Source organism: Protomyctophum bolini, assembly GCF_963924005.1.
Source record: "Protomyctophum bolini genome assembly, chromosome: 16".
Lineage (NCBI taxonomy): Eukaryota > Metazoa > Chordata > Actinopteri > Myctophiformes > Myctophidae > Protomyctophum > Protomyctophum bolini.
In genome coordinates this window covers 32444637-32728416 of record NC_137877.1, presented here as the reverse complement: position 1 = coordinate 32728416, position 283780 = coordinate 32444637, and the positions used below count along the sequence as shown (strand labels likewise).

Below are 283780 nucleotides of genomic sequence, written 5' to 3'. Positions count from 1 at the left end.
GGCTACTGCTCTGATCAACTATAGCAAGTTATATGTTTTGCATTACAATGATTGCTGTATTACTTCCTAAATAATTTAACTCTGCTGGGTTGTTGTTGTTATGACTGTGAGAGACAAACTAATCATCAGCCTTTGAAAGGGTAATGCCCGAGGTAGCATACTTCTGAAGTGTGACAGGGACAATTGAAATGTAAATGTTAACTTTAGATCCATCCATTCATCAATGAATTGCCAGTCTGCCGACTGGGTAATAGTATTACCACAATGTGATTAATGGTCTTCAGTAAGTTTATTTTAGGAGCCATTTGTATTCCCTAGTCACGGGCAATAGCAATTTGCTACAGAACCAAACGTGCCCCGTTTGGTAGACCACTGGATGGCCATTGGTCGAATGGGCGTAACTTATTTGCATAGACCAGGCCTATATAGTTCACCAGTAAACTCAGTAGCTTTGTGAACCACTTGCGATTCGACCTCACACCACAGAGGCCTACTTTGGCTGCATCATTGATGAGGATTTTGTTTTGCATTGCATCGTAACCATACCATTCAAAATGGGATTTTGTCAGAATAGAGGAGTTTGGCAGTGTGCGGTCATTGTTCTGTTCTTATGCACAGTTCAGTGTACAACCACAAGGTATTTCACTTACGAAGAGGATGCACCTGGGACAGAGATTGGAAATTTGTCCCGAGACCTAAAGATTGATCCAGCTGACGACCCTGCGACCTCTTTCCGCTTCATGCAAGTAACAAACTCGTCTGTGGTTGTAATGAGGGAGAACGATGGACTTTTGAGTGTCGGGGAAACTATTGACCGAGAGCAGCTTTGTCCCCGTTCACCGGGCTGTTTTATTACCTTTGACATTGTGGCCTTCTCCAAAGAAAAGTTTCAACTCATTCATGTTGAGATTGAGGTCAGAGACATCAACGACAACTCACCCGTGTTCCTTCAGAACGAGACCCATCTGCAGATTTTGGAGAATGTCCCGCTTGGCTCCAGATTCCCGTTGGACATTGCTGTTGACCAGGACGTGGGCGACAACTATATTCAAAACTACACGCTGTCTCTCACCAGTCATTTCACGATTGAAGTGCGCAACAGAGAGGATGGTGTGAAATCTGCTGAACTCGTGCTGATTAAAGAGTTGGACAGAGAAGTGGAGGATTCCTACACATTCGACGTGACAGCAAGTGATGGCGGAGTGCCACCCAAATCTGGCTCAATGAGTGTGCATATAAAAGTGCTGGACTTCAACGACAACAGCCCGACGTTTGAGCACAACTCGCTGAAAGTTAAACTCTACGAAGACTCCCCGGTGGGCCACCGTGTCCTGAAAGTGCACGCCTTTGACCAGGACGACGGCGTGAACGGCGAAGTGGTGTACGCGTTTGTCGACGCCGGCTCGTCGTCTACTTCCGAAGCGACGCGCACTTTCAACATAGACCCCTACACCGGCGACGTGACCCTGAAAGCGCTGGTCGACTTCGAGAGGAAGAGATCCTACGAGCTGAACATCAAAGCCTCCGACCGGGGCGCGAGCTCTCTGCTGTCGACGTGCAGAGTGCTGGTGGACGTGGTGGACGTCAACGACAACGCCCCCGAGATCAACATCAAGCCGATGACCTCCAGCAGCGACGGGGTGGCCTACATCACCGAGGCCGCGGCCACGGAGAGCTTCGTGGCCCTGATCAGCACCTCGGACAGAGACTCCGGTCCCAACGGCTACGTGCGCCTCAGCCTCCACGGACACGCGCATTTCAAGCTGCAGCAGGCCTACGGGGAGAGCACGTTTATGATCGTCACGACCGCCGCTCTGGACCGAGAGAGGATCCCGGAGTACAACCTGACCGTGGTCGCGGAGGACCACGGGAGTCCCCCCTACAAAACCATCCGACAGTATACTATCCGCGTGACGGATGAGAACGACAACCCCCCTTTCTTTAGTAAGGCCGTCTATGAGGTGTCGGTTATGGAAAATAACGTCCCCGGTTCTTATGTGACCACTGTCATTGCACGTGATCCTGACATGGGAAAGAATGCTAAAGTGTCCTACAAAGTCTTAGATTCAGAAGTGCCCGGAGGGGGTTCAATGTCAACTTATGTTTCTGTAGATCCACTTTCAGGGTCATTGTATACCTTGAGATCTTTTGATTATGAGACTCTTCAGGAGATTGAATTGACCATCCAGGCAGAAGACAACGGTACCCCTCCGCAATCAAGCACATCAACAATCAAAATCAGAGTTGTTGATCAAAATGACAACTATCCACGTGTCTCTTTTCCCATACTGCAAAATGACTCTGCTGATGTCCCCCTGCTTTACAATGCACCGGTGGGGTATCTGGCGCTTTGTGTCAAGGCTGAAGATGAGGATGAAGGAATGAATGGAGAGCTCTCTTACAGAATCGTACAAGGTGACCCGAAGCTTTTTACAATGAATAAAGACACCGGAGAGATTGCTTTATCACAATGGCTGACAGCTGAAATTGGAGACGTGTTAGAAATGAAAATTGCTGTGAGTGACAATGGCAGGTCCCCCCTCTCTACAAGTGCCACCATTAGGTTTGTAGTTTCAGATATGCAGCCCTCCGAAGACCAAGTAGTTATTGTGTTACGGCCAAGTGGTGAAGAAAACTCAATTTTGGAGTTGGATGGCTCACTAATAGTCATTATCATGCTCAGTGGGGGATGTGCATTGTTGCTGATTGCAATAGTGATCGTTGCCGTCACGTGCACACTCAACCAAGGAGAGCAAAACCAGGACTCTAAGGATGAGGTGTCACATGGACTTTTTGACAAGAGGCCTGTTTCAATGCAGGGCTCGACAGAGCCAAACCATTACAGTGGAGGTTTCTACCACGAGAGGACTTCATCGTCTCTTGACGACTCCTGCCTGTATGAGGAGAAAAGTGAAGACTCCGAGACAAAGGTGTGTACACTGCTGCAGATTCAGAATTTATTTAAATAGGCTTGTGATGTTTTTGAAGTGCTGCCTATATTATGCTGTTTTAAAAAAAAAGGAAAATAACCCCCTGTTGCTATTTTGTTTGTTCCCTCAGATGTTCCTGCCCTCCAAGCAATTCAGACCAACATCTGTGTGGCAAGGGGACAAATACTGCTTGCAAGTGAGGTAAGAAACACAGACTGAAATATAATTTCTTGTCTCTGGTGGGAGGCGATTTATTCACAGTCACTGCCCTCTGTTCTGCATGGGGGTACTTGACATGCACTAGGCATACATACAGTATAATTGTGGTTGTCCTCTGGTGGGTGGGGGGGGGGGGGGGGGTAGTGTCAGACAGGCCTCATAAGTGGAAAAAAAGGAAACATCAATAATCAACCTAGAGTGGTGCAGTGGTGGATAATATGTGTTGATTGTGTTCACAGTGGCATTGGGAACACTGACCAGCTGAGCGTGAAGGACAGCGGTAAAGGAGACAGTGACTTCAATGACAGTGACTCTGACATCAGTGGTGATGGAGGCAAGAAGAACTTCAGCACCTTCCAGCCTGGGCCAAAGAGTAAGTTCACCTCATGTTGTATTTTAGCATACTGTAACTGCAGTGGTGGAAAAGGTACTTAAATGTTTTACTTAAGTGAAAGTATCAATAGTGCAATATTGAAGTACTCTGTTACAAGTAAAAGTCCGGAATTCAAGATGTATAAAAGTACAAAAGTATTGGTATCGGAATGTACCAAAGTACCTAAAGTAGAATTGTGCAGAAAGTTTTCAAATGTATAATAATCTTTTGAAAATAGCAGATCGCGACGCATTGTGACCTTGTAGATCGGCTACTTAGTTACTTTCCACCACTGTGTGTACATGGCATCTTGCACAATACTGTAAAACTGTTGTTTATACATTGATTCCGTTTCTATTAAAGGTAGTTTCTGTTACTTATACTTGTGTCTTATCTCTGTTTCAGATTCATCCACTACTGCCAGCACCCTTTCTGAGGACTCGCAAAGCACTTACTGTGTGATTCCAAGCCAGAGCTTCAAGGCCCCCGGAGACACGCATCAGACGCATGCATACACAATAGGCTTTTCCTCAGTGCCAGTCTACAACAATGCATATCCCAATCCTTGGAAACTCAGCAGCTATGGCACACATCTTCCCAAATCTAGGAGCACAATGCAGACCTTCTCTCGGACAGGGACCCTCCCTTCCTACTTCTCCCATCATCAGCGAGAGGTTGGCATCGGAGCGGGTGAAATAAGCATGAAGCAGAACACACATATTGTGACAGTGGCAACTGAATTTGAAATTGCAACCATGTTTTAATTCATAATATCGTGCCATTGATAAGCTAACACAAATGTGTAAATATTAGTTGTAAATAACTGGTCAGCAGATGTACATTTCTTTTGAAGTGAATTGTATATATCATTGCGTATTTAATGTTTTTATTATTATTATTTGACTGCCAGAATCAGTCATGTATATCTTCACTGTTAATATATACAAAATAATGAAATTGTCTGAAAGAAAAAGGACAGGAGCGACAACATAATTTTGTGGACTGTAAGTTCTTTTTTACCTATTTTTTGTACCCAATTAAATCAAACGAATGTATTCCTTGTGTTTCTTGTGCATTTCATTTCCACTTTAGGAACTTATGTTATACAGCAAGTCAATTTCATTTCAATTCAGGCAGTTGAGAATTTGGAAATTACAGTATATAGTTGGACAGCATTGTGTAAACCGAACTATGTCACATTGTGTCATTGTATACATGTTCTGTATACAGAAGTCAGTGTAAGCAGAAACATGTTAGTATCATCAATATTTCTAAATGGGAAGTCAAGACCCCAGTAAGTTATGTCAAATAGTCAGGAAGACTAGTAATGTGTGTTTTGCACATGCAGTACAGGTTCTGCACTATAACTTGAGTGCGAGCAAACTTTTCACCCCTACATATCGAGAAAAAAACATTTTCAAACTGGCATTCCTATTTTGGGCTATTCAATAGTGAAAAAAAATGGTGAGCTTGTAGATCAGCTATTTTAGTATTATAAGATACGGACGGATAAATGCTTACCTGTGTTTACCTGTTCAAACTTCTCCAAGCTAGCCTGCGTTTCTAAAATGAACAAAGGCTGGAATAGTGCTATTCTGTAAATACTAAATAGTCAGTTATATGCTTTGACATGAACAAGATGCTTGCCTGAATGCATTGTCGTTATCACATTTCATCATGGTTCCAGCTCAATTCAAGCATGAATAGATGGCACTGCTGTCATATATGGAGCTGTGTGTGCCCCTGGGTGATGTATTGATGTGGTAAAAAAAACAACACACACACACTATATATATTCAATATATATATATATATATATATATATATATATATTAATTGAGGAAAGAATATATGCACACATTTTTTTATAGTAGCAAGCTAAGGTTCATACTGCTGTCAAGAAACATCAGCAGTGATAGCTGTAGTTGGTACAGTATGAGGTTTATAATGAAATCCACAAAAGGATGTATTTTCTATTTAGTTGCAGGGAAAAGGGCCCATGCATTAATACCTACTGTAAATGTTGGCCTCTCATTGAAGTGAGTAGCACTTGCAAAGAGTGGCTTAGTTGTCTATTGAGAAGAATACGTAAGCATCAACTTACTACAGTACAAAGCACCATCTTGAGTAGAGGACAATTTACTCTGCCCATATCCTCTTGTTATCCTCTTTGAATATCTTGTCCCGTGTCATTTACAACAGAACTACATGCAGACAATGTATATTCAGAAATTCTAGACATCCAATGTTGTACAAATTGAAGAGTGTGCCGAATGACGGGAAAGCATTAAGAAGGAAGGAGGTCACACTTTCGCTCCTGGAAATGTGCCATGACAGATATCCAATTGAACATAGTGGGGAAAATGCATTTATCAATCAATACAATATTGCTACTTTCATCATAGCTTTATATTTTCCTTGTAGGTCAAACAGCTACTCATTGACCCGGTAACTTATGCCACAAGGTATATTCATTTGCAGAGTTTGTGAGATGAAAACCACATTGTAGGTCAATGTGTTCATTCATGAGCAAAACGTCAAAATGGTCTTCCTTTTAATGACTTAGCAACGGCTCCCTCCCATATCATATTTGAATTCCCATTTTAGCTGATTTCACTCATGCTTTCTCCCTAGGCGATGGAAAATGGTGTGTTATAAAGGCAGTGCTTTCAGTGCTCTCTGTTGTTGACAAAAGTATGATCGGAGAAAGTAATTAAAAGCCTCAGCAGCACCTGATGTGTTTGTTTGACAGATGGCTAATGTTGTGGTAATGTTTGTGTTATAATCGCCTCTTGTTGTCATTATAAATCCCCTGAAGATGGTGGCTTTCTGCACTAATGTCATGTGGTCCTTCATCACCATCCCACAATGTAATGCAACCTTTACTATACGTCTTCTTCCCCGGTGTGAAAGTTGCCATTTTTTAGTGTTTTTATATTGCAAGGCTTGGGTGACATTACACCAGGAAGCCAACATCGTTGCACTGTAAAATCTGGAATGTTAAATGGACTCTGAGAGTGTACAAATTCAAATAGACCATTACAGGTCCAGGAGGTTTCATTTGTACACTCACGGAGTGTAAACTAACAGGAGTTTGCTGTGTGTGTACCACTGTGGCATATAAGGCTGCATAAATGTCTGACCTTATTAGGGCGTACTCCTTACTGACATATAAACTGTTATGGTATCGTCCCCTCACTGGAAGCATGATAATGACTACTAGTTTACTTGTCCATCCCATCCCTATTATGACTCTTATTTGTTTACTACTTACACCTTTATTTACTACTAAATATTTATGTGCGACTGCTAGCGACTCTTAACCTACATCAACACCTGATGCGTTGATCTGTAGCATAACGATAGTTGTACACCCATGCTTGATTTCAAATGTACAGTTTATACTTAAATAATGTATGCAAAGATATCAGATCTACAAGTTCATAGGGTGCCACAGATGTGACGTGTTGTGAGCTTGTAGATCCACTATTTCCGATGTGTGACACTGTTGTACGACAAAGTATATATCAGGCTTCAGATGAAGGCAAAAGCAGCACAATTTAGTGATGATAAGCCTATGATGTTATCAGCGGCGGGTTGTCGTTCTTAAGTCATTAATATTCAGACCAGGTGCTACACCACTGTCCCAAACCTGTGTGTACTTCGTATTTGATGATCACCTCCTCATCATATAATATTTCTATATTCTGAAGCTGTTGGGGTGCATTCAATTACTGATAAGATGACAGGCTGCTCTATATTTCAGTGCACTCTCTGAAAGCCAGTGGGGATTGTTTAAGAATGTGGAGAGAATGTGGATTTTGAGAGAGTGGCTGCCCGATCTTCAGACTGACATACCAGTAAGACGCCCTGAGGATCAGAAGTGCATCCGCCTGGGTGACATCAGACTCCTGGGCGAGCGCTGGCACTTTGGCATGGGGGGTCAGATCAACATATGGAATGAATTCTGATACTGGCCATATATGGAGTGTACAGGGTTTGATGAGGTCTGGCCATATATGGAGCATGTCTTGATTGTACAGGGTTTGATGAGGTCAGATCAACATATGGAATGTCAGAACAGGTCGCCTCCATATATGGAGATCTAAGGGTTTGAGGTCAGATGTAGAGTTGCTGGCCGGCTCCATATATGCAGATCTAGGTGATGATCCAGTCTTCTCCATGTATGGCTATCTAGGGTTTGATGAGTTCAGTGTCGTGATCTTCATATATGGAGTGTGTCACAAGGCGTTAGGGACTGATGGCCATATCTGGTGGCGTGAGGGACTGACGGCCATATATGGTGGCGTGATGGACGGAACGACAGACTGACAGGTTTTGCAGGTTTTCATAGTAATCTGCGACCTATGGTCGCAATCAAAGTTACCATTTTTGTCACACAAATTTGTTATTCCACCAACGTTTGAAGCAGCATCGATATTCTGGCCTTCACTCTCCATGCCTTAAATAGTTTTAATTATAGATAAATCAATAGCTTAGGGTTGTCGGTGTGTCAAAAGAAGCCATAATGCCCCAAAGTTGTCGAGTCTGGCGCTGACCACTGCTGCAAAGCTATCCACCGCAGTGTTCACTGGCCCAGTAAACGTTCCAGTGTATGATTATGGAAGGGTTCTCAGACTTTTTATTTTTGTATTTTTTTACCAGGACCTCATTTTATGGGGAAACTTTTTTGGCGACCCCACACTTGATTTATAGTGCAATTTCAGTTCAGAAAGTTGAAATAAAGCATGTTTAAAACTAAAGCATACGTTGGTAGCTTTGGGTAGCAATATTTATTCGAAAATGCAGTTACAGTGCTAATATTGTGTCTTATCAATGTAGTTTAAAAGCTACAGAAAATTGTTTCTGTGTACATTTGTAAAGGGAAGCATTTTATACAACCTTCACCTTCCTGCGACCCGACCCCAAGTGATTTAAATCAGTATAAATATCACACTGCAGCTCCACTCTCTTAGTGATTTATCAGACTGAATACACACGCACACACACACACACACACACACACACACACACACACACACACACACACGCTTATTTCAATAGTCTGAGCTTATTATGCAGGGTACTCTGTGTATACATGATGATTGAATCACATGATATTGTTTATGAACAGTGGGAATGCATTTTGAGATCATCTGACCGAGGAGAAAGCTATTGGCAGGGGTCAGTTTTTCTGGGTCATCCCCTGTCCTGTTGATACTGTAGTTCCACATCTAGCTCTGTCATGTTAATCAATTTGTCACTGGGTTGATCAATCAATTGACAAGTTGTGTCTGATTCATCAATGAGATACACTTTTAGTGGCATATAGTAAAATAATAAAATACAAATAAATAACAGTGATTTGTATAGATTATGCCAAATGAAAAATTTTAGCCGTTTTTCCTTCCAACAGTTTTTGTTGTGGGATTATTTTCCATGTTGAGATCATTTTTAAATACTATATACGTTAGTGTTCAATTAGCCCACTTCCCCAGTGCACCAAGCAGCTGTGCATCCTGCCCACACAGATATAATGCATTGTATTGTGTTCTGTAAAGGACAGTGGGTTAAACATCAGCTCGGCAATTTCTGGCATGGAATGCAATATTTGTGTGTAAAGGGTTTACACAAAATGACAAATTAATATTGCAGCCACATTTATCTCTTCACTAAAAGTCGTCATTTGCTTTTATGTTTTATTTATGTAAAGGAAAATTCCCACATGCTGTAACCTTGCCAGATAAACATAGATTTGCACAAAGAGAATAGGCTCTCATAGATTTTTATTTGCTGCTTGAGAAAACATTACTGCCTGAATCATCAATCGAAATGGAGTCTGTGTGCCAGCACTGTGCATTATTCACACAATGTCTGTCGATTCTCAATTAATTCACATACCACTAGGGGGAAACATTATGCTATATCAAACCTCCACAATTACCAGGATAACAAACATTCTTTAAAGTGGAGTGGTGAGGAACCGATCATGTATAAAATTATTGCATAGACAATAACAAATGGCCATATTATTTCAAATGTAATAATCCTCCAAAAAGTTTGAAATAGTTTTGTTTGTGTTTTTCCTGTTGTTGGTGTGCTAAAGGCACGCAGAGTGCAGTGTTGTCACAAGGCCTCCCAGCCTCATGGCACATTTCACCTTTTTTAAGGTGTACTGCTGAGTCAGTATTTTAGGAGGCTGTGAGCAGCAAGAATTCAGTGATATCAAGTGCCGTTGCAGAACTGCGGCACTACCTTTCACATCCCTGCTGCCATTTCTGATGTTTGCATTGACAAGTTCACCAAACAACATGTATGCTGCTCTTGGGGAAAAGATAGTTTCACAAAAGGTGGTCAATGAATGAGATATTTGAGGCCACGATGGCCTTGTCTGTCTGGAGCTCTGTCCGATAAGGGTGCAATGCAGTCAGTATTATCTGCAGTACGCAAACAAAAGTAAATAATATACTTTGAACAGCATTTTACATTTGCTTACAATTTAAGGTAGTGTATTTTAATTGAAGCCCATTGACAAGTCCACTAATGTCAGGTTCTGCTCCTGAAAAGCACAAGGAAAATGTAAGTAAGACCACAAGACCCTTGCCGAAAAGTCTAATATTGTAAATGTATTAGATTAGTATTTAATATCCAGAAAACAATGATGAATTAATAAAATAAAATGACTATTCACAGCCATTTCAAAGTTGATGACAATCGATCATGGAGTGGTTGGTGCTCTTCCATTCACACAGTATTGAAGCCCATTCTTGTGCATGTGCATCACAGATACTATTTTGCTTACATGCACATAATGTATACATAATATGTTGTGTGGAAATGGAACTCACATAGAACAAGCTAGCAACCCAACAGGAAAAAGATAACATGTAAACATGCCTTGGTATTTGGGGTAACATCTGCACCTGGGTGTATATTACTTTTGGGTTTCTCATAATCAGGATAATATGAGCTTGTCTGGGATATTGTGTAAAGGACATGGCATACACCTGTAGTACCACATAAATAATGAAAAATCTAAAACCTAGTGTTAGAATATTAATGTGCAAGCATGCAAACACATCGACTGATTGCTATTTTCTCACCTACAGTAGTCTGTAATAGATCGACCGACCTTATAGCAGCAAGCCTGAACTGTGCACTTGTTCTGGATATAATTTATCTTTCTGTGTGTAACCTTGCTCTCTGCATTCCACGGTACATACCACCGCCTGCGATTCTGCGTCCGTACACTATGTCACCTCTTAGATAGAGCTCTGGTCCTCAGGTGATGATGATAAATCTATGCCAGTTGTTCACCAGTTGATTGTGCATACTGCTGAGCAGGGAGAGTGTCTCATTATGTCAGTGTAGGCCTTCATGGAGACAGCTGCCAAGGGAAACACAGTCTAGATGCCATTCTATTCTACATGGCAGAGTAAATTAGAGAGAGAAAGAGGAATAGAGAGAAAGAGAGAGAGAGACAGAGACACAGAGAGACTGAGAGAGTCGAGACAGAGAGAGAAAAAGTACTATATGTTCCATCAATCAGTCTAAATTACTTGCTTGTGTAATTAGCTAACATGTTTTGTTTCTCAGGTTCCGTGAAGTTATTAGGGGTTCACAGTTAGCCTTGGAAGTAATTGGAGTGCCTTGGAGACAACACTTGATGTTTCTCTATCTGTACGGGACTGACAGTTTATTTTTCTCTGTGGGTGACTTCCCTCCTCTTTCATGTTGCTGCAGTTTTTGTGAATTAGCTTCCTGTCACTTTACAGTAGAGCCTCATACTAATTGGCGGTGAGATGCATGCGTTATTCAAACCCCACTACTAGGGTGTCTTCCTTGTAGTGAGAACTATATGACAACATCGCTGAAGATGTTAGAAACTAATGAATTGGTGTTGCTGCAGTAATATTGTTACAGAAATTACAAAACATGAGCATCCTTGAAAATGCCATTACCTCGTTAAGAAGTATAAACCACACAGCAAGGCCCTTGCATCCATCCCTTCCTCAACCAGTGCCTGGCATCTTAATTTGACGCTTCATCTGTAATTAGACATGCACGGCATCGACACTGACTTACTTTCGACGAGAAGAAAACATTTGCCTCCTGCTCTCATAACAGCCTGCATTTGACAAGTAGTGGGGAACTCGGTTTGATAAAGGGTTCTACTTGGGGTGCCTGTGAAGTACAATAGACAAGTTGGACAGTGTGTTATTGAAAATGTAATTTGGCTGTCATGTTTTAGGCAAATTTCAGAATGCTGGGCCAGTTGTCATCAGGATGCATGGTGACAAGCTGGATAGGCATGTATGGATGAATGGAATGATGTTGGAAAAGTAGGTGCCTCAATGTTTGAATTTGTGAAAAGATAAACATCCCTAGACAAAAAGCAATTTGGTGATGAACATCTTGGAATGTTTGCATAGCCTTCACTTTGCTTGAGTTTAGTTCCATTTCAATTTTGCATAGAGAATATGTGAGGTCCCTGTTAATGTACGGTAGTCCCTTGCCACACACAGTTTGCTGGTTAGAGGTATCTACTCAAGAAGTTAATTTAGAATGATGATTGATCCATTGCATACTAAATGACTCCCAGGGTCCACTTTGTGATCAAGCGTGAGTACAGACAGAATATAGAAACACCACCAGCACTTTACCATCAGTGTTCTTGTTACTATATAATCACTGTTTTCAGCTCATTACTGCAAGCAGTGCATGTGCAATAGCCGTGACCTTACAATAATCCTACATACGATGCAGCGAAAATAGTGAGCAATTACAAATGTTCTATTAAATTTACAGAAAAGTATGCCGCACTGGTTCCACAATTACTTTCAATTTGAAACGAAGACTTCAAACGTTTCCTTTTTTTCTGATTCGGGTCTGGTACTTAAAATATACAACATGGGTTTGCAGCTTTGCCTCTCACTGTCAACTGCACAGTAAAATCCTCAGTTTTTCTTTTTATTTACAGGGAGGGGTTCACAGGCTGGGTCATATTAGAGATGTTTTCTCCTCCTGTCAGTGGATAAGTTGTAAATCTCAGCTCCCGGGAAATTTGAGATATAATGACATGCAGAGTACAGACAGTCAGACAACACCAAAGTAATGTCACCTTGAGTGAGCATTCCTCTTGACTGGACTGGCAGGTGCTATCAGAGGATAAACTCCACTTTGACCTTGTGTTCACTCATCACAACAAAAACACAAGATGGGGACAGGACAGTAGTGAAAGTGGCACACCCATCCATCACATCTCAAGTGTTATTGGCCACCATCAGCCGATATCTCTAGACACAGTTGCAGATAACCGCAATTTATTCTTTTCCAGGGCGACGCATTGAGGGGTTGGCTAAGATTTTTAACAGTCTTATTAAACGCATACAGGCAGCTAAATATAACTTCATTCACATTCAACCCATTTGGAGCTGTGATTGATTCCCCATCATCACCAAAGTTATTTTCATGGCCAGCACTGGAACATCAAACACCCTGACCTCCATTATTTCCCCTTTGAAATTGCATTCACTTTATTCTCTTCTCAGGCTCTCCAATACCTTGAATCATTTCTCCTGGGAGATAGTTTTTTTTTCTAACCTGCTGCTTCTGCACCAGTCCAGAGTGTATCCACCAATTCTCTCATGCTCTGTATGTGGGACACTTGAGCTAAGAGTGAGACAAGGCATCTGGCACAACCTTCCTGAGACTGTGTATCAGTGTGCTAGTTTCTGATCAGTGATGTGATGTACAGACAGAGGCCCAGAAAGAAAGTGGCACACATGTTATATTTATGTTTATAACACATGGGCCTTTTTTGAGAGAAAAATAAACCCCCTTTTCAGTGCAGTGCAAATAAAGAATATGGCATGCAAACACATATCACCTCCAACAAAAATACATTTAAAAAGGTTGACTTTGTGTTCTTTTATTCCGCTTTTTCTGTGACGCCATTGACAATGGGTACATTATTATTTATTCACCAGAATAAACAGCCTTCTAAATATTTGTTTTGTACACTAGAATCTAGACATGTTTTGTTGCTTAGCTGTGCCCAAGAATGTCCATAGTTTGATTGATTGGTTAATTGGTTTATTGATTGACTGACTGACTTCGATTGTTGAGTAGGCTATTAATGATACAGCATAACTAGCTGCCTTGGATATACATTAATTAATAATCAGAGGTTTATACATATGGTTATGTAGGGGTTGCACCAGCTTCCCAACCGGAGCAAGCTACTTCACAAGTATACAATTAACATTCATAGTTGCAAATAAAGACATACAAGCTTAATAGAAATCTTACATAGAATTGTTGACATCATTAGACATGACATTTCAAAGAGTACTTCTGAAAATATTTGGCTGTGCTACTTTGTAAATGACATTATAGTGTGGCTGCTTGTGTTTACAGCACAAATCAGGACTTATTATAGTTAATAACCAAGACTATAATCTGCTGTGTGATGAAGAGATAAAGTCGCTGCACCACTGGCAATAGATTTAACACTGACTTTGTGGTTTAGAGGCACATCCAAATGAGGTTTAGCCCAGCATCACAGTATCCACTATCCAGTCACCTTCTCGTTCATTTTAACCATACTGTAGCATCAATTTGTATTGCTGACGTAACACAATTATAATCTTTGTGAGGGGGCTGACCAGATAATTACCAGTGACTATAGTAATATTATTTGAATCTTTTTTTGGTTGAAGCACATGTTTTATGAAGTGATCCGATGGTAATGCAAAGGGTTCATAATTGCATCCATGGTGGCTTTAAAGGCAACTTGTCAGAGAGATGTCTCCCATGGATTTGTCAGGCTAACGGCTGATGTCAGAAACGTACAACTTTAGGGTAGCTAAGATATTTTCAAGTTTGAGTTTGAGTTTTTGAGAATACAATGACAGCATCAGGGACAGGGTTGAGAATACAATGGCAGACAGGGTTGTCTGTCTTCAGCAGAGCAAGTCAATAGTCCTAAAGAATATATTTCAAAATCCAATGACAATTGACTCATACACTTATGAGACAATAGATAATAATAATAATATAATAATAATAATAATAAACGGTTAATAAAGTAGAGAAAAGTGAGTGTGGGAGTAGCCTATGCATTTTATGTGAATGACCCCAGACATTTTAAATTTAAATGCAAATCAATGGCTGATCTAGCAAAAATAACCATAATGATAACACTTCGGTCCTGTCCTGTCCTGTCCTGTCCTGTCCTGTCCTGCCCTGTCCTGTCCTATTCCATAGTCCTTGACCAGCTCTCTTCATACCTCTCTGTTCTCGGCAGCTCCCATTGCCTCACTGAGTTTCAAGTAAGTTCATGTAATAACAAATCTTATAACCGTCCGTTTCGTCTGCACCAATGTCCGATCAGTTTCAAATGATGGTTATTGGAAAATGCCCTTGAAGGAAGTAGTTGAAGAAGCAGTTGACTATAGATAGACTATGCCGATTCCCGGTTATGCAATATGCAGTAAGAAAAATGGTTACTCGACAACTAAACCTGTGACTATTTATAGTCTAATAGTCTATTGCACTTTGACAGCATATCCTGGGTTATTTGAAGTACTTTATGCACAAGTTACTTTAGTTACAAATCTGTATTGCCCTATAAAAACACTGCTAAACCGATTCACTTTATACCTTTGTACATTGTTCCTGTATGTATGTTTTTATGCTTTGTTTCCTAATGTATTCTATTCCACTGTCTGCCTGTTTTCTTTTTATGTTTTGTGTGGGGACTGCAGATATAAATTAGCATATTTGCTAAATCCGGTGTATTTACGTTGCATACTTGCATTCATATGTAATGTCCAATTTTGTCCATTAATAAGATAACAAGATTAACTTCAGAAAAACACACAGACACACAGACCCTCTTATACTGTAGATGGCCTGCCTCAGCACAAACAAAATGTAGCTCGGTTTGCGGGTTCTATCTTAAAATTAAGTGCATAGTTAAACTTTCATATCACTAGGCTATTAGCCTATTGGACTTTAGCCTATACAAAATCATTACAGTTAGGGCAACCCAATATACCCATACATGCAGAGATGAGCACGGTGGGTGAATTACAATGGATGTGGGGGAAGGTTGAAGCCGTTGGTAGAGAAATTGTGAACCAGTTTGGACATAGACGCACACACACACACACACACACACACACACACACACACACACACACACACACACACACACACACATTTCGATTTCTTTATTTGAATCCACAAATTACAATTACATTTACAAGGAAACAAATATAACTGGGTTGACAGTTCATGTTCACTTAAGGATACACATGGCACCTCCTCCTCCACACAGACAAACTGCCTATAACAGCTGAAACAGAACAGTATTTGGCAAGTTGTTTGGCTTTGCTGTTTGTTGGGAACAGATAGGCCATATCATAAAAGTGATTCATGCCGTCATAGCAGAGACCTTTGTAGGTGTTGGATAGGAACAGCACACGCGCACACCGCGCGCACACACACACACACGCACGCACGCACACGCACGCACGCACACACACACACACACACACACACACACACACACACACACACACACACACACACACACACACACACACACACACGCACACGCACACGCACACGCGCACACACACGCACACAAAAGTCAAAGTTCAAGCATGTCACCATTCAAAATCAAATCATGTATACTTAACCTTATTTCAGACAATTTTACAAAGCATACAGAGTAGACAATTTAACATGAAGGTGCCCACTGCCCAGACTTCTCAGGTGCCCACTCCTCCGGTTACCAGTCAAGGATAAGTATCCTTGGCTTTAGCAGAAATGTGCCATGAAAATCTCTAAAGTTTTATTTTGATTATGCAAGCATGTTGATGGACAGATAACAGAGAATATAAAATGTAAACATAGGCCATCATGCCGAAGCTAATTAGAAAAGCTTTATTAATATGATTGATGGCAAATTAAAACAAATCATAGCCGTTATTGAAGGATAGTACTGTAACCTTAGACCTTTGTTGTCAATACATTATATTTACAGACCGGATTTGGAGATGTTGAATGGTGAACCTAGAATAATGATTTTGAAATGTATATATAATGATGTCTTGGTTCTTTGTGGGTTTGCTTTAACAGCTTGGAACATTGTGGAGATGTGGAGCTTACCTTGGGATATGAAGCCTTTGAATGAACTACCGTATTTAAATTTGAACATTATCAAATGATTAAAAAGGTAGACCTATTCAAATCTTGAACTGCCCTCTAAACATACTTTTGGAAAGCTAATATCATACATATAATATAGATATGGATATACCGTATGCAGATACGTCTCATGAAGGCATCAGGTCCTGCTGTGAAACAGACCTATTTCTCTATATTGGAATTTCTATATATGATCAAATTTAGTCATGTGATTTTCACCCTAAAGATTGTAGTGAATTGCTTGAGGTGATACTACACCCGGGAATGAGCTCAAATGCTGAATGATAAGCAGTTCAATCATGCTTGTGCATAGGTGGCTGAATCATATAAGAGACATACAGTACAGTGCCAAGATATTGTACTTATGCTCAAACAAGCATAACACTACTGTTTTTCATTTCAACCTCTGTGAAATTACAAAGGGTGTATTATAGTTTATACAGCAATGTGTTCACGACCGAAAATCAATTCATCATGAAGCAACTGGTGCATTCATGTCTTCTTGCTGCCTGTGCTAGCCATGTGGTTCATTAAAATGCAAGGTATAATTTTCTAATTAAAGAATACCATGATACTGTGTTCAATCTATAGCCCACAAAATGCATGAAACCACGTCCTGCACACTGCAAATGCATTCTAGGTACCGTATTATGAACTGCTCTCTCATCCAGGGAGTCCAGATCATATGAAATAGTGTGACAATGCGAGTGACAATGCGAACACTATTGTCAATAGCAGTCCTTTCCTGAGATTTCAACAGACTTGAATGATAATTAGAGTTTCCCTTTGTTGCCCTTATCGGGTACCTGCAGAAATAGCCAATTTATGCAGACTGAACCCTGGCCAGGCAAAGTTGATGCTCCCTGGAGGAGGAAAGCAGCCATGTTTCAGACAATGGAAATGAACTCAGGGACAACTCAAGGTTGATTTAGATCCAGGGCAACATGATATTAAATGAAGAGCCGAGCTGCACTGATCTCGCCTTGTGTTGATACAGCTTCTTCTAAAGAATACACACTATGCTTTTTTATGCATGCCAGGGAGACAAGTGTCACTCAGATCTGGTCAAGTGAGAATAAAAATGCAAATGTCATATATTGTTGAACTGCTGAGTGGACTAATATGTCAATCCATCTTCAATATAAGGTATGAGATTCATGAGGAAGGCAGGTGTATATGTGGAGGTGCATGGAACACCATACCAACAGTGATATTTTAGCTCTGCAATAAGCAGACCATCAGATGGACAGACGATTAGGCTATCTTGTCCTTTTGGTGAAGTAAGTTATCCTGAAACACTCCATGCTTGTAATTATTTTGCGATTTAATCCACTTAATTATGCAATTATGACAGCCAATAAAGAAAGAGCTAGGGACCAGGGAGCATTGTTTCACACTTTTAGAAAGCACTGTGGGTAAAATCCTGTTATAATGAAACTACTGGATAGTATTTTTGTCATGCTCAGCAAAATTGACCACTAAAGTTGTCACTAAAATGACCATTTGCCAAGAACCTGCTGATCCCACTATTATTATGCCCTCTCTCTTTTATTGATGTATTCATAATCACTGCTCCATATCCACGTATAAGAACATCCTCAAGCACGTTTTCATCTGTAGCTCTGCTCTAGGCGCGCACATCAGTAACTGAATCACGTAGCACTAGAACAGCCCTTCTTCATGCGATCTTCCCAGACCTATTGGAGAAACAGAAACCCCCCCAAGGCAAGATCTGTCACTGTTTCACTCATTGGCTGGAAGACGATCAGAAACTATGTTAAATGCACCAAGCGACGTACTGGGGTCCGTTCAAGCGTCGTGAGGATTTCAGTCAGATGTCACTGCTAATATAGAGCGGGCTTCAACAGTTGACGTGGAAAATTGAGCGATTAATTTTGATTATCTGAAATCTTGCAACATCGCACCCTTTTGGATTTTTCAACGTCCACTCGAGCAGCACAGATGAGCATAGTCCGGATGAAGGATGCGATGGGAGTACACCGCTGGGTCCAACTGGACTGGATTATGGGATTATTGTACTAATTATAGGACAATTATCGGGCAAAAGTCGCAGCCGCGCTACAGATGCTCGTGAATGACGGGAATACGAAAGGTTGTATTGGAGGAACATCTTTATTTTCGTCTTTTTAGCCTACTTTGTGTCGAGGGCTGCCCGTGTACTATGAGTAAAAAAAACCTATATGCAACAGTGTGCCGCACAGAAACAAAGTCAATGCATTGTGAATCGTAATATTGGGCAATGCTGCATTTTGAACGGGCATGTCAGTATTCGCTGTAGCCTAGGTGTAGATGTCGCAGGAGGGCAATGCGCTTTTGTAGGCTACAGTCTAACCTTCACCGCTCAGATTCAAATGCTTTTAACCTTGATGCAAGAGGGACTTCATCAGCAGCGATGATTTATTTAGCCGTCCTTAAGGAAAACGGAACATGCCTGGCACACCATGTTGAATTTGATCTTTCATTCATGCATTAGTGTCGTTGGGCGGTCATCTTTGTTTACAGAAAGAGTTCATCCTAGCTGAACGGTATGTGAAAGAAGATAAAAGACCACCGATCAAAGGAGAGAAGGGGTGATACATCGATTGAATACACAATTCGCCTTGGATGAGTCTCAATTCGAACCGCACGCCTGGCTTGGGTTGAGTCCTTTAGGTTTGCAGTAGCTAATCAACAGGTTGAAAGTCAACGCGGATATTTTTCCTCTCCTCTTTCTACCGCATATTTGACGGGATGCGTCTTTCTGCCCCCTTTTTCTTTCTCTTGTGGGTCAAAGCCCTAACATTGAAAAATCTTAATTATTCTGTTCCGGAGGAGCAGGGGCCAGGCACTGTCATCGGGAATATAGCAAAAGATGCCGGATATGGTGCTATCGAGAGAGGGAAAAAATCGAACTTTCGAGTTTTGGAAAATTCTGCTCCACATCTGGTGGATGTTGACCAGGAGAGTGGACTGATCTTCACCAAACAAAGGATTGACAGGGAGACGTTATGCAGGCGCAACCCAAAGTGTCAGCTTTCCATGGAAGTGTTTGCCAACGACAAAGAAATATGTATGATCAAGATTGATATACTGGACATAAATGACAACTCGCCCAGTTTCCCATCAGATCATATTAACATTGATATTTCAGAAAATGCAGCTGCAGGTACGCGCTTCCCTCTGACAATTGCGCACGACTCGGATTCAGGAGAAAACGGAATAAAAACTTACCAGGTCACCAGAGATGACTACAATACATTTTCTTTGGATCTGAAAGTGAGGGGTGACGGAACTATATATCCAGAGCTGGTTGTTCAGAGACCATTGGACAGGGAGGACCAGAGTCATCACACCCTCTTATTAACAGCAATTGATGGAGGTGAATATCCAAGATCAGGTTCCATGCAAATCAATGTTAGAGTGACTGATTCAAATGATAATAGCCCTGTATTTGAAAAATCTTCATATGTGATAGAGATTCCTGAAAATTCACCACCTGGTAAAGTACTCATAGACTTGAATGCAACCGATCAAGATGAAGGGAGTAATGGACAGGTGGTCTATTCTTTTTCTGGATATGCATCAGAGAGAATGCAAGATTTATTTTCCATTGACGCCAGCACTGGTGTCATCAAGATTCAGGGAGAAATTGACTATGAGGAGAATCCAATCATTGAGTTTGACGTGCAGGCGAAGGACCTTGGGCCCAACCCAATACCAGGCCACTGTAAAATAACCGTCAAAGTTCTTGACAAAAATGATAATTGGCCAATAATAAGTTTTGTGTCTGTCCGCCAGGGTGCCATCAGTGAGGCAGCACCTCCAGAATCTGTCATTGCATTGGTGCGAGTCACAGATAAAGACTCCGGGAGAAATGGACAGCTCCAGTGCAGAGTATTGGGAAATGTGCCATTTAGACTGCAGGAAAACAATGATAATTTCTACACATTGCTTACAGACAGACCTTTAGACAGGGAGCTGAAAGACGAATACAATGTTACAATCGTTGCCAGAGACAATGGAATCCCCTCACTGAACTACACCAAGTCATTTTCTGTTAAGATATTGGATGAGAATGATAATGCACCACGATTTACAAAGTCAGTATACGTACTTCAGGTGCCTGAGAACAACATCCCAGGAGAATATTTAGGTTCTGTCCTAGCCCACGATCCAGATATAGGCCGCAATGGAACTGTGTCTTACTATATTCTGCCATCGCACATCGGAGATGTTTCAGTGTATACCTATGTGTCTGTTAATCCTACTAATGGAGCCATATATGCCTCGAGGTCTTTCAATTATGAACAGACTAAATTCTTTGAGTTCAAAGTTCAAGCTAAAGATGCAGGGTCTCCACATATGGAAAGCACCTCCACAGTCAGGGTCAGTGTCCTCGATGTCAATGACAATCTTCCAGTTATAATTCTACCGCTCCTGCAGAATGACACTGCGGAAATCCCGGTGCCTAGAAACGTGGGCATAGGTTACATCGTGGCCACCGTCAAAGCCGTGGACCATGACCACGGTGAAAGTGGCCACCTGACCTATGAGATCGCCGAGGGAAACGAGGATCACCTGTTCGAGATGGACCCCGTGGCGGGGGAGGTCAGGACGGCCCACGCTCTTTGGGAGGAGGTGGCTTCGGTGGTTGAGTTGGTCGTGAAGGTCACCGACCACGGCAAACCGCCGTTGTCTGCCGTGGCGAAGCTGATCATCAAGGCGAATTCGGATGCAGTGGTGGGCGGGGGCTCCCGGGCCGGTGGGGAGCAGCAGTCCTGGGATGTGTCCCTGCCGCTCATAGTTACCCTTTGCATCATCTCCGTCATGCTCTTAGCAGTCATGACTGCGATCGCTGTCAAGTCCAAGCATCAAGATAAGGAGACTGGGAATTATAACTGCCGCATGGCTGAGTACTCCAATCCTCCAGCGGGGAAAGGCAAAAAGAAGAGGATCAACAAGAGTGACATCATGCTCGTGCAGAGTGAGATGGAAGAGCGGGACTCGGCGAGCCGAATGAACGTGGTCAGCAGCCCCTCGCTGATCACCTCGCCCATCTGCTTTGACTACCAGAGTCCCCTGCCCCTGACCTTACCCAGGTCAGAGGTCATGTACCTTAAAACCACGCCAAACAGCCTTACGGTCCCACGGGCAGCCTGCCACACCAGCTTCGCTGGGCTCAGCACTGACACTCCAGTGAATAGGATGTCAGTGATACAGGTAAGGAGCACGCTGTGTGCGTTATCTGGCCTTTATTCTCTCTTATCAGCTCGCTCTGCTTTCCTGTACAAATCTCTCAAAAGAAAAGGCAATGGAATAGAAAGGGGGGAAAATAGAGAAAATACTGCAATCAGACATGCTCTCTTTTTTCTGTTATGACACTGTCACACTATCAAATACATTTAGGAGATATAGCATCATATATGCCATCGAAGTGTCACATATACTGCTGAAGAGGCAGTGTCACTAGGCTATTCATCTGCATTCATGGCGCTTTGAGTCATGCTGAGGTGGGGGGGGGGCGTAGGAGGGATTTGAAAATGGTCCATTAGGAGTGTCCTCCCTCAAGACAGTACAGGTGGTCTTCATAATCAGAAAGTACTTTCAGTTAGACATGCAAACAGTGTGAGTCTTGGACAAGACTGCTGTGCCCCTGCCAGGTCCACCACTATCGAGTGAAACCAAAACCTTGCCACAAACGTGGGATTGGACAGGTGTTTGAGCAGCTTGTCCGATCACATTACCTAACCGGCGTGAGCCAGACAGATAGATGCACACAGCATAACCTTACAATCGTGTTTCTTGCCCTCCGGCAAACATGGGCCAGTTCCACCAATCCGGATCCAAATTTGGCAGGGTAAGGCCTATAATAGGGTTTCCAGCCCTTCCTTGTAGCAATGGCTGGGTTATTTATACAAGTAGAGGTCTTGTAGCATTATTTATTTTATTTTATAAATGATGTGGATATCTAGGCCAGTCTCAGAGACAGACTCATTTAGAGATGATAACACAGATGACAAGGCCTGGCACTGTCACCAGTTGCTAGGGCATGTGGGTGTGAAAAAACACAAACACATTACTCTCAAGAAGATAGAGGGGGGAAATGCATGCAGATGACAGTGGATAATGCATTACTGCTTTGCCTTGCCAAAGACACATATGGTCATGAGGAATATTTGTGCTTATCAATGCTGCTGCTGTTGGCAGCTGTTGTGTGACGGAAACATTGTATTAATACGTTTCAAGGATTTCCACGTGATTCAGATCGGAAGGATACTTCAAGCTCACAAAATTCTCAGCCCCGTGCGGGGAACAATCTGAGTTGGCAAACAAGCAACATATTTCTCCTCTCATTTTCAGACCGATAATTTTCCTTCGGAGCCCAATTATGTTGGAAACAGGCAGCCATTTGTTCAAAGGTAAGGGCTCTAACCAATGGCTTCCCTGGCCACTGCATTTACATTCATCTCTATATCAGACAATCTGACCATGACTTGTCAAATAGGAGCGCTTACAGAGATGCTCCGGTGGGTTTTGTGTACTCTCTGTCCCTCTCTCCCTCTCTCTCTCTCTGCTGCAGCTCAACATTTAAGGATGCAGAACGTGCAAGCCTCCGAGACAGTGGCCATGGTGATAGTGACCAGGCTGATAGTGACCAGGATACTAATAAAGGCTCACACTGCGACACGTCTGCTAGGGAGGCCCTCAAGATGAAAGCAACAGCGGTTAATGGCCAGGCTCTTGAACAGGGTAAGTGGACGCACCCTCTCTGTCTGACAACTTGAAGATGCCTAACTGATTCTTGTATCAGATCCTTATTCATACTGTTCATATTAAGCCTGGTGCCCCGTGTGCATGTGTACTTGTTACTGCCCCCGTCTTGGTAATGCTATACCCAGGCAGATGTTTCACTATTATCGACATAATAATGCTCTTCGTGGAATGAAATCTTAGCTCTCCAAGGCAGCTGCAGCAGGTACCATTGCAGTAATCATGAGTGTGTTGCCAAGATGTTGCGACGGAACCGGAGTGGAAAGCAGACAATAGTTAGGATAAAAGTCAGTTGGCTGAAGAAGAACACAATCAACTGTCTGAGATTTTGTACGTGCGTTGGCTGTCTCTTTTGATCACGTCATTATTTGTATGTGAACTCTGCGTATCCATGTCTTGAAAATGACATAACGGAGACAAGAAAGTGCATGTGACAGACACTTTCAGTGCAAAAAAGAAAGCATGAAACATGACACTTGTTTCCACCTTTCACTTGAATACATTTGATCAACTAACAGAGACTTTTCTGCTGTTTGTGTCTTCCGAAAGGAATTTAGCATTACTGTGGAAAGCAAAAATAGAAATGTTTCATGCCCCCCCCCCCAAAAAAAACAAAAAACAAAACAAAACAAAAAACAAAAAGAACAGAAAAAGAACAAAAGAAAAAATGATTTAAATGATCCACCCTGCCCGTGGTGTAATCGTTGATGACTGTGAATCTCTTACAGACATTCACGGCCCTTTCAAACATGACACTGTGACAGTAGGGATTTATATATTTAGCAATTTCACGTGGATAACCTTTTGTATTGAAAATGTGTATGGGAAAAATACACTACGCATTATGGTTGGTGTGTATTCCATGGAAAAGATAATGTTGGACTTGTGTGAACTGGTGTTGTCTCTCATTTCCCTGTGTGAGAGACAGACGCCCTTGGTATAGAATACTGTAGGTCCCTACAGGTCCCTATGCAGTACTTCCCACACCATTTGCATGGCTATGAACTGTTAGTTTGTGGCAAGCTCAGGAGACTAAGGTTAAGAACACTCTAGTGCCAAAAAGAAATATGAGTGTGTGTGTGTGTGCGTGCGTGCGTGTGTGTGTGTGTGTGTGTGTGTGTGTGTGTGTGTGTGTGTGTGTGTGTGTGTGTGTGTGTGTGTGTGTGTGTGTGTGCGTGTGCGTGTGCGTGTGTGAGCGCAGCCAGCCAATCACGGCACGCCAAACCTGCTCTGTGGGAGGTGTAAATTCAATCACAATGTTGCACATTTCTGAATCTGATTTCTTAACCCAAGTTCAAAGGCCAATCAAATGGAGATATATTATAAGAGATGTTTCATATGTGCAGAGCAGGATTTACACACAGTGCCGATGCTTGCATGACTGGAATGTCAGTTAATTTATATGCCTGCATTTATAAGATAAGAGAAATGCAAAGAAGTGGGGCATTGCATTTAATATTAATGGCTTGTGCTACTGCTTTTCCCCCGACATTCTCTCTTTGCATGTGGGAAATGTTGTTAAAAAGCAAAACCAATGGTCAGTCTGAATTCATTCCCTTGGGTTTGGCAAGTCAAAGATGAAATGCTATCACTGCCTGTTGATTGCGGCAAGGAAGCAAGGAAGTTCCATATTTTATATATATGTATGTATATATATAATATATATATATATATATATATATCTCTCATTTCATCTTTTAATGTTTATTCATACATACATGTACATACTTTATACTTTGTGCCATGACAGAGACGAGCAAAAGTAGTGAAAGCAGGTGATCTACATGCTCACAATGTGTTGCATCATTGTGAGCTTGTAGATTTTTGAAAATCTTCGACTTTAATATCCAAAATAGAGACACCAGGTTGAAAGTGTATAGGTCTGTGGGTTTTATAAATATTTATCCAATGAAAACTAGTAACAAGAGCTTGTAACTAAATCATAACATTGGAACCCATTGGAATACAGGTAGTTTATTTCCAGACAGTGACTGACCATATTAGGAAATGCTGTTAAAAAGCAAAAACAATGGTCAGTCTGAATTTGTTCTCTTGGGTTTGGCAAGTCAAACATGAAATGGTATCACTGGCTGTCGACTGCAGGAGGGAAGATCTGCATTATGCAGTGTCGTTGTAGATAACATCACCTATACACAGAACTCACCCACACACATGTGCAGCTGCCCCCACACACCTGTGTGGGAAATGTAGTGGGTACGGAATGTGCACAACTCACCCCAGGTGAAGTGAAACTATGCAAACAACAAGAATAGTTATTGAAACAAAATTGAGTATATTACTTTTTTTTGTCAGCAAAGCACCATTATCTAAAATGAAATACCGCCTAATGAATCACCATCGCTCCAAACACCTAAATACAACGGCCCATAGCTTAACTACTGTACTGTACTGTAACCTTTATCAACCTCCTCAGTTTCCCTACTGCTTTGATACAGGTAATGAATGCACCTGCAATGATTACTACCAGCTTATGAATATATGTATTTGCAACAAAAAAGAAAAAAATAGGGGGGAAAAAGAAAGTAGAGACACAGTTGGTATGTTGCTAGATTTTCATTCTTTCTATTTAGAATGCCCTGGTGTGCAGTAAAATATTAAACGTTGAATAACCTCTAATTCTATACCTATTATTAAATGATTTAGTGTTGTAAGGGGGACGGAGCGGATCGGAAATTGAAAGGATGAACAAGAAATTGAACAAGATGGAAGCACATTTCTATTGCTAAGCTTTTTTAACTTTGGTCAAGGTCCAGGATGATTTCAGTCAGAATCAGAATTCAGTCTATTGCCAGGTATATTTGCACAGAAATGTGTCTGGGTGAGTCTGGTGCATTACACTGATGTATTGAACCATGCTGAAACATTTACACTGATGTATTGAACCATGCTGAAACATTTACAAACTATGGACGACTATTTTCTCAAAATATAAAAGGTATAATGATGAGCATAAAGAAACTATACAATATGGAAACTAATACAATATGCTAGAAACAATACAATCGGCAGTATACAATGTACACTAATAGACCATCTCTAAATTGTAACTTTTTCATAGAAACTACTCAACATAGCCTAAACTTAATAATAATAATATCCAGCAATGTCACATTGCTAACCATTTTCTTGTCACATTTGTCACTTTTGCCTTTTTCTAAACCCAAAGCGGTATATCTCATTTTAACGAGCCTTCATGATCATCCACTTATCAACTGTATCTTATGCTGCGTGCACAGTAGCGGTGACAAAGCAACAGGCTACAAGTCATTTTCAATGGAAGCTAGTGACAAGAAACTACAAACTGATGCCTGACACTTAGCACTGTATGATGGGCGTGACATGCGACAAAATAGTTGGCTTCAACTTTTTTCAGCGTTCCAATAATGCAGTGAAGCGTCAATCTCGTTCCCCACAATTCCTGCCTGTGCCGTGAATGGAAGAAACGTGTATTCTCGCTGTTAACCAGTTGAAGCAGTTAGTGTTTAACCCTACCATTTTGATTTATGCAGTGTGGCTTGAGCATCACTTCAACAAGAGTAGCCCAGTGGTACTCAAAGTGGGATCCTTGAGGAGGTTCCAGGCTCTCCAGCAAAATTAGTTAATATAGCATCAAAATCTGTTTTACCATGCACCTTTTCTCTATTTTATGCTTCAGGGTTGTGAGCTTGTAGATCGACTATAGGAATTGTTTTAATAACTTTGAACATTTTATACACAAATCTTCTCTTTTGGCTCATATTTTCAAATGAGGGTCTGTGGACAAATACATATCATTATCAATTAGGGGGTCCTTGACATGAAAATGTTTGAGAACCACTGGCGTGACCAAGTGTGGTCAGCTATGGCCACGCTTGGTCATTTGTAGCTTTCGTCGCCACAACTGTGAACGCAGCAATAGGTGCAAATGTGGTTTCTCTAAATATTGATATATTGTTAAGATGTGTGAACACATAGGTCTGATGTTTTGAGCCTTTATGTGTGGATATGTCTACAAAAGTGGACTGAATCCCACACTTAAACCATTTTTCCATTCAAGTGAAAGGAAAAATAAAATTATGTAGTTTTTAGGCATTAAGAATAATAATTGTATACTCTACCCATATAGGAGTATCATTATATTACCTCTATTATTTATGGTTGTATAGTCAGGCAACAGCAGTGACCAAAATACACTAGCGTGTTTATCTGGAACCTTCTAAGCACATGCATCTCTTTGTGTCACTGTCATCTTGATTGTTCTCTTATATAGTGCGATAGGTACTGTAGCTCTGGAATAGATACTTCTCTGTACTGTTTTGTTTAGTGCTATGGCCTTGTGCACGTTCAGGGATAATAAATACATACAAATACCTCTGATAATAGAAGTAAGACAGAAAAAACGAATGCACAGGTCACAAAACTGTAATCTGTGCTGGAGATGCTTCCGATCACCAGTTGCAATGTGTGGAATCTGTGTTGCAGTTCTTCCATACTTCGTTTTGCTCTCCCTTTTGATGTAAAATGCATTTTGAACTCAAATGCATATTTTCTCTTGATCTTATGATCCCAGCAGAGAATAGAATTCTGGTGGTTTGCACTGTGCATGTAACAATATCTATTTGCATATTATATGGTGGTGCAAAAATGCAATGCTATACTGTACATTTTGAAATACACTTCTGTAATTAAAAGAAAATAAGGATTAGAATAAAATTTCTCCGTCATATCAAAAGAGTAAGACATTGTCTTATGTAAATGTAAATGTATTATTTTATATATTCCAATGATAAATGCCAAAAAGACAATTAATTAGCAATCGTTAATAGCAATTATTTGCATGCCAATTAATCGTCAAGTATCATTTCATGATCGTGACAGCCCTAGACATTTCCCTGCTGATCAGGATATAAAATCTTTGGTACGATGAACAGCCAAGCACTGTCAAAGAGATAATGTGCTCCTCTGTCCAGCAATTATCGGCCACTTAGCAAAATAATTTATTTGTTTCATATCCTGGATCTCGAAAGTCGTTTTTACTCAATTTGTATGTATGGTAAATTAATTTAATAATGTTATTGCATGTGTGGAAAACGCATGCAGTTCTTGTAATTAGTATTGTATGCTAATGATGTAAGTGGTTTGTGAAAATGTTTGCTTATTTTTTCATAGTGTGCGTGTGTGGGCCGTGGGGTGCTGCGTGGGATATTCTTGTAAATCAGAATGACTTCGCTACATAGCTATTTGTGAACTCACTCACAGCTGGTGCAACAAGCTCACGAGTGTAATTAGTAATTAGTTTGCATTAGTTTGCATTAGTTTGCAATTAGTTTGCATTAGAAGTCTGTATTTTTATGTTGAAAGATAAATTACTTTATATTATGGGATCTCTTAGTTATGGGACCTAACGTTCTTGAAATTTGGCCTAATTTCTTTCTCCAACTTGACTAAATATGAAATGTATTTTGTGTCAAGCTGTTTTCCCCTTTCCCCCGTTATGTACACTAACAACTTTATAACTGTTTTTGTAGGGCAGGACAAATCAGTCCACTGCACTGATGAATGTCGTGCACTGGGACATTCTGACAGATGCTGGATGCCAAAATTACGGGTAGGAAGCCAAGCAGACAGTGGCGATAATCGCACCAACCTTTTCATCCCTGTGGGAATGGAGGCCATGGTAGAGACAGAGATTTATGGCACCATCAGCCGCGGCAGCAGAAAAACCCTCAGCACGTTTGGCAAGGAGCAGCGGGACAGTACAATCTTAGTGGCCAACGTCAAACCCTACTTAAAATCCCAGCGTGCTCTGAGCCCACCACTGCAGGAGAGTCCATCTGCGTCTAGTAGTCCCACCAAGAAGAGCGTGCCCCTAGACTTGCCCGACCAAGGCTCCAAGGAAGAGAGGGATGTGGGCTCAGACAGCAGTGCATACGGACCTCCAGATGGCCAGTGCTCTCCACCGCACACAGAACTGGAGGAGCCTACCTACATGACCTCCGAGCTCAGGCCCAAGTCCCTGTCCAGCAGCCTCATTCACAGCTCTGTCATCAGCCAGGAGTGTGGGGGGGTGGAGTGCATGCGTGACCCGCGGGACACAGGGAACTGACAGGTCATCTGATCCTGCTTGCTCACACCTGACAGGGGGTGTGATAATGATATCACAGATTAATGGCCAAGAGGTGATTTCCTTTGACCCACTGAGGGTTCAGACACGCATTGTATAACCAAAAACCACCTGCTTTGTATGTTTTTGTTTTGTTTTTTGTTTGTGACCTGTTGTGTTAAGGTGAAATAAGTGTGTCCTTGACTGCTATGATGGTATGGGGAGAAAATCATTGCTTACCTGACTTCAAATGTTCCATGGTGTATTGTACCTGTCAATTAGATGTCTGTATTTTACACATTTCAAGCTCCGATTTTGTGAGGCTGTTGAATGAATTGCTACTGTAGCTATTGAGTCCTGTCTGCTTTTGTACAGTGATGCTTTTTGTCCCCGCGTAGTGTATGAGAAACATCTCTTTGAATATTGCAGGCAATTGAAATACATATCAGTGACGTCCAATACAAAAGTGAAGTGTCTTATGAACTGTCTTATGGTGGTGCAACAGGGGATGTCCCTTTTCATAAAAACCATTTGAGGTTCCTTAAAACTGTTTTTTAAGAATGTATTTGTATTTTATTGTTGTCCTCTGCAGTTTCTGTGCAAATAAGCTGAGCTTACAAGTGAATGTGGGCTACTGTAAGTGTTGTTGTGTGTTTTATTAAATTTGTATACACATGGCTTCTTGCGTGCATGGAATGGTATTATTTTTATCTATAAATATGAAATTGCGGAAATGGAAATTGCGGAAATTGTGGAAATTGCGGAAATTGCCGCAATTAGGACTGAGATTTCCGCAATTTCCGTAATTTCCATTTCCGCGGAAATGGAAATTACGGAAATTGCGGAAATTGCCAAATTGCGGAAATGTTAATTGCAGAAATTGCGCGCAATTTCCGTAATTAACATTTCCGCAATTGCACAATTTCCGCAATTTCGATTCCCGCAATTTCCGCAATTTCCATTTCCGCGGAAATGGAAATTACGGAAATTGCGGAAATCGAAATTGCGGAAATTGTTCATATGTATGTTTTTTTTTATATGGAATTGTACTTCTGTTTCCATGGTGTCATGCGATGTCATCATCGCATGACAACAAGATTCATGTTTAATTTACCGTCAGCAACGCAAACCCAGCAAGCGTGGCACATACAGTATAGCCTACGTGGAAAGTATATAGAACTGTAACAACTAATCAGGACAAGTTAATACCACACAAAAGGCATCTTTTACTACTAATTGTATAAATGGTGTGCAAATAAAGTGGGTAGATGATGTAGTACTGTACCTGAAGAGGTGTTCAACTCAGCCCTGCGGGCAGCACACCTCATTAAACATCAAATCAAAACAGACAAGATCACAGGCTTAAAGGAAGAGTGATCCCACTGATTTTGGAATTTAAAGGCAATGATGCAATACGAACGCAACATTTGCCGACGACACACACAAAACCACTTGCAATGAGCAGCTACTAGCAGTTGCAATCAGTGTTTTTGTTGTGGGGAAAGCGCATTGACGAAAGGTCATAAACAGTAGCAGGCTGCACCAACCGTTTCAATCCATCCACTGGTTAATCTTTTTCCAAACAGAACCTGTTATTCGCCTGTGACTGTCACTTATGCACTCCAGCAGCATGGAACCTAATTGTCCCTCTGACAAGCACGTCACGACTCAGAGCGGCTGGATCACGTCCAAGATCATGTTCTTGTCATAATCTGTGTGCAGTGAATTTTATGTATAATCTCGTGCATGTTTAGTGTGATAGATCACCAGACAAAAGTCACATGCAAATATAGAAATGGCTTGAATTTTTTTTTAAGCATATCAATCTCACACATGCACATTGCACACACACAAACAAATATAATGGGTGTTCCACTTCACTTAACATTCCTCCACCTTAAGAAGCAGTGACTCTTTGTACCCCATCTCACAGTGAGTGGCTCGAGAGTGCCTTGTTTTGTGTGTGTTCTGGGTAACAGAATCCTGTCATCTTCTGGGAACTGACTATAAGTACGGCTCAGTTTCTCCTCAGGGAAAAACATTAATTTGGAATTTGATTTGCATTTGTTTTGGTGCTGGTATTGACACAATTCCAGACCTAGATGTCTCATATCAGCAAGCAGCTCTGATGAGCTCATCTGCATAAGTTGAAATAGGGAAATTGCGTGGGTCACAGCAACTCATCCTTTTGAAATACAGACAGTAACATCACATTATTTTCTTCACATCAGTCCCACAGCTTCAGTTTGCTGCAAATGGAAACAGGTGAGCAGAATGTCAAGTGGAATCGGAGCTGAAAACCATTTGGTGTAACATTTACCCCTTGGATTATTAACATACCTCTTAAGGGTGGGGAAAAACAGGTTAAATTCCCACTTCAGTCCTAATTATGCAAAATGTTTTCTTTGAAGCCACCTCTTTCTTAATTAACACACCGCTACAGTACTTTCTGCTTGACAAAAAAGTACTATGTTGTGAGGAGCTGAATGCAGATTAGGGACTAGCCTGCACTGGTGAATGAATATGACTTGTCTCTCAGAATGATTACAGTCACAATGAATGGGAATTACAGACAATGAAACTGATCTGTGTAATACCCCTATTCTTCTACATTTTACATACACAAATGATCCATTCAGATGAAAATGGAATGAGCAGTGTACCATTCAGTTGTGAAAAATTGACATGCTCACCCTGAGTACTTAAGCTTTTAATTCAATAATTCAATAACACAGGCGATTAACAGCTTGTCTTCCACCTCCACCAAATGCTATGGGAGATGGTTCCACTTGGCTGGGAACTGTTGGTGGGGAACAACTGTGAACACAACACAAACATGAGTGTGAGTGTTAATTTTAGAGACACCATTGAACATAGCCTCCATGCCTCTGGGGCAATATAAATACATTTTAAAAAAGAGTTTTTCTTTAATTTTTAAGTAGTAAGTAAAAAAATGTGCGCATGAAAAAGCAAAAAATAAAATGGCATTCTACAGTTGCATGCTAATAAACTGAACAGCCACACAGAAAATAGTGTAATAATTTGCAGTATTTCCACTGTAGATAAAACCATAGAAACGAATCGAGGTGTCAAATGGGTCAGAAATAGCATGTGTAGTCTAGTGACACTTGGTCACAATGGTGTGGCACCACATCACACCACGTACGTGACAAACATGTTTCACACGGTCTTGCAGGCATGTCCAAAAGATGGTGTCAAAGGGTTATTTATGGTAGGATTTTTTAATATAATGCATTTGGTAAAATATTTGTTCTGCGATTAATGAATCTTCTGAGGCCTATGCATAATATTTGTAATGATTTTGTTGCATTGTTTTTGTTTAAAATTTAAAACCATTTCTACCTATTTTAACCAATCAAGACGACCTACCTGTTAGACTTCACCCACAGAAGTGCATCATAACAGTTTCCTATGGAAATTCAGCACAGGAATACACTTTAGTCTCACAAACAAAACTATAAAATGCATATTCTATTTATTTGTAATGTCTAATTTAGCTTGGCGCTTGCTTCTTTTTTGCTCATCTGGAGGGGTAGGACTGCAAGAGAGGCAGACTGCACTGACAGCATAGTGTTTAAAAAGCAACCTGATGCTAACGAACATTTTCTCAGAAAAATTCAGTTCAGCTAAATGTAGACAAATTAGTGGTTGAAGTGACTGATTACTGATGTTGAATTATACTAACATAGGCACTATTTCAAAGTTCTCTAAACTGTCTCTTAAATTACAGCCTAACATTATTCAGTAATGATTTCCTTAATTTGGATTCAAAGTAGTATACTTGGCATGAGTATAAATTGCACATTTACAATTTATTCTGAATGAAGTGTGGGCACTGGGCAGACTTGACAAGAGAGTATTGAAGGCTTGGCAAAATACTGGCAGGGTAGTCTGGGAGACTTGGCAAAATTATTTACTTAAAATATTGCCGTTCTGTTCATAATTCATATCCATGGAGTATGACACCGTTGACTGCATTTAGTGTTCATTCAGACTCGTGGGAATTAACACTCCTTTTTACTGACCCTGCATGTCTGAAAGAAATGCAGGCAGCACACAAACTGTTTAATCTCGAAGGCTTGTTTGAAATGTGTTACTTATGGCATTCTCCCCTGGGAGGTGTTCAAATACACTCCAAGCTGTCAATCATGGCTAAGAATTTAACTTGAGAAAAGACATAGTATTAAAGAAGATTCGTCAGGACAACACACAGTTTTATTATGTGTTACTGGGTCATGAGTCATGACATACTTCCCTTGCTTTGAATTTGGAAAGAAATAGTTTTATACAAGCCTTTCTATTTTTCCTTTTTTTGGTGGATAAAGTAGGCCAGTATCTAGAAAAAGGGCTAATGATATCTGCCATATGCTCAAATGGCTTTCAAGCTTTTTAGAGGTTTGTCTGCCATCATGGATAAAACAGAACATTTAAGGTGAGGCAGAGAGAGAGAGAGAGAGAGAGAGAGAGAGAGAGAGAGAGAGAGAGTATATAAACAAGGCCAGTCTCTTGGAATCAATAGACAGTTTATTCAATCAATACGGTTTGGTGTAGTGCAAAGCCTGTCTTTCTAGAATTGCACACCATAGAATAGACCGGCCCCGATACAGTATGTCTCAGGATACCCTTATAGGTGTACTTGTGTGCATTTTTACACTCTAAAAAAAAAGGGGGAAAAAAAGAAAACTAAAAACAGGATTCATCTTTTAACATTTTCATGTTCATGTTGTGCTCTGAATAACGATCTACCCAGTTTGGCAAAAGCCACATGCACCTACCTGTAGGCTGTAGCAAAAATGGAACTGGAGCCATTTTGGCTTTTATTCTCAGCCTGTTTGTTATAACACGTATGTTGCATCGTGTGCACAGTTTCTTTCTTCTTCTTTTTAACAGCGCGCCGCCAAAGGGGCCATGCCATCTTAGAGAGTTCGTCTCTGTCTGTATGTGTCTATCTCTGTCCGTACAAAGCAGCAGACTCATCACAGAGAACCACGCAGCTCAGCTCACCCTGCTACACCAATTATTATTGGTGCTTAGTTCACAAACTGCACACCTAGGAACTTGCTATCCATAGTTACAGATTGTACAGCTTCAGCTTTACCTTTACATCAAAGTTCATGGTCTGTTTATAGCTTGATTTCAAATGATATACTGTTTACGATAGGTGTTTTATACATCGAACATGATTCATATATACTACACATGGCTGTGCTACAGTATCTCATATCACTAGCATGGTGCATTTATAGAGGTGTAATGAGTGTATATGTCTGGTTACAATAAATCACTTGCAAGAGCAGCGTTCAACACGTTACAGACAGTACAATGTGCTGACACCAGCGTTTTAGTGGTACTGTAACAGTGCTGTATCTTAGTGCACAGTCAGATCCTGAGTGTTAATAAGGGTCTACTGTGTCGGATAAGAAATGATATGATTTGGCTGAAGAGGTGCATCACAATGCCTTGGTAGTTGAGTGGACTGGCATTACCTCCTGGGAAATCAGCCTTGTACTGTTCCTGAATGGGTCTGAATATTGCTATGCAGGAGTAGGAGTAGCATATCTTGCTCCTCCTTAGTGTCCTTTTTCTGAAAACCAAACTGAATACAATGAATGGGGCCCACTCTACCCATGTATGACGTATGTCCCAATACCAGTGATAAGTCATCATATTAGTAAGAACATGTATTTGTCTTAATCAGATATCCACACATTAGGTCCATAAACACTGTTGTTTTACACACAGAGTTGCCCTACTACTGTATTGGGAGATGAATAACGCAAAGCTGCACTGGCTTCTGTGTTATCCGCCTCATGAGGTTCCTTTCTAATATTATTCATGGGCAGTGAGCTCAGAAAGGATATTTAGTCAAGGCGAATACGGTACTATAACAGGTCAAATGGGGGAAGACAGGGTTCACTTGAAAAGCTCCAGTGACCTGTCTGTAAGCCAGAATTTTATGATGGTCTTACATTTATACCAAGCAGAGGGTAATATGTCCTAAGCTTTTTTGCGGGTGTGTGAGCAAGTGGAGGCCACCCATCAAAAGAGAATTTAACAATATTGTTAGCGCCCTCGGTTTATGATTATGATTATTAATCCAGGATTATTTATGATTTATAGTTGATCCTAATCAGTGATTCAATAAACAACCAAGCAGAACATGACGCAAAGGCACCACAAACAAAGAAAATAAACAAAATGCAACTAAACCCAACGTAAATCATGAAAGAAACCCAAACAAACAAATCAAAAGGTAAGTCTGTACCTCACTCCGCTAACTGAGGGGCTAAGGGTTGAATCGAATGCCACCTTGAACTTCATAACAATCTTGGGATAATACTTGGCACAGGACACAGCAAAGGCAGGCACTGTAAACAATATAAAGGGCTTTACATTAATACTGAATCTACAAAAACTATATACTGAATCTACAAACCATGTCAACAATGTCAGATCAACTGGGTTAAACATGAAGTTGCAAACAAACAAGTCTCCTACCATGTGGCTCTGCTGCTTCCACATGCTGTGTCTAACTCTGACTGAGTGTCTCTGAGGTGAGTGAAGCCAGCATGCTTCAGATATATACACTAACAGGAAGTTTCACAATAAAAGTACCTAGGGTCTACAGGAAGTAGACCACAAATAAACAAAGAAAAATAACAAACTTCAAAGTAAAGACATTACTTGAACCAACTGACACCGGCAGTTACAAATTGGAGTGCAATTGGAACAATTGGAGCTAACAGCTTTTAGAAAAATAGGCCATATCTTGAATAAATTCTGAATACATTATCACATTCAACTTCAAGAGTTACTCACATTCAAATGTCAAGGTCCTTCATTTTCTGTAAAATAATAAATATGTCCTTACTTAACACCTACTGTTCTTTGTCTAACTTCCAAATCTCATAATTAGTCCTCTGAACTGACGCGCGCGCACACACACACACGCACACACACACACACACACACACACACACACACACACACACACACACACACACACACACACACACACACACACACACACACACACACACACACACACACACACACAACACACACACACCCACCCCCACACACACACACACACACACACACACACACACACACACACACACACACACACACACACACACACACACAGCTTATTGTCTTTCTCTTTTAACAGGAAACTACTGTACCATAGCTTAGTTTAACATGTTTCCAATATCACTAACTTAGCTGTTGAGAAATATTTATTGCGATTTGCGAGCATCCATTGACTAAAACGTAGTCACTAAATAACAGATGTCGATCTACTATCACTGAATCCTAGCCTGGATTTCAATACATTTCTGAAGCTAAATGTCTTATTTTTCGGCACTACCATCCCTCTATACAAGGTCAAGGTGCAATCCCGACAATGCATGTGTCACGGGGCAACCCGTGCCCTATAGACACTAATAAAGACATGAGTCATGACAAACACACACTGCACAGATGCTTCCATTAATTGACTGTCATCAAGCTCCTTGGAGGGGTGGCCATGTGTAGCATCATATACCCTTATCTGTGTTGCCTAATTCTATTGTAATTGTTTTGTGTGATGTGATGCCTTGGAAAACATTCAGACTCTAAATGTGTAATTGTATAGTTGGTCTAACTCATGGGTCATGGTTTACCTGGTTTGAGTAGATTGGTCCAATTACTAATCATTGTGGGTGGGGTCTCACCTGGTACATAAGAGAGGCTTGTGGAAATGTTTGGAAGGGAATCAGTTTAGCTTGAGACTAACAAAGGAGACAACTCCAGGGGAGAGCTGGCAGGGCCAGGAAGGCATAGCCTGTTTTCAGTTTCTTAAGTTCTTGTTTTGTTGTTTTTCCTTAGTTGAGTTGTCAAGTGTTTTCTTACTTTCTGTTATTTGAAAGTGTATTGTAAGTCTTTATTCGTGAAGTATTATTTTTGCCTGCACAGTCAAATCCAGCCTGGGTCTGTCACTCTGTGTTTTGAGGTAATTAAAATACCAAAAAGGATCTTCATTCTGGGACTGTCGATTCTTGGAGCCTTGGCCGTTCGTGCAACTTTACAGCATGGATGAAAGTTGAATGTGAGGTGAGGGAGCATTTAGATTGTCTTGATCCCTTGTTTTTTCCTCTCTTCAGTGAAGGGAAGAAAATGTCACCATCCAACATGACATGAAGTGTCACACACATAAATTAATGTGTCTCGTAATGACCAAATCAAACACATTTAGAGAAAGAAGTCAACCCACAGAACAAAACAAACATAACACTTGCAAAAAATCATTTATGTAAATGGTTCACTAATTTTAAAGGTGTCAGAAACACTAAAATATGCTTTTAATCAGTGGGGTACAGTATCATTAAATGGACGGTTTTTCAAACAGATTATTTCATGAACGCACAACGAACGGCTCTTTCATTACCAACCATCCGGTGGTAATATTCTCACTATACCGGTACTTAAAGGGACATTTCACAGCTGGAAGAAACTCCAGTCCATCTCTCTCTCACCCTGTCTCTCGCGCTCACTCGCTGCCTTGCTCTCTCAAGTGTAAACAACTGTATCATCTGGGTTCTTCGTGCTGTTTTTGTCTTCCAAACTGAGTTGCTTTTCCATTCCAGATGAGAGGGTCATTTAATTTCACCTGACCTTGTTTCTGTCCCCAGATCAATTGGCATTGCACATAAGAGCTTAAATCACATAGTTGTTGGTATGCCAAAAGAAAATCACTGGAGGATTTGCTCAAAGCAGGAGAAGAGTGGAAGGGGGCAAGCAAAAGTCAAATTGAATGTAGGTGTTATTTGCTCATGCAGGGAGACTTACTGCATGCATACTGTAGTCTCATATTAGACTAGAGGGATGAATGACCTTTCATTTTATTTTCAGTGACATCCACAAATCATATCATCAAGCCTAAAAATGCAATAAGGAATATTATATATCGATACTGTTAAAATACTGATGCAGTGAACTGTTCTTTTCTAAGTTGCTACTGTGGAACATTATCACCACCGTTAAGCCGTATAGCTTGGCTCACCAGTTAAAAATGGCTTCTGAATATGGTTACAACACTATAGAGGAGCAGCTTCTGGAGCACCAAAATCTAATTGTCTCAAACATACTGATATATATAATTATAATGCTCTGGCTCTGCCCAAAAACATCTTATCTAGCCTACAATACATAACAAAATGACCTTCAAAAAGAGATGCCTTGCCAGTTTGTCAGGTAGCCTACATAACTGTGATTTGTGTATTTGTTTACTGCTAGATTTTATTTTATAATGTGAATTTGTCTTTTTGTCTTTTATTTTGTTTTATTGTTCTGTTTTTGAGGGGCTATATTCAGCTATTATTCTGCATTTACTATGAAATTGTGCATTTCCCGTCAGTTGGTTCATCACCTCAGTGACATGACATCACGTGACAACATCAGGGATGGAGATCCCAATGTCATCAATATTAAGCCCATATACGGGAATGACCATACTCCACAACATTTGTCTGTTATTGCGACTGCAGGTCTCATTTACTATGGAATTGTGCATTTCCCATCAGTGTGTTTGTTTGGTTGGTTGGTTGGTCACCCCAGACATGATCACATATGGTCATGCTTCGTGACATCACGTGACATCATCCTGATGTATGGAGATCCCTGATGTCATCAATATTAAGCCCATATATGGAGATTCCTGATGTCATCAATATTGGCCAGCAACTCTACATCTGACCTCAAACCTCAAATCCTTAGATCTCCATATATGGAGCTGACCTGTTCTGACATTCCATAATTATGTTGATCCTTCCCCATCCATCCTTCCTCTTCGATGTCTCCCTTTTGAATGATACCTGTCTATTAAAACTCTAGACGGGCTTGCCCCAAAGTTATTAGTGCAGCTGCGCCCGGTAGCTGGCGAAAACTAGAGTTCTCAACAGACACGAAACCTGGGCCTGGGCCCTCATCAAACCCTGTAGACAGTAGACACTGCCCCCGCAGCCACCCTTAGATCTCCATATATGGAGCTGACCTGTTCTGACATTCCATAATGTTGATCTGACCTCATCAAACCCTGCACACTCAAGACACGCTATTATGTGGCCAGTACAAAATTCATTCCATATGTTGATCATCTGACCCCCCCCATGCCACAGCGCTCGCCCAGCAGTCTGCCGTCACCCAGGCGGATGTGTGCACGCGACCTAGGTCGCTTCTCGCCTTTAGACGTCTTACTGGTGTATTTTCGTCTTACACAAACATTGACAATGAATGGAGAATATACGTCATATGTGGACGAGCAAATCGACATGTTACGTCATCATAATGTACGATGATAAGAGCACCCCTCAATTAAAATTTCTAGTTGTACATCTGTACATCCTGTACATCCTCTTTGATGTCTCCCTTTTGAATGATACCTGTCAATTCAAACTCTAGACGGGCCGCCCCAAAGTTATTAGCGCAGCCGGCGAAAACTAGAGTTCTCAACAGGGCCGAAAATTAAGGCCCGGCCCTACCTGCGCCCAAACTGGGCCCTAACGGGGCTGGCCCGAGGCCTCGTCTGGCCTTACTAATTAGCACACATTTTACGCGCTTCTCACCCTCAGGGCGTCTTACTGGTACAGTACTGTAAGTTCTTTTTGGTGTTCAATGCAAGTGTCTCTGGCCTGGGCATTGGGAAGATTCTCTTTTGACAGTGTACCTTAAGATAAGCAGACACAACAGGTAGTCAGGTAACAGTTACTGTTTTTTTAAGCTTTTTAAAGTACAGTACAGAGTAAAAAAAAAACGTTAACAAGAGACATTTAGTCCAATTTCATGTGCCCTTGGACTGTCTGAGCTAATTTAGCTGACAAACCTGATATGACATTTTAAATGTCTGGGATTATTCTGTGAATGAGAGTTCAATCATCACATCATTAATGTCCTTGGAGTGGGGCCAGTCACTCATGACACTGAGCTTTATAGCTTTGCCAGAAATCTCTATGCCGAAATGAGAAGGTCGTGGATATTTACTATAGAGTCATTTACTGGCCAGAGGGTGCTTTTGATTAATGACTTTTTCCTGTGAAAAGCCATTAAGGTAATCCAAAGGCATAATCATCTGAGGTAATCGAAATCATTGTCTATTGGCTGCCCAGTTAAATTCGTTGACCAATTGGTGTTTGTGGTTTTAGTCAGCAAGGACAAATTAAATTTGTATTATATTTTGTTGGTGTTTGTTTTTATTTTAAATGCATTGGTTATATTCCTTAAATGTATTATGGAATATACGGCACTGCAAATTATGATCTACACATGAATTGGTATTTGGGACACATTAGATTATGACATTTTGCATTACTTTTTTATTTGCTTTGGGAGGAGTCAGAGTGTGACAACAGCCAACAAGTTGTATGATGAGCTGTCCAATTGGTGTAAAATAATTATATTACAAAAGTCACACCTGTGTGAAGTGAGGGGTGCTCTTATCATCATACATCATCTCATTCCGGCCAATCACATCCTATGTCCAGCCTTTAATGTTTGTGTTTACACAAACGCTCAACACTGGCCATTCATTATCAATGGCATTTAATGTTTGTATTTACACGCACACTAAAAGCTGGACATAGGAGGGGCTAGCGCCTCTCAAAGAATAACTTTGACTCTTACAAAGAATGCTCAAGTGGTGATTGTCAATTTTGTGCAATCAAATTATCGTTTTTGTTGTTACTTAAAAAAAATCCATCAGCCTTTATATGAAATCGTATACACAACCCATAAAAATAGACCACCTCCCTTCAAACTCAGCCGAACGTGGCCCCTGACTGATTGACTGGACATTGCCTGGGAGACTTGCAGCTTCAGCTCTGCACCACAAGTGTTAACGCCAATTAAACCCCTGGCACCACCCTGTCATTCTCTAGCTTGGGTGACACATGAGTGATAACACAGACCCTTACCTTCAGCTCTCATCTGACACGCATTAAATGGCACTAGACTCTTGTGTTTCCTGACATTTGGCAGAAATCGATTGCAATTTAATCAGTGGGAGAAAGCAGCACTAGTATCAGCCATGCTTACTCCAGCATGTTCTCATTCCTGGGGTAAGGAGGAGGACTCCATGCTGAAAAGCTACTCAGCTTCATCACATTCTAAACAATATCTAATCATCACTAAATACACCAAACGGAAGACATGAAGTGAGCATATAGCATGAGGGAAGAAAATGAAAATGTTCCTGTGAAAGCATTTTCCATTTCATTTTTACCCTCCAAGGTTTGTGGGCTCCCCTTACATCCTTTTTGCTCTCAGCTTCAACCCCCCCCCCCCCCCCCCCTCTCTCTCTCTCACGCACGCACACACACACACACACACACACACACACACGCGCGCATGCACGCACGCATGCACACATACACACATACACTTTCCTCCCCCCTGGTGATAAGTACAGCAATTATACCATTATCCTTTGAAGTCTGTATAGAATCCAAGGTCCCAAACAACCCCCTAACATGTGAATACATGGTTTTTGGGTTGTTATTATCCATAAAAATAGCCTGTGCTGTCTTTTCTTTTAATCCATTCATTACTACAGGCCACAGTAACCCTAAAAAGAACCTTACTTTAGGCAAGAACAGAAACTCTTGGTCGAACATAGGTTCAAATGACATATACTTTTATACACAGAAAAGCAATTTTCCCCTTGGGATAATACAATCCTCCTTTTTAATGGCCCTAGCCCATTAATATTGTGCAGTCCTGACCTGAGCCACGGCCTATACCTACAGTATGTAAGCTGTGTGCTCATCGGTGTACCACTCAGGCACTCACACATAAAAGGCCTTGTTGAATACTTCAACCACCTCTTGATATGCATCCTCCATTGGCTGGTCAATGAGGATTAGCACATGTGGGACTTAATGCTCCCCTGTGTGTCCTTTGTTGCCCCAAGAGATACCCCAGACCTCTGTACAGCAGATAACCCAGGCCCAGAGTCTACTATTCCATATCACAGAAGACACCCAGGAGCAACAACTATCTCTTCACCTCTCTCTAATCAAACACGTGGAGCAGATGCAGGATCGATTGTGTCACTCTAGCACTGAGGGAGCACATAGAGTCTACAGCTGGCCTGCACAGCCCTGATACTGTATTATTCCCTACTCAGTTGTGGAGTCTGGACCAGCCAGCCAGGGAGACAAAAGAGAGAGCAGGTGGATCATGTTAAAGCTACAGTTTTTACATTTCTCAATTTCTCAATAGAAGAGTATCACCATTCACTGTAGATGTGCTAGTATATTAACATACTCTACTATACATTGTAGCTTTAATCTGCTAAAACTAAAGGACTGTGCTGAGCTCAGACCTACAATAATCTAAGCCACTCCCTGGATGCCTGTGTGTGGCCCAAGACCTGGTAGCCATCAGTGACTAGCTCCCCTTCAACCTCCCCTTCATCATCCAGAATTACGATTCAGAGCCATGGGACACTATTACGGACTTAAAGCTCCCCATCCTGTCCCTATACAATTGTAAAACTATATGTGCAGCGCCGATGGAGGAAGCCATGCACTGTAGTGGAGCAGTAGGCCCTGATGCTAAAGGCGGACATCACAATGATCAGAACTGACTCCCACCCTATATCAGTAACCTATTATAACTCCAACAGTGCCGAGTCAGCAGGAGCAGACAGTCCATTATTGTTTTTGAGGGGCGCTATAGTCCCTCCAAAGCCTGACTCGTTTGTCTTATTCAAGCGCTACAAAAACTCAGCAAGTCACCCGTAACATAAAATAAAACATACTTACGTATACGCAGCCAAATCTATGGACCTTTATGTGTGCTTTAAGCATGCCCCCCGTGACGTCCCCCATCACACAAGTGTGATTTTTAACTTAATACTCTACATGGTCCACATTGTTCCTGAAGTGTCACATTCACCCGCCACTTCGTCTAAACGGCCGCTTGGTCAAATCAAATGTAAATGTTCTGGATCGATTGAGAATATGTTGTTTTTCACCTTGCAGTTTTGCAGTGGTGTAAAGTAACTAAGTACTACTCCACTACATCTCAGATCCAAATATTGTATTTTTACTCCACTACATTTATTTATAGTTACTAGTTACTTTGTAGATTTCGATTAGTATTACAAAACATACATTAACCACTTCAGCTATACATTTCGACCATTTGAAAATATTTATTAATTTAAAAAATTTTGTTGTGGGTGTGGACTTTGTTGACATTAAGGAAGTATTTAGACAGGTACATGGGTATCTTGGTGCATGGTGTAGCGAATCTTGTGGACCAGACCTATTGCAAGATGATGTACTCTGTCGTTATCCCTAAGCCATTCCAGCCTGTCAAAATGGGCAGGGGTGAGGTGGGTTCGGGGAGTGAGGCCAAGTAGTAGCCTGACCAGTTTGTTAACTTAAGGGCCTTTGAGGTGCTTTGGTACCAAGAGGTGCATGCATATAGTCGAAGAAACCTTGTACTAGGGCTCCTGTTAGGGTCTTCAAGGTGTTTTTGTTGACCAGTGAGGAGATCCTGTATGGAATCTTGTTCTTTGGTTGACTTTCTTTTATTACGTTGGTGGCCATTTTATCACCGGAAAGATTTGCCTCCAGGATGGAACCTATGTAGGTAATTTCATCTTTACGTGTGATAATATTGTCACTCTAACGAAGAAGCCATCAGCCTTGCTGAGATTGCTATTGATACTTACTTAAGCAAAACATGTGAGTACATTTTCCCAGCGGCATCACTGCAGGACTGGAACTTCCATGTTTGCGCCTCAGAACAGCAAGGTGGAGGAGGGCCTTTACGACCTCATGTTCCATGCACAACCTCAGGAGGGCAGCATTGCTCCACTGGCAGGACAGGTTGCCGCTGTCCATGGTGCTGAAGCATTCTGTTCGGCCCGGCTGTCAAACTCCCACTTAGTACACCGTCTGCAGCTCAACCAGCCTGTACAGAATCAGACACCATGAAAGGTCAGCAGAAGAACGTTACGATGAGCAACATTCGGTACGTTTAAAGTCATCGCACACACAGGGGCACGTGTCGTGTTCTATCTCCAGACAACTGGATGATTTGTGGTCGCCTGCAGGCAGGGGGTTTGAAATGACCGTCTACGTCCAAGCAAGTTCATTTTGTCCTTAAAACGCCTTCAACTTTCCACCACGTCCCTTTGTAATGCACCCACCGTGCTCATATCTGTGATGGGTTGCCTGAAGTAGGCCTATAATGATTGTATTTAGCCTATGGAAAGTTGAACTATATATTCTTATCGAGTGTGGAACTTGATTTTATAAGATAGAATAGAGCCCGCACGCACAGCACACTGGGCTGAACATTTTGTTCTATGCTGGCCATTTATAAGAGCTTCTGTCTGTCTGTCTTTGTGTTTCTCTAGAGCTATCTTGCAAACCGCTGACCAGCACCACATTTATTGTTCACACCAATAGGCCAAAGAAGCCTACATCCAATCATTCCCCCCACACAACGTGTGTGTGCGTGCGTGTGCGCGCGTGCGTGTCACAATGTTATAATGGAAGTTAATGGGGCTCAGATCGGACTGAAACCTTGCCCAAATTTGGAAACATGTAATAGATGACTGACTCACAGGCTGAGGTCCACATGGGGCCACGCTGCCATTATACCCCATCCTGTTAAATATACTTTATTCATCTAACAACATTTAGACATTACATTCTTCGTCAGCCACGTTAATTAAAAACACCTGCTCATTGCTTATTGTCACCTGTTACACATGTCACTCCCGGAGAAGACAGATGTACACAGTCTGCAGCTCAGCAGAACAATGACTTTATATGATGAATCACCAATCATTTTTGCATTCGGCATATGGGCTATAATTAACTAGATTTCTGGTGAACAGTTGTAGCATAATACAGAACGTGTGTGTGTGTGTGTGTGTGTGTGTGTGTGTGTGTGTGTGTGTGTGTGTGTGTGTGTGTGTGTGTGTGTGTGTGTGTGTGTGTGCGTGTGTGCGTGTGTGCGTGCGTGCGTGCGTGAGTGCGTGTGTGTTCAATATACTGTGTATACAAAAACCATGAATTACACCACAAATAAACCAGATAGGTTACTCAGCTTCAGCTAGGGTTAACATTCATAAGAAATATCTCAGTTCATTTTCTCTACTCTCTGTTGCCTGCATATTTGGGGTCTTAGATTTGACATTCTCTCTATACCTCAAAGGAGAGACACTGTACTACTGTATGTGTCTGTGAAGTGCAAGGCCACTGAACTCAGTGGACTGTACTGATGTATGTTGCTTGTGTTCCACTATCCTGGTCTCAAGAGGTACCAATTCAATAAATAAAAGGTTTGAGTGCATGTGACATCCATCAGAAGCTTTAGTGTCACATCACAGATTTACACGGTAAAAGAGTGGGTGAAAATTGTTTTTGTGCATAGTTCCCCTCATATGGGTTTTTCCCCCCCAATAGAAAAAAAGGAAGAAGGAAGAAAAAGAAACGAAGTCAAAAAGAAAAAAAAGAACACAAAAAGACAAAAGCATGCATGCGTTGTAGGCCTACATGGGATTAACGTGCAAAATGTCAGTGCGTGTCAGCCGCATAATCAACATAAATTAGACTGACACTGTTATAATCGGCAAGTCATTTTAATTTCCGGGCCCTGTGTTTGGGTGGTTATATATGTAGCACACTTCGTAGTAAAATAACATTGCATGCATGAGCCATAACAACAATTTCCTTCCGGAATATCATCTGGAAAAGGGCCTTATAGTATAGAAGGTTAATCTGATTTGACCAATTTTGTCAAATATTCAGAGGGCATTAATAGACTCCTTTTTGGATCTTTAAAGATATTAGGTATGTGTGTGTCTTACATACCACTGTTGCCTAATAATGTTTTCAAAATCTGTAGAAACTGTAGAAAACAACATGTATCAGTAAGTGTTCTTTGTTCTGCAGTATGCTAGACAGGAGTTGTACAGTATACTAGACAGGAGTCTACTATCTTTGTTATGATCCCCCTGTTCAGGAGGGATACCCTGTCTGAACCTAAAGTCTAAATCACCAGCTTGCTTTTTGAAGTCTTCCGTTTTGCTGCAGATCCTACGAGTATGTCAGTATGAACTAACGGGCAAGCTTCTTTTCAAATATGGGAGAATCCGAATCAGTGCGTAGATGTCTTTTTTCTTATATGAATATAGATCTGTCAAAATACTATTGCCTTCTTGTTTTATGAGAATATCAAGAAGATTTATTTCCTTAGAGTCATGACTTTGAGGTGTTTATACCTAGTCAAATATTATAAAATCAAAAGACATAGAACCATCATTAAAGCATCTTTAGAACCCTGCCAAATCATAAATACATCATCGACATCTCGTCTCCATGCAATAAACTGGTGAAACGGATTATCAAGGTTTGTCGTTCCCATTGAGGTATACCTTTGCACCAAACACATTTGGTTCCTGTTGTACACTCTCAGGATTTGCCTGTGTAGAGGTGTTAAAGTGTCAGTGATGTACAACTGTCTTAGTCCATTCTGCCACCAGGTATTACTCTGGGTTACGGCCTAAAGCTATAAATGTATGAGCCAAAAAATAAAAGCAACTCTATAACAGTTTGGCTGGTCTGATAAACGTGATAAAAATATCTATTCGGTTTATGTCATTTCAGCCGGTGCTCTTCCTTGCTTTATAACTAAATCCGCATGGAGGGGGGGGAGAGAGAGAGAGAGAGAGAGAGAGAGAGAGATGGTCAACTGAATGATCACCACTGGTGCGGAACAGGAACATAACACAAGCAAGCAACACCAAACACATGTTCATGCATGCAGGCACTCTCTCTCTCATTCTCAAATACACACACGCACACGCACACGCACACGCACACGCACACACACACACGCAAGCACAACAAGCTCATAATAATATACTGTAAACAAGTGAACATACCATACACAAATACGTTGCACAACAGAATGACAAATTCCTTTATTTCCTTTATTTTTTAGTTATTACTTTTAGTTCTTTAATATAACTCAGACATACAATGTTATGGCTCTGATTGTTATAACCTCAATGTGTCGGCATGCCAGCTACATACTGTATATGGGCACAAAATGGGTAATGCCCATATATGGAAATATACTGATGACATCAGGGATCTCCATATGGGCATTAAAGGGACAAGCACTGACAGATCCTTATCTCCATACATGGACATCAGTTGGATCGGCGGTGCGTAGGCCTAGGTGTGAGGGCCGAACCTCTAATAAAGCTGCGTTGTGCGATCAACTGGGTACCATTTTGGGTGCAATCTCAGATCAACCAGGAGATGTGGTAAGCAGAGACTGTCATCAAAGACACAATGTGTGTTACCGTGGCAACATCACATGCTGCTGTAATCAGGGACCTGGTGTGTGCAGTCAGTCTGTGACGCTCCCAGGCCTCCAAGGAATTAAAGACATATGGCTAAAGAAAGCTCGGAGTACCCCACTGCCACACTTTAGAAGCCCACCATGTGTCTGTTCTCCATGGGGAATTTTTACAACCTGGTGAAGTAAGTAAAGTACAGTATTTACTTTTAAAGCACGCCTGCGCATTATGACTGGAAGTTAATTTCAATCTGTTGCACTGTTAGTAGCTCTGCCCAAAACCCTGAGGCCTAAAATCGTGCTAGCCTGTGTGCTTTCTGGTCTAGACTAGGGTTCGCCGATCTGAGCACCTGCTCAGTAGACTGGTTTATTCCTCTCAGTGCAAGGAATAACACAACATATGACATTTTACACAGGAGAGGCGATAGCTCTCCACTGTCCGGACAGAGGCTATCTCCTGAGTGTTTGTGGAGATGACTGATTTTAGTGATTTATCCTCATCAAGTCCATGCACAACAGGTGCACAGCCACACCCAGCTCTGAGTCCAGTTCTAGTTTGACTCAGGCCAGGTGTGACTGCTTAAATCAGTCATCCTCCATCTCACACCTATTTTATAGTTTGTTAGTAGGCCTATGATGGTGTGGTGTGGAAAACCTTTTAACCGTTTTTTTTGCCTATAATGACGTGTTGAAACTAAAAGACAACTTAAGTCAAACTTTTGGTCATTGGCATGCAGTGCACATCAATGTAATGCCACAACACAATTCTGCTGCATCTGTGTGCCGTCTTGCATTGACTGATTTAGCAAGCTCACAAAGCAGACATAAACCCCATTCCCTTGAAATTCCATTTAGTGTCTTTCCTCATGCTTGGTTAAGTCTAACTAAGTCCAAGTCCCCACACTGCTACTTTCCCATTATGCTCCACAATGCCCTCTCTGACCAAGGTAATTACCATGGCTCCTGAGTCATCTTCAGTTAACGATAACGGCTGGAAAGATCATCCTGCATCAGATTAAAATGCTTTTGTACTCTTCTGAGAGTGAATTCACATACTGGAGCACAGAGCAGGCTTGTTTGTGTTATTGGCATTTGATCCATCACAACAACACAAAACTTTCTGTACACAACAACATTCTGAGTGTTCATTTAGCTTTTGTGCACAACTCAGAGTTAAATTATCACTCTGGATTTTACTGTGGTCTGGAGAGGAGAGGAGGGCCATGTCAGCTTTACTGTGTCTGGAGAGGCTAGAGAACAGGAGATAAGGTGAATGTAGTATTTAATTAAGAGTGCTGCAAGCCCTCCTGCTATCTGGACACATACAGACACCACACAGCAATTGACTCCAGTGAACATGTCATGACTTTATCTCGCTCCCATCAATAATGTGCGAGACCAAACAGAAGTCATCACAATAAGCTTGGCTCTGCCCTAAGACATTAAAACATTTGTAAGTGGTGCTTTATTTTATGTGAGGAGTTAAACATCAAATGCATATGCCAGATGGGACAGTATGCCCTCACAATGCTAGTCGTAATGGCCATCAAAGGCATAGTCACTAATATTTTTTGGGGGGCATTGTCATGTAGCCTAATTTGTTTTGTTTTAATTTAAAATAAGGTGTGGCACCATACTAATAAAGTGCAATCAAGTGATACAATTAGGACAGAATTTCCCTAGCAACTACCTGTACATTGTGTCAGGCTGTCAGTAGCAGTGACACATTGATGCATTGCCACTTGCCAGTGTGTTGCACGGGCAAGATTTGTTTCTAAGCCAGCAGTGACACCTTGAGGTATGAAGTGTAATCACACCGTTTTTAATAATAATAATAATAATAATAATAATAATAATAGGCTATTTCTCTCAGATGGTTATAAAAGGAATCTATTTAATATATCTCTGCTGTCAAAAAAACCTCATAACTACAAAATGTTCATTTTTCAGGAAATAAAAAATATAATTTTTTCAGGAAATTAAGAAAACCTTATATTTTTTAAAACAAAGCAATACTGCCTCATCAAAGTTGGTGCTGTAACTTTTTATATTGTCAATTACTTCCATGAGAGGGAGAGAGGTGGTGGAGTTAGTTGCTTTAGCAGACATTTTGAGGGTCCAATGGAGTTAAGAGGTTTTGTCCAAAGCACTTTTACTACTTTCCATTGGTTCAATATTTTTGAAACAACACAGAGATATAAAGGGTGTTCAATAGCACTGATTTATGCAAAAAAGAATAATCAAAAACCTCAAAAATAGAGTTATAAGGTTTCCTCCCAACAGCAACTGGTATAGTATTTTCCAGAGCCATAGACGTTCACTTCATGGCGGCTCTTGTACATAGACTTCTATTGGCGAATAGGGATACCGGAACTTTACGGAATGCATTGGAGTCTATGGGCTCGCGCGAGTACATTAACTGTTTTCTGCCCCCTCAATGTCGCAACTCTGTCTATATTCTATGGCTCTGGTATTTTCATGCTGGAGTGGTCAGGGCCAGAAGTAGGCTGCATTTAAAAGCATACTATTACAAATAATAACCACAAAGGAGGAAAAGGGGGAGGGGAGGGGGACTACTAAAACAACATACTCTGTATGACTTAGGCCTACTGCCTTGTGCAGCAGGATAGGCAAGAAAGTAAATGCAAGCAGTTCCAATTCCAAACTCAATTTTACCCAAATATTAGAACTTGAGTGATTTGTTTTCAGTGATGTTTATGGGCTGAACTTGTTTCCCAAAATAATAATGTTTTTTTAATAGAAAACATAAATGAATAGGCCTATTGTTTTTGTACCCATTTGTTAAAATGTTCTTGATTTCAAATGGTAACTCATTTGCATAAGATTTTCTCTGCATGCCCATGCAGCCCAAACATATCCTAGAGCTACACACTCCACACACACTCCACACTTAACGGAACCCATGCATTTTGTTTGAGATATCATGCCTCAGGAGTTATTCTGTATATACAGATTGCCTCATAAGTATAAAACTATAATTACCCCATTGATGATAGTTCAACAACAGTTGACTATTTGTAACATACCCCCTCTACATCAAAGGTTATATGTTTGACTACCTTCTCATCAGTACCAATACTGCCTGGACAGGTTATGGATCGGGCCAATGGACCCAGTGTCTATTCAGGGGCAGTGAGACCAATCTACACTTTATAAAGATATACTGGTTAATGCTGCATCCCTGGGCGAGTTGGAAGTGATCATTTGTTGTATAAAACACTACCAGCAGATGGTGCTAAGGTAGCTAACAGAAAGCAACTACTACTGATGTGTTTCAAAAGAAGCTTGTTATCTGAAGGAGTGAGGTGAGTCATCACTCATCATAGTGTGAAAGATAACATTTTTGCCTTTGGAGGATGAACACTGCACAGTAAAGTCTGTTTTCATCAGTTTCCCTCAATTTCAGACAGGATGTGAGGAGTAGGCTGAGTCACAAACTTTAAACATTTGAACATTGTTCTTGTTGTTATTGTATTTCGTTGACGTCGGGAGGAAACCACCTAACTCCATTTTTGACATTTGAGATTTTGCATAAATCAGTGCTATTGAACATCATTTACTTAACACATTTACTGTCTGTTATAAAATATTCAACCAAAGTAGTAAAAAAGCTTTGGACAAAAACCTCAAACTGTCAGCTTAAGCAATTAACTGCACCACCTCTCATGCAAGTAATGACAATATATAAAGTCACAACACCAACTTTGATGAGACCTTATTTTCAAAATATAAGGTTTTCTTAATTTCCTGAAAAATGTGTATTTTTCATTCCCGACAGCAGAGATTTATTTATTTTTAGTATTATTATCAAGGACAAGGAACCTCAATGGTTAGGATTGGGGGCACAGTAGTATGGTGTGTTCAGCATTTATTACAAATGCAAACAGACCTTGCTCTTTCTGCAAAGCGAGTTTACATGTTGCAAGCGAGTTATAAGTAAAACGTTTGAAAGGATTGTCTGGCTAGGAAGATGTTTGTCTTGTTTGACATGTATTTATAACCTCTCTAGTGGAAGTCGACCCTTCAGACAAAAAGTCCACTTCTACACAAAAAGATACAAGACATATCTATTTGGTGACCATGACAATTTCTCCCCATACGATGAATCCTAACAATTTATAACAAATCCTAAACGCATGATATGTGTGTATGAGGCCTCAGGCCTCATACACACGGCCATCAAAGGCGGCCATCAAACACAGACAGAACACAGAACATGTTTGATACGTGTAAGGCCTCATACAGTAAAGAATAAATGTTCTGTGCTCTGCCTGTGTTTGATGGCCGCCTTAGATGGCCGTGTGTATGAGGCCTCAATGCTTTTCCAATGGGAGTCACATGGTTTGTGTTCTGCCCACCTCCCCCCCATCAAACACAAATGTTTGGTCAAACCTGCTTCTCTGCGTTTCCTAATTGCAGCCTATTGCCATGCATTAGAGTGATAAGTAACCTAGTGGTGTTTATCGGTTGATTTCCATACCGGTTGGGTGTAAGGAGCAGCACAGCCTATAGGCCCCTGCAAGTTTAACTAAAGTTCTAAAGTCATTTCTGATACAGACATAGCCTTGGATCAAGACGGCCATCACACTAATCAATTTTTTCATCATTCTATCCTTGTTGATATCCTACTATGCGCCACGTCTCTGCGTACGTGTGTGTACGGTTGTAATGCACGTAACTCGAGAACCGTTTGACCCACCGACTTCACACACGCGTACCACACCCCCACAGGGAGTGCAGTGCCATGCAGGTATCGAGTCGGTCGGACCAACAGTTCTCCAGAACCACCACAAAAGGCTTTGCTCAGGCTCTGCCAGTGGGCCTGATGAGGCCAACTCCTTTCACCTGGGCCAGGATCTGCCAGTGGGCCTAATGAGGCCAACTCCTTTCATCTGTGCAATTTCCAGCCTCTGCCTCAGCCAATTGAGGCTCAACCAATCAGGCTCTTCCAGTGGGCCAAGTACACTTTTCAGTTTGCTGAGTTCACACACAGGCACATACACAGATCTCCACGTGGGACACCTCAAATAGGCTGGTCACTGGTGGCCGACTGCGACGGGCAAGTACAGGTCTAGTCCTACTATAAATGTGCCACATGTCTGTGTGTGTGAGTGTATGGTTGTAATTCACGTAACTCGAGAACCGTTTGCCCCACCGACTTCATATTCGACACACGTGTTCCACACCCCCACAGCGAGTGCAGCGCCCAGACTCGAGTCGGTCAGACCCACGGTTCTCCAGAACCACCATAAAAGGCTCTGGTCAGGCTCTGCCAGTGGGCCTAATCAGCCTAAATCCCCTCACCCGTGCAATTTCCAGCCTCTGCCTCAGCCATTTGATTGCCATGGCAACCCTACACCTGACAATTGATTAGACTACTTAACCAGTCCACTTTTCCGTTTCCTTTTCGCAACCCACCACTGCACCTGTTTGAAACAAATATTCTAGCATGAATACCATGTCATATTTTCCATGGCAACAATCTTACAAAGAATCTTGTCCAGATTATGGCAAACAGCTCAACCGGGTGCATAGTGTTCCTGTATGCTCCAGATGGGTCCAGATGACAGAGTACTTGTACACTGCAAAATCCTGAGCTATTTTAACTCTGAAAATGTACATACACTGTATGTAACCATGGATCCATTTCGTTACATTTGTACTGGCTGAATGAACACTGAGTATTTTACTGTGTACATACCATCTGTAAGTATGATACATCAACAGCTCTAACCATCATCTATTGTGGCAAGACTCCAGCTCCATTTGTGCATCTCTGACCTTGCAACCCAAAATTGTGAGTCATCATCCTATTTGTTTCATAATTTGTTATGCTGATTGTGTGTGTGCTTGTGTGCATGCGTGTGTGTGAATGAGTGCGTGTGTGTGTGCGTGTGTGAATGAGTGCATGCGTGCGTGGGTGTGTGTGAGTGAGTGCGTGCGTGCGTGTGTGCGTGCGTGAATGAGTGATGGAGTGAACATTATGTTTAGTGTCATGGAAGACCTGATAAGATACAAAATCTGGTTCAAATCATCTTATGTTGCTTGCTTTTTCTGCCTATGGATGCACATGCGATGTATCATAATTGGACTTCATTTTAATGAATATGGACACAAACACATTATATACATAATATGCTTACACAAGTGCACAACACTAACACAACATGAGCAAATATTTTGAATATTCATATTATATCAAGGCTATTTGCTATCATTCAATGCATTATGGTGACAGCTGTTAGTCGTTGCATGGTTTGCTCATCATAAAACAACAGAAATACTAGTTTACGCACACATAGTGGCGTAATGCCGGGGTTCTCGCCCAATATGCAGTGTGTTATCTCCGGAGCTGAGAGAAACGGGAACAGAAATTATATGCATGCAAGCTGAATACAGGCTTTATTCTCTTTTAATATATGCCACAGGCTGTGTCCCTGCTGTGTCTGCATGTGAGCAGCACAACCGTGCAGAGTGTATGATGGAGGCAGTTCCATGAGGACACGCGAGAATGATACACAATATACTTGACATGTTTCCACATGAATGTCACTACATCAGGCTGAGGTTGACAATGGCAGCAGGTCCTCTCTTTACCTTTTGCTCTGAGTCACTAAACTGACACATGGTGCAACACCGTGGATTATATAATGTGCAAATGAGTGGATTTAAGATGGTGTACTAATTACGTTTGTGCCTGTGCTTTTACTGAAGCCACTGTTTGGTCTTCATTAAGGCAACGGAAATGCAACGATTAACGGCTGATGAGTCATATTCTGTCAACTCTTAATGAATCTGAACAAACCAGCAGGCAAATATTTAACCATTAGCCTATAATTTAACAGTCAGTGCATCATTTAAAAAATAGTACGCTTTCTGCTGCTAAGGGGCTAATGGCTTGGAATATGTAATCGGGGTGACAGCTGGACGAACAGCCAAAGGTAGTATAGAGGCTGGCAATGATATCCTGACCTATTTATTTATATTTGCATGGAAAACTGTATATTTCCATAATTACATCTCTTGTATGCTTCAAGGATGATATTATTAACGAGCCTGCAATTGGAGAGCATATTAGGCCTATTAATTCTACACACTACCAAAATGGAACTAAATAGACTATTCAGTTAGTATGGCCTACCATAGTCATATGAGCGTAGGGTAGCCACTATAGGCCTATATATATATATATATATATATATATATATATATATATATATATATATATATATAGGGCCTATGTGTTAAATTTGTTGTCTGTTGGTTGTGTATTATTTATGTTGTAGCCTACTGTAAATGTGGTGGTGTTAAGGGCGTGTATTTCAAGTATTTGTATGGACGCACGCACGCACAACGCACGCGCGCGCGCGCACACACACACACACACACACACACACACACACAGTCAGCCAATGCTACTAAGCGCTGTTCTACTTGTGATGTCAGGTGAAGATGATAAACGGTTGAACTATCCTTTGGAGGACAATGTGGGTGCAGTAAATTATTGATCTTTTGGACAGCTATTTATTTAGGGCAACATCAGACTAGAGTGTTATTGCGAATAAGGCAATTATTTTTTGTGGATTAAATAAATTGCCATTTCGATTTGCTAATGCCAAAGCGTGAATACGTGTGATTGCGCATACGTAGCCTACAAAAAAACAGCATGTGCGAGCAAGTTCGTGTGTGTGGTTGAGCCGATGTGAGTGTGCAGCCTGTGGGTGAGAGAAAGAGAGCCTGTGTGGGTGGGGGTGGGGAGAGAGAGAGAGAGAGAGACCGAATAAGCAACTTTGTTACCAGGCATAGCTGTGTCTCCCACAGCACAGCGTGTTAAGAGAAACGTTTCGCAGATATGGTTGATCAGCATTTATTTTATCCTGTTTGGTGCATTTGACGGCAAACTTGCGATCGAACAAACATCTAGACTTGAATTGAAATGAACATAGTGAGAAGAGATACTTGACGACCATGCATCTTCATCGTTGTGCGTGAGGTAGGCTATATGCACTTCTCCCAAGAGATAGAAATCATGCAGCTGTTTCTGTCTGGCACGTCATGTAACATGCTGCAAAATTTCGTAAAATGAGCTAGTGCTGACATAACATTTTGTGTTAAATTCAAAAGCCTAACAAGAATGCAAATTAGCCGGACATTTTGACAATAAGCCAACCTTGCCTTACCGTGGATATTGAATGATAATTGTTTTGTGATCAATTTGATGTCTCGATTTTCACGTTTTACTTGCACGCATGTTTATTTATTTATTTACATTACTTAATTCAATTATTTTCCACTTTTAATGTCGATTGATTGAGTAATTATAAAAGCCTGATATAGTAGCAAAAAGTTAGCGCTGGGCAACCGCACATGATGCTTTGAGTTTCCGGCTGCAGCTTCTTTAAGAATTCATAGGCTACTAGGCTGTACCTAAATGGTTATTCCTGTCTCCCTTATTGCCTGCATGTCTTTTGTTTCTAGATGACATTGGATTCCTTGTCAGGACAGTGAGCTTGCCCATCAAGACAAGAAGATGTATTTTTGGATTTTATTTTTTTGGTTAAGTGCAACAGCCTTCTGTACCACTGAGATGTTTGATAGCTATGGAGAAATCTGTCAAACAATGTGTGCTTGCGAGGAGAAAGAGGGGGTACTCACAGTGGGCTGTGAGAACAGAGGAATTGTAAGTCTCTCTGACATAAGCCCTGTGCACTTCCCAATGTACCATCTTCTGCTCACAGGGAACCTTTTGAAAAAGCTGTCTGCCAATGATTTTGTTGAATACAATGGACTTACAATATTACATCTGGGCAACAATGATATATCTGAAATTGAACCGGGAGCTTTTAACGGACTTCAGGGATTGAAGCGATTACATCTTAACAATAACAAAATTGATGCCTTGAAGGAAGAGCTTTTCCTTGGTTTTGAAAGTCTGGAATATCTTCAAATTGATTATAATTACATCACTCATTTGGAGCCAAACGCTTTCGGCAAGCTTCATCATCTGGAAGTCCTGATTCTTAATGACAACTTGATATCCACTCTGCCCACAAACATTTTCCAGCATGTCCCACTGACTCATCTGGATTTAAGGGGGAACCAACTGAAAGTATTACCTTATTCAGGCCTACTAGAACATATGGGAAGTGTTGTAGAGCTACAATTAGAGGAGAATCCATGGAACTGTTCGTGTGAGCTGATTGCTCTGAAAACGTGGCTAGAGAGCATATCATACACGGCTTTAGTTGGTGATGTTGTTTGCGAATTTCCATTCCGGCTTCATGGGAGAGATCTTGATGAGGTTTCAAAACAAGAGTTGTGCCCTAGGAGAGCCATTGCTGAATATGAGATGCCACCCCAGCCACATCTGAGCACTGATGCATACTATAAGACCACACCAGCTCCATTCACCTCATCTGGAATTGCGCGGTCCTCGTCAAGACCCACCAAGGGACCTCGACAGTCAGGCAAATTAAAATCGAAGCCAACCTCTCGCATCCCATCCAATAAACCACAGAATTATGGTCAAATTGTTTCATATCAGACCAAATCCCCTGTGCCTTTGGATTGCCCTACTGCCTGTACTTGCAACCTTCAAATTTCAGACCTCGGCCTAAATGTCAATTGCCAGGAGCGAAAGATTGAGCGGATTTCTGACTTAAATCCCAAACCTTACAATCCCAAAAAGATGTATCTCACTGGTAATTATATCCCTGTAGTGCGTAGATCAGATTTTATTGATGCAACTGGATTAGATTTGCTGCACCTCGGTAACAACAGGATAGCTCACATACATGACAGAGCCTTTGGAGATCTGACACATTTACGAAGGCTATACCTCAATGGAAACCTTATAGACCACCTCACAGTCGATATATTTTATGGACTGGAGAGCCTGCAGTTTCTGTATTTAGAATACAATGTCATTAAAGAAATGACCATTGACACCTTTCAGCATGTACCCAATCTCCAGCTACTTTTCCTGAACAATAACCTTTTAAAAAGTTTACCGGTAAAAATATTTAATGGTCTAACACTGGCCAGACTAAATATTCGCAATAACCACCTACGCCATCTCCCTGTCAACGGTGTGCTGGATCAGCTGACAACATTAGTGCAAGTGGATCTGTTTGAGAATCCCTGGGACTGCTCCTGTGCCATCCTAGAGCTGAAGCTGTGGTTGGAACAGCTCAGCTCAGGGACAGTTGTAAACAATGTAATCTGTGGCTCACCTAAGAGGCTGGCCGGAGAGGACATGAGATACATTAAGAGGGCTAATTTATGCCCTAATAACTCGGTTATACTCTCCTCCATGATTCCACCCTCTGAAGAATCATTCCCTGGAAGCACCATCACCATAGAGACATCCTTGGATTCCGACACACGATACGGTGCTGTCCCTTTGTCTGTGATGATTCTCGCCCTTCTTCTAATGTTCATTGTGTCTGTGTTCGTGGCTGCGTCGTTGATCGTGGCCATGAAAAAGAGGCATCAGAAGGCCCAAAATGAGCAGAATAATTCAGTGAACGCTTGTATTAGTTCTCTGAACATGGAATATGGTCTTTACAAGAAGGGCACCATTCCCAAAGTCAGAACATCCGCTGGCCATGTGTACGAGTACATTCCACCTGCAGTGGAGCCTGCATGTAGAACCACCGCCTATGCCCCAATGCAGGGCAAATCAATGGATGGGTATAGAGATTTTGATGAGCTGAATGGAGCATTCCTGGGAGATTCTGATGAAGTGGAAGCCAGTAATACGATAAGCTCTGAATACAGTGTCGCTTCTCCAGAGCGGCTCAACAAGCCTTCCACCTCTGTCCAGGATGATCAGTGTTACTACAGAGATGTGTTGGAGCCAGACAAACAGTCACCCTACAGCAGTACTTTACCATGCAGGCATACTACAGCCCATTCATCTACTACTCAGTACACCTCAGACTTTGATGTGAGACATCAATACATGCATCCAGACAGAATACAACAGACAATACTATATTGTACAGCACCGAGTACTGTTTATGTTGAGCCCAATAGGAGCGAGTACTGGGAATTGAAAGCCAAGCTCCATATTGATCCAGACTACCTTGAGGTCCTTGAGAAACGTACAACTTTTACACAGTTTTGAATGATTCTATAAAAATGAAATGATTACATGTTCAAAAGGCAGGACAGAGGGGAAAAAAAGTCTCAATTTACCATCATTCTCAGTTTGTTTATTGTCAATAATAATTTACAGTGCTGCTGTTTTGCTTCAAAGGATTGTGTAATAAAGGGGAATAGTGCTCAGTTCAAAACTTGAACTCTCAAATGAGTAGATACAACTCGCCAGCATTTGAGAGAAACAACCCAACCAACCAGATAATAGCCTATTGTCTTGTTCTCCAAGACCCCCCCAGGATGTCACCTTGTTTTCATTATTTCCATCTTATTCTCAGTGGAGCTGCACACATCAGTAGCAGAATCTACTGAATTTATTCAGCCCCTACATTTACATGTATGAATTTGGTGGGCAGCAAAGTCATTATAATTGTATAAATGCCAGATGGGGCCAGACATTTGGGATGGTAGTGCTTAATCCAGACCTGAAGACCACCAAGAGTTTATTCAAAGGACTATAGAGGCAGAAACACAATGTTCTTCTGTATTGTTGCTGTCAGAGAGAAGAGTTAATTTTTTACTGAAATGCATTGAGCTGTCCCAGGGCATGGGGATATAACTTGTATAAAATTCACTGGTATTTCCCTTTGAGCTTCCTCCTCTCCTAACTAACAACTTGCAGATTATGTACGCATAGTTGCACGAAATGAGGAATTCAGCTGTGGATATGACTGAGTGTTTTTGTTTCTTTGTGCTAAGGGCGGTGGTGTTATAAATCATAAATCATGAAACTCTGTTGGCCCTTTGGCCGATATACAGTAATACATATTTTAAACGGTTTCTTATTTTTATATAATTGATATATGGATAGCAAACTATCTCTTTGAATTCTTGTTCTCAATTAATTATTATTTTGCACAAAACTGCACTATTGACTAAAATAGGTCAAGATATGATGTCACTTTTTAAAATGTGTTTGTTGAAAATGTGCAGAGAGCCATATTATGTACACATGGAGGTACCACACAATAATCATTGCACTATAGTTCTAGCCAGATATGTGTTCAGTTGCATACTGTATGTGGACAATCTGTATAACGCTAGCACCCAACCCCAATTGCTCACCAATCCTTCCCCTCCCTGCCCCCACCGACTATATAACATTTAATATTATCACAACCGAAAACTCTGAAATGACACAGGAATATTGAGTGGTATTTTTATTTAAGTGTAATATTTTAACGTATAGGTTTCTGTAGGATATATTCAGTCCATTTATGTTTTATCATCAAAATTCCATCTAATTAATTGAACAATTTGGCTGAAAATAATATATTTTTTTCCTGAACAAAATTAGTGAAGAGTGAAGTTTGGCCAACATTAACTCAATTATTCAGGTATAGGTCGTTAATGTTTTAATGACAACAGAGAATGAAAAATGTAAACATATGCAAAATCTGAAAATAAAGCCATTAATAGAAAAATATAAGATTATGTACAATTTATGGCGGATGCAATTAGTAGACAATGAAGTAGGCCTACTGATGCATGGTAGTATGGCCCTTAAATGCAAAATTGACTGGAATCAGAAATGTTGTCATGTTGCTTCTATGTCGAGAGAAAAATACATCACATGAATGAATTGATTTATTTTCTCTCTTTTTCTTTTTTTAATCCTGTCTGGTTACAGTTTTCATAAAATTGTTACAGGGTAGCAAAGCAGGCGGATCAGCCAGAAATAATGAAGAGTAAACAAGTTAACCCATTCTTGGGTCAAAAGTGCAAAGAGTTTAATAATAGTAACTAAAAAGGATCACGATGGGATCATAACTATATTACTGTGATGATGTTCTTCCCTTGAAACACTCATTTAGGCCAAGGAATGCTGAGGCTTGTACTTATCACACTTTGCCACCAGTGCTTATGAGAATTCACTGATGATAATAACAGTATATATATATGTAATGCTCATGTTTCCTTCAAAAGTTTTGTTTCCATTAACTGTTTGTTTTGTAAACTGACAGGCTATACAGCTACCTTGTAAAGATAATTATGGACATATGTATTACGGATACATAAGCTGTATTGTACTGTGTATATATCACAAACTGGAAATGTGTTGGTTTTCATTTATTATTTACCAACTGTGCATTCTTTTATCTACATTCACATTTGAAAATGTGACTTTCCAATGCATATATTCTTTGTGTATTTTGTACTATGATTTGTTTTTCTAGTCTGCTCTTTGGCTTTCGTACAAACCAGTGATTTTGCTACATTAACTTCGGCTTTGTAAATAGAACGCTTCATCAGCATTTTCTTGCACACCTGCAGCTGCTCAGCGTGCAAACCCCTGGTCTTTTATTGCAAACAAATTCACAGAATAATACACAAAGCAGCACATGTAAATGTGCTGTTACTCCAGTTCTTAGATGATGAATAAATAATGTGCTGTACCATTCATTCAGAATCCTTTATCTCTCTTGCCTTGACCCTCCAAAGCATGGAGCATTTAAATGAAATAACTGAAGTCAAATGAAGTCATAGTTCTCAGGGGTGAGTGCTACAGTGGCATTTCATAGACCATCGCTAAGGTTAGAGACTACTAATTAGTAGTCATGGGCATGATTTAATTTAAGATGAAGTTAGAATAGAAATGTAGCCTAGTCCATAATTTGAAATATAGACAGAATCTTAATGAGCGTAATTGATTAAATGACTATTAGGGACTTGTCTAAAGCTTTCCAACCACAGTGAATGACCCAGGCTCAGGACTGCATTGCGAAATGGGTTCACTCCAAACTTGGTTTTCAGCTCGCTTGAATTTGAATTTTGCTCTTCATGGGAACAAAATAATTATGTTGTATCCCAGAGGTGATGTGCATACAGCTGGCATAGTAGGTTATGATCTGACTGTTACTGTACAACATGAACAACAGCCAGATTTGCATGCGTGGATGCCGACAGACACTTACAAATAAACTCTCTATTCTTAGCAGACGGCTTTCTCGCACAGTATCTATGGTAACATCCAATTATCTGGGAAAAACATATCTTGTCAAGAGGTACTGTACTAGTGCATTGTGTGGGCTAATTTGCAATTAGTCTTTTGACAAATGATGATGGGAATTGTTCTACGTTTGTATTTTAATACACTATTTAATCACTGCATACCAAAGATGACATTGATTCATTGCTTTAATGAATAACAGTCTCTTTGCATTTACTACTGATTCAAATGAACCACTTTAAAGCTGGTGTTCATATTTTGAGTATGTCATCATTATAGGCAGGACATTTTATTTTCTTAGATTTTCAAAACTTTTCATAATAAAATGAAATAGTAATGACTCTAAATAAATAAATAAATCTCCAAAAAATAGCAAAAATTGATGACCTGAGCCTGGGTCAAGATGTGATTGTTGTTTTGTGAGCTTGCAGATCAGATTTTTTTTATTGCTGTCATGCATCAGTCTCAAGTCAGATGTATATGAACATTTTTGCACAGTCTCATTATCTAATCCTTTTGACTCGATCCACTTGGCACTTTGCTGGTGTTTTGTTGCTTTAATTTGTCGCCGGAAGATCCCAGTTTTTGCTCTGAGAGAGAAATTAGGGCAGATCTACATTATGTAAGCTTGAGGAGGTCTGTCGGGCAGTGAGAAGACAGCATATGACTGCAAGTGTTCACTGGAGGAGAAATCTCTATGTCTGCTTATTTGGATCAAGTAAACAGAATGGAAATACACTGTAATTTTCTCTGTGTTAATCTAATTCAGAGAATTATATCGACTCTTACAGGTCCATTTGGTTCCATTTGTACACAAGTGAGTTATAAATAGATAAATTAACGAGGATCTTATTCTGGTCATTAAACCACCTTCATGTGATGCATGCACGTTGCATTCAATATTGGACATTTTGGGAAATGAAATTGAACAGCAATCTCATATCTCAAATGACGTGTATCGTTGCAGGTGCTTGTTTCAAAGAATATGTTCCTGTCCCTAAGCCCTTTCTGTATTCTGTTTTTCTGTGCAGCACTGAAATGCTTTAAGTCTCCCCTTCTCTCCTTTACTCTTTCTCTCTCTCCCGCGCTCTCTCTCGCTCTCTCTGTCTGTCTCTCTCTGTGTATGTGTGTCTGAATGCATAAATTATTGACTCAGTCTATTCATGCATGCCTCAAGGACTTCAGCCAATGTGGCAACAGTGCTTTTTGTGTTCAAAATAAATATATAACTTTGAAAAACCCTTTACATTATTCAGTGATAAAGTACTTCAATAATAATTAATGAGATAATGATTGAACACACAATACTATATATACCTGTGTCCACTGTGGACGTCTGCATGTAGTTTATAGGTGTGTCCTGTCCACACGTGTTCATGCTTGTCTGGGAATACCGTGCATCTGGATGAGCTTGGTTTACAGTCATATTATTTGCTGCTGGTTTGGAACGGTAATTACTACATTGGTGAGGTGGATTGGGATTAAAGGAGTCAGAAAGCACCTCGCCAGCATATCTACCACAGCTGGAAGCAGCGGGTGTGAGACGCGGTAATATGTATAGGGGCTCATCCAAGCTTGTGGCTGCCAATGTGAGAGAAGTGGCAAAATCCCTCCTTATCCTCTCTCATTTCTAGTGTTCACACTTAACATACAACCTAAATTTTGCGTTGAAGAATAAAATAAATGCGCTTTGGCAAGTCTAAGTCTAAATAGAAAAGCTGTGAATACTTAATGTTCATAAGAAGCTTTTGTATCTCCTGAGCACTCTGTGTATTCATTAGTGTGTCAGGCTGGTGGCTGGGATGTTCCCTGCTGTCTGTGAGATGTGATGAGGTCTAGTTCTGCCTGTTTCAAGATGAACTGCAAATGTCCCCCAAGTTCATCTCCTCTACGTCTACATTAAAACTGTTCTCAGGGCTATGTGTTTAGTGGAGATGCATTTGCTCTTACAGTGATGAGCATACTGTGTGGCTCTTGTGTGGCCCTAGAGATGCTCAGCTCACATTAGCATCTGTCTGTGCCCTACATCCAGTCCCTGTTTATCAGCTCCTTCTTGCCCCATGGTTCTTTTTAGGGCATGGCCTTTTCCATATCTTGGCCGAAAGAAAGTTGTCCACTCTTTCCAGTCATCTGTTATTGTTTTACACTCTGTTATCGTTAACTTGCATGGTTGTTGGTCCATAATTTAGAATGAACATTACAAAGGTTGAGCAGATTGGCACTTACACAACACAGTCGTTTGCATCTTGTCCAGGGGACTGAATAAACAGTCTATTTTAAGACTGGGAAGATATGTAATATGGCTCGCTTGCCATATGCTACCCTGTTTCACAAAGATGAGAAGACTTTTGAAGATTAACTGTGCTGTCAAACACAATATTGTTATAAACAATATTGTTTATATTCTATTCTCAAACCTTGTATTTGTTGTAATGTGGAATCAAATCTAATGGGCTTCAGCACTTCTTTAGCCGAGTCTTTTCCCTGACCTGAAAGTGCCCTGTTTGTGTGAAGTTGTCTATTTTCAGAAAGGGAGCTGAAATAAATTCCCAGTAAAAGACCAATCAACTATCACTGTGTTCTGACAATGATATGAACATTTTGAGCCACATCCACTAGAGATGATTTCAGTCAGCAGCAATAGAAAATGTATCAATAACTTATACTGGCTGCCTGGTAATGTGTGAGTAGAAAACACAACATATTAATACCACTAATGAGATGTGTGTTGCAACATGAATATGTATAGTATAAAGAACATACTGTAGATATGCACACTAATTCATACAATATACAGTACAACTTCTTTCAGAAATGCTATTGTCATATTATATAAGAATCTATGTAATCATACTGTATTCTTTAAGTAGCCTATCATAACTTCACCCAAAGATAAAAGTGCTTTGGCTGGGAAACTGTTTAATTATGTGCCATGATGCATGAGTGGTCTCAGAGCTCTCTGGGAAAATGTCCATGTACTGTGCCAGGCTGAATTTCAATGTATCTGCTGCTATTCTGTTGCACATCTCTTCTCTCTCCCCTGAACATCTTTACTGCACTCTCTGAGAGCCAAACCAATTGCTAGAGGAGGACCGACTTCCCTCTCTCCTGTAAAACGAAAAAAGGTTAGGATGAAATGTGTTCTCTGCCAAAAAGCAGTTAATCTTATGCCACTTTCTCTATGTGGGGCATGGCAAATTCACTTAGTGCATGTGTCCATAGTTGCTCATATACGCAACAGTGTACATTTACTGCCTAATATTTCAGGGTAACAATTTGCAGACATGAAGTAGATAGTCTAGAACAAAATTATTTTCATAGTTGCACAGCACTATATGATTTACAGATATAACTTGAAGTAGTTGTAACTTGAATGAACGAGATAAAGATCTTGTTCAATCAAGTTAACTCCTTCACCAGATAGCACCAGATCAGGAACGTTTGTGATATATATAATGTATACGGTGTTAAGGGTGGCAATAAACCCATCTTCACTGGATTAGAGATGTACTCCACTTTATTAAATTAGAAAACATTAGATGTACCCTGAGAGGCTCTGTATCAAAATTTGAAGACACATACATATGGGGCCCCTTCCTCTGACTAGTAAATGACTTGCAGTTCCAAACTATTCCAGATTGAATGAGTTTAATCCTGAATCTGAGCATGCTAGACATGATTCCCGACGCAGCTGGGTTGTCCAGTATATTTATTATTAGGAACCCGTGTGGGTGCACTGCCAAGTCCATTATGTTTTGGAGGGGTGACCAATGACCATGCCATGTTGTGTCTTGTCTTGTTTTGTCTTGTCTTGTCTTGTCTTGTCTTGTCTTGTCTTGTCTTGTCTTGTCTTGTCTTGTCTTGTCGTACGTTTGTCTTGTTTTTGTTTTCAAACTTGATTCAGGTTATGTGGTTTGTAACTATCAGTGTCACTTCCCTGTTAGCATAGGACTATGCCATTTATTTTTCTTTTATGCTACCACAATATTTTGCATAATAGTGGTCTGCATGACATTTATATGTACATTGTTATCTCTTTGGTATGTTCCGTATGGGTGTGTCACATATATTGTCATATTATTTGATTTACTGTATACCCTGAAATCTTGAATAAACAAAACTGTGAAAAAAAAGAAAAAAGGGTGGCAATAATTGTTCCATAAAATAGTGGAAATTAGAGACTGCGTTCATGATTTGAGGCATTTTGTTCAAAACGGACCACACCTGCAAACTTTAGATGTCAATCTTATCCAACCACATTTCCGTCTTCATCACATGACTATAAAGATCATCTGTACCGCTTTGCATGATATTTGGATAAAATCTGAAGGAAAATAATGTGTTTATTGGGTCTCCTGGTGGCACTATAAAAGGCAGATTTGAAAAATGCAGGGCAGACGTTTGTCCTTGAGTCTAGGGACTCAGTATACATACTGTACACGTTTTATGCAGATTGGTGCAGTTATAGGTAAAAACACGACTGGGCGACCTCTGATAGCGCCACCATGAGGCTCATTTGAAAATCACACCCGTGTGAACTGAGTGTTGCAAATCCGGACAGACAGACAGACAGACAGACAGACAGACAGACAGACAGACAGACAGACAGACAGTCAGTCAGTCAGTCATTCATTGCTGTTCCTTGGAGTGGCTGCACCACTCAAAAATGCCAAGTGGCATTTCTTCCTCAGCCTAGTGGTGTGCGTGCACAGTTTCACCACAATCTGATGATGCGTTCATGATTTGTGGTATTTTGTTAAAAACAGATCAATCTTGCAAACTTTGGAAGGAAATCTTAGATAGAATAGAAAATCGGACAGATCCGTGTTGATCACATGCCTATAGAAATAGTGTGTACCGATTTGCGTGATGAAATGTGTTTCACTAAATCGGCCTCATGGTGGCGCTATAACGGACGGACACTGTTGGAGACAGTGAACAATTTGTGTTTTTCATAACATAGCTTTGTGACAACTACAACTACAAAAAGCATAATAATATTCCAGAAATGTGTCAACTTCGAGACTGCACTGTGCACCTGTGGAAAAACATCTGCTGCTAGGTTGTGTCTCTTAACCTAGTTGTAAAATCTGTTCTAATTTATGAACAAACTGTTTGAAACCTTGGCCCATTATCTTGCCATTGCACTGAACTAATATGCGAAGGATGTATGATTGTGCAGATATGTTCCACACTGCAACAGAGTGTTAATTTAATAGAGGGCAAAAAAGGGTGATTTACAGTACACTTATGTTGTATGCCTGCATGTGATGACATGGCTTTGACATCTCTCTCTAGTCTATTTGTGACAAAATGTCTTTAAAACCATGTCAGGGAAAGACTATTTGTCTTCTTACCTCACCACAGGGACAGCCACACAGAACAACATAACTGCAGCTAGAGTGCAGCTAGAGGGGATTTAAGGATCACTAAGGATAAAAAAATGGGACTGTCTGACTTCTAATGAAGTAGGCTACTGGAGCAAACTGACAGTTAAGCTAGGCATTGTTCTTAAGTGTTTTCCGTCAAGTGACTGGTATGGCTTTACAAAGAAGTATTATGGAAGCCATTCCAACTGGATCTTAATGACAAGTATTCGTCCAGCATAGTGTAGTTAGACATATCCTGCAGTGATAGAGAGAATTTCAATTCCTTATGGATAAAGACTGTTTCAAGGCATCTCCAAACTGGATTAAGAGCTGACGTAAACACGTTCAGCTTGAATTCTTATAATGTTGCTGTCCTTGGCTTATTCATTTTTCCAGATCAAAGGTTAAGTACTATGTATTCCCAACGTGACTTAAACTCTGCATGATGCCTATTCTGCTCTACAAAGCCAAAGTGCAGTAACTACGGAACAGAAATTGTCCGATAATGGGTTTAAAACTGGCCAGCCAAATGAGATATCGGCAAATAAGTGATATTACACTAATTGTAAATATGTTCTTGGGGTAATTGTTTATCCCCCAAAATCATGAAGGCTAATTTGACCTTGATTACTGCACTTTGGCTTTGTAGGGCAGTATTGCCCTACAAAGCTGGTAAATGGCCATGTATGGTGCCGAAATTGGCACTGCGATTCACTGCTGTGATTGGCTGGAAGGTGTGCCATTCGGCACTGTGATTGGCTGAGCATCGCATAACGGGTATGCCACAGGGGACACCTGTTTATATATAAGTGGCAGATAGATGAGGGGAGAGAGACAGAACAGGTCATATCCCTGAACGGGTATGGAGTCATCATCATTAGTGCTCTCAAGATCTGCGACACAAGCTGCTTCCACCTGTCTCTTGCTCATTGCCACACCAAGTTCATTCACAGTTAGTCCTGTGTGCATACTCAGAACATCTGGAAAATGGAAATGTAATGAGACACAGGATTGCTGTAGTGGTTGGAGGTGTTGGAGGTGTTTTCCAATAATGTTATTTGAAGCAGACAACACTACATGCACACTATAGTCCAGATACAGTATTACAGCATGTCTGACATTCTGTCAGGAGAGACATGATTATTAATCACGATTGGGTTGGCTCTGTATTGGTCTGCTTGTTTGTTTTGTCCCACTCTACACCAAATCTCTGCTGACAATAGCCAACCAACACATCGGCGACATTGCAACGCATTCAACAACGTGTTGTGAGCTTGTAGATCAGCTATTTTCAGCGAATAAGGCATAGCAGTGGCGGCCATTTTATGGTTCCATCGACCCAGACCCCATTCATTTTTCCCCATAGAGATTTCCACATTTATTATTATTATTATTTTCACAGAATCAAATGTTTTATGGTCATGATTCACCAGGATCCTGGATCACTTGATTCTAAACTCATGGGAAAAACGAATGGGGTCTAGATCGACGGAACCAGAAAATGGCCGCCACCGTAATGCCCTAATAAGGAGGCTAATGTAGTTAAGTGAGATTCAAAAGGTTTTGTATTTTATAAACAAATATATTACAATTAACAATTAACAAATCACTTCTGTACAGTATCTCTGAAAGGAGTAAAAAAGATAATGCAAATGGGTTGGAACTTTATTGCCGTTACTCTAATCACACTAGTGTAGCAATCCTGTGATTCAAACAGCTCAGTGAGGTGTTTAGAGATGAACTCCAATGTCTCCCTGAATCCCAACAGAAAACTTTTGTTTGATGCCAGCTCAGCTCACACATGCCCCCACATTTTAGTTGCACTTTTCCCCCCTTTTTCTTTTTTACAACAGCATATGGTTCAAGACATAACAATGTTCTCATGACAGGCTGAGGGTATGCAGTTCCGAAAAGTACATTTCCATGTTTCTGCCTCTTCTCTGTGTGGGTATCCTCATAGCCAGGAGCTACAATGGATTTAGACAGTTGGCAAGGTAGGGGTGTCGGATAACCATCCTCTGAACCCCACAGAGCGGAGAGCGCTGACATACACAACTCGTCAGACAAACGTCTTCTCACCATTCGATTTGTTTTTAACATAATGAGATCCTGTCTTTGACATTCATTTATGGCATTGCTCCAGGCCTCCTGGAGAATTGTGAATTTGCTGACTGTATGCCGAACCCTTGGTTCTCGTTAACATGTTTATGCAAATCACTTGCATATTAATTATATTGTTGTTCCAAAGGCAATATTAGATCCTCAATGACTACAACAGGGCAACAAGGCCATCAAGAATTTCCATAAAGTGCAGCAGCAAATAGGTCACAGATGGGATTAATATTCAAAATGCAGTACTTCAAAGAGTGGCAACCCGATGCCTCAGCATTGAATACATTTGACCATTCATATCTTACCTCATTAACCATGCTTGGTAGCATTATTTGCTTAAGGCTGTATGTATACCATTGCTCTTGGTAAGTGCATCAGCTCAAAGGAGAACTTCCTTTATTTGTTTCAAGAATATTGAGTAGTTAAATTAATTGTAAAAGAGTGAGAATATTTATTATGCACGATGCAGCTAACATTTATTTGCTGTATATCCTATATACAGCTATAGAGATCTTTGTCCTAATACCTACATTAAATGCCATTGACAATGAATGGAGAATTTTACGTCATCTGAGGACGAGCAAATCGGCTATTTTGTCAAATTCCCATTGACAATGAATGGAGAATTTAAGCAAGTCGACATGTTACGTCACGATGATAAGAGTGAGCAAATCGGCTATTCTCTTCCTACACAATTGACAATGAATGGAGTATTTACGTCATATGTGTTGTACGATGATAAGAGCGCCCCTCACTTCACACGGGTGTGATTTTACATTCAAAGTGATTAAATAAAAGGTAAGATTAATTCATCCACATCATAACAACAATGCCACCAATGATGTATATGCAATTTCCTGCTGCAATTGAGCTTGCCAGGTACCTCTGCTGAGCTGTTTTTAGCATCAACCCCTATATTTATGCTTAGGTCTGCTGTACAGTGTCAGCAAACTGATGCATGGATAATAGATCCAGTTCTGTATCTTCCTATATGATATGTGATACAGAATCAATCTCCAAACCATTTTACAATACGAGATTCGCAAGAAAATTAAATTAAATGGCACTATTTTAGATTTCATGTTTCTGAAAATCTTAATGTGACGTGTATCCTGCATATTTGAACATATAGGCTACCTGAGTTTGTAATAAGGCATTTTAATTCAAGAAATTGATCATTTAACGCCTAGTTGTTCTAAAGTCGGATAGTGAATAAACTTTTAACTGAATCTCAAATGAGACACAATATTCCTTTTGAAGATGGGACAACAAAAAGGATAACTGGCCTGCACAAAGCAATCTTCAAATTATGACAAATTTCATCCTCTTTTATCAGCTCGATGATGGCAACCTTGATGCACTCATTTCCCCAATGGGCAGAATTCTCCCACTGGTCATCATAACACAGTTCAACTATAGCCACTGGCTACTAGATCAAAGCAAAATCCACTCTCAGGAAAACAGTTGAGTTGGGTAAGATTGGTTACTATAGCAACTTATACTGTACCACTTCCTGTAGGGTCTCACACTATGGTTTTATTATTGGAACAAGTGCATATCAGCTACATTGATTATGCATTTTAATAACTAGACACAGAGTCGGTAACGATGGAAGTTGGAAGATCCATCCGACTATGCAATACCCGTTGTACCCGAGTCAGAATACCCGTTCCACCCGTCTGTCTGTGTCCCTTCCCTTTTATGTCCATATATGGTGTTGCGTGTGGCCATGACATCACTCACACACACACACACACACACACACACACACACACACACACACACACACACACACACACACACACACACACACACACACACATACTCAGTCATTCAATCATTGTCTGTGCTAATTCTCTGTCTCTCCACCCCACTCAGACTGGCATACCTGCAGCAGATTCCCCTAATTGTCCTCTGCTGCAGCCCTCTCTATAAAAGCCAGCCAGCTCAGTGTCATGGCAGACACAGACCCAGCAACATCTCAGTCCCACACCATGTCAATACTTATTTTGAGTTTACTTTAATTTACTTTAGTTTGGCCTGGGGATGACCGGCAGTCTTTGTTTTCGTTATTAGTAATAGTTGGTTGTAAGTTAGGGGAGGGGGGAAACAGCTTCGACGTCCCTACAGGGGGTGGCCTGGGCCCCCCTCATTTCTCCTGGTTTTGCCGGCATCTCCAGGTCTTTCCCTATTCTCCTAAGTTGGTAAAGTACCACTGAAACTTATGTATTGTTTGATATTTTGGTTGCTCACATGTTTCCAGTAATTTGATCCCTGTGGGGAAGTTTGGTTAATAAAAACGTTAAACTTGTGATTTTGTGATGTCCTTCCTTTATGTTGGGTTCTCCAATTCGAGCCACTTGTGTTACTTATACACTTTGCTTGGAGACCGCAACATATGGATATTTCTGTATCTGTCTCTCTGTGTCAGTTCTGTGTCAGGCATGCCCAAATATGAAGTGTCAGAACAGGCCAGCTCCTTGTATGGAGGTGACCAGGTCCATGACCCGGGCAGAGGCTTTTGTGCTGGTTCTGGACAACCAGCTATCCGACGGACTCGACACCTGGCACTGCACTCCCTGTGGTGGTGTGCAGTACACACATACAGTACGTCTACGTAAGTACATACAGAGACTTGGTGCATTATAGATATTAGAGCGGTGCCCCTTGGAGCCTCTACAGCGGTGCCTGTTGGGCACTGGCCTACTTGGAATGATGCAAGTTGGAAATGCATGCCCCACCCCTATATTATGTCTGTGTCCCTTTTATGCCCATATATGGAGCTCTTTGTCAGGCAGGCCCAAATATGGAGTCATGCAGACATCAGAATGATGTCAGAACAAGCAAGCTCCATACAGTATATGGACACTGGGCAGGGGCCCTGTACAGAGCCTGGGCAGAGGCCTTTTTGGGGCGGTTCTGGACAACCGTGGGTCAGACGGACTCGACACCGGGCACTGCACTCCCTGTGGGGGTGTGGAACGCGTGTATCGAATTTGAAGTCGGTGGGGCGAGTTACGTGGATTACAGACGTACAGACGCGTACATACGTACAGTACACACGCAGAGACTTGGTGCATTTATAGTTAGATAGATGCAGATCCCCAGGCCTATCATGAACTATAGACCAACAGAATATTATTTACTTGCTTAGTAAAAATAAATAAATACTTTTAGATGTATCTTATGCTACTGGATGTACTTATGCCATCACATTTTAAAGACTGCAAGAGGCCAATAATATGGGAGATTCAGCAACATTAATGTTTTAACTGCATGTTTTTGTATTCATGCCTGAATCACATATATTGCACATACAGTATACATGCTGTATATGTGCAATGTGTCCTGCCGTGCCTCCCATGAGACCTAATGCTAGTGCATTGGTGTAACGCAGTACGACAGCATCAAATATTCACCAGCACATTTGGAATGGGAGCGTCCACGGACGTATGAGATTTACTGTATAATTAAGTTGTCCGGATTAAGGCAGGAATGGGGCTTAATCAACAGCAGGATGAGTTGATAAGAATTAAGCCACGACGACAAGATTTATTAAAACCGCTAACGATCAGGAGGTCCCTTGATGCATTTCTCCACAGGAATGAGGTCAATCACTCGTGAGTTTTCACACAACCAATTGGTCTATTAAATATGCCAGCTGTTGCAATGAATATTAGTTTATGGCTTAGAGCAGCAGAGGTGCTCACAGACAGCAGACAGCAGTAGAAGAGTAAATACTAAATACAAATATATATCATTGTGTATTCAGCTTTGACTTGTTGTTAAAAAGAACAATACATTAATTGACATTGATGGTCATAACAAAAATTACATTGACATTGATGGTCATAACAAAAATTACAATTTATTGTGTGTATCTATTCACCCAAAACTACTACTGGCATTAGGTCATGTTTTTTTCTCATCACCACAGCCTAATGTTCTACAATAATGTGCAGGAATGCACATGCTTTCTAATGCCAAGGCAATATGAATGTATACTGCTAAGTGCATCTATTATTTATGAGAGGTACTTGGAACATTGGATCCATTTTTACTTTCCTCCACTCTTTCCTCAGCTGGCGTCTGTCCCCTGCATTACAACAGCCCTTGTAATATTCTGGGGATATACAGTGTTTAGGTAGGACAAAATTCAATTAAACAGTGTTGTGTTACAATACTATGTTTATTATTACATAATGTAATACTTAAATAATGAGCTACAGAATATTTACATACCGCACATACTAGGGTTTTCATTGTGTGTGCGTGCGTGCATGCGTGCATGCTTGCGTGTTGTGTGTGTGTATGTATGATGTGCGTGTGTGTAAATCAGACTAAGTATTCCCTTGGCACATCTCAATAACTGTTCCCCAACTATTGCAGTGTTCTTGCATTTGTATAATTAATCATAAAACGATCATTACGCATCACATTATCTTTGTGTACTGCCTTTAAAGGACCACGTCACCAATTTTCAACATCTCTTCATATAATTGGTCCTCACTAATGTTCATGATAAAACACCACCATTTTTCCCCCCTACTCAGTCTGTATCTCATAGGAGGTCTTTGGGCAGTTCGGACACCCGTCCATCAGTGACATCATCATTAGGCAGACTTCAAGGTACCATGTAAGCTGAAAGATGACCTTAAAAGCGTATGAGTTGCTGTGGCAGTTCACCCTGCCACTGAGACTGAAGATAACCAACAGAGTTTGAATTTGCAGAAAATGAGTTTAGTTTGACATTATTTATTGTGCATTTGTTGATTGATAATTGATTGTTGACTTCATTGAAGGGAGCAACTACTGTGGGGTATGGGGAACATGCCAACAGTGGGAGGGTTTGTTTAGAGAACTCTTTAATCATATTATGTAGATAATTTATAATATTATGTGACACTAAAATATGTTATGAATTGTGATGTCTCTGGACATTGGGAATGCACTGGTATACTGGTATGATTGTGGAATCAATTGCACTGGTATGATTGTGGAATCAATCCAGGGTTGGTTTGGTCCATGGGAGGGGCCTAGCCTTTATAAGGAGCACCTGCCACTGCCCGGGCAATCAATGTAGGATTGCACAGGGTGCAGAGCAGACCTAGATAGAGCCAACCTGGCCAGTGGGCTGTATATACTTCTTTTTTTGTATGCTGTTTGTTGGAACGACTTTCATGTGAACTCTGCAAGGTGAATAAAAACGTATTGATTGTTCATCATTATCGACCATTTTTTGGCCCATATACCTTCACACTAGGACAAAGTGTGACAGTTGCCAATCCTAATTCCATATCGTTTCACAATAAAGTGGAGGCCTTGAAGTACCAATTGCCATAGTAAAGAAACCCTTTGGGTTGGAAGTTTCTGGATCTTTCTTCTGTTCAGTCCAGTGAGCTGACATCAATCCTGTTGATGACTGTTGGTGAGTATAGTGGTGAAATGGTGAGTGAAGAAGTCTGTGAGGGTTGTGCCCTATGCACACGTACATTGGACTCATACAAGGAATCCATGTGGCTAATTAAGTTGTGAACACAGGCCCAAACACCAGCTGAAGTAGATTTTGCTGTGCCAATTGTTGCTGGATGGATTCTATAATAACAAAGGCATGCACTGCCTTTTTGATTACTGAAACTATTCCCCTGCCAAACCTTGTTATTTTTCTTGAAAATAGACGGATTAATCTGCAGCAATCATTCATTCATTCATTCATGTTGTCATCTGCTTGATCGTGTCTATCTCATAAATCAACGAACAGAGGCGCATAACATCTCAAACATATGTCAGTGACTTTTATGTGCATGCTTACCATATCCCTTGCCATGCTCTCACATATCCATACATGCCCATTCTGACTTCTGAGACAAGTGCAGTGTACAATGGACAATCCACTGTGTTGATATCCTCACAATATCCGATGTTACATAATGGACTACTAGTGCACAAATTGGTTAGTCTATATATGGTTCACTCACTCTAGTTTGAGTGATGGAACATGACATACAGTGAGTATATTACTCATACATAGCTTAGTTTATTTTCTTTCTTTTTGTCCTTTTCTTTTTTCATAGTAAAGAGAAAACCTAGAGAGATGTCAGTCAGTGGTGATCCAATTCCATTAATGCTCAGTGTTGGGGTGAAAAACTTGAATACTATTCAGATGAGGAGAGTTAAGATCTCTGGGGTAGCATTGAATTCTTGAAGTGGGCTAAGTTAATAAAGGTCTATCAACGGTAGCTAAGACGTGCAGAATGCAAACACTCTCTGTCATTGTAGCGTCCCCAGAGCAGTTGGTTTAGCAGAGTGTGTTTGGAATGTTAAGGCAAGGATCCAGACAAATTACTGAATGCCACCTAAAGGGGTCAGGAAGGAAGTCGCAGAGGAGTGGTAGCAACAGGCAGGACACTGGCAGTGGTAGACCACTTGTCCTCATTCTCCAGGCAAAATCATATGCATGTGTCCTGAAATCCCTACCTATTTACCTCATCTGCAGTGCAACTATTATGCAGAAAGTTGATGAAGGCTTAATAGTAAATGTGACGTAGAAATCACATATATATGTGAGATTAGCATTTCTCTGTGTTTCACACAATAACCCAAATTATAGAATTGTACTCGGCAGACAGTAGCATTTCTATGTTGAGGTAATTTAAGAAATGTTGATGCAAGCTTAGGCCACATTCAGACTGCCACTGGATTAGCTTCCAGGCTGAAAAAAAGCAAAGGAATTGAAATGCAAATAAGTAGAGGATTACTGAGAGAGCATTCACTCTACCAGAGCCTCTTCCATTAACTTGTGAAATACCAGACAGATTTAAAAAACACTTCTAATCTGCCTAATGATTATAGCAGTTTTATATTCACTGAAAAACTCAAGTCATTGAAAAACTCAATACATCTTTTGTCATCAATGAGACATAAACAAATGAATAGAAATCTTAACACCTTGCCTAGTAGAGATTACAAAGACAACAATATTACAACAACATAATGATCCTATCTAAGCCGGTAATCATTCCCATTACTCTATAAACTCTAGTAAACAAGATGCACTTTGGCAAGCAGTCCCTATTCCCTAACTACGTTTGCCCTTATTAGCCTCAACCTCAAATAGCTAATAGAGTTGACACAACATCAATGACAGACAAGGGGATGTGTTTTCCATCCATGGTTAAGGGATATGTTTGGCTGTCCCATGAGTAGCATTTGAATCCAAAGAAAATGGTGCTTAATGAGAATCTGAGTCATCTTGACTTCAAAAGCATATTTCCTGCTCACTCCAGCAGTGTGAAATCTGTAGCTGCAGGGTTGACGCTGACTTGAAAGTGTCAAATGGTGAATTTAAAGTATTTTGATCGCTTTGCAGATTTGGTAAGAAATGGGGAAAAAAGGTACAATGTTATTCTTATGATTTCATTAATTTACATGGTAATACATTATTCCTTTTTGCTTGTGTTTGTAACTAAATTAAATTAAATGTAATTCTGTGTTTAAAATGGTGCAGAAAAGGTGCAATGAATTCTTCTTTGCATCCATTTTATTCCAGCCTTGCTTCTCGAAATATTGTTCCTTATCTGTTCACTTTGATGTTTTACACTGTCACAATTGTATGAATTATTAAAATTCCTGTTATCCTGATTAAAGTATTTTTTTTTAGGAATATCAAGGTGACTTTTGTCCTGTTTTATTGTTGCCAGAGGGAAAACATGTTATTTCACATGTAAAGAGTGTCCTCTGCTGGCCAACCTCAGCTATGGCACAGCTCTCCTGCAAATATTCTGGATACAGGTAGCCCTGAAACATGACTGTCATAATCATGACAGTCATGGATGCGCTTCAACCGTGTGTGATGGATTTCTCCATTTACAATGCGTATACATCTGTATATATCAGATTTCAAATATGAAGTGCTTAATACCCCATGGCCATGGATGTTGCACATGCCAGCAAAAGTACAGCCACCCACCCACACACATAGCTCCGTAAGGGAGTGGTTGCACCACTCAAAAACCACTTAAACCTATATATAATTTGTTGACCGGGATCCCCCGGGGCTATATACTTAGTCCAGTCATTTTTCATTCAACACAATCTCTTCTTCAAAAATAGACTATCTAAAAGCACACAAGCCAACATGACACGTCTTGAGCTTAGATCTGCTATTTTATCATTATTTCGTTACTAGCATAATAAACTAATAATACATAATTTATTTTTAAACATTTTAACCACTCAAATCTTGGGGTCCCTGGCACAAAATATTTTCAGATGGGGGTCTGTGGCCAAATACATTAATTTGGAGTCTTTTGACATGAAAAAGTTTGACAACCAGTCGCTCAGCTGTTGAATTAACAGTTAAATTCCTTTCTTGTGATACAAAATTATAGCCTCTAGTCTATAGAATCTAGAGTCTAGATCATCAGGGGTATTCAACCAGATTAGGAAGGGGTCCAGTCCATACCACAAGACCGTGACACCAAAAATTACGAAATTTTCATTTACTACTTATTCACTAGTAGGCTACAACTTAATGTTTTTCTTTAGCTGTGATCCACTTCAGATTGGCAATACACTTGAATACCACAATGAAAATATGCATAACTTTGTGACTGATTTGGTATTAACTTCTTTAATATCTAAAAAATACATTGTTAACTCTATGGCAAAATCCCAACTCTTACAGTTCTGTATTAGCCTATGTGTCATGTTGTGGTAATTTTCTCCTGCTAATCGTATTGCATAGAGCAAATTAACACTGACAAATTATTCATTATCATCTTTAAGTATGGTGTTAATGAGCTGATGTGTTTGGAGTCATTTGCTGCCTTAGGGCCTCAACATAGAAAAACAGATTATGACTTGATTATGTGAGGCAAATATAAATTAATGGCCAAATTAAAACAGGACTATACAACTTGTTATCACCAGGACGGAACTGTAATCACAGTGTGGAGATATAATATCTGAATCAAGGTGTTCCATGCAGGCAATAATATTTAAAAGTCAACGTATGAAGGGCTGTTTATCCACATTCCACAATACAATTTATGCTTAGTTTACTGTCTTAAATGGTAAACTACAGTAATACCAATAAATGCCAAGACAATATCAATTGTTGTATGTAATGCTTCTAAACGTAGAGGGGTTGCTGTTGCTACTATTACGTATCCTTTATTTTAAATTTGAAGATGTAACAATGATTCTGTTTTTTTGTCAGTTTTGTTTTAGTCTCATATTCAGAACACTTACATGCACTAGCTTTCATTTTACACATGAATGGATTTAACGGTGAGTGCCTGAGAGGTGAACTTCCCTGAACTAAGTTCACATTTCACAAGCAAGACAATATAGACCTACCTTTCATTTGTGTGTGTGTGTGTGTGTGTGTGTGTGTGTGTGTGTGTGTGTGTGTGTGTGTGTGTGTGTGTGTGTGTGTGTGTGTGTGTGTGTGTGTGTGTGTGTGTGTGTGTGTGTGTGTGTGTGTGTGTGTGTGTGTGTGTGTGTGTGTGTGTGTGTGTGTGTGTGTGTGTGTGTGTGTGTGTGTGTGTGTGTGTGTGTGTGTGTGTGGCCCAAGCAAGTAAGACTACTAAGAGGCTTTAAATTCTCAAAATGTATTTCAGACCAGTTTTAGCACTTTTTTTATTGAATACTTCATTAGTAAAATATGTAAACATCACATGGTACAATAAGGCCAAAGTGTGCACACTCTGAGTAAGGCTAAAAGAATACCACAAAAAGTCCTGGGACCAGACAAACCTTGAGGCTGTGGCATGCATGAAACAAATGGAATGGTAGTCTGAATGGTGCATACCAAAGCCTTCTACAAAAACCTATAGGTGTTTGTAATAATGATTTTAAAATGGCAATGGTAACAACTGAGGAGGTATCTAAAACTGAGTGCCCTCCAACCCCATAAGGCCACTGGCCAAAATGGCCATGACAATATTCCCTGCAAATTTCTCAGAGACTCAGCCATTTCCATATAGCTCCAATCATCACCAACATAGTAAACCTCTCCATCAAACAGGGACAGGTCCCCCAAGATTTTAAACTGGCCAAAGAAAGGGAGTAAATTAGAAACCGGCAACTACCGCCCTATTTCTATTCTAAGCTCCATCTTAGTCTATGAACAGGTTAAAAAGTGGCAATGGAAGTATTAATGGAAGTATTAAAACAAGGCTCCAGACCTCACAAAACAAACTGGTCAGGCTCCTACTTGGCCTCACCCCCCGAACCCACCTCACCCCTGCCCACTTTGACAGGCTGTAATGGCTTAGGGTCGACGACAGAGTACAGCATCTTGCAATGGGTCTGGTCCACAAGATTCGATACACCACCAAGATACCCATGTACCTGTCTAAATACTTCCTTAATGTTAACAAAGTCCACACCCACAACACCAGAGGGAGTGCAACAAACCATACATGTACAACCCAGATTCGGCACAAACAAGGGACTAAATTATTTTCGCTCCTATGCCACCAAAATGTGGAACACCCTACCAACAGTCATTAAGACATGCGAATCCCTTGACTCCTTCAAAACCGCTCGGCCGGACGGCTGCAATTCGAAACTGGCCCCCGTAAAATCGGAATCCCCCCCCCCCTTTTCCCGTTTTACCTCCTTTATGATGAATTCCTGTTCTGTTCTTTGGCTATATAGAAGTGTCTATTTGTACGTCTCTAAATGTTTCGATTCATTGAACAAGGTGGACCCTCTTGTAAACAAGTTTAATGCTTTATTCGGTCGTCCACTCACAGTTAACAGTCTTTGTATTGAGTTGTGCTTGAAATGTACTGTAATTCTGCAAACAGTTAATAAATATTTCAATCAATCAATACTTAACTAATTTGGGCATAGGATTTGCCATATTTATTGAAAATAATGCGTTTAAATCCAGAAAAACAGCTACTGTGAAAATCTACCAACTTGGCTGTGGGCCCAATATCTATCTAATTTGTACATTATTATCTTTATCTTATTGTAAGAATCACGTTGCTTGCAATATAATTCCATATTATAAATCTGACCATTTGCCTTCGTGCTAGATTGAATAGTAGGCTATAGTAGCCCAAATCCTAAATCAAGTCGTGCAAGGACTTGTGGTGGGCAGTAATTAATTTAACTCCGTAGTACGATGGAGTGGCGCTCCTAAAATAGCAGATCTACTAGCTCACAAGGCGTCCATCCGCGACGCATTGTGAGCTTGTAGAGCTGCCATTTTAGGCGCGCGAATCCAGTCATACGACGAAGTATAAAGTCAGGCTTAAAGATCGGAAGTAGTTTCTTTATGCTAATGAAGGAGTTGGGGGTTTGCTCTGTTCAACGGGAGCCGCCCTTCATTCACCACATGGTTAAATCCACGGTACGCTGACTGGCGCCACTTTCGCAATCTTACTACGATTCACAAACTCTTAGCAAATCAAAATATCAGCACATGCTTGTGGGGTTTCGTTCATATATCCAAGCCGTACTACGTGTTAGGTCAGTAGTTTTTTTCTGCAGCGGTGTGCGTAAACGGTAAGTGTGTGTATAAGAAGTGAGTGAAGATGGTGGATTTTTTGAGGCGAGTGTGTCTTTACTACTAGTCGCGTGTTATTGACTAGAAGAAACCTGTTGTGGCCTTTCTGGGGCAATGCAGCCAGCAGTAAATGTTTAGAGGTAAAGTGAAAAGCGTTGTTGTGACTAGTAGTTCTGCTGTCTTGTTAGTGATTGTTGCAGTGTGTGCCTGTACAGTTTTTGTATATATTTTTTTTGTTATATATTTGAAAACATTGTTTGGAAGGAAGGAGCGCATGGTGGCCCCCTATCCTCTCCCATCTCCTCCATAGTGTGTGAGAAGAGAATGAGGGAGATTTGAAAAGCGTCGCGTGCTGCCTGCTGCTACACTTCCAAGTCTCTGTAGCTCGGGGAAACGGGACTGCTCGTTACTCTCCCAAAAATGATTACATTTCCACACACTGGAGGGTTTAGTTGCTGCCTAGTGGTCACACAGGCGCGCGCGCACCGTTATACACACGCGGATGAGTGAATTCACCGGGGAAGTTTTGATTTTCTTTTATATTGCACGTTCTACTCGAGGCGGCGCGTGCTGTGCTTAAAAAGTGCCTCCAGAACAAAGCGGCAGCACATGGGGGTTGCAGCAAGGCCGCGCGCCTTTGCTACCCCTGCCTGTGAGAGCTGCTAGGCTAGCTAGGCTAACCGCTAAGACAAGTTCGTACGACATCGTCACGCGAGCATAATTTTCGCTCGTCAAAAATGACGTATATAATGTTCAACTGGCGAAAATGTGTAGACGCGCGGCACGTCATTTTTGTCGGGCGAAAGGCTCGCGCGATAAAGTATAAATGTCAACGAGCCCATCCTTCTGATACTTGGCCGAGTAAACGACGTTTGTTTTAGCTAACGCTGTTCGTTAGTTTAACTCGCTCTGTAGTGGCGTTTCTGTGATAACTGTCTCCATCGACAGTTGAACAAACGCGTAAAAATACAAATTCACTAAACCTGCACGTGCTGCAGTGTTTACAAGCACACAAACATGTAGCTGATCTAATGGTTAGCATAGCAGGCTTGCTAGCATAGTGGATATGACTCAAGGGCTAACAGTTGGGTCGTGTCTAGTGCTTTTACTAGTAGCCACCGGGCAGATGCTAATCGTTATATTTACGTTAACGCGTTAAAATAGCGTTGTTTTAGTAACCCTGTCATTTAGATACTTGTACGAATGCTATGTGTACCCACTACCCCGATCAATGCGCTCAGCTAGCCTGCTAATTGGTACCAGCGCCGGTGGTGAGGGCTAACACCATAGCAGCACATGCTTGTATCAGTGTTTGTATGCTGCTTGTGGTGTGGTGTGTGTGTGATGGATTGTTGAGTAAAGTTTTGCAGCTAGTCACGAGTTATGCGCTCAGGCACCCGGGCTGCATTTGATGTATTCACGTTACCGCAGTTTACAAAGTGCATGGGTCTTTAAGCGTGGGTCAATCTTAGTTGCGCTTATTTTAATGCACAGAGTACAGACAGGATGTATAGGTTAATGAACTTGTATATTAAGTGCTTGTAGTGTGGCGACTTGCTAGCTCCTGGGCGCCATGTTAGTGAGTGGGGGGAGGGTTTAAGCTATGTGTCTTGACCGCAAGTGTTCCCACCATGCGACTTGTGCCTGCGTAGTGTGTGTGAACCAGAATGAAATACCCCTACTCCAGCATCAGGGAAACTGAGCCATACCGCCACGCACTGGTATCTAATCAGTCATATTTAATTGTTTTTATCACTTTTTTTAAGTCTTGAGAATACAAAGACCGTCTCTGATGCAGAAGATCAATGTCTGTCTTATCTGAACGTACTATCTAATGTACTAAACTGACTCTTTATTGACTGTATATAAATATTGATTGTGTAGTCAATATTGGCATTACACTATTGATGCATGATCTCTTTTTCGTTCACAGACTTTTGTGGAATCTTTATCACTTAAAGGACATCCTGGTATCTTCTCTGAACTCTTCTCCTGGACTGTTTATGTCACTGTAGTGTCAAAGTGCTTACAGTGCAGGTAGTCTTACATTATCTACTGCAGTGAAGGCACTTTAAGCACTATTCCGACAATGGTAACCGGCTTCATTGTGTAATTGTGCAGGCTCTTACCACTGGTGCTTATGCTAAGGTGCATCTAGTGCAGATAGTGAAGTAGACTAGCACCTACTGCCCTAAGTGCTCCTTCTGGCATAAGGGGCTGGAACTCTCATCTGCTCTGTTGTGCTATATTGGACTTTTCTAGCAGTTCTCTGCTAGTTTTGCATAGTTGCGCTGCAAGAAAAATGAAGTTGTGCAAATCTATGCAAAACTGACGGTGGCCTGTCTCTCCATCTTGTATTTGTGAATACCTGTTGACCATCTTTTATAGAGACCCAATATATTATAGACCCAGAGGTTTCCCACATTTTTTTTATATAGCACTTTCAATCTGTTGTCCCTATAATGGACATGTTTAAAAAAAATCTAAGATAGCCAAGCTACACACTTGGTGGTAGATTGGCTATTTTTGAGTAGTACATGGTGGTTTAAAGATTACATTTATGTCAAAGTAATTTGTTTATTTTTGTTTTGTTAAATGTTCTCAATTAGAAACTTTAAAATGTGTTTTTCAATTACATTTCAAGATGTTGCTTTTTCATTCTTATTACAAAATATCTGTCAAATCAAGGTAGTCTGTACTGTAGTACTCTCCAGGATCGACATTGGACCCAAAGATTGGGCATTGGCCGGCCTCTTGTCGTCATACAAACACTGCACGTTTCCTCCACAGCCCAATTTATCCAAACAGGTTTCAGCAGTATTAAAGTGCTTATAGTGCAGGTAGTTGTCAAAATTTCTACTGCAGTGTGAGCACTTGAAGTACTTCTAGATGCATGCAACATCATGAACTGCAGCAGAGGTGATTATGCACAAAGCTCTCTGGTCAGTTTTGCTGGTTTGCTTTCAGCTTTTCACTGTACTGCTGTGCAAATCCATGCAAAACTGATCATGGAACTGATAAGAATCTCATCGAAGCAGTCCCTTTCTGTGCAGGTTGGGAGAGGTAGCAATGCTTTATGCTTTATTGGTATTGCACTTGTCCCGGCCTGTTGAGGACTTGGGGAATCGACCTGCTGTAAAATCTTGAAATGCCCTTGACTCTTGGATATCAGAACTTGGACTGTGGTTAGGGCACATGACTTTAGATCGTCTCAAATCAAGACATTTCAATGTCTTTAATTATGCACAATATAGTTTCTAAATGCATTAACACTTGTTAGCTGCCTTAATTTTCATAATTGGATTGTTTGCTATACAGAAAGGAATTTAGGGCAATTTTATTTATAGTTATGAAGTAGAGCTTTTAATTGTGTCTGTGAATCAGCTTAGTTATGCTATGAAATGTCAGCTTTGTTCATAATGAATTCAGTTCTCTTGAGGATAATGTGAAAATAAAGAGGCACTCAATATTACGTTCACTGTCATTTGCATGAATTACGAAGAATTCTAGCTGCTTGTATAGACTGAATTGTTGCCTGAGATGAAATTTATATTTGCCGTGTATTTCATGTCTGGCACCTACTGTAACTATAAACTGCCAACTCTACTACCTATCCCCCTCTCATAGAAGTATTTAAAGTCACAACACCAACTTTGATGAGGTATTGCCTGAAATGTATATTTTTCATTTCCTGAAAAATGAACATTTTAGAGTTTAGTGGTTTCTTCCTGACAGCGATGAGAGATGCTGGTCGAACAGAACAACACTCCTTAATAGAGGTGATTTTAATAGTGATTATCTTGTGGATCTTTAGGAGGCTTGTGTATGGGTGAGATTTATCAAGAAAGGAGGGACATTGCAAATGTTCTGACATGACAGATTTTCACAATACCCTTCACTTGAATACTGTACTGATTAGTATCATTCAGATATAATTTCTGGTTAAATCCAGTTAAAAAAAATCTTAAAGGGTTAGTTCAGATTTTGCGCTATGGTAGAAATACAAATGACACTAATTTTCTGGATTAATTTCATTTTAACGTGTGGCCCCCAGATCCCCACAAAATGACCGGAACTACTTAATATTCACCAGAACTCACGACACTGGGAATCAATACCGTTTCAACCAAATGGAAGTATTTCCAACCGTTTAAGTCCATCAATCTGAAATAACCCTTTATGGCACAGTGAATAATTCCAATTGTTACAGTAATCACAATGGTGTCATTTTAAATTTAAATAGCTGAGACATGACAAGTTAATTTAGGCCTTGCTTTTTACAACACAAAATGTGCAAAGGCGAGAGTAGCAAACTGTTATTCTTTGTTGTAGAAAATTGTTACACATCTCACCAGCAGGGGGAGGTAAATGCACAGTTAAAATGCATCCCCTTCAGTTTCATGTGTTCCGTCTGCCGTGTATCCCCGGTCCAGACCATCTCTGAATGAAAAAATTTGGCTATTTTAACAGAATTGGGACACATTTCGGACTGTATGTGGCTTAAAGGCTTTCTGTGAAGTATTGGCCAGAAGGCTGTAGGCCTAATATGAAAATCTAGACTTGCACAGCCACAGATGTTTCATGTTTGCCATATTCATGCTGCCAATCACAGCTTAATGTTTATTTATTTTTTCTAAAGTTGCTTTTCCACCTACAAACTTGTCTACTAGGTGGCTGGTTTACAAATGGTTTCTAACGAGGTGGATTTCCCTCTACACTCACACCCAACTGCTGCATGCAGTTTTCATTATTTGGCATTGTATGGTACGTTGGCAGAAAGAGCCATTTACTGAAGTTTTCACCTTTCATTATTCTGTCCTCTTTATTTGACAGTTAAGATAAATGGGGAGCATCCAGAAAGGACATGAACTCAAAGATGCATTTCTGCCTGTCAGCCTGTGCCGATTGCTCTTGCAACCTCTATTTACTAGGATGTCCAGAAAATCTTATGTGTCTGAGAAATAGAAATGCTGACTGTTTATGGGCTGTCAGGTGCAAAGCAGGTAGTGCTTATCGGTATAAATGCTCAGACTCAAAGATACGTCTTAGAGAGCAACAAATGTTTCTCCATTTTAGGCCAAAATATGTTTATATGCTCTTTGATGAATGCTCATGATATACCCATTACCTACTACTCTGGAAGTAGTACATACTAGTCCTAGTGGATCCTTACATTTTCTCTCAGAATATCTTATGCCGCTTGAACTCAAAAGAAGCACATTAGAAAAAGACACACTAACGTGATTGCTTATGTTATTACACTAGAAATACCTTCAGCGATTATTCCACCAAGGATAATAGGATTGCACTGAATAGATGAAAACATCTCTTGCTCAGATGATTAAACATTTTATCTATGTGTTTTGGAAATGACATTACATCATGTATTTGCTGGGAGATGATAAAATATATGTTCATGAACTATTTGTTGTCGCTATGGGAAATGAATGACAGTCTCTGCAAAAGCATGCGTTCTTTAAGTCATTTAAAGGCAGTGCCGAATTAAAACATTCTTCTAGCACAGTGGTTTTCAATCCTTCCTCAGCATTTGAGCCACGGACCACCATTTGATGAAATTTTGCCTCAATATTTTGTTATTGTTGGATAATAATTCCATGCGGTATTGATGTTGGTATACCATTAAGAGAGAGACAGCAGGCAAACAATCAAAATAACAAGTATTCTACATTCTCTAATTGTGTAGACTTCTTGTAAATTAAGTAATGTTTAACAATAATGTAACTCTTGAGAGTGTATAATGAAACCAAATGGACCCATAAAGAAATGGGCTTTCTGCTGTAGCTGTTGTCTTCAACCCCACAGACCAATTCCTCCTCCCGTATTCACCGGACTGGTATCCTGTCCTAAGTAGGCTATAACTGACTACTAGTGTCCATGTTCCTATCTTACATACCTGGCTTCATCACCATCTGACAGACTATTGCAGAACTGAGACTACCAGAGTCCCTCACAGCTCTATAGTGTCTAGTGTCTTCTGTTTTAGCTTACATTAAATACATTCACTGATCATAGCCGATCAACAAAGCTCACAACGCGTTGCAATACACTTGCAATACTTGCAACGCCTTGCAATACACTTTCATTCATTGAGTGTTCATTGATTGGGGACTTTTAATTGCATTCTGTGCTGTGGTACAGTACAGACTTTGACATTGTCCATGATTTAGAGTTATTCTGCACTGGGACCTAGATGTGTGGACAGTGTGGTTCATCAATATTTAATACCCCACATTTTGTACAGACAGCCAAACACTTAATCAACAAAAAGCCCTTGACAAACTCTTGCTCTATTAGTAATTATCCAACCACATCCATGTCTTCTTGAGACTACCCACTGCTGTCACAATTTGGCAGGTATTGATTTATTTATTCTATTCTGAATGGTTTAACACACAGAGAGCTTTACATACGCAAACTAGTTTGATGGTTATCAGAACATGATTGATTGTATGGAGATGTGGTTAACTCTTCTTACTTTTCATGGGACTAATTAAATATTCAGAGGGGACCTTGTCTGTGTTGATGTTGTGTCTCAGGAGATTGTGTAATTCTGCTAACCGACACAAAAAGCCCTATGTCAGCCAGGCTGCTGAGACTGCAGTTCTCTGCTGGCATTCACTGACGGGGGGCCTGTTCTTTCAGCTGACCTCTGTGAGTTAACTATGGCTCCATCTCCAGGATTCTGCCCGACCGGTGAATGAACTCTGATTTTAAGTATGCATATGGCACACCCCAGCTGTCAATTTATGCTAATGCTCTTTTGAATTAGCCATGAAAAACAATTAATTTTCTGAGCAGGTTGATGAGGAGTTTTCACAAGGAGCCTAATCACATTCCTTTGTGCCAGAGCAGTTGCTGACTGTGGCTTATGAAGCGAGACATGAACTGAATTCAAAAGGACGTCACATCCATCCAAGATGAGCAAACACCTAATAGTTAAACTAATTTATTATTATTCCAGATCAAACAATGTCATGAAACACAGCCAAACAAGATTAGCCAATTTATAGGATCCGTTTATGGTATTATTTACATTGTGCTTTTGTGCAAGCATCCAAACTGCTTTTCAAACATTTCTACAACTGTATGTAGGCCTATGTCTTTTTAAACATTTTATTTGCTCATTTTAAATGCAAATCACTTATCTTTTATGTGAAAGAGGCACACTCACCTCAACTTGTCATCAAATGAATTAAACATTTGTTGAAGAAAAATACAAGCCTATACAAACTTGACTAATGTGCTCAAGTTTAGGATTGTGACGAGGAATTGATATTACTCCTGTTTGTATACTAATTGTAGTTCACGCTTAGAAGTGTTATTTTCTTTCTATCAATTAATTCATCATGGCTATTGGTCCCTAGAAACCAAAGGCAAATTATATAAAATGTTTGGGACCATTTCAAGCTCAAAGCAAAAGACAGACATGAATTGATTGCATGGAGGAAATAGTTTCATCGATGATGGCTTCACACAGAGGGTATGCACATGCATAAGTGAGTGGCAAATCAGCAGCAATTAAAGTGAGTTTAACGTTGTTTAATGCAATAAAATAGGACTGCACATACCCTCTATTCGTTCCAAACGGGCCCGAGTGCTTCGGTCTAAGCCACGCCTACTGAAAAATAGATGGGATGGGGGGGGGGGCTACGAGTTGAGATAAAAGATGGATATACCAAACTAATTATTCCTATAATCAATGGTTTTATTGGGTATTATGATGCCCTTGATCAGAATTATTTTGGGTCATGCCAGCACCCTTGGTTTCCGGCCGTTGGTTCCAGTCACCTGGGTTATAAGGGCCCAGATAAGCCCATATATGACATTTGTAAAGACAGGCTTGCTGACATCAGTGGTAATGGCACGTCAGTGACTTCATGGGTGTGTGTGCCCAGATATGTCCATAAATGCAGAGGAGACAGGGAGAGAGATAACCCAGCTAGGGCATCGCCCCGCAAAGATCAACTCGCCATCTCACCATAGGGAGTCTTTGGTGTCAATGCAGTGTCCTTGCCCATCTGTTATACAGCGGGACGCCAAGCGGTTCCCCAGCCGCTGCACTGGTGGCTCATACGGCAACCCCCAATAAATGAATAAATAAATGTGTACAATAGATTATACCTTTTTTATCCCACAATTTTTTAACCCATTTTCACCTGATGCTAAGCCCCACCCACTCCATGTTGCATGTTAAATGACAGGATTTGATTTCTCCATATAAATAACCGATCATTTCAGGAGCAAGAGTTTCAAAATCGCTTCTAATATAGTCAACAAGGCCTGCGGTAAACTTGAAAATTGACCATTAGCCCTATACAACCAATCCAATTGTATGTTGAAAATCATGATAGTATTCCTTTAAAATGTATCCTTTCTGAGTAAGTGGACATGAGTGAATGCACTCAATTTGTCCTCAAGACGTCCTGACTGTGCAGGCTACATTCAGAGGTGGTCTGGGTTGTGTAGATGTGTAGTGTAGTGTGAAATCTGTGAACGCAAATGTGTCCCTGTACATATTGGGACAGCTCAGTGGGGCAACAACGTCGCAAGTAAATCTTTACCAGCCATGGTTCATCAGTGAATGTCAATTAACCTGCAAGCAAAAGCAGCTGCCCTCAAATTCGACCTTTTCTTTCTCTGCTGAACAGGTTCTCAAATTGTGTAAAGCCAACATTGTCCACAATATATGAGAACTTTAAAAGGTCGTTCTCACCAGTGAGTTGACCTCATCTCTTGAAGATGTCAGCAAAAACTCCTGCCAGCTGGTCTGCGCATGCGTTTAGGATCCGGCCTGGAATGCCATCAGGTCCCACCACCTTCTGGACATTGACTCGTTTGAAGGCACGTCATCCTCCGAGATGGTTAAAGGGCTGGTCTCCTTTGTTGGTGCTGCCACTGGCTGGTTGATGGTGCGGTCTTCCGCTGGTTGATGGCCCTGGGTGGCTGCTGCGGGTACAACTGGTCTCGAACCGGCCGTGGTATAGATGTTCAGTTCGTCAAACTAAATCTATTTAGTTTCATTGAGTTACATTGTGCTGTGGATCTATTTACTATACCGTGTACTATGATTGTCTTCTCTGTTTGTTTTAAAAAGTGGTGCATATGCTTTCCAAAAGGGAAATCCGAGCTGTTTCCTCCTGGAAAGTGAAAACTGTCTGGAATTATATTGTGAGATATTGTGTGTATAATTTATATTGTGTGGTGCTAGAGGAAAAGCCATTGGGTCACCATTCACCAGTATCAGTAGGGGAACTCTCTGGATTCATGAAGGTGCCGTTACAATATATTTCTATGGCAATCCAGAAAGTACTTTTCGAGATATGTGGTTTGGAACCAAAGCTGTGTACACTACAGACCGAGCGAAAGCCATAATTTAGTGACCCGCTGCTAGCAGGACTACTTCAGCTAGAGGCCCAACTGAACGGAATACGACCAAGCCATTTGCATAAAATTTGTATTTGATGCACATCACATGTTTTGGCACAAACCATGTCAATGGCATCATTGGCATGCAGTTAAAATAGAACAGATGGCAGGTGTCCGTATCTGCATTCAATCCTGTGAACGACTTGTGCTGAAACATGCGCAGTAAAAATACAATGCAAATGACATTACATTACCGTCTCCTCAATTCAGTCTTGTTACTCAGAGTGTGGATAACTGGATATAGGTTTAGGCTTAATGTTTCTGCAACCAACCAGTAGCCTACCTGATTATTAGGTACAGGGGGCGATTCGTATATATCTATTTATTAGATATATACGAATTAATGAATGAATCAAACTTTGGCCCATGACACATTTAACAAAATACATTGAACACAACTGACATTCCAGACCTTCCTGTTCATATTACATCTTGCATTATTAAATAAACTAATATAATTTGTACAGTATTTGAACAAAATATATACTATAGCTTATAGTGAAACATCTTGAGTGAGTGTCTGGTGGAAGTTAAGACTAGAGTCTGTACTGTATGGAGGCCTCTAATTGCCAATAAAACAAAATACTAAATAAACACAATTCTAAAATAATATACTAAGCTAAAATATGCAATTACTTTAATCTACCAACAATCCTAAAACTATGCCATCAACATCAACTCTTAGAAACTGTCCAGTACGTGCAAAATGTGCAAATTTACGCAGTGTGCAAGTCATTAGTCTAACAAGGCAGCCAGGCATGGGCAGACCCGGCAGAGAGAGAGCAACACCAATCTTCCAGTCCTAACTCATTGAAATCCATCCACTTCCTCCTTCATGGATCTGCAAGTACACAAACAGAGCCGCCAGTAAGTATCTCTGTTGTAGCCTACTAGTGCACGGATATATATATCTACAGAATATTGATAAGAGACAGAACGCCTTAAACAGTACTCACACACAGTCACACGCGGCCACCTGTACCCGGGTTTATCCCGACCGCTGCAATGGTTTGACACGCAGCGTTCTGTTGCACCGGTCTGGTCTACCTGCATGGTGCGTCTCGATCCGGCACGATCACCACTGCTGCTGCTCCACTCCTTCTCGGTTCACAAACACAAAAAATAAAGAACAACAACACTTGACCCCCGTCACACGTGCGTGCGCGGCTGCGCGCGTATGTGTATGTGCTTGCGCGGAAGCGTAAAGGTCCTACAATATGAAATTCAACTGCATTGCATTTCCACTTTGTTTACAATGTACGCCATTGTTGATTTTCCAAGCTGGCATGGAATGGAAACAAGCCTGGGTTTATCTAGCATCAGTATTATAATGACTCAAATATTAAATAATTTGCATATCAGCACCCCCACGACCTAGGTATGCCCATGACCACGGATATGGTCTAAAAGTGTGAAAACCGTATTTTTCATTTCATTACACCTTTAAGCAAAGAATTGACTTCAAAGTACTCCTTACCACCTACAAGGCACTGCACAACCTGGCTCCCCCTACCTCTCTTCCCTCCTCGAGCCACACCTCCAATCCAGTTACATCAGGTCCAGCGACACCGGCCTCCTTGTGATCCCCAAAAAGATCAAGCTCAAAACCTGGGGCGACAGGGCCTTCTCTGTGACTGCCCCCAGGCCCCCCACCCTCTGAAATGCTCTCACCAAACAGAGATGCTCCCTACCTTCAAAACCGCACCGAAAACTCACCTGTGTAGAAGATGTTCTCTCCCCTGGCCCCTACACAAAATTGTTTGATACAAATTTTAAGAAATGGATTTGGTGTTGTGTAATTGTGTTGATTTGGTGTTGTGTTGATGTTGTACAGGTATAGGCTAGTTGTGTTGCTGTTCTGTTGATGTATAGTTGTGTTGATGTTCAGTAGTTATGTTGATGTGTTGGTTTTGTGTAGTTGTGCTTATGTTACCAGAAGGTGGAAAGAGGAAGAGAGGGAGGCCAAAGAAGACATGGAGACAGACATCCAAGGAAGACGTAAGCGAGATGGGTGTCAGCTGGCACGGAGCAAGAAGGGTCGCCAGTGACCGGAATAAATGGAGAGGACTCGTCGCCCAATGTTCCAATAGGAACGGGAGGAACTAAGTAAGTAAGCTTATGTTGTGATGGTACTGTGTTGGTTGTGTTGATGTTGTGTACTAGTACACTAAATCTCTTGGTTCTGTTATCTCTGCTCATGTTATGCCGATCACACTCAAATACAGCATCATCTAGGGGTCTTTGCCATGAAAATGTTTAAGAACCACTGGTTTGACAACATTGGGAATCAAGCCCAAATAAGCAATTATACGGGAATCAAGCCCAAAAACTGCCAATATTTACAGAAAAACAACCCAAACTCACTTGTATAAGGAGACCTGGCAACACTGAACCTCACCACTAAACTAGCCTAATGATCACCGTTTGCAGTTAAATGAGCCCAAACACCATGTTCACCTGCGTGTGCACTATAATTTACCCTCATCCCTATGCACTTGGCTTGTGAGGATGTTCTATCCGTCTTCATTATTATAGGCTACTATATTATCGCACATATAATGCATAGCATAATTCAAGAATAATGGACAGGGAATAACACGTTATTATTAAATGACAATAACACAGATGGACTTTTAATGGGTGGCCATTATATTGGGACATACAGTAGGGGTTTGTTAAAGGAGCATTCAGTGATTTGGCTGATTTGGAGAAAAAACCCTGTAACCATGCATATGTAAGTTGTATATTATGTATATGTAATTTGTAAGTTGTTGAGTAGTATACTGTGGTTACTTGGGTTGTTTTATGCGTATGCCGTGGCTGCATGATTTCAGAGTGACGTAATGAAGATATGTACCAATTCGAGGGTATAACTGGGTCTCAATGGTGATGTAATAAAGATATGTTTCAGTGTCGGGTGGATTAAAGGTAATGCCTCTATGTATACATGTATGTAATCTGAAACCTACCTTTATTACGTCACCATCGAGAGCCAGTTATACCCTGGCATTGGTACATATCTTCATTACGTCACTCTCAAATCATGCAGCCACGGCATACGCATCGGAGCACTGGACAAACAACTTGCGCAAGTAATAAATGACAGATTGATATATAAAATCACCCGTTCTGAAGTGAGGGGCAATCTTATAATCATACATCATCATATATCCTCTGTTTGTGTTACGCAATATTTGTGTTTACACACAAACACTCAAAATCTACATTTCATTGTCAATGGCATTTAATGTTTGTGTAGGACAAAGTTTGTGTTTTCACACACACACACACACACACACACACACACACACACACACACACACACACACACACACACACAACACAAAGCTGGACATCGGAGGGGCCCCTCAATAATATAACTAGAAAGATGCAATACTTTATTGCGAGTGATGTGGCTGTCTACATATTGTGACGTCACCGTATGTTGTCCAATCGTATGAGAGCAAAAAAGTATATCCTGTGGAATTATAGGCAGGGGGGTGTAATTGTCATCCAATAAGAGGGGAGGAAAGAAAATACCAATAACAACGGCCTGTTTGCCTCTATCGGCAACCACACTACACTAATAACATTAACCATTGTTGTAGCCCTAGTTAAATGCAATGTAGACCAGTTGAGATTGTCCCAAAATGTGGTTTAATTCAAGGGCAGCGTGCTTTGCGTGTGTACATGTGAGATGGACTACGGGCTCTATCATATCCCATGCCTTATCCGCAAGCATTAACCGCTTTCCGTGAATTACGTATTTAGGAGCTTCCACTATCTGTAAACGGTATCTTGCAGCCACACAACCCACTATACATTTTGCCGACTCCTATATTTGCGGGTGGAGGTGTACGTGTCTCTTATGGACACAGGTTTAGGACAAAGGAAAGCGCCTCTTCAACCCCCCGTAATGTGAATCTGTTTCATAAAGGGGGCCGCATGTAATTCAGACAGGGCATTAGTCCGACATGCGTCCGCATGTCGGACTAGCGTCTGCTCCTGTGCTTGCGGTTATGGTTAGGTTAGGAGATGAGGTGGGTTGTCACAACGTACTGCACCCTTTGATAACACTATGTGCTCCTGATTTGGAGCTGCCTCGACACAGAATATTCATAGCTCAGTCTTGTCTTAATTCTCCACAAATCTCTGTGATTGTAATTTTCCTATAATCAGCAGTGTTAATTCCTTTTGATCATTGTGTTTAATTGTCTAGTTAAAGAAGTTATTAGATTTGTGCCAAGGCGCATTGTGCGTGATTCGCTCGTTCAGTTTCATCACCCCATTGCACAGCAAATATTGAATGGAATACAATAATGTAAAATTTCCCATAATCAGTAACACAAGCTTATACTACAGATGGGTGTCATTTGTTTAATGAATCCGATTTCCCGAACTTTCGTTTTCACTTGATAATTACGTTTCGTAGAGAGGCAATACACTCACGATCTATATACCAAATGATTACACAGCACTTTGAATTAAAAAAAATAACCAGAGCTTGTGACTAAATAATAATAGCTACAGGTTATGAAAAGTGAAGGGTCTTCCACCAAACAGTGACGATATCAAACTGGAGGTTCTTGACATTAATAAGGTTGAGAATCAATTTCTAGGAACATAAGTATTTTCTCTTGATGGATATTTCAGATGTTTCTCTGGTGATGATGAGATGGCTGCTCCCTCCTGGGGTCAGGTTATGTGGAGTTCATATAGGGCAGATTATGGTTAAACATCTGTGTGCTATCAGTATTATAGAGTGCAAACTATCCAAAATGTACCCTCTGGGGTTTTGCCCACATGCACACACCCTTGAGAGTGACAATGAGGGGACGGTCTTGTTCTAGCCTTTACCTCAGGCATTTTCACCCGAATGGCCAAAGTTTCTGTCTAGAGTCTAGACCAGGGGTGGGCAACTGGCGGCCCGGGGGCCACATGCGGCCCCCACCTTCACTTAATGCGGCCTGCATGTTAATATCAGAATACTGATATAGTATTGATTTCAGCTGTTTACAATTCCAAACCCGCTTTAATGACTTCATGACTAGTATTAAATGACTAGTACTAAATGACTAGTATTAAAATGTTTATCTTTTTGTGTCCAATGTAGTTATGTTAACAGTTCATAAAGATAACAATAACTATAACTAAATGCATTTGAAATTCAATAAAAAGGTTACTTTTCAGGATTCCAATAGCAAAAAAAAATAATCAGGTTTTCAATTCAAATATAGCAAAAATAGCTGATCTACAAGCTCAAAACATGTCGCATTGAGACGCGTTGTGAGCTTGTAGATCGGCTAATTTTGCTATGACTAATATGTACAGTACTGTGGCCCCTCTGGAGTGAGTGTGGAAATATATTGGCCCTCGCCATCATTAAAGTTGCCCACCCCTGGTCTAGACTATTAATTGCATCAAAGTGTATATAAAGGCTGCATTTTTGATAGTCACAACAAGGCCTGAAAATGATATGGGCTGTGTTTCATTGAGATAATGCTTCTGACAAACAGAGATATTATGCAGGGTTGGGCAGTTGCTCAAATTTCCAAAGTGCACTTAATGGTAGGGATGATGTTTTTCCACTAAATAAATAGCATACATGCCTAGAATTACTACATTTCAAAGACAGCTTACTCATGTGACAGCTGATTGACTCGCATCAATTTGCCAGCTCATATACACTACATTAGGCTATTGTGGCTGGGGTGTGCCGGTAGTGACCGGATACAATGTCAAATTGTCAACCACATAATTGCAATATCCCAAGTTCAATTCCGGACAGAGACCTGTGTTGCATGTTTTGTAAGTGATCGATTGGACATTGTGTTCATGGCATTTTTGCATCAAAGGTCCAGAGATCATCTGTAGGCCTAGAAATGTGTGACTTTTGGACATGGCACCCAGAGTTCTGAGGTGCCCATTGTTCTTGTTACCCTGTCGGAATAGCAGAAAACACTTTGAGGAAAATGCAAAAATGGCGTCTATTATGAGATGTGTCATGATCCAAGGAATCCAGGGGGAGAATGTATAGGACGGTAATGTGGACTGATATAGCACCACCATGAGGCCAATGTGAATAATATGCTTGGCCTACTGGCAAGCACATGGAATTTGGCACACAACGAGACACAAATGGACAGACGAAAACATTTCCAGACCTGGCCTTTGGTCATTGTAATGTAGACTAAAGGTCCATACACACTGGACGAGTTTTTCAGAAAAAATGTGGAAAAAAGCAGCAAAAAGTCTGTGTTTCTCATGTTTAAATTTGGATTTGGCACTGTACATTTCTATAGTGCTTTTATTCACCGCACTTTTGAAACATGTGATACATTCACACACAAGTGGCAACCATGCAATGCATTTAGCCTAGTTCAATGTCATGCTCAAGGACACTTCAACACAAAGCCAGTAGGAGCTCTGGATCAAACCACTTCCCAGACGGCCACTCTATCCGCTGAACCAATGCTGCCAGAAAGGCTCCATTGTACACAATGGTGTTTTAAATTGAACTTTTTTTCCTTTGTACCCTTGGCCCGCCAATTTTGTCGTTCGGCCAACTCCCACTTCCCCATGTACTTCTAGCCGCTGGCACGTACTGTTTGGCTAGTTAATTTAAGGAGCATTTAGATAAGCCTCTTCTTACCACAAGACAACACAAATGGTCATGTTTGTGTGGTTTGAAGCCAGCAGGGGAGGTCAATCTGTCCTTGCCATAGCATTGATAGCAACCCCTACATACTAAACTGGATGGCATGTTCCTTCACACACTGCGCCTCCCAGTGAAACAAACGCCTCATTGTCAGGTGAAAATGAATGTCTCAAGAACAGATTCTGTGCTGCATTACCACATCTGTCAGCAAGGCCATTCAGAATGTGTACACTGTTGATAGTGGGAATGAAAACACAGGCACACCACAGGAAGTGGAGGGCTGAGGCCGTGCCAAACGGGCCAACATCCTGTTATACAGATTCTATTGAGGCCTGCCCCCAGAGGCAAATTGGCAAGTCTATTGCCAAGACTAACACATAGGGGTTTTGCCTGGACCCCAGGAATAATAGTCTCCTCTCCACTACAGTGTAGACTAATGGGGATCCTTAATAAACGAAACTAAAATATAAACAGTGACCGGGTCAGGGCCTAGGACGTTCGGTAGGATTTGGGCTCAACTCTGTTCACTTTGGGCGCCATCTTGTTCTTTAGCCTACAAGTAGGCTAGTTGCTAGTAGGCTACTAGTTAGGTCGACGTTGCTGCATTGGAGGTTGCAATAACAAGGACTTGGGTGTCAGCTGTAAGACGAAATAACGTAGCCTTCGACAACATTGCCAGAAACTTGTATGTGTGTTCACGACAATAATAATATTAATAACAAACCCGTTTTGACTTTTGGACCTATACCTCTGCTCGAATGACTGTGTACTCCTCATTTGTGCATCTGGAGATCACCAACGAAGCCCACCACTCATTTTCAACATGTTGTTAATAAAATAATAAATACTAAAAAAGTCCCCCCATTTCCCTTATGTAGTATCTAGCCACAGTGAGAGCTATAGAACAATATGGCAACCGGAATAACGTTCTGAGCGAAACTCCTCCCTGTGCCCTTTCTCTATACTGTAGTACACACTACACATGTGTATAGGGAACTGATGACGTAATTGACTGTTGGTTATAGTGTGTATGTTGGGGAAATGAAAACAAAAAGGTTTGATAATATACGTATGTAGTTGTTTGTTTTTAAATATCAGCTAATTAAATAATTTGCTAATTTTTGGTGCAATATCACTTAACCCATTTAGACCTGAGGCCAATTCTAAAAACTCCTTCTAAAACCTAACCTAAGTTTTCTGAAAACCTTTAAGTTGCTACATGTATAGCAACAACCTTACTAATGAGATACAGAGGTAGATCCCGGATTGAAAGGTATAACGTATAGGTTGCTCTTGCAACAGGTCTAAATGGGTTAATCCTTACAAAGATAAATAACTCAGAAACACAAACAAAAAAATCTTTAGAGACAGATTCACCACCTGCTTCAGACGGCTTACTTCAGTGCCAATAGTGTATTTTAAGAATCCTATGAGTAATTGCTCCATTTGCTATAGTGAAAGCTGTCAATGCACTGCAGAGATTTCAATTAACACCTTCCAATTTCAGCCTAGGCTGCTTATTTTTATAGTGTCTGATTATGAATATATTATCACTTTTACTAGAAAACCACACAAGTTCAATCATGTTTATCTCTATGCCTTAATCAGACCTCAAATGATGTCCAAAAACAGAATTCACATTGACATATAGCAAAACATGGCATTGGAAAAGAATAATATATTAAGAAGTGTGTTTGTATCAATCCTGAAACAATAGAAAAGGTTGTCACTTCATCCCATTATGTTTCATAACAGCAACTTGAAACATCGGCATGTCCTTATACCACCAGAGTTATGTTCACTCAAACGCTTCCAGTTCTAAATGCAAATCATTTCTTTCCCCACATAGGTCCTCACGTCTCCCAACATAGAATCCCCCTCGAGAAAATGCTCATTTTGTCATTAAATCCTGCATTTCTCTAATGGTAGACCATAATCTTTCTGGCACAGTGTTACATATGACAGCAGATCCATCAAGAGCCACAAGCAGGGGTGGAAGTGGGTGTGCCTTTGACTGACACGTACACGCCATCTCTGAGTCATGGGATGTACACGGTATGTAGATGAATAGACAGCAAGCATTGTCTAATCTCCAGACAGTTCTATCTGCTCCATCTCTCCATGCGATGTGTAAAAGGTCTGACGGCAAGGACTCTGGGAAATAAAACCTTGTGACGGGAAAGACTTATTGGCAGCCATGTTCATTTCCTGCAAAGGATATACACGGTGGACCTCTTAGTTCTTTTCTAATTAATACATTGTAACACAAGGTCTACTCTACTATGTGACAGGCACTATTGATGATAACTTAAGCACTACTGGTGTCTACAGTCTAATGGTTTTAATAAGACTACTGGCCCATTCTTATCACAAAGGGCTGTTACTAATTATGAGATATTGGGACAGTACTGTCCCAATATCTGCTATTTTGTTGTAGATAGTGTTCTTGTTCATTCAAATTTATGATCCAGTGAAAGTCACTATACTGTGGACTTGTATGCTTCCATATCCATAAGTGTTCGACAGTGCAAGTAATAGACGACCAACATTTTGTCCCATGTAAGTAAGCCGTATCAACAGTGTTTATGATTCATAAGGTTACTTGTTCATGCAAAATGCATTATTGCGAACGCAGTGAGCACTTACTATGAGACCTAGCAGATCATGTCTGTGCGTGCATCTGTCTGTCCGTGTGTCTGTCCCGCTATCCAAATATGGAGTGTGTTGCATCAGCAATCACTCAGCTCCATATATGGGCACAAAAGGGGCCAGGTCCACTCAGCTCCATATATGGGCACAAAAGGGGCACCATATAAGGAGTCCCCAAAGCAGCTATACGTCCAAAACCCAAATATGTACGAGCTGCGTTCGCTTCCCGCGTTTGCGCGTCTTACTCGTTACTAAACATGTTGAATACAGGAATGGTGTGTCATGCTCATCCTACCTATCTTAATCAAATTATGCATTAGTCCTGTTCATGCTTTCACGTAAATCCACCTGAGCTAGATCACAATCAAAAGCCCTGCATGTCTCTTAATTGCCTGGCCTGAATTACCATATCAAACTTCAGGCCAGTTCTCTGAAAGTTTACAGAATGAAGCTGCAAGCAATTATCTGTCACCAATCTCCAGTCAGGAGAATTGAACGTTTGACCCCACTTGTCTGAAGATCACATTGACACTGGTACTCCTGCAGGCAATGTCAAATAAGACAGCTGCGGCTAACCCTGCTAGACGCACGTGATCAAGCTCTGTTACAGAAATATCATATGACAGAAATAAACTAATGTTTCCTCACAGCAACACCTATCCATGTCAATTGGCTCCATAATTACTCATGCAAATTTTGATGAGGGAGATGAAAGACTTGCACCTCATCACACAACCGTGATGTTCACTTCGATCTGAAGTGCATAAAGCAATGTGAGAAATGCCGTTTCTCCTTTGAGCCAGGCAGTGCTCCTCAAAGGGTGCGTGAGACCAGACCTATACTGTTCTTAGACAGTTTTGACAAGGAACTTGGCAATGCTGTCAAATTGAATTCCGGGAGGGGTTCAGCGACTATAGTCCACCAGAGAGACAGCCATCACAGTGCATTGGGGAACAGACACTCTAAAGGCTGCTGTGGAGTTTATCATGCTTTGACACTGTGCCAGGATCTGAACTTCAAGTCATTGCTGTTTCCTCACTGTAGACCTTTTTTAATTGCGACCACAGGTCGCATTTACTATGAAAACTTGCATTTCCCGTCAGTCCGTTAGTCACTCCACGCCTCCATATATGGTCACACACCATGACATCGCGTATCCATATACGGTCATGCATGCTGACATGACGTCTCCATATATGATCATGCATATGTCAGTCTGACAACATCAAACCCTCTACAGCAGTTGTTCCCAAACTGTGGTGCGTGCACCCCTTGTGGTGCGCGTGCACCTTCTAGGGGGTGCGCAACATGAAAGGTCTAATGGTGCAGGTGCTATGGTTTTATTTTAAATATATTAACATATTATGCCACTATATGGCAAGTAATGCAGAATATAGCCTATATGCTGCATATATTATGCCATATTCAGGATAAAAAGGAAATATATGTCTCTATATAGCTTATGCAATTTATATTTCCATGTGGGGGGGGGGTGCATCAGCTAGGATGGGAGGTAACAGGGGGTGCACGGCCAAAAAGGTTGGGGAACCGCTGCTCTACAGTTGCGTTACTGTGTGTCAGGGTTTCGACCTTCCAGGTTTTTATCATAAACCAAGCTTTAAGTTTACACGCCTGCGGTATTTCTAGGTCCATCATCGTTGAGGTGAACAACGCTGACAGAGATCGGCCTCCAAAGTTTGACAGGGAAGCTGCTTTCACGACTACAATGGGTTTAGAAGAACCAATCAAACTTCTCTGCCTGCTCTCCCAGTCCCCAAAGGGTGACTCGGCTCTCCCCCATTAGGTTGATGTCTCCCTTGGAGATTTCTCTGCCCATATGAAGCCGGCCACAAATCTACATCTGACCTCAGATTAATAGATGAACTCAACTGTGCTGTATTAAGAAGCTCTGGCGTCTTACTGGTATTTTCTTTTTATTGATTTTTACATTTTATGACAAAGACAAAACAAACAGACAGCTCAACTCAGACACGTTGCATAACAAAGGATACAGATATAAACATAGCTCCACATAGCTACATCAGAGCATGTAGCTATGAGATTTGGCTGCCAGACAGGAAACCAACAGTCTTGCGATACTTGGTACGTTCAGAAACTTACATTGTGCTCTTTAGATACCTCTATAAAATGTCACAGTGTACACATAGAAAAGCAACACAGCAGACATTCAATAATGTGTTATGTCTTCTTCATTTTCCAGAAGCGATTACTTTACGAAGGTCTCAGTCATTCAGAAATAGTGTTTGTTTATGAGCTTGTCACTGGGCTGTCATTGGCTCCAATACATTCCACCAAACTTCTGGGTGTAGTTTGGCTCCCATTGTGCGACGAATCTGCCGTCTGGAATTGCGTGATAGCGAAAATGACGTTGATGTCTTTACTCTTTACCTTATTTTTCATATACCTTGACACACACACAAACACACACACACACACACACACACACAGAGAGAGACAGACACAAACTGTCTCTGCCACGCCTTCCGAGACATTTACAGGCATATCCAGAATCTCCAAGAGACTCTGCCATACAGAGTTGTTAATGATGTCCATCATTCAGTTCCCACTTAACCTCCACTGCCAGTTACATACAGTGTTAGCAATTTATTAACTTCCTCTTTTGAACTATAGTCAACAAATACACTGCTGACATGAAGATGTATCACAATAACCACCTTTCTTATTGATAGTACATTTATCATGAAGAGAGTGTAGTTGATTTATTTGAAAAATATTATACAAAACAGTTGGAGACAAGCAAAAGCTCTACTGTAGTTTGGATTTTGGTTTTCAGTTTGCACACTAGTAACATAAAATCTCTCACGCAATTAATGGACAAAGGATTAAAGTACATGGAAGTAGAACAATTCTATGCTTGGATAAACATGCAGAAATATGATTGTTTACGTATAGCTTTGGGCCTGAATGAATTTGTGACTTTTGAATAAAACATTATTCTATTCATTAATTCTCTAAAAACACAAAGAAATATAGCCTAAATTAGAGACCATACATACACTTAGAACATTGAGCCTGATTATGTCTCAAACTTGTCAAAATGAGGATTCCTTGAGGTTTCCCCCACAACCGACTTTTCATTCATTCAAAGCTTGTTGTTTTTTTGTTGTTGTTGGATGCAATCTGATGTCGGAAAGACTGAAATGGAATGTGTTCTTAATGAAGTTGGGAATTGGCAGCTGTCAGAGCAGCCTTATTATCTGCCTTTGGGTTTGAGGTAATTTTTAGACTTGGGTTCTCTGAGGTTCTAGACCTTTACAGTACGTATACTGGTTAGGGGTGTAACGATACATTGTAACTGCGATACGATACGATACATGGTTGACAATACAATACATGGGCGATATGGGTGGAGGAGGGTTAGCAGCAAGGTTTGTATACAGCTGCACATCAGATATAGCAGCAGCAGGCAAGCAAGCAGGTGGAAGAGTGCAAACCTTTCAGTTTATGTAGCCGGTATGAAGATGGAGTGAGTGTGTGATTGGCTGAGTGAATCATGTGGATGAGAGCGTGATGCTGAGGCGGCCCAATTAACGGCCGGCAGTGACTGCACTGAGGTTTCCTGACTGAACTTGCTCATTTCTTTTAGTCCCAAATTGTGATTGGCCGGAATAAGATGATGTAGGATCTATGATGATGTACGATGTTAAGAGCGCCCCTCACTTCACACGGGTGTGATTCTTGTTTTGTACCCCTCTGTGTCCCTGTTTTATGCCCATATGGAGATGTCTGTCTGTCAGGGCCTAATGGCGGGGCTCCACTGAGCACATCAGCGTTGCGTCTCCGTCAGTGTCAGGGAATCAAGGTTCAAGGTTCAAGTTTATTTAGTGTCCCCGAAGGGCAAATTGGGTTGCAGGCTGCAGCATAGACGGTACATCAAACAAATGAAACAATACAAATAAAAACAGTACACATAGCAGATACCCAAAGTACAGTAAAGTTATCCATTAAAGTTCAAGTGTTAAAGTGTTATGTAATAAGTGCACGTTGGCCATAGAAAGTGCGTGTGCATATAAGGCACGAGACCAATAAAGTGCTCATAAGGTTATACCTATACCCAGTACCCACAGCAGCATTCAATGTGCAAATAGAGGCAGGGACAAAGGAATATTTGTGCTGGTTTTTTGTGGCACAGGGGGCTCGCAAGCGAAGGCCAGATGGGAGGAGTTTGTACTCTCCATTTAGTGGGTGAGCAGCATCAGACCGAATACACAGAGCTTTGTTGAGCACCTGTTTCTTTCCCACGGGAGTTCTTGTCTCTGATACAAAGATTACCATACCAACAAATAATCGAAAATGAAATGACAGACTCGATGTAGGCACTGTAAAACAGTTTAATCAGAGACAGTCTTGTCAACATTGAACTTAGCCAGTTTCCTTAACCCATTGACGCCTGGTGCAACGTATACGTTGTTCTACCCTTGATGCCGGCACGCTCTCTGTGTCTCATCAGCTATTGCTATACATGTAGCAACATAACTATTTTAAAAATAATCATCAGAATTTGAAGGTTTTCAGAAACCTTAGGTCAGGCCCTAGAAGGCGTTCCCAGATTCAGCCTCAGGCATCAATGGGTTAAACAGTACAAGCGTTGTTGACCTTTTTTATACATCAGTGTTTAGGTCAAATTTCAACTTGTCATCAATTATTGTGCCTAGATATTTATAGCTGGATACAATATCTACTGTCTGTCCATTCTTCTGGGGGGATTGTGGGGAACGTCTAAAATCTATGCATAGCTCGTTTGTTTTAGAGACATTAAGCTGCAAGAAGGCATTGTCACACCAGGATAAAAAGTCATCCAACACTTGCCCATGGCAATTCTCATCATTTTCAAGCAGGCTGACGATGACCGAGTCGTCAGTGTACTTAATGATTAAACTGTTGTGGAAATGGCTAAAACAGTCGTTGGTATAAAGAATGTATAGAAAGGCAGATAAAACACAGCCCTGGGGCGAGCCTTTTTAATCTATGAAGGGTGTCTCCACTGCCGATGCTGCCGTGCGTTGCGCTGCATGCGTTCGGTGACGGTGTCAAACCTCAAAAATGGCCTCGCACGTCACACCTTCGTCCAGACAATTAAATGCAATTGCATTGTATTATTAAACGTATTTACGGCTTGGTTGAATGCTTGATTCTGATTGGAATCACACACAATGTGATTTACAACTAAACGTTGCTCTCAAGAATGATTTTGAAAACATTTGAAGCGAGAAATAGATTCTATTATATCAACACTTCCTTGTTTTTCAAGGTGACCTGCACTGGTGCACTAAGACAGTGGTACGAAACTCACTGGGGACTACTGTACAAATAGGGACAAGTCCTGAGAAAAAGGGGTTTTAAGATCACGCTTGTAACGGTGGCAGGAAATAATTCCATTGTCGGACCACAGGCCAGCCAAGCGTTACCTAGCAACTGGGACGCAGACGGTGGATATCAGTGAGACCATTCTGAATCAATAATATAAAAAGACGATCTTGGCACGGAGCATCATTGGGAAACAAGACGTCCAAAGACGCTCTTGGCAGCTGTACAGTATATGCACAGTGCACACATAATGTACATGCTTTGCTTTCTCGACTCAACAGTGTTAGCTCTAAAAAAACAAAAACGTACCTGTGCTCAAATTAACTCAGTGGATCACACAATCTACCAATGTTCTTTTAACTTAACAGTATATCAGTGTTCTGTCTCTGTAACATCCATCTTGTCTTATCAGTGTTTATGTGCCATCAGGTGTGTGGTGTCTCACCGACACCCCCACCCCAACCCCTGGTAATCTGACTTTCAATGTATTTTCAGAACATCTTTCATGCCCTCAGAATAGTCATTATGGTCCCTGGCAGATACAGAGCTCGGAGCGGATTAACCAGAAAAGAGCCAAGGTGGGTGTCAGGATTTGGTTTGTTTGCCCCAGCTGTGTTGTTTACAAGCCCCGGTGCCAGTCTGTTCAGCCTATAGCCCAACAGAGAGCAGACAGCGGAGAGGTGTCCGACACCAGGGGCTTTGTCGAGCCCATCTTCTCCCACGCTCATCTGCAGGCTCTGTGTGTCCACTATTGGAGAGTGATTGACCACTAGCTTTAGATTGGAATTGATTGTGTAAGGGCCATAACAATGAAATGCTGTTGGCATTCTGGCAACGGACGGGAAGGAGTGTCACACCATGTGATACTGCTGTCAGTAGAACAACTAGACACTTTATTAACACACATTGTCTTGATTGTTAGGATGAGAACAGGCCTTTGATTTGAGTAATTCCGTGGTTCTAATTGGGTTGTATTGATCCGCCCTGCACCTGTTCATGACTGAGCAGCCATGATGGATGTCAGTCTACTCTGCAGCACAGAAAAATAGAAAAACTGGAGTAGCCAGATGAAACTTGCTTCTAGTTGAAGTAGATTTTCTCTGTGATGTGAGGCCCCATGCATTTAAAACTCCTATAGCGCCATTTCCGTTGATTAATGGCAATTGCGCTTTTAGTGTATTCGATCGATCGAGCCATAATGGTTATGTCTACTGCTAGTGGACCGGGAATGTGGCTTTTCAAAAGAAGAGCTCAAATGAAAAAATGCTGGCGTGAATTAGATCCTAATTTTTCAATAAATGCTGGCGGATTAAGAGTTAAGAAAGTTTGAAAACTACAGAGCAGAAAAGGATTACATCATGATAATTTTGAAACCAATTTGAACATTTTGGAATATTGTAGCATGTAGCAGGACTGAACCATGCATGCATGGGTTCTGTGTGTATTTCTCCCAGTTACTGTATCACACTGTTATCAGCCTGGAAATAAAAACGTCTGGGTTTCCGAGGCTACCCTAGGACTGATACAGCCCAAGGCAAATGAATCAAAAGATGAGCTGTTCTGTGAGTGATTGCATAATGTGTCAGGTGAAAGTGGCGCTGTCTCCGTTTGCCCCCATATTATTGTTATTATTATTATTTTAGTAACGTGTGTGTTTAAATGCCTATTGTTGTGCTTTGGAGACCGAACTAGGCATATTAATTAATTTGGAGTGTATTCTGCAGGCACATGCTGTTGTCTCTTGCTGCTGCTGGCTGTACAGGCTGCTAGTAGTACACGGAGACTCGACACGAATCACGATACATTGATTCTGTGCGTGACTGATTCTGTGCGTGACTGCGTTTTGTTGTGGTGTTGCATTGGCTATGCTGCGCTGTTTCAGCCGTGGTTGGTTTGAAGTTATATCGAGTGTTTGCGAACATTTCAAACGTGTCAAATAACTGTAGTATGCGCGTTGCTCTACACTGTCTGTCTGCAGCCTGCTTTGCTGCGCGTTGCTCTGCACTGCCAGGGATATTTGCCTTCCCATTGGCTGCATTGCCGTTGCTTGTCGTCCCATTGGCTAGAAGCAGCCAATCACGTCAGTAATGACTAGATGTCGATCTTGTCGTCTAACATTCATGCCGTAAACACTAGTCAGGTTTCACCTGACAAAAATCACGATCATCATACATCACAATCTGTGCGCAGTCAATCAAATCATCACAAATGTCAGTCTGGCCAATCACTTTTAGCGTCTTCACTTTTCTTCCCTCACTTTTTAACCTCAATACAGTATGTACTTTGCTCAGCCAACATAAATTCTGCCCACTAAGACGGACATCCCTGGATGAATCAGAGAGAGTCCGATCGAGGCCAGATCCACTTGAGTCATATCATAACTAGTCAGATCTGGCTTTGCATAAGCTATATTATCTCTACTGGTGAAGACGTCCTGGAAATACGCCATCCCCATATGGGCTGTGATCTGGCCCTGAACGTCACAGGAGAACGTCATGATGACGTCATCATGAGTCATTTGGCTTGCCAGGAGGGGTTAGTGCCCCTCAAAAATGGAACAAAATATAGACGTGCAACTGATGTAACAAATCTTTTATTCAACACACATAAAAGTGTATATTTATGCAGATCATTCTTCTCATAATGTAAATGTAAATAAAAAAAAATTACAGTGGAAAAGCATACAAAGAGATACATGACTGTGGGAGGAAAGAAAGAAAAAGCAAGTCTTGGCCTAAAGCAAATTGATTTTACACAATGCAATGTTTATTATCCTGACATTTGTACGATCATGGTGGTACAGAGATGTCATGTGGTATTTGTTTGAGTTGCTCTAAGCAATTGACATTAAGGAATAATTGTATGTCATTGTGGATTCGGGTGACATTTAGAGCAATTGCCTCAGCTGTATACAAATGCATGGCATGTTTTGGAACATTTATGAAAGTTTAATAGGCACTGATTTATCCTGCCATGTCTTGAGATACGCCAGGAGAGGGAGAAGAGGCAAAGCGTGAAAGAGTGTGTTAAATCTGGCACGTTAAACATTGAGTCCACACAGACTAGATAATGCTCCCATGAATATTTATTTGTATACCAAGTGACGTTTCGACTTGATAAGTTATAACTGTTCATGACTGTTCATAAATGTTCCTGGGAGCATTATCTAGTCGTGCATCCTTTTTTCATAGTCCTCTGTCCAGCAACTATGCTTTTGAAACTTTTTTCAAATCTGTCATGTCTACTGATAAACAGCAGAATGCAAAATCCTATGATGTTAACATAATGTCAAGTTACATATAGGTAAAAGCTGTTATCAATGAACTCGGGCTCCTGCGGAATAGAGGGTAGCATTTTGAGCATGCACCCAAATGGTAAAAAGTGGGTTAATGCTGTGAGCCCAGAAATAGTCATTTTTGATGTTGTGTTGGAACTGGCATTAGCCGGCAACCTACTGTATGATGCTGCCAACAGTGTCCTGCCAACAATAACACCTGCCCATGACCCTCTGCTGTCTATGGATGAATCATGGCGTGCACAGGAACATTGGACCAATGTCAATATGCCGTTTCCATAGATCTACCAACAGTTATCATGCATCTGTTCAAGTAAACTGTAAATTGTTCCTGTGATGAATGAATAAACCTTTTAGGAAATGAAACAAAGTCCACAGAAAATTGCAGTATTCAGTTTGTAATAAATTAAAACAGATAACTTAAAACAGTCTGTGGTCCTTCCAGTGTCATAATAACAGACTGAAGTAGCCACGGCCTATACAGCCTTCACACCTAGATTGATCACTGAAATTGTCAGGTATAATTGACAGCACACTTATCTTTATGTGCTGATCTACCCAGCTTTATTGCCTCACCCCGGCTGTTTGCTGGTGGCTGGCTCCGTCAGGTGGAATTCCTTCCTCAATGTGGCCCACAATCATATAATCTGCTGCGAGCCACTGTAAAAATAATGCTAATGTAGTCTCCAAGTCAGCAGGCCCAGGGGAGGAAGGGGTTTAGGCTATGCTTTCTGAAAGTTGTTGTTGTTGTTTCTAAATAGAGTTAACCTACTGTCAAGTAAGATACCACAGACAGACACAAGTCCGTCAAAGAGAAGATTAATTCTGTTTTCTGGACTTGCATACTTTAACTGTTTTACGTTTTTCATTGTAGTAGAATCATTTCTCACAGTCAGCCTGAGAAATACCCCACAGACATATTTGATTCTCACACAATGAACAATTGCTGAAGTCATGGAGAGTGAGCAATGAAAATATATTCAGAGTCATCCGTGGCCTTAGGCTTTTGTATAATATGTGGAACCTTTCCGACCATGATACAGCTGTACTTCCAGACTGTTTTATTAGAGAAATACTTTGGGAGAGGGGGGTTGAATAACATGACAATGAAATGTTCATTATTTACTGATATCACTCAGAGTCAGCAGCAGTATGATGTTTTACAAGGTATCATAAGTCAAATTATCTTGTCACACTACTGCCACAGAATCTAGACGGCACCCGGGTGAGCAGTATGGGTTAGCGCCCCAGCTTGTGTCCTCTGTGAGAAGGAAGCCCAACAATGGCCTTTAGGAGGGCCATGCAAGCACCATTGCCCTGCGGAACCATTGCCCAACACTCCTGAATGAAGTGTCTGGTGCTGGGACTCTGGTGCAACGCACAGGTTCTGGGCCTGGTGAGAGCAGGAGTGGACCTGGTGAGACGTAGGAGGGGCTCGGACAGGAGACAACCCACATAGCCTAGTCCTTCCATGCGCCAGAAGCGTACCTCCCAGCCCTGGCAGAGTAGTTCTGGAGTAGCTCCAACGGATTGTGTGGCCCTGGTTTTTCCCTAGTGGGACTGATCCAGGGGGGCAGTCAGACAGATATTTTATGAAGCCACTAAGGAAATCGGGACTTCCTGAAAGTTCATATAATGGCCTGTTGTGGCGCTGTCATTGGGCCCAAAAAAACCCATATCTCCATAGAGGTCCATGTATTGGGGCCAACTTCACCTAGACTGTATTACCTTAATAAACATGGTCATGAATACTTTCTGCTTCCAGTCACTAGTTTAAAGTCTCATTTCTCATGTCATAATATTATTTTTGGAAAATGATGGTCCCATTTATAAAAGAAATAAAATGACCATAATGTTGCGTATGTTCTGAGGGGCGTGGCTACCGTTACAGTCTATGATCGAGAGCCACCCCCGTTCGAATCAAAATAAAAACCAACGAAGAAGAAGGGGGGAAGTCCCGCCTCGTTGTCTGGGCCAGCCAATGGCCAGCTGGGCCCAAACGCATCTAGAAAGATGGCGATTTACAATTCAAGGACTGACTGGCTTCATCTTACGTCCATATCAGACCCGGAGAACGCTTTGTCCATATTTCAGTCTATGTACTGATCGAGGGTAGCTACTGGGACGTAAGTCGGGACTTGATCACCCCGGCTGGGTCGCCTGAGTGAGGGGTATGATGTTGGTAGACCCGAAACCCCGTTGACCTCAGGATACATCACTGAGGATACGTCCCAGGTGCATCCATGCGATGTACTTTTTAGTAGTTAATAAAATAAAGTCATAATGACATAAATGTTTTCATTGTGGTTCTCATTGTAATATTAGGGCTAGGGCTAGGCAATGAGCTTGGACAAGACTGACAATACATGAATCACTTAAAGAAATAAAACACACACTGTACATAAGTAAGTAAAGTAGGACAGGAGCCTATCTCATGTTTCTATTGCATGAGGCAGCTTGATGTATAGACGTACACCCCCTGGACATGACGCTGAGGATTTGCCCCAATCCAACCCTTGATGCCGAGTGCCAAGCAGGGACTAACTCCAACCTCCCAATCTCAGGGCGGACACTCCAACCACAAGGCCACAGTGACCTCTTTTCCACCGGTTGGTTATTTTTGGTTCTTAGTCCATGAGCCAGAGCTCGAAAATTGTATCGTTAATTATGAATTGAGATAGGATCAATATGGTAAATAAAGTATATTAATATATGATAACCCTTCCACAGTAGTAGCTTTTTCATATTTTCTATTTTTTGGCATATTTTCTTATATAATGCCTCGTTTGCACATTACAATTTGTAATAGAATAAATCATTGTGTTCAGGTAAGTAATCAACTGGGGAAGTTTCATGGTGATAACAATCTAATATACTAATATAGCAATGGTTTTGCACACTCAATTCATAATTAACTTTCCAATTTTGGAGCTCTGGCTCATGGACTAAGAACCAATGAGAACTACCAACCGGTGGAAAAGGGGTCTGTGTGTGTGTGTGTGTGTGTGTGTGTGTGTGTGTGTGTGTGTGTGTGTGTGTGTGTGTGTGTGTGTGTGTGTGTGTGTGTGTGTGTGTGTGTGTGTGTGTGTGTGTGTGTGTGTGTGTGTGTGTGTGTGTGTGTGTGTGTGTGTGTGTGTGTGTGTGTGTGTGTGTGTGTGTGTGTGTGTGTGTGTGTGTGTGTGTGTGTGTGTGAGTGAGACTGTGTACAGTATAGGCTATAGGCCTATACAAATTCAAGAACACTATATTTTCTGACTGCTTCTTAACAACTCAGCAGCCACCTCTTGACTGCTCTTTTGAAACCGTTAGCAGTGCCTGTTGTTTTAGACGGTAATCGATTCCACTCTTGCTGTTGAGTACAAAAATGTGCTTTGATGCACTTATAAACCTACAGGGGACAAAATTGGCTGCACTGGATATTCATTGTAGTCTGTGAGAAAACATTCTGATAATTGTTATGAAACTAGCTTAAATGCAGCACCTTGATTCCCTTTGAACCACAATTGGATGTTGAAATGTACGTGCTGCGTTCATGTCTATGGGAAAAGTACAACCAACTTAGTTTCAGTGGACTTGTACCCTCATTCCAGCTCCCTATAGAGGGTTATTTCAGGGGCATTGGGTTTCATGTCCACATATTCAGTGGGAGACACTGCTTTGCTGCCACCCACCCACCACATCCAGGCCAATTTGTTGCTCTGAGACACAACATGAACTCACACTGTGTTTTTAGTACTACACTACTCAATCATTTGTGAGGGAGAACACAGCCTCTTTGCTCATGCTCAGCCTGAGCATTAAAATGCTCGGTAACACTTTACTTTAACTTTAAGGGACGAATTCATACACTTAATTAAGCCTTAATTACGTGTATGAATTCGTCCCTTAAAGTAAAGTGTTACCAAATGCTCTAATGAAAAATATCAATTACTATACAATTCAAAATGTGATTTCTGTTTACTTCTGATGATGTGACCACTTACAAAATCAAAGTGCTCAGCTTTGATTACGTAAGTGAATGCAATGATTTCCACAAAATGTAAATCATTGCATTAATTTAAAAACTAAGTATAGCTCCCCGTTTTGAAGGGGACCTCCTCTGTTATAGGTTCGAATTGATTTGAGAAGTTTACACATTTTACATTTCATGATTTTCTTCTAAAAAATTAAGACATTCCAAGTTTGTGTATAGGCTGCTGTACTGTGATGCACAGTTAATCCACCGTTGAGCTACTCAGTCCTCTCAAATCAATAAAGCCCTGCAAGCACATTATCCACAACATCCTCTACTTAGGTCACTTTAATTTTATTCTGATGACATTTCATTTCAGTGCTGGAAAAGACATGCACATTAATTAAAAATGCATGCAATCATGAATAAACTAACATGCTCAACTTCACTGGGATATATAAAAATAATATACTGTATGCACTGAAGAGACTGAAACCGACACACAACACAACAAATCATATCATAGCCTATAGCTTCAGTTTTAAAATGAGCAAAAACATTATTCTCCAATACAATAATTATTACAGTGAAGCTGAAACAAGCCCACACAGTTGCCTATAGCATCACTTCACTATGGTGGCAAATGGCAATATCTGCCTGAATGATATTCGATAATTGGCATATTCCGTGTATGTTTCATCATATGCAATGTATATGGAATAATCAGCCATTCTAGGACTAGCCGACCAATAAAAGGATGCGTGTGGATTCCACTCCGTATTTTGTGGTGTGCTTGCATTGCTACAGCATTTGATCTGAGCTCAGCCTCAGAGGAGCGCTCCCCTCTCCTCTCCGTAGCATTTCTACTTCAACACAGCGACGAGCTACTCAATACGTTATGTCGCCTGGTGAGTGAAGTTCAGCGAGCGCGTCTGAAAACCATTGTCTGGATTCATGTGGCACCTTGATACTTCACAGTTCTGTTATCTGCAGCACCGGGGGACTTTTGGCTATTCTTCACTGCGAAATAAACCTCTTTTGTTTGAAAAAAATGTGTTGATTAAACACTGATAGTTGTGACAAGTGGAAACCACTACCGCTCGTCATACCTGCGGATCTGCTGCAGGGGATTTTTTTCCTTCTTCTAGCAAGCGGGGAATCTGCAGGACAACATAATAAGGATTTTTCAGAGAAGTGGCACAATGTTGAGAATAGAAACCATCATTTGCACTTTTTCATTGCTTTCAGTTGCCGCAAGAGCAGATTTTAAAGCACGGAACTGCAGTGAGGTCAGAGACGCTTCTATTGCGAAAGGCTTCAGCTTCGCACATGTACCTCTTCAGGAGATATCAGGTAAGAGATTGCTTGCAGCCTTGCATTGTAGCCTATTGAATGCATTAAGTGTCAATTAACGAGTCTGTCCACGACAACGACGTGTCAAAAGAAGCACTTTATAGTCAAGATAAACACACTTTCAGTGAAGAATACTGTAGCCTATCATAATTGTAATCTCTGGATTAAAAAAAAGTTCCGCAATTTAACAATGCTCGACATACAGTAGGCTAAAATTAAGTTTAGCCTTAGCCGAACGATTTTACACTGTTCGATAGCATTGCAGTTGTCTCTGCAATTTATTAGCTCACCACGTACACCACTTTAAACCACCTGTCAAACCAAAAACTTTATTTGAAGAAAACTGGCGCAAGTAGGCTACATGACCTTGTTTTACATTTTTATGTCAAAAACAAAACAACGAGAACAACCGCTCGGTGAAGAAATATTATTTTCGTATTTGGCATTTTGGCCTACTCTAAAGATCAATGATAGACTAGGTTATGTATGATATATTATATATCAATGAAAGTAAACGTCAGACTCTATAAAATATATATAATCAATATCTTGATCCAGGGCTAGGTTAGTTGTATTGCAGTCTACAGTAGGCTAGCCTTCCCCATATAGATCCATGAAAAAGCTGAATTGCATTCCTCAATTGAAAAGTAGGCTAAAGTAGGCTACTAATAGGCCTACTAAACTAGGTCATGTAATAAACAATTAATTGACTTTAATAACATTGTTTGACCAGTCACTATCAGTGTTCAATTCAATAAACTTAATATGATGTTAGGGTGGTATCTGTGTCCAGTTATTCCAGAAGAGGTCTCTTAGTAGCCTATCTAAAAAGATAATGGTCAGGTCAGCAGATTAACCCCAGTGGTGCTGTGAAAATCCAGAGGATGTGTGAAGACTAATAGTCTAATAATAATTAGACTAATAATTAGCTCATCAGTGATTGTAACTATTGTTCACTTATTCCCTTGATTCCATATTAGTTTAACCACTATGACAATATAGGCCTGTATTACGTTTAAGTAAAGCGACTTTCAGTTTTTTGTAAAAGTGGTAGATTTACATGTTTCTTTTTTGGAAGGGATTGGGCTAGTAGCCCCATCTACACTGAAACATATGCACATGATGTATGTTATTTATTGGCTAACTATAGCATAAACTATAGCCTACAGATTAGGCTATAGTTAAATATGATTTTCAAGCATCCAAAATACATCCTTAAGTCATTGTAGTCCAAGTAAAATGACCAATAAGTTAAAAAACAACATATTGATTTACAACTCAAGTTACATTTTGTTCAGAATATAATCTACAAGGTTTTAACAACACACAAACATACAATTCTAAATCAAATTTCATTTTAGTTTTACCCATTTGTAAAATACGACATGCTAATTCTAAAGTGCACAGTGTGCACTGATTCCAGATGTTAGTTGTTTGTTCATCTATAACCTCAGGTGAATAGCTTGTCTGTTCGTGTCATTTCTGTCAGGTAGCAGGTCCCATGATTCACTGATAACAGCAGGAAATCTGGCACAAGTGAATGCTTGCATGTTTGATTTAACAGGCACACCTGTTCAATCATATATGTGTTCATAAATGACTGATTAAATCCTCCAGATTTGCTCTCCACATTATCTTTAATCTTCAAAATGAGTGAAAATGTCAGTCTCTGCTGTGAATGATGTCTGTGTGTAAGGTCCTTTGATCATCTCGATAAATCCGTCATAACCTTATGTCTGTATGAGCGGCAATGCACTGCCACGTGCCAACACCTCAGCAAATTTACTACGTCAGGTGATGGGCTTGTCCTTCATGCTTGTGATTTAACATTTCTGTCAGCAACACACAAGCCACATGTAAAAAGTACACTCAGAGGATTGTTCCTCTGAGTGGTTGTAGAGATTCCTGTACTCTGGTACGGGTAAACATTCTTAAATATAAAAAGTAAATGTGCAGTCTTCATTGCTTTAATCCCTGGAGGATTAGCTCCACACTTGCTGATGCAATAATGCTAAAACTCTGTATTTTACCTGGTTGCTCTTAGTACATAATGCTTATAGTTATGTACATGACTACATAGCTAGGTATATACTATACACTAGTCTATAGTATAGAGCAGTGGTTCCCAAACTGTGGTACGTGCAGTCCCCTTTGTGGTGCGCCAACGCCCTCTAGGGGGTGTGTGAAAAGGGTTTATGGTGTTATTTTGCACCAACTGCAAAATCTGGTAACCCACTGTTGTAAGGAGATGTATAAAGCAGCTGTGGGACTACAGCTGCTGCATATGTCTCTCAGGGCAGTGACATTATTTGATTATTCGCCATAATCATATTAAAAAATGTATAATCTTTGGCCAAATACAACAAGACTTAGTTTTGGGGGGTGCGTCAGCTAGGTCAGGAGGTAACAGGAGGTGCACGGCCAAAAAGGTTTGGGGACCACTGGTATAGAGTGTTGCTGAACCAAAGGGTCATGTGCCTTGCTCAATAGCATATGGTAGTACAGTCATTGGTGACATTAGCATTCAGTCTGCCACTTCCAAATCTGTTGAGTCTGTCCAGATCGAAAGAACAATTATCATATATGAAATTTTAGTAATCATTATTATGATTATGATAATTGGTTTGGTGGTGTGTGTGTGTGTGTGTGTGTGTGTGTGTGAAGTAGCCTATTTTTTTTCGAAAATGTCCCATTTATAACATCAACGGAATGTTCCATTATAAAAGGAATAGATTAATAAAATAACCTAATAAAAAAAGAACCCACAGATAATTGATTTTGAAAACCATAAGCTGCAACCTTAGGTGCTTGACACTGTTCTGGTCTTGATGTTTCCCTTGTTGCCTGTTATTTCAGTGAGCACGCCAGCAGCCAGCACATTCTCTTAACTTTACGACTTGGTGATATGGGGATCGATCTGGAAAGTTGGAAGCCTTTTTGTCCCGGGTTTACTCCAGACTATTGCTAGCCATTATGTAAAAAATAAAAAAGGTTATGTGAGGACTGCTTTTGAAGCGTGGTGTCGCAGAGACTTGCCACTTTACATGTCAAATTAGACTGAAATTCCGCTCTTATTAGTTAGTATTTATAATGTTTTTCTTATTTACATTATCTCTGTTTACTCTTGCGATTCCAGATTAAGCGATTACATCAGATTTACATTTTAGCATGAGTAAATATGTGTCCTTTTTGTTAAGCCCAATTCAAATTTGACTTGTTTCTTACTGTGTTAAATTTAATTGACACCTTTGATTATAGCCAGTTTTATATGAGTGTGTCAGTGTGATATTTCATTACAGCTTTGACACAGGTAATGGAGAGCTGATGAATTGAGCTCAAAACTGGTTAGAAATGTCAGTTTTGTTTCTTGGCGTAGTAAAAGTTGATGGCCTGATTTCTGTTGGTGTGTTTTCTCATGTGGAAAGTCAGACCTTTAGTTAGTGTTATTGACGGAAAAGTTGTTATAAGTTAGAGCCTAAGGGTTGAGTGTGTAGAATAATGCCACAGGACCTGCGCCATAGTCTCTGCAAGATGACCAGGGTGAGCTTAAGGTTGTCAGCAGCTACGCTCTATAGCCTTCCATTCCAAGGGGGCATGAACTCATGGGTCTAAGTCTTTGTGACTGTCAGCGCATCTAAAAATGGCCAGAGCTTCTCCTCTCCTGACAGTCTTGCTTGTACACGTTAAAATAAATTGTCAGCTAGTTCGACACTGGACATTTTGGGCTCCTTAATTCACACACACACATCACTGTCCCTGTAGAGGACTAGCCCTCCTTACAGGCCTGCTATAGCCTCCACTTGAGTGAATAACCCTGGTGTCTCAGATGAGATGAGGAGATTTGGATGGTGAGTCACAGACCGCTGGACCCCACAGAGCTTCCTGGGATGTCACAGCTCTCACCCTATCATTTGACATGCAGCTCTGGCTGCTAATTCCCAGCCATGAGATGGAGATGGGACGGAAATAACGGCACTGATATTTTATGCGAGCTTTGGCTGCCTACACAACCAAGCAAATGATCTCTGCTCGAGCGTGTAATATGCACAGGTCCTCCTCCGTCATGTAATGGGATGGAAAGGATTAAAAAGGGGCTAAATGGGGAGTGCCTGCAGAGAAAATATGGCTAGGTGATTCTGTGATACCAGTGTTGCTGTGATGCACACATGTCAGATTATTATGACCTACAGTACAACAAGTCACAGATATGGGGCATGGATCAGGAAATAAAACCCTGAGATTGGTAAAGTAAAGTAAAAGACTTGACTTGGTTTTTATTGGACTGTTTGTATTGACAGTCATTAGGCATTTTAGATTATACAACAGGTCGTTTCGAGGAAGCAATCTGAATCTTGAAACAGCTTTCTAGCCGTGCTTTAACCACGATAATCAAATCAAAATAAAGAATTCAGCCGTGGTTTTCTCTCAGAGCGCAGCAGACTCGGTGGCTAGGCTAGCTAGTTTCTTGGGACATTTGTGGTCGTAGTGGCTACATCTGTCATTGAAGCAGGAGTTAGCAGGAGTTAAACTATTAATCTGGCCCAAGGAGACGGTGGTGCCGCAGACTGACATGCGTGATTATATATGGAGATGTGATGGCACGATGCTTGACCATATATGGAGACGTGATGGCACGATGCGTGACCATATATGGAGATGTAATGTCACGATGTGTGACCATACATGGAGATGTGGGTGACTAGACGTGATGTCACGATGCGTGATGACCATATATGGAGGGATTGGAGAGGCGTGGGGTGACGGACAGAATCACGGGAAATGCACGTTTTCATAGTAAATGCGACTTGCTGTCGCAATAACAGTGTTCCCTGATCATGTGAAACAGTGAAAATGAAAGCAGAACACTCATATTACTTTAGTAGAAGAAATTTCTCAAATGCTCCAGCCATCTCTGTGCCATCAATCATGCATCATGAATGCCAAAATGGTGTCATGATGAGCTTTCTCTACGGGTGTTCCCTCGCAGAGCAGTAGGGAATCATTGTGTCCTGCAAACATGTGTTTCAACGTAGCAGCGAGAAACAATAACTGTGCAGCATTCACTGGAGCTATATCAAAAGGCAGTCACCATGGGAAACACGGGAGTCCATCCTTTTGGTCCAGGGAATGCAAGATTCAAGGGGTTTTTATTTGTCACTCACTGATGCAGGTATGCAGCAAAATTTTGGTGTGGCACATTCCACAAAATGGCTAAAAACAACAACAAAAACAACAACGTAATAATAATGATAATACTAAACTAGACCTGTACGTGCCCGTCGCAGTCGGCCCCATTGTTTTAATAACAGTTTTTACAGTACAGAATTACAGTACATTTCAAGTACAACTCAATACAAAAACCTTTAACTGTGAGTGGACGACAACATAAAGCATTTATACTTGTTTACAATAGGACCCACCATTTTCAATTCATCAAAACATTTAGAGACATACGAATATACACTTCTATATAGCCAAAGTATGCACATAGGCTACTACAGTGTGTGTGTGTGTGTGTGTGTGTGTGTGTGCGTGCGTGCGTGCGTGCGAGAGACAAAGTCACAAATTGACACATCGGAACCAGTACTTTTCAACACAGTAGTGTGTTGCTACTGTTTACTTTTATGGTCTTTTGAATGAATACATTTGACATGAGTTGTCTACTGTGTGTTTGCGTATGTAAAACTCTCAACTAGGCTATCAAGCTGTTCTGTGCGTGCGTGTGCATGTACATGCATGCATGTGACGTCATTAATATGCTCTGGTACCAAAAAAATAATTACCATTACACCACTGGTTAGGGGATGCGTTCACCTCGCGAAGACCTGGTTACCACACTGCTCCGGGCAGCGCACCCCTCGCACCTCCGCCTCCCAGTTCTTCTGCGTGTGTCAACACACGCAGAGATGACAGATTAGAATCACACACACTTGCGTGCACACGACACAGTTTTGGTATGGGATGAACATAATATAATAATTAGGCCTGCATCGCTTTGCCTAAAACACTGAATTATGAAAAGGAGCGCAATTGGAAAAAGCCTGCCGCTGGCTCCAATTTGTTGAAGATGTATACATTTATTATGCTTAAATTATTGCTTTGGCTAAAACGCTGAATTCCGTGGATAACGTAGGCTATGTACATATAACTACAGGCATTCATAACTACAGACATTAATATAGTCTTTAGATAATTGACACTATTTCGAAAAAAATGGGATAAAAAATCATGGGATAAAAATATTTAGGAAAAAAAAGACAAGTCACAGCAAAGCTAGCCTGGTTCGGAAGCGGGCTCCAGAAAAACTGCAAAGCCTCCTACACGCTGAGACATCCTCTTCTTACCATTAATGATTGACAACATAGGCTATTCTACTAACTTCGTGATTTGGACATGGACTCAACTGTTCACTCTTTGTTTTCAATAGTTTAAAAAAAGTTCCCAAGATCCAGTGTTTGCGAATGTCACGTTTTCATTTAAAGGTAGATTCAGTGATTTCACTTAATTCAAATATCACTTCTTCTTTTGTTTTGTTGTGATATTCCTCTGAGGATTATCCTCCCTACTATAGAGTGTGCTGACCTCTGGGGTCAAAAAAACGTAGGTTTCGTTTTTGGCTAAGTGGCCCAGCTGTCATCCAATCAGGATAGAGCGGGGGTGGGCCTTGGTGTGCGTGCTGTTGGCCTGCGTGTCCCCCCAATATAGTGAGTGTATGTGCAGGGTTTTTTCCAAATCACCCAACTGAATGCTCCTTTAAACATTTTCTTTCTCTCAAAAGTGGAGGGGACGTCCCCTCTCCTCATGAAACTGAGTACGTCCGAACCCCCCCCCCCTCCCTGTGTGCATGTCTGTCTGTGTAGGCGCATACGTATGTACTTTCTTTCATCGAGGAAAACCATTTATGTCTGCATTTCCGATCATTATGATCCTGTTTAGTCAGAGATTTGTTTGGGTTTCAGCAGGGTTTATACCAGACTCTCTCCCACTCATAAATCAGGTTATTGGTAATACATCCACCGATGACTTTTTCATGCCAAAAGGGGTTTTGGGACCAGTGGGCATGATAAATTTGACTTTGTTAATTTATAGCTTGCATGTCAGCTAATCAATCAGTCATCGGATATGATCTAAAATTGAATTTAATTTACTACCCAGCTGTAATAAATCTTGCCTCTTGAAAGCTGGTTTGGTTGACAGACTGTTCCTTTCTCATTTTTGGCTGCCAAGTGTGAATTCAGACTACAGGAATGAAAACAGGATTAGGCTACTACTGAAGCTTTGGTTACTGGGCTCCAAGCATCAGCTGGTCAAATATTGTACGCTTCACATGTATTTGTCCACACTTTTGAGAAGCTATTTCCGCCTAGATTATCGAGAGATTAAAACTGTGAGCACGATCACAAGTCACGACCGTGAAGAATTAATGTTTGTCAAAATCATTTGAGATAAATCTACTGTGAAAAACAGGGAAATGGAATGAAACAATCCTCTCAATATGCTATGGCACATGAAGTTATAGCTGTTTAAAGAATCATTTGAAATGTGGAACAGTGACTATTGTATCACAGTGATACTGTCACGCAGAGATGGAGAATGTGTTTTGTCAATGCTTACTAATATTATCTCACTGTTTGCGTGATGTTTGGACAAAATCTGTAGGTGTACTATAAAATAAATGGGCCTCCTGGTGGCGCTAGAACAGGCCCATGTGAACATTTTGGCACAGAGGTTTACTATGGCATCCAGGGAGTGTGTGTGCAGTCTGCCAGTTTACTGAAGTTAAATGGGCTCACATGGACTAAATGTTAATAGTGTATCACTAAAAGAAGATGAGAGGTGTTTCATTGGATGCATTAACTTCTAATAAGTTGTTTTAGGTTTGTTGTCTCTGAGCCTCAAGAACAGACAATGTATTTGTTATGTTGAATCTATGTGTCTATTTTGATCACCTCAATCAATATCATTCTCATAATGCTGGCTTGGCACATCAGACTGTCAGGCTGGTTCAGTTTCTATAGTTTTTTTATCCAGATTTGTTTAGATAATGCATGGCAAAAATTCACACATAACTTAATCTCTTAAAACAGATTTAGCAAAAACAAAGAAAACACAAACTTTTCTTTTTACCAAATGGGTCCCCAGATTGCACTTCATTCTTTCTCTGCAAAATACGAATATGCTCGTACCCCCCAGGTATGGGACGTTATCTGCTAGGTACGAACATATTCGTACCCCCCTTTTACTCCATATGAAGCGGTTGAGCCCAAAACCAATTTTTAACATTGGTCCGGTTGTTATTCAACGCTTCCTTCACCACCAGCTATGGGATCTTTGCAAGCTCCCTCCAATTACCTCGGCTAAAAGCAGGATTTTCAAAGCCCCATAGCTTCTACGTTCACTGTCCATGGTAATCCTGATTCATTTGATGTTCGGATGTCATTTGTGACTTTGTCTCACATTGCTCTCGACATGTAAACAGCGTGAGCTAATAGCCGATCCCTTACAATGATATGAAATGAGCCAAACAAGGAAATAAGGCTGTCACTACACTTCTGCTGCCACCTAGTGACAATAATAGAGTTAACTTAACCTACAGGCTACTGCATATTCTATATGGATCACATGCCATTTTCAATAGAAAAATGGTTACATTTCAGCAAGAGACGTGGCTTAGCTATATGTCTTATTTGACTGTCAAAGTTCTGAGCCAACACCAAACAAAGCCTCTCAAATGCCTCATCGCTGTCGTTGGATCTATCTTTAGCCACATGTCTGCCATTCCCATCTTGTTGACGTCTGACTAGACATGACGTGCAACTGGAGAGGATGCGTGCCTTTACACCACTCCTGGGGAAGGTTTACTGAGGTGTCTGTGCTACTGTGCTTAGCAAGATGCCAATGGGAGGTTCATGTAGCAACTGAGCTGTGTCCTCTCTCTGTCTCTTCATCCGTCCGTCTGTCTGTCCGTCCGTCCTGCTCTAATAGAGGACACCAGCACTGTAACAAGCCATCAGGGCCAATAATTGCTGGTGTTGCTGAACTAAGCTGTAAATGATGAGTGAAAGGTAATGATCAGTGCAAGTCTCAGGGACCTCCTATACTCTCAGTCTCCACACAAGCCACCAGCTGCTACCTGTAGTGTAGTCCTTTTGCCATGCTCCAGTTAGCAAATTGACGCAGAGGAGAGTTGCTGGCTAGCGTGCACTCAGTCGCTCTCAGGGGCTTCTAGGCCTGCTGCCATGTATATCAAATATCCACAGCAGTCTTCTCATTCCTCCACCAGGCTTTTTATTACATGCTCCTCAATAAATATCAAAGCCAGACATAGTGCTATGTATGCTGATTATGTGCTGCTTGTCATTCCAAAATGTACTGCATTTGGTGTTAGCGTAATCCATATTAATCTCAGTGATAGTTTTGCTGCACCTGCAGGATGTGGCACATGAATATTCCCTACGTATTATAGATCAGGGTGTTTTATACTGTAAAAGTATGTACTGTACAAAAAATATTTTTTCCCTGCCCTGTCAGTGCCCAGAATAAGACAAAAACAAAAGAAAACAAAAGAACAAAAAAGACGAACAAAACAAAATGCATTCATGATTGTTTTCCTCAATGTTTGCACTTTCGCGCAGGGATAAGCATAGCCTACTTTTGTGTACATATTAGGATGGTAACGATAGCGATACGATACGTATCATGATACGGGGTGCATACATTTGTCCGATGTACTAACAGTCCGACAGGCATTAGTCCGACAAATAAGCTGGTATAAGACTCACCCGTGGCTCCTGTCATGCGTTGCTGGTTAAGACACATGCGTGGCTGGTTAAAACTCACCCATGGCCCCCGACATGCATGCCGGTGTAAACTCACCAATATGGCTTCCCTGTGAGGTTGGGGTTAGGTTAGGGTTTGGGATAGGGTGTCGGACTAATGCCTGTCAGACTGTTAGTACGTAAGACCAAACACATGCACCCTCATGATACATGGTTGACGATACGATACGGACAGTATTGGTTCATTCATGGCGATAAGATAGAATTACGTCATAGTGTCTGAGCAAATAGGCATAGTGTCTATTTTATGTCATGATGATGTACGATGATAAGAGCGCCCCTCACTTCACACGGGTGTGATTTCTATTATGCTTTATTACTGTAAGTCTTTACGTATGTGTTTACTGTGTATTACTGCAGGTGTTGTGCATGTTTTATTGTGTCTAGACAGTACAGTACCGCCTTGTGAGGCCAGTTGTCCGAGGTCAGAGTGAGAGGCGTGGGCCTGAGGCAGCAGGTCTTCAGGGGGTCCAAACCGGAACCTGGTAGACAGACCTGGTACCTGAGGAGAACTGAGGAGATGAGAGACAAATAAGATAGTCTGACTTTAAGAAAAGCTGACAAGTTTTACAGATTACAATTATTGTCCATGTGGATGATTTTGAAAGGTGCTTCAGCATTTGATTGTGTGCGTTTGTCTAAGCACGAGTGTCTGTCTCCGTCTCTCTATCCAGCACAAGAAATTGGGGTCGCATTCGGGTCACTCCAGTATTTGCCCCCAAGCCCCCCGTGACGTATTGTGGCAGCCAAGTCTATGGACTTTTTATGTTTGTGTTATTGCGAACGCAGTCCTCTTAGCTAGAGGTTTGTTCTAAGCTAACTTCAGTGAACAGTGAGCTGAACTGACATGACATACAGATGTTAAGAGACAATCTTTCAGTGTCACTTCATAGCCAAGAGCAGTTCTAGTAGATTTGAAATATAGGCCTATTCTCCACAAAAGGAGACTCCCCAAGTCAACAGTGCATATTTGCTGTGATGGAGACCGTGGATATATTTAGGCTTTAGGGAACGCCTTTTTTTTAGGTAGAACCATATTTCTATTTATATTCCCATGTTTTAGAATAAATGTTTTACTGTTTATGACAAATATGAAAAAACTGCTGCATTTAGGAACATTTCATTATTCATTATAATACTTGAGCGATTGTATTCCGGTTGCTTTTTTTTAAATGTTTTTTTTTGTGGCTTTTGCCTTTATTTAATTTTTGTAATGGAGGGACAGACAGTAGGCTGACAGGAAATGTGGAGAGAGATGGGGGGAAGATATGCAGTGAAGGCCATCAGGATCGGGAGTCGAACCTGTGGCACACTGCCAGACTGGATTACCAGCCAAGGTGCCTGGACCACTGAGCCATGGCCCAGGCCTATTCTGTTGCTTTCTTGCCCTCATAGTTATACATGGCATATTGATAGCTGAATGCTGTGACATACTGAGAAATATGACATATATTACTTAGAACTATGATATGAAACTGTTCCAACAGCTTTATTCCTGTCCTTTTTCCCTTCGCACTTGCTCTCTTGAGGATATGGAATAGCGTCATGGCATTTGTGGCTTGCTTCTTTTTTTTCTTCTTGTGGACTGTTTAATGTGGCTGAGAATTCATTCTTGCTTCAACCTGTCCTCATTCAGACAAGGACATTGACGCTCCTGTATCAGCATCCCCTGGTTATTTAAAACACACATGTCTTTCATTATGACTTCTGACATGACCTAGAATGTGATATGAATACTGTCATTCAATTTTGATTGATGCAAGTTCTGTCTTTCGCGTGAAACTTGTCTATTCCATACACAAAATCCTCTGGAGACATTATTAAAAACTGCGAAGGAGATACAGTCACTGTGTGAGGAATACACAGATGTCTGGATCCATGCTGATTTCCATGCGCCCAATTGAATTCATTGCCATGCAGTTCTGTAAAACATGAACAACATTTGTTGTCTGGGTAAAAATAATACCTAAAAAAAGAAACATTTTCTGGCAGTTAGTTGCATGTTAACCACTTATGAAGGCAAGTGTTGCACAGCTCAAATTCTAAAATTAATTGAAGTGATGTGGGTTTTACTCCTTGGAAATCCTGAAGCAAGAATCCTCCACTGAGTAGGATCAATGTTGGATAGCTCTGACATAACCTCTGGCTTTAAATTTTAATAAAGGGGGTAAAATGAGTTGAACCAATTCGATCAATGCTGAGGAGTCTTCACTGTAAAGATGCCATTTGGCAGAGCATGTCATGTTTATGTATTGAAATCCAGCATATTATTGGGAGGTGTTTGGGTGGCTCTTTCTCAAGCCATGCAATGAGAATCAGCCACACAATTGATGGCAGGCATTTCCTGTTTGAGCTCATTAGGGTGGAGTAGTGTGACGCCTTTAAAAGTTTGTCAGAGAGGACCATGGGACACAACAGATGGCAGAGCACATACGGTATGCTGTGAGTGTCTTCTTTGGCCAGGTACTGATAAATTCTGTTTAGAGTTGGCCTACCTTTTTGGAGAGTTTGGACACTCTTTATCCTCAAAGCTGACTGATAAGTGGCGTTCTTAAAATAGATAGAATCAAAATAGATAGATATGAATTTAAATTGTCATGACTCATGTCACCTCTCAGGGTGATTTGTAGGATTCAAAGGTGCTGACCTAAGAGCTATTTGCATCGAAGAAGAGCGGCATGTCCTCGTGAACTGTGCAGTTCTACAGGGGCGACTGTGGCTCAAGAGGTAGAGCAGGTCGTCCAATGATCCATCATCCATGGGTCGGCGGTTCGAATCCCGGCTCCTCCTGGCTACATGTCGAAGTGTCCTTGGGCAAGACACTGAACCCCAAATTGCTCCCGATGTGCTGGTTGGTACCTTGCATGGCTTCCACCGCAATCGGTGTATGAATGTGTGGTTCAATGTAATGCACAATCTATGTAAAGGCGCTATATAAATGCACCATTTACCATTTAGTTCTTTACTGGTCTTGGAAAGAAATCCTTTTCAAATTGCTCAATTATTTTAAGGTTAAAGAAATGTACACTTGTTGGACTCAATTCTAGATTGTTTACAACGGCTGCATGGGTAAAGCAGCCAGCCAAACGAGGAAAAGAGATAACAAACACTGTTTACATCCGTCGAGACTCAATTTAGTATACATTAAGGATTATCCCAAATAATTGTAATTCTCTAAGAAAGTATTGCACTCAGGTGATTATGTATTGTTGTGAGTGGCCTAGACATCTAATAATAAATAATAGTATTGCATGCAGTACTGTACAATATCTAAATACAGCCATGAAAGTAGCACAGCATATGATATATATTTGGCAGTGGCTCAGGAGATAGAGAGGCCACTGTCGAAGTGTACTTGCATGAGAAGACCCTCAAGCCCTAACTTCACCCGATGAGCACGTTTGTGCCTTGCATGGTTTCCTCTGCCTTCAGTGTGTGAATGGGTGAATGAAATGCGGAAGCGCTTTGCATAGAATTGCTATATAAATACGTAATATAAATGCGCTATACAAATGCACCATTTATATGATTAGCAGTATTGCCAATTTGCCACCACTGTCTGCCTCCCTCTCCCGTCTAACTTCCTTCATCTTTCTGTCAGACTTCTGTCAATCTAACTTCTCCGTAATCTACTAAGCCTGGTAGTTATTTCCTCTCTCACATCCGTGAAACATTGCAATGTTTCCTTTATCATCTTCCAGAACATTAATTAAATTTTTTTATACAAGGTAAATGAATAAATAACAATAACTAAGGGACATGAACTCGACAAAATGTAACATTATTTTCAATTCTCAAGCTTACATATTTCCGTATCTGTTCATTCATAAACTTGATTGCGTGGGGGTCTGGGGGAAGAGGCTTGTACAGCCAGTGGCTCTGTGGCTGGCTATTAAGCTATACTTGCCGCACAATCCTTTGCATGCATTGCAGAGGATCCTTTGTGGTTGAGCTTACCCAGTCAGGATGGATCGGTATTCGGTAGTATCTCTGTAGAAAGCCTGTAGGACCTTTTGGGCCCATACTACACTTCTTCTGTCACCTGAGATCCGACATTTTTGGGGCCGGGCCTAAAATGTATGCTAATCAGTATAGGCCAGGCCTCGGCAGTATATATTCGTGTAAAAGCAATATGACAATAGCTCACTGCGGGTCGCGGCTCGAAAAAAAGGCAGATCTACAAGCTCTCAAGGCGTCGTGTCCGCTGCGCCTTGAGAGCTTGTAGATCTGCCTGTTTTTGCAGCGCCAGGGGCAGGGTAACAAAATAAAATAGATTACAGGCGGAGATGAAGTGAAGTTGAATCAGACCACTATGGCTGGTGTTGTTGTTAGGTTAGCTTGTTTTGTTTTTTTCGCTTTATATTCCTTTTTTCGTTCCTTTTTTTCTTTTTTCCCCCGACTTCATGGGTCGTGCATTGAAGCACGTTGGTTGTGATGAGACACGAGACAGCAGTGTGCATTCTGGTGTGACTGTATATTATTTAACTGGGTCCGGACTGGAGTGACAGACGTAAACATTGCAACATGTAGCCTACAGTAACTTCTCCTCCCAGGACGGTCTGACCCCAATGCTGCTGCTTGGGCAATGGGGCATTACAAGGGGAGGAGGGGTTTCCACCGGCGGCTGTTACTAGTTTGCTGGCCCAAATTGATTCGCATTTTGCTCGCACTTTATTTTGCTGTACAGGTTAATTGGGCTATGTTTGAAGAGTTGAATTTTCTATAAGGTTGAGTATTATTTAGCAGAATCGAAAATGTTATAAAATCGCGGAGAAAATCACCTAATATGATGGACTCATGGTGCCGATTGGCGTTTCACTTTTACTCTGTAATAGAGTTCTCAAATTCTGCCCAAACCCGACACGGCCCGACTCAGCATTTTAGGGCTGGGTCGGGCCTAAAATGTGATTGAGGGTCGCGCTCTATATACGCGCAACGGCCAATCCGCTGTGGATTTTGGCAAGGCAGAAAATGGATTTGGACAGGCGGACGCCTGTCCTCGCCTTATTGTAGATGCGCCACTGAGTTGTGCATGGCCATGGTCGTGGTAGAGACTGGGGACTCATAATGAAGCTGTGATGGCCTCCTGTGTTGAGGTTCAGGTTTCTATGCTTGGTCTCAAGTCTGGAGGGGACTAGAATGCTGATCTGTAATATACTGTATAAACAGCATATCTCAATCACATACTACCTTTTTCCAGATGGGTGAGAGCTTGTTGTGAGAGCTTGTTGTGACTGACTATGGTGTCATCTGTGGCGTTTCTGGTTACTGTATATCCTTCCTGCTACCCTAGGTGAGATCACCAAGCCCCTTCCTCTCTCTTTAACATTTGTGCAGATCGGAAATATGAGATTGCAGTTTTTACATTCCTACTGAGAAATCAGCTATTGTAGGCTATAATAGTCATGTTGTGCTATGGTGTACTATTAATGGCTGCTTATTCTAATGTATAAACATTTTAAAATCGGCACCCTATCCTCTGTGATTAAATAATTGCAGACAAAAAGGTATTGGAAAATATAATCCTATATATAATATAATAATCCTACTGTACATGAGAAACACATCATGTTGAATGATAAAATGACCAATGCCCCCTTGTGTCCTAAAGCACTGTACTTGGTCACGTATAATAGAGTGATATTGTGCTTTATACGGTGCCCACTGCCCGTATACAACCTCAATAGTCTGTTTGATTCTATTTGTACACATCCATAAGGGCCCATTTGGAATCCCCTCAAAGAGCCATGATGATCCCTGGACCCCACTTTGAGGCCCAGTGGTGGAGTAGAGTCTTCCTTCACAGGTTAACTTCACAGGACGTAAGGAAGAGGCCCAATTTATTTTCAATGTGGCTGCTGTGCATAGAGCTTATTGGCTCCTCTCCACACAGCTTGACTCCGCGTCGCTCATGGATGACTGAGGCAGAGCTGCTCAACTGATCCCTGAGGGCCCGCGTACGTTCACACTGCGAGAGCTCTTTCTCCGGTTATGCTGTCAGCAACCTTTTTTGGTGCTCGCCAACAAACCCCCCCCCCCCGACCTGACCTGACCAAAGATCGAGCCTTGATCGCCATGGTTTTGTTCGCTGTGTGTGAAAGGCATCGATGCCTTCCTGAGCATTTCTAAATATCTTGCAGGTTTGCTATTTGGCCGACTAGACATCGTACAGTATGAAAGGGGTTGCGACCGCATCCTGAGAAGGTCCGTGTTAGAGGTCTTCAAGGGTCCAATTTGACCAACCCGCACCGAAAAAGACCCGCAGAAAATGTACCCAGAACCGAATGGATCCGCTGTTATTACCGGTATTAGAATTCTAAGCTCCGAGCTGAAAAGCACAGAGAGGTGTCGGAACCGGTCCGGAGCCAAACGGACCCAGCTCTTATAATAAATATGAGGACAGTTACCCGTACAAAACCCGAGGACCCAAAATGACTGAATGCCGACGTTATCATTAAGATTTGTACATTATTAAATAAGACTTCTTTCGTACCTAAAAGCAGCCTGCGGTTGGTGGTGCTGCAGCGCCCCTGCATGGTTATTAACGTGAATGACATGTCACGTTAATCCCTGTCAATCATTGCGGAGTGTGGATGCAGTTTGTAAATAAAAAAAAGAATCCACGTTTTCTTTAGATGTGTAGTGTGTGTAATCTTTCTTCTTCCACCGTTAATTTATGTCGCAGGCACCAGTTGTATATCATTATCTTCAGCTTGGGGTTTTCATCGGGCTTTGCACTACTGAGCATAACTCGATTGTTTTACCAAATTTGAACCATTAACCAAAACGTTACGTTAACGTTAATATCAACAATATATAGCCTATGATATAATAAAACTTCACTGACCAAGGCATGCACGCCACGCAGGCTCCCACTGGCCTGAAGAGGAATAAAAGGAGATGATTGACAGCTAGGACAGCCAATCGCCGGTCCACTCGGGTTTTAGTCATTACCCAAGCACCTAGACACACGGGAGCCGCTCTGAACATGAGTCACTTCTATTAAACGGAACCGGGACCCCGCTGCAGGTCAGTTCGGACCCCGGGTATTTTTGGATCTCAAGCTTACCCGAAGACATCTAGTCCGTGTTACAGCCAATGAGACCACAGGACAGCTGTGTTCACAGACAGAAAGTCTGTCTGTGTATCGATAGATTGATATCAATTTAGGCTATAGACCTTTAGTCTGTGGGTAAATTCAAGTGTCATACATATTGGTATAGCTTGCTGTTGAATATAGTCTCTAAAACCCCACACATCTCACTTGAATATGTTGATAAAACAGCGTCAGAATCATGCTACACAGCAGCACAACTGTTATTATGGAAACATTTGGACCACGTGCTGTGTGTGTGCGTGTGCATGCGTGCGTGCGTGTCTAAATAATTAGCGTCCCGTCTCTGCGTCTCACTCTCGTGCACATATATACTTTTGTCCTGTGTGTGTGTGTGTGTGTGTGTGTGTGTGTGTGTGTGTGTGTGTGTGTGTGTCTATATGTCTATCTGTGTCCCTTTATTCCTGAGTTCTGTGTCAAGCATGCCCAAATATGGAGTGTTAATGTCAGAACAGGCCAGCGGCATGTATGGACCCTGGGCAGGGCCCTTGTCCAGAGCCTGGGCAGAGGCCTTTTGTGACGGTTCTGGACAACCGTGGGTCCGACCGACTTGACACCGGGCACTGCACTACCTGTGGGGGTGTGGAACGCGTGTGTCGAATTGTGAAGTTACGAATTACGTGCATTACAGCCGTACACACAGTACAGACAGACGTACAGAGACATGGTGCATTTATAGATAGACCTAAAAATATATGTATGTCTGGATCGCATCTTGGTGAACTGTGTCATCCCTTGTCTGCAATCAAGTGTATAGAGCTCCAATTTCGTCTCAGATTTTACCCGCAGCGCGGCCCGCAATTCAGCCACTGCCCGAAAATTACGAATATAGGAGCTTTCTCTGTCCCTTAATGGTATTTCCGTCCAGCGTCACCCGCTATCTTTTTTGCCGACACTGGTATTTGCGCCTAGAGGTGTGGTCATGGGCGTGTTGGCACGCTTTCCCCTAAATTGCTATTTTGGTCACACACATTTGGGAAAGCGACAGTGGAGTTTAAAACCACCCGTAACTTATACCCGTAAGGTGCCAAATTAGTTTGCTAGAGCGACGCGGGCTGCGCGCCTGCATGGAGATGTCCCTGGACTTGGAGTATAAGGCTGCGTTATCTCTCCTTATTCTCTCTCTAATTTTCCTATAATCAGCAGAAGTGAGTGCCTTCCTTGTGTCCATTGTGTTTATAATTGTATAGTCAAAGATGCATTTGTTCGTTCAGTTTCATCATCGTGTCGTTCCAAACAAAGAACGTCACGGGGGGGGGGGGAGGGGGGGGGGGGGGCAGCAACGCAACACTCTTCCATGGGCTATAGACCGTAAGGCTATGAAGCAATATAGCACTAACGGATAAGGGATCTATTAAAGGCAATGGCACGTGGACTGGTGATTGGTTAAATTTGGTTTAATTATTGTAACGCCCAAACCACACCTATGCATAACGGGTAACGGAGGTGTTTCAGGGATTTAGACAGGTAACCAAAATACTAACTTTAGTGGGGGAACACCCTTTCTCCACTCCTAAATCCCCAAATAGTGGCTTTAGAAAGATGAGACAAAAATGGAGCCCCTAGTGTGAAAACCACAAAGCTGTTATGACAGGCGATTTCAAGAAGAGACTTGTGTAGTATTAACGAGCTGATGGCTCCCCGGCGACTTTAAATGTCCTACAGTGTGTATTGAGGGAGATGCCAGCCACCCTCCTTAGAAACCCCATTTCAACTGCTGGTATCCACAATCTTGTTCTTTCGCTCATGGCCCACAGGTACAGGTACTGTAGGTACTGTATAGGAACGAATACTGACCTATAGATAGAGAGAGTTACCTTCTGGCTCAGCTCTCTTTTCATCCCAATGGTGTGGTACAGAAAATGCTCACTCCTGCTGCTCCGATTCCCCGGCTGATCTCACGCTCGGCATGAAGTCACGTTTTTCCTAGTCCAGCTGCATTTGGCTTTTTGTTACCTTTATTTTGATTTTCTAGTAAAACAGAGTCTGGTTGCATCTCAGTCATTTACAGTCTCCTCTGGCTATGGGATTGGGATCCATACCTCACTCTTGCACACCGCGAGGCAGAGCGAGGCTGTGCCAAAGCATGTTTATGTTATTGCATTACCTATTTCTCACCTGAGTCACCTCAAATGTGTTTAGACACATTTAGAGTAAACTGTTTAAGTTTAAAATGGGAATGTTTGTTATGCACCTTCCAGCCGTCATCTTGAATTATACTCAGAGCTGCCCTGTAGTGACATAATGAAAATATGCTTCTTGAAAGAACATTGAGAGATGGGACTTACACAGGTGAATGATTCATGTGATTATTCATAGCTAATGTAATCAATCACCCATTATGTTTTAGGATTTTTTTTTGGAATGTTAATAATTATTTAGCCATATATCTCTGCTGTCAGGAAGAAACCACCTACTGTAACTCCAAAATGTTCATTTTTCAGAAAATGTGACTTTATTATTGTCAATTACTGCATGAGAGGGGGAGAGTGGAGTTAGCTGTTTTTGCATACAGTTTGAGGGTTCACAATAAAGTTAAGAGTTTTTTTATGCAAAAAGATTAAAACCTCAAAAATGTAGTAAAATGGAGCAAATAAAAGGGCGGAGAGAGTATCACTAGTAGTTTCTTCTTTGTATTGGGACTCTTTGTACGTTTTTGTCTAAGCCAAAACTGTTAAAGATCTCAAATATGAAAGGCCTTCTCTGCACCTGTTATTACCAGAAGGTCTCCATTTGCTTTTGAGCATCATTAATAGAAATTATAGATCACCATCCAAAAGCCTTCCTGGAATAAAACCATAAATACCAGTGTCATGCATATAATTGGAGGCACAAAATGTGATGGGGAAATCCACAAACTTCATTAGGGTTAAGGTTCACCCAAGGAAAACCTACATAACAACAATTATCCACATGTTGTCCTTCAGTGAACATAATGCAAACATAAAGACAAGAAAGAATGAGTAATATCCAAGGTAAACGGCAAGCACATTTTAGTGGGAAGTGTGTTGAATATAAATGTCTGCAGTGTCTATTAGGCTCATGGCAGAGCTTCATCAGCAGCGATAATAAGCCAGGTGATCTGACTGACTGACACTTGATTACAGACACTCTAGTAATGGGAGGTAAAGAAAAAGCGCTTTATAAATAAAGTTTATTATTATTATCATAGGTGTTAATAAAACACCTATAATTTCTCATAACTTTGCTCAGGTAGTGGCGCATGTGTCTATGTGCCAGTTCCAACACGGTTCAGTGTTTAAATGTGCACCACTCCCCCCTGTAATGCTGTTCAATGTCATACAAAGGTTCACTGCTGTGAGTTATTTTTGGGGGTGAAGGCACTGCTTTGTATGCATGTGGAAAATGCATGCTGCCTTGTCTTGAGAAAAACGTAAGTTTTGTGCTCTTGGCCATGACTCTGATAAAAGGAGGGGTGGAGATTGGGTCGGTGCGGCGAGGTTACACTGGGACACATCTCTGTATTTCACCCTCACAGCTCTCTTAATACTGAATGACTCGCCAGAGGCCAGCTTGGATGTGAGGCTATTAGTGGGAAATAATTCCCCCCTCAGCTGCTAAAGTAAAGCTTTCTCAGGATCACGGAACGTCAGGTTGAAATCGTAGTGGCTGCCATGCCAAACTAAAACAATGGTTCCATCGGAATATGACTGGGCTTAACATTGTTCCAAGGATCGGTGAACGGGGTGCCATCCCCAAAGCCCTAAATGATAATACTGTCTTCAAGTCTAGATGAACATCTTTTAAAGAGTGCCTCCATAAACCCGTTGTATCTTAACCGGTCCTTTTACTCCTGTACTCTTATTTCTCTTTTCAATTTAAGATAAGACCAGACTTGTCAGGGCATGATAGAAAGCTTATAAAAGTTTAAATATGCCCTGTAAACTTCGCTCAGCGCATTTGCAATTTGCCTCACATAGCCATAATCAACAGATTTAATCGTGTTGCTGCAGCTGGCTCATTTCCTTTGTTAAAACTAATGAAGGCTTTTAGTTGCCATTGTAATTATTCATGAATTGCAATGGACTGCATGCATAATAAACCTTTATTGGTATATTCTTTATTATATAAAAATGTATACAAATTTATCAGTGAAAAATCTGAAAATGTGTGCATTATTGTGAATAAATGGCATTTTAAATACACAATGTCATGCAACCAATATTTAATCCTGCAACGTGATAGTCTATTATTTGTGTTTATGAGATATTATGTTATCTTTAACAATATTAACAGATAGTATTAACATTGATAGTAGTTAATATGAAAATTTGAACCAGGCCTCTTTCTTTCTTTCTTTCTTTTATAAACAGATCAGATTTGTCTGTCAAATCATCGTCTCATGCACTCTCTTTACCGTCTTTTGGGAACAGGCAGCCTTTTTGCTCCAGTAGACAGATCATCTGGGAGACCCACAGTGCCGTTTTAACCTTGGCTAGAAAGGACGCAGCACCTTGGCTGAGTGGTGATGTCCCTTGAAAGCCTCTTCCCATATGTTGATGTATGACAGCCTCATTTTAAGTGATGTTTAGCTCTGTTGAGACTGCTGGAACACACGCTAGGGTGGCTTTGTCAATATGGAGGAGGTTTTTCTCAGTGACATAGTGATAGGCCATGGCCAAAGGGAATTCCTAGTATGCGTTTGTACTATCCTACCCAAATCATTCAAACTTTTAAGTTTGTAAAAAATAGAAAAAAATCCTCTGATAGCTTTGTTTTAAGGACAAAATAGACTGAGACAGTCGTCAATAGCTGCATTGGGCGGCAGTGATCGCTTCCAAACAATTCCAAATCTCCCGACACAGCACTCACTGCAGCGATGGATCGCCTCCTCATTTGCACAACAATAACAAGATTAAGTTCTCTGTGTGGAAAACGTCCCCATTCCTACACACTATCCACTGATTGGCTTGAAATTCGTCTACTACAGGCAAATTATCAACAAACTTTTGCATCCACAATGCAATACAGGATTTAATTGAACTACTGTATGTGACATGGTTCTGTTCGCACTGCAGGATACTTGACAAACATTCCATTTTTGAAACTGGGGGTGGGAGGTCAACCACGCTTTAACTAAATCTAAGGTTGTCTGTATATGTTGAGTATGAACCAAGACAAATTCCTAACAATTTGTTGACATAAATTATTGAATCTTGTGTCTGTTCTGTGCAGTGCTGCAGTCTCTCAATTTCTGGAACCATCTATGACGTGGTTTGCTTTGAATTTCCACTTTACGTTAAGATACAAAATACAAATCTAAAACAACTGGTGGCTGTAGCAACACTTGAGACTCGAAAGCATCCGTGGAGTCTTTCTCGTTGAGCTATGGTATGTCCATGGATGTAGCAGCGTTGTACATCACCATTTAGTATTGCCTCAGCCCTGCTCAGCCTGCTAGAGTACCTCCAAGTACCTCCAAGTACTAATGGAAAGGCAAAAATTGATCGTAGATCCGTGGCACGCCGAGCCGGGCCTATGAAATCGAAAGGGGCCATCTGTCTATTTATGTTGCGGGCCACGTGCACACGTGCAGCATATGTTGTTGTGTCGGTGTGTGCATCAGTCAAGACTCAACAGCTAGTGCTAGTGCTTTTGTCTCTGTGCATTGTGTTGGTTGCTCTATGTGTGTATGTGTTTTTCTGAGGAACTGCTGTTGAAAAAGCAAGCACAGAATTTATTATCTAAACTAAAGGTAGTCAATGACAAAAATGACTGAGATAAATAAACTACCGTAACTAACTAAATCCGATGGTATTGTATTATAGGTCTGTGGTAATGTGGTTTGTGGTAATGTGGTAACAAAAATATTCATAGCATAGTTATTGATTTCTTCGGCCTATATTGGCTATTTGCACAAAAGGTTTGCCGCCACTAGGGTCCAGCAGTTTCAAATAATAATAGCTAAGGACTCCTGCATTAATTCACAGACAGACATACAGGGGTGAAAACATAATCTCTCTACATAACATCTAATTGAGTCCCCGTAGTGTGTGCTACTTTTCCCTAGATTTTTCGTTTGTATAATTTTTTTCCCTTTATTTTGGCAGTAGCCTACATTTGTAAAACACTACACTATACTGTGTTCATTAGACTGTCTCGGAAATGGAAGTATTTATTTATTTATTTTTTAATGCATAATTTGAAACTCTCCAAGCACATTCAAAATATGGTGCCTGGATGTGTTTGTATTCTGAAGTATGTCTAATTAGGGGTTCAAGCCCAAAGGGTTGAAACCCTATTGTTTTCCTGCTTATTTGCTTTCCATCTGTAGTGGAGATGGTAAATTGTAGAGACATAAGATTTTCACCAATACATGGAAGTTGCGTTCATTACTTGCACAAGTATGACCATAATTGGCCTAATGTAATGTAATGTAATGGTGGTACTATAATTAAATGCCAATTTTGAGAAGTCATTCTCAAAAGAGTCTGATTCACAAGAATAGCTACAGAGATCCATATCCTCACTCTACACATTTGACATCTCATTGCTACAAAGTTAGCTGTGAGTCATTATTGGACCAAGCATATATACAAATTAAATACAATTTGTTATCTTACAGCTTAGTTTAGAAGATATTGAACAATGAACTTCCAAAGGACATGCCTCAATATAAATAGACCAAAGTCAACAACCATTTGGCCAATCATCACAAGACTCAGATGTCTACATGATTACCTGAAACATAGCTTAACCCATTCTGACCTGAGATCAGATTCTAAAAATGTCTTCTACATCCTGACAGTTTTCTGAAAAAGCTATGTTTCTATGTCAGTCGTTCTTCGATTTTTCAAAAATAGCAGACCTACAAGCTCGTAGCGCACCACTTGGTGGCGCGCTATGAGCTTGTAGATCTGCTATTTTTCAATAGCTAAAGCATGACATAGTGCCAACACCAAAAGGGGTTCCCGCCCAAAATGGTTAAATGTGGCCCGGCACACATTTGACCGTAGATGAATGAGTTTGTTCAATCATCATAAAACTCTTTAATACCTACAGATGTTCAAAGCCATAAAGTATAACGTTTAGACCCTTCACTCCATTACATTTTTACAGTCTGCGTTGGCTATTTATTAATGTTTGCAATTGTGTGTTCTATTTGCTTAGAAACATTTCCTTATTATTATTACGATTTTGCATTTTAGACAGTGAAATGTAAACATATAGATATTGAGTGTGTGTATTATGTTTGGCTTTATATGAACTGTTGTTTGGGGAAATGGAGGAAGACAAGGATAATTAATGTCACTATTCCCTAGCTGGCATCAGTTACCATATGTAATATGCATGAAGAAGTTTTGAAAAAGCTGACAGCACTCTTAACTATTGATTTGAATTTGATGGCATGTACCAAATGATACTGCCTGGAAAATAAAAGAGACATTTTTTTACTCGCTGGCTGATTTCAGTACAGTATTTAATCTGTTTTCCATTTCTCTTCATCACATTTTCACACAAAAGATACAATTGTGTTTTTTGTTTCCTTTTACATGATATGGCCACAGTGGCAGCTAGTGACATACTGTACCGTCCAATAGCGGAGAAAACAATTATGAACAAGCAGTGGAAATTAATGTCTTTGTTCATGTAGTGAGAAATTATGTCTGACATTAATTTCATCTTTGTGCTTCTGGAAATGTTAATTTCACTGGGTTTGTGAGGTACAGATACATAAAGAGCTGGTAGGTAGTTGTAAGGACAGAGTGATTGCTTGGGATTGGGAATTACTTTGATGCTTCATCCTCTGTCTCTATGTCCCTTTCTCATTCTCTCTCTTTCTCCATCTCTCTGTCCAGAGAAAGGCTTTTGGGCCTTTATTCCTTGGATTTCATTTCAAGGTTTCTATGCTTTCATTCAATGTCCCAACTCCCCTCTGCAGCAATTTTGAATCAATCATTGTGTGTCCTTTGTTGCCTATTCAGTTGGGAACCCAAATTGACACACGTGAAATCGGCCAGTTCATATATTATAATGCATGTAGACATTTTCTATCTGCTCAGTACAATTTATCTGCAGCTGTATTAACGTAGCCCTGCCAATTTTCTTTCTCATGTGTTATTTTCTTCTTTTACGTCTATGATTGGCAATATTAATATTGTTATTAACGGCATTAACTATGATTTAAAGTCAGATTCAGAAATGCTTAATTTGGTTAAAACCAAGAACACTGTGTATTACAAAGCTGTATATTGATTTGATCCAAACATTTTAAGCAGCTAGTCTACTGCTTTGAGTGAGAGCTTTGGATTTTGGTGCGCTCTCGCTTACTGAGAAGATCCAGTAGCACCAGCTGTCAGATTTTCAATGGTACAGTACAGGCACAGCATACCAATGCAGAAAATACCTCCTCTGTAAAATCCTCAGTGTTAATATAACTGGGAGTGTAAAAATTGAATCAAATGGACCATAATTACAATCTCAGAGTTAAATTAGGACTGGGGCTTTTACTGTGAGTGTCACAACTCATGAAATTATTCTTTCTGAAGGACTGAATTATCTACTGCCTAATTATTAAGTTATTTAGTTAGTTATTTAGATATTGTTTTTCTTCCAATTTGCCATTGTTTGTATCAACGATTCATTGCTTTTCCATGTATCTGATTAGAAACAAAACCTCTGGCACATTGTCAGTTAACACTGTACTGTACTGTACTGTATGTGAGGAAAACATCTCTCTGTATGTGTTTTTATTTTTCTTCATTTCTTTCCAGGTGAGCTTCTTCGTGTATGTCCACAGGGAAACACATGTTGTACCCAAGAGATGGAGGACACATTTGGCCAGCAAAGCAAGCAGGAGTTTGAGAATCTGGTCGATGAAACCAGTCACGAATTGCGGAGTACCTTCGTCTCCAGACATAAAAAGTTTGATGGTAAGTTTCTGTATGTCTGAGGATTAATTTTCCCATGTATATTCAAAGAATTGAGGTAGTATGTATTAATTTGAGGTGGCTTACTGTTCCGAGCTGTCTGCCCTCAAATGGCAACAGGGATTGAAAATCCCATTAATGTGCCTTGGAGTGGAGAAACCTCTTGGCAGTGGATTAGACAAACATGGCTCTTTGCACAGCAGATTGACAGCTTGGGCAGGAGTGAGTAGTACGAGTCTGCATTATTAAGGATGCTTGCATGGTCTTGTGCTGCTGCTGCTGCCGCTGCGTATGATCCAGTCTTAACACCATAGTGACTTTCTTGACCACCACACTTCCACTGGGCTTCTACTTTTGGAGATGAGTCATTACATTACCCAGTCAAGCATCTCCCTCCACCTCCTCTGTTTTCTCTCTCAACGTCTTACTTCATGGAGTCAGCTCCTTCCAGTTACAGTTTAATGAGCAATAATAATCCCACAAGCTTTACCAGTGGATCCTGCTGTGTGGGCAGCAGCTACTGTACCTCACAAAGGACAATAGCAATGGTAGAGGAATTGAAACAGGGGAAATTATGTAAAACAGAATACCCAACTTCCCCCGTTGTCAGATGTTTAGTGCAAAACACAGTGTAAAATATGGTCTGTCTTGGAGAAACCCTGAACAGGATGCTTGAGTCGTCTCTCTGCTCTTTTACCTTATGGTTTCTGTGAACTGAAAGCACTGGCTGAGAGATACAATATGTGTTCATTTGACTGTTGTCCGACTTTGTATGACATTTTTGATTGCCTCATAATACTTTTTGTTGTTGACACATAAAAGGTGGTGTGAGATCTAATAAAAACGCCCCGTTTAGACCTAACTTAGATTCTACAGTGTAGCAGTGTCTTTATATTGCATATAAAATAATTAACCCCAATTACTGAATTCCCATTTAAATGAGATCTTTCCATCCATTGGTTCAGGTTGAAGTACACTGCTGATTTATGGTTGACTCAAGTTCACTCTAGGTCCTTACAAAAAAGCAAAGCAGCGCATAACCATCAGCGTATACTGTAGCAACCATACTTCATGTGGATTGTGGATAATGGGCAATTCATCAGTGCCAGTTTACTGGGCTAATTTTTCCCACTCAGCTCAATGGGAAGTTTCACCTAGAAAATTAGCACTGATGACCATTATTATCATGAATGATGGTGGCACAGATATGGTCTACTTCTCCTCTTCCTGACTTGGACGTCAGGTCAGTTATTGACGCAACCATGTCGGAGTAGAATCTGTCAAAAATATATTTTGCATTTACAGTATGGTTGCACTTATTTTTTAATGCAGAGATACAACACATTTATTGGCTCATTTCATCTTATCATTCTTCCAAAGCTGTGCAGAGTAAAGATGGATCACATATAGCCTACCTGACCTTGACGCTGCATTGTATCTGTGTTTGTGAAGAATTGCTACACTTGCTTCTCTGCTCTCTGAGGGAATTCAGGGAGACTGTAAATGTTGAGTGAGCCAAGTAGCAGTCTTTGAATTGACACCGCGTTCTGCAGTCAGAATCACTGTGTGAACTCACATTAGCAATGCTATTGAAGAACAATGAGCCTCTCTCTCCTACTCTATCGCTCTCTTTATGGGTATCTTTCTGGCTTTACCTTATCACTCATGCGTATAGTAGTTCAGTCGCAGCAGCTCCAAGTCTTTCACCCTAATAGTCTTTCACAAAGGAAATCTGCACAATTGATCCAAGTATTAAATATTTCAATTGTATTCACTCTGCGGATTCTCGATCCTGTCAGAGACAAACTCTTGCTAATGCTTGTGAAGTGAAAATATTGAACCATGTCTTTGGGAGAGAAAAGCCTTACATCTAAGTCAACATCTCTGCAGTAGCTGAGAGCAGGACTGGAAAACATTTATTTTAGAAAGCCACATACTGTACCATAGGTACAAAATGAAGAGCAAAGCATCTGTTGACATTTGCAGCTAAGTAGAATAATTTCTCATGCAGTATGATGCACTTGGTAGACACCAAAGGCAAAGTGAGTTTAACATTGTTTAATGTTGTTTAATGCAATCATTTAGGACTTTTCTGTTTGGATGCATGGGCTGTCAAGGCCAGAAAGTAGCCTTTTGCCACTCAGTAGGCATTTCTGCGTAACTTCCGGGTTTCATGATGATGTCACACACATACCCTCTATTTGTATGATTGTTCTGAACTTGTGCAATGAGGCCACAGTTTCCCCTGATCAATATGTCACTATAACAGCTCACCACACTTAATATAACTATTGCACGTCTTATACTCCATTATAAATATAGCATCAACATGCAATTTCTGCATTAATGCACACTATGCATGCACATAAATAGCATCGATATAAGCCCATGCATGATTTGATTTTGATGGGTGAAGATGGAATTAGCATGGGTATAGGCCTACTATTAACATCCCTCGCAAGCACTTCTGTTAGCTTTTGTCTGGGCACTCTGTAGCCTAAAACCCATTAGCTTGCATGTCAGCTGTGGGATTTAAATGGCAAAACAACAATCTATCTTCCAATGAAACATGGAGGAGCTAGGTGTTCTCACAGGTCTGTGTGGAACATTTTTAACTCATCAGAAGTCTGGTCACTGGTTGTTCCCTCATGCATTTCAAAGAGACAGAGAGGGAGAAGTTTTATAAGGTTATGGCTAGCATTCAAAAAATAATATTGTATTGAGCTGGAAGTTACAGCATTGCTAATAGTAATGCTAGTACTGGATGGTTAGGACTACAAGTTATATAGATAGATTAGGGGGAAATTAATCTCAAGACAGATCTCTGCAGCTTAACCTGTTTGTTGTTAGTAAGAACTAGAACAGTGCCCGTTGGGGGGTGATCAGGTGTGATCAATTGACTAATGAATGAGGTTGAGCGACATTGTGATGTCGGTACACCATTGTGATGTCAGAACAGGCCAGCTCCATCTGTGTCAGACAGACGGATACATGGTGCATTTATAGTTATAGATGTAAACAAAGACGCACCACCAGAAGAGGAGGGCTGATGGAAAGTGAACGGGCCGAGGCAAATTCAAAGGAAACACATTTTCCCCTCTTTTTTGCAGATGAGTTCCCAGATTGGGGGGAAATTGACCATAGAAATACAATCTACTTTTTTCAACAGACTGTGGGCAACTTAGCAACCCCTAGCAAATGTAAAGTACAACCCGCAGCTTTTTGGGTCTATCCATTGATTTGTCAGAACCTGAATTAAAACGTACTATAACCAACAGATTGCAGGACATTCAAAAACAAAATGATTTCTCAAGACTTGGATTTACGGAGCCCGGGAATGGATTACATTTTCTGCAATGCAATATTATTTACCCAGTGTATTCTGATATGGCCAGGCTACAACCCTGATGTCAATGGCTGTGATTGATTGTTGGGGATCATTATGTATCACATGATTTACTAACATCAGGCATTTTTGTTTTTACTTTAAATAATGCTAGGTTTGTGAGTATACTTATACTTAAATATTAACATTGCATATTCTTGGAACTCTGGATAGAAAAGTTTCCCTCCCAAAGATTCTGGGTAGAAATTAATATGAGGCTATTGATCCAAAGCCAGACGGCAATAGTTTACCTTTTCACAGGGAAACGTTTCTCATACCATATGTTAGCAATCAAATAACATTTGAGTGATTAATGGTGTAACTCAATCCTCAGTAGTCAATGTGATGTCTTGCTTTGCCCACTCTCTTCAAACTGTTCAACATATTGTATGAATGAAATAGATAGTATTGAGTTACACTGTGCATCTCTCAAATGATCGCACATTGCCCAGAAACCCAATGTCAGGATGCCTGGGTAATGTCTGTCTTTTTTTTCCAGGAATACACTTCTTCATCAGCACACATGTGATTCCTGGAAGCATGCATAAATAAATAAGTGTTATTTTGATCGGACTCTGTCAGGATGGTGAATGTCACAAGGAAGACTCCAGTGAGGGAGGAAATGGGGTTTGACCAGCAGCACTTAGATGCATGGCTCCAGGCACCCCTGTGCCTCTTGGGCCCTACTGCCACTCTACATAATTTCATCAGTGTCGAGGCAGATGCCATGCACAGGCTTCAGCTCCGCAGCTCTCTGTTGTCAGGAGACATCGTGTCTGTAAAGGGGTCTCCACTGACCAACTCGCTCTGGAAATGTGAGACATTCACTGTTGGATATGGATTTCACTTTGATGTTGTCTATCAATTCATTCAGGCTGTTAGAACTTTAACAGATGAAAGATGTTCGCAGAGACTTAAACAAGCCTTGCCTGTGGATATTATAGAAATCCGTCCTGAGGAATCCATAATTCAATTCAGCTGTGTTGTATTTTAATGTGAACTTGAATAAGTTATATTTTGCTTAAATTCCAATGCCCAAGGCAATGTTCATGACTCTGATACAGATCTGTATGGAGGTGATCGTTAAACGGCAGAACGATGGAAGGAGCTACGAATTAATTTCGATGCCCCTTGCCATATATTTGGCACCTGGACATGTAGTCCTGCCTACACGGAATCAGTGCTTGTTAATGTTTGCCTCTTTATGCGGAGTCTGCTGTGAGCTTTATTGTGGCTGACAGTAGCAGCCCAGCCCACGCATAGCTGACACCACAGCCTATGTGTCGCTACCACTACAGTAAGAGGGCACAGTCTCCACTGTGCCAAGACTATATCCAAGTAGTAATGCAGAAATATCCCACTGTTGAGCAGCTGTACCGGGCTATGAGAGAAAACCCATCATGTCAACAATCAATGCCAATGACACGGCTAATATTGCTGCAATTTATTACGCATTTTCCCCTGTTTGCTAATGTATGCATGCTAACAGCGTGTGTATCCTTGTATATTTCCACGGTTTCCTCCTTAATCCATATGGCAGAACCCCAGGACCGAATAGCTCTGCCTGGAGACATTAGAGAAATAGCAGGCCCACTAAATCTGCTCCCGTCTAGCTCATTACAGACCGAGTTGGGGGTCTTAATTACTAATCAATTGTTGGCCCTCTGCTGACCACCAACACCATGGGGCTGCGGAGCCAAACAGAATATTAATGTAGTCCGCCCTCCACAATTGATTGTACTGGATCTCAAACAGCCTCATCGCTGGTCAGGAATTCGTAACATCAAATGGAACCAACCTCAGATTGATTACATTTAGGAGGCAGATGACCATTACATCACTGCACGTGTGACCCTGAGCAAAACACTTGAGCCGGCCTGAATTGCTCCCATGGCTGTTCTGTTGTCAACAGTACAGTAGTAGATAACTTGTTTGTTTTTAGGGAGGTCCCAGTTGTGAGTTTTCCTAAACTATATGAATGCCAGGAGTAAGGTTGCAAAACAAAAAATAATCTTATTTGGAAACGAGACACTTTGTTCCTTATTTTTCAACAAATGATACGTAGCTTGCGGAGTTAGTTCAGGCAGGTATACTCGAGCTGCTCCATGCTCATTATAATACAGGTTGTTAACCACTAACACTAACTAAACCCTCTGGACCTGAGATGTCAATGCGTTTTTTTCTGTCTACACCAAATCTCTTTGCCAAGCATAGCCGATTAACAAGCTCGTGCATTGTAAACACGACGTGTTGTGAGCTTGTAGATCTGTTATTTTTGGCTAATGTTCTCCCCAGAAGATGGATGCTGGGGTTCCCCCGGCGGGATGTCCCTTATTTGAATTTCAGGTACTGTAGTTGGCAAGCAACCCTAGCCAGGACTCAGGAGGCCCCTGAAAAAGAATACGCATAGCTACTCGCAACACACAACAACCCCTCCCTGGATGAAGGTTACAACAAGACACTCTAATAATTTATACTATGTTGGAGGATGCTGTTGCTTGTCGAAGAGAAAGCTAATAACACGTTGCGTTACTAGAGTATAAAGGAAGAATAAGGACCCTATCTTGCACTCGGCACAACACGACCAATATCTAATCGCAACGCCTTATGCAGTCTTCTACCCCTTTCATTTTAACACAATGCGACTGCGCTCTCTAAATAATATAACACGTGGCCGTGTGGGTATGTAATAATACATGTATTCATTTATATACCGTACTTAAAATACTTATCATTGGCTTTTGATAATATATTAGTGATAACATCATTACCATGGTGATAATAATGATCGCATCAGATGATTACTTAGTGTATCTGTATGCCCGCTCCTGAGTAGTAACACAACAATCCTTGAACCTTTCATTTACAGTATATGCAAACATTCACTAGTGTTAGTGATTGATGTAGCCAAATTAACCATTTGTGACAAAATTTGACTGAGGGACTGCCATTGGATTTTAAATTTCTTGTCATAGACAGAGAATCATAGCTTCAAATTGACATATTGGTTGTTCAGTTTGACCCACCAGTTTTGGAGATGTGGCTTATTGAGTTGAGTGAACAGTGAGTTGAGAAAACAGGCTTGAAAGGTTCATTTACATGTCGATTTCAGCTCTGACACTTATTTCAGACATGCTCTAGTATGTGAAGAGTTTGCCTGTGCTATTAACTTATTTTGGATTAAAGAAATCTGGAGTTTGCGCGATGGCAGGCTCTCAGTCGAATCTGGAGGGATCAATCAGAGCACATAGTCTTCCTCTCCCTCAGCGGAAGAGGGATGCCATGGTAAACTCAGGTTATCCCACCAGGCTGTGATGGACATCTGTCATATACTAGCAGATGACCTGGAGACGGCTGCCTGCTGTCTGCATGCATTCCCTGTTGCAAACTTTGTCTTGTAGCTTCCAGTGAGATCAATCAGACGCATATCGCAATCTGCCATTATCAGTACGGCAATACATGCTGTTACTGTACGTCAAACCTTGTCCGACATGCCAATGAACACATTCACTTCCATACAACACCTGACAGCCAAGAACAAGTTAAACAGGAGTTCAAGGAGAATTTTCTATAGGTTCCATCGATTGCACGCATGTGCCGCTACGTGCCTCAGTCAGGGCCGGTCACAAAAGCTAAAAGCTGCGCAGTTTAGGCTACATCCAAAAGCATGTCACTCTCTCGGTTCTGCACTGCTGTACTGAAGAAGTATATCACTGTTGAGGGCAGGCAAATTTGCTTTTTGTAAGCGACTTCGTCATTCTGGGCTTGTGTTGTCTGTAACGTCGCTTGGGCTTGTTTTTCCATACCTGGTTGCTGGTTTCTCTCTCGAAATCTGGCGCGCGCGTGCGCGTGTGTGTGTGATTGTGTGTACTACACGTGGTGACACGCAAGTTTGTTTACTGTGTGGGTGTCATGGCGGAGCCCATATCGTGTTTCAAATGGATATATTACTCCTTATTTCCTTAATTTGCTCCAATTCAGCACAAAAAACAGTCAAAGTAAGTTGTTGAGTCCAATGCAGATTGTGATCCCAATCCATTCCCACCGCCGCGGGATTCAACTTTTGCGCGCGCGCGTGTGTGTGTGTGTGTGTGTGTGTGTGTGTGACAGTGTGCTTAAGTTCTAAGTCTGTATTGCAGTAGCCATGGTTCATGACTCTCGTATTAATCATCATGCCCCCCCCCCCCCCCCCCCCACACACACCAATACAAATTGACCACTACAATAACCTTATAGAGAAAATACATCATAAATGAATACTGAAACCAGATATAATCATTAAGGAAAGTTTATGCATGCACTATGTGTACTATGTAAACTCTTAATTTCCATTTTCCAGCCATTCAGATATATTTTTTTATATATAATTTGGGGACCCACAGAGGGGTCGCGACCCACAGGTTGAGAACCCCTGTCCTAGTGAAACAGGGGCTGGGTGTGTCTAAGCCAATCCCAGCGATGTCGGCAATGGGGGGCGGGTCATTCGCTGACTGTATCAGTCAACTCAACACATTCAGCCGTGCATGCTGTCCCTCAGGTTGCACAATATTGTAAGGATCCCAAGAATTGGAGCCAGAAATGTAATCCTCGGTTTGATGCTCTAACTTTATTATTCAACCTGTGGGCTGTACAAAACAGAGCTCAGCATAACAACAGTCGGATAGGCATTTCTCCAGGACCACCGAGCTTACCGATACGCCCCATATAGGCATATGTGGAATTGTGGATATCCGGTTGCCCAGCACTGCTGATCCAACGGCTAAAATGTGCTGCTCAAATCAAGAAAAATGTGGAAGTAGAGCCGGGTGCTTCACACGCTGGTGTGAAACACCATATTATGAGCATAAAAGCGACACAGACAGTCAGCTACAGAAATCTCCATATATGGGCATAAAAGGGACACATGAGCGACAGAAGGCTAAGACGGGTATTCTGACAACCGGTATTGCGTAACTGAGTGGGACATGCATTTCCAATTCCAACGTACTTGCATCGTTCCCGATTAGACTGGGCAATGGTCTTAAATGTAAAAAACCTTTTTCCGGCTCGTCGTTAAAGACATAGCTCATGACACTACGTAACATGTCTACAACAACAGTGCGTCAGTAGTCTTTCTATCAAAAGCTCACAAAAACCTGTACTGTAATAGACATTTGGAGTGCTGAAAATGTGCTTCAGCTGTTTGGATAGGTCAGTTGGAACATTACAAGTCAGAGTATTCTTTGTGGCATGTCGTGTGCTGCATAACATCGCCATGTGTCATCGATGTGCCATGGACATTCACGGACGTGATGCTGAACTGCATGTGCCAATGCCAGTAAACACAGATTCACTAGCAGCAGCACGGGTGAGGATTGTATGAGGGATCAGCAGTTTTCCAGATACTATGATGTGGACAAACGTGTTGGGCTTTAGAGCCTTGCCTGCCCCTACCATGGCAAAAATACAACTAAGTGAAAGTGTGGTTGCCCCGAGTCCCTGACGCAAGTCGTGGCTTGCGGTAAAATTAGATCATCAACATGTGAAATTTGGGATTGATTTGGAATGGACTATCAAAAAGTGTTTCTCACATGAGTCCTCAGAGATCATGTCTGCCACGAGCAGTTGAGACGAATAACAGTCTATGTCCATAATTTATTCTGACCCCTCCCCGAAAAGGCCTATCTGTCCTGACCCCTAATCCATCATTTATACATTACTAGCCCTTACCCGTTCTGAATATTATGAACACCAAATTATGTACAGTGTGGGTAATACGATGTGTAATAGATCACATTACTGATTGGGAGGGAAATTAATTGTCCTGTTGCGTGTTGTAGTGCAGCAGCTGCAGGGTCCAGGCGCTGGTGGTGATGTGTAGCTGTCGATCGATACGCGATGGATGGTCCAACTTGTACGGCAGTTGTTTTAGCCAAGCGGTGTTGTTTGGCGTGTGGCGTAAGATAGCCGAGGGATGTTTTTTTGTGCTTTGGCATGGCTTTGTAGTTTTCGGTGGTGGTAGGAAGAAGTGACTGTCCGTCTCTGTGTTGTTGCGGACGGGGATGGAATGTTGTTTTGGAGGTGTGGTCACAGGGGAGGTGCGGTCACAGTGGTGGGGACGGCAAAGGGGATGTTGCACGCCAATATTAGTTGTTGGGTTTTTTTAACGCAAATTAATGTAATTACTAATTAAGATGATTGTTAGAATGTTTGGCGTGTGTAATGCGGGGCAGATTGAGTTTGGAGGACAGGGCTGCGCGGCGCTAGGTTCCATGAGGCTGCGTTGTGGCGTTGTGAGGAAGCGCTCTGGGCGAGCAGCTGTCTTGTTCTATGCTAGGGAAGGGACAGACTGACAGACAGCGGTTCTTGAATTTAATAATGATGGATAATTACTATGGACGTATACTGTTATTCGTCTCAACTGTTCATTACTGTTGTGATGTTTGGACAAAATCTTTCAGATGAGAAGAAAAAAGTGTGTTTAGAATAAAATGCAAAATGGCTGAAAAGCTAATTTGACTGAAATGGGCATAGTATATATGGGGAGGTGCGTCATGATCCAATGAATCAAGGGAAAATTCATTTTGAAATGGAAGGCGGGGCTTTTCAGAGTCAAATCTGCCCATCTGCTTGGCACTCTAGCGCCTTTATTCTGAAGAACTCTGGCAGCATCATAAGTGTTAAGAATAATGGAAGGTGCTGTAAGTGATATTTTTCAAGGTTCAAGCTCTATAATCTATATTCTTATTCTAATCATTGCTATATAATGTTCAGTGACAGGGGTCTCGATCCCCATCTCTCTCTAGCTCTTTAGTAATTAACAACAATCTATTTATACAAGTGAGAAGTGGTACCCATACTCATTCTTTGTGCTCTATCTCCGACCGAACCACACTTTTACCACACATCTCTATATGCAAAATAAATTCGCCACGCTCCCCGAACTGACATAGGCTATTTTTTAGCCGTTCAAGTGTCTCATTTACTCTCAAAATATTACTTTTATGAAACACGCTGTTATTGCTCAACGTCAACAGCCTACGTCACAATCGTCATGTTGCCGTCTACCAAAATCGTCATGTTGGCGTCTACTACGCCAACTACGTTCACTTAATGGGGCCAGTCTTTCACAGTGACACACATGTTACATGAACCACGCGCCCGGGATGGTTTCTACCCCTCAATGTCGTATTTGCTGCGCCCTACGCTGTTGCCACAACACAAGGAATTTAACCACGCTACTTGCATACACTGCAACTCGCTTACAATTCGCAAACCTGGCAACACTGCCCTCTCTTACCAGCCCCGCCCCCACACTAGCTTGACAATGTCATCTCGCGCAGCACAGAATCTGATCTCGCGCAGGACATTGATGAGAGACAGAAGGAACAGGAGAGATTATACGATCGCTATTTCGCTTATTCCATCTAAATCTCTTTATTTACAAAAAAAATGACTCGACGATTCCCTTAGTTACATCAACATTGTTCTTTGTCAATAATCGGATTGGGCCAAAATATCACCCTTACACCGATCACTTTGCCTATTTTCGCCACACAGCCAATTTACTTCCGCGAGCGGCCGGGCCATTCCGCCCATGCGAATGCATGGAGAAAAAAAATGGACGAAAATCCAACTGTATCGGAGCAGTGCCACACACACACACACACTCAGTCACACACACACACACACACACACACACAGAGAGGAGTTGACAAGTGAGAGAACGAGACGGCTGTTGCGTTTCACCATGGCCAGTGCTGTTGTAGACAGCGACGACGATGATACACGGAAATAAGTGTGGAAAAGAAAACGAGTGCCGTATCCCAAAGGCAACACGTCAAATATGGGCCAGCATCTTAGCAGACATCACAAAGAAATCGATCTGTCCAACGACGATGGTACAAAGACAACAACACAGCCAACTATATTCTTATAGAGAAAAGCTCTCAGCTAATTCGCCCCGTGCAAAACAATTAACGCACGGAGTTGCGGTCTGCATAGCTGCAGACATGCGACCACTATCAGTGGTGGCAAACGCTGGCTTTCAATATTTAATGAGAGTTGCAGAACAGCAGAACCACGTTACAAAATGCCATGCAGGTCACACATGTTTTCACTCCTAAAATGTATAAAACTAATAATACATGTGAAACGTTGCCCGTTAAAATCGTTTTGTGTAAAAGATCGTCAAATATATGGCCGTTAGTACTGTTAATTCAACATCCGGTGAGGGGAGGATACGGATTGTGTATGGAAATCAGCGCATACAGTGGGTGGGCTTTAGACCGGATGTAAGCCACATCCACTAAATGTACACTAAATAGAAATAGTATAAAATACTGCATAAAATGGTGTAGCCTACTGCAGCTATTTATAACCAGGTAGTGTATAAGTGAAATTACACACTTAAATTAGTATTTAATACTTGAACTAACAACAGATGGGTCTATATACTATTTGTCTTTTCTTCTTTTTTCTTTCATTTACTTACTTAGAGCTTAACAAGAATGTTACAAGTCATCTCATCTTAAAGAAACATTTAAAAAATGTTAGGGCATAAAACCCAAAGTTGTTAAACCTTTTCTTATTCTCATTCTGATTTGTTATTTCTAGAAAATAAATGTGACTTATTGGGAAACAAGTGTTTTTCTTTACAAACCAAGATATTGGCCTAAATTATAATGAATATAGCCCTCAATGCTGAAAAAGAAGGTTTTAAAAAAATAGATTGAAAAAATTTCATCAAACATCAAAGCAAATCGTGAGCTTCAAATCGAACATTGAATTGAATCGTGGACTAGGCGAATCGTGATAGCGAATCGAACATCGAATCGAATCGTGAGCTGCAAATCCAAAATTGAATTGAATCGTGGACTAGGCGAATCGTGACAGCCCTAATGTATACATACGCCTGCACGCACACACACGCACATGCACGCCTGTAAGGCCCCCCCCCCCACACACACACCAACATGCGATTCATTAAATAACTATTTCTCCGCACGCGCGCACACAACATTATTCACGTGAAGCCTACAGGGAATTACAGACGGAATGTATATACACACACACACACACACACAGTCCCGGCTCACATGCTTAGAATTTATAGATGCGCAATTTTGGGATTATTTTTGTACATTGAAAAAATATTGGGGGTCCTTTGCTCTTGCCATGACAATGTTTGAGAACCACTGCTCTAAAACAATATTAGACAAAGTTTGAGACACAAACACATTGCTCTCTCTCTCTCTCTCTTCTCCTTTTGTATAAATTAAATAGGCCTATTCATGATTCTGCTTATAGAGAAGTAGCCTATGTTAGTTTGTTTTATGGACTTGAGAGCTACTTTCAAAACGACCAGCTCAACATACCCACCAAATAAAACTATCATCCCATTGCTGCAAATAGTGACAAAATGTAATTGAGGGGCCTTTCATATAGGCTACATATAAGACAAACGCACATGGAATGGGAAATAGAGGGGGGACAATGCAAATCGTAGGCTTTTATTTTTGTTGGTATTTGACTTTGCTACTGATGATTGTAAGCAACAACAAGTATTGCATTGTGTGTTTGAGCTGACAGGCCCTTTTTGATGTCAATCACTCAAGTCATTTCAGTTCATCTAAAGCGGAAGATGCAAAAATCGTTTTTTTTATTAAAATTATATATATTTTTACTGCCATGTCATGTGGTCTACCTGCAAAGCCTTTGTAGATCGTGATCTACCATTTGGGCACCACTTAACGTCAGATCAGGGGTTTTTGTCGGCCAGCGCCAACAATGCTCCCCGAAAGCATAATCGCAGCAAATACCGGGCAGTGTGTATGAGCCTTAACATGTTGACTACACTACACTACACATAATAACTAATAACCCGTTTTCAGCTTAAAGCAATTATATTTCATTGAAGCAACTCCTTAGCATTGTTTTCATACCATGGATGTGATAAGAAAATATCAAACATAAGGGAAATATTAAATAGTATCGGGTGTACCAGTTTGGCCTTTTCTTTTTTTTCAATGGGGCAATACATTGATTAAACAAACGTTTGATTGATTGAGTTGTACAATGTTATACAACCCTAAACTACTTTTCGAATACACTACACAATACAATACAATTTCAGAACATATAATATTGGCCAATATGTCAAATATGTAAATATTACATATCCCATTGAATGGAAGCGGACCATTTGTAACACATGTTACAAATGACCCGCTTTTGCAAGTTTTCTTTGCAGTTGCTTACAGACCAGAATGAACGTGAATTCCGTCTAAACACCATGCAAACTAATGAAGAACATAAGCATGAACACATCCATGTGGATTTTTATTCACCAACACCAAAGACAAAAATTGTAGCACACATATACTCCAGGTGTAAAATTATACGCATTTTGAAGGTAAACACTTCAAACTTCCTGGGCACGTAGAGTACGTTGCTGTACACATACTGACGCCATGGCGTCATGGTGGCGTTGACCAATCAAGATATAACGTCCATGTTACAACCGTGAAGCGTTACAACCTTGGCGGCTCTCCCCTACATTTGTTACTAACATTAGGTTGTGGCGAAGTAGAAACGTGGCCAGCAGATACTGTGTTTTGGACAAACAGGCTAGGTATTGGTGTTGATTTGGGTCAACTGGACAAACAGCGTGGTGTTGTTTTGTGTCTGTGTTTGTGTTGGAGCGCCTCAGTGTGGCCGTACAGGTCATGTGCAACCTCTTCCACAGAGAGATGGAGACACTAAATCTCAGCTGGACAAACATGTTTGCATGCATGCATCGCTGCCTTGCATGCTGTGTGCTACTGTTGAGTCTGTCACTTACTTTGACTGATTTATGGCATTGTCTTTCTGTTCAAATCCAACTATGTTAATTTAAGAAATCTGGGCATATAGGTCATTGTTTCTTCACTGTGCACACGTGTAGCCTATTGTATGTCAGACTGTATGTCTGTCCCACAGTCACAATCCTTTAGTAATTAGGCTGTGGAAATATTCACGACAAAACAATGGTACATTTCCAATAACCCATCCGTTACTACATGTGGAGTCAACTCCCGCCATTTCTTTCTTCCCATAGTGCGTGGCGAAGTAGCTCTGGGATGAGTGCGCGCGAAGCGCGCACGAAATTCTAGTTAGTTACAAGTGTCACCCAATCAGACATGTTTATCCTGTATACTGTATGAGTCCTCCCTCCTTATTGGAAAACATTTGTATCCCAATTGGAAAATGTAATTTATGTTTACTAAAGACCTGGAGGGATTGGGAGGTACATTATGTACCAATGATTGCTAATCAAATTAGAAAATGCAAAACATATCAGCACGGCTTCCTTCATCATTTGTATATTTCAACCCTTAAAAATCACCTATTTTCTGCCACCTACAGTGTTTCTCCTTATTTTATGCTCCTGTAGAAGTATCCCACCCCTCAAATTCCGATAAATGAAAACTAGTTCACTATCAAAAGCATTTCCCCTTTTTCCTCATGGAAAGATTAGATAAGGTGACTATCAGCATTATTAGGTTCCTGGCTTGGATCCTTGCATGGATGTCTCATGCCGCTGCTTTTAACTGCTAGTGCGTGACTCACAATAACCAATGCAGCGGAATTATCAGGAGGCATCTGAAAACTAAAAGGTTGAACTGTCTCTACAGTATAGCACAGCACTTAGTTCCTTCCAGGCAGGCACTTTCTCATCAGACCAATCACTGACTGTGATGGACAGGTGGAATTGGACACTGTGTCCTTCATGGTGCATGAAAAGATGAAGGTGGAACGCGTAGGCACCACAAGCCGCGTGGGTGTATATCATATACTGCTCTAATAAACGGGGCCTTCCGTTGTGATTGTCCGTTGTAATCCTAGAAAATACCTTTGAAGTGCCACTGACTGCTGAAGATAATCAGCGGTTTGCTGTGCTGCAGAGGAGAGAAACCCACATGTTATTTCTACTGTTTGACTAGGGTAGCTTTACTGATAGTTTATATGTTTGTGCGAAGGAGGATGTTTAAAGATGGACTACAGTATCTATGGACTTTTAATGTTTGTTTAGAGCACTATACGTAATGTCACGTGGCAGCCAAGTCTATGGACTTTTAACGTTTGTTTACAGCACTTTAAACAAACATTACCAGGCGCCCCTCACTTCACACAGGTGTGATTTTTTTAATTTAGAGTTGCCTGTTATGTTTCCCCCCCAATTTAGTTGTTATGCCAATTAAGTACTCCCACTGCTTGCCACTGCTGTTGTACCCTGCGGGTTCACCTGACAGTGATGAGCCTCCTAGGGATGATGTAGTGCCTTCATCCTACTCCTCTCACTCAACATTCCCCGCTGATATCCAAGCCTGTAAGAGTACGTATGTGCAGCAACAAATATCATCCCACCATGCCCGGCTTCGCTCAATTGTATTCATAGATGCTTGGCCAAGCCGGATGCGCCGCAGTGTAATTGAACCTCTAGACTCATCAGTGGAGGGAATGTACTTTACCCCTGTGCCACCGCTGTGCCACCTTTTTAGTCTTTTGACGAATTTATGGTATTTTGATCAGTGGCTGTATATTATGTTTTGACCGCACCTAAACATAGTAACGGGAACTAGGTATAGGAACTATGACTGGGCAATATATGGGCAATGTATCAATATTATAGGCTATTGATATTGTGTAATGAGAAAATCATGATATGGCACAAACGTTGTCTTTTGTTGGTTTTGATCACTTAAAATTGCAATCCACAAGCTCACAATGGGACCCATCACAATCTGTTGTGAGCTTGTTTGGAACAGATTCAATGAACATTATCGTATATATTATACAATATTATCATCACAATATTAATATAGGAATTTGGTCAAATATATTGTTATACTGTATTTTGTCGACGATATGCAAAACCAACCTACTGTCCGGTCAAATCATCACATTTGTCTTTGACATGTTGCATTAATCAGTGGATTATTTTACATAATATGCACTTTTCACTCTCTGTGAATGTGCCCTAGGTGTCAAAAGGTGAAGTTAAAGTGATCGTCTTTGTCGATACAATTTTTTTTTAAATTCTGAGTGCAGGCATTGTGGAATGATTAACATGTAAGGTCAATGTTGAGGTTGTGGCATTTTAGTAATAGGCAAAAGGGTTAGAAATGATCTGCCAAGTGCTGATGAATGGAGGTGGACATGTGCTCAGCTATTTTCCCCATGTGTTGCATTAATTATGTGACCTCCAGGTTTTCACCATCAGGTTAACACGTTAGTCTTATCTACGTGAAGCTCCTGCCCCTGCAGTGACAGTGTTGTGGTTGACTGCGGCAGAAGCCGTCACTTGATTTAACACCGGAGCCGAAACTAAAAAAGAAATGTTTCGTTGGCGATCTCCTTTGAACATCTGTCAAGCTAGTATAGTACCATCGTTTGTGTTTGCTCTAATTACTCGAGGCGTTGGGCTGTTTTAAAGAGCCCTATATATAAGTTACGGTTGGTCACAGCTCAAGGGAGTTTGGTGTAATTAACTACTGTCTGCAGGACACATCCCTCTGTGGTCCTTTAATAAAGGCACCCGGTAGCACACTGTCACCCTCATCCATTACCATCTCTGTTGGTTATACTGGATGCTGAAGGCCAAATCAACTACAGTCCGTAGTAGGGATGTGTAAAAGTGTCCAGAATTAATTTGTATAATTCTATATTAATGATTAAACGATTAATCGATGATTATTATTAATATCATTATTATGTTTGTTTGTTTTTTTTTACGTAAAAAAATCTTCAATTGCAGAAACTTTTTTGCGATTCTGTTTTCCATCCACATAATCGTTGCCTCAAAGGATAATAACAGATAGCCTACCATTACCACTCAACACCAATAATGCAACCCTTTTCATATCAAGGTCCATTATTTATTCAGCTTTTGAGCCACGAACTACCATTTGATGAGATTTAGACTCAAAACGTATAATAGATTTTGTCCACAATCCCATGCTGTATTGAGGTGGTATTAGGAGAGATAACAGGTAGGGTTGTCCCGATCATGGGATCGGAAATCGGGGCCGATCATCGTTTTCTAATGATCAAAAACGATCGGATCGGGAGCACAAGATTTTATCGGGACATCCCTAGTATCAATATTATATCCATATCTCAGACTGGATAATGTCTGTGATTTTGAATATTGTACTATTGTGTTATGTGTTTTATAAAAATATTAATTTCGGATTGGGAAAAATCTGTATGATCGGAATCGGATCGGAGCAAAAAAACATTATCGGGACATCCCTGATAACAGGCAAACGTTTATTAAAATAACAATTCTTCTACATTCTCTAATTGACCCTCCAGGAATTCTGTTATGTGACCATCCTGGCCCAGCATGGTCATGTGACACCAAAAGCCTTTAGTTTTTTTTTTACTGTTTTCATACTAGGTATCCTCTGTAGTTACTATTGACAGGGTTTGGATGACAATATAGCTTTTGCATATAGCCTTTGCAAACAGATATTATTTTTAATAATCCATTTTGATCACATAAATCGATTAATTTGACCCATCCCTAGTCCGTAGTCTACACATTCTCTAAAGCTCTGTCCGCACTAATAGAAATTTTGCTGAATGTTTGGGACTCTAATCCACACGCAAATGGCATTGTAGGTCTTTTTTTAAAAGCCTTATATGTGTGCTCTGTATACACTGTGTGGAGTGAAAGCCATATTGAGCAGCTTCATCAGCGAGTCGTAATGAACTCTCTGGGAGTTAGCAGGAGCATTAGGATCTCCCCGCTGTCCAATATTTCAGCATCATTGTCCTCCGCTTGCAGGCAGCTCTCGCTGCTGTTCATTTGGACCTCTTAATTACTGCGATGTATTAGGGCTTTACGTGAGCTTTCGCAATAATTTGCAATTTTTCACGACATTCCCCTTAATACCCTATTGTAAAATATGATCCTCTTCATGGATTTTCAGTAATTATATTAAGTTTGTCTTTTCTTTTTTTTTAAACTAAGTGTATTATTCCCTGACCTATATTGAGGTCATCCATAATGTGAGTGTTAATTATTCAGTGTAATCATTCTGAAACGGAGCTTGGCATTATTATGCACAATATTCTGACTAACAACAATGAATCCAGAATCCTTCACTCATGTTGATGATTCAATTAATATTCCAGATGACACAGGGGAAAGGACTTGACCGCATACAGATATGCTTTCTATATATATGCATTCTTAAACCTGACATTAATCAGATGGCATATAACTCATCACAGCACTGTTTTCTCTATTGATGGGAAGATGTTAAAGGATCGTGCTTGAAACATTGCATACATGAATTAATTAACACTGTAGTCTTCCATTTAGTGAATAGCCTGAAGACTGCTGAAAGATCATACTGCCCTTTTTTGCCACGGCAGATGCAAATTAAAAAAAGCGATACATGATCTCTATTCTCTCCTCATTAATATGTCTCTAAACGCATTGCACTGGTGAACAATGAAAAAGCTACTGTACTTTAATTATGTCCCAGAAGACACTAACATGCCAGTAGAGCTGAACAACTCAAACTTACAATGAAAAAAAAAAGAAATGATATATTCAAAAGTAATTAACTTGGATGCATACTAGTTCTAATATGTGTGTGTGTGTGTGTGTGTGTGTGTGTGTGTGTGTGTGTGTGTGTGTGTGGGTGTGGGTGTGGGTGTGTGGGTGGGTGTGGGTGGGTGTGCGTGTGTGTGTGTGTGTGTGTGTGCATGGAGAGAGAGAGTGTACGTGTGTGTTCTCTCATTTGTGCGTCATGCATATCTTTGTCAGGTTCTTCTTGCAACCATTTACAAACCATTCTGTATCATGCTACTATAGTAATACACATTTGTACTTCTATGCTTAAAACCAATGCTTCTGTGGTGAGAATATTATTTATTTGCATACAATCTCGCTGAATCATATAAATGGTGTTCTGCACAGCATTTAGCACATCCTTTTGGTAGTTTCATCTATACATCCCATAAATACCCCTACATTGTCTGTGAATAATCCTCATGTGGAAGTGAAGAAATGTAATCTCATTCTCTGTGAGATAAGCATTATACTCAATGTTACAGTATGTCACTGGCATGTCAAAAGTTCACAGAGGACCTTACACATCTTCATCAGGCAAATGATGACTGGTGAAGAACTATATAAGGTCGAAAGTTGCGTCATTAAATAAAATACGTTTAGGGAGCTTTAACGGTATATTCAGTGATTTCACTTCATTCAAATATCACTTATTTTTTTGTTTTGTTGTGATAATCCTCCCTACTATAGAGTGCAATTGCTGACCATATAAGGAGTTCCTCCCTGTCCCCAGTTAACCCCTGGGGGTACAAAAAAAAGTAGGTTTCGTTTTTGGCTAGGTCGCCCAGCCTTCATCCAATCAGGATAGAGAGGCCTTTCGCCAATCATGATCAAGCTGGGGCGGGCCTTGGTGTGTGTGCTGTTGGCCTGTCGCGCCACGCGTGTCCCTCCACTGTAGTGCGTGCATGTGCACATCTTGTTACCGCGGTGGACCGGGGGGTTTTCCAAATCACTGAATGCTCCTTTAAACCAGTATGGGGATGTTTAACATGTGAAAAGACATGATAATGAAGACATGTTGCAGCTTGAATGTTAATTGATTGTGAGAAATGAGGAGATAGTTTAAGCCATCTATCTTCAATTTTGTAAATCAACTATCTACTCAAGTAATCACACAACAAAATGTGCATCTCTTTTTTTTATTGGAACCTAATCAGATGAGGCATGTGGGTTCTGTCGGAAGATGATCAGAGCAGAACCTGATGACTGTTCAGAACATGATGTACTGTGGATGTTTTTTCCCCGTCATATGAATGCTAATGTTTTTCTGTTCTGCTGTAATTAGTCATTTAATCTGTTTTGCAGAGCTGTAATAAGCCCTTCACATTACGATTTGATCACACATCCATTATGTACAGCTTTGAGAGACTGTCTGGCACACCTTGTGAATAACCACACGCTGTTTTTCAACTGCTTCATTAACTGGCGCAACGTTTTGACCTCTCAGGCAAATATGATTTTCCTGATGAAGACCTGAGAGGTCGAAAGGTTGCGCCAGTTAATAAAGTAACTTTGGAAACAGTGTGTGGATATTCACGTTTTTGGAGCTGTAAAACAGTATGCAGATGTTTTTTCTTCTCCTTGATTCTCGCCTTGATGCCTTGACGTCCAGCACCTGGCATAAGATGTGCACAATATCCTCTCTGTACACCTGGTGAATATGCCGGCCTGAGACGTCACCTCACTTGAATTGCTTCAGTGACACTTGCTTCATTAAAAGCCAGGTGTGAGGTATAGTTTATATTATAGACATAGTCAATACCAGACAGTGCTCTGCATCTCTCAGACTTTCGATGGAACAGGAACACAGAAGGATGGAAATGGGTTTAATGCAATCTCCAGGACCCTTTTTAGGATGCAAGTCGTGAAAGTCTCATCTGATTAGTGGTGAACTATTGCACCCTGTACTCTTAATGCAATGAGGGTGGTTCGAACCCAATTTAAATTTAATCTTGGTCCTCGGAAAGCCAAGACTATCTCTGTGTATAGCCGGTGGTGGGAAATATTATTACCTTATACCCATTTCTGGTGAGCCATCTGAGGACATACAGTAAACAATGTGTGGTATATGTGTCTGGAAAGTGGAATGATGCAGGTGGACAGAAGCCAATAAAGCCTGTAGATGTAAAGTATCATTATATCTTTGGTCGAAACATAATTAGTTTTCTCTCTAGCTCACAACCTTATACCATCTAGGGACCAATACTGTAACGAATGTGCATTGAGGTTTTGACTCTTGTCTTGACTAATAGAAACTCCAACCATGCATCACAAAAATATTAACTAATTGGTCTCCAGAAATGTAAAAGGATGGTTTCCATTGCAATTTAAAATATGGTGCATTGGAAGAAGAAACAACATTGCTGTCAATGCTGTGGAATCTCTTATCTCTTATATTTACTTTTGGAAACGTACACGTGCGTACGTATGTTAGCATACATACAGTGTATCTTGTATCAGTGGTCCCTAAACTTTTTGATGTCAAGGACTGGTCCCGCAAATTAATATGCATTGGGCATCAAGGCATACACAGTGATGCCTTTATCCCGCCTCTAGCTGCCGCTGATTGGCCAGGCCGTTTGGTGGCCGGAGCATCAAGTCTGCCTGAGAGTTCCCAGATGGGAGCAGGAGGGGGGGAACCCTGTGTACTCTCTGCTGCCCCATCTGGCGGAGTCAGGTTACCTTCCGAGGTAATCTGAAAATATTTAGCGTTTTAGAAAATACCAAAAATATATTTTTTTTCCTTAATTGTTTGAAAATGGCAGATCTTGCCACATGTTATATAATATACACAGAACATAAACAGAATTAACCACATGAACCCTAGAATCCTTATTCTGGGGGGCGAACATTCCGCGGAAATAGCAGATCTACAAGCTCAGAATGTGTTGCGATACATATTTGAGAGATTTGGTTTTAGAGGGGAAAAGGAGGGGGCCTAGTATAGACTCCTGGAGGACAGTATATAGAGATTTGGTGGTAAAAAATATATAAAAACTTTTTAAATAATTGTGTTTTACATTTCTTCTCTCAACGCAGAATTCTTCTTGGAGCTGTTGGAGAACACGGAGAGGTCCCTGAACGAGATGTTCGTGAGGACTTACGGTACGCCTTACATGCAGAACTCTGAGGTCTTTCAGAACCTGTTTGCCGAGCTGAAGCGCTATTACACGGGAGGGAATGTTAACCTGGAGGAAATGCTCAATGACTTTTGGTCGCGCCTGCTGGAACGCATGTTCACGCTCCTCAACTCCGAGTATGTCATCACTGAGGACTATCTGGAGTGTATTAGTAAGTACACTGACCAGCTCAAGCCCTTTGGGGACGTGCCCAGGAAGCTCAAGGCTCAGGTTACCCGAGCATTCATCGCTGCACGTACGTTTGTCCAAGGGCTCTCCGTAGGCCGGGAGGTGGCCAACAGAGTATCTAAGGTAAATCTCTTGCTGCTGACCCCCCCCCCCCCTATTCTAACTGACATGGTTAATGAAGTTAATTGTGGGTTAGGATGGTTTCATTTTCATTCATACACTCGATCTAACATGTCTTAAAGCAGAGGTTCTGACACAAATCAATTCCTCTTTGTTGCCTAACAATACAACAACCCAGAGTGCACAACACCAATGTGATTAGTTTCCTTTCATTCCACGCGCAATTACTATTTGAGAGTAGCCCATAGAAGAGGATTGTGTGAAATGAACCATTACTTTGTGGCTAACATAAATTTCAACAGCCACAGAAAATGTTCCATTTGTTTGTTTTCTCTCTGGGTGAGATTGACGTTTCACCTGGGTTTGCAGCCATAACTGTTTTTCTGCGTGATATAGTTGTGTGTGTTGTGCATGTCTGTAGGCGGCTGGTGCAAAAGCTCACGCACTTACAGTACAAGTGCTGTCTCTAAAAGGGAGGGGTGTTTGGGCTGTTGCAGAGAAATAGAAACTATAAGAAAAAAAGAAATAAGAAATAGAGAGCAAATAATATAACTACATGGGTTTACCTGGAGGCTCAGTCAGTCCACCAATATGCTCCTTGTGGGCATGAGGACATGGGTTCAAATACGACCCCTGTTTGATTTGGCATCTTTCTCCTATCTCTCTGCCCTTGATGTCCTGTCTCTCTACACTGACCTATCTGAAGTAAAGCATAAAATGCCCAAAACTATTATCTTTTTTTAAAGAGAGAGAAATGAGAGAGAGGATGTTTGTGTCTCAACTTGATAATATTTGTTAAGCCGGTATACAGAAGCCATTAATCGTGCTGTATCCTCGATATTCTGTTTGATGTGATGTAAGCTCAAAACAGCTGCTGTGTACTGCTGTTGCTGCAATACACCATACTGCCCTGGGAGTGTTTCTGTAGATTTGATCATGTGCAAAGTAAGATTAAAGGAAAAGCGAGAGACTATGGGGCTTGGAATTAGTCATCATCAACAACAAGAAAGCTCTTCTCGAGGTGTCTTCTCGTGGGTGGATGGAAGTGCTGTTGCACTGATGATGACCTCTGTGCAGATAAATCCCTCAGCCAGCCTGGTTTCCCCGCACTCTGCTGTATTGGTATCAGTTAAATGGGATCATCACCTTCATCGCTGATAAATATTTATAGTCCTACCGTATATTCTATAAACAGAAGCCCATAAAGAGATGATGTATCATCAATCATCGCCGAGTGAGAAATGGAAATAGTCTCCAAATGACTGTGGAGAGATGTGCAGTGTAATCAGATGCTTTCTCATAGCTGGTTTTCCACCACGGTGAACTCTTTGCACCCTAAACATGTTCTTTGCACCTCCCCGAGTATCAGTTGCCCCTTTTCCAGTGGTGGTGGTGGTAAGACTCATTTCTGAGCAGTGGCTGAGGCTGAGTTGTTAGTATGCATTTAGTGAGTCACACCATGGGGCTCCCTGGTAGCCAGCATGTCCCAGCCTCACCTCTGACATTTCAGCAGGACCTCAGACACAGGTCATATGTCTAAGACGGCGGCCTTTGATCCCCAGGGTTTAAACTCATCATGAGGGATTGGGTATAAGCATAATGGAATAAGACACTCTGCGTGAGGTGTCTATGGCAGAGGCACTGTGCGATGTGACATCCATGCTTATTGCTGCCAGGGTGTTTATTGAATTACAGTAGCTGCTGTAGTACATCATGTCTTTTCACAGCTTAGGAGACACAACACAACACCAGGGGCCTTGAGGAAGTAAAACACATGTCTGGAGTGTACATCTCCCCACTGACAAAAACGCCTGCATATCCTACAGCATTACACAAACACCACTCCTGCTTCAAAGCCTGTGGATAAAGATTTGATTATTGGTTCCTAGATAATAGTGTCTATAAATGAGTACACATGTACACCAAAATTGTAGTCCTGACAAAATATTGCAATATGCAATTATTGGCCCGTGGGGGAGTGGACCCGGGTTTTAAAATAAATAAATATAATTACATTTTTTAATTTACTAAACATATTATACATGTACTGTATGTATACCATGTGGGTGGGAAAAGAAAAACGTTCTTCTGAATATTAAATATGTCGATTATAGCAATTGCTGAAATATCATGAAAGTGTTGTATCAAAATATTTAGTATTATGGATTATTATCCCAAGCCTATCTCACCATCTCCATAGTTCATGGTCAGTATACTCAAGTGATGACAGTAATTCACTTGACAGGGGCAAAAGTGCAGACAGTATGGCAACATACTGTAGGGTTCTGTTTCCATTAAATTAATGCTCGTCAGGGAAGAGCTACATTAGAAATGTCAGCTGTGTCTTGAAAAAGAATGAGGCACGCACTGAAGGAGTCGTGGAAACAATATGCTGGCAATTAGAGTTAATTGATTACACATTAGCCGAGAACATGTTTCTGGTATTGAAGCATCAGAAGTGGCTCTATCTTCTCGAGTGCTACACTGGCGTTAGAATAATTGCATCAAATCACATATAATGGTGCAGTACATCTGTGATTTCTTTCCATTTTCCATTTTAAGATAATGTGTCAAGGGAAAAGGTAACAGCAATATTCTATATTCAAACAAAAGTATGGCATCAAACTATGGAGGAGCAACAATTAAATCATATTTATTAGCAAAAACATATAGGCCTACTGATGAAAAATATCTAAAGGTGACATGTAATTTCAGTTGAAAGATTATTATTTCTCTTAACTGTATCTTTCCAAACAAAAGACTTGCATGGGCTTTAGGAGGCCTTCCCCTTCTTACCATATAAAATGTGTTTAGGACCTATAGCACTGCATGAATAATAGTCAGGCTGTGTGACAAGTCAAGCCATTTGTCTTCAGGATGATTGTGTGGCATGTCCGGGAAAGTCTATTAGACGATGCCTTTACTCCTGTCTTGCAGATAAATTTACTGGTGGGCTGAGAGAGAGAGGTACAGTAGGGGTCCAGTCACATCAAACATTCCGACTGTGAGAAATCACTTGACTGAAAATTCACACTGTGCTGAAGATTTCTTCCAGCTTTTTTTCCACATTTTCTGGGTTCATTTAGTTTACCCTGGAACGTGACAACTCTCTTTCTCCCTCATTGAAAATATTTCTTCTCTGTCTCAATAGGGTTTTGTAAAATGTTCACAAGATTCTAACATTTTGTTCTCAATTGACAGTAGGCTGTGCTTTCTTGTAGCTGATTTTGTACTGTAAGTTATACAGTATATTCTAAAAGTAATGCTGACACCAGTAGGGAATAGGATACTTGTCCCAGACACACTGTACAGAAACCATGTATCAAGTTTTAGCAGCCTTGAAAACAGAACACTTTCACACAATCTGAGTTTTAAGATCAAATATATTGAATTGTAAGATAATCAATGACACAATCAAATCGGCAAGTTCAATGATCAGTATCTAAATTATTTAAAGCTGCATTGTGATATTTTTGATCATCACAATGCCTGACAATAATGTGCTGTATGAAATTGCTACCGGACAATTTGTGTATATCCATCCGTGTTCCATCCTCTAATTTCTATAGCAGGTTGTTACAATTTGGCTTGCTATTATAATTTCCATTGTTTATCTGCAGCGAATAAACGAAGATATTTAATGTACAGTAGAGTGAAAACTGAAAAGTCACTAGCTCTGAGGGACTCGGGCAACCAACTACCAAGTATACTAGTTTATTGTTTAAACTAGTTTTAGTGGTGGGTTGCTGGGTTCGATTCATTACACAAAGACAGGGACGAAAAGAAGAACATGATGTGGCTACTCCTCTATCGAATATTAATTCAGGGCAAGTAATCCATGGTCCATGCGGAAGTAAATGATGTAGATGGCTGCTTCAGAGATGTTTCCACACCCCTGGACACGAGTCCATTGGAACAGTGGTTGATTTGATTTGAAATGTTTATTTTCCGAATAAGGCAATTTTAAAGCAAATGATTCAGAATATCAGTAAAAAATGTAAAACATATTCGAAAAGGAGTGAGAAGAAGCATAACGTATTGCTCCCACCCCTTCTCCATCAATAATACATATCAACAACAAGCTTCTGCTCCAGTCCATTTCTATCTATAATAAATACTTGTATATGTGTGATATTAATTCATTACATATACTGTACATATACTTATACAAGTACATACAATACAGCTACACATATACACATATCTCTGCTGTCGGGAAGAAACCACCTAAACTCCAAAATGTTTTCAGGAAATTAAGAAAACCGTATATTTTGAAAACAAAGCAATACTGCCTCAGAAAAGTTGGTGTGACTTTATATATTGTCAATGACTTTCATGAGAGGGGGGAGGTGGTGGAGTTAATTGCTTTAGCAGACCAAGGGTCCAATGGAGTTAATAAGAGGTTTTGTCCGAAGCGGTTTTCACTCATTTCCATTGGATCAATATTTTCAAAACAACACACAGACATAAAGGGTGTTCAATAGCATTGATTTATGCAAAAAACAAAAACAATTTCTACAATAAAAAGAAAGAAAAGAAACCTAGAAAAATAACCTAATAACAATATCCATACACCTACAGTAGTGATATCCAGTACCTTCTTCATCTCTGTAACTCATGAGAATCATGTATTTGTGCTTCATTTTAAACGGTTTCATGTTTGCACATCTCTTTAACTAAACCATTCCATAATCTCATCACAGAAGTACAATTTCCAATTGGTTGGTTCTCAAACCTCAAGGACACCTAAATCGATATATTTCTGGCTGCAAAGCCCCATTTGAAAGTTTATTGTGCCAGGCTCCCCCATAAGAACAGACCTCTGTGTTAAACAAATCGAAATGTTGAAAATGTTTCACAATTCTTCAAGATTTTTCTAAAACCTTTAAAGAGGGAGTGCCACAATTTTTTCATGTGTCTATGAGGTGACAGTACTTCATTAGACACACTGGAGTCGTTTTTATGTGCAATGGTGTATTAACGTTGTATTTAGGGTTTCTTCCTAGAAGCTGAACCCTTGACAGTCAAACGGGCCAATGAAATAAACGGTAATATAGTGACATCACACTATCAGCCCCTCCCCTAACCTCTGCCCCTTTATCATACAACTACAGCTGTGGGTGCGGCTTCAGTTCAGGAGGATCACCACCCATCACCACCCACCAGGCATACTTAATTAACTGGTTGGCGTGTCCACATAAAAGCATGATTTTAATAAATACTGTACACTTTTTGGAAAAAGTACATTATTATAATAATACCTGATGATCATGTTTTAGGGTGGGAAAAAATCATAGCACTCCATCTTTAAAATTAGCTCACAGTGTCACGGTGCGACACATTGTGAGCTTGTATATCTGCTATTTTTCATTAGCTGAAATATAGATTAGGGTAGTGGTTAAACAGATTTTTATGTTTTAAAAAAGAAAAAGAATGGTCAGATCTCCATCCATCCATCTTCAACTGCTTATCCGTAGTCTGGTCGCGGGGGCAACAGCTCCACCAGAGTGCTCCAGACTTCCCTCTCCAGAGCAACATTAGTGACTTCCTCCTGGGGTATTCCGAGACGTTCCAAGGCCAGTGAGTCGAAGTATTTCCTCCAACTGCGCCTTAGTCTGCCCCGGGGTCTCCTCCCAGTGGGACGTGCGTCGAGGACCTCCCTAGGGAGGCGCCCGAGAGGCATCCTAACCAGACCTCAGCTGACTCCAGGCGAAGGAGCAGCGGTTCTACTCCGAGTTTCTCTCGTGTGACTGAACTTCTCACCCTATCTCTAAGGGAGATTCCAGCCACACGTCGAAGAAAACTCATTTTGGTCGCTTGTATTCGCAACCTTATTCTTTCGGTCATGACCCACACTTCATGACCATAGGTTCGAGTAGGAACGAAGCCTGCTCGGTAGACAGAGAGCTTTGCCTTCTGGCTCAACTCTCTTTTCGTCACAACAGTGCGGTACAGCTGCGGTACAGACTGCTATACCGCCCCTGCCGCTCCGATTCTCCCGCTCAGATCTATTTTTTTTTTTTTTTTACGGTCCTAAAAAGCACCATATACTTTCAAGATATTTTTAATCTCCTGTGAGCAGATTTTTAACCACTTTTTACTGGAGACTCCCTGGAACCCCATCAAGGACCCCTGGGGGTCTCCGGACACCGCTTTGAGAACCACTGCATCAGAAAGGTGGAATGTTAACAGCCTCTGTTTCCCCATAAGGCTACCTGTAACCTACTGTACCAGACTCTATCTGCAAGAGAGTCTCCCTGCTGTAATGTGCTGCATCCCCAGATAGTATCTGGGTAACTATCTGGGGATTGCAGGGATGTCTGTGGGAATGTGCTTGCTGTTCACGGTAGTGAACCTTATGCTCAACAGTCAGACACCAGAACATGTTCACGTTGTTAAACTTCTTTAATAACTAATACCTACAAGCACTCATATCAGTATTCTGGGTCGTGTAAAGCTGTGTTGCCTCCCTACTATGACACAATATTATTGTGAGTTCATTCTGTGTGCTGTGTGAATTTTCCAGTTGGGTATGTACTGTATGTAGGATAATCACAACTGGATTTCAGCCTTATAGGCAAGATCATTAAAAAAGAGAACCTATTGTATTTTATAACTGTTAATTAACAGAATAATGATGTCAGTTGGCTAACTATCAGTTTTTTTACATCCCTACTCCATATTCTATCTATTTCATGGCTGTGTGTAGATTATCGACCGTTATATTATCGATCAGGTCATTATTCAACCCCACAAACACACCCCAACAACTCTATTATTATTAGGGCATGACTCATGCCGAAGATTTGTACTCTACTGAGCACGCCGTTCTTTGTTTTCTCCGCTAATTGAAATTTTCATTCCTACCCTGTGGTTTTAAAATATCCTATCTGTTCACTTTAGGTATGCATTGCACACATGAGGCCTCTCACAGTCTCACTCACACTCTCACACACACACACACACACACACACACACACACACACACACACACACACACACACACACACACAGTACGAGTACGGTATACACATTCAGTATAGGGAGTGATACGATATGTGGTCTGGTAAGAAGGTGAAAATGAGACTGCCTGTCTGTGCTGCTGCTGCTTGGAGGACAGAAAAAGCCATTAGCTCTTACCCAGGAGGTTTGGCTTCATACTGTACATCTGAACTGTGTGGACATTTGAATTATTGACAAAATAAGTTGCTGCATGGGTATTTTTATTTATTCCTGACTACTCAACACAATTTGTGGTATGAATAATAATAATATTCATGAAGCCAACAGCACTACTTCTGTATTCTAACTATTGTATGAGTTTGACACTGAAACTGAGCCTAACCTCAGCAGAGTTGTGTTCTGTTGCTTGTTCTCTGATCCAGAGTGGTTCTCTAGTTACGTACCGTATGTTGCATGAAAATGTACTCATATTGAAAATATTCATGTATTAAGATGCCACTGAATAAGGTGGGATAACTATTATACCGTACTGTCACACACTGTAAATAGCAGATCTACAAGCTCACAAGTAACGCATCGTGCTGCGATGAGTTGTAGATCAGCTATTTACAGTGCAATCCATGGCACACAAACATGTATAAATCAGGTATCGGTATAGTGACGGCTGGCTGCTCTCACACTCTTTGCTCCTTGCAGGTGAGCAGCACTCCAGCATGCATCCGAGCACTTACCAAGATGCTGTACTGCCCCTTCTGCCAGGGCATGCCAGCAGTTAAGCCCTGTAAGGACTACTGTCTGAACGTCATGAAGGGCTGCCTGGCCAACCAAGCTGACCTGGATCCTGAATGGAACCAGTACATAGGTAAGCGGCACGCAATTGATGATGACCCATGATAAATTAGAGGAGCATTTCATTGTAACGTTTTGCAAAATCTCATGGTGCTGTGCTGCCTGGCGTTGAACTTGTTCGCCTCATTGTGTTTCAATCAGTCAGTCCCACTGACGTCTTGTTGGACGCTCAGACGAGGGGGGGGGGGGGGGGGGGGTGGCAGTAGTTGTCATACATCTGTCTACAGTTTCCCGGACGAAAGTCTAGACTGGCTTTCTGCTTTCCTGCTGTGCTAAATGGGGACTTTGAATGGGGCAGGAGGACTCCGCAGGGAATGTCACGCGTTGTGAAGAGCAGCGCAACTGGAGCTTGTTAAGCTCCAGTTGAATGACACACATGAATGTAGCTTTAATTCATTCATTTATTTTGGGAGGATGGAATTTTGGAATGACTTTTCTCTGCGGCTTGCTTTAATTAGTTGGTTCTGCAAGATTATAGTAAAGTTGTGACTTGGAGGTGTATAACTATAGGCTGCTTGTCAAAAATATGCAAATGAAACAGGAGATGTTGCTAGTTCTCAACTGTGTCAGCTGTTGCGTATGTAATATACACCACTGTGAGATGGTTTTGCAGCATGAGATTTGACCTGACACACTAAACCCATTGATAAACATGTTTCAGGTTTATCACACCAGTACATGTCATACGGTGGCTGTCCAGTGCCAACTCCACAAGATTCAGGCAGGGAAGTTTAATAACTAAAATGTATAGAGGCTGTTACGCCGGTGCCGTGTCATCAGTCAGAAGGTTCATTGTTCTGAAATTATTATCCCTATCTCTAACCCTAACCTAACCATTACCGCAAGCACAGGAGCAGTGCATGTTCGCCAACCTTAATGCATGTTCGGAACTTCGGACTAACGGGACTTTGGATCTATGCGGCAGTTCCCGTTACGCCAATCTTTAAGTCTAAGCCTGGATGTTTGATCTGTAACTGCTTTTCATGGGGCTGGTTAGAGCCTCTATGATTCTGTTCATCAAGCCGACACATAAAATTAGAACTCTTATTCAATCGCGCGATTAGTTTTAGTTTTTCGTTTACATCTGTTCTATAGATGATATGACAGCAACACTCCATACAGTGTTGTTGCTGTACTCTTCCTGTTCTACGTGAGCTGACGTTAGACCCCGCCTACGTTTCTCTTAGAGGATCAGCGCCATATATGTTTATTTTTTGTTTTTTGTAAAAAATAAATTGGTCAATATACATATTATCAGTGTTGTAACTAACGCCCTTACATCACGTTACGTTACATAACGAAACTACTATTTGCAATAACTTGTAACCTAACGCTTTACATTTCCCCATTCCATAACGGCGTTATAGTTACTGTGCGTGTGTTAACCGCGTTATGGCGTTATGTTATTATGTCAACTTCTGTGATCCAAGTGAAAAGTCTCGCCATGCAGCTCCGTCATACAGGCGTCTCTGTGCTGACTGCTGCTGAGAGAGCGCTCTCTGTGTTGACAGTTTCGTTTGTGCTCTGCCTCTCATACTAGCCTCTGAGCCCACATGGCTTCACACCCTAACATGAACAAAGCACGTCGCAGAAGAGGTCATTGATTAGCTAACGTAGGGCCAGATTTCAGGGTAAGCCAATCAGAGACAGTCTGACAGAGTAGGGCGGGTCTTTTCTTATGCCTGTAGGTAAACACAGACCTACAGTCTATGACACAGACACACAAACCCTTGTAACGCATACACAGAAAACGCCGGTTGAATGAACATTATTACCACACGCTACAATGGCAAATGCGGATAACAGCGAGATCGGATGGTTTGTGGGTTGGAAATATCGATTTTAAATCGCCACAGTAGCATGTCACCAAGAGTCAACTTGACAAAATGATTGCTAGGTAGCCTATGTTGTTGAGGAAATGCTTCCCCTCTCAACGGTGGAGTCTGTTCCTTGGTCAGCAAAATACCAGTGAAAGCAGGGCCAATGTGCAGAAATACATTTTCCAAATACCTGAACAGTGAATATTCTAAAATGGAAGATGAGCTCAAAAATACATTTGATGAATTAGAATATCTCTCTATCACTGCAGAATTATATGGACTCATTTTGTATTTGATTATTATAAAGAAAAGGCAACTTGAGGCTACAATAAAGATGCCTGTCAACATGTTTTATTGTTCCACTACATTTCATAATGTTAGGAGGGAGTTGTCTTTTCTCCTACTGTGCGACAGAACAAAAAACCTTCTTTTAAATCGTTTTTTATATTCTTAAGTAAAGTAAAGTAACTTGAAAGTAGTTACTTTCATAATTGAATAACTATTAAAGTAACAAATTACTTTTTTTAGATAAGTAACTATAACTATAATTCTTTACTTTTTAAAAGTAACTTGAACAACACTGCATATTATCAACATGACTTTGTAAAAAAACGGTTAAATGCATCACAGGTGGGTACACCAGCGGTCACAAATTAATATTTGACTGGCACTATGACATCTAGGAATGTGGAGCAACAACCTCATAGCATCATTATAGGCCACTTTGAGTCTCTGCATACTCACCCGGTACGCATGCCAGAGATGAGCAGTGTACAGAGGTGCAGGATCTGAACAGTGAACACTTAACATCAACAGAACACATTTGACGGAGCAACATTTTTGCCTGTGCATACATTTTACAATATTGTAATGTTGTGATACCGAAACATAGTCACACTGTAGTCCTTTCTACAGTGAATTATGTATGTATTACATACAGTATAAAGCATTGTATATACAATGCATGTACTCAGTGGTGTCATGCTCGTAGAACGCAGTGCATGCAGTGGTACCAAAATAATTGTGACGTGCACGCACAGGTACGGAACGGTGCACGCTACAACGCGTCCCCCTAGATTCAAGAGAAGATGCACCTAACCTCAGGTCACAAGACTTACCAAGACTTTCCAAGTCCGGTTTACTGCCCCCCCCCCCCCTCCCTATTTTCACGCTGTGTCAAATACCGTGCCCAAATCAAATGGCTACTACTTTTCATAACAACCGGTTTAACTGTTTACGTGAATGCACGTGCTCATACACGGTAAGCAACACAGCACAGCAGTATGCAGTATGGTTTCAGTACGCTACTGTGGTCTCCTGCACGCAAGTTGACGCAACAAGAATGCCTCCTCCTCCATCAAAGAAGAGATTCATCCAAAGCAAACTTTTCAAACGTTTCATTACTGCAGCGCAGTAAAGAAGTTTGTCTGATTATTTTAAGTCTACTTTTGTGTTTGTGTGTCTAAAACTCTTATACACTATAAACAATATAGGCTTAGGCTATCAGCTGTTCTGTGCGTATGCACACATGTAGGCACGTGCGTGCAAGTGCATGCGTGGGCATGACGTGCCGTGGTACCGAAAGAAAATCACCATTACACCACTGCATATATATACTGTAAACTAAAGGCATGGAATTAATTAATGTAGAGGCGAAGAGCAGATGGTTTCCTTCTCCTAGTCCGTTAAAAACAAAGTTTATTATCCTTATGCTTATTCTCGCCAATGACTTAAATAATGACCACACATTCATCTGTTCCCAGATTAAAATGTCATCTGGTTGTTTTTTTTAACAAGTCAGTCCCTCTGCAGCGACTGTGGTAACTTTGTCCTGCTGAATTTGCCTACACAGTCAAACTGAAACCCCACACAAGTGCTACTATTTTTACTGTTGAGGTACGTGCGTTATTTCCGTTTGTTTTTCATGCAATACCTGTTGATCGAATAATGTCTCAAAGAGCGGGAGACCACCTCCATCCACTGCAGTTATCGTAAGGCTGTGACACATTGAAATCACCACAAGGGTGTTTGTTGAGTGTTGAAATTAAAAAATCGGCACACCAATTCAGGCTCCCAAGTTTCTTTACTTTTATAATCCGGTTTAATCAGGTTCTTTACTTTTAATCAGTAAAGAAACTTGTGTGCCGATTTTTTCATTTCCTACAGTATATGACTTCATTTTGATCCAGCACCCAGCCTAAAGGTATGGATGTGCGTGTCCTTTTTGACTGTTTGTTCAGCCTCCTCTACTACTTTTAGTGTCAACTCTCGCATCTGAGGCTTGCAGTGTGTCAGGCTTTAGTTATATTGTAAATGTAAATAGATATTGTTACATTATATTATTAAGTAGGCATTCACGAATAGTTATATTTGTATAACATTCTCTATCCTTCAAATGGATTAAAATAATGTTTTGTGGACATACTGTGAAGTGTAAAGGTTATAGATTGCAGCTGTACTAAAAATAATCCATAATGGAGGTGTGAGAGATGAATGGTTCCATTTGTTTTAGACTTAAATCAATACTGAAGATTTTACGGTTTATTAAAGCTTAGGGTTAGTCCAGGTTATCATCATCAACCCACAAGCACGAGCTTGTGGTGCCAGCTGTCTACTTTTATTCCCGATTTCCCGCCTACTGCAGGTGAGCAAAGAGCAGTTCATTTAAGTGGACATGAAGACAGAATGAACAGTATTACTTATGAGAACTAGTGTTCGATGTTTGATCACTGCCTTGGGCAGTTTGTTATCTCTAAGACGGAAGGAATTCTCAAACTTTGCCTACCGATCAGTTGAGAAGAGTAATTTGACAGGTTTGCCGGAGGTGTTGTAGAAAAATAATGCCCATTCATTCCAGCCAATCAGACTATTCTGTTATTGTATCAGGAATAACAATCATAAGAGTTATGACAGGCAGTGCAGAATACAAAGGAGCGACTCATTACAAATACATTTTATTGCTACTAGAGGTTCGGTCTGCGAGATCAGATCAGAGAGCAGATGAGGAGCAACAGACCCGCCCCCCCGCTATTCACTTCAATGGAAGGCTGGGGGCTTGGTTGAGACTTCTGCGTGACGTTTCAGAGTATGGGGTCAGACTCCCTTTGCTTTAGGCGGCGTTTCAGAGTATGGGGTCAAACTTGGGCAGCCAATCATGAAAATGTCGCTATAGCCAACAGCAGCGATCATATAAGCCAGGTTTCACCTGGCAAAAATACATCATTGACTTATTGGATAAAACTGAATATGAGAGTGACTTAGTACATGGCTTGCCTACTGCCTGTCTGGCCTGTCATGTACTGTAGTTAAATGTATGAGTTGATGTTTAATTATTTTACTGTGAAGTACGAATATATTCGTACCCCCCAGCTATGGGACGTTATCACTTAGCAGGTATACGTACATGTTCGTACCCCCCGTATACTCTGTATATAGTGGTTGAGCCCCAGAGCAGCTTTTAACATTGATCTGGTAGCTATGCAACACCTCCGTCACCACCTGCTCGGTTCAAAGCAGGATTTTCAAACCGCCATAACTCGGAATCTACGAGCGCTGTCCTTGGTGATCGTCAGCCATCCAAAGTTCGGATGTCATTTGTGACTTTGTCTCGCATCGATCCCGACATGTAAACGTTTGTGGCGACAGGTAAAAAGTGTGCACTAATGCTAATGATAGCCAATGGTTACAGTGAGTGTGTACATGGGGCTACAGTGGGGAGGAAACCGATTATCTTAAAGTGGACGCAGGCGCTGGCATAGGTTTATTAACTACATTTATGCTACCAGCTAGCAGCAAAGAAAGAGTTAACTTTGAGGAATTTGGCTGGTAAAAGTAAGTGAAAATCTCCATATGCGCAAATATTTTCTATCTTTGTGCTCATACCGGTCTCTGCAAATGTCTGAATGTAAAAGATTTATATATCTGCATGGCCACAGGCATGAAAGGCCTTCATTTTCTTCAATACAAGTGTTTTAGTCTGCTCACTATTTCCCCCAAAAATTTCTGCTGCTGGGAAATGTTTTGAACAAAGAGCCAAATGGTTGTAATGAAATGTTTAGAGTACAGTCACGGCCGGAACCTCTACTATGAGTCAAATCGCCGGTGATTTGTTTATTTTTTGGAACACATCTTATATGACTGACTGATTGAAAAAAATATGAACAGTTTGTAGAATAAGCCACAGTTGGAGGAAAGCACAGTTCAATACAAGGTCTGGTAAAGCACTATGTCTTGTTTACCTTGGGGTCCTCCATTTACAATCCATCAGACACAATCCAAGATTTGCCTATGAGATTTCCTATACAAAAAAATTACTCGGCCTCTGGCGGCGGTAGTCTCGCGTAACTATTCCACAGTCTCTGAATGCTATATAGTCTGGAACTACACCTCCCGAAATCCGAGGCAGGAAGCTGTCATCTGTTCGTCATTTCTGTTATATTTCCGTCATATATTTTTAAATATCTGTAAACTTTATTTTAGAATTTCCATTTCTAATAAATCATACATCAGTGTTATTGAACCCCCTTTACATCTGTATGTTGGCTAGAAAATATTGAACCAATATATATTAAAAAGTAGTATTAAAAAGCGCTTTCGTTGCTTTCATCGACTAAACCAGCTAAACCCCCTCTTCCCCTCTCATGCAAATATCTGACAATATATAAAGTCACAATACCAACTTTGATGAGGCAGTATTGCTTTGCTTTAAAAAATATAAACTTTTGAATGTTAGCTGGTTTCTGCCCGACAGCAGAGATATGTTTTTAATTTATATTAGGACAAATTTCTGCGACTGTGAAAACGTAAGCAGGGAGGTGGCGTGACATCCGCTTTCCCTCTTAATAATTTTCAGAGCTTCCTTGACTTGCTCCAGACTATGACCGGAAGCATTTGAAATTTGTGGGAGCCAACAGTCTGGCCACACAAGACTGATTAATGTTTAACATAAATGTGATCCATTGAACCGTGGAACACCCCTATTATTAAAACCTCACCTTGAACAAATTATTCTAATTTCTTTGGTCAAGTGTGTAATTTAATATTGTTCCGTGATTGACCAATCCAGATCCAGTGTCCAGTCATCATCATCATAATTGTTCGACCGCGGTCGAGATCATGGATTTCACAATGCCACACCAGACATCCCGGTCCTTCATTGCCATCCTTCCTCCATCCTGTTCCTGCTTACTGGTGCATGTTAGCCTGGGTTCCAGCCTGATTCGCTGCGTTCCGCGGATCTGAAAATGTCACTGCGCTAATCAGTCTGGAGAGTCTCCTATTCTCCACAGGTAGGCGGGACATATGCAGGCTGAAATGGAGCCGAGGCTTCTGATTGGTTGGTTTGAGGAAAAACACAGTTTGACGTTGTATAAATGCACTGCGCAGCAAGTCCCCTTATCATTCATTAAACCTACCCCCACACATCATCACATCACACGTCATTTTTTTGTACTACTGAATCTGACAGTGTACTACTGAATCGTTTTCTTTTTACAGTAGAGTTTTACTCTAAATTCTTGAACGGCGCTATTTTTGTCAACAGTGAGAAACATGGAAAGAGTGGCCGTATATTAGAGAAGTCGATGGGTGGCTCTTCCAAGAGAGATTTAGAAGGCGCGTAAGTGGCGCGTAAGTGCTGGATGGCGTGTACAGTAAGTGCCATCCAGCCGTTTCTCTGATTTCTTTGAAAGTGTCCATGTCTGGGAGCCATAGAGTAGAATCGGCCAGACGTAAACATGACAGACCATAGTTATGAGCAGAAAGTTATTAGTTGGGCAAATGTTCTCACCAAATATAATGGTAGGCCTGTCACTATATTATTACATAATGGCCTAATAAGATAATCACCCCGCGGCTACCCCCTGGTCAGCCTGATGGAGGGGAAAGGAACTGGTTGAAATAACGTGTTCCTTCCAATCCCCCCCTGTCAGGTGATAAGAAGCGGCCTTCTCACTCCAGTCCTCATGCATTGAAGGAAGCATGATCTCAGTTTGGGGCTCTCCCCAGGCTGGCAGAGGGAGATAGGATTATTGCGTAGGCTTTGGCACCGGGTGAACAAATTTGTTAATGGGATAAAAATGTATAGAGATAATCAAAACATTTGCAAAATCATCAGAATCGTTTCCATTCATCTGAATTAATAGTGTTCATTGTGATGCCCCACACACATACTGAGTAGTGGATGTGCCTGCCTATTGCCTAACTTTCATCCTGTAGGTGAGCCTGGGTAGGGCATTGGCCTATGTTTAAATGTTTTCAAAAAGAGCAGAAATACAAGATCTATGCGCTGTGAGCTTGTACAGTAGATCAGCTAGTTCCATTATTTAATTATAATTTCTTTAGGTATAACATTCTTAAATATGGCCTATTTTGGCCATATTAGTTATTTTGAATTTTGGTTTACAAAGCCTAAAAGGCAAATGATTCTTATTCATGTGTTCGTATGACAATTAATTATAATAACAACTACAATCGTGTCAACCCTATTACATAATGAGGAAATTTGGTAAGCGTATTGGCACCAGTGACTGTCAACATGAACAATGGTAGAGGGAATATGACGGTTCAAAGCTTTTCTTGCCAGTGACTTGGACATCAAGGTAATCATGAAGCAACCATCTATGAAATACTCCTCATAGATGGTTACAGTAATGAGAAGCAAAGTCTCATTTAAATGAGCCATTCACATACGGTACCTGCACCGTGCATACTTGCACCGTATGCACATTATTTGTATCCCACTGTATAATATTTAGAAAAGTCTTAAAATGTCACGTGTTTACTTTTGACTGTGACTCACAGCATACCATACATTTACTATTACGGCAGACAATTTTCTGAAGCATACCAGGTTATCATCTCCGGCAGCCTGTAACGGGCACATTTTTAAGCCAATTAACCTTCCCCATACATTTCTGTGTTGCCACTGCTGTTGTACTACTACCCTAGCCTACCCTACCCTACCCTACCCTACTTTACCACCTGTCTGTGAGAAGCCCAGCAAGCAGCCAGCAAGACTGTGGTGCCTCCATCATACTCCCATTTAACTCCCCCCACTGACTGCCCCAGCCCATAGGAGTCGCTAGCGCAGAGACAAAGAGGCCTCCTCGCTCGGCTGCCCTTTTCTGAACACGGCCAGTTGTGTTTGTGTTTTAACTAAACTAAATTTGAACTAAACTAGTAATTACACCTTTCACTCCATTTGTAATGTTATTTTATTCAAAAGAGTGAGTTGTCATTCATTCATACTTCCTAGCATCATGTGCTACAGTAGCTATGGTTAGACAATGGGTTTCTCTTGCAGTTTTCAGGGGATAGCCTTAATTTCAGAAATCAGGGAAAAAAAACCCTACCTCAAGGGTCACACAGTACTTCTTTGGTATTGAGAAACGCACTTCACTCTGTCATCAACAGAATTTGTGTCAATTGGATTATCATTTCCAGGATGTAGATTAAATGCCACATCTGTATCTTTTGTTTCTTGTGACATTTCATGTTCATTATAGGTTTAAAGATTTTCTCATTTGCTAAAGGTCCAGCCATACAGAGATATTGACCTGGCTCTTGGATACTGTAATCCCTTTCCATTCAGTGCTGACAGACAGTATAGTAGCGTATCTACTGATATACAGGCAATTTGCATGTATGCAATACATTGAATGTGTTCAATGTATTAAGCCCTATATATTCCGTCACATGATGAATTGTGAAAATAGACAATCTTTGAGTTCACGTGACAAATAGAGAGCTTATGGATGGGCTCATTTAGCTATTTTGGGGGATTTGGGTGAAAAATGGGAATGCCAGGTTGCAAGTTCATGGTGAACGTTCCAGTGGATTCAACAGAAACTCCAGAGCTGTGTCTCTTTGCTCTGACCGGGCTGGAGGAGGCGGAAGCTTGAGGGCTTAGAATGAAATAGGACATGAAAGCCTTAAGAGACTGACACAGAGCTACTGTAGCACAATCTTTAAGCTAAGATATTCATCTTGATTCCTAGTGGCATCTATTCAGACCAACATCATGTGCCTGCTCCAATGACCAGTGAAGACAAGATATTGGGGAAGTGAAAAACGAATTCAACCAAAGAGTAAGAAATCCTTTACACAGGAGGCTGCTACCGCTGATAGCAATGATTTTTCCCCCCCTCAGCATTTCCTCACCACCCAAGTCTAGCTAGCAGGAAATAACACTCGTTCTCCTAATGAATTCAAACGTCTGACAGAACGTGAACATAAAAACAGCCACAAATTCACATTAGCCCGGCTCCGACCTTGATTTATCAATGATTTTTGTGCAAGGGGAACAGAGACTGTCATGGCACTGCTAAAAGCGGCCTAGCACAGATGTGCACGTCAAGAACAGCTGCGCCTCTATATATTTTGCAGAAATGTGAAACATCAAACATCTCAGAATAGCTATACGTGCAAAGTTTGGTGAATCCGTTTTTTATGTTTTTTTTTTTTAATGACAAAAGAGACGAAGCCGGCATTGGTTACAGGGACACATGGAATAATGTGCCTGTGAATCCAAATCATATCTACAGCATAATCTTGGGATATACTTTTAATGTGAACTCTATATTATATGTATGACATACATATAGAGTTCACATTAAAAGTACTTAATATTACTTACTTACAAACAATGTATGTAAGTTGACAATATAGATATCGGCTATAAAACACCTCAAATGTCATGCCCTTGAGAACTTAACTGTAATTTATCTTGTAGCAACCAAAACATTTGGTTTGTTTTATTTCGCTCTCAGATGGGAGAACCAGCAAGTCGGCACATTTTCCTTGCCCAAGGCAAAGAGCAAGTGGGGCAAGCAAATGAAATGTGACTTGGATATTCCACTTAAAACAAAAGGTGAGCACAAGCTTCAAGGATCACTCTCGTTATCCTGGCCTTCAAGTCCCAATGTCAGATTTAAATAAGTGGTTCACATAGGGTTATTTTAGATTCACCAGGCACAGTTCTGGATCCAGTAGAGCTGCTGTTGAACTTGAAAAAGTCAGCACACCGCAAAATCTGGAGTGATAAATTAACACTTGCGTATACTATACGGGTCCATTTATTTGAATTACACTTACAAACCAGATTTCTCAGTGTATTCATGTTGAGCTCAGTTATCGTATCATGCTTCCAGTGAAAAAGCAATAGCGACCGAGGAGAAAGATTGATTTATGCTTAGGTGATTTGCTGCACTGAGGGGGTGATTTTCAGCTTTTATCATTAACACAAATGCGTATTGTTTTTGAAAACTATCAAAGCAGACCTGCCTATCTATATACCGGTATGCAAATCCATTACCTGAGAGATGGTTAATGTCGTTTTTTTCCCCATAGCTTGTATTGATGTAATTAAAAATAGAATAAATCATGGATTAGTCTACGTGGGTTCCACTGAGTAGCCAGTCACTAATCCGTGTGCTCCCACTGGAGGATAAATCCTTGCTGACCTCTCACTATTCTGCACATAAAAAACAAGAATCCCTCAGTATATAAATTATAGAAACAGGTGGCGTGTGTCAATCTTTTCACGCCATATTTTATATTCATTCTGTATAATATGTATGACAGGGTTCTGAAGTGAATATAGAAAATAATTGGCATTAGATTTCTACATTAAACATGACAGAAAGAAAGAAAGAAAGAAAGAAAGAAAGAAAGAAAGAAAGAAAGAAAGAAAAAGGTCTTGTACTTAATGTTGTGTAAAATCGCCTGAGATTAGAAGTGAGATTAGGTTTTGATTAGATGAATTATGTGAAGCATAGAGCCACTGATGAACAGCTGTCAGTCTGCTCCTTGGCACCTGCACGCTCCGTAGCGAACATAATGAATCCTCACATTCCATCTCCCCTGAGGTTTAACCACATTAAAGCTTCTGCATAAATCAGGCCTGGACTTTTTTGAGGTGGACATTTAAACTGTGTTTACTCCTCTTTAAGATGTTCAAAAGCTTCTGTGGTTGGAAAACAACAACAACACACACACACACACACAGACACACAAACATCCACATTCCTTTTCTTGAAGAATGTTCAGAGGTGTGCTGTTTTTAAACATTTTGATGATGTTATTTATCAGTCTGTCGCCGTGAATTGATGTCTCCATCCGCTCATGTCGGGTGAACATCAGTCACATGCTGTGGTGATGAATATTGTCCTCTGTAGTTTTATACCTCATGTGTCATTATAGTTTTCTGTGAGTGTGGTGACAGCCAGTTGACACCAGTGATAGAAACCTTTTTTCCCTCCTACTCCCAGTCAGTGCCTACAGAGAGACTACAGTAGCTATTGGCCTCAAGTCATGAAGTCATAATAAAGTCATAGAGTAAAGTAGAGCAGTGGGGGAAAGTAATTAAGTCTGTTTACTCTAAAAGTACTGTACTACTGTATATGCAGGTACTTGTACTTGAATTGATTATTTCACTTTACTCTACAACTATTTGTACTCTTATTTGATGCATTACCATTCCTTACTTTGCAGTTTGCAATTAATATTATGAATATAATCACCAAATAAATTAAATTAAATGTATTATTATAGATTAAGTTCAAATCAAACTATATACTGTACTGTAGATGGGCTGAGTTAAAAAATAAGTCCCTCCATATTATAACATAATATCAATATTCTCAAATGGGCCATGGATACTTTTAGTTTTTGGTACTTTCGTAGCAGAGTATTTCTGTGGTATTTATCCTTTTACAAAATATTGGAGAACTTCTTCCCCTGCTCAAGCAGAGTGAACTGGACGATGGCGCTGTAGTTTGATCCGTCGTCGTGTTGCATCGCTGTTGTTGCCGAATGTTGTTGTTTCCCTCTCTAGAGGGACGTGTCACCACATTGGAAGTGATCTGCATCGATTCTATCTGCTCATTTCTTTTTAATTAGGTGATTTGTTTCACTGGGTAACCAGAGCTAGCCACAACCTCACAGTTTATGAAAACTCTAGCCAGCAACATATCCTCTCCTTTGTGAAAATGTCCTCATGAATAAAATATAGACGGGGTGAAAAAAATCAAACAGCCTTCGAATACACCATGAGGGGGACTGCCCGTGGCTGGAAATTAGACCTCACAACTGGGCCAATATATTTCCTCCTCTGCAAGGACACTAAGGGGACCGGAGATGTTGATCTCGTTCATTAATTTCGTGCTTTTACATTGTTTAAACATGGATATTATTAATTGCTTCTTACGCTTTTGACGCCAAGCCAGCTAATGGAGCCCCTCAGGAGGTGCTCGCTGTGCATTTACTATAGCCTATTCTATTAAGCCTCGCCTGTCTTTGTCTTTCAAACAGAGGATTCTACACATTGATGTCTTGCACAGCTTGATATATAACTTTGACTGCCATGGATCTCGGAGAGAGTTCTCTCTTCAGAAATGTGGCCTTGAGCCAGTAATGATCAGATGAGAATATAAGCCCTCTAAATAAAAGATAGTAACATCTGATATGATATCTGGCATGCTTTTTCTCCCCCATACTCCGTAGCCTGCCTTGCCTGTACTCTATCCACTTGAACCCCAGCATCCCTTTTCTGGGGCTAAAGTTCAGTGAAAATAGCAGATTTTCAAACTCACGTGTTGTGAAATGCATCACATTGTGAGCTTACAGATCGGCTATTTTTGGTGAACGTATTTAGTGTATTGCGAAAACGGGAGTGTGTGTGTGTGTGTGTGTGTCATTTATTTTCTATCATACCCTATTTCAGGTGAGATATCCCATCCTCATCTCTGATTTCTCAGTACGATTATAAGTGAGCCTCCGTGCTGCGTGCGTCGTGACTCGTGCATCGGCAGGTTGTTAGTCACTGCATTCATTCTGAAGAAAGAAAATAGACACAAACGCTGGCCGGCGGTCTGATGATGAATCAAACTAATAATACAACTCTGTGATTGTGCAATCACATCGGAGAGCTTGAGATCTTGGTTGCGACAGAGTTACACAGAACCAGGCAAGCTGCCGTCGGTTTCTCTCTGTTAGGAGATGGGATCTGAACCATACCAGCTTAGCCTAGTGATTCATATACATATATTACATATATATATTACATATATTACATATATTCACATGTAGCTGATCTACAAGCTCACGCATTGTGAGCTTGTAGATCGGTTATTTTCACTACGTGACACCGCCGTATGACAAGGTATAAATCAGGCTTTATTTATCATCATATTGGCCAAGATATTCCTAAAACAGCCCAGGGCCTCTCTGCGATGCTATACAGAAACAAAATTAATACATCATATCAACCTATTTGCGGCGTGTTGCACATATCCTATTAGTGTCTGAATTTCTCTCTTTCTTGTGTCAAAATGTCTACCCACAGGGGATAAAAGTCTTTGAGAAGGGGTGACTTAACACAACCCTCTCTAAAACCCATTTCACCCACACCTCTGCTGGACCCTTAGCTAAATGGATTTATAATGGCTGTTTGCTCTACCTAATCTTTGTTGCCCGTATCACAACACATGGACACAAGGTTAGCCAAATACAAATAAGTAATCTTATGTCCTTTGTGATGTGACCACCTCTGATACAACTCTGAGGAAGTCATTAATGCTCCCAACAGTATGGTGTCGGGTGAATGGTCAGGGTATGTTAGGAGGAACACCTGATTTAATGAGCCTGGCACTGCTAGAATACACTCCAAACACATTAGGATTTATTCCCTATGGCAGAGGCGAAGACCTGGTTTACACACTGCTCCGGGCAGCGCACCCCCCCGCGCCTCTGCCTCCCAGTTCTTCTGCGTGTATAGTATCAGAATCAAACACACACACTCGCGCGCACGCGAGAGAGTTTTGGTATGGAATGAACATAATATAATAAAGGCCTGCATCGCTTTGCCACACACTGAATTATGGAAAGGGTCGCTGGCTCCCATTTGTAGAGGAGAGATCTATACATTTTCAAATTATATTGTTATTATGCTTAAATTATCGCTTTGGCAAAAATGCTGAATAAAGTAGGCTACTGTATGTACATATAACTATAGAGGCATTAATAACTACAGACATTAATATAGTCTACCGCATATGTATGTACAATTATATAGCCTAAATTAAACAAACAAGCTTGATTGACATTTTGTAAATATGTCAATACAAAAACTGGATGAAACCAGAAAAGCACTAAGGCTTCTTTACATCAGGTATAAAGTAAAACCAAAACGTGACAACCGTATGGAAAAAGGGGCAGAAGAACTGGGAGGCGGAGGTGTGGGGGGGGTGCGCTGCCTGGAGCAGTGTGGTAACCAGGTCTTCGCACCTCTGAGCCCCAGGGTGACGATAGGTAGTTGTCTCCACCCCTAATCGCTTGCATAATCACTCCCCCACTAGTAACCACTCCCCCCACTATATTAGCTGTCAACTGCATAGCATAGTTGAGTGGACACTTACTCACAAGTAGGCAGTGGTGGGAATTGGGAAAAGTACTGAAGTTAAAGTATCAATACTACAATATAGGACTGATGTTGTTTAGTGTATGTTTTATAATAGGGGGGGCACCGCGAAAAATACTGCCTAGGGCACCAAATTGCTCAGGGCCGGCACTGCCCTATGGACCATAGGTGCAGCCTGCAATCCATGCCTTTCCCCAATCTGTCTACAGTAGTCTGGTGTTTAAGTTGGAACATTGTGTGCTCTTACTTGCATAGCAATGCAACAGTGAGTGAAAATAATGCCCCCCCCCTTTTTATGGGCAATGGCATCTGTAGCAACATTAATTCCCATTTAGTTTTATAGTTCCTTACTAGGCTAATCACTCATGGTTACACAAAGATGTGGTTGAGTGGATCTCATTAGAGATTCTCTCTTCCCACCTGTGTAATTATGGATGTAAAAAGAGAGGGATTTGGTTGGGGGAATAACTGAGAAATTGTTCTATCGGCTGTGCCTACGAGCGGTGAAGCTAATCATTGTTCTGAGCTGCTCAGCTGTTGAGACTGTCCAGATCACATCTGGGTTTTGTGGTGGTGATGTGATAAAAACATGTGGCTTTTACAAGGAAGAGAAAAACATGATGTTGACCTAGAGGAAGGACCAACATATTTGTGGACAAAATAGTTGAAATACCCCTGTCAGTACGCATTATAGACACAGAAGGAGAAAAAAAAGAAAAGAAAAGAAAAATGTAAAAAGATAAAAAAGAAAGAAACTAAATTCCATGACATCCCCATTCCCCAATGCTATTAGTAATGGGATCTGCTTTAGAATGGCTCATTATTGAATTATGCTTTGCCTCATTAGCAGTACGACAGTGTCTGCACTCTCCCATTATATGTTGTTGACAGTTATGCCTACTGTACTCTGCTATCTGTCCAATTCAGGCAGTGATAATGGAAATATACATACAGTATAGAGATTATTGGTGTATTATGTTTTTGTTAAAACATGCTTTAATCAAGTTAGGACTTCATGAAGCACAAAACAGATTTTCTTACCTACTGTAGATTAATCTACAGTTAAAAAAAAGTATCATGTTAAAAAGTGGTATTTACACACACACACACACACACACACACACACACACACACACACACACACACACACACACACACACACACACACACACACACACACACATACACATTCACAAAATAGCTAACTTTTAGCCATCTTTTTTTTTCTTTTCTTTTGTTTCATAAATCTCGTCTGTGTGTTTGACTAAAACCTCCACTTGAGCTGGATGTTTTTTCTTTTCTTTTCCGAACAATGGACATTTTGGAGTTAGGTTGCTTCTTCCAGACAGCAGAGATATAATGAGAGAGAGCATTATTTTAATACATTATAGTTCAATATGTGTGGCCATGTAGAAAATCCTACCCATGTTTCCCCAGCATTAACATCAGATTAAAAGGAACAGCTATAACCAGTCAACAATGACTGGCTATGTTGCTATTAAGCTCTTAATACTTTACACATATTTATAAAACCCACAGATAGACTTAATCACTTTCACCAACGTTGATTAGACACAAAAAAGCATTTTAAAGATAGATTATAGTTTATGCCCGACAACAACAATATTTTTCTTGCTGGTTTAAAGGACCACTTTTCAACCTATCTTCATATTATTGGTCATGATAATGTTCATGATATTATACCACAATTTTTTCCTACTCAGCCTGTGTCTTAAAGGAGGGCTGTGGGCAGTTCAGACTGCATGCTTCTTCTTTTCCTGAAAAGTTGCAATGTGAAAATGGATGCCATCGTTCTCACGATAATAAAAATGTAAATATATATATATTTTAAAATCTTGTTTAAAAAAAAAACCTGCCTAACGATGATGTCGGGTTTCTGAACTGCCCACAGCCCTATGACACACAAAAAAATGTGTTTTATTAAGTTGAAAAGTGGTGAAGTGGTCCTTTAATGGATCTTAGAAAATGTCCTCGAATATGGCTTGTTTGCAAGTATTTATACAGTCAAAGCAAGCTCTTTCTGATCTCAGTATTGAACAGAGAATGCTACTGCATGGCTGCATGACTGCCCCTAACAAGTCTCTGGAGGTTGCTGTTGAGAATGTACAATATCACTGGCCTTACTGTGAGTCTGTGACTGGAGAATTTTCATTGGCCAGACACTGGTCTTTTGGAAATGGAAGGGAAATTACCATTTTACTAAAGCTTTTAAAGTTTGGCAGGAAATGTAATTCCTGCCAATATGAGGGTGTCATCTTTATGTGTTTTCTTTTATTGCTATGAATATTTCAAAAGAACAGTTAAAGCATCGTTTGTCACCGTACATACGGTGTGTTTGTGTGTGTGTGTGTGTGTGTGTGTGTGTGTGTGTGTGTGTGTGTGGTCGTGCGTGCGGGTGGGCGTGCAGGTGTGTGGGAGTGTGTACGTACGTGCTTACTGTACACGTGTTCAAGGACTTTTCTAGTAGACAAATTGTGTCCGAGGGACAATATGCTTTTTTCCTGCCATTCTTGCAGCATTTCATATAGCACCATTAGTTGGTTGAGTGAACCACAGATGAGCTATGCTTTACAGAACCCAAATTACACAAGAGCCATTTTTCATCCCGTGGATCTCTTCAGAGGCAAAGAGCCATAGATGGGCTTTTCACTCTCCTTATTTGTCCTTGTCTGATGGAGGTTGCCGCCGGCTGACATAGCCTGAATTTAAGTGGGCATCAATCTCGATAAAGAGGCAGAACACAGAGCAATATTTGCTCCTCCAAATGTTTTGGGTGTGCCTTTCATCAAGGCAATGTAAATGAGTTGGCTATTACACATAATTAAGTAATACGACTTAAACGTTAAACAATATAATCGTTTTGTAAGGTGCACAGTGTTCATTTGACTTATTTTACTGTGCCACTGAACATGTCACATGAAGCATGGGCAAGATTAGCCAGTTATTGTCTGCAGACCCTGCTCATCTCTGAATAGAACAAGATCTGTGTATTTGCATAGCTGTGTCGTGATGATAACCAGATTCCCTCCCCGTTTGTTTTGGACAGTGGCCTATCTCTGCACTGCAAAAGTGATGCGGGGAGAATTTGGCTCCTCGTAGCAGCCTTGCCACAGTGGACTGGACTCTTCATGCACTCTTCATAAATGAGAGTCATTAATTCTCCATGTAGGTAGAGTTGCCATATGTAGCACATGGGCTGCTGTTCCTCAGAGAGAGAACTGCCCTGCCCTGACTTGACCCAATCAGCAATGCCACCCCCCATCCACGCCTTCAATTTTCTTGTTCCTGCTCTCTCGCTTTCTTTCTATGTCTCTATCCAATCCACCCCCCACCTCTCTCTCTCTCTCTCTCTCTCTCTCTCTCTCTCTCTCTCTGTTTCTCTCAGTGTGTACTAAGGCAGAGTTTCAGAGTCCTCGGTTTTCTTGAGTCTATCTGATAAATAGAAGTCACCCATTGTTTGGGAATGATTGCCATCATCCTTGATGCTAGAGGCAGTACTCTGTTCTCTTCAGAGATACGAGCGGTTCCCAGTTCGTTGCCATGACCTGAATTTAGAATTTTCAGCATTTGCACTTGACAGACTCATGTTTGATTGTGATTATATATTTGTGGCTTTTTCGAAATGGGTCGGCCAACCTGAGGCAGGTTGCATGCATTTACATCATAATCAGACCGAACAGCTGTTTGGCATAATCAAAGTTGTAATATTCTCTAAAAACAAAAGGAAGAAGGTGACAGCATTCTGCACTTTTATTGTTTATGTGTATGTCTCTTGACACGCATATGCAACATGCTGTGCAGTGTACAGCCTTTCTGTAATTCCTTTTAGCCAATGGTGAACCTTCAAATTACTATTCAATGGATAGCATTCCTTTCTCCGTTAACTATGCAGTTAAATCCTTAAGCTGCTTTCAGACTTGAATATATAATTAGCCTCGGTTCGTCCCGTTTGTACCGCGCCAGGTCGCGTCGTGCCGTTCACACAACTTCTCGTCTTTGCATTGACTTTGTATGTCATCGCGCCGCTCTAACCATCCAAGTCCGAACGCACCTTTGGTGATAATTTATCCAGAATGTACAAATGTTACAAAGTGTTTTTTTTGTTGTTTGTTTATTTCATTGATACCAAATTAATCTGTGAAATTGTGCAAGCTTGTCACGTTGCAAGCTGTTTTCTCTGCATGTTCACTCCAGAAGTTTTGTAACTATACTTGTAATGGCAGTGGTGTGATGAACCAGTGCTGTACAAAACTTTTTTTTCTTTCTTTTTTGGGGGGGGCCCCTAACCTATTAACCATTCTGTGTGTGAAAATGTGAACGCAGGCGTTATAGGCTATACGCTCAGCCCCAAGTGTAAACAAACAGAAGTGCTCTTCAAAGACTAGGCCTTCGACGTAATTGGAAAGGAAATGGAGGCAGAGCTGAGCTAATGTTTCTCAGCTCTTTCCTCTTAACATTAGCGAAGCTGAACTCCCAAGAGACATACAGTAGGCCTGGGCCAAATCTGCTATCAAAGAGGTGCAAATGTAATTTAGCTTTTGGAAATATTACCGTATCATTCCCTTTAGAGTTGTTGTTTTTTTTGTTTTTTTTAGCCATTATTATCAGTTCTCAGTGTTGTTGGATATAGCACCATTTAGATCTACTCTCCCTGGACATAATATATATTATCAGGTGGATGCACTGTATCTGTGATATCAATCTTTGCTCCTCATACAATGAAGGGTTTTAGGGAGCGCCGCCAAGCCAAAAGACCTGAGTAACAATGGGAACAAGCCACTTGAATTTTGGTACGGACTGAGTGCTTAAATGGCCCCCATAAATGTTGGAGCAAGCATGGAAAATGTGATCATATTAGTAGCCAGTGTTTCTGTGGTCTCAAAATGACAGGATGGCCTTATTCAGCCGAGAGGTAATTGTGGAGTCATTATGACGGACCACCACTGAGGTACTGTCCTGGGAGGTCTCCTGACAGAGGAACTCCTTCAGCCTAAAACAGGACTGTTGTCCAGACCCGGGACATCCTCCATAGTGAGTTAGTGCAGGGGGAGCTGTCCAGTGCCTCCCCCGGTGACACACCACTCAAACTCTACACCGGCATTACAGACAGTAACATTAACATGAGCTGTTCTCAAGGGTGGAGAGCACAGTGTCATTGTCTCGTGGCTAATGAGTGAGCTCAGCTCCCGCTCAACTGATTTAATATGGCGTGAAAAATGGCATTCCACTACACAGTATGCAAATACACGTTTTGAGACACATTTTCTGTAAAACGTTTCAGGGTTGCAGGGACATTGATTGGACGTGATGGGGACAGGGCGGCCGTTCAGAGATGCTAATGCAAAGTGTCTCTTGTGTTCAGACAAGGCCTTATGGTTTCTGTCCACACAGGGATATTAATGAGCCGTTGACCTCACTGCATCCATGGCCCGCAGTGCATGTAAATATGACCTCGAAATGCTTAGCTTTCAAAAATCCCATTAGATCAATGACTCATCAGCAGGATTCACTTTATTCACGTTAACTAAATTTTGTCCACTCGATTGAGTTGATCTACATAAAAATGTAATTTAGCCCCCAGAAGCATCCATGCCTTGTAAGTAGGTGTTGCTGTGATGAAACAGAATAAGTCATTGACATGGCTGTGTAAATACTGGTGTGACACAATAGTTTGGCGCTCCTAAAACTGTGTACTGTGTTCGTGTGACTGATGGTGAAAAGTAATAGTATAATGTGTTGGTCTGTTGTATTTGAGCAAATTATCATTCACTGGCTAGAGAGAAATGTCGCCCCACACTTATTTTTCTAATGATTTACTCCCATTGATTATTCTTTAGATTAATCGATTAATCTTTTTTTCTTTTACAGTGTGACGCAAAAATAGCGTTTACGACGAATTTTTCAATTTTTGATCATTTTAGCCTATAATCAGTGTGACGTTCCCAAAATAGGGAAGCCAGGTTGACAGTGTTTGCCGGTTGCAGCCCTATTGTACTTTATACGGCCCATTCGTGTTACTTGATTGTTCAAATCCATTTTTTTATAATCGATTAGCTCGATTTCATTATCTGTTGCACCCCTACCACACTTTCTTCTGTGTTTCGTTGACTGAATGTGTATTTTTTTTGTTCCCTTTCTCATAAACTACTCTTTCTCTTCCTTGCCTCTGTTGTGACAGATGCCATGTTGCTGGTGGCACAGCGACTGGAGGGACCGTTCAACATCGAATCGGTCATGGAGCCCATTGATGTCAAGATTTCAGAGGCCATCATGAATATGCAAGATAACAGTGCTCAGGTCTCCTACAGGGTACGTTGAATATCTTTATCCCTCGGGGAAACAAAAACATGTGCAATGGGTTGTTGATGCCAAATAAAACTCCCACTAAACTACAGAGTAACAAACTTTAAGTGGGTAGCCCACCATAAGTTATATGGCAGTTTCACATTCTTACACGTATGCTTTCCAAAACAACTCCTCTGCGTCTTAGGTGTATAGTCCAATACATTCTAATTATGTCCAAGTTTAGGTCTTTGTATTTGAATTACATGTTTCATTTTGGTCAGATAATCTTAGTTCTACTAACAGTAGTTAATGTGTTTCCTGTGTTTTACTGCATTTTCCTTTACCCACAAAATTGTAGTCACAGCAAGACAAAAAAAATTAGGTGGTTGTGAAGAAATGTTTCTGCCTACACAACGTTGGATGCCAGTTCTCGTTCAAGGCTAACTGCTCTGTTGGTTTCCTCATGGAACAGATGCAGTTTTGTTTATCCTGCAACCATGTGGTGTATTCCTACAAAATCCTGTAAATACTTAACTCCATCTTTTATAACGTTGGTCATGGTCATGTTGGAGACCCGTTTGATAAATGTGACTTACTGCAGAGCAACGTCATGCTGGTAATCTGGGGTGAATGACCCACAAGGCCTTAACTAAACATCGTGTTTTCCCTATTTTCCGCGATATAATTCTAGCTCTTCAAGCAGTCTGAAGGTTGGGTGCCCATCTCTGTATAATTGCAGGTTTTTCAAGGTTGTGGTCAGCCAAAACCCGCAGGAATGAGCAGGTCTGCCCGCGGTGTTTCGGATGTGTTCAACGCCCGCTTCAGACCGTACAGCCCAGAGGAGCGGCCTACCACTGCAGCTGGCACAAGCCTCGACAGACTGGTAAGGAAGGAGACAGACAGAGCCAGGCTTCTGTTTGCAGGCGGGACGCTGCTTCACTGTAAACATCATTTGTCTTTGTGACTTGACACTGTTGATTAAAGCTGGTGATTCGCCATCGTAAGCCCCTGGCGCCGGAAATTAATTCTTTGTACTTGTCCTCCATTCAGGCCCCTCTATTGATCTGTGTTTGTTAACGAATCAACAACCTAACCCCAAGAGGGCAGAGGAAGGTGCGGCACACTAAAGTCTGTGTCCTGTGTCCTTCTCGTCTCTATGTACTTTGCAAATAGAGAAAAAGAGGACATGAATAGAATTTGTGAGATTGACCAAATCAATTGTTCGCGGAAAAGCAAACCTTTGCTTTCTATCAGATCGGTTGTATGTTTGCTGGATTGGATCTTTGTTACATGGATTTCCATCTCAAAACAACCTTGAAGCCTAAAATGCTGCATCAGGGTAAAGGTTAACATGGAGCTGACAGTCCAATTCAGCTGAGAGACAGTTCTCATCATGGATTACCTTTACAGCAACGTTACCCTTCCAGTCTCACCTCTAGTCCTTCTCAAATTGGCTCCTTTAAATTATCCCTCAGTTATGTGGGACAATTTTTCTCAGAGCACAAAAACCAAGAAAAAACGGAAGGCGTTAAAGATTATTTTGAGCAAATTCTCCTTTAAAATGACCAAATTTAACAAATTTTACTCTTTGTGAAAAGAGTACAAAAGTCACAAAGTGTTTTGCTCCACAATGAGTGTTCAAACTATCCTTCCTAGAATTCATACATCTTTTGTTGAGGTTAATAATAATTCACTTGGTTGGTGAATAATACAATGAAAATAATCACTTCTAATTATGATTTCCCACAACTGCATTTTTTACATTTCTTTTATATCCGATATTGTAATTGCCTTTCCTGTATGTGCAAGTCCGTTATGTCTCTTTCCACCTCGTCTTAGTGCTTAATTAAATCCTTATTTTCCTGCTTTTATGCTGCAAACCAGAGGATTGTCTGGAATGAGATGCATCACAGCGTAAGCTCCACAATTTCATATTTGTCTGTTATTGCGACTGCAGGTCTCATTTTCTATGGAATTGTGCATTTCCCATCAGTGTGTTGTTTGTTTGGTTGGTTGGTTGGTCACCCCAGACATGATCACATATGGTCTTGCTTCGTGACATCACGTGACATCATCCTGATATGTTGATCCTTCCCCATCCATCCTTCCTCTTCGATGTCTCCCTTTTGACTGATACTTGTCCATTTAAACTCTAGACGGGCACTAATAACCCAAAGTTATTTATGCAGCCATGCCTGGCAGCCGGCGAACAGTAGAATTCTCAATAGGCCCGATAATAATGCCCGGCCCTACCTGGGCCCTCATCAAACCCTGTACACTCAAGACATTGCCACCCTTAGATCTCCATATATGGAGCTGTTCTGACATTCCATATGTTGATCTGACCTCATCAAACCCTGTACACACAAGGCACACAAGGCCAGTACAGAATTAATTCCATATGTTGATCTGACCCCCCATGCCAAGGCGCCAGCACTCGCCTAGCAGTCTGCTGTCACCCAGGCGGATATGTTGATCTGACCCCCCATTCCAATGCTGAGCGCTCGCCCAGCAATCCGCTGTCACCCAGGCGGATGCATGCACGCAACCTCGCCCGAGGTCGCTTCTCACCCTCAGGTGTCTTACTGGTTCTGTTATTCTTGTAACCTATTGCACTCTTCACTGTCATAAGATATGTTCTCATGACAGCCTCTCATACTCTAAGATTTATTTTTAAAGTAAATGCCATGACATCCTGGACTTGATGGACATGTCAGGGCATGGTCGCGCACTGTGCATTTCCAATGAAAAACGATTTCAAATAGCCTTTTTAATAATGCATTAGCTGTTATTGCCGCACGTGTTTCTTCTTTGATTTTAATGAGGCATTATTCCGTGATTTACATGTGGCTGCGTCTTCAACATGGTTTGTTTCTTGATCTTTCTGGGCTTTATTGTTGCCTCAAAGTGATGGCTGTTGAACGCAGCGTTTAACAGTCAAGTTGCTAACACCGCAGGGAGAGTGTGAAGCATGTGCCGCAATGTCCTCGGCTCGGGAAGGCTTCTCCCGGGAGATCCGACACATACTTTTCCTCACCCACTATATCTATTCTAGACACATCAGAGTCCAAGACCCCCATTGCCTTAGCTAATAGAGTCAACTCCTCAAGGAAGCCAACCAATCAGCAGGTGACCTGCTCCATAAGAGCTAGCCGAGACGGGTGCCGCGACAAGTAGGGGGGCCGGTGTCACAGCTAGCATCTGCTCCACAATGCTCATGAATAATAACGAGCAATTAAACCTGGTTCATTCTTATATACAGGTATATGTGTCCTGTGCTGAAAATAGCAGATCTACAAGCTCACGGGTCGCACTGTGACATATTATAAATTTGGCATTAGCCTGCTTGGAGAATATGTCAACATGGAGCTTATTTTGGTCATTTTGGCAGTGTAGAGGGCTCCATTATCAACATCCATGCACCTTGGGAGGACAGCTCAGCATGTGCTGGTCCATACAGTATCCACACAATGAACCAGTCACTATGACATTAGCACATTGTGCTAGAAGAGGAACATAAATGATTGGCTTTTTCTTTCTATCTATCTATCTATCTATCTATCTATCTATCTATCTATCTATCTATCTATCTATCTATCTATCTATCTATCTATCTATCTATCTATCTATCTATCTATCTATCTATCTATCTATCTATCTATCTATCATCCATCCATCTATCCATCCATCCATCCATCAGTTTGAACCATTATGTATTATGTATTGGACCGTGAGAGAGACCGTTCTTCAGTACCTATGACATTAATAATTGCATCTTGCCAGTGGGCGTGTTGATCTTACAATGAGGTGTGGTCTGGCATTGCTTACACACAGAGAAGAGTGCACTGCTGATAGAATGCAATTTTCCTCTGCAGCAAAGCGCATCTCCTCCAACATTATTGCTAAATCCATCATTTAAATAACAATGCACTATGATGAAGGTGCAACAAACTCTTAAAAGGAATGGGAGACTATACTCTGATTGGTCTAATTTATGTTACATACAAATCAGTGCGTTCTGCATGCGACCTGTACCATAAATAGGGGATAGGGCCCTTAAAGTTTTAAACCTTGAGATTAAAGTTAATTATAAATATTTGAGTTATATAATCACTTTGTACAAACACTTGGACCTTAGTCCTGAACTTGTTTATCTGTCTTAAGGCCTTTTCAGACGGGAAGCCACTGACGCGCCTTGGTAATTCATTGTCAATGAGAGGCGGCCGATTATTCTGGACGCACAGAGAAGTTGGTCCCGTGAAATTGATGTGCGCGCGCTCGTCTGTGCATGCGCCCGCGGGCGACTGGACCTGTATTGTGGGGAGCCTTTCTCTCACAATACGCGTCCCGCACCCCTCCTGAGCAGACACGTCACTGATGCAGGCGAGAACGCCCTGTCTGAAACGCCCTTTATAGCTCTACTGTATACAGTACTATTAGAATCATGGAGCCTACGTCTCCAGAAATTGTATTAGTTATTTATCCTCTGCAGTGTTACAGATAAAAAATATGTCATGGCCTTTTGTGTTGAAAATACTTTTATTTTCCAGAGAGATCGCTAGAAATGTTTTATTGCCCATTTTATTAGTTTAAAAGGTTGTTTATGTCGTACTCTGAAGCACAGTTTATGGACACATATTAAATGACCATAGTAATATGTGGCAACAGAAAGGTGCTCAGACACTATTACCTACAGTACTATAACAGCGTATTTCCAAAACATTCAATCATATCTTCAAATAATTGAAGAGCAAGGAAACATTGTGTAAAAGCCTTTTATTAACGTGGCAGCTCTGAATCAAGACAATAAAAACTCAAGCATTTTGACCTGAAGGGTGGGTGCGGTAGTTGTGGGTACTTTATGGCAACCATATTATGTTCTGCCAAGTGTTGCAAACCCAGTATTAACGGGGGACAGAATCAGTTAACATGATGAGTCATGAAAATGTCTAAAATAAAAAACTCAATTACGACCGTTGTCAGGAGTGGGTTGTTTAGTAAGTGTTGCACGGTGTTGTGTCACCTGCTCCAGATGAAGTGCGATGTTCTGTGAACATTCCTCGGTGAGGCAGACTACCTCCAGCTGCCAGCTGTTAAACAGGACGACGGTGTCATTCTCACCCCTGCAGCTCAGCCAGTTATCAGTGGCACCGCTGTGTGTGTCATCAGCAGGGAAGTCTGGATTCCCTGTGGGACATTGAGCTTAACCACTTAAGCCCTATTTTAATTTTCTTTTTGAAATTTGTCAAAGAATTGTGGAAGTTGTTTTCGAAGATACATGTTTTGTTGTTGTTGTTGTTGTTGGTTTACAACTTTATTAGTCCTATAAGGTATGGCATGCTCTACATAGAGAGTGTGACGGGACGCCATGGTTAAAGTGGTTACTTTATACTCCATTGTATGACGGTGTTGCTCGTGTCGCTTGGCGCTTGCTGACAAGAACCTATGCTTGTAGATCTGCTCTTGTCGACAAGGACAATGTCACACGTCTGTGTGTATAATTCAGTCTTTGCTCCCCAGCACTGTGCCGTCCCCCGCTCACTGTCCTCGTTTACATTCTGGCACATCATAATTACCCCACGACAGTGTGACAGGGTTCGCACTCGTGAAGGTTGGCAAAGCGTTAAACGTGTCCTTTGATTAGAACTTAGTGTCAGACTTTGCCCATCGAGTTTTCGACTCAAAGAGTTGAGCGAGGGATAGCGCTCATCTGCTGCCTTGCTTACGGGGAGGGGAGCCTGGAGCACTAAAGCCCACCTCCAGCTCAATGAGCCATGGCTGTATAATTGCCTGACATTCTGTCACAGCGCACACCCTGACTGCTCTGAGAGAAATGGAGATTTGAGTGTCCAAAGAGGGGATAAAGGCACGAGAGATTGCTAGACTCGGAGGGCATTATAGATGAGATGGGGGCTTTAATGTGACATTTGTAACAAGTTTCGTAGCAGTTTAGTTCTTTTTTTTTTAGTGCTGGGGAAGTGGGGGGTAGTTATTATCCATTTGGTTCTTATGGAATTCAGGGCGTGAGACAGTTTGACAGTTTACACTTCATCAAGCTATTAGTGTAAATAATGCATGTTATATTTGATCAAGATGCAATAATAGTTTTTCCTCAATAGGAATGTAATTTTGTGTTATTCAGTGTCTGATCTGATGTTTACTTTTGCTACTATTTTTACAGCAGCGTTAACTGCTATTATTATGGCGTGGAAGCCGTCTACAAGAGTCAAGTGTTTGTCTGTTCAGGGCTAATCTCACAAACCACTGGATAGATCAGCAATACATGTTTTGTACACGCCGCCACTGCCAGTGTGCCAAGGAAGTACCGGTACCCCTACTCAATTATTTTCACATAAAGCTTTATATATAGGCTATATATATTTATTTTTTATATTTACTTGTTCTATGCTTAGTCCACTCCTTTCTTCCCTCTACAAATCTTTGCAGCGAAAATAGCATCTAGCCCCTGTCTTGTTGTAACAGTAAATGTAGTAGCCTGGACATTTCTCCAGACCAATCGGTAATTTGTTGTATTGGTGCAATTACAGTAATACATTTCTTAAAGATTTTCGCAACTGGATACTCTGTGCCAATCTCCATACACTTGAAGAGTTGTGCTCTCTGACTTCATATACATACATTAAGTGGATATTCATGAATTGCACTGGCCTCGTTGTTTGTGTTCAGACTGATATCCTCACTCAATACGGCCTCATGGGCAATAGAAAAAATTGGATCGTCGATCCTCCCACGGCAGGTGTGTACAGACTACAGCTATTAAATACCATTTTAAAATGTTAAAAAATTGTTCAAAATACCCAGAGATGCCCAAAATAGGGATAGCAGGTTGTAAGTGGCTAATGAAAAGACAAGAAAACACGTGTCACATGTAGTAGAATGGGCGTGGTTTGTGATGCACTCAGAGCATTTGGGGAAAAACAGAAACGTTAAGAGGTGGAGAAAAGGTGCATAAAAGTATGTCAAAGGAACCCACCAAATGCATGTTTACACCCAGGATGTTACTGTGTGTGTGAGCAGCTACAATGGTTTGAGACACCCAGGATGTTACTGTGTGTGTGAGCAGCTACAATGGTTTGAGACACCCAGGATGTTACTGTGTGTGTGACCAGCTACAATGGTTTGAGACACTTGTCGGCGCTAATGGAACAATTGACCCATATACATTTGATTAATTATTTTTGTTTTTTGTTTTTAGCCATATGAACACAGTTCGAATGTTGAAGGTTTTTATTTCAACAGATAGTCATTTTAGGGTAATTAAATAGTTACAATTACATTGCAAAAATGTCTCTATTTTAAAGTTTCTTAGTGTATTTTGGGGGTGTAAACATTCCTCCATGGTGTGCATTGTTCTCCAGTTACACAGGGTGTAAGCACACTTGGGATTCCATGCGCGGCCAAAAGCCACTCGTGGCAGGCGTCTCTTCCTGGTTTTTAAGACAGCTGGTGGACTGAAATGCACTGACACGCAGCCAAGCACCGCCCATTAGTAGCAATGTGTTTCTGTGACGCAACAGTATAAACACAGCAACATCATTCTTGTTGATATGAGGTTGTATCTTGTAAATCAAGTATAAAGTGACTTTACCCGTCGTCCACTGATCAGTCAAGTCACTGTGGTAGTTTTGTGGTCTCCACACCACAGCTATGCATTCTGACATTATTGATAAGATTGTGTAGTAATCCATTTATTAATTGCAGTGTTGCACACAATGTGCTGTTTAGTTTAGCGCTGTGTTTTTTTTATTTTTTTTAATGTTTTTCTTTTTTGTGGCTTTCGCCTTTATTTTATATTTTTGAGTGGCGCAACCACTCCTACAACCAGCAATGTCCGTGTACGTACCTACCTGTGTACCTGTGTAGGTACCTGTGCACATGAGCCCGAGTATGTTACTGATTTATACCAGTAGGGGGCGCCAGAAACAGAGGGAGGGGTAGTGCTGTGTCTCTAATGAGAGAGAGAGAGAGAGAGAGAGAGAGAGAGAGGGGGGGGGGGGGGGGGGATTGCACCACTCAGTTCACACGTGTGTGATTTTTTTATAGAGAGACAGACAGTAGGCTGACAGGACATGGGGGAGAGAGATTGGTGAGTGACATGCAGTGAAGGCTGTCGGGATTGGGAGTCGAACCCGCGGCACACTGCCAGGCTCGGGTCCAGTCTGGCAGTGTGGTGGTGGTGATGATGATGATGATGATGATGATGATGAAAATGAAGAAAAATGCGTGTTGTCGCGGTCCCTGTCTGTCTCTTATATAATTGTAGTGTGTGTAGTGCAAAACCCTGTGTAATTCTTCTTCAAAAAAAAGTTTGGAAGGCTGTAACTTCACCACATGTTGGCACGGCTTATTCCAGGCATCACTTTATGGGTGAAAAGGTACCTTTGTACATAATAATAATAATAATAATAATGTAATATAATTGTAAGGCTTTTGTACATTATTTGCTATTTAAGATATTCATTATAATGGGGAAAGTGCAATGTTGTATAGGTCAAGTATGTAGTAGCCTAGGTTCAAGTAGGCCTACTGTGAAAATAGTTCATTATCATTATTAACAAAATAGTTCATTATCATCTCTTTTTATTTAGTTACTAGTTACTTGTAGCTTTCGATTATTATTACAAAACATACACTTACCACTTCAGTTCTATATTTCTATATTGCAGTATTGATACTTTAAGTAAACTTAAGTAATCAAAAATGTGGGTACTTTTCCCATCACTGCCTACTTGTAAGTAAGAGTTTAACATTTAAATGTAATGTGACCATGTCCCCCTTGTGTCTCAAACCACAGTATCCGGTCACACATACTGTATAATATTCTTTTGAAAAAATACAGAACTGACATGCACATTTATGGTATCACAAGCTTATTGTGTGATTCGTGGCCATGCACAATAGAACAGTCAAGTGAAACATCAGCATGTGGTTTAGTGAAGTAAAGTGCCAGGAAACGGCATTCCCAAAATCCTGACCCATGCATAATCCTGCTGCTGTCCATTGCCATTTTAAGCCACTAAAACATTCTTGTTTTGGGTACGGCTTAATGGAAATAAGTAGGCCTATCCACAGTTCCTTCTCTCAAAGTTGTTGTATTCATCCACTCTAGCCCGAGCCATGCTATTATGTAGATTCCACAAATTCTAGCATAATTGATACCTTCCCTAAGACCACATGAAAATAAACAGTCCAGAAACAGACAATGTTATTATTTGACCGAGAATTTTATAGAGTTTGGAATGAAGGGTGGAACTCGTGCATGTAAATGTGACAGCTGAAAATGGTATCCACTTGACAAATTCGGAGCATGACAGCAGTTATGAATCATCAGAAGATGGCCTTCAAGTGAATTATAAATTATTTGGTCCAAACTGGAAACTGTTTGTGTTGTTGTGCAAAACAAAATAAGATCACACACATTACACATGACATTTAATACAAATATGGAAGGATATAAATTCTGAATAACACCTTTATGAATTTCACAAGGAATTTAATGCTGCAATCCTCAACTCATTACAATGGATATAACGTTTTTTTAACCAATCTGTATAGTAGTACATCTGCACTGGTTGGGAGTGGTCTCCATACTCTGTCATTGAGACCCTGGTGTCGGGTAGAACGCCTACTATACTGTTTGACAAGTATTATTGCCTGAAGCTCATAAGCACAATATTTCTCCATGCCAAGCAGGGATTTCGTTGGGGATCTGTCTTGGAAGAGTGGAAGAAGTTTGCTTGCTTTCCCATGTGGGAGTCTGGGTTCAACCCTTAAAGAGGACTGTGTAGTCGTAACATTGGTTTGCATTGTGGTTACAAGCTGTGTGACTTCCTTTAAAAAACAAAAACAAGAATGACACTCGTATCATTATCTGCCAGGTGAAACAAGCTCTCTCCGTTGTACATCTGTCCTCTTTTTTCTTTTACGTTTTATTTGTCAGAACCTCGCAGCCGTTGCTTGCATTTGTTTCTTTTGTTGGTTCAATCACTGTGTTTTGTTATGGCTTTCCTGTAGCTCCAGACAGTTAGCTCATAACATTAGCCGCTGTTGTCAGTGGCGCGTGATTCAGTGGCTCCTCGCTGCAGCGTTGCAGTGTGGGTCCAGACTTCTGCGTTACGTCTTGTCAGGTCTTAGGAGGCAGCCAATAATGACTGGTTCGCTACTATGCGATTGGCCGGCGGCATTTCAGAGTATGGGGTCAGACTCAAATTGGCTTAGGGGCAGCCAATCATGACTAGGTCGCTATTATCCCATTCTGACCGGGCACCCATTTTGGTGTTGGCATCATGTTATGCTTTAGCTATTGAAAAATAGCAGATCTACAAGCTCATATCGCGCCACCGAGTGGCGCGATACGAGCTTGTAGGTCTGCTATTTTTGAAAAATTCAAAGAACGACTGACATTTTTAGAATCTGATCTCAGGTCAGAATGGGTTCATCAGACCAGTGTGTGTCCCGTGGAAACCTCGTTTGAATCTGATCTCAGGTCAGAATGGGTTATACAAAGAAAAACTCAAATCCCAGGTAGAAGTTTGTGACTTTGAATAACCTTTTCACACCTGTTTTATGCCTGAACACGTGTTTATAACTATTGGCTTCAATAATGCAATTATACAGTAGTCATACAATAGAACACAAAAGAGCAAATTATAATACACATAATCTTCACTGCTAATTGTGTAATCTCTGATATAGTAATCAAATGAAAGCAAAAACATTTGATTTTCTCAGAATTAAATTAACACTCTGATAGTGATTGTTACATAGCACATATTTCACACAAAAGGGACAGGAAATATTTCCCCAAACAACAGGAGGGACGTGATGGCTCTCAAACAGCTGTGTTTACTGCTGCAGAGCTGGTGAGCCTTTATTCCCCAGGATGTCACTTTGCCCTGCTTGCTTGGAAATGTGAACAGCTGTGGCATTGCACCACATGCAAATGCCCTGTACAGTAGCCGTGCATTTCACCATGGGTCCAGATCCGAAATGGTTTGCGGGCCTGTGATCTGGTTGTTCCCCTCATGACAAAGAGCACTAGTGTATTTTAATGAGCTTTGGTATGACGGCGAGGCTATTCGGTGATGGCACCTTGCGCACTTTTTTAACGCTTTATTTTTAGAAAGGTTTTTAACTACAGCATATGACCTTCACAACTCTGCAGCTATACTGTCCACATTCACAATATAATCACCACTGGTGTGTTCACTGTGAGACTGTTGACGAGGCAACTACAGCGTTCTTAAGTCAGGAGGCATGAATCATAGAACTTTGCTATAACTACAGTGGTGGAAAGTATTTAAGTACATTCTCTAGTACTGTACTTAGTACTTCATGACTGTATAAATGTTTTCGCCTTTATTTATTTTGTATAGAGGGTTAGGTATAGCCTACAGTAGGATGAGAGATGGGGGGTGACATGCAGTAAAGGCCATCGGGATCAGGAGTGGAGCCCGTGGCACACTGCCAGACTGGATTACCAGCCAAGGTGCCCAGACGGCTACGCAGGCCGCCCAGGCCTATATAAATGTTTTGATACTAAGTTTAGTTTATACAGTGCCTCTATTCCACTACATTGCAAAAGCATATAATGAGGATATACATACATACAAGATAAATTGCACTTTTGAGCTTCATACCGTACCACTTGTCAACCGACCACAGGATAGGGAGACAACGACTGCAGATTACTATGAAAACCTGCGAAACCTGTCAGTCCGTCATTCCGTCCGTCGTTCCATCCGTCACGCCTCCATATATGGCCGTCAGTCCTAGATCTATATGGAGCCGGCCAGCAACTCATCTGACCTCAAACCTTAATTAAACCCCTAGATCTCCATATATGGAGTTGTGCTGTTCTGACATTCCGTATGTTGATCCTTCCCCAACTGCACTACCTCTTTGATGTCTCCCTTTTGACTGATACCTGTCTATTTAAACTCTAGACGGGCCTGTTGACTGATACCTGTCTATTTAAACTCTAGACGGGCCTGTTGACTGATACCTGTCTATTTAAACTCTAGACGGGCCTGTTGACTGATACCTGTCTATTTAAACTCTAGACGGGCCTGTTGACTGATACCTGTCTATTTAAACTCTAGACGGGCCTAAAGTTATTAGTGCAGCCGCGCCCTGCAGCCGTCCAAAACTAGAGTTCTCAACAGGCCCGAAAATGAAGACCCGGCCCTACCTGGGCCCTCATCAAACCCTGTACACTCAAGACACTGCCCACGCTGCCACCCTTATCTCCATATATGGAACTGACCTGTTCTGACATTCCATATGTTGATCTGACCTCATCAAACCCTGTATACTCAAGACATGCTCCATATGTGGCCAGTACAGAATTCATTCCATATGTTGATCTGACTCCCCATGCCAAAGCGATAGCACTCGCCCAGCAGTCTGCCGTCACCCGGCGGATGCGTGCACGCGACCTCGCCCTTTAGGTCATCTTACTGGTACACAGTGTATATGCAGTAACCATATGCTATGGTCAAAATATTGTTTTATTCAGTAAAAGGTTATGGATTATAGCTTTAATGCAAGGCTTTTATAGTATTTCTACATTGTAGGCCTGAGTCCATGGGCCTATGGGGTCTTACTGCCTCAGGGCCTCCCCACCACCACCTCTAACACACAACTGCATGTTGGTGCAACAGCCAGAAGGCCCAGAACCAGCCTACGCATACATTGCATGTACGTATGTATGAACTGCCTGTCTATTCACATTCATAGGAAACCAATGTTCCAATATTCATAATTTATTAAAAAAATAATTATTAAAGGTTATGTAGATGGCATCTCGTGAAGGATTTACAAAACGCTGACAATATGCAGTAAGAATAGACAGGAAAACAAAACAACATTTGCATTCAATCAAGATCACATACGAACTCAGAGAAATCCAGTTTTGAGCTTTCACACACAATAGCAGAATGTCCATGACTCCATGTACGATGTGTTCTCACACAACTGTAAATAGTCTGTTTGATGTGGTGAGGTGTCTGGGTGGACGCACGCATTAGCTCATCTCACTTCATCACTGCATCATCCTCACATCTCCCTCACTTAACAGGAGGGAGATGTGAGGACGAAATGTGTTGATTTCCTTCCACAGAAAAAATAAAAACTAACAAAATATATAATAGTATGCTTAGAAATGTAACTGCTTGACAAACAAAATGCTATAAGGACTGTATAGTAAGACACACTGAGATATGATAAAACATACTTGAGTAGGCCTACAGTTAAAAAATATATCAAATTAGTATTTTGAGCAATAGTCAAATATTCTCAAAATTTAAAAAAGGATTAAATGATGAATGATTTATACGATGACACTGATTTGTCAAGCTTGCATCAGGTAGGGTGTTTTGGGGGCCTGGACTGCCTGGCCACCCTTTGTAATGAGGCGGGCTGTGGGAAAAGATGAAGCTCTAAGGCTGCGCACAGGCTCGTAAGGTTTCAACATACGGTATCTGACATAACTGGGAGCCTCGGTTCCATTTGGAGACGAGATATCGCTTTTTTGCAGAGGCCGGAATGAATAGAATTACAATAATCTAAACGTGAAGAAATAAAAGCATGAATTAGCAAGTCAAGTCAATTTCATTTATAAAGCACATTTAAAAACAACCAAAGCAGGTGCTTTGGTTGTGAAACATTTAACTATATTCCTTAACTGAAAGTAGCATGTTTGAACCATAAAGGTAGACTCCTCTTCCGGCTCTGGGGCGTGTGTTCTTGAGAGGGGGCAAAGATTTCCCAAGAGTCCTTGCAAAGCATAGCGGAAGCATGAGCGTAAGCGGGATGTTCGGGTCTGACAAGTCCCGGAAAAGATGCGCTGTGATTGGCCAGTAGTCACTTTAGTGGCAGCGTGGCGTATTTTTTAAGTGGTGCAACCACTTCTACAACCAGCTCGCAATGTCCATGTACCTGTTTGTTTGTGTAGGTCAATGAGCACGAGTGGTGTGCGCATGCGTGTCAATGAGCACGAGTGGTGTGCGCATGCGTGCGCGTGCACCACTGGTGTGCGCACGCACCCGCACCCGTGTGTGTAGTGCCGTGCATGTGCGCGTGCACCACTGGTGTGCGCACGCACCCGCACCCGTGTGTGGATGTTGTTGCTACATAAATAGCGTCAATGCTAGCGAGCTAAAATATAGCCATCCTTGCTCTAGAAAGCACCAATGTTTCCATCTAGACCACCGGATTATCAGCAAAAACCTCCGAAAATCGCGCCAATGGACCAAACCATGGAGAGCTCCGTAGATTAGGAGTTATTCAGCTTTTAGAGAGGGGAGTTGCACCACTTGGTTCACACAGGTGTGATTTTTTAATAGAGATGGGTTGAACGCCTCCCCCTGGCCAGCCGGGGCGCCTGATGGAGGGGAAAGGAACTGGTTGGAATAACGTGTTCCTTCCACGCGTTACGTCCAAACCAGGGAAACTCCCCCCTGTCAGGTGTAAAGGAGCAACTTGGACACTCAGGCATGAAGGAAGCATGAGTTCAAGTCCGTTGCTCTCCCCTCGTCCCCCATATATGGGGGACTAGGTTGGTGGAGGGTGTGTAGAGCCCAGGATCACATTAGATGATTGACACAGGGGTGAAAAATGGGTTACAAAATCGTGGGATAAAAAATATATTTAGAAAAAAACTTCCAGTGAGGTGACAGTAAATGTTGTGCTCAGTGCATCCACAACTGTTACAAGTACTGTTTGTCCGTATGTCCGTCCGTCTGTATGTCCATCCATCTGTCTGTGTACAGCTAATCTCCGGCACTGTTAGCCTGTTCGCTGCCAAACTGTGCACACACACTCCCTGGGTGAAAAATTCAGAACCTCTGCCCTGAATTTTTCAGATGAGTCCCTCATAGCGCCACCATGAGGCGGATTTTTGCTAAATCACACAAATCAGTACACAATTGCTCTATAGTAATGTGATCTACACGTATCCATCCCATTGGTCATACCATTCTGATTGGCTAAGATTGGCTTCCAAAGTTTGCAGGATTGATCCGTTTTCCCTTTTTTTTTTTTTTACTGCATGAACAGAGCTTGTGATTTCCGTAAGATTTTGCATGCACATTCCCACTAGCCCGAGGAAAAATGCCACCCTTTTCACATTGTTAGTGGTCCATTTTTGTAAAACACATTTTTGGAACAAAATGCCTCAAATCATGAATGTATTGAGGTTAAAAATTGGTAAAATGCAAACAAATGCATTCTGGCAAAAACAAGTTTGTAATTGTTACGTAATGTTCTTGAGCGTGCATGATGAGAGAGAGAAGATGAAACAAAATATTTCAAAACCATCTTTCAAAAACCATTCATTATAAACACTAAAATTGTACTAATTTTGAAACCCTTCCCAAGGCACATACATGTTCAAAGCTTGAGCATGTACAAGGCCTGAATCTATAGAGAATGTACTATGCGGCAAGAGAAAGTTACACAGTGAAATCTGAAATGTTAATTTACCTCTGGGAGGACCATTATAGGTCATTTTTTACACTGATAGTTAAATTAACATTGATATTACTGTGCAGAGAACCTCGGGGCTTAGTTAGTTACTGCAGTTCTCAAGTTCAAGTGAAATGTTGTGATGTGTCCTTAAATCTCTCCTCATCAGTATATTTAAATATGACTGAGTCGGTTTTCACTCTATGTGGAGACCACAATCCGAAGAGATCTACCAAGAACAAAACAAACCAGCCTCAAGTTACAGAAAGTAGAACAAAAAAGCAACATATCTCATTAATTGGCATACATTTTGGTAGTGCTGCACTAATAATAGAAGGTGCTATTAGTCAAATTGTCCTGTTAAATAAGCATTACAGGACAGAGAGGCAGAGAGAACATTGACAGCCGTCGCATTCAATTTGTTTCTATTTAGTGCTCTATGCCTTCATTATAGCTATGATTGACTGTTGTCATCAGACCAATCACAAGTCATGAACCATCAAATTTACGTTTTAGGCCAGTTTCCTGCACAACATCTGAGTTGTGTACTCTCGTTTTAGATGTGAAAACGGACTTCTGCAATGCTACTTTGCCCTTTGGTGCTTTATACAGAAATACAGAAATAATCCACACAATACTTAAAGTGAACCCACGGTTGAGAAAAGGAGTTAACAGCTGCAACAGCTTGATGTTTTCAGCACAAAGCCATGTCACACACACTTTCATCAAGGAGATCCCATGTTATTGTTTGAGTCGTGTTCACTCCCGTTTTCCTACTTGTTTTCTCGTTAACCGAGCTCCATCCATGGTTATTTCTTTCATGACTAATGGTGCCATGAAGGCTACGCTGCTTTTCATATCTGTCAATACATTAATGAGAGACATTGGCCCCATTACACTCTGGCCTGGTTGCTCCCCCGGGGAAGCAGGGCAGTGGGGAGAGAGCAGGCCTACCAATGATTGCTCTGTTCTTTGCCACAGTGTGGAGCTTCCCTTTAATCATCTCCCCTTTTCAGAACTTCTCCAGTTGTAGCCTAGGGCAAATCACAAGCACAAACTTACCGCCATTTCATCAATATTCTGTCATTTGGCCTCACCATGGGATCCTTGTGTGATAAATTGTGCTCACCATGATAAACTATATTGCCTAACTGTGCAGTCACCAAGGGACTGAGTCCCGGGTTTGCAGAATATTGTGTAAAAAGGACCTCTGTGAATATGCTACAGTACACTGTGGTGGCAATAGACAAAGTGTAAATAGTCATGAAGAATAAAAACATAATGGAAACAATAAAAGCTACATTTGAGGCCAAATAGAAATGTCCTTCAACAACACAAGCATAGTAATTGATGTCTAATGAAACATCATTTTAAAGCATGTAAAAGTAGCTTAGCTCACAAGGTCCTTCGAATCTCAGAGGGTGGTCACATAACATATTTTGTTATGATGTTTTTTTAAGTTTTTTTTTTTAAATGAAAATGAAATTAGCCCAAAGAGATTTGGGCCATTAAGAGGTAATTATGCACCCCTTGTTTCTGCTATTTTTGGAACAGTGGGATTTTTTTTACATCTGTGTTTATTTCATTTTTTTTCTTTTTTCAGAGAACCATCACATTAAACAAAATGTGTGATGAATTATTTCTAGTGACATAAAAACAGACAAATATGCATACCAAATAGCTTCAATTAAAATATTTTAATTTTTAATCATTTGAGTATCTTTCTCAGACTTCTGAGAAATCAGAGGAAGATCCTGTGTGCCTTGAAACATTGCAAATCAAAATCCTTTTAATGGGAGCTATTTCTATGTGGTGTGCAGATTCAGGGATATCAATTACTTTTTTTAAATCATTTGATTTGATTTCTTCCACACCCGTTGTTAACCATTTTAATCCTTGTTTCCCAATTTTGGGTTATGTCATCATTAGCTAACATTAGTTAATATTCCAGACTTCTCATGTTAAAGTAAGGCAGTGTATTTCAAAAGACCCCCTTTCCCATCAATTGTTGGTTATATTAATATTAGTGGGGGAAATTACACCAATTCTAGTGACTGAGATAACCCTGTATCCTGTTACATTACAACTAAATCAGTGTGGGATATAGGGATGTACAGTAGTAGACACATACAGTAGATACATTTATTTTATTTCATCATATATTTGATGTGCCTTAGGCCCTTATCTCCTTTTCTAACATTGAAATCACATATTTTAAAAAGTACGGTATGCATGACAGCAGTGGGAGGAATGATAAATATGCATTGCCTTTGTTTATTGCATCGCTTGCATCCGTGTCTTTCCTTCAATCTCTGTCAGGTACAGCATTAAGATGGATCTTCCAGCATTTCCGCTACTGTTCAAAGCCTGTATGGTAAAAATCCAAACAAACTGGAAATAATAGCCACATTTGAATAACAATAGGATTTCACTTCATGTCAAGTATCATCTGTGTCTGAGAAGCCGCGCGAGAGCTGTCTCACAGGGCTGTCACAGACGGTGCCATCACTCGTGGGGGTTATAAGAGTGATATACAGGCTGGGCATGCCGTTGCTTTGTTGAGATGTCCATGGTAAATCATGCTCTAGCATTCTACTCTGGCAGATTTATGCCAGGACATGATCAGGTGTGATCAGGGGAAAACAAGGACAGAGTCTGGAGAAAGCTTGGGGGCCTCTGGAATAGTGCTAAAAAGAGTGGAGCTATAGCATTTACAAAGTGTGCAGACACCATGCAGGGCAGAGCTTGGTTTGGTTGTTTTGATGCATAAAACCCCCCACATGCACAAAGTCCCTGTGTCATTTTCTGATCGGTGACTGAATCAGAACCCCTTTGGTGCAATATTCCCATTTGTGGGAAAACTGAAAACCTGAACACTTGGTTGATCGCTGTCTTGCCTCATCTATTGCAGAGTCACAGAGAGGGGAAACATATTTGCTTTTGCCCTCTGCTGATGGATATTGATTGGATGAAAAGAGCCCACATCTATATGCACTCTGGTGGCTACCTGCTCGAAGCATCAGCCTCTGTCACCTTTGAGGCGACATGCTAGACAAGGACAAAAGGATAAAGCAAGGGATCTACTCGCATAGTGGAGACAGGCTATCCTAAACATTAGTACAGAGGTTTTTATAATTGTTATTACCGCTGTCTGGCAGAAACCTAGTATCTCCATATTTCATCTTTTTATGTTTTTCATAAATTAATGCCCTATTTTGTTGTGTAAAAGTAGCAAATATAGTCAATTTACAACCTCACAACGCAAAGATTAATAATAATAATGGATTTCCACCTATAATGATATTCCCAACAGAGGGATGCAAGGTTGAGAGTGGGTTTTGTAAATGTTTAGCCAATGAAAAGTATGACTTGTAACTAAATAATAACTACATTGGAACACCTGTTCTTTTTCCATTCCCTAAAAAGTAATGGTTTTGGATATGCAAGGTTTCCGCCTGACAGCAACGTTATGCTTCCGTCTAGCCAATATTATTTATTTTCTTTTTTTAATATGTAAAAAGTGCTTTAGAGACAGATGGTGGGTCTTGGTTGAGAGAGTCTGCTGTTTATGGGTAGACCTGAGCCCAGGAGGAGGGCTTTATGAGGTGTTAGACACCCAGTGATTAAATAGCCATGTCCAGGGACACGCACCCATAGGGCCTCCCCGCTCTGACACTCGACACTACTGCTGAACAAGCTGAGTGTTCAGTGCACAAACACAACCTATACACAGACTTGGAGGACAGTCTGAGTCTGTCTGTCTGTCTGTCTGTCTGTCTGTCTGTCTGTCTGTCTGTCTGTCTGTCTGTCTGTCTGCCTGCCTGCCTATGATTTGAGTCCAAGTATTGCGATTCCCTTTGCAAAAACTACCGTAATCAAAATCACATATGTATGAATATAAAATAATAGTTTTTCACCTGTTTCACCTGGCAATATCATTGTTGCACAGTACACATAGTGGCCTATTATATTTTGAGTAATGTGGCAAAAATAATTATTGTTTTTACAAGAACTCTGACATAGGGTTCTTAAGAATGTGATGAAGAGGCAGAGTTATTCTTACTGTGGGCTTTCTCATTTTGAGAACTCAACGTGGTCACTGGTCAGAGAGAATCTTATGGCATGGAAAGCGTTTGGGGGAGCTGAACCAACTCCTTAACTCTGTAATTGAGATGCACAAAGAATACAGCGTTCGTATCAAATGAAAAACTATTTTAATGCGAGACAGGAGCAGCGGTTGCCAGGGAAAATAAGTTGATGGAGGAGTTGTCTGCCCCTTGTGGTTTAGTGGTGAGACCCACTGCCCAGTCTATGATTAGCCGGGACATGCACTAATTTAGCTCAGACTTGCAGCAGAGGGATGTGCTTAATGTCAAGTACTGTAGCGATGACATCTGTTGATATTAGCTTGAAACAAAGGACTCACTGTTAATTTATCAAAACCTTGGCATATTTAAGCAGCCTGAAACCGAATGTCTAACAAGGATAAAGAACGAGAGTGTGTGAGAGAGAGATTTATTTTTCTTTTTTTAAATAATTTAACAGAGACAGAAAAGAGAACAGAGATGGATAGGGGTCAAGTCAGGCTAAGGGGGAGACGGTCCACCTTACACTCTCATATCACTGTCGGGGTGGGTGGGTGGGGGGGGGGGACCTTGTATGAGCAAAATGGTTACTTTTCAGGAAGTGGAAAAAAGAACCAAAATAAGATCCAATGTAGTCAATATTTTGTCGCAAGCTCTCGTAAAACAAAATATTTGCCCTACTTTTCATTGGTTAAATATTTATGAAACCCACCGACATAACTTAACCACTGTCACTTTCAAAATAGTCCAAAAATAGCAGAAATAGATCATCTACATACAAGCTCACAACGCGTCACATCACGTTATTTTCACTATTTAAAAGTAGGCACTGTAGGGCATTATTATAATTTAAGAAAAATAATAATACAAAATAAACATTACAAAAAATGAAATATGGAGATTCTTGCCCGACAGGGACGATATGAAAGGTTGACAGCTCTTCAATGGGGCATCATCTCTCATACAGTTAAAAGAACTTGGGTCCCTGACATCCTGCAGCCGGCAGGAGTGTGACAGAAGCTTCAAAGCTTGTGACACGTCAGCTTTTGATCTGAGTATATAGGCAAGGGCATCTGAACACCACTGGTCAGAGTACAGTTGACTCACATTTGTATGCTGAGCCGAACGGTGGCATTCAGCCACTTCTCACTGAAGAAGAGACACACAGGCCAATACCAATACATGTGCCAGGTCATGCATGGATGCATGGGTGTATGTCTGATTGTGCGTACACTCAGAGTTCGCACAAACATATATCATATGATATCGTTCATCATATGAGTTCAAAGACACATAACACGTGCCTTTAGAAATACACAAAGTGTATAGGTAAACACGATACAGAATAAGCTTATATACGTTGTTTGTCTAAATGGGCTACTCATTCTTTTGCCATGAGCAAACAATTTGTATTCAATATGTTGGGTTTGACATACTTATTCCTATGAGTTGAAAGGTGAGGCCATGCTGATGTGACAGCCTGCTGTATATGAGCACATATAGCATGTTTAATAATATTTACTTGCTGAATTAATCCCCTGTAGCTGTCTATAGTATCTGCCGGTTTATCCTCCTTCTTTCCCTGTTGGTATTCCTCTCAACACACCAGCAGACGAGATGAAAGCAAAGTTTACAACTGACCGTTTGATGTTGAGAATACACACAGCAAGATCCTTAAGGTTGATTTAACTCTGAAAGTGCAAAAATTGACACGCAATTAAGGGCCGTTCAGTCATTGGGCCTTATTCACAAAGCTCCTCAGTCCTCACTATCAAGTGTACTAAAGCTGGACTCAGACCTACTAGAACTAGGATGAATAAAAGCCCATAGTGCACAAGAGAAAATGACAGTTCTATGATGCCTACACTAACGTTTGAGACCAGCGAGACAGACCCATCGCAATAATAAAATGGAAGGAGAGAAGAAGTGCAGACAAAGGTGAAACCACAGTGAAGTAATTAATATATGGCTCAGGACAGAAACCAGGGAGAAGGCAGAACATATGGTTGAGGAGAAAAGGATAGAAATAGCAGAGAAGGCTCCACTCTTCTGCAGTTTTCATGAATTGATGTTTAATCATGACTTGACTAATCACTCCCCATTATTCTGAACCCAAGCACTTTTTAGGTGACCTCTATCAAAATTCTAAACTCAAGCATTTTTTTAGGTGACCTTTACAAAACAAATGGCGGATATATTTGTTTTCTTTTTTTATTATATATTTTTTAAGTTGAAGCAATGGAAACATCTCAGCTGTCTGTTTGAGCCTCTGCAATCTTGATAAATACAACACTGAATCAATCGCACATTTCCCAACTACATTATGCCTGGTTCTGTAAATCTGAAACTAAATCCGTCTTTGCAAAGTTGTCCGAAACTGATCCCTTAACCACACACCCTGGGGGTACTGTTAAAAGATTCTGTCACTAGCCAAAAGTGCTGCCTCAAACCTTGAAGAGAAATAGATTATAAATAATATATGTTATACTTAAAGCAGAATAATGAAGGTTGCTCTGTTTTTTTAGCACTAGTTTACCACATATGGATGTGGGCAATGTATAGAACGCTGGCCTCCCAAATGCTTCGTGCCAAACATCTTAATCTTAGAGTAGCTGTAAGGAGTATGGGTTTCCAAGACACTTTTTTTTTTACCACAAAGAAATAGCATATTTCAGGAGTTGTGGTGTTCAAACTGTCCACACATGTATTACATGAGAAGGAATGAATAGGAAGGTGCCCTTTGTGACTGAGGATTGAATGAATGCTATATTCTATTCAAACAAATAACTTGACAGATAGACAAGATCTCAGCCCGCACGTCCCCACCGTAAACGCCTCTCATGGGTGTCTTGTCAACGCTGATTACAGAGCCATAACTACTGCACACTAATGGCACCTTTAATGTCATCAGGCACCAGAATAGTCACTATCAAACGTCAGGATGATAATCATCATAATTTACAATGTCATTGAAAACAAAGGCAGTGTAATTTCCTGGTGTGAGGCATGGGGGCCGGGGTGCTTCTTTCTGATCTCTCATCATAATTATTTTGATTAGAACATCACCTCTATTGTCTGAGGGCTGTTTGTAGAAAACGTCCCTATTTCACAATGGGCATGCACTGCCTTCCACTCCATGCGTCGTCATGTGGTGTTATGTGGATATCATATCTGTTTGTCATCTTATCGTGGTAGATCTTGTATTGATTTGTTTATTTTGTTCTGTGTTTAGATGCGTGAACGCAGTTGTCCCACAGAAACAGTATACTAGTTGTATCGACACCCTGTTTCATAACAAGCTTGCTGCATGGTGAAAGGCAGTGCAGTTCCATGTTAGGTCATGTACATTTAATGGAGCCATATTGTATTAATTATGAATGTGATTTACATGAGACATATTTACACATTTTCATTTACAAATTAATATTCATTTATGCATTTGTAATGAGTGTGTTTTGCTGTCTCCTGTTGTCACCCCAGCACCAGACAACTCTCACCACCCATTCCTCAAAGACGTAGTGCCACCTAGTGTGCATTGTAGCACATTACATGCCAGATTGTTTGTCATATCCTGCTACCCTAATAGACAGGGGGGGTACATGAGCACATGGCCGTTCATTCGTGCTCTATCTCCGACTATGCAAAATAAAACCTGCACACTCCCACAAAACATATAGACTACATTGCATTCGCCAAAAATGTCTTATTTACTGTTTAAATATTACTTTTCTGACCTAATAGACAGGGGGCTATAACCCATCTTCGCATGGAGACAGAACTCTGCACCATGCATCTCACATGCCTTTGTGGCATAAACATAAAGACAAGGATGTATAAACCGAATGTTGTAGGTTCAAAAATGAGTCAATATAAAAACTGAAACAACAAATCACACTCTTCATTAGGAGTGAAATATTGGGTAAGACTAAGATAACAGTTGTAAAAAGCCCCTTGCTGGGCTTGAACCTAGAACCTTCTGTTTGCGAAGCCTGTGTCTTAACCGCTACTACAACTTTGCTTATACATTAGAGACAGGTAGGCCTACAAAGGTACAACCTTGCAAAGATGCAAAATGAAAAAAATAACTGCTCTTTGTAATACACATACAAACTTGGAAAAACATCCTTGATGTAAGAGTGAGCTAAATATTGTATAAATGTCCGTACTAGTAGGCCTACTTGTGTGCAACAAGCAAGTAGGCACTCGATAGGGTGCATTTCTAGTTTATTTTGCCATAACACCCACATTTTACTGTGTGGAAACACCGGGGGGGAAATACCCCCCCCCCCCCGGCCCCACTGTACTGCATCCCAGTAGACCCAGGGTAACAGAGTACATCGATGAGTATTGGCTTCAGTGCTTGGTTACAGCTTGGTCCCCCAGGCTGGCCTTGAACCTGCTTTGGCTATGTACCTCGGTACACAGTCGCATAGGTAGCCACGCTAGAACTCGATCACCTAGAGCACCTCCACAAAATACACTTGTTCCTTTAGGGCTTTTATGTCTAAAGTGTGCATTGTTTTTTAACCTCCTAAAGAACCTCTATATTCTGAAAGGTGGGTTAAGTCAGACATTCTCAACTGCATCAAGTTCGAACCTGCTGAAGATTTAAAGGTCGGTCCCTGTTTCAATCCTGGATTTAGGCAGTTCAAATGAGGTACAGAAAACCCTTCGACTCTTTGGCTGATCTCACGGTGAAAAACTTTATGAGTTTACAGAAGAACAAAAGAAACAAAAAGTAAGTGTGAATTGTCTGGAGCCAGTGGCTCAGTGTGTTAGAACGCTGCCACATGATCGGGAGATGGTGGGTTCAAAGCCCGCTCAGGTTCAAACAAAAAAATAAAGTGGCCAATCCCACCCCATTCTTTACTGACACTTTGCATTCCACACTAACATCAACTAGCACATAAATAACTCAGAAACTACAAAACATTTCAAAGTAAAAACTTCCAGCATGTGTCTCCACAGTAAGCCGAATAATAAAAAGTGTGAATGGAGTTTCTAGGTGAATGTGATTTTTGAGTGCCTATAAAGCTGCCATTGAGCCCCATGTTAAATGTCTCAAATTTGAAAGCACTATATTTCTAAAACTATGACACCTTTCAAAGATTCCTTTTCAGGCAAACATGTCCACCGTAAGATGAACCTAAGTAGGCTAGAATGGGGTTGGTAGGTTTAAGTATGTAGGACTCGTAGCATACCAAAGTTTGTGCTATTGCCATAGAGAATGCATTGGGGGTTTAAGTTAAGTTTTTTTTTTCAAAATTTCAAAAAACATGGGCTATAACCCATCGTTTTTTTCATTTTTGTCAAATCATCAAAAATGATGAAAAACGGCACGCTATAGTATGCCGTACGATATGGGCTATAGCCCATGGTCCAAAATGATGAGAAACGAGGATAACTCTAATTGTAGTAGTGGTTAAGATGTTGGCTTTCCACGTGGGAGACCACGGTTCGATTCCCGGCTGTTACACTATCACACAAAAGAAGACCTCAACAGCGCTAAGAAAGATCTGATTAATATGATGCTGTGTTATTTAAACTTTACTAACTGAAGGCTAACGAACAAAAGATCACTTCAAAATTACCAGGAGACTTTGCCTGAGAGTGTCTGACTGATGGTGCAGTGGTCTAATCATCAGGCTTTCAGTACAGACATTCCATGTTCAAGGCCTGTTCCTCCTACAGCTCAATGCTGCAGTAATTTGAACTTTTCAAGGCTAGAATAAAAAATAGAAACTCAAAAGCACCCGGAGACATCTGCTGAATGCCCAAAGGTGCCGTGGCGTAATGGTGTGGAGCGCTTGGCCCGATGCCTCTGCTACAGTCAGTTGGCCGGTTCAAGTCCCATGTCATGACATCAAGGTGCTGGAGGACCATCTGGAGTTCCTCCTACAGCTCAATGCTGCAGTAATTTGAACTTTTCAAGGCTAGAATAAAAAATAAAAACTCAAAAGCACCCGGAGACATCTGCTGAATGCCCAAAGGTGCCGTGGCGTAATGGTGTGGAGCGCTTGGCCCGTTGCCTCTGCTACAGTCAGGTGGCCGGTTCAAGTCCCATGTCATGACATCAAGGTGCTGGAGGACCATCGGGAGACGGTGCTCTCTCCCCCTGTTTCCTGAGATGTAACGGTTGGGGCTTATGTCTGAAAGAACCCTGTCCAGCTAATCTTTTACCATGAAAATGTCCAATTTAACATACTCTTACCACCTCTCAGTGTGCCATCTTCCAACTGGCCTGGAAGCCAGACATAAAAGAGGGACTTTCCAAACAAGTTTTGGGCCACCTCAATTTCCCAAATTTGCAATTTCCGCAATTTGCAATTTCCGCAATTTGCAATTTCCTCAATTTCCGCAATTTCCAATTTCCCAAATTTGCAATTTCCGCAATTTCCGCAATTTGCAATTTTCAATTTCCGCAATTTCCAATATTTGCAATTTCCGCAATTTCCGCAATTTGCAGTTTTTCATTGTCAAATTCATATAGTCACAGACTATTCTGTCAGATGATGGGCCAAAATGCATTGCTATTTCTTTTTAAAAGTTTGACCTAATTCTTATCTGTAAAACTTTAGGTGGACAGGGTTCTTTCAAACATAACCCCCAAATGCTACTTTTCAGGAAACAGGGGAGAGAGCACCGTCTCCCGATGGTCCTCCAGCACCTTGATGTCATGACATGGGACTTGAACCGGCCAACTGACTGTAGCAGAGGCATCGGGCCAAGCGCTCCACACCATTACGCCACGGCACCTTTGGGCATTCAGCAGATGTCTCCGGGTGCTTTTGAGTTTTTATTTTTATTCTAGCCTTGAAAAGTTCAAATTACTGCAGCATTGAGCTGTAGGAGGAACTCCCGATGGTCCTCCAGCAGCGCGCAGGGTCCGGCCCATTCCTCTCTGTTATGTCATATGACGAGCATTTAACTTTTAATATCACAATTATTGTAGCTAATCTTTAACTGAATCTGGAAGTATTCCTTTATTAAATGATTCTTCATAGTCTGGAATTATAACTGATCAATTTTCTTTTGTGACTTTCGCCTTTATTTTATATGGAGGGACAGTCAGTGGTGTAAACTTTATTTATATAGCACATTTCATACATAAAATGCAACTCTGTCACATTCTGTCTCTCCCTCAGTCTCCACACTGGCCTCCCATATCCCATTCCAGCACACCCAGTTCCATTTACACACCTGTCAACTACCTAATCAGCCCAGCAGTGAACACTTCTCCAATCAACCTGCTCACTATAAAACTGGACTCAGTACAAACACTCATTGTCAGTTCATAACCTGTGTCACAGATGTCCTGCCTGTTCATGTGTTGACTTTGATGTCATTCTGATTCATGCCTGATTCCTACCTGCATTCCCCTGTGTAAGATATCTCGTAATTCTTTATTAAATACTTTATTATTATACTCTAGTTTGTTGTGACTTTGCTCCTGGGTGCAACTCTGTCTGCATCCTTGACAACTAAAGTACTTCACATATTAAACTTTATTTATATAGCACATGTCATACATAAAATGCAACTCAAAGTACTTCACATGAAAATAAAATAAAAAAATAACAAGCAGCGGAATGCCAGAAACAAAAAGTAGGTCAATCTACAATTAGCAAATAAAAATAGCAATACAAAACTAAAACATTAAAAATGGTAAGGAAATTTGTATTGGATAATACATTTTAAATTGATATTATTAGATATTCAACTTTATTGACATTTATAATTAAATTGGTTTAATTATACACTGTAGAATCCATTGTTGTTTGTTTCTGTTGCTTAACTCTGTTGCTTTAACTACATATAAGTGTCTATTTGTTTGTCTCTAAATGTTTTGATGAATTGAACAATGCCCTTTGTTCAATTCATGCCATACTATAGCACGCCGTTTTTCATCATTTTTGAGGATTTGAAGAAAATTCAAAATTTCAAAAAACATGGGTTATAGCCCATCGTTTTTTGAATTTTTGAAAAAAAGGTTATCCTCATTTTTCATCATTTTTGAACATGGGCTATAGCCCCTACCGTACGGCATACTATAGCACGCCGTTTTTCATCAATTTTGAGGATTTGAAGAAAATTCAAAATTTCAAAAAACATGGGTTATAGCCCATCGTTTTTTGAATTTTTGAAAAAATGTTATCCTCATTTTTCATCATTTTTGAACATGGGCTATAGCCCCTACCGTACGGCATACTATAGCACGCCGTTTTTCATCATTTTTGAGGATTTGAAGAAAATTAAAAATTTCAAAAAACATGGGTTATAGCCCATCGTTTTTTGAATTTTTGAAAAAAATGTTATCCTCATTTTTCATCATTTTTGAACATGGGCTATAGCCCCTACCGTACGGCATACTATAGCACGCCGTTTTTCATCATTTTTGAGGATTTGAAGAAAATTCAAAATTTAAAAAAACATGGGTTATAGCCCATCGTTTTTTGAATTTTTGAAAAAAATGTTATCCTCATTTTTCATCATTTTTGAACATGGGCTATAGCCCCTACCGTACGGCATACTATAGCACGCCGTTTTTCATCATTTTTGAGGATTTGAAGAAAATTCAAAATTTCAAAAAACATGGGTTATAGCCCATCGTTTTTTGAATTTTTGAAAAAAATGTTATCCTCATTTTTCATCATTTTTGAACATGGGCTATAGCCCCTACCGTACGGCATACTATAGCACGCCGTTTTTCATCATTTTTGAGGATTTGAAGAAAATTCAAAATTTCAAAAAACATGGGTTATAGCCCATCGTTTTTTGAATTAAAAAAAAAAATGTTATCCTCATTTTTCATCATTTTTGAACATGGGCTATAGCCCCTACCGTACGGCATACTATAGCACGCCGTTTTTCATCATTTTTGAGGATTTGAAGAAAATTCAAAATTTCAAAAAACATGGGTTATAGCCCATCGTTTTTTGAATTAAAAAAAAAATGTTATCCTAATTTTTCATCATTTTTGAACATGGGCTATAGCCCCTACCGTACGGCATACTATAGCACGCCGTTTTTCATCATTTTTGAGGATTTGAAGAAAATTCAAAATTTCAAAAAACATGGGTTATAGCCCATCGTTTTTTGAATTTTTGAAAAAAATGTTATCCTCATTTTTCATCATTTTTGAACATGGGCTATAGCCCCTACCGTACGGCATACTATAGCACGCCGTTTTTCATCATTTTTGAGGATTTGAAGAAAATTCAAAATTTCAAAAAACATGGGTTATAGCCCATCGTTTTTTGAATTTTTGAAAAAAATGTTATCCTAATTTTTCATCATTTTTGAACATGGGCTCTAGCCCCTACCGTACGGCATACTATAGCACGCCGTTTTTCATCATTTTTGAGGATTTGAAGAAAATTCAAAATTTCAAAAAACATGGGTTATAGCCCATCGTTTTTTGAATTTTTGAAAAAAATGTTATCCTCATTTTTCATCATTTTTGAACATGGGCTATAGCCCCTACCGTACGGCATACTATAGCACGCCGTTTTTCATCATTTTTGAGGATTTGAAGAAAATTCAAAATTTCAAAAAACATGGGTTATAGCCCATTGTTTTTTTGAATTTTTGAAAAAAATGTTATCCTCATTTTTCATCATTTTTGAACATGGGCTATAGCCCCTACCGTACAGCATACTATAGCACGCCGTTTTTCATCATTTTTGAGGATTTGAAGAAAATTCAAAATTTCAAAAAACATGGGTTATAGCCCATCGTTTTTTGAATTTTTGAAAAAAATGTTATCCTCATTTTTCATCATTTTTGAACATGGGCTATAGCCCCTACCGTACGGCATACTATAGCACGCCGTTTTTCATCATTTTTGAGGATTTGAAGAAAATTCAAAATTTCAAAAAACATGGGTTATAGCCCATCGTTTTTTGAATTTTTGAAAAAAATGTTATCCTCATTTTTCATCATTTTTGAACATGGGCTATAGCCCCTACCGTACGGCATAGTATAGCACGCCGTTTTTCATCATTTTTGAGGATTTGAAGAAAATTCAAAATTTCAAAAAACATGGGTTATAGCCCATCGTTTTTTGAATTTTTGAAAAAAATGTTATCCTCATTTTTCATCATTTTTGAACATGGGCTATAGCCCCTACCATACGGCATACTATAGCACGCCGTTTTTCATCATTTTTGAGGATTTGACGAAAATTCAAAATTTCAAAAAACATGGGTTATAGCCCATCGTTTTTTGAATTTTTGAAAAAAATGTTATCCTAATTTTTCATCATTTTTGAACATGGGCTCTAGCCCCTACCGTACGGCATACTATAGCACGCCGTTTTTCATCATTTTTGAGGATTTGAAGAAAATTCAAAATTTCAAAAAACATGGGTTATAGCCCATCGTTTTTTGAATTTTTGAAAAAAATGTTATCCTCATTTTTCATCATTTTTGAACATGGGCTATAGCCCCTACCGTACGGCATACTATAGCACGCCGTTTTTCATCATTTTTGAGGATTTGAAGAAAATTCAAAATTTCAAAAAACATGGGTTATAGCCCATCGTTTTTTGAATTTTTGAAAAAAATGTTATCCTCATTTTTCATCATTTTTGAACATGGGCTATAGCCCCTACCGTACGGCATACTATAGCACGCCGTTTTTCATCATTTTTGAGGATTTGAAGAAAATTCAAAATTTCAAAAAACATGGGTTATAGCCCATTGTTTTTTTGAATTTTTGAAAAAAATGTTATCCTCATTTTTCATCATTTTTGAACATGGGCTATAGCCCCTACCGTACAGCATACTATAGCACGCCGTTTTTCATCATTTTTGAGGATTTGAAGAAAATTCAAAATTTCAAAAAACATGGGTTATAGCCCATCGTTTTTTGAATTTTTGAAAAAAATGTTATCCTCATTTTTCATCATTTTTTAACATGGGCTATAGCCCCTACCGTACGGCATACTATAGCACGCCGTTTTTCATCATTTTTGAGGATTTGAAGAAAATTCAAAATTTCAAAAAACATGGGTTATAGCCCATCGTTTTTTGAATTTTTGAAAAAAATGTTATCCTCATTTTTCATCATTTTTGAACATGGGCTATAGCCCCTACCGTACGGCATAGTATAGCACGCCGTTTTTCATCATTTTTGAGGATTTGAAGAAAATTCAAAATTTCAAAAAACATGGGTTATAGCCCATCGTTTTTTGAATTTTTGAAAAAAATGTTATCCTCATTTTTCATCATTTTTGAACATGGGCTATAGCCCCTACCATACGGCATACTATAGCACGCCGTTTTTCATCATTTTTGAGGATTTGACGAAAATTCAAAATTTCAAAAAACATGGGTTATAGCCCATCGTTTTTTGAATTTTTGAAAAAAATGTTATCCTCATTTTTCATCATTTTTGAACATGGGCTATAGCCCCTACCGTACGGCATACTATAGCACGCCGTTTTTCATCATTTTTGAGGATTTGAAGAAAATTCAAAATTTCAAAAAACATGGGTTATAGCCCATTGTTTTTTGAATTTTTGAAAAAAATGTTATCCTCATTTTTCATCATTTTTGAACATGGGCTATAGCCCCTACCGTACGGCATACTATAGCACGCCGTTTTTCATCATTTTTGAGGATTTGAAGAAAATTCAAAATTTCAAAAAACATGGGTTATAGCCCATCGTTTTTTGAATTTTTGAAAAAAATGTTATCCTCATTTTTCATCATTTTTGAACATGGGCTATAGCCCCTACCGTACGGCATACTATAGCACGCCGTTTTTCATCATTTTTGAGGATTTGAAGAAAATTCAAAATTTCAAAAAACATGGGTTATAGCCCATTGTTTTTTGAATTTTTGAAAAAAATGTTATCCTCATTTTTCATCATTTTTGAACATGGGCTATAGCCCCTACCGTACGGCATACTACAGCACGCCGTTTTTCATCATTTTTGAGGATTTGAAGAAAATTCAAAATTTCAAAAAACATGGGTTATAGCCCATTGTTTTTTGAATTTTTGAAAAAAAAATTATCCTCATTTTTCATCATTTTTGAACATGGGCTATAGCCCCTACCGTACGGCATACTATAGCACGCCGTTTTTCATCATTTTTGAGGATTTGAAGAAAATTCAAAATTTCAAAAAACATGGGTTATAGCCCATCGTTTTTTGAATTTTTGAAAAAGAAATTATCCTCATTTTTCATCATTTTTGAACATGGGCTATAGCCCCTACCGTACGGCATACTATAGCACGCCGTTTTTCATCATTTTTGAGGATTTGAAGAAAATTCAAAATTTCAAAAAACATGGGTTATAGCCCATCGTTTTTTGAATTTTTGAAAAAAATGTTATCCTCATTTTTCATCATTTTTGAACATGGGCTATAGCCCCTACCGTACGGCATTTGTAAGTGTAAGGCTTTATTGGGTCGTCCACTCACAGTTAACAGTCTTTGTATTGAGTTTGTGCTTGAAATGTAGGCCTACTGTAATTCTGCAAACTGTTAATAAATATTTCAATCAATCAAAATTGACATTTCAACTATTGATCAGACGCTGTGCATTGACGACACCTAGTGGTCATTCATTTTAATTGCATGCATGCAGAGAAATCACAACATTGTGAGACGCACTGGGTCGTTGCCATGTTTTGCCACGGAAACCAGCGACCTGCCTTGTGTAAGTAAGTAAATTTTATTTATAAAGCACCTTTCTTAACAATGTTACAAAGTGCTGTACAGTGACACAATAAAATCAATCATAATTAAAACAGGACAGTACAACAAGCAAATAAGAACAACATAATCAAGTCAAATAAAATCAGAAAAATGTTCCCGAAATAAAAATGTTTTCAGTGGACGAAGCCAGGCTTGATACGAGCAGACGTGGCAACGCGATCGAAACACAGGGGCAATCTCCCGTTGGCCGAGAGGTTGGAACTCACAGGCCAATGGGAGCCTGTGTCGTGTAATTTCTCCCTTTACACTGACTATAATTCTATCTATTTGAGACAGAAACGGCTAAGCAATACGGCAGGCTGTAGGCTGTAGTCAAAAGCACCGGACGAATGAAGGCAGGCAGAGAGTGTTCTGAAGTGTAGTGTAGAGTCGATCATTTTATTGCAACCGAGACCAAGACAGAGAGCTTCGCCATTGTCCCTGAGCCTGGAGCTCAGGGACTCCCTCGTACTGAACCGCTACCGGTATTCATCAACATATTGCCACTTGGTAAGCAAAGGTCTCTCCTGGATACAATAGAATGCTAAGTTCCCTATCACACCTGGCCAGGCCAAGCTACTTGACTAAGGCCCACGACACCTTGACTTTAAATATCAAAGACAGGCCTCTGCAGACACAGTGACTGCAGATAGTGACAGTTGACTTATTTAGCATGCCCTTAGCACAGTGACCAAATGTATAAGTCGGACATTTTAACATGGCTTATATATGAATATCATGAAATATAGATACCACACCTGCATGCTTTTGGGCGGCCAATAAGGGCAGGGGTAAAACAGAGAGAATTGTTTCCGGATCCTTAACATCAACTAGCACAGAAAAGCTGTGTTGTATTAACCAGCAGTTAGCTCAGTCTGATGAGTGTCTGTGTTTGTGATCCACAGGTCCAGGGTTCAAATCCCACATTATTCATGTGTCTCTGTGATTCTTTGCTTTGCACACTGACTTTCAGAAGGACAACTTTAAAGCAGCACAGAAATTCCCAATGATTGTGTGCCTCAGTGGACCAACGGATAAGTCAAATGATATCCGTAGTATACCTAGTAGAAGTGTGCCGGTTCGAACCCCGACATACTCAAATCTTTACTGACACTTTGCATTCCACACTAACATCAACTAGCACAGAAAAGCTGTGTTGTAGTAACCAGCACTTAGCTCAGTGTGATGAGTGGCTGTACTTAGTTGTGATCCACAGGTCCACGGTTCAAATCCCACATTATTCATGTGTCTCTGTGATGCTTTGCTTTGCACACTGACTTTCTTGAATAAAAAATAAAAACTCAAAAGCACCAGGAGACATCTGCTGAATGCCCCAAGGTGCCTTGGCTCAATGGTGTGGAGCGCTTGACCCAGTTGCCAGCTTCAGACAGTTGGCCGGTTCAAGTCCCATGTCATGACATCAAGGTGCTGGAGGACCATCGGGAGTTCCTCCTACAGCTCAATGCTGCAGTAATTTGAACTTTTCAAGGCTAGAATAAAAAATAAAAACTCAAAAGCACCCGGAGACATCTGCTGAATGCCCAAAGGTGCCGTGGCGTAATGGTGTGGAGCGCTTGGCCCGTTGCCTCTGCTACAGTCAGTGGGCCGGTTCAAGTCCCATGTCATGACATCAAGGTGCTGGAGGACCCCTGAAGAACATTTTCAATGTCCATCTAAATTCTAAAAGGCTTGTTAAATATGAGTTCCCGGTTATACCTTACATGCCAGTGTGGCGCAGGTGATAAACCGGGGGTTTGTAAACAGGACATTCAGGGTTCAAGTCCCCTGAAGAACATTTTCAATGTCCATCTAAATTCTAAAAGGCTGGTTAAATATGAGTTCCCGGTTATACCTTACATGCCAGTGTGGCGCAGGTGATAAACCGGGGGTTTGTAAACAGGACATTCAGGGTTCAAGTCCCCTGAAGAACATTTTCAATGTCCATCTAAATTCTAAAAGGCTGGTTAAATATGAGTTCCCGGTTATACCTTACATGTCAGTGTGGCACTTAGCTCAGTGTGATGAGTGGCTGTACTTAGTTGTGATCCACAGGTCCACGGTTCAAATCCCACATTATTCATGTGTCTCTGTGATGCTTTGCTTTGCACACTGACTTTCTTGAATAAAAAATAAAAACTCAAAAGCACCAGGAGACATCTGCTGAATGCCCCAAGGTGCCTTGGCTCAATGGTGTGGAGCGCTTGACCCAGTTGCCAGCTTCAGACAGTTGGCCGGTTCAAGTCCCATGTCATGACATCAAGGTGCTGGGAAGGACCATCGGGAGACGGTGCTCTCTCCCCCTGTTTCCTGAAAAGTAACGGTTGGGGGTTATGCCGTACGATATAGGCTATAGCCCACCGTCCAAAATGATGAGAAACGAGGATTTTTTTTTTTTTCAAAATTTCAAAAAACATGGGCTATAACCCATCGTTTTTTTTTTCATTTATTCCGCAATTTCCGCAAATTGCGGAAATTGCGGAAATGGAAATCGCGGAAATTGCAAAATTGCGGAAATTGTAATTGCGGAAATTGCGGAAATGGTAATTGCGGAAATGGTAATTGCGGAAATTGCGGAAATAGAAATTGCGGAAATTGCGGAAATGGAAATTGCGGAAATTCTAATTGCGGAAATTGCGAAATTGCGGAAATGGAAATTGCGGAAATGGAAATTGCGGAAATTGCGGAAATGGAAATTGTGGAAATTGCGGAAATGGAAATTGTGGAAATGGAAATTGCGGAAATTGCGGAATAAATGAAAAAAAAAAAAAAAAACGATGGGTTATAGCCCATGTTTTTTGAAATTTTGAAAAAAAAAGTTATCCTCGTTTCTCATCATTTTGGACCGTGGGCTATAGCCTATATCGTACGGCATAACCCCCAACCGTTACTTTTCAGGAAACAGGGGGAGAGAGCACCGTCTCCCGATGGTCCTTCCCAGCACCTTGATGTCATGACATGGGACTTGAACCGGCCAACTGTCTGAAGCTGGCAACTGGGTCAAGCGCTCCACACCATTGAGCCAAGGCACCTTGGGGCATTCAGCAGATGTCTCCTGGTGCTTTTGAGTTTTTATTTTTTATTCAAGAAAGTCAGTGTGCAAAGCAAAGCATCACAGAGACACATGAATAATGTGGGATTTGAACCGTGGACCTGTGGATCACAACTAAGTACAGCCACTCATCACACTGAGCTAAGTGCCACACTGACATGTAAGGTATAACCGGGAACTCATATTTAACCAGCCTTTTAGAATTTAGATGGACATTGAAAATGTTCTTCAGGGGACTTGAACCCTGAATGTCCTGTTTACAAACCCCCGGTTTATCACCTGCGCCACACTGGCATGTAAGGTATAACCGGGAACTCATATTTAACCAGCCTTTTAGAATTTAGATGGACATTGAAAATGTTCTTCAGGGGACTTGAACCCTGAATGTCCTGTTTACAAACCCCCGGTTTATCACCTGCGCCACACTGGCATGTAAGGAATTACCGGGAACTCATATTTAACCAGCCTTTTAGAATTTAGATGGACATTGAAAATGTTCTTCAGGGGACTTGAACCCTGAATGTCCTGTTTACAAACCCCCGGTTTATCACCTGCGCCACACTGGCATGTAAGGTATAACCGGGAACTCATATTTAACAAGCCTTTTAGAATTTAGATGGACATTGAAAATGTTCTTCAGGGGTCCTCCAGCACCTTGATTTCATGACATGGGACTTGAACCGGCCAACTGACTGTAGCAGAGGCAACGGGCCAAGCGCTCCACACCATTACGCCACGGCACCTTTGGGCATTCAGCAGATGTCTCCCGGTGCTTTTGAGTTTTTATTTTTTATTCTAGCCTTGAAAAGTTCAAATTACTGCAGCATTGAGCTGTAGGAGGAACTCCCGATGGTCCTCCAGCACCTTGATGTCATGACATGGGACTTGAACCGGCCAACTGTCTGAAGCTGGCAACTGGGTCAAGCGCTCCACACCATTGAGCCAAGGCACCTTGGGGCATTCAGCAGATGTCTCCTGGTGCTTTTGAGTTTTTATTTTTTATTCAAGAAAGTCAGTGTGCAAAGCAAAGCATCACAGAGACACATGAATAATGTGGGATTTGAACCGTGGACCTGTGGATCACAACTAAGTACAGCCACTCATCACACTGAGCTAAGTGCTGGTTACTACAACACAGCTTTTCTGTGCTAGTTGATGTTAGTGTGGAATGCAAAGTGTCAGTAAAGATTTGAGTATGTCGGGGTTCGAACCGGCACACTTCTACTAGGTATACTACGGATATCATTTGACTTATCCGTTGGTCCACTGAGGCACACAATCATTGGGAATTTCTGTGCTGCTTTAAAGTTGTCTTTGAGTTTTTATTTTTTATTCAAGAAAGTCAGTGTGCAAAGCAAAGAATCACAGAGACACATGAATAATGTGGGATTTGAACCCTGGACCTGTGGATCACAAACACAGACACTCATCAGACTGAGCTAACTGCTGGTTAATACAACACAGCTTTTCTGTGCTAGTTGATGTTAAGGATCCGGAAACAATTCTCTCTGTTTTACCCCTGCCCTTATTGGCCGCCCAAAAGCATGCAGGTGTGGTATCTATATTTCATGATATTCATATATAAGCCATGTTAAAATGTCCGACTTATACATTTGGTCACTGTGCTAAGGGCATGCTAAATAAGTCAACTGTCACTATCTGCAGTCACTGTGTCTGCAGAGGCCTGTCTTTGATATTTAAAGTCAAGGTGTCGTGGGCCTTAGTCAAGTAGCTTGGCCTGGCCAGGTGTGATAGGGAACTTAGCATTCTATTGTATCCAGGAGAGACCTTTGCTTACCAAGTGGCAATATGTTGATGAATACCGGTATGTAAAGTTTCAGTCTCCACCTCCGTATATCTGTGTCTATGCACAAACACTGTATATATGTCCTGTAAAATGCAAGGTTTAGGGAGTCTTAAACTGGCCGCGGCAGCGGTTCAGTACGAGGGAGTCCCTGAGCTCCAGGCTCAGGGACAATGGCGAAGCTCTCTGTCTTGGTCTCGGTTGCAATAAAATGATCGACTCTACACTACACTTCAGAAAACTCTCTGCCTGCCTGCCTTCATTCGTCCGGTGCTTTTGACTACAGCCTACAGCCTGCCGTATTGCTTAGCCATTTCTGTCTCAAATAGATAGAATTATAGTCAGTGTAAAGGGAGAAATTACACGACACAGGCTCCCATTGGCCCGTGAGTTCCAACCTCTCGGCCAACGGGAGATTGCCCCTGTGTTTCGATCGCGTTGCCACGTCTGCTCGTATCAAGCCTGGCTTCGTCCACTGAAAACGTTTTTATTTCGGGAACATTTTTCTGATTTCATTTGACTTGATTATGTTGTTCTTATTTGCTTGTTGTACTGTCCTGTTTTAATTATGATTGATTTTATTGTGTCACTGTACAGCACTTTGTAACATTGTTAAGAAAGGTGCTTTATAAATAAAATTTACTTACTTACTTACACAAGGCAGGTCGCTGGTTTCCGTGGCAAAACATGGCAACGACCCAGTGCGTCTCACAATGTTGTGATTTCTCTGCATGCATGCAATTAAAATGAATGACCACTAGGTGTCGTCAATGCACAGCGTCTGATCAATAGTTGAAATGTCAATTTTGATTGATTGATTGATTGAAATATTTATTAACAGTTTGCAGAATTACAGTAGGCCTACATTTCAAGCACAAACTCAATACAAAGACTGTTAACTGTGAGTGGACGACCCAATTAAGCCTTACACTTACAAATGCCGTACGGTAGGGGCTATAGCCCATGTTCAAAAATGATGAAAAATGAGGATAACATTTTTTTCAAAAATTCAAAAAACGATGGGCTATAACCCATGTTTTTTAAAATTTTGAATTTTCTTCAAATCCTCAAAAATGATGAAAAACGGCGTGCTATAGTATGCCGTACGGTAGGAGCTATAGCCCATGTTCAAAAATGATGAAAAATGAGGATAACATTTTTTTCAAAAATTCAAAAAACGATGGGCTATAACCCATGTTTTTTGAAATTTTAAAATTTCTTCAAATCCTCAAAAATGATGAAAAACGGCGTGCTATAGTATGCCGTACGGTAGGGGCTATAGCCCCTGTTCAAAAATGAAAAATGAGGATAACATTTTTTTCAAAAAATCAAAAAACGATGGGCTATAACCCATGTTTTTTGAAATTTTGAATTTTCTTCAAATCCTCAAAAATGATGAAAAACGGCGTGCTATAGTATGCCGTACGGTAGGGGCTATAGCCTATGTTCAAAAATGATGAAAAATGAGGATAACATTTTTTTCAAAAATTCTAAAAACGATGGGCTATAACCCATGTTTTTTGAAATTTTGAATTTTCTTCAAATCCTCAAAAATGATGAAAAACTGCATGCTATAGTATGCCGTACGGTAGGGGCTATAGCCCATGTTCAAAAATGATGAAAAATGAGGATAACATTTTTTTCAAAAATTAAAAAAACGATGGGCTATAACCCATGTTTTTTGAAATTTTGAATTTTCTTCAAATCCTCAAAAATGATGAAAAACGGCATGCTATAGTATGCCGTACGGTAGGGGCTATAGCCCATGTTCAAAAATGATGAAAAATGAGGATAACATTTTTTTCAAAAATTCAAAAAACGTTGGGCTATAACCCATGTTTTTTGAAATTTAGAATTTTCTTCAAATCCTCAAAAATGATGAAAAACGGCGTGCTATAGTATGCCGTACGGTAGGGGCTATAGCCCATGTTCAAAAATGATGAAAAATGAGGATAATTTTTTTTCAAAAATTCAAAAAACGATGGGCTATAACCCATGTTTTTTGAAATTTTGAATTTTCTTCAAATCCTCAAAATTGATGAAAAACGGCGTGCTATAGTATGCCGTACGGTAGGGGCTATAGCCTATGTTCAAAAATGATGAAAAATGAGGATAACATTTTTTTCAAAAATTCAAAAAACGATGGGCTATAACCCATGTTTTTTGAAATTTTGAATTTTCTTCAAATCCTCAAAAATGATGAAAAACGGCATGCTATAGTATGCCGTACGGTAGGGGCTATAGCCCATGTTCAAAAATGATGAAAAATGAGGATAACATTTTTTTCAAAAATTCAAAAAACGATGGGCTATAACCCATGTTTTTTGAAATTTTGAATTTTCTTCAAATCCTCAAAAATGATGAAAAACGGCATGCTATAGTATGCCGTACGGTAGGGGCTATAGCCCATGTTCAAAAATGATGAAAAATGAGGATAACATTTTTTTCAAAAATTCAAAAAACGATGGGCTATAACCCATGTTTTTTGAAATTTTGAATTTTCTTCAAATCCTCAAAAATGATGAAAAACGGCGTGCTATAGTATGCCGTACGGTAGGGGCTATAGCCCATGTTCAAAAATGATGAAAAATGAGGATAACATTTTTTTCAAAAATTCAAAAAACAATGGGCTATAACCCATGTTTTTTGAAATTTTGAATTTTCTTCAAATCATCATAAATGATGAAAAACGGCGTGCTATAGTATGCCGTACGGTAGGGGCTATAGCCCATGTTCAAAAATGATGAAAAATGAGGATAACATTTTTTTCAAAAATTCAAAAAACGATGGGCTATAACCCATGTTTTTTGAAATTTTTAATTTTCTTCAAATCCTCAAAAATGATGAAAAACGGCGTGCTATAGTATGCCGTACGGTAGGGGCTATAGCCCATGTTCAAAAATGATGAAAAATGAGGATAACATTTTTTTCAAAAATTCAAAAAACGTTGGGCTATAACCCATGTTTTTTGAAATTTTGAATTTTCTTCAAATCCTCAAAAATGATGAAAAACGGCGTGCTATAGTATGCCGTACGGTAGGGGCTATAGCCCATGTTCAAAAATGATGAAAAATGAGGATAACTTTTTTTCAAAAATTCAAAAAACGATGGGCTATAACCCATGTTTTTTGAAATTTTGAATTTTCTTCAAATCCTCAAAATTGATGAAAAACGGCGTGCTATAGTATGCCGTACGGTAGGAGCTATAGCCCATGTTCAAAAATGATGAAAAATGAGGATAACATTTTTTTCAAAAATTCAAAAAACGATGGGCTATAACCCATGTTTTTTTAAATTTTGAATTTTCTTCAAATCCTCAAAAATGATGAAAAACGGCATGCTATAGTATGCCGTACGGTAGGGGCTATAGCCCATGTTCAAAAATGATGAAAAATGAGGATAACATTTTTTTCAAAAATTCAAAAAACGATGGGCTATAACCCATGTTTTTTGAAATTTTGAAATTTCTTCAAATCCTCAAAAATGATGAAAAACGGCGTGCTATAGTATGCCGTACGGTAGGGGCTATAGCCCATGTTCAAAAATGATGAAAAATGAGGATAACATTTTTTTCAAAAAACGATGGGCTATAACCCATGTTTTTTGAAATTTTGAATTTTCTTCAAATCCTCAAAAATGATGAAAAACGGCATGCTATAGTATGCCGTACGGTAGGGGCTATAGCCCATGTTCAAAAATGATGAAAAATGAGCATAACATTTTTTTCAAAAATTCAAAAAACGATGGGCTTTAACCCATGTTTTTTGAAATTTTGAAATTTCTTCAAATCCTCAAAAATGATGAAAAACGGCGTGCTATAGTATGCCGTACGGTAGGGGCTATAGCCCATGTTCAAAAATGATGAAAAATGAGGATAACATTTTTTTCAAAAATTCAAAAAACAATGGGCTATAACCCATGTTTTTTGAAATTTTGAATTTTCTTCAAATCCTCAAAAATGATGAAAAATTGCGTGCTATAGTATGCCGTACGGTAGGGGCTATAGCCCATGTTCAAAAATGATGAAAAATGAGGATAACATTTTTTTCAAAAATTCAAAAAACGATGGGCTATAACCCATGTTTTTTGAAATTTTGAATTTTCTTCAAATCCTCAAAATTGATGAAAAACGGCGTGCTATAGTATGCCGTACGGTAGGGGCTATAGCCCATGTTCAAAAATGATGAAAATGAGGATAACATTTTTTTCAAAAATTCAAAAAACGATGGGCTATAACCCATGTTTTTTGAAATTTTGAATTTTCTTCAAATCCTCAAAAATGATGAAAAACGGCATGCTATAGTATGCCGTACGGTAGGGGCTATAGCCCATGTTCAAAAATGATGAAAAATGAGGATAACATTTTTTTCAAAAATTCAAAAAACAATGGGCTATAACCCATGTTTTTTGAAATTTTGAATTTTCTTCAAATCCTCAAAAATGATGAAAAACGGCGTGCTATAGTATGGCATGAATTGAACAAAGGGCATTGTTCAATTCATCAAAACATTTAGAGACAAACAATGACATGTGCTATATAAATAAAGTTTAATATGTGAAGTACTTTAGTTGTCAAGGATGCAGACAGAGTTGAACCCAGGAGCAAAGTCACAACAAACTAGAGTATAATAATAAAGTATTTAATAAAGAATTACGAGATATCTTACACAGGGGAATGCAGGTAGGAATCAGGCATGAATCAGAATGACATCAAAGTGAACACATGAACAGGCAGGACATCTGTGACACAGGTTATGAACTGACAATGAGTGTTTGTACTGAGTCCAGTTTTATAGTGAGCAGGTTGATTGGAGAAGTGTTCACTGCTGGGCTGATTAGGTAGTTGACAGGTGTGTAAATGGAACTGGGTGTGCTGGAATGGGATATGGGAGGCCAGTGTGGAGACTGAGGGAGAGACAGAATGTGACAGAGTTGCATTTTATGTATGAAATGTGCTATATAAATAAAGTTTACACCACTGACTGTCCCTCCATATAAAATAAAGGCGAAAGTCACAAAAGAAAATTGATCAGTTATAATTCCAGACTATGAAGAATCATTTAATAAAGGAATACTTCCAGATTCAGTTAAAGATTAGCTACAATAATTGTGATATTAAAAGTTAAATGCTCGTCATATGACATAACAGAGAGGAATGGGCCGGACCCTGCGCGCAAGGGGACAATTTACAATTTTACAATTTAGGCATTTAGCAGACGCTCTTAATCCAGAGCGACTTACATTAAGCAAGAACAAAAGCATGGGAATACATCACATAAAAGCATTTATCATGAAGTGGAAAACAGGAAACAAGAAATGGGTAATACATTTTAAATTGATATTGTAATCACAGACTATCTTCTTGGTGTCTTTGAACTATAATTTGACATTTGATTTAAACATACAAAAGGACAAAAGTGTAATCAAAGCAGGTTATTGAGCAATGCAGGGCCTCGCACCCCATATAGGTCAGCAGAAGCTGGCTAATAGTACTATTACCATCGCTTTTCGTGTTGCTTTGCTTTGTGACACTTGAGTTCATTGCATGTGAATAGGCCTAGACAGTTAAATAAATAAAACAAGAAAAATACTAAAATAGCCAATCTACAATCTGGCTCATATTACATAATTTTCACATTTTGTGCCCATATATGGAGCTGAGTGGACCTGGCCCCTTTTGTGGCCATATATGGAGCTGAGTGATTGCTGATGCAACACACTCCATATTTGGATAGCGGGACAGACACACACACAAACAGACAGACAGACATGATCTGCTAGGTCTCATAGTAAGTGCTCACTGGGTTCGCAATCACTGCGTTCGCAATAATGAGAAGAACCCATTGCAGCTAATGCTAACATATGCTGCAATGTCCATGTCTATGCCAAAATGAACCAAAAATGTTCCAAATTAAAGTCGATTCCTTGGTGAGACCTGGTTGACGCCACGGTGCCTTTCACTAATTTCCAAACGCCTTGTACGATTTAATAAAAAAAATATGAAATATTCACACATAATAAGAAGAACCCATCATCATCATCATCATCCAGCAGCTAGCTAACATGCTAACAGATACTATACATGTCCATAACTAAGCCAAAAATGGACAGAAATGTTCCAAATTAAAATCGTTCCCTTATTGGCCCCTGGAGAAAGCCCTGCTGCCTTTAAATATTTTCCAAACACCTTGTACGATTTATTAAAATTATGAATACCTCCATCCACCGCACACTGTAACAAGATGGCCGCCGCCGTGCTGTTTTGGAATTACTGAGAGGTAGGGGCGGGACCATGCCCCCATTGGCTCCTGGGTTGGAACCCCAGTTGGAACCAGCCAATGGTAGCCTGCACGATCCGGGCACCGGCCAATCGGTGGCCCGGAAGTTGCAACATTGTTGAAACACTTGGAACTAAAAAAGGACGAAGATGGAACTCGACCAAGCGCGCTGTCATGACATGGGACTTGAACCGGCCAACTGACTGTAGCAGAGGCATCGGGCCAAGCGCTCCACACCATTACGCCACGGTACCTTTGGGCATTCAGCAGATGTCTCCGGGTGCTTTTGAGTTTCTATTTTTTATTCTAGCCTTGAAAAGTTCAAATTACTGCAGCATTGAGCTGTAGGAGGAACTCCCGATGGTCCTCCAGCACCTTGATGTCATGACATGGGACTTGAACCGGCCAACTGACTGTAGCAGAGGCAACGGGCCAAGCGCTCCACACCATTACACCACGGCACCTTTGGGCATTCAGCAGATGTCTCCGGGTGCTTTTGAGTTTTTATTTTTTATTCTAGCCTTGAAAAGTTCAAATTACTGCAGCATTGAGCTGTAGGAGGAACAGGCCTTGAACATGGAATGTCTGTACTGAAACCCTGATGATTAGACCACTGCACCATCAGTCAGACACTCTCAGGCAAAGTCTCCTGGTAATTTTGAAGTGATCTTTTGTTCGTTAGCCTTCAGTTAGTAAAGTTTAAATAACACAGCATCATATTAATCAGATCTTTCTTAGCGCTGTTGAGGTCTTCTTTTGTATGAAGGGAATCGAACCCTGGTCTCCCACGTGGAAAGCCAACATCTTAACCACTACGACAATTTGAGTTATCCTCGTTTCTCATCATTTTGGACCATGGGCTATAGCCCATATCGTACGGCATACTATAGCACGCCGTTTTTCATCATTTTTGAGGATTTGAAAATAATGAAAATATGAAAAAAACGATGGGTTATATATAGCCCATGTTTTTTGAAATTTTGAAAAAAAAAGTTATCCTCGTTATGCTCGTTGCAAGAGCTGTGTAAAGGCCAGCCAATAAGAAGACAGGGTGTGTGTGTGCGTGCGTGCGTGCGTGCATTTGCGTGTGTCTAGCCTAATTGCACAAATAGCAGACCTACAAGCTCACAAGGTATCGCAGAGCAACTCATTGAGATCTTGTAACTTTAATGTCAGCCCTGTAATTAAGCCCTTATATGTCTCAGCTGTGGAAGTAAAAGACTTCCAAGTTCTATGCCAGTACTATGACTGGGATATTTCAATGGTCCTGGATGGGGGAAACTATGCCCGAACAAATTGCTCTATCGCAAAAAGTAAAAGTCGAATGCAAATATTTTTTTCGCTGTGAGTGGCCTGAGCTATTGAGGTACACCATGTGCGATTGTGGTGTTGGTACGATTGAAAATGTGGTTATAAGAGCGAGTTAAGAATTGTCAGCGCGATAATTTCCTCGTAAGAATTATACAATGGAGGTCAATGAGCAGATTGACTGTTCTTGTGTCACTTAAAAGGCCGTAGTTCACATTCTGTATGTCTCTGTGCTTTGGTGGTCACATTGTGTGAAAGAGGACATGTGTGGCTACAAAATGACCAAAGAACATGCGTGTAAAATGAATACTTTGGCCGGGACGACAATTTGTTTGGTAAATTTTTAAGGAAAGAAATTCAGTTTCCACACTCTAGTCAAAGAAGCCCCGCACTCTAATTTGGCACTAATTACGCGAAACGGCCTGCGATTGAATTGCGATTCCGGAAAAACCGTTTAACGTATTCGAATACGGTTTGAACCACGAAAAAGTCCAGAGCCGTGTGAGCGTTCTAAAGTTTAAATCACGTTTCTACGACAAAGTATGCCAGAGTAATGAGGCTGCAAAAGTGAGGTTGATTTAGAGATAAATCCCATACATTGTCAATGAGAGGAAAAAACTATAAATAAAGTTAAATATATTAAAAAGTATAAACTTTTTCAAAACAACTTTTTCACCAATGAAAGTTCAAAGATAGATGAACATTATAAAGTTTGAATGAAGTTTCAAAGTGAAAGTATGACGGCGTAATAAGAGCTCAAAAAAGTTAACTGTGAAAAATGGGACCTTTCTTCCATCGACTCTCATTATAAAGGATGTAAAAAAAAGTTAAAAAGTTAAAAAGTATAAAAAGTATAAAACTTTGTAAAAAGTTGTATGCAAGCAAGCATAACTGCAAAGAGCTGAACAGTTTGAAGTTTGAACTAAAATTCTAGCATAAAGTATGTGGAAGTAGTAGGTGACCGAAAAAAGTGGCGGAAATTGGAATAATAAATATAAACTGGGGATAACTATTGTGTGCTCGCTGTGGCGAGCCCACAACTATAGTGTGCTCGCTGAGGCGAGCCCACAATAAGCACTATATTTCTAAAACTATGAAACATTTCAAAGATTCCTTTTCAGGCAAACATGTCCACTGTAAGTACAGTACAGTAGAGGGACCCCCTGGGGTCCCCAACACGGTAACTCTGTCATTTCTCAACCGTTTTGGACAAAGGAAGGATGAGTGCTGGTAGCTCTGATCATATTATGATTAGCATGTAGTTATACAACCCAAGGTTCTACCAATGTTCAACAATACATTAAGGGGTGAGAGTAAATTAAGTTCAGTAAATGTTTTGGCACTGGGATTAAGTTAAATATCCCCCACAGACATCTTCTTTGTATCTTACAAGCACCAGCTGAGCATGTGATATTTCATACAAACAAAATACGTTTAAAAAGGTGCTGGATTTCTTCTAAAAAGCGCAATTTTCGCACAACATTTTGAACTCACATGCTCATATTTTTTTAAAAGGTTTACCCCCTATTAATGTGTCTATTATTTGTAAATGTGAAGCATCATGAGTTGTGGAGAACGGTATTTAGCTGTATGCCCAATGTATATTGTGGAAGTGACAATACAATCTGATTGATTGATGCTGCCAGTTATGAAAGGAGGGGGCCAAGGATAGTTCCTCGGGGGTCTCAGACCCCGGTCAACGAAGTATACAGTATATGGATTAAGTGGTTAACATTACCGTACCCTTCTCCACGCAGGTGATTGACATAAAGGAGAAACTGAAGCTCTCTAAGAAGTTTTGGTCCAGTCTTCCTGAGGAGATCTGTGTGGAGAACAACGTAACGACTGGAGAGACTGGTGATGAGCAGTGTTGGAATGGACACACCAAGGGCAGGTAAAGATCATAGCACTGGAATCTAGCAGGATATTTACAGCAGACATTCAAAGGCTGCTATCGCCTGCTTTGAATGAAGAATTACATTATTTACTTTTACTTTTACACACCCAGTTGTCCAATAGGCTATAGCGTTAATTGGTTATACCTTTCTAACACAACTACACTTTTTGTGAATTACAAAATCAATGTTACACATTTTCAGTCCAGGAAATGTGAAGTAGCCTATAATTTAATATGGAAGCTAATTTCAACCACTGAATACATTTATAATGGCCTGAGTTGGGGTTTTTTAATCTCAGAATTCAGACATACAAAGCAGGAATTGTGAAAGAAAACCTCAATGCATAAGATATACAGTACATTAGCAATTGTACAAAACAAGTTGAAGTCACGATTGAGAACTTTTCAGTGGCACTGATTTAAACAGTGAATTGTGATTAGTATTCTCATTGGAAAATGAGGATTTGAAATTCCATCACAGTGTTCAACATTCTGAGAGATTAGTTTAAAAAAGAAGCTGTGATCAAAACATGTTGGCTTTATTATTTCATTTTGTTTACTTTTTTATATATTTAGATTCTGGAGTGCCTGCAGTTTGTCTGTTTATCCTGTTTGTTTTCCCTCCTTTCCAAGACCCTACACATTGTTTATTTACATTTGAGTCCAGAGCAACCGGTTATTTTACGATGCAGAGATGAATACTGTTGGGGCACATGGAAGGTGCATGGAACTGCCTCACAAGGAGTTATTTTTACAAGCAGCATGTTTTCCCTGGAGTTACAGTATATCTCGAGTATGTCAACATGACTGTCTGGGTGTAGGTCACATATTCATCTCTTTGCTATGTTAGAGGCTACAGATCAAAGCGACAATGAAACCAGTGTTTGAGGATAATTTATAGGCTACTTTGTTGCACTCCCCCACAACATTGTGTCACTTGACAAATAGATATGACATTTTTGTCAAGCAAAGTATTAATTATCATCTCTCTGTCTGTGAGACTTCAGAATAGAGTATGGTTTACTTACAACTTATATTTGAGAAGTTCACTGTATACCAGAGACCTCAAACAAGATAATGTTAAGTGTCAGTATACATTCATACAAACTGTGTTAGGGAAAGATAAGTTTTAATAAGTTCCAGGCCTGGACAACATAGTGAATAATAAAGAAAAGAAAGAACTCAAAACAACTCAAACAACACAAGTAAGACACGCAAACACGGGAAGCGAACGCAGCTCGTACATATTTGGGTTTTGGACGTATAGCTGCTTTGGGGACTCCTTATATGGTTATGGCTGAGTCATGGTGACGTAACAGCGGGACAGACACTTGCATCAATCACAAATAAATCACTCAGCTCCATATATGGGCACAAAAGCGGGACAGACAGACAGACACACAGACAGACACACAGACATGATCTGCTAGGTCTCATAGTAAGTGCTCACTGCGTTCGCAATCTTCTTTGCACAACTTAACAACTTAACTTTGCACAGAGAGGTACAGGTGTCAAGCACTAACTGGCAGCACTAACTCTACTGAGCCATTTCCCCCTTATATAGACTCCTGACTCCACCCCTGGCTAAGCAGTCATCGAATCACAAGGCATTTAACACCCCAAGCAATCAGAGCTCTCTTCAGGCCATCAAGGCAGCTTCCCAACTACAGCATCTGCATAGATAAACACAAGTATATTAATTCACATGTCACAGCAGAATGTGCACCTTCTGTGGGACTGAGAATCAACCTGTTACACATACCATACAGAAACAATACAATGAACATGTATTGTAGAACAGCATATATTACTCTGACAGAGGCTGCTCTGTCACAAAGACGTTGCAATGAACAGCTAACTATTTCCAAATTGATGCAAATGTGTGTATTTTATTCGTGCAAATAATGTGTGTGTGGTAATGATGATACATTAATTCATCTTTAATTAACAATAGCATAATTTAGACTTTAGATTAAAGTGTCACTGGCTCACTTTTTTTTTGTGGCTTTCGCCTTTATTTTATATATATTTTAGAGGGACAGAAATGGGAAATGGGGAGAGAGATGGGGGGGTGACATGCAGTAAGGGCGTCGATTCCACGGCACACTGCCGGACTTGGGCTACCGGCCAATTAAGGGGCCTGGATTGTTGAGCCATGGTCCAGGCCACTGGCTCTCATTTTTGACAATGGTTTTTATATTTTATCAAATACTCAACTGCCATTAATATTGTCCAGCCAAAGAGACAACAGAGTACTATTATTATTATAATACACAAAAAAGTCCACTGTACTCCTCCCTCCTGGCTGTGCTGTGCCGAGTCCTGTTCTGTTCTCAAACTAAACGTATTTATTCGCACTTGTGATTTCCCAGTTTAGGTGACATAATTATAGTATAAATATATAAAGTAAAACTTCCCATCATGCACCTGTAACTCAACGTGCCTTCCAGAGTGGTCGGTGTATTTGGCTGCACACATGAAATGGGGCAAAGACAATATATGGCAGAAATGGCTGAATAGCGCGGTGCAACGCTGAAGTGCGCCATGGAGCTGGTGGCTACTGTCGTGTGGTAATTAGAGATGTAATGGGCGCAAACATAACAATGCAAAGTGGAAAGTAGAGGCAGTCAATCAATCTTTATTTGTCACATACATATTAAAAAAGTAGTATCTTTAAAATGCAGTGAAATGTATGTAGGTCAGCCCCACAGAAGTGAACAGTAAAACAGGACAAGAGGACTAAAGCAAAAAATAAATCTACCATTTAAAACACTTCCAACCCTAAAATAGCAGACTATAATAAATAATTAAGTTAGACTACAATAATAAATAATGTCCATAGAGGTATTAAATGTCATGTCCATGTGAAGGGAGAGGGGGGGGGGGGGGTTGTATGTGCGCACGTGCACTCAACTGCCCCTCTCCACGCTCAAGTGCATGGGGGGTGACCTGATCCCTGTCGTCTCCCAAGGTCCATGTCATCATTTAAAATCCTAATGGCCTGGGGGAAGAAACTTTTCCTCAGTCTTTCCAGGACAGCCTTGTGTATCCTGTATCTTCTCCCGGACCTCAGCAGCTCAAACAGACCATGAGCCGGGTGGGTATACTGTCCTCCATGATCCGCTTGGTGTTTGTTCTGCAGCGCTTGGTGTAGATCTCCTGTGATCCTCCCCGCCATCCTGACGACCCTCTGCAGGGCTTGCTGGTCTCGCACCGTGCAGTGATAACGGTTGCGCGATAACCCATAGACGATAACCCCACTTTGCCACAAGATAAACCTGTTCAATATTGGTACGCAGCCAGTACAGTAGATGGTGGACACACACACTGTATTTGGGTTTGTGGGTTCAGTGTCTTGTGTAAGACGTCACATCCAGGTCAACAGTCAGTGATGTTGTGTTGGCTGCCAGAGAAACAAGTCAAGTTTATTAGTCTAGTGAGTAGTTTTCAGTAATGATGTCAATATTAGTAATATTAGTTTTTATAATAAATGTCCTTTGTCTACAATGCCAGGTACTTCCCTGAGATCCAGAAGGATGGACTAACCAATCAGGTGAATAACCCTGAGGTGGCTGTGGACATCACCCGTCCAGACACGTTCATCCGCCAGCAGATAATGGCTCTGAGAGTAATGACCAACAAGCTGAAGAATGCCTACAATGGCAATGACATCTACTTCCAAGACTCAAGTAAGTTATAATATTTTCATGTATACTAAAACATTTAATACATGTACGACATAACATAATATGTTGTACATTTTATAATTTGTCTATGGTATACAAGTTATATATATTTGATCACTCAGGCATTGACCATGGACTCATTATGCCTGAGGTTGGATAGACTCAGGCAACGACAAATGCTGGGTGATCATCTGTCACACATAGCCTTATTTATTCGCAAATAGCATTTTACTTAACTTCTGGAGGTGCATTGCTTAAATGAACAATATAAACAAGGATTCCATTCTGAGTCTGAAATGTTTTGGAATAAGTATAATCATTAATCATGGACATGAATGAATGTAGATTAATGAGAAAGTCAATGAGAAAATACCTCAACAAATAGACCAACACTTGAATTTGAATAATTTATATTAAAACTAGGCCAACTGTTAATGAGGACATAATTCATCTCAATTTATTACAGCATTTATTGCTTAGATAAATCAACATTAATGTAAACAAAGATACTATTGTTGTTGTGAAATGTTATATCATTAATTTCTAACTGAACCCTATAATTAGAACATGAATCCACATAGTTTAACATTGGTCCTGATCACTAGAATACTGTCATACACCTTGTACTTCTGGGGCTTCTCATTGCTGGACACTGATTTTGCCAAAAATGGGTTGACATTCTGTCAAAATCTGCTGTGTGGCTCGAGAAGAACTTGAACAGCATCCAAGATTTCATGCACCGCCGTGAGAACACCAGCAAACGAACAGGTAGAGTCCCACTGGGATTTTCCAAAAGTGTCGGCAGAGCTCAGAACACGGCGCGCAGTTTTTGGTGGCTGAATTTTCTCTGTTTGACATGGTGAGTTCCTTCAGCAGCACAGTCGCTCAACATGACAGTTCAGCATGCAGTGACACTCTAGCTTGCAATGATAAGCTCAAGGTGATAAGCTTAATTCCTCGATATTTTTACAACTCCTCTCACCTATGGAAAATAAAGGTAGACATAGGTGGGTATGTAATGATTTTATCATGTAATATACAAGTAACACAGACGAACGCGGGAAGCGAACGTAGCTCAGAAATTGCAATAACAATTAGAATAAATTACGAATTATTGAGAAGTGTGTGGTACTGTAAAATGAGTGAAAACAGGGCGTGTGTGTGTATATATACACACACACACACACACACACACACACACACACACACACGTTAGACAGCTATGTGTGGTACACACACGTTAGTTAGACAACGAAGCGCTGTTGTGGCAGTCTGACACAGACACAGACACATACACACACATACACACATTAGACAGCTACAGTATGTGTGGTACACACACGTTAGTTAGACAACGAAGCGCTGATGTGGCAGTCTGACAAACACACACACGTTACACAGCTAACTGCGCACACGTTAGACAGCTAACTGCGCTGTTCTGCCTGGCTTCACAGACAGACAGACAGACAGACACACACACAGACACACAGACAGACATGTTCTGCCTGGCTTCCATAGTTAGGGCTCAATGCATTCGCAATCACATACATGTATGGCAACTGAGTGACCAATCAATTCTAGAAAAAGCCTTTTCTTCCTGAGGGGTTATGGCAGCTGACCAATACATTGCCACCAGGCTTAACTGGCATCACGAGCGACCTGGCTACTTACAGTAAGTATTGTCATGAATATGACAAACGGAAGAACCACAGTTGCTGCATAGGATGTGGTCAAATTCAGGGCAGAGGAGTTTATCCAGGCGCAAAGGAACCATAGTCCAGCAGCTAACAGGCTTCTTTTTTTTTTAAGTGGGAATTTTTTTTATTGGCCTAAAATATTGTCTACATATACATACATTCATGAATCCTCTTGCTGACTGGCTGTCGGTATTGAGCAATTCTTTTTATAGGGGTTTATGTTACCCTACCATTAACATCCTGTTAAGGCAAAATTGTCAAACTTTGCTTATGATTTAAGTGACATGTCAAACTAGGTTTTCGCGATTCTGAATCCATTCCAAGCATTAGTTTTGCACAAAAAACATTCCTTGGGCTAAAAACAGCCCTAGCCATCATGACAAATGTGATGAGGTCAGCACATTTTGGGCACATTTGGGCAAGTGGCCATGGCTGTTTTTAGCCCAAGGAGTGTTTGTTCAAGGAGTGTTGTTTTTTAATGCCTGGAATGGATCAGAATCATGAAAACCCCCTAGTTTGTCACATGCTACTTTAAGCATAAGGAAAGTTTAACATTTTTTCTTTATAGGATGGTAGGGTCACATATAAACCCATAAGAAATTGCTCAATGCTGACAGCCGGTCAGCAAGTGGATTCATGAATGTATACTATATAGACAATATTTTAGGCCAATAAAAAATACTATATACCAAATGTCCCACTCCACAACCCTGACTACCAAAACACAAAGCGGAAAACAATCTCTCCCCACAGTCAGAGAATCTCAGCAGGACTACTATACCATTTAGTTGGCTGGGATAGGTCCAATTTATTGGGATAGATCTATTTATTCACTTAGAGTACTGGTCACATGCTATTTTATTCTTGCCTGAGTGAATAAACAAGACTATATGCATGCTTATGTGATAAACAAATTATCATCCACCATTTGTTGTTGCCGACCACCAACCCTAAACGTGCAGTTGGCTAGCCTGGAGTGATGATGAATGATAATCTATCACAGTTTTATTCCTTGTCTAATGTTTCTCCTCACTTAAACCCTACACTTTATGGACTGCATTCCCAAATGCTCTATACTAGGCCCCCTCCTATTTTCACTCTACACAAAATACCTTCGCCAAAGGTAGATCAGCTAATTTTGCTGTATGCCAGTGATACTCAACCTCAGGCCCGCGGGCCACATCAGGCCCGCGGGACCATTATGACTGGCCCACCAATAAAAATCTAAAAAAAAGAAGAAAAAAAAATCTGGAAAATGAAATAAAAATAAATAAATCTGAATGAAGTTATCTTTAATTACATTATTATAAGTAATACTATTAGAGTTGTACTATTACTCGAACGAAAATAAAAGCTTGGGGGGGGGGGGGGGAGATGCAATGCAAATGAAAGACATATACTGTGTATCCCTATTCCCTGACATAATTTTATAGCTAAACGGACAGAATTCTATTTTATTTGAATGATGAAACCCAGCTGCCATTAATAGTTGGAAATGGAAATGGAAATTGCGGAAATGGAAATTGCGGAAATTGAAATTGCGGAAATGGTGGAAATGGAAATTGCGGAAATTGCGGAAATGCGGAAATGGAAATTGCGGAAATTGCGGAAATGGTGGAAATGGAAATTGCGGAAATTGAGGAAATTGAGGAAATGGAAATTGCGGAAATTGCGGAAATTGCTCTTCACTTATAGCTATCTATTTTCAGGTAGATTGTTTTATTTTACTCAGTCAGCCATATCACTACTCATTTTTTTTCATGAAAAAGGTCATAGCTGGGTAATCTATTTTCAGGCAAATTGTGTTTATTGTATTTTATTTTACTCAGCCATAACAATTTATTTTCTGTTAACCAACTTGCTGGCTGGCAGGCAGGCAGACAGCTACTCATAGACAGGCAGTCAGACAGACAGCTACTCATGGAGAATTGGATAGGCAGGCAGTCAGACAGCTACTCATAGACAGGCAGACAGACAGCTACTCATGGAGAATTGGACAGGCAGGCAGACAGCTACTCATGGACAATTGGACAGGCAGGAAGGCAGACAGCTACTCATAGACAGACAGACAGCTACTCATGGACAATTGGACAGGCAGGAAGGCAGACAGCTACTCATAGACAGGCAGACAGACAGCTACTCATGGACAATTAGGCAGGCAGGCAGACAGCTACTCATAGACAGGCAGACAGACAGCTACTCATGGACAATTAGGCAGGCAGGCCGACAGCTACTCAGACAGGCAGACAGACAGCTACTCATGGACAATTGGACAGGCAGGCAGGCAGACAGACAGACAGCTACTCATAGACAGGCAGGCAGACAGCTACTCATAGACAGGCAGACAGTAAGACAGCTACTCATTGACAGACAGACAAATAACTACTCATGGACAGACAGACAGACAGGCAGGCAGGCAGGCAGGCAAAGAGCTACTCATGTTATGTTATTATGTTATTATAACAGCTACTCATGTTATGTGCAATAATTTGTGCAGTTATGGAAACAGCTCTTTGTGTTTATGCAAGAAAATGTAACACATTTATTTATTTACATAGTGTGCATGCACATTGTACTTTGATACATTTTGCGAAAATAAAGCAATTGAAAGAGAGAAGTTATCAAGTATCATTAATGTCGTAATTTTATCTACTGGCCCCTGGCCCCTTGCCATTTTTGTAATGTGGCCCACAGGTAAATCTATTTGAGTATCCCTGCTGTATGCTATAGCCCCATATGAATCTGGGGTTAATCTGGTTAATCTTTCTAAAGCAGCCTCCTTACTCTTGCCTGTGTTGTAGGTGATGAGGGCAGTGGATCAGGCAGCGGCAGTGGCTGCACCGAGGCCTGTACTACAGACGTGGACCTTACTGCCAGTGAGGCTCCCGTGGTGGAAGCAGACCGAAGCGGGCCCGTGGAAGACTCGGCCACAGTCTTTGCCCCCTCGCTAACCCTGCCAACCATGTTGGCCCTCTCGGCCCTAGCACTTCACCGGCAATGGAGATAATGCTTGGGAAAGTGGCTAAACTTGGACAGCAGGGTTTCTCTTTTCACTGTTTTTGTATTCAGGCAGATTTGGAGCGACAGTCAAGCAGACAGTCGTCAGGCTGGCTTGGCCTTGAGGCAAAGAGGGGTCTGCTCTAAGAAAGGGCAGCCATGCATCCTGATTTCCTGCCCTTCCAAAGATTGTGCAGTGCCATCCTTAGACTTGATATGTTTGGCATCACACAATGGTGTAATGTTGATGCCACCCCGATAAACTTTGCTCCAGAGGCTGAAAAAAAAATACAATTTTGTTTCCATATGGCAGATGTTAAAGAAGGATTCAGTGTGGAAAAAAAATCCCATGCACTTTGATTGTTAGATTTTTTTTACAAGGCAGTTGTGTCGTTTGTCAAACCATATTGGACATGTGGACATTAAAGGTGATCGCCTGGTCTCCAATCTAAATATTGCCTTTTAAAATACAAGGCAATATGGGAAATGAGAAATATCCATAAACATATGGCCACCACTTGAATGTTTCCATCTTTGGTCTGCTATTGTTCAATTGTTTAAATACTTTCAACAGAATATTTATCAGAAGAAATAGTTTATGTGAATTATATATAAAATGTGATTTTGTATATAATACACATTATGGATTATGTTGCATACCGGTATGTTACTATGCATAAGCTAATCATTAATGACCACCAACATGAATCGGACTTTCTTATAACTAATATGACAATTTTACCAATGACTGCATTCTTTTATGAGAGCAGACCACAATGAAAATAATAACATTTGACCTTACCATGTTTTGTGTAGTGATGTATTTCCTTTTAGCAAAGTTGTGAAAAGAAAGGACCTGTCTTTTAGGGAGTGTGTCCAAGGTATATCATGGGTTGGTCATGGGTCTGCTCTTAGCCAGCTCTTTGCTCTTGGCTATCAATTGAAATGGGTCAATGGCTGCCTTATCCCTGGATTTAAAACCAAGATTGCTCTTAACAGTTGAGTGTGCTCACATCCAATGTTTTATTTAAATGTATGAATTATCATGAGATTAACCAGGCTGTAAACAGAAGTTTGGATAAATAATTTGATTTACATTTACATTTGATTTACTAGCCTGGCAACTCAGGATTAAAATGTTCTCAATTACAGTATGCCAACTTTTATTGAAATGCACATGCTTACATTTCCATATACTTATTTGCCTTGCACAGTATTAGTTGTCGTCTGCAAAATGCCTTCGTTTGCTCAGAGGCCTGAAGTCAGGATCAGACGGTGTGGTACTTTGAATCCAGAGGGAATCAATCACCAATGCAAATGCAGTTGTTGCTATACATAGTATGATTTTAGGTAAAGACAATAGCTTGACTTTGACCATGTACCACAAATTTCATAGATGTTTTAAATAAGAAAACTACTAAATGTGTATCTGGCATGTGACTGCAAAAATGATGATGTACTCTGTGATTACATTTAACAACAGAAGTTTTGATCAAATTGTTCTAAATAAAACGTGAAGACGTGGCATTTGAGTTTCTAGATAACACCATTGAATAAATGCCATCAAAGTGCTAAATTATTGATACTTTGTTAATATAGTCAAATGAGAGGAAAATATACTGAGAGTATGTGCCAAATAGAAGAGATTTGTGACTAGAAATGCAAAGAAGAAAAAAAGGTGTCCCCAAATGTATCTCCTAAGCTTGAATGGTTACGTGTGTGCCACAGACAGGCTTGTAGCCGACCACAGTCACCTGTGAAATGAGAATCTGTGCAGAATGGACAAGGCTGAATGCTCTGGCGAAACTACTCACTAGAGCGTGCTTACAGAGAATATGAGAGGCTTGGGATTGCTGGAGGGGGCGTACAGTATCCAGCCGCCCAACTCACGCCAACAAAACCTGAGCAGCACTGTATATCCACAGTTCTCTCCCTGAGAGTCCATCAGCTCAATAAACCACAAAAGCCGGCTAAGCCCACGTCTCAAGGGAATTAGCCAGTATATATATACACTATCATATCCCTTATCAGTTGGGCTTTGCAGTATATCACAGAAAATGTGTTGAGCTTTCATTGTTGCCATTTACTCCGTATTAGTGTTCATATTTCAATGAAGGACAAAACAAAGCAAAAAAGAAAAATGTGGTGTGCAAACATTTTTGTCCCTTTTGTCTACAAGTCCTTTAGAAAAATATTCTTTATTCTGAATAATGATCTTACAGGATACCCTTTTTAGGTTTTGTATCATTGCACTTTTAATGGTAATATTTTTTCAATAAAAAAAAAGAAAAAGGGATGTGGGTCTGGATGTGCATATGAATATGAATCAATCAAAAAACTAAATTAGCAAGTTTTTCCTTTCTTATTTGATTTTTACTATCAGTGCATTAGTGTATGAATTAGGGGTTTGAAAACACTTTAAAGCTAACAAGAGATAACCTGGATAAACAAATATGCCTTAGTCTTTTTCCCTGATGCAATGAAGATTATTGCATTTGCGTTTTGTTACTCTTGAGAATAAATATTAAAAGGATTCCAATAGCTGTGTACTGTATCTAATAATCTAATCTAAAGTGTTTTAAAATAAATGTTTAATAGTGTATAGTTGCCATTTTAATTTAGGGGTTTAATTTAGGATAAGTGATTTTCTTTGTCCAACACTAAGTGTGGGTCCATTATTCTTTTGTAGGGAAGGGATATTGCAAATAAATATAACATTATTCTTACCCCATGATGAGGCAACTTGTCACTCATGCAAATTCTGTATTTCTATATTAATATGAGAATGACAAATCTAAGGAACATACAATTATGCACAATAGTTTATTATATAATGAAAAGTGAGTGATGGTGATGTACTGAGGCCAAGACACCTGCATTAAAGTGAAAGTTAAATGTTTGACAACTACTGTCTACACAGTACATGCCAGCAGTGCTATTCATTTACAAAATTCACATTTCCTTTTTGGCTCCACAGTGTTATCCACAGTACAATATGTTATAGAATATGCAGCACCATATTTGAATATTTCTCAATTATTATATTGGCGCGTGACATTTAAGCCTCCTCTGTGTACTTCCTGTTAGTGAACTCTGCTTTTATCAGAGGCTCGAAGCCTCTCTTTCTCCGTTGCTGCAGGTACAGCACAAAGATAAGCGCGAGCAGCAGGAGACCCAAGAAAACGCCACCAAGGGTGGAGCCCAGCACAAACACAGTTGCTCCACCGTCTGTTTCTGTATGGAATTGGAAAAAATATATATTTGTATCAACAAATGTACAACCAATATTATAATTTTGAGCCGACTCAATATGAGTGACAACCATGGTCAGATTCTGTCCATTCGTTTAAAATAGTGCGTACCATCCAGGGCAATGGCATAGGAATATCCAAGCTGCTCAGACGGCAGATATATCTCCTCATTAGTGACAGGAGGGAAGAAAGGAACCATGTTGTAATCCCGGTTGTGACCAATAGGGGCCATCTCATCTGGATAAGTGGAGTTGGCTGGAATGAATTTCCTCATCCACTCGTCAAAAATTGCATCTGTGAAAGCATGGAGCACCTAAATCCAAAAATAAAGTTGTAATTGAGAAACCATCGTTATTTAAAATGTAAATTTTGAATGTATTTTTTAAATCTGAGTGTACACTCTCATGCCTGTACTGAGCCTGTTATGAGCTATAGATCTGCTATTTTCAGTGCACGACACCAGCGCACAACTGAGAATAACCTCTGCGTCTCAGATGTGGACAGTTCAGAAACACTGCATACGAATGACACCATGTGTGGCAACAGGCTCTGCATGTGCATAACTGTAGTTCTGGGATTCCAGGAGGTGGCCACATCCCACCTCTGAGATGCAGAGAATGTACATAGAAATGGCTTCATAATGCCAATGAGTGTTATTAGTGAGGATTAGGAGGATTAGGAGAAAAAGTCAAAACCTATGTGGACCGAAGTGGCTATGTCCATCTAGGTTGGCCTTCAAAAGTAACTGTTGAGTAACTTGAAAAATCTGAATCTGGATCCTATCCTGAATGTCTTTGAGCTCCTGGGCCAAAACCTGTTCCTAGATCACAAAATATACAATTTCAAAATCTGATCCGATCAGATAGGGCTCTATTTCGTGTGCTCAGATTTTCCCTACACCATCTATTCGCAGAAGAGCTGCTATTTCCTAGTGACGCTAGGGTTCAAGTGGTTAACAGTGAGTATTTGACATAACAGGAATCCCACTTACCAGGAAGATGGGGTCGTTGGCAGCAGCGTGAGACAAAGAGCTGGTTCCACTGAGGAAGGAGTGGACCAGATTGTGCAAGTTGTTAACTGAGTCATCCAGATCTCCGTCTGGTGTTTCATATCCCTCCAGAGCATTCCTGTGATTGACAAAGCATACGAGGTATTGAATACATAATTATATATTTCACAAGGAACACTTCTTGATATGTGTTGTTTTTATCGTGCATTACCCAGAACCAAAATAATGAAAAAACTAAAAAAAGAAAAAAGACTATTTGATGTTCATTGCATGCATTTATGCAGTGGTTTTCAAAGTCAGTTTCATGCTGCATTCACACTGGCAGATACAAAGCTACAATGGAAGCCAGCGACATGAACATACAAAGCAACACATATAATAAGTTGAGCTGGCTTCAACTTCAGATATAAAGCTACAAAGCGACAGATATGGTGTGTAGCTTGTATCTTTGTATATTTTGTATCTACCTGTGTGAACATAGCATCAGGGTCCTGGGTTGTCCTTGAGGGCATTCTGGAGCATGACCAGCACAAATGAGGTGTATTAAGGGTGTAATGTATGTTTCAATATCACCACTATGGATGTTATTTCTTGACATTTCAAGCAAAAGATCTTTTCATATCAGGGTCCCTACTCCCTAATACAGAATCATTTGAAATGAGGCTCCAATGAAAGTTCAAATATGGGTCCATGAATATGACAAAGTTTGAAAACCCCTGCACTATAGAGAACATAAAAAATAAATAAATACAAGAAAAGAAAAAAACGAAGCAAAAAAAACTACTTGCATACCTAAAACTAGCAGTAGAGTTGGTGAAGTATGGAGGGCTGTCAAACTCTCTGAGTCTGAGGCAACTTCTGACATCATTCATGGTGGGCAGACTCACGTTAGTTCTCGCCATACCTCTCCTAATTGATCCCTCATTCGTGCCGTTACAAAGAGTCACCAGCCGGTTGTAGTCATCCAGACTGGGTGGAAAGACAGTGTTCAAATGATATATTAGTCAAAACATTTTCCTTTCAGTGCATTTTTTTTCTTCCTTCCTTCATTAATGACCAGTAAACCCTATATACTTCTAGAACTTCTTGGCACACTCTTTTGTCCCTGTACACCAAATCGCTTTACCAAAAAATGCCGATCTGTTGGCTATTTGTTGGAGAATGGATTTTAGAACAATGCTTGCTTATTATTTAGGACATACCCGCCAGAATAGACATGTGGCTAATACTGCATGTATATACTGTATAATGTCTGTGCTACTGACCTGTTACAAACCACGCTCCAGTTGGAGAATCTGGACTGGTTACTGATCAGGGTCGGGTCTTCTGGGTTGCGTCCCCCAAAGAGAGCATCCGTACACACATCACATTCCGTCTGCCCGGTTGCAAAGTTCCAATATGGCACCGCAAAGTTCTCATTGCCAGTCAATCTCTGTAGGGGCATAAATAATAAATAAATATTTTCAGCCCTCTGTTTGGTCCCTGACCAACCAACCAACCAGCAGGCACCTTCTGCCTTGTTCGGCCCTGATTCGGCCTGCTTCTGGTTGTTCATGCAGGAGTTAGAAAATACCCAGTTTTTGCAAGAAAAAACATAAACAAACACGTTATGCCCAGTCACTATAGGGCATAGCAGTGGGTGTGGTTTTCTGGCACCACTGAAAAATCTGCCATTCATTTTACCCATAGAGATTTACAAACATATTTATATATTATTACCAGTAAGACGGCAGACTGCTGGGTGAGTGCTGGTGCTTTGGCATGGGGGGGTCAGATCCAACATATGGAATGAATTCTGTACTGGCCATATATGGAGCTTGTCTTGAGTATACAGGGTTTGATGAGGTCAGATCAACATATGGAATGTCAGAACAGAAAGGACGGGGGGAAAGAATCAACATGTGGAATGTCAGAACAGGTCAGCTCCATATATGGAGATTGCCATATATGGTGGCGTGACGTGTCACAAGGCGTGACCATATATGGAGGCGTGGGTGACTAACGAATAAGACGGACGGACAGACGGGAGATGCCGGTTTACATAGTAAATGCTGTGGAGATTCTTTTTGTAGATTTGTATTTTTTGACAATATTAAAGGTTTTATGGTCATCGATTCACGTAGGCTTAAAATAATTTATGTTTTTGTAAATCTCTATGGGAAAATTGAATGGCAGATTTTTCAGTGGTGCCAGAAAACCACGCCCACTGCTATGCCCTTTACTGCGCCAGAGATGTTATTTTTTAATGAGGCTAAGTTTAAAATAAGAATACATTAAGTTAAATATCAATATGAGGCAACTGAAAAACAACTTATTTTTTTCTGCTTGGCTACTATTTCAATGTCATACTTCTTTTCCAACAGATGACAATTACCTGTAGCTCTCTCTCCAAGCTAAGTAGGTGGTATCTGTGCCAAGTGATAAAGGCAGGTCCTTTATGGGAGAAATCAATGGCCTTGAATGGACGACCTGGTCCTAGATGCAAGAACATTATAATGTATTAATAGCATGAAATATTCCCATCAATGAATTACCAACAAGTTGTTGTGAAAATTACTGTTACTAATAAAATGATGTAAGCCAAATAATAAAATCGATCATAATCTCAATATATATTTATATTTTTCCATTAAATATCGTCAAGTTATTTGATCTGCTTGTATAGTAATCTACCAAACTCACTGAGGAATCATCTATGATCTTGGTGGATTTACAGGACTAGTACAGAAGGGATAACAATGATAAAAAATAGAAAGTCTGTCTTGTCTTGTAAGCTCATGTAAGCTCAAATACCCTTTCAATTAAGTTGTTTTTCTGCTGAACAATGGTATCAAAGAACATTTACCAAGAAGAGTGTCTCGGACAGAGTAGTAGTGCTGCCAGACAAAAAAGTCATAGATGGAGATGTTGGCAAACTGTGGCTCAGTGCCACTCGTCCCCAGGAGCCCCAGCCAGTGCTGGGTGGCAATGACATAGTCTGGCTGGGTGGTGACTTTAGACAGCTCCAACACATCCAGGAATTCCTGGAGCTCCACTTGAGTCAGAGAGTGGATGTCCTTTCTCACAGTTTGGGCTTTTCTCACGTCACAGTTTGGTCCAGTCCAGCCAAACTTACACAGGCCACAGTCAAAGCCTCCAAAATTACCTAAACATATGGAGAGAAACAAACATGTAAAATGTGGCGATGTTTTATGAGGGGATTTAAAATAAATCAAAATTAAATAAATTGTTTGAAATGTTACTCACTCACCATTGCACCTGCATGTCTGGTTAAAGAATTTAGTTGGCCACCTCTCTCTGTCATCAACGTTTCTCATCCGGTAAGGTCCTCCCCAGGGTTTGGTGTCTACTCGGATGGTTAAGCAGTTTCCTCGCCCAGACAGACGTCCGCACACATTAGCAGGATCAGAGCCCACGGCAGGACAGCATTGCTTGGAAGTGATTCCTTCCACTGTGCAACAGACTCGAGGAAACTGAGCCTGTGTCGATTTCTGCTGGAGGAAAAAACAAAGCAGGCCTAGAACCAATGCCTTCATCCTTATCGTCATCCTGTTTAACCCGCTGCAAATCAGCCGCAACAAATCAGTTTGTAAACCAATTCGATGCAATAATACAGTCAATTAGTTCCTCCAGAAGGGCATGGAATCTCACTCTGCAATGGTCCTCTGCGGTGGGAATCTTCAAATTAGATAGTGAGTGATAACTTTAAAGTCTGTGGAAAAACACCCACAGCAAAAGTACACAAGTGGTCTGGTCAGTTACATGCACATTTTAGAAGACCTCCTATCTCTGTGCTTGCTTGCTTTTAGTACTGCTCAAAGGGATTAAGGCATAGGTCTCGTGATAATCACCTGACAGCACAACTGTGATCTGGATTCTGGCATAACACCACAGTAATACAGTGATCTCAAGCAATAAGTTCAGTTATAGTACAGTGACTACAGTCAATTAATTTAGCAGTTATATAAAACACATCTGAACTTTCAACGTAGATGAATAGAAATTTGACTTGACTCATTTTCATAATAATGATAATAAAGATTTGCTTGAATATACTATCTGCTTTACTGTTCCCTAAATCAAATCAAATGTTCTGCAAGTCTCAATAGAGTACGAATAAATATAGCAGTTACAATTACAGTTTTTACCAGTTTTAGGAAGTTGTTATGCCAGGGCCAGTTAAAGCCTTTTACACAAGAATAGAAATTTAATGTGACGCTAATCCGCTCAGAAATTAAAACACACTGGGCTATATCTATACAACATGTGCTGTGTGAATACAGGAATGTTTTGGTATAGAATAGAAATAATAATTTTGTATACGTCACAGTGCTTTTTACAACTTTTTCTTATATTTCACACAAAAACCATTGATTCAGACCAAACAGAACCCCCAACCTACCACCCAAACGCCTCTCCTTTCCTGAAAGAAACTCTGAGGCCATTCTTGTGACTTAAAGGTGACTAGTAACGTTAATCACTTGTTGTGTGGTGTTGTCGTCATGGGACATGAGTTGAGTAAAGTTTGATTCACATCTCGACTCGTGTGGATGACTAGCCATCATATCTGAAATTATGTGTTGTGTTCTTAGAATTTCCTTCTAAAAAAAGAAAAGAAAAAGACAAAAAGGTTTTGGATAACCAAGCAGTCTTTGTTCAGATGTAGGAGGTCTGCACACACCAGGGCAGGCATATGACGCCATGGGACCTCAAGTGCTTCTGCATGCTCCCCTACCCCATCCGCCTGATGCATTCCTATGGTTAGGCATGTGATAGTTTTAGTCCATGTTCAACAAGGAGAATGTGTATTCCTGAATGTGGACTGTACCTGTCAGAGGTGGTGTGTTTGGAGGGGACAACTGAAAATGTTGTAATTTTTTAATATTGCTTTATTTTCTGCAGTCATTTTCCTATACAACATACAGATAAAATAATAAGAAAGAAACAGTAACAAACACAGGCGACCAGCCCTCCTGAACACAAAAGAACTGTTAGCCTCTCCCACTGGCAACACCTGTGCCTGATTAGCAGCCTGGTTAAATACCTGGGCTGGCCTTGACATTGACCAATCTGCAGTGACATTGTCAATCAGGAAACATTAGGTCATGATGGCTCTTATAGCACTTAAGAACAAAAAAGGCACCCTGAAGTGCTCCACAGTGTGCATAGATTCTGTTCTTACCTACGAACAAATCACAGCTAAGAAAACATTGAGGGATCCCAAAACCTTCTTAAAAATGTCCTAAGTGGGTCTAAGAACAAATTTCCTCTTAAGAACTTCTTAAGAACGGTTGGCGCATGAGGCCCACGTACTGTAAGTAGACTGCAGTACTCAAGTAAATGTAGGCAGGCCACAGGCTACTTCGTTACTGTCCACCATTGGAATTAAGATCTAAATAGAAAATGGTGGAAATTGCTATAAATTGCATTTATTACCATTTATTTAATGACACTTTCATTTCATTCCCTTTTGTTTATTGGCATAACTGTAATTTCATCAAAGACATTCCATTGAACTTTTCTAGGAATTCTCTCTCTCTTTGCTATTTAATCCTGTTAAGTGCAGTGAACCAACTAGTATAGGCTTGACATCCGTCTAAAGTCTCTGTGGTCACATACACACACAAAGCCTTTCTCATTGAGACCTCCATACCTGTACAATACATACCTAAAGACTGAAATGGTGCAGTATGGAGTGATATAACTGCCAAATAAATAAATGGATACTCACACACCCGCACACACACACACGTGCACACACAAACACACACACACCAAAAGTTGCCAAAAGTCTGCTTATTTCTTGCATATTTAAAAAAAAAATCTGTTTGAAAATAGAACAAGCCAACATTTCTTAAACCACTTATCCGTAGTAGGTCATGGGGGCAACAGCTCCACCAGAGAGCTCCAGATTTCCCTCTCCAAAGCAACTTTAGTGACTTCCTCCTGGGGGATCCCGAGACATTCCAAGGCCAGTGAGTCGATGTAATCCCTCCATCTGCGCCTTGGTCTGCCCTGGGGTCTCCTCCCAGTGGGACGTGCATCGAGGACCTCCCTAGGGAGTTGCCCGAGAGGCATCCTGACCATATTCTTACCGTGCAACATGAAAACTCCCCCTCTGTCATTTCCTCGTATTTCTAGTTTATTTAAATAATGTCATGCAAATGTGTCCAGTGCATAGCCTACTGCAGGCCTGGTTGACTAGATTTAGAAGACTTTTTGCATTATGCTCTTGCTACTGAAATGATTGATTATTTATATGGAGAAATCCCGTCATTTAACATGCATCTCTGTGGGGGAGAAGGACAGCTTGCTCTGTCTCCGCGCTGCTAACGCGCTTATTGGACAAGGACAGGTTGGGGAGGGACTTAGCGAAGGAATAATTTACCAAAACTAACTCTGATCACCACAAACGTCATCACAAATTGACATGTGCGAAGAGTTTTAACTAAAACTAAGATGAGAGAACATATTACTCCAGTTTTAGCTTCACTGCATTGACTACCGGTTGTTTTTAGGCGGATTTTAAAATTATTTTACTTGTTTATAAAGCTCTCAAATGGACTCGCACCTTCCCATCTACATGACTGCCTGCCTATAGATATGTCCCAAACCGCCCCTCAGGTCCTCCACAGTTGGCTTGCTCGATGTGAAATAAAATCAGACCTGTCTGAACTGAATGGTGCTGTTATACTGTACTATACAAGCCCTCCTCCGCCTCTGTGTGTGTGTGTGTGTGTGTGTGTGTGTGTGTGTGTGTGTGTGTGTGTGTGTGTGTGTGTGTGTGTGTGTGTTAAGCTGCGCAACAGTGACAGTGGCCAACAAACGCCATTGCATCTGCAGCCGTTGTAGTCTGTTACACTAAAAACTCAGCTTCCCATCATGCACCTGTGCAGTGTGAAGCTCAACAGCACCACTTTGTCACCTGTTGGTACCCTAATCAGACATGGTAGCCTACCCTAAACATACAGTACATACATAGTGAGGGACACACATTGCTGGCCATTGGAGTGGCTGCACCAAGGGGCCAGTGAGGCGCTCCAACATTGAAGCACTGGGCCCTAGTGGTAAGAGCTAAGGACTGCAGGCGGACCCATGGATTAATGACGAGGAAACCCCGTGCAGCTGGGCTTTAACATTGAGCGCTCGGTTGCACTTCCGCATTGGACCACCAAAATGCAGTACTCTATGGGCTGCACCACTCAAAAATGGCAACACCACACGCCAATTGAAAACAAAAGACAGATTACAACTAAAACTAAGATGAGAGAACATATTACTCCAGTTTTAGCTTCACTGCATTGGCTTCCGGTTGTTTTTAGGATTGATTTTAAATTGATTTGAGTTGTTTATAAAGCTCTCAATCGTCTCGCACCTTCCTATCTACATGACTGCCTGCCTAGATATGTCCCAAACCGCCCCCACAGGACCTCCTCTTGTAATTAGCAGGCAACAGTGCAACACTATCTCTCTCTCTCTCTCTGTTTCTAGCACAACAGCGCCACCTTTGCCCCTATTGGTACCCTAAACATAGGGACGGACATCCGACATATGGATGGACATAGTGACATTGATGTTCCTTGGAGTGGCTGCACCACTCAAAAATGGCAACTATAACCAGAGAGAGAGAGAGAGAGAGAGAGAGAGAGAGAGAGAGAGAGAGAGAGAGAGAGAGAGAGAGAGAGAGAGAGAGAGAGAGAGAGAGAGAGAGAGAGAGAGAGAGAGAGATTCAGTCTATCCATTGGGGGGCGCCATTGCATCAAACAAAACAACTTTCTCACTGGCACAAACCCAATAGGATGATTTTTATTTCCCCCTCTAATCATTTTCTTAGGGCTGGTGGGGATGTTTTATTTCAGGCTGACACTCAGCCTGAATTTTCATTTCATTTCACTTTATTAGGAGTGGTGCAACCACTATAGACAGCTATGTCTGTCCCTGGGTCCCTGGCTGGGTCTGTCTGTCCGAGGACGAAAATAGCGTTTGGTTGGTTTTCACAACAAAGTGTCACTGTTGCGCAGTGTATTGGTAGTCTTTATGCATATGGTGAAAGAATAGAAGAGTTAAGAAAATAGTCGTGTCTTAACTAGATTTATTACCCAGTAAGATGTATATACAAATGATGAAGTCACGACTGTTCAGAGAGGCGGATCGGGACAACATGAAACAAATGGATTGCCTATATATGAATACACATTTTCAAGAAATAGGGAGGGGCTAATCATGGCAGAATTAGAGGAGAGGACAGCAACAGTGCTGGATAATTCTGGTTTGTTCAGGACTTGATAACGAAGGTATTTGCTCGACCTTGAGACAAATACGACAGACAGGACTTCCCAGCACCTCTAAGCCAGCTACAAAGTATATTTGACAACTCCCGTTGTCCAGACACAAACGTCCACTTCTCCTCTGAAAGAGTGGTTAATAGTACATAATGACCATATATGAACATTTCCCCATCAGCAGCCACACACACACACTCTTAGCTGTCCATCGTGTCCGATGATGACGCTTGCTTCGAGTCGGCACTTGGTGTGGCTGTCGAGGCCGATGTGCGCACACACACACACACACACACACACACACACACACAGATTTGGGGTGTTACAGTACAGTACAGTAGTGGGACCCCCTGGGGACCGCCACACGGTAACTCTGTCATTTCTCAACCATTTCAAATGCGGGGCTGCTTGCCGGAACCGGGCTGGCCCCCCGGGCGCGTTCCTGGGGGTCTGGATGTTCCAGGGACCCCTCGGGGAACCCCCACACGGTAACTCTGTCATTTGACCGTTTCGGACACAGGGCGGCTAGCCAGAACCGTTCATTGAGTATATGAAGACACAAAATAAGCAAAGGGGGTGTGCCCTGACATGACCAGTTCTGAGATACTGGGCAACAACTGGGCAATGAGCCACTGAAGCACCGGTTGAAACCAGAGCTTGACTGGCCCATTGATAGATGTAGCAAAAGTCACGACCTTGGAGAAGGCAGGGGAGTGTGCATTACGTGAGGAGTATTACACACTGCACACAGCTGTGCCCCCCCAAAAGGACTATGGATTTTTATGTGAGAGCAACATGTTAAAAAAAATGGGAATTGTATATGAACAGAGAATATAATATTCTCCAATCACACCCTGGCCACATTACTGTGGGTCTGGAACTTCCAGGGACCCCCACACAGAGTTGCACCACTCACTTTACACAGGTGTGATTTTTTTAATGGGCGTTGCTAGCGATTCAGGGCTGGAGCCACATGTGGAGCCTGGCTTAACTACTTTTTATTTGCATCGTAATCACCATAGGGTGATTTTAGATCGCCCGATATAAGAATTGTGTTCAAAAACAAACAAATCACCCGGGCCATTTCCCTCATATGGATATGAAGATTCAACAGACTGTGAGGAATTAGTTACATTTTCGCTAGAAACAGACTATCAAATATGAGGGACTGACAGTCATAAACGATACAGAGACACCTCCCCGACAATATGATAATATCACAGAGACAGTTTGTTTATTTTTTAACCACAACGCTTATACGAGATGATTTTAAGGTGACCCCATGTTATTCTCCATAGATAAAATACTTCCGTGAACCAGAGGATGAGCGAGTGACGTCAGGACGTCGGCGCTCTATGTGCGTGACATCAGCATCATACACGTAAGTTATACAGAAACGCCAACTACTGCAGCTCATATACAGCCAAACAAAAAAGTCCTATCTGATTGTATTAAACAATGTTAAACTCGATTTGACACTCGCTTTATGCCCTAGCCTAGACTGTCTACATATCCCTTAAGCAAGCATGTGAATGGAGAGAGGCCTGTCTACTACTTTGACTTAGTTCATCATCATCTCTCCACCACAAATCAGATCAAATTCACTTACACTCTCTAGTGTCCCAGTCAGTCCACTTTACACTGACAGCAAAAAAGAACACAATACAGGATCTTGATTTATGGTGAGTGATGATTGAACTTCCTGTTTGGCAGCTGGTTGTTTAAGCGCCTGATACAATTATAATTATAATTTTATTATAAAACAAAATAGGCCTACATGAAAAAACACGGGCCCTGACGCATTAGAATCCTATATCTGTCACCACGTTTTACCCTGCTGGTGGTCTCCTAGGAATACAATATTCGTGCCCTGCATTGCCCAGCTGTATAGACAATCAATGCTGCATGTCTAGCTGCACTTAATGTGACACCGCAGCTATGATTGCACCCAGGGCAGCCCTCTGCGGAATTGTCTATAGGAAGGGGCTGTGTTAAATTCATATCAAATATCTAAATACTGAATCAAGCAGTTAAAATGACCTCAAACATAGTGAAATATGCCTTTACATTTATTTGAATATGCCGGTAATCATTTAATTAAAACGTTTCTGTAATTCTCACACACACACACACACACACACACACACACACACACACACACACACACACACACTTGTACCAAGTCATTCTGACAGCATAGGCCTATATGTTAACACAAGGTTATATTACATGTTCCCAATAGACAAAATAAACATATAATTTGTGTGACAAAGCTTACGAACAAAACTACTCAAATAAATATTTTGGTTATTTCAGTGGAACAGAACAGTTTACTTATGTGGAGAATGTTGACCTTCAGAAAGACAGATAGATATAAAATGAATATTATTAGACAATTATTACAACCGAAAGTTGTATCTACTTGAGGTCACACAATTCAGCGCTCTGTGAAAGATCAAAAGCTCTCTCACTAGACCAAAACCCAATCCCAGCATACAGGGGCTTGGTAAAAGTGGTCTGGACTCTGTGGAGGAGAGTCATGGTGTAGGAGCTAGCCATGAAGCCATGTAGCCATTTTGGAGGAGAGAGACTGTAAAAGGACAGAGTACCTGCCCCGAAATCCAGGTACACTCCTACTCTGGTGGACAAGACGTAACCTTGGATTTTATAAGAGTTTATGTGGTTGAAAACATAATTGGGGAAATATCTGATCGCTTGGTCGCGTGGCGCACAGGCACACCGTAAAGACCATGAAGCGTTATTACTGTATCCAAATCCACTGTCACTAAAGTATTCACTCTCTACTGACACAGATCCTGTTCTGTTGATATCTTTGTATGAGACCACTATATCAACGATTCCATTCCACTCCACCTCCCAGTAACAGCGTCCGGTCAGACCCTCTCTACTCAGAACCTGAGGCCATCCAGTGAATCTCTCTCTGTGATAAGATTGATTTTTTGTTCCTTCCATTGTTACTTTTCTATTCCCTTCAGACAGAGATAGGTATTGGTATGCTGTGTTTTGATCCAGTGTGATTGGACATGAATACTGCAAGAACTCAGTTCTGGTCTTAGGTTCTGGTGGTTCTGACCACCAGGACCCAAGCCAACCAGTATCTGTTTTCTGGTGTCCCTGAACAAGACAGGTAACCCCTAATGGTAATGGCTCACTGGGTGGCCACTGGGGCTGAACACTGCTTCTAATAGGATGTGTGAACATAATTACAAATAAAAGGATCACTACAAATAACTTCTTCATTTTTTTTATTTTAAAATTATCCTCTAGTTTGATTGTTTCTAAGACCTCAGCTCTGGTCAGTAAAACATCCACTCTATTCACTGACTCCGAGATATTTCTCCCTTCCTCTTTAAAAATGTCCTCTAGTTTGTCCCTGACCTTTGACACAGCCACAGTCACATCTTCAAATGACCTCAGAGGACAGACATTGCTGCTCACTGGGTCTGTAGATTCACTGATCGTTGAGAGGGAGGTGTAACTGTTTAGGAAATGGATGGAATCCTCTATGTGTGAGATCTGCTCCAGCTCAGCATGTCTCCTCCTTAGTTCAGTAACCTCCTGCTCCACACGCTTCTTCTGTTCTTCAACACGACTCACGTCATGTTTCTGCTGATCTCTGATCAGTTCCCTCACCTCAGTTCGTCTTCTCTTAATGGCAGCTGTCAGGTTAGTAAAGACGGTGTCACTGTCGTCCACTGCTCTATCGGCAGAGTGATTGATGGACCTCACCTCCTGATAAAGCACCTTAATGTCTTTCTCTCTCTCGTGCATTCTCTGCTGGATGTTCTGCTGACTCGTGTCTGTTTTCTGTCTCTCGGTCCTTTCCGCTGCAGCTGAGATTGTATGGTGACCTTTGTGTTCTTCCATGGAGCACAGAGAACAGATACACTGCTGATCAGTACGACAGAAAAGCTCCTTCACCACGCCGTGAAGATCACAGATGTTCTCCGGAAGCTTGCTGGAGGCTTTTACTAGTTTGTGATTGTTAAAGACAGGAGACTGATAGTGAGGCTGAAGGTGAGTGTCACAGTAAGAGACCCGACACTGGAGACAAGTCTTTACAGCTTTCAGTTTCCTCCGAGTGCAGACATCACAGACCACATCTTCACGTTCATCATAGCAGCGATCAGGAGGAACAGCTTGGAGTCCCTTATTCTTTACTATATCCATCATGTCTGCCAACATTGTGTTTTTCTTCAGAAGAGGTCTTGGGATGAATGTCTGGCTGCACCCTGGACAGCTGAATCTCTCTTGTTGATCATCCTGATCCCAGTATTCCTCAATACACTTACTGCAGTAGTTGTGTCCACAGGGAAGACTCACTGGATCCTTCAGTAGATCCAGACACATAGAACAGCAGAACTTTTCCTGGTCAAGTTGAACTTCCTGCTGTGCCATTTTACAGGGGGGAAAACCGGCGGAGAAAAGCTGCTACACATCCGAAAAACGCAGCAGTGTGCAGAGACCGACAAACAGACTGACTGCAGTTTCAGTGGCTGCATTCCTAGTTCCTACATGGCTACAGTAACATCACATCAGGTCACATGACATGGGGTCGGTGTGTGTGTGCGGGGGAGTGAACTGCATGCAAGAGGAATGTGTTGAAATATGAGTCAGTCTCTCTTTCCATGATTGTGTACTACTTTTTGAGGCTATCGCCACTTGATACATATCATGCCTGAACTGCTATTGCGACACCATAATGGAACATTAGCAGATATTTTGCTCACTGTGGAGCAGATTATTTACCACACATTAACTATTCCCCCAACTCTCTGGCTCATATTTCAACAGGGTGAATAGTTACTGGACGCTGCCTGCCTCTTTACACACAGACACACACAAAGGGGTTGCCAAGTCCGCTAGTTTCCCACAACTTTTGGCTTGTTTTTTCCAGAGTTGCGGATTTTTCAGTGAAGCTAGACCCTCCTATATCCAGCTTTTGGTGTTTGTCCACAAACTTTGTTCTACACAAACATTAAATTCCCATTGACAATGAATGGATACTTTTATGTCAGTGTCTGAGTAAAGAGACAGTGTCTAATTTACGTCCCTCACTTCACACAGGTGTGATTTATTTTCACCCAAGTCGTGGGTTGTTTTCGTACAAGCCAACATTCTTTTGATGTATATACCCTTTGGTATGGGGGAGTGTGAATCACACTGAGTGACAGAATGGGTGTCTCTACGTATTAAGCCCTGGCTATTAGTATGCATTTAATAGTATAATAAATAAACAGAAAATACTTAGACATACATGATATTTATTGATGAGAAATGCATCAAATATTTTTTTATTAGGATTATGGCCATATTATTGGGCTTGTTTTGGCTTGTTTTTCGAGGAGAGCTTTGGCTTTATTTCTCTGACAAGAGTTGGCTTGTTTTTCGAGGTGGTTTGGCTTATTTCTCTCACGAGAGTTGGCAACACTGAGTCAGGAACTCCTCCCATAGTGGGATTTATTCATCAAATGAAAACACACCACATTGAACATATTTCTTTAGACATTCAGCTAAAATGGCACAGCAAGAGCAAGAGGGACAACTGGACCATGAAAAGTTCTCCTGTTCTATCTGTCTAGATTTACTGAAGGATCCAGTGAGTGTTCCCTGTGGACACAACTACTGCAGTAAGTGTATTGAGAGACACTGGAATCAGCGTAATCAAAGGGGGAGATTCAGCTGTCCACAATGCAGAGAGACGTTCATCCAAAGACCGGATCTAAAGAAAAACATAATGATGGTTGACATGATGGATATACTTAAGAAGACGGAAGTCCCAGTTGTTGTTCCTGAGCACTGCTATGCTGGACCTGGAGATGTGGCCTGTGATTTCTGCACTGGGAGAAAATTGAAAGCTGTGAAGACTTGTCTTCAGTGTCTGGTGTCTTACTGCGACACTCACGTCCAGCCTCACTATCAATCTCCTGCCTTTAAAAATCACAAGCTGGTTAAAGCCTCCAGCGAGCTTGAGGAGAACATTTTGCTCTCATCACAATGAGGCGAGGAAGATTTTCTGTCGTACTGATCAGCAGTGCATCTGTTATCTGTGCTCCATGGAAGAACACAAAGGTCATGATACGATGTCAGCTGCAGCGGCAAAGACTGAGAGACGGGAAGAGCTTGACACGAGGCAGCAGAACATCCAGGAGAGAATCCAGGAGAGAGAGAATGACTTTAACCCATTCTGACCTGAGATCAGATTCATACGAGGTTTCCACTAGGACACACACTGGTCTGATGAACCCATTCTGACCTGAGATCAGATTCTAAAAATGTCAGTCGTTCTTCGAATTTTTCAAAAATAGCAGACCTACAAGCTCGTATCGCGCCACTCGGTGGCGCGATATGAGCTTGTAGATCTGCTATTTTTCAATAGGTAAAGCATAACATGATGCTAACACCAAAATGGGTGCCCGGTCAGAATGGGTTAAAGTGCTTCACCAGGAGATGGAGTCCATCAATCACTGTGCTGATAGAGCAGTGGAGGACAGCAACACTGACTTCACTGAGCTCACCACTTACGTTAAGGGAAGACGATCTGAGGTGAGAAAGCGGATCAGAGACCAGCAGAAATGTGAAGTGAATCGTGCTGAAGAAGAGAGGAAGTGTGCGGAGCAGGAGGTCACTGAACTGAGGAGGGGGCATGCTGAGCTGGGCCAGATCTCACACACACAACAGATCACATCCATTTTCTACACAGTTCCGCTTCTCTCTCAAGAATCAGTGAATCCATACACCCAGTCAGCAGCAATGCCCGTCCTCTGAGATACTTTAAAGATGTGACTGTGGCTGTGTCAAAGATGGGGGACGAACTAGAGGACATTTTTAAAGAGGATGGGACTGATGTCTCAGTGATAGCGAATAGAGCCAATATATTACTGCCAAGACCAGAACCCAAGTACAAGATAAAACTAATAACGAGGTTACTTTTAGTGACCCTTATCTTTGAAATTATGTTGACACCAGTGGTGGAAAATAACGAAGTACAATTACTTCGTTACTTTACTTAAGTACAAGTTTGGAGAATTTGTACTTTTATTGACTACTTTTCTTTTGCTGTATTTTTACTTTTACTTCGTTACATTTACAAGGAAAAAATCGTACTTTTAATGCGCTATATTTAAAATCGGACACCTCGTTACTCGCTACAAATTAAATAATAAAAGCTTATATTTGTCTTACTGGAGGAATGCGCAGTTGAGAATTGAACAGGGCTGCGCTGAGTGCGCTCCACTCTCAGATAATAGGGGGGCGGAGTTGTGTTCTGCTGCCTGGCCTGCTTTGAAGACGGCAAGACGCACACACTGTCACACGCATTCAACATGGATGACCGAGACACAGTCTTAGCAGAAGGAATAGATCACTCCGACGTGGACGTCATGGACTCCTCGGATACAGACGAAGTCAGTGCCAGTCAAGTCAGTACCAGTAGTGCAACAACTTCTACTGCTGGTGGTGAAGATTCAGCTGACGAAATAGCATTACACCCGTGGCCTTATCTAGCGCCAATGTTTGCATTCATCCGGAAGGAAGATTCCTCCTACAGAATGAAATGCAATTTGTGTGCACCTCTCAATAAGGAACTGTTGGCGTTCAATAACTCGCCCTCAAACCTCAAGGTGCACATTAAGGTAAGTGTCATGTTGTGCCAGTAATTCATACACAAATATTGTCCATAAAACGAATTTGCCAACATTAACAAACCAACGTGGGCAGCAGAACCTAACCTGACGCTGCCAGATGAGGGCGGTATTGCGGAAACATATTCCCCAACACAACACTCATCTGGGATCTCTGACGGAGTTGAGCCCTGAGTCAGATCTGCTTCGTACCGAACCAATCAGCGTGAGCTAAAGGCGGGATGCGGATGTGACGGTATATAGACACGTCGATATGATTGGTTGTGTTTGCACGCCCACATGGTGATAGACAGACGCTCCCATCCAATCATCTACCATGTATCTTGAAAAAAAGGAACAGCCCCGCCTTTGAATTTGCTTCCGCGATCCCAGATCCAAATAAGCTGTGAAACAAATTTGTGTAGCAAGCTTTTTGGATCTGGCAGCGTCAGGTTAAGCAGAACCCCCCCCCCCACACACACACACACACACACACACACACACACACACACACACACACACACACACACACACACACACACACACACACACACGTTGCGTGTTCTTACTTCTTAGTCGTGTGTAGGCTATGCCTAACCTGACGCTGCCAGATGAGGTGTAGCAAGCTTTTTGGATCTGGCAGCGTCAGGTTAGGCTATGCCTGTGAGGACATCAACATTTTAAAATCGTGATTTTTATGAATGTATTGTTTTATTGCCATTTTAACCATAAATCTACAAAGCAACAACCCCCTGGCACACTCATCTTCTAAATCAGTGGGTTTTCAACCCTTTTCATAATAAGGGCAAGGCCCCCCATTAGCCATTATTTATTTGGCATTTGAGCCATTTGATGCCATTTAGCCTCTCAGAACCAAAGCTAAAGAATAGGTGTTGAGTATTGATGTTGGTACTATGAGAGATAACATGCAAACATTGATCAACCAATTCTTCTACATTCTCTAATTGTGTAGATTGTAAATTAAGTAATGCAGATGTTTAACAATCATTTAACTCTCTTGAATAAACTCAAGAGTTAAAGATTTAATAAGGGTCCAACTCCACTTGGTTACCAACTCCATGATTTAGCTGTTCTAAATGTATGTCTATGACCAGCCAAATAGTCACAATGTCTATTTCTCAAATTATACTATACTTGTGGGCACATTTGGTTCTCACAAGTATAGTCTCTCTCTCACTCACTCACACACACACACACACACACACACACACACACACTTGACACATCGTATTAGCAGCAATGTTCAGCCCTTGTTGACACACAGGGAGAAGTTTGCGTTCGAGTGTCTTCAGGGATACCTCAGAGCTGACTTCTTACAACATTCATGTCCAATCACACTGGATCCAAACACATCACATCCAACCCTGTCTCTTTCTGAAGGGAACAGAAAAGTAACAAAGACTCTAGAACCACAACCACATAAGCCTAATCATCCACGGAGATTCACTGATTGGCCTCAGGTTCTGAGTAGAGAGAGTCTTACTGGACGCTGTTACTGGGAGGTAGAATGGAGTGGATTCAGCGTTGGTATAGCAGTCTCATATAAAGATGTCCCCATTAGTGGGGACATCAGTAGATTTGGATCTAATGATAAGTCTTGGTCTTTAATGTGTAAACTTGACGAATGTTATTTCCAAAACACTACCACGGTAACGCGTTCGAATGCCAATCCATTCAAAGTAACTAAGGTTTACACAGGTCCTGTGTCCTCAGAGTGGGAGTGTACCTGGATCACAGTGCAGGTGATCTGTCCTTCTACAGCCTCTCTAACACCATGACTCTGCTCCACAGAGCCCAGATCACATTCACCCAGAAGGTCAAAGCTGGATTATTGGCATCATTTGATGGCGAAACTGCTGAGTTGTGTGACCTGAGTGACCTCATGTAGATCAGACTTTTGAGTCTGTCTCTCATGACAATAATTGATTCATGATTCGATTTTTCCCCCCTCTCTCAAGATCATCAACTTTAAATTTAGGATTTTTTTTCCGTTGACGGAGATAAAATAACCCTCAGATTTATCACTGAAATCGTGTTTATTGTATTGGTCGATTATAGAAGATGTTAATCTGCTGTGTTACTTTCAGATCATTTGTTTAATAACAATCTGTTACACTATTTTGTTCTCCTTATATATTCAATGTAATAAATGGTAAGAAATGTGATACAGTACATGTTATTTGACTAAAGATTTGTGTTACATGACTGCATGTATTGTTTTAGTGTAGTGTAAAATAGTGCGTAAGTTTATACACACACACACACACACACACACACACACACACACAATTATTTTTCAGTAGGAAAATAAGATAGAACTTTTACCCGAGCCGTGACCCATACAAATTGGTCCGTGACCCTCAAATGGGTCCCGACTCCCGACCCACTGCAATGAAAGGCACACTAGCGAGATTTCTGAATAAACTGACATTTTAAGTATTCCTCTGACACCGTCATCAAATAGTACACCTACATGTAACAAGTATATTATTTTATCCAGCTTTAGTGTGCAGGAGGGAGTTGCAGAGAGAGAGAGAGAGAGAGAGAGAGAGAGAGAGAGAGAGAGAGAGAGAGAGAGAATGAGTTTCAATGTAGGCTACTGTATCTTGTCTTGCCCACTTAGGGCTGCCCAAGAAAGCATGCAAACATTTAAAACACGTCTCATGTCTCACAGACTAGTGAGACTACAAATAGTTAGCAAAAGAATAACTTAAAAGTTAAAAATATGAAAGCATGCACTAATCTTAAAAAGCAAGCCAATGAATTGTTCCAAACTGTGAATGAATTGTCCCAAAATATGGTGGCCGACAACAATAAGATGATAAAAACTATAGGCCTAACTTAGGCCTAACTAAAATCGTGGGCTCAATGGTACTTATCTTGAAGAGGTTAGTTTGGCTTCCCCTGAATCCCCTCTTTCACCATATCGGGCCTTCCCTCCTCGAGAGACTCCAGCCCCTCCATGGCCGCTCTCCTTCCCTCCAGCCAGCTCTGTCTTCTGCTCTGTTCCTCTCCACAGCTCTCTTCTCTTAATTCTCTCTGTGTAGTGTGTGCACAGAGAGCACACACTTAAGCAGGTGCAGGTGATTTAAGCAATATTCTACCACAGGTCGTTTCAAGGAAGCAATCTGATTGGTTAAAACAGCCTTCTAGCCGTGTGTTAAACCAGCACCATTCACCACCTAATTAAAACTAAGAAAATAGCTGAAAAAACATATATTTTTTAATGACAGATGTAGTCACTACGACCACAAATGTCCCAAGACACTAGCTAGCCTAGCCACTGAGTTTGCTGCACTCTGGGAAAACAGAGCAGCTGAATTCTTTGGTTTGATTAGGTGTGGAGTGATGCTCGTTTGAACCAGGCTGTTTCAACCAATCAGATTGCTTCCTCGAAACGACCTGTTGTATAATTTATAATCAATAGCTTCTCAGACAGAGACACACACTAGCCTGCCAAAACCGAACCTGGCTGTCACATATAATTTACTTCATTAACAGTTTGCAAAATAGGCTAGTAGTGAGTGGTACAACTATACAATGATGCTAAAAGGATAACAAAAAAGTCATGAGGGCTTGTGGTCCTATGTATTCAATTCATCAAGCTATTTGGCATTTTATTTTGTTACATTTATTTGAATACACCAGTTAATAATTTAATTTCAAAGGTCCTGTAAACAAATAATCACCAGCATCAGTGAATGTTTAATTTACCATTGAATATATCGAACCCCCAAAATAATGACTTCATAACAAGACAAATTTGGACCAAATATTTCTGAAAGCCCTAATTTTCCAATAATAGCCCCAATAAATTGTACGAATACAAGAAGAGAACATAATAGTAGAACAGATTATTAAAAAAATACATGAAAGCAAGACAGCAGGTTATATTACATCTTCAGGTTCAAGGACCCCACAACTCTCAGAGTTACAGACATTATCACAAGTCAAACACAAGATGGTGCCAGAGAGTTGATTCTGTAAATTAAATGACAGAAATAAGATCCATTATGGAGCCTGGAGATAGATACTAAATAAACAAACAAATAGATAAATGGACATTACTTGCTTTCCACTTTATGCATTTAATGTCCGTGAAATTATAGTTATTCACGTGATCTGGAAACCCCTATTGATACACTTAGTATAACCTAATTTTGTTGACATCATTTGGACAATAGGCCTACTTGTTTTTGGGGGTTTTTCAGTAGTTATTAGAAAGGTAGGAAGAAACTAAGCTATTTATGATCATATAAAGGGAGGGAGTAAGAACACAATTTACATATCAGTTTGCTCAGTCAGAGGGGTTCTTGGCATGCACATCTATGATATTAGTCTCTCTATAGGTAGATGAGGAGTTGCACAATAGCCATATCTGTCATTCTATCTGTGCATCTTCACTAGTAGGATTTGATATTCCCCTTCAATTGGCTTGGTGAGTTTTATAGGGGAATATTTTTTAGATTTTTATTTTTATAACTTTTTTGCTGAAAATTATACCAGAGTGGGCCATGCACAGTCATAAGGTTGTTACAATGTAGAAATTGCCATGTTACTACAGTATGTTGCCATATTAAGATCTACAATATTGTGCTCTGTATCACCCCCAATCGAAGAGCCATTGTTTTTGTTTTTTTATGGAAACTTCCAAATGAAAGGCCCGATCTCCAAGAGGAGAGGGCTCAGCCTTTGAAGTAGAGCAATCTACTTTAATAGCATTTCAAAGAAAGATCACACAACGGTGATGCTAAATTTGTGAAATGATCTACTTACTGTATTGCTATGCTGATGACAAAATTTGCATCCATTAAATAGGCTAAATGTGCCTGAATATTCCACTTTGCTTGATGTGTTCACTCTGCACACATGTTGTTCAGGAATATGTGTTCGATTACATAAAGAAGGTCTTTTCACATTTTAATCAAGGACACTTGAGTCACATTCGCTAACTGAGCTCAGTTTTCTAGAGATACAGAAGTGGTGGCTATTAAAGATCATTCATATGCAACTGTATTCTGACCTCACAGGAAAATACAGTACGATATACTTTTTTTAAGCTGAGAAAAATGTTCTTTTTGTTGTATGTTAGAAAATGTAATTTATTTTATTTTAGAACATAGCTGTATATCCCATATTGGATGTATGTAAGGTAATTAAGGGGCCAATCCCAAATGGCATATGGTCCCTTATTGCATTTGTATGTTTTTTATTCTTCTTCCGCCAAATATTGCAGTTCTGGCTTAACAGTGCAGTCATTTTTTGCAAAACTTGGCAAAATGGTAGAGGGCTATGCCAAACGGTGAAGACGCAAAACCCAAAGGGTGGGCTATAGCAATTGAAAATGCAAACTTGACAGGTACTGGTACAGGTATAGCTCATGAACCGCTTAAACGTCAGCAGTAAAACTTCGATACACATATGCATCTCCTCATGCCAAACAACTTTCATGTTCTGACTGTTGACCTCTGACCTTTAGATCACCCACTATTTTGAATTAGGAATAATTTCTTCTGTCTGCGCTCCAGGCCAAACCGTGCAGCGGCTTTTTACAAAATGTGGCAATATGGTAGAGGGCTATGTCACCCTGCTTAGACACAATATGGTAGAGGGCTATGTCACCCTGCTTAGACACAATATGGTAGAGGGCTATGTCACCCTGCTTAGACACAATATGGTAGAGGGCTATGTCACCCTGCTTAGACACAATATGGTAGAGGGCTATGTCACCCTGCTTAGACACAATATGGTAGAGGGCTATGTCACCCTGCTTAGACACAATATGGTAGAGGGCTATGTCACCCTGCTTAGACACAATATGGTAGAGGGCTATGTCACCCTGCTTAGACACAATATGGTAGAGGGCTATGTCACCCTGCTTAGACACAGTATGGTAGAGGGCTATGTCACCCTGCTTAGACACAATATGGTAGAGGGCTATGTCACCCTGCTTAGACACAATATGGTAGAGGGCTATGTCACCCTGCTTAGACACAATATGGTAGAGGGCTATGTCACCCTGCTTAGACACAATATGGTAGAGGGCTATGTCACCCTGCTTAGACACAATATGGTAGAGGGCTATGTCACCCTGCTTAGACACGAAGCCCACAACCATTGGACAAAGGGTGGCGCTATAGCACTCAATTGAAAAATGATAACTTTGACCAGGCATAGCTCATGAACCATTTGACCGCCAGCAATAAAACTTCAACACGCATACTGTATGCGTCTCCTCACGAGGAACAAATGTGGTATGGGGACCTGTGTCCCTTAGATCTCCCACCATTTTTAATTATATGAGAAACAGTTCAAATAGATCTACTGATCTACACATGAACTTTGGACCAATATCTAAAAACCCAGTATAAGAGAAGTTTTTATGCGATTTTATGTTTATGAAACTTTACAGTATGGTAGAGGGTCATGCCAATTAGCGCTGAAACCGATCTTGCTCTAATTGGCCAAAGGGGGGCGCTATAGCAATCAATTTAAGATGAAAACTTTGAACAGGCATAAATCATGCCTGTTTACACATGTGCCTTGACTCATGCAGAACACATATGTCACTTTGACCGGTAAGCTCCACCCTCAGATTGTCCGCTATTTTGAGCAGTTTGAAAAATGCTTAAACCTGCAATTCGCGGGAAACGTTCTACACACAATCTATAGGCCATTATCTGAAATCCCAGTTGAAGAGAAGTTTGTACGTAAAAAAATATTAAAAAAATAACAGCCACTTTGAACAGGCATAACTCATGCCTCGTTTGGCCAAAAGCCATGGAACTTGTTTACTGCGTTGATTCATGCGGAACACATCTGTCACTTTGTACGTGAATAAATTTATAAGCAATATATAGCTGCAAGTAGTGATAAGAGGGGCCATGGAATGCAGCAATAAAAAAAGACCATATGCAATACGCACAATAAGCCCCCTCCCAGGGCTGGGAGGGGGCCCTTTGTACGGCTGGGAGTCTGGGACCCGTCCAAAGGGCCACCCTTCCTGGGTACCAGATGGGACGACTGACACCCTCCTAGCCCTGGTCCAGTGCGTTGTTCTCCAGAGTTCTCTCTAACGCCCTGCCAGGCGCTCCTCTGCTGCACATGGAAAGAAAATTCCAGTGCCGTGCGTCTATAGGCTCCCAGCTTTAGTAAAAATAAACAAAACTACTTTGCTACTCAAACAAAGGCTGTTTTGTGTTGTTGAAAGGCTATTCTCCAGGGTGGGAATCCTCTCAGGACCCCACCTTCTCTGTATAATATACTTTTTGTGTTATTTAAGGGTTAATGTTAGGTTTAACATGATCAGTTTTACTGAGGTCAGGTTTAAGGTTAGGTTTAGGTACAGTTTTACTTAGGTTAGTGTCAGCTATTTAAAATGCTCATTTGTTAATTGTATGGTCTTCTTTCTCTTAACTTTAGTGTTCTATATTTCTATGGCTTATTGTGCATATTGCATACTGTTTTTGTCTTGTTGCTTGGCCTCTGATATCGCTGCTTGCAGCTATATTCTTTGGTTACATTTGTACACTCTCAGAGTTGTTTCATTAGCTCAAATCAGTCTTTCCTATTTTAATACATGTGATTTGAGTTGTATTTGAGTTGTAATTCAAATCTGAATCCGTCTGAATCCGTGCATGTGCATGTGGGGGAGACAGTGACAGAGTGAGATATACAGTAGACTATCTCTAAACACTAGGAGAGAGGCAGTGTGAGGCTGTTTTGAATGATTGGTCCTATTACAGAGTTTCCTGCAGGATGCTCCACCAAATATGCCATGAAATAGACTCGGATTGGACATCTTTGTACTTTAACTGTCACCAATTCAAATCTCCAGCGTCCCTCAGAATGACTGACAGCGTGTACACAGAGCTAGGAGGTACTGAATGCACACATACAAATTGAGTGGCTCTGTATGGAGTTTTAATCCTCTTTAAGACTCCTATGTACCTTCAAACTATCCAGGGGCCACATATCCCCCTGTGCTAGTTTGTACACTGTCTGTCTACCCCACTTCTCGAGTAAACTGTCCCAATTATTCACTGGAAAATAAGATTAATAGTTATGATGTGAAACATGCTTGAGGTCAATTATTTTGAAGATTCCAATGATATTCTCATTAAACTATAAAGCCAATTCAAGGACGATGAGTACCGTGAAGAACTGTGTTGTAGATTAATTGGCATTAAAGGTCAACATGCTTTCAAATTTGGAGAGATGCTAACCATTTTCTTCATTACAAGGTGCACAGTATATGAGGAAACTATAATGCTCATTACATGCATCTAAATGGGCCTGTCCTAATTACTAATCAGTCCCTTGTACCATTAGAGATGGAAATTAGAAATACTAAGCAGACCCTTGGGCATCACTCTCTCAGAATATATTAAAGATTCCTTTATATGGATAAGAATGTTGAGAGTTTGTTAAAAAACAACCTGCAATTCCCGGGGATTTTGTTAGACGCCTGATTATGTTTTAAAGATGGGAATTTCAGTTCTGTTTTTAGTGATATTTCTCCGGCCATTCATGTCACCACAGAACACCAAAGACAATTGTTGTAGAATCTAACAACTTAATATGATATATTTTTTTATTCAAGTGGCAGATGAAAACAAAACTATACAGTATATTTTGCTATGCCCCAATCAGAATATTGGCTAGACCCTTCAGTGATTCTTTCTTCAGTGATTCCCGCCCACCTCTCTGGCAGCTTACCGATTTACATTTGAGCATAATGCAAGCATTAGAGGATGCACAAGGCAGCCCTGATAAGTTACAAAGTGCTTCAGGGGTAAACCTCGTAAGAGAGGGTTTGGAGTTATTTACAGCATTCAAATCCTTCAAAAAATTCATGTCTGGAGGATGAGATTGGTTTTGCAGTTGATGCTTTGCACACAAAGCAAATACAATGCATATGGACGGTGTTTAGCTCTAAATGACCAGATGACATTAATTCTAATTGACTGATCTCATCCCATGCGTTGGACCAGGGTGCATGATACTGCTAAGGACACAAGGGTCCTGTCAAAGCACAATGTCACATGCAACACAGAAACATACAAATGCCACAAATTCTCAGAAAGGGAGAAGCACAATGGGGCTAAAAATTATTTTTAAATGCAATTAAATTTTCAATGAAGCACTACTTATAAAGTTGTATGGCATTTTCTATTCAAAGAAATGTATTGATTGTGCAACTCATAAGAATGCTCAGAAAATGCAAAACCATTACAAAGAAGGTTAAAGGCAATGGCATTCCTTCTTATCAGAATTGCTTTCTCTACAGTTGTTCCATTTGAAATGCATTTAATTGCAAATAGAAAAGAAGAGAGTGAAAGCCAACAATGTGAGCGGCTCAAGCATTTTTCTCATCTGCTGTGAGTGAACGTATTCAAATCTAAGCGGGCAGACAATGAAGGAAAGGAATCGTGCTTTGAATAGGCTCTCTCTCTCCTTTTCAATCCCAGGCCAATCCAAGGCCTTCTCCTTCTCTGCTGGTAGGGATGGGCTCTCCATCGCAAACTTACTTCCTACTGTGGAACAAACACACACATCTTGACAGTGTGGCAATCCAATGGTGGCAATAGCATGTAGCTGCTCTTCACGCATGTGGCATGTCCCTTGACAAAAATAGCACATTTTCAACCGAAAAAAAGTGTTGACACAAGCATAAATTAGGCTTAAGTGTACAAGTCTAGGTCTTCTGTTAAACTCACTCTGTGGCATAATTTATGGAAAACTTGAAAGCTGTGTTATGCTGTGGTTCTCTGATTGATGTCTTCGCAGACATATATACATTGTCATTCTTCAACCAGCAGCTTTGCTATAGTGTCCTCCTGTAAAGCAACAGCCAAATGCTGACCGAAGCCACCTCTCCCCTTTCTTTCCCCGCTAAGGGGAGGAGTGTGTTGGGGTGGTGGTGGCGTGGGGAGATCATGGGGCACAAAGTGTCTGTGCCGGGGCGAGCCTGGAGAGAGCACCCCCAACAGATATGCTGACAGTCTCATGGGAGCAAGGGGAGAAGTTGAAGGAAAGAAAGTGCACCCTTCAAACTTTCCAGTGCAGCTAGGAATTCTATTTTTTCTCAACAAAGATTTATACATATTTATACAAGCCCAAATACTGATAGGAAGGTGGTAGAAAAAAAAATCTTGGAATTGCAGAGGTAAACTATATGTAAATGCCATAAAGTAATAGACTTGTAGTGCAAATCACACCATTTTATCTTTAATTTTGCTTTCGTACCCACCCTGCCCCCCACCCCTTCCCTCCCATCCTCTTTCCTCTGGCTTAAAGGTGCATCAGAGATATGCATTTAAGCATATTCAGAACACGGGGCGTGAAATTAAATGTGTGGCAGAGTGAGAAAAATATACAGACGCTGGAGATGCCTTAAAAATAGTCATTTATGCAGATGGAGAGGAGTGAAATCATTTGCAATGGGATGACCCTCTCTCCAAGCATTTCTCCCCTCACTGTTCTTCCCTAATCTCGCACTGTATCTTCATTTTTCATTGAACTCGCCAGTTTGCTGCTAAGCAGCCTTGTAGATAAGGCAAAGTGCTAAAAGGAGACGACAGAAGGAGCTCAGTGGGCCCGTTTCTATTGCACTTTCACCCAAGGCAATGGGCAGAATTTAACGGATTCCTTCCAACATATGTTTTTGCCAGATAAGTAAACAGTGTGTGTCGGAAATGAAAAAAAAAAAAAAAAAAAAAGCATTTGCAATTTAATGACATTACAGCTCCCAGCTTAGCCCGCCGTGCTGCGAGGCGCGGAGCAGAGAAAAGGGGAGAACGGAAGAATGGAACCGGGTGTCATCAGTGGGTTTTTTCTCTCTCTCTCTTTCCCTGTCTCTCTCTGTCTCTCTCTCTTCCCTTGCAAGAAGCAGCACAGCAATTCTTCTTATTATTTTCACACACAAAAAAACCTTTCCCTTCTCCATCCCCTTCCTGCTATTTTTCTTCTCTCGCCAATAGTTTCCTCGCCTTTGTCGCGGGGAAATTATCTATTATTTTATTCAGAGAACTTGCCTTCCTCTGCCATTCTACCCTCTCCAACATCTGATTCTCTGAGCTAAAACAGATCTACCCTTGCCACAAGTGCTCTGTCTGTTTGTGTGTGTGTGTGTGTGTGTGTGTGTGTGTGTGTGTGTGTGTGTGTGTGTGTGTGTGTGTGTGTGTGTGTGTGTGTGTGTGTGTGTCTCTCTCCCTTTATCCCTCTTTGTCTGGCTTCATCAAAGTGCAATGGATGCTTGGCACAATGGAGCAAAGTCTCCAGGTTGTTGTAACATTCAGACTCAATACCAGGACCAGGAGTAGCTGTGGCGGGTTGGAGAGAGAATAACCTCTGTGTGTCTACATTTCAGTGGAGGTAAAAGATCCCATCCATCCCGTGTGAAACTCAGTGACTTTCCACTTTTCTCCCTGCCGGCTGTCAGGCAGCTGCCTTATTATAGAAGGCTAATTGTGCAGGAAAGCAGATTATGAGAGTGGTAGGATGTACTCCTTGACCATGTGCTAATGTGATGACAAGTTTAGGGACCCTCTAAGCAAAAGACGTTGCACGCCAAGGCACTTTTGGCACTGACTATAATCTGCCTTTGGTATTAACTCAGCAAACCGACATGTTTGAGTATGGATCAATCGCTCGCTCATTATTTTTACAAGAAAGCTTTATATTCAAGGCGCTTTCCCGGTGTTGATCTCTCATTAACCATGCTATGTAAATGCACTGGCAATCCCTGTGTAAGGGATACGTCACCTCAGGGCCCGGGCTTGCAGAAGCACGTTAAGGAGAAAGAAGGGGCAGGAAATTTGGGTCAGTTGCCTTCGCCAAAACTTGAATTTCAGGTTTTCGCTTAAAGCCCCCTGCTCAGCTTTTCTCTTTTAATGTGTTTTTTGTTTGGTGATGTTATGTTTTAAATGTCAGCCCTGGAGCTGTCCAGCAATTTAAGAGGCACAAAAAGCCCTGTCTCAGTATCTGTTCCAAGTGTTCATGTTACCTCTGTAATCGCTGCTGGCTGCAATGCTATACACCCTCCATTCATTCCTGGGCTTTTTTTTTGCCACCTTTGAGTGTATCGGCTGTATAATTCCAAGGGGACAGGTTAGATAGGGCCAAAGGGAAGTGTTAATGTTAGGACAATTAGAAATTAATAAATGGATCCGGACGGTTATAGCTCAAACATCTGGGCACCTATGGCTGCTGAGCCAGCTGGACGGTGTGCCGCGGGTTCGACTCCCGATCCCGATGGCCTTTGCCGCGTGTCTTCCCCCCCCCCCCCCCCCCATCTCTTCCCATTTCCTGTCAGTATACATTCACCTATCAATAAAGGCAGAAAAGGCCACAAAAAATAAATAAATAAATAAAAATAATAATAATAATTAATGGCCAGATGAAGTGTGATCTCGACAGAATTGTGCACAGCCAAGTGAACGTATTTGTGCAGTGGATGGGGGAAAAAAAGTCACACATTACTGAAACCTGAATCTGCATGAATTGAACTAGCCGTCAAGATGCATTGTGCATCAAATTAGAGTAGAAATATTTCAGCGTGTTTACCCACTGCTCATACAAACATCTATCAACCTGTGATACTGAAATATCTGTTTGCTTGACAACAGAGGAAGATGCGTGTGATATGTACCATGGCTACACTGTACACTGGCATGGTGAATGACGTGTTAGCAAAATGAGCCTGGCAGAACAGCTCATAGGTTTGTCGTTCCTATAGTGCCCTACATACATAAATATATGTCTCATTATTGCTCTATGTCAACTATGTGTATTTTTGCACCTGCCTGTCCAAATATCAAAGCACAGAGATATGCTTATGACTTTGAAGTTCATTTGTGTCACCTATAAGGGTTTTGCATGTGAGTTATCTCAGTGAGGTGGGGACACAAAGTTATGGTGCAAATCTCAGACTCCGAACCTTTTATTTTTTTTCTGAAGAAAAAAAAAAAGGCAATTCAAGGGGCACCGTTCTGCATGACCCATTTCATATAATGACAAACAACTTCAATGTGCTTGAATTAATGTGTAGGCACTTTCAAATGTTGCCTTGGAACAGTCATACGGAGTTACACTGAGCAGCAGAAGGAGTTAGCTTTCTCTATCTCTCAACTACTTTTGTGCTGCTATTGGTAAACCTGTGGACCTCCATATTGCAGCGGGAAATGGTGTTGAATAAGACCATGTAAGTTACAAATATAAAGGTGAAGCATTCAAATGGAGGACCTCTTACTCACTCAAAAGGGAAAGAGAGATAGATCTTAGAAAATGAATGTCCTCAGGTATTTTACCTTATAGTTCCCAGCCTTTGTGATGTTTTTTTCTTGTTGTTGTCAGGACAATAACCAAGAAGGCCAGATCTTTGAATGCTCTGTCCAGTTCTCGCAGCTCTCTCGCTTTCTCCCCACATACCTGCAAACAAAGACCAATGCAAATAGTCATTACTTTTCAATGTAACCCCTTTGTGATGACAAAGAAAACTGAAAATTACCACAACACAATATGGCAGTGTAGTGGAAAACAGTGTGATTGTGTGGCGAATGAGTAGGTCTATGACATGTCTGAGCAGCCCTGATTTCTGGAAGGACCATTCATAATAGATTTGTTCTGAAGACCTTGACATTACTTTACAATTAAGGTATGAAGTCATGCTACTAAATCAGTATAACAAATGGCACATGTTTCAGGAGCCAAGCATGTTTCAGGATTAAAGAAGTGTTTTGCAAGTCCTGGATTTTCTCCAGAATATGATAAGGTTTTGCATATGAATTATTGCTTTGTTGTCTTCTATAGGTAGGAGTGCAGCTGACTTCTCTGTCCAGTTATTATTACTGTATCTGTATGCTTGTTATATGGCATCTGAACTATAGCCGCAAAACGGAACGAGGAGATTTCTGACAGCTATAAACCTGGGATGATGCCTCTCAACTCTGTATGACAAGCACAGACAATGAGGAAATTTTAGTTGATATTTTCCCTTTCGGTAAGTGTGACTGCATCTCTCCCAATGAGAAGCTATTGGAAACCAAGGTTATGAGCTCAATGCTACTGATATACGCAAGGAAGTCTCCCTCCACTGAAAAGGTTTTTGAGCACTACATGGGAGATTAGTTATGGAGCCACATATGATTTGACAATGATCTATTTTGACAGTGTTGTTAATTACAAGTCTGCAGAATGTGAGTGGAAAACCATGATACCACAATACAGGGTGAATCCCAAATCAAGTATTGCACATCATGCTGAACTGCAATAAATAAAACCTTGGAATTAATGTGGGCAACGTCTCATTTTAATAAGTTCTCTGAGAAATCGAGAGAGGGGAAATTGATAGCATTACATCTCACTTACTTCAAGTGGAGTTGCGAGTGAGCAGGCAGGAAACATTCTTTCTCATTAAAGGTGCAATCTTAGAGCCCCCCAGATCTTCGGTGTAATAACCAGGGGAAATAATCTCTTATTGATAGACACATGTAGCAGAGAGTATATGCCTACTGACAGGTACTTATCTCTAGCCTGTGTCCTATGCTATAGAAGGATATCATTCTTTGTGACTGCTCCTCAGGGCATCAGCTCTTCAGCTTCATTATTTCTACTTACGATAGATATATCCTCCCCCCACCAGAGAGAGAGAGACAGAGAGAGATGGGCAATTTAATATGAGAGCAAAACCATCTATGCCAGCGGACATTTAGAAATGGAACAAAAAACGTCACCTCAGTTTACGGAATATATTTTAAATAGCACCGACTTTATTACAGGACACAAAAATAATCAAAAATGGTTCATTACCAAATGTTTTACACTACAGTATACGATATACTCAACTAGAGGAAGTATCTTTTTTAAACCTTCACTTTTTCCAAGTTCTTTATTTTATTTTATTTAAAATTTAAATTTAATTTCACACTTAATTTCTGAAGTCCTTCTATCATGTCTGATAATATTGTGTCTGATAGTGTGACATTCTGATGTCTCTCTATCACAATAGTTTAACAGCACCATCAATGTAGTAGGTTCTTTCAGACACCAGTGGGAGCTTTAGAGTCAGACTGCTTTAGTGCACATCTCCCTCAATTTAAAACAAGACACTCAAGTACCTCTGTAAAGCAGACGTTCATATTGTTTTGAATAAAAATGGTAAGATATACAGTATGCACTAACTATTGAGACAGGAGCATGGAATTCTCAGTCATGTTTTAGAACATTGTGAAGTTCTATGGCCAAGACGCAGGGAATCTGGAAGTACCTTCGCTAAAAACACCGGGACAACGCTCCACACGTCCCAAACTCTTTTCCCTACTGGCTCCAAAACTATGGAATACACTTCCCATTGCAGACTCACTCCCAATCTTTCGCCGTAGTCTGAAAACCCACCACTTCAGACTCCATTTTAGCCCATAGCATGTGCCGTACTACTTGCCCTAGCCTCGACCACCTACAGGTGTATGCTTATACATATGTAACTTAAAAAGCACTTTATGTAGATATAGCACTCTATAGTGTATACACATATAGTTTCATTATATAGATACTCCACTGTTAGGTTCTTAATCTTACGTATGATTCATGATGACTATATGTTTATGTATTTGATGTATTGCATGTTTTTTGTTCTTGCTTACTGTAAATCGCTCTGGATTAAGAGCGTCTGCTAAATCCCTAAATTGTAAATTGTAATAATAATAATCAAATTTGAATAAAAGCAATGGGAAAGGAAAGAACACCTCTACAGTACAAGCAGAACTACTTGTGTGCCAACAATGCCAGCAATGTATTGGCACGGAGGGAAATATTGCAAGTGGAATTTGAATAAATGATGTCTTGATGACTATATGTATTGTATGCATTTAATGTACACCGACTTGCTTATTTGTTAATAGAGCTAGACATTGTTTTAAATAGCACTATTGGATACTGACAATCTGGTAAGCATTGGATGAGTGCTGTTGACTAATACACTTCTTAAACACACACTCTCTCTTGCATGTGCACAAACATGCATGCATGCACGCAAGCACACAGTCGCACTCTGGCCCACGCACGCACACGCACACGCACGCACGCACACCCACACACACACACACACACACACACACACACACACACACACACACACACACACACACACACAGTCACTCTCTCCTCAACCTAATTCAAGCATGCCTCTCTGCCCTCCAACAGAGGTCCATCTACTCGCTACATTATGTGCCATTAAACAAACTTGGACCTCTTAAGAGCAGAGGCAGACTTCAGAGGATGTGTGGCATGTTTATGGACTGTAGGTAGTGAGTTCTCATTTCTTTTGGTGACCTTGGGCACAGCGACATATAGGGTTTTGGGGCTTTAATTTGCCATGTTATGGTGCTGGGGAAAGGTGGAATGCAAGATAATTTGGGATTTTTTTACCTCCTGGGAGCAGAGAGAAGTATCAAATACACAGGTCCCACTCTAGAGATTACAGGAAATATATGGCACATAGCCCTCATAAACATTCTTGACACAACCTGATGAGGGAGATATTGCTTCAGGAGAGACTTTTCACACTTTGATTTGCCTCAAATGAGATGGGGGAGTCAGTGATCAGTCTTTTGAGGCTTCACACAGAGAAGCCAGCCCTGGTGTATAGTACTGCTCAGCATAGCACCCACTATAACACCCGTATGGTGACCAGGTGAGCACCCAAGAAGACACCCGCAAATACAAAATAATGAAATAAACTCAAAGAGACTGTATGGTAATATATTATTCATGTAAAAAGAGAGGAAAAAAAAACATGCTAAATGCGATCCATCTCAAGCCATTGAAGCTGGGTGATAATCCACATGCTTGTGGGGCAGCCCTGGGCAAATTAAGGATGTGAAGACCATTGTATATCCCTCGGAGGTCAACATGGTTGAACCGGTGCTACATATGTATGTTAATTTGCCTAATCTCACTTCTACAAATGTCTTACAGGCACATAAAGGGTTTAACACTATGACATAATGATATCGGAGCATCAGACGGGAGGTTTATGAAAACATGAGGGAGCCAAGGTTTTAAATCTTATGAAAGAATAAACCTTCGCGATGTCTCTCAATGTAAGCCTGTTTTAGTAATT

At 40.9% G+C, this 283780-nt stretch overlaps 7 protein-coding genes and 1 pseudogene across 9 annotated transcripts in view; 5 read left to right on the top strand and 3 right to left on the bottom strand.

Moving 5' to 3' along the window:
* Window positions 1-554: 554 nt before the first annotated feature.
* Window positions 555-19335, top strand: pcdh8 (protocadherin 8; the record flags this gene model as incomplete). Its single annotated transcript, XM_080785982.1, has 6 exons — window positions 555-2930; window positions 3061-3131; window positions 3389-3522; window positions 3928-4212; window positions 14791-14855; window positions 19264-19335. 6 exons carry the CDS (start codon window positions 555-557, stop codon window positions 19333-19335), a joined length of 3003 nt encoding a protein of 1000 aa, XP_080642108.1.
* Window positions 19336-19491: 156 nt separating this feature from the next.
* LOC308330520 (protocadherin-17-like) lies at window positions 19492-29617 on the top strand (the record flags this gene model as incomplete). Its single annotated transcript, XM_080785411.1, has 4 exons — window positions 19492-21960; window positions 23101-23159; window positions 23321-23490; window positions 29040-29617. 4 exons carry the CDS (start codon window positions 19492-19494, stop codon window positions 29615-29617), a joined length of 3276 nt encoding a protein of 1091 aa, XP_080641537.1.
* A 22541-nt stretch (window positions 29618-52158) lies between these two features.
* Window positions 52159-59150, top strand: slitrk5b (SLIT and NTRK-like family, member 5b; the record flags this gene model as incomplete). The annotated part of the gene is made up of 2 exons (XM_080785981.1): window positions 52159-52325; window positions 56585-59150. 2 exons carry the CDS (start codon window positions 52159-52161, stop codon window positions 59148-59150), a joined length of 2733 nt encoding a protein of 910 aa, XP_080642107.1.
* Window positions 59151-113367: 54217 nt separating this feature from the next.
* Window positions 113368-246462, top strand: LOC308331132 (glypican-6-like; the record flags this gene model as incomplete). Of its 2 annotated transcripts, XM_080786323.1 has the most annotated exons (9): window positions 113368-113840; window positions 139529-139687; window positions 161716-162107; window positions 169764-169929; window positions 191353-191483; window positions 192199-192342; window positions 237933-238069; window positions 241586-241761; window positions 246257-246462. In XM_080786323.1, the coding sequence occupies exons 1-9, from the start codon at window positions 113690-113692 to the stop codon at window positions 246460-246462; spliced, it is 1662 nt and encodes a 553-aa protein (XP_080642449.1). In that variant the 5' UTR covers window positions 113368-113689. The 2 variants fall into 2 exon arrangements, with proteins under 2 accessions (XP_080642449.1, XP_080642450.1); XM_080786324.1 differs by lacking the exon at window positions 139529-139687.
* A 3023-nt stretch (window positions 246463-249485) lies between these two features.
* dct (dopachrome tautomerase) lies at window positions 249486-254475 on the bottom strand. The gene is made up of 8 exons (XM_080786325.1): window positions 253963-254475; window positions 253558-253857; window positions 253087-253187; window positions 251978-252144; window positions 251505-251681; window positions 250695-250830; window positions 249815-250016; window positions 249486-249686 (listed from the first exon to the last, which is right to left on the bottom strand). The coding sequence occupies exons 1-8, from the start codon at window positions 254258-254260 to the stop codon at window positions 249511-249513; spliced, it is 1557 nt and encodes a 518-aa protein (XP_080642451.1). The 5' UTR covers window positions 254261-254475; the 3' UTR covers window positions 249486-249510.
* Window positions 254476-261167: 6692 nt separating this feature from the next.
* LOC308330578 (tripartite motif-containing protein 16-like) lies at window positions 261168-263469 on the bottom strand. Its single transcript, XM_080785505.1, has one exon. The coding sequence runs from the start codon at window positions 263411-263413 to the stop codon at window positions 261413-261415; it is 2001 nt and encodes a 666-aa protein (XP_080641631.1). The 5' UTR covers window positions 263414-263469; the 3' UTR covers window positions 261168-261412.
* Window positions 263470-264533: 1064 nt separating this feature from the next.
* LOC308330910 (tripartite motif-containing protein 16-like) lies at window positions 264534-268659 on the top strand (annotated as a pseudogene). Its single transcript has 4 exons — window positions 264534-265189; window positions 265440-265986; window positions 266599-266649; window positions 267882-268659. The product of its transcript is annotated as a tripartite motif-containing protein 16-like (transcript).
* An 11372-nt stretch (window positions 268660-280031) lies between these two features.
* Window positions 280032-283780, bottom strand: part of LOC308331182 (ATP-binding cassette sub-family C member 4-like) — an 80828-nt gene continuing 77079 nt past the window's right edge. The window contains exon 33 of the mRNA XM_080786427.1: window positions 280032-280089. The gene's annotated coding sequence lies outside the window, so the exon portion shown is untranslated. The remainder of the gene's footprint in view (window positions 280090-283780) is intronic.

Coding starts and splice junctions, on each gene's coding strand:
- dct (XM_080786325.1), bottom strand. CDS start 254,260: ATGACGATAAGGATGAAGGCATTGGTTCTAGGCCTGCTTTGTTTTTTC. Junction 252,145..253,086: donor GCTTGGAGAGAGAGCTACAG/GTAATTGTCATC, acceptor ATGCCCCTACAG/AGATTGACTGGCAATGAGAA. Junction 250,831..251,504: donor AACTCTACTGCTAGTTTTAG/GTATGCAAGTAG, acceptor TGTCAATCACAG/GAATGCTCTGGAGGGATATG.
- LOC308330578 (XM_080785505.1), bottom strand. CDS start 263,413: ATGGCACAGCAGGAAGTTCAACTTGACCAGGAAAAGTTCTGCTGTTCT.